General features: G+C 45.7%; 12 protein-coding genes and 1 long non-coding RNA gene across 24 annotated transcripts; 7 read left to right on the top strand and 6 right to left on the bottom strand.

The window, feature by feature from the left end:
• Window positions 1–58,482: 58,482 nt before the first annotated feature.
• THNSL2 (threonine synthase like 2) lies at window positions 58,483–67,222 on the bottom strand. Of its 3 annotated transcripts, none has more exons than XM_066185379.1 (9): window positions 66,970–67,222; window positions 66,264–66,491; window positions 65,422–65,616; window positions 65,020–65,172; window positions 64,073–64,303; window positions 63,086–63,234; window positions 60,347–60,472; window positions 59,277–59,416; window positions 58,483–59,152 (listed from the first exon to the last, which is right to left on the bottom strand). In XM_066185379.1, exons 2-9 carry the CDS (start codon window positions 66,484–66,486, stop codon window positions 58,900–58,902), a joined length of 1,470 nt encoding a protein of 489 aa, XP_066041476.1. In that variant the 5' UTR covers window positions 66,487–66,491; window positions 66,970–67,222; the 3' UTR covers window positions 58,483–58,899. The 3 variants fall into 3 exon arrangements, with proteins under 3 accessions (XP_066041476.1, XP_066041475.1, XP_066041477.1); XM_066185378.1 differs by having other exon boundaries at window positions 66,264–66,488; XM_066185380.1 differs by lacking the exon at window positions 66,970–67,222 and having other exon boundaries at window positions 66,264–66,593.
• Window positions 67,223–76,837: 9,615 nt separating this feature from the next.
• Window positions 76,838–79,305, top strand: LOC136290926 (fatty acid-binding protein, liver-like). Its single transcript, XM_066185375.1, has 4 exons — window positions 76,838–76,961; window positions 77,987–78,159; window positions 78,565–78,657; window positions 79,190–79,305. Exons 1-4 carry the CDS (start codon window positions 76,895–76,897, stop codon window positions 79,238–79,240), a joined length of 384 nt encoding a protein of 127 aa, XP_066041472.1. The 5' UTR covers window positions 76,838–76,894; the 3' UTR covers window positions 79,241–79,305.
• Window positions 79,306–81,113: 1,808 nt separating this feature from the next.
• Window positions 81,114–105,297, bottom strand: SMYD1 (SET and MYND domain containing 1). Of its 2 annotated transcripts, XM_066185373.1 has the most exons (10): window positions 104,885–105,297; window positions 96,200–96,376; window positions 95,344–95,557; window positions 94,111–94,241; window positions 92,268–92,306; window positions 89,374–89,566; window positions 85,867–85,959; window positions 84,692–84,855; window positions 82,990–83,158; window positions 81,114–81,555 (listed from the first exon to the last, which is right to left on the bottom strand). In XM_066185373.1, exons 1-10 carry the CDS (start codon window positions 105,019–105,021, stop codon window positions 81,397–81,399), a joined length of 1,476 nt encoding a protein of 491 aa, XP_066041470.1. In that variant the 5' UTR covers window positions 105,022–105,297; the 3' UTR covers window positions 81,114–81,396. The 2 variants fall into 2 exon arrangements, with proteins under 2 accessions (XP_066041470.1, XP_066041471.1); XM_066185374.1 differs by lacking the exon at window positions 92,268–92,306.
• LOC136290928 (uncharacterized) lies at window positions 93,668–97,897 on the top strand. Its single transcript, XR_010721390.1, has 2 exons — window positions 93,668–93,769; window positions 95,079–97,897. It is a non-coding gene; the product is annotated as an uncharacterized lncRNA (long non-coding RNA).
• Window positions 105,298–109,003: 3,706 nt separating the features above from the next.
• LOC136290927 (fatty acid-binding protein, liver-like) lies at window positions 109,004–112,091 on the top strand. Its single transcript, XM_066185377.1, has 4 exons — window positions 109,004–109,138; window positions 110,163–110,335; window positions 111,351–111,443; window positions 111,976–112,091. The coding sequence occupies exons 1-4, from the start codon at window positions 109,072–109,074 to the stop codon at window positions 112,024–112,026; spliced, it is 384 nt and encodes a 127-aa protein (XP_066041474.1). The 5' UTR covers window positions 109,004–109,071; the 3' UTR covers window positions 112,027–112,091.
• Window positions 112,092–137,276: 25,185 nt separating this feature from the next.
• LOC136290924 (uncharacterized) lies at window positions 137,277–140,828 on the bottom strand. Its single transcript, XM_066185372.1, has one exon. The coding sequence runs from the start codon at window positions 140,731–140,733 to the stop codon at window positions 138,109–138,111; it is 2,625 nt and encodes an 874-aa protein (XP_066041469.1). The 5' UTR covers window positions 140,734–140,828; the 3' UTR covers window positions 137,277–138,108.
• LOC136290923 (protein NYNRIN-like) lies at window positions 140,780–144,337 on the bottom strand. Its single transcript, XM_066185371.1, has one exon. It carries the CDS (start codon window positions 144,335–144,337, stop codon window positions 140,780–140,782), a length of 3,558 nt encoding a protein of 1,185 aa, XP_066041468.1.
• A 5,773-nt stretch (window positions 144,338–150,110) lies between these two features.
• Window positions 150,111–158,773, top strand: CD8B (CD8 subunit beta). Of its 2 annotated transcripts, none has more exons than XM_066185370.1 (5): window positions 150,111–150,260; window positions 152,647–152,991; window positions 154,843–154,938; window positions 155,559–155,648; window positions 155,757–158,773. In XM_066185370.1, exons 1-5 carry the CDS (start codon window positions 150,215–150,217, stop codon window positions 155,795–155,797), a joined length of 618 nt encoding a protein of 205 aa, XP_066041467.1. In that variant the 5' UTR covers window positions 150,111–150,214; the 3' UTR covers window positions 155,798–158,773. The 2 variants fall into 2 exon arrangements, with proteins under 2 accessions (XP_066041467.1, XP_066041466.1); XM_066185369.1 differs by lacking the exon at window positions 150,111–150,260 and adding an exon at window positions 150,603–150,751.
• Window positions 158,774–167,363: 8,590 nt separating this feature from the next.
• Window positions 167,364–174,783, top strand: LOC136290921 (T-cell surface glycoprotein CD8 alpha chain-like). Its single transcript, XM_066185367.1, has 6 exons — window positions 167,364–168,409; window positions 168,978–169,334; window positions 169,924–170,010; window positions 170,404–170,520; window positions 171,509–171,539; window positions 173,861–174,783. Exons 1-6 carry the CDS (start codon window positions 168,364–168,366, stop codon window positions 173,904–173,906), a joined length of 684 nt encoding a protein of 227 aa, XP_066041464.1. The 5' UTR covers window positions 167,364–168,363; the 3' UTR covers window positions 173,907–174,783.
• Window positions 174,784–177,329: 2,546 nt separating this feature from the next.
• On the top strand, window positions 177,330–180,034 carry LOC136290518 (T-cell surface glycoprotein CD8 alpha chain-like). Its single transcript, XM_066184927.1, has 4 exons — window positions 177,330–177,447; window positions 178,016–178,372; window positions 178,961–179,050; window positions 179,531–180,034. Exons 1-4 carry the CDS (start codon window positions 177,402–177,404, stop codon window positions 179,695–179,697), a joined length of 660 nt encoding a protein of 219 aa, XP_066041024.1. The 5' UTR covers window positions 177,330–177,401; the 3' UTR covers window positions 179,698–180,034.
• Window positions 180,035–185,358: 5,324 nt separating this feature from the next.
• RMND5A (required for meiotic nuclear division 5 homolog A) lies at window positions 185,359–210,683 on the bottom strand. Its single transcript, XM_066185366.1, has 9 exons — window positions 210,452–210,683; window positions 205,814–205,956; window positions 199,458–199,592; window positions 199,200–199,300; window positions 194,387–194,553; window positions 193,477–193,642; window positions 190,830–190,932; window positions 188,616–188,770; window positions 185,359–187,098 (listed from the first exon to the last, which is right to left on the bottom strand). Exons 1-9 carry the CDS (start codon window positions 210,591–210,593, stop codon window positions 187,035–187,037), a joined length of 1,176 nt encoding a protein of 391 aa, XP_066041463.1. The 5' UTR covers window positions 210,594–210,683; the 3' UTR covers window positions 185,359–187,034.
• Window positions 210,684–216,372: 5,689 nt separating this feature from the next.
• Window positions 216,373–250,386, top strand: LOC136290918 (charged multivesicular body protein 3). Of its 6 annotated transcripts, XM_066185365.1 has the most exons (7): window positions 216,494–216,735; window positions 218,871–219,010; window positions 240,851–240,911; window positions 244,249–244,428; window positions 246,905–247,026; window positions 248,800–248,914; window positions 249,876–250,386. In XM_066185365.1, exons 1-7 carry the CDS (start codon window positions 216,510–216,512, stop codon window positions 250,010–250,012), a joined length of 981 nt encoding a protein of 326 aa, XP_066041462.1. In that variant the 5' UTR covers window positions 216,494–216,509; the 3' UTR covers window positions 250,013–250,386. The 6 variants fall into 6 exon arrangements, 5 of the variants coding, with proteins under 5 accessions (XP_066041461.1, XP_066041459.1, XP_066041458.1 ...); XR_010721389.1 differs by lacking the exons at window positions 240,851–240,911; window positions 244,249–244,428; window positions 246,905–247,026; window positions 248,800–248,914; window positions 249,876–250,386 and adding exons at window positions 228,383–228,498; window positions 230,515–230,925; window positions 234,454–234,538; window positions 235,115–235,214 and having other exon boundaries at window positions 216,387–216,735; XM_066185363.1 differs by lacking the exons at window positions 216,494–216,735; window positions 218,871–219,010 and adding an exon at window positions 236,042–236,150.
• Window positions 250,387–252,213: 1,827 nt separating this feature from the next.
• Window positions 252,214–281,952, bottom strand: KDM3A (lysine demethylase 3A). 3 transcript variants are annotated; one of them, XM_066185358.1, is made up of 26 exons: window positions 281,872–281,952; window positions 280,854–281,042; window positions 278,245–278,394; window positions 275,952–276,062; window positions 274,342–274,444; window positions 273,612–273,736; window positions 273,059–273,131; window positions 272,889–272,977; window positions 270,587–270,738; window positions 269,015–269,586; window positions 267,574–267,775; window positions 265,920–266,134; window positions 263,077–263,229; window positions 262,770–262,865; window positions 262,323–262,450; window positions 260,393–260,579; window positions 259,730–259,899; window positions 258,716–258,952; window positions 258,156–258,327; window positions 257,119–257,209; window positions 256,479–256,609; window positions 255,549–255,668; window positions 255,323–255,462; window positions 253,381–253,557; window positions 253,165–253,299; window positions 252,214–252,958 (listed from the first exon to the last, which is right to left on the bottom strand). In XM_066185358.1, the coding sequence occupies exons 2-26, from the start codon at window positions 281,022–281,024 to the stop codon at window positions 252,878–252,880; spliced, it is 3,981 nt and encodes a 1,326-aa protein (XP_066041455.1). In that variant the 5' UTR covers window positions 281,025–281,042; window positions 281,872–281,952; the 3' UTR covers window positions 252,214–252,877. The 3 variants fall into 3 exon arrangements, with proteins under 3 accessions (XP_066041455.1, XP_066041457.1, XP_066041456.1); XM_066185360.1 differs by lacking the exon at window positions 281,872–281,952 and adding an exon at window positions 281,574–281,801; XM_066185359.1 differs by lacking the exon at window positions 281,872–281,952 and adding an exon at window positions 281,435–281,488.
• Window positions 281,953–282,429: the final 477 nt, after the last annotated feature.

Below are 282,429 nucleotides of genomic sequence, written 5' to 3'. Positions count from 1 at the left end.
TTTGTGGCACTGTCAGACACAGAGTGGCTCATGAAGGGGTCGCATGCTTGAGCAGACCCGAGCAATTCACAGTCAGAGCTATCAAAGCAATGACCCAGCTCCCTTAACACGCTGTCTGAAATCATGCTCAGAAACTATAACACAAAATTTTAATGCTCCACTGTATTGTTACAGACAAGCCAACAATGATGTTTTACATCTACACGTCACCTTTCACACCAGAGAATCCCATTGGGAAGGTCTGGAGCAAGTTCAGGGAACTCTGGGGGCTAACGGCATTATGTAAAATGTCCATACAGGCACACAGCAGCTCAGTGAAGTATAATCCTGGTCTCCTTCCAAAGCTGGAAAATTTTTAATGGGAGAAGATAATAATTTCTGACACTGGGGACACACAGAGGATTTTGGATGTACCAAATTTGCTGCCTGTGCCTAAGCTAATGCTCTCACTGTAGCCCTGTTGAGTAAAGGGCAGGCAGAGACATCCCATCACCATCCGAACCAGTGGAAGGAGATGGACAAGACCATTGTTCACCTGCAAGGAGGTGGAGAGACACTCCAGTGTTAGGATGACTGGGAAGCCATTTATGGAAAAAAGGGAGCCCAGGCATGAGAGAGGAAAAGAAGCTGTGGGGAGAGGGAGGGGGCTGTGGGAACAGCACAGGGCTTGCAGCAATGGGGCTGCTTGTCTGCTGGGAGGTTTGCCATTTGTCCAGATTGGAGCTGGTGATAGAGCAAAGCTCTTTCTCTCTTCACTTATTGTTATTCAGACAGATAGAGCATTTCTTTGGTTGCCATATAGAATGAATTTCAGATGTGATGCCAGAGGATATTCGATATGAGATCTAAACAGCGCTGTGTGTAAATTCATCGTGCTGTCTGTGCAGGAACATGTTGCAAGACTTTGAATCTTGCTCTCTGTTAGTGCCATCAGATACACCTTAATGCAATCAAGTGTAACACGCCCAGCTAAAGAAAAGATGTGACACCCTTGCTGTAAAGCTAACAGAAAACTCGCCAAAAGGGAACAAAATCCCATTTGGCAAAGCCTCAATCAGCTCAGGGGAAATTCAGCATTGAGAGCGTGTAAGTGGTCACAGTGCCCAGCGCAGAGGGTATGGAGGGAATTCTCAGAGCAGAGAGGGAAGGGAGGTGTTGGCAGCAAGGTACTTTAGATAACATTGCTCCTGATCTTGCCTGAGATTCACCCTCTGCTCTGAGGCTGGGAACAGCTCGCCTGGATTCACCTGCCTGGATAAAAAGCCTCCTGCCTCCAGCTCTGCACTGCCCCCGTTCCTGCCCAGGGAATTGCACTATAATCCCCACTCCTTAAAACATTTCCTTCACAGAATTTATTTGAGAAACCTTAATTAGGCAATATGAGCCATGTGCAGTCCTCACATCCTGTGCAAATGTAGCTGAGCTAGATTCCGCATCTGTGGCAATCACCACATTTTTTGCCACTTCAGACAGTGGAACCCTAAGGTGTTTCAAAATGTATGTACCGCTCTAAGTTTCTTCTCATGCAGGCATCTGTCCTTCTCTGTGTATTTGGCTGTTGCTGGAGGGAAAATCCTCTGTAGATTAAATACGTAAATCTACTCATGCAGAAATTGGGGTGTTCAGAACTCCCTAGATCCAGATAACTTCAGTTCTCTTCCCCTCCTTTTCCAAGCATGCTGGAGTCATTCGGCTGTCCATCCCTGAATGGGATGCAGCACATGCCCAGCAAAAGCTTTGTGCTGTGCAGATGGAGCAGGGTGCCTTTAGCAGACTCTTCATCAGACAGCAAGATGGGAGTTGTGTATTAAAAGGTAATTGCTTTTGCATGGTTTCCTGTAATTTTAATTTTAAAGTATGCAAAAAATAGACTAGATAACCTTGGTATAATTTTTGTTCATACTCATCATCTTCCAAGTGATCGTTCAGTATGCAGAACATGAAAAACTAGAGAAGAGACTCTGAAACCTGCCCAGAGAATGTGAGCCTACAGCCAATACTCTGCAGTAGTGTGATGAGCTTCATACAGGTCCAGCACTCTCTGTCATTCACTTCCAGTGGGAAGCCCATGGTCAGTTTTCACAGCTGGCCCCATAAAATTAACTCAAGTGGTTGTGATGGTGTCAAATTCGAATAGCTTGCAGCACCCAACATTTTTTTTTTAAGTGAACCACAGAATCATTTAATCCATCATGGTGGAGAATGGGGTTTCCGACGTCTGTTTTCACTTTTAGACATGCAGGATATTTGCCTTGCCTCAGTATGGACTTCTCCATTCAGACCGAGCATCATTCCTGTCACTTTATCCCTTAGCCTTTTCTTGGGAGTGATCCTGCAACGTGACAGCTGGCATTGAAGCTGGAACTGAGAGGGATGGCCACAGGAAAGATGTGGGGTGTGATGGACAATATGAGTGTCACTGTGAGTGACCAGACTGTTTGACACCTTTCACAGCAAAAGCAGCTCTCCATGCCCCACAGCTGCTTTCCTGACCTGCAGCCATTTCTTTTAATCAGGCAAATGAGGGGTTGACTCTATTTTTCTGATGGTTCACCATTATGGGAACTTTAACACCCAGAGCAATTTTGTGGTCAGAGCACTGGGCTAATAAGAAGAAAATTAAGTTGTAGCTTTGGAATAGATACCTATGTGCCCATGAGCCAGCTCCCCATCTAGAAAATGAACATATTAATACTTCCTTACTCTATTGATTGTCTTCTGTGCTTTCCCCAGAAGATCTCAGTCAGGATGGTCTTTAGTTGTAGAGTAATTGAGAGGAGGACTCTGAATTTGGTCAGCCCCTGTGGCCACTATTGTGCCTCTTCCTTCCCTCTGCACCAGCCCTCACAGCCCAGCAGGTAAGTTCCTCTACAATATGATGACAAAAAGGAATTATTCCCTAAGACTAGGTCTGAAGGCCCATCAGCATTTTGGTTTTGGGAGGTAACTGCCTACAGTTGCTGCTTTTGCTGTGACACAGAGCTTCTGACCAACCCAGAAATATACTTCTGTTTCATTTGTTGATTATTAAAATAGATTGTGTTGCTAAAAATGAAAAGATATGTTCAGTGCAGGGCACAGGGAAGGGACAAGGGGTCGGCCATGGTGATGATCTGGAGTGTGAAAGCCTCTGCATATAAAAGAGGAAGTTTTTTTTTCTGTACAAGACAGGATCTCATGTACACTCAGTGCACACAAAAGACAGTCACCTTGAGAAACAAAGAATTCCTTTCCTCAAAACTTCTCTGAGACAGTAAATGGACTCTGCTTATAATTTTTTTAAATACTCTAGATACTATTTCACATGCAGCTTGACATATGTTGAGTTACTCTGCCCATCCTGTTCCTCACAATATTGTTAATGATTCAGTACAAAATGTACATTATAGTACAATGAAAATGAACAGGGAGGGCAAAGGAGAATCTAAATGCAGGTAACAATTTACTGTGGATGAAGAGCCATTATGACCACTGTTCAATGACCTGCAGACACCACACTCTATTCAATAACTGATTATTCCCCTCCTCCGCTGATCCCAGTTCAGGTCTCCTGCTGCTTTTTGCAGCTTTTACAAATAACAGAGTAGTAAATCTCAACTCTTAAGAGGTGGAACCTGAAGACACTCACCTATATGCCTTTCCTGTCTGCTGGTGAAAGCTCTAATTACAAGTCTGAGTTCAAGCTCAGAGGAATGAGCAGTTAATAGTAAAAAAAAATCTGTATCAATCTTAACCGACAAGGAAAGATGAACAAAGGGGGATTGCTTAGCATAAGGAGGAGAGGACAGAGTGGAAATGGTTTATTGGCCTTTGAATATGTAAAAAGCTGCAGTGGAAAAGAAGGGAATGGTCTGTTCTTTGTGTCCATGGAGCAGCACAAACAGTAATGGTGTCTGAATTAGTTGTAACAATTAACAGCAGCAAGGTCAGGATGCAGTGAAGTAGTTTTGCTGAGCAGATTGGGATGCCTGCAGTACTGGACACCTTCAGAAAGTCTACAAAGTTTACAGAACAGACTTCATGTGTGGAGAGAGAGTTTTTTAAGTCCCTTGCAGACCAGTTATGATGCCAAAAATTGATGCATTGGTTAGATAAATGGATTTCTAATATCTCTGCACCTTTTTCCCCTATAATTTTAAAATTGAAGATGGCAGAATTCATGTCCCTGGACTGACAACCGTAATCCGACAAGGAAAATAAAAAGAGCAGTAATAGGATTACCTGAGCATCACAGTTTGCCAGATCAGGATATAAAAGACGAAATTCATAAATCATGATAGAAACTCAAAAGTTACTGAATCTGAAGAGGAGCCAAAGCCATCCATTTAGTCCTTGTCTCATCAAACTGGTGAGCAAGAAAGTAATCATGCAGTTCAGCAAGCCTTCAACATGTGTGTGCACTTGGTATGTATTCAAATATTAATATATGTGTGTTTGTACACTAATTTTCAGACTTATTTTACTGATGGTAATGGTGTAATAGTGACTGCAAAGTGGAGTCCCTGTTTTCCAAAAAATATTTGTTCTCATTCAAAAGCAAAAGTTTATTTAGCCATTCTTACAATAATGGAGGTTCCAGTCAGAACAGATTTGTAAAACACATTTTAGTAGCAAAACTCATCCCTGAATTTTTAACTATACACATTTACAATTGTGACCATGTTAAGATTAGAGACAAAATGCTACTTCTTCTGATTTTTGAGATGCTTGGCAAACATAATTAATCATTTACTTGTCTACATTCTCTACTTTTCTGATCACACAAAGTTAAAACTGCACGGCCTATTCAGGTATAATGTAGCATTTATGGTGAATTGCATATTTTTAGAACCTTGCATAGACAGGAAGTGTGGAGATTAATGATCACTAGCTACAAAAAAATCATAGGTCTTTTGAAGCTGTGAGCATTAAAATGTCACAGGCTGATGAGTGATAGTATATGAAAATTTACAGCCACAACACACACTTGATGATAATTTTTTATTAAAATAATAGTTGCTTGGTATTGCTGTCTGTGAGTTACTTCTTTTTCATGTGCACAGGTAGATTTTAGAAATCCAGGTGTTGTAAGGAAGCTGACACTGCTGTACTGTTGTTACATTTATTGCCACCAATGCTACTTGAGGACATGTGGGCCTACCAATAATGGGTTTTTGTGGTCCTTAATGAAGGACATTTCCTGAGCAATAGGCAGAATTTACTCCATGTCAAAAATTGTTATATATTAGACGACAGTGGCAGCAGTAACTGCTTGTGATCCTATCCCCTGAGTAGGTAACACTACACTGAGCTTTGTACAGTTAACTTGTAAACATTCCTGGGGAGGGGGATTCCTCTTGGGAGTCGGCTTTGTAATGGAGAACATTGCTAACCTTGGCTTGCTTGGGAATTTATACTATTTCCAGTTCCTCCTTCCTGCAGTTCCCATGCCAAAGTACAAGTGCTTTCTGCTAAAATAATTCAATCCATGGATTGCATTTGCTTGTACTATACCAGAAATTCCTCAGCATCCTTCAGATGTCACCTGGCAGCACTCCTTGCTTCCTCTCATGGACTTGGTCAGCACCTGGTAAGCTGGACACAGCTTTTTCTCATCTTTCCCCCTAACACAGCCTTTGCAAGGACTTTACACTCACAGGCTGTCCTCAGCACTGCATGTCTGAGGTCCCAAATACCCTGAAGCCTCTCAGTCCCTGGGAGCTGCTCCATACAAGTTAAGTTGATTTTGAAACACCTCAGAATTGGCTTTGCGATTTAAGACCTTAAACATCAACTCCAGACTTCTAAACTTGAATTTTGTGTCTTGACTGCTCTTCCCTCCTATTTCCCAAGGTGTGAAGCAGACACAACTCAGTAAAGTTACACTGGTGCCATTTGCAGAGCAAAGAGGAAGCACCAGGATACAATAATGCCCTTGGATGTGACTTCTGCAGGATGATGACATTCCGTATGCCTGGGCTGTCCTGTTATCCTGGGAAGCAGTGCCTGGATTCCAGATGTTGGCTCAAGTTCAGGTGCACACAGGCCTGTGGAGCCCTGGTCACTACCAGCACAGCCACCACAGCCCTGGGAGGGCCGTCAGAGGCAAACACAGAGCTCAGGAGCAGTGGAGCTCCCCAGAAACCTGAAATGAGGGACAAGTGTAAGGACTGAGTCCCTCTTTACTATTCTTTTGCTAATGTGCTTTGCGCTGCTCTCTTTATAAATTACTGAATTATCCTTAGGAACAAAAGGTATTAGGGTCCTGCAAGCTTCTCTCAGTTTGTGGTAGGACTAATTCATTAATGTGGCTCCAACAGGAATGTGTGCAATGTTCTTTCTAATTGGACATGACTGGTCAAGAATGACTTGGCCTCCATCCAGATCACACTGTCACTTATGCTGTATAATAAGCTACTACTACTGGCCCATGAATCAATTTTTAAACAATCTCCAGTAATGAACTTGGACGGCCCATTGTTGTTGACAAAGAAATGCACAGTCCTGCTATTGTCAAGGGGCTCAATTATGGGTTCTTGCTGATAAAATAGAGGAGGGGGGAAAAGGGGGGGCGGCCTACGGACAGTAGTGACAGACTGAAAGAAGTGTTTCATCTCTGGGGTCCTTACAGAGGATGACAAGCCAAAAGGTCAGTTTCATAGAGGTTTAACTTGAAATGTCTGAGGACAAAAAAGGCATCTAGAATCATTAGGAAATGTGAAGTTTGACTTGCACCATTGGAAATCCTTAATATATTATTTTAACTGTAGAACTGACAAACTCTTTGCCCACTGGGTGGGAAAGAGAGGTTAAGGAAAGTAAGAGCTTTATATTTCTCCAGTGGGGGGGAATAAAAAGGTTAATTTTAGTAACTCTGGGAAGAGTCTGTGAGGAAACTGTCAATGTTTCAGCCCATTTACCATTGTCCTGAGCCAGCGGAGTCAACGTGGTTCGCGGCAGAGGCTGCTGCCGGCGCTGGCTGCTGGGCGCCGGGCTCCCAGTGCTTTCCCCTCAAATAACCTCACCAGTCACTGAAATGTCAGGGCTCTGCCCAGTTCCCCCTGCCTGAACCAGCCTCATCAGCACGGCAGTGCTGCTTCAGCGCTGCACACTTTGTTCAGAATTACTCGCACGTTACCGGGATTCCCTGAGCCCGACGGCACAAAGAGCAGGAATATCTCTGCAGTGCTTCTTAGCAGCTGGGTCTGGCATGGAAGAAGAAGTGCTTGAAATGCTCTTCCTAGCTGAACAACACCTTACAAAGCAAGTTCCTTGTCATGTCCATATGGGGCCACAGTTACCAGATGTCTGGTTTTTTTTAAGCTTTATGAACACCATGTAAAGTCAGGGAGCTGATACCAGGTTTCTTCCAGCAGCAGAGGACACTGCTGTGATCCCATGGAAGAGTGCCCACCCAAGTTTAAAAAAAAAACAAGCAAAAAAAAAAAAAAAAAAAACAAAAAAAAAAAAAACAAAAAAAAAAAAAAAAAAAAAAAAAAAAAAAAAAAACAACCAAAAAAAACCAAAAAAAACCAAACAAGCAGGGTGAAGATTTCCAAGTGAATATGTCCACAGGGCCCATGAGTAAAAATTTTCTTTCCTGGTGATTTCATTGAAAAGATGGAGGAGAAGGGCGCAGGGGAGCCTGCACTGTGCAATTCCACTATGGACTTCCCAGGAGGATGAGTCACTTCTCCATCTGGGTAAGACACCTTGTCTCCATTCCCCAGCCACAAAGCAGGACAACCTGAGAGCTTTTGAAAGGCCAGCCTCAAGCAAGACCAGTGGGTGGGATGCAATGAGGAGGGGTCCAGCAGGAAAATGGGGAATTAAACACATGTGGAAACTTTACTGGAGCAGGAGTGAATCTGGACATGCAAGGCTGATGCCTGCTCAGAAGTGGAGTCTGAGCCACACCTGCTGCTGGGAAGACTGCTGGGGCTTGTTCAGCAGATGGGCTCTTCTCAAAGGATAGTTCTTCCAAAGCCCTTCAGCAGAAAGGCGAGGGAAGGTGCTGAGGACACCATGCTCAGCACACCCCAACACCAGCTTGAGTCAGGGAGAGATGCTCCAGGACCACATGTGGCCACACACAGGGACCTGGTGGAGCATGTCGTGCAGAGACTTCATAAAGCAGCAGAGGATAATCCAACATGGAAGCGTGTAGCTTGGCACTGTTGGCTATTTGTTATTGCTCAGACCCCCAGCATACATGAAAAATTCAGCTGGGACAAATAGGGGGAGGCTGTCTGCAGAGGAAGGTGTTGGGTATTGGGCGGCAGGGCCTTTGCAAAGACGAGCTGCCACTGTTGGAGTATGTCCTTAAGACAAGACCCTGTGTAGTGGCACTCCTTTTCTGAACTGCTGAAATAGCCAGCTTGCAGGTGACTCCCAAATTTCTCAAAGAAAGAAAGGAAAGCTTCCTGTCCCCATTCTCCCAACTGGCAAGAAACTCTCTGGAACATGCCCTCCTGTGAATATACTCAGACCTGTGGTGCTAATGGTTTGTGATTCACCAGGCAGGAATGCATCCCTACATCCAAAAACTGGGCTCTGGTTTTTCCATTGCTCACTGGGATAGAGAAACAAGCAAAAGAATGGGACTTGAGCCCAAAAAGAGAGAAAAGGGCTTTGGGGTGAAGAGTCACAGGCATGGGGGGATGAGGACTGGCTTTCCACCCAGCACATTGACCCAAAGCTCATTTCAGTCAGCAGAGAGCTGAGGACAGCCCTTGTGCCTACCAACAGCATTTTAAGACACCATCGTGCCCTGAGCAAGTCATACTGCAGCAAGCCTGGTCCATGGGACAGAGCCAGATGTCCCAGCAGAGGTAATTCCCACATCAGCCAAGGTCTCTGTAGGGGCTGAGTGGAGGATAAAGGTCTTGGGAGCTGGAGCTATTTGGGCACTGGCTGAAAACCCTCTCCTTACAGAGCCAGAGACTGCAGGGGCCGTATTCGGTGCCTGTCTCAAGTCTGGGCGACCCCGTCTGTTCCCATTAGGAGGCCCAGGCAGTAAATTGGGCCCTGAATATATAATTAAGCAAAGGGCACCATCCTGAAGCCAAGGTTCACACTGATTTGTTGTGGCTGGGGTGGGAACAGCCCTTTGCAAATCAGTCGCAGGATGTTGCTCCTAGTCAGCTGGAAACTTGGTAGCTCAACACCATAAAAGCTGGATCTAACGCTTCAGCTCCCCAGCTGGTTTCAGCATCCTGACCAGCACGCAATCCTGTGGCTTGCTTTTCTGCACGACAGTCTGGAAACCTTCCTTGAGAGCCTCTTGTTTGCTGGCTGCCAGGATTTGCCATGCAGATTCTTGCCAAAGGGATAATATAAACAAAGCATAATGTCAAGTTTCCCACACAAGTAAGATGATCTATTAGCACTGCACTTTGTACTAATTATTGCACAGTGGGTGGGGGCTTGTGAAAGGAGATTTATGCATTCAGCTAGCCTCACTTTTATTATTTGTAAGTACTTTTTGGCAAGGAATGAGCGAGATATGTATTTTATTGTTACACTGTTGCAAACATCCTAATCTTCCGCACTCATTAAAACCTCATAACAAATAGTAAGAATGATATATTGCAGCCACAACGAGCATCTCATTCATCCCCAGGTGGGGGGAGGGGGGCAAGACATGGGAGAGGGAGGACAGGGCAGATGGGAATTTGGTTTTTTGGGCCATAGTCATATTTGCATCACTTGGAGAGCCCAGGTACCTCAAGGGAGGAAGTAAGGGGATGCAAGAGGAAAGGCATGAATGAGGTATCACTGTGGAAGAATGATGCTGCTGCCTCAAAGTGTGACTCAACACTCCCAGAAAGCAAAAGCCCATTTATGCTCTTCCTGGCATGAAGCAGTTAAGTTGTATATCTGCTCTGGGAAGTCACATCACTACCCAGGAGCAGCCAGGCTTGCAAGACTTGTGCCCGTGTGCCAGCTCCTGGCATAAGAAAGAGTCTGGGGCATCTTGGGAAGGCATCTCAGAGTATTTCGGCACTGCCTGGACCAGCAAAAAGGGCCCCAGAATTTGCACGGTGCCCCAGGTTGTCCTTGAGGAATTCACTGCTGCACGCTGTACCCATGGGGTTGGTGTTGGGTGAAAGCCAAACTTTGTCGATTGTTTCGGGGAAGAAAAGTTCAGTGGAAATTGTTGTTACAGGTTAAAGGGCTCTGACAGCACTTCCAAGGCCTCACAATGGTTTGTAGGGCATTTTTTTACTGCAACCTCCCTGGTAAAGATCAGAAAAGATGACCTGGAGTTACACATGCATTCTTGGCACCTTGGAAAAGATTGCAGGAAGAGGTGAATGTAAAAGTGGCAGGAAATCCAGTGAGACACAGTCCCACCTGCTCCTACCCAGATCTGCACACCACAACTGCCAGAGCCATCCCCGCCCTGCCTCATGCTTTTCTGGGTGAACTGAGAGCTGAGGAGCTCTGTTCAGAGCTGGTGGGGTTTCTCAGCATTTCCTATCCAATCAGAATCCTACTTGCTCCATTTTGAGTCATCTGTAGGGGTTGGGTTAAGAGAAGGACTTCCATTCTCTTCATCCATCATTTGTCCCACCCAAAATATTATATTTTAGATAATGTCGTCCAGGCTGGTCATGAGTCCAAGGCTGCTGCCAGCCTGGGACCTTTGCCCTGGTCAGAGCCTGTTCAGGTGTCCTTTCTCTCTTCACCTGCTTCTTCCAAAATATCATTTTTGTTCTGTCTCTTTCTAGCTTCCCATGAGTTACATCACTGAACTGACTTCTGGTCACAAGGGAGGAGAGCGTGACCCTGAGGCCACCTCTGACTGTCAGCACCAGCCTGGGGCAGGGTCAGTGTGGAGGACAATCAAGCAGAAAGTCTCAGACACTCTGTTTCCAGCACAGCTTTGGAGTGACCACGTGTGTCAGGCAGACAGCTCAACTCTTCTCTAGGTACCTCCAAAAAGGGACTGAAAATAATATTCACTATTTATCCTTCCGATCTCAAAACTCTTGGCATCATCTTTCTTCTCCAGTTTCAGGTAAAGAAAGATCTGGGACTGGTCAAAAGCTACAACACAGAATTTTTGTAATATTTGTGAATGGCTCTTGCATTGTGTTCTTCCCCAAGTTTGTGAGTTTTCCAGCTTATCCCCAGGATGTTGCTAGGGGAAAGAAAGAAAAGACAGGTAAGAAGGAAAGGGAGAGAAATGGTTGAATTTAGGACATCATAGATATTGGCTGGACCTTCAGTCTATAGAAAATGTTGAAGTATAGAACACTTCACAGAGATGCTTTTTGGGTGGGTTTTTTTTTGTTTGGTTGGTTTTTTTTTTAAAGATGTCCATTCTAACCCTAAAGGTTTCACCCCCGCTTCTCTGGCTGAGATCTGTTAATGCAATGGCACCACACTCCCAGGGGACCAGGAGGGCGTGTCCCCATGTGGCAACAGAATAATCGCACACCCTTGGCCTTTGCCCTCACATGGATATAGGAGGTGGAAGGGTGTCCTGCTCTGCTCCACCATCTGGAAGCATGGGCAGATTGTTCCTTACACCAGAGTCATGACATGGCTAATAAAACTGCAGGGGATTTAGGCCCCTATATGTGTTGAATGCTCAGCTGGAAGAGCAGCACTGGGTGGAGAGGCTGGTTTCCAATCTTGCCATCAGCATGTCCAATAAAGGATGTTCTGGAGACAGTTTCTGGAGAAAGCCTGGCTCCTCACTGGGGTAGGAAGTGGAAGTAAAGGGGAGAAACCTTGTGCCTGAGACAGGAAAAATGGGGATTAAGGAGGTTGTCAGCATTAAGTATCTCATCCCTCAGGCTTAAGTTGCCAAAACAGAGATCAAGAAACACACCCGGCAAGGAGGGGCTTGATACTGTCTTGGGAGCCACTAGTGTGAATCCAAATTGCTCCCTTAAGGATCAATTGCTCCCAAATGCAGGCATACACTACTGAATGAGGGATTGCTGAGGCTGCTGCTGCCACTGGTCATAGCAGGGGACCATCCACAACTCTGCCCCACCACCCCACCATGGTGCGAAGCCCCAGCTGAGCACATTCACTCCACTCCTCCCCGTCATCAGCAGCCCCTCCAGGAGCTAAACCCTGCCTCATGCCTGCCCAGCCACACTTGCCCATCCTTATTTGGCTTTTTCATCTTTTCAGACCTTATCTTGATAGTAAATTTGAGCCAGAACTGGGAGACTCTGGTGTCTGCTGTAATCTGGTAGTGTTTTTGTTCTCACCTTCCTCCCCATTCATGTCCATCACAATGCAGACTGTTATCCCATCCCTTCTCCCATCTCCCCCAGCACACTGCACTCAATCTCCCACTGCACAGGCTCACCCTGAACAAACCTCTTTTGTCGGGCCACCCCACACAACAAGAAAATTAGCATAATTTGGGCATGTTGAGGCCATCACAGCAGCTACAAGCCATGATTACGGTGCATGTGGTTAGCACAGCCTGCAACATCAAACAGCTTGTTTACAACAGATGTAATCCCCAGTGATACAACAGGTGTATAACAGTCAATACCAGCATTGCAGCCATCAAATACCTCCGTGGCACGTTCACATTGATCCGGTATTAATCCATCCCCCTCGGGGGGTTGGGCTGTGATCTATATGACTCACTGGGAGGTTTCGGCACCTCTTTGGCACAGCACCAAACTGCAGGCAGGGATCAGTGTACAATTTACCTTTGCAATGAGAGGTTTTTGGATCCACGCTCTTAGCAAGCCAGGTTTGACAATGGCACTCTGAAAAGGAGGGCTTGTCAGAGCACGCAGGGGCACGTTTCTCTCAAAGGGTGATTCATGCGCTGCAGCTCCAGCCACTGTCCTGGTTTTACATGCTCCAGTGATGATGAATTAAAGCAGCAACAGGCGCTCAGCCCACACCAGCTCTCACAGGCTCCTGTCCGCACTGTGAATTTCCTCTGCATCCCTTTATATATCAGCCCAATCCGTTTACCTTAGCAAGCAGGAATACAAGAGAGCATGGGATGAAAGCATACCAAGGGAAGGGAGCTTCTGAATCAAAGGAAAATCCCAAGGTAGCATATCCAAAACTAATGGAAATACTTTTCCACCCAGTCCCTGGTTAAATTGTTACATTTGAGACCAAAAAATGGGTGAAATTCAAGAGAATGAGGACTGTTTAGAGGGATAACAAAAACATCGGCAGCCACCTAAGACACAGGGTTTTCACGCAGGGCAGGAGCAGGAGCCTGGCTCATGGCTTTGCTCCTGCCTAACAGGAGTCAGCCCACCTTTGACTACTAAAGGTCCTCATTTAGAAACTCATCATACACCTAATTTTAGTTTGCACCTCTAACGGCAATTTTCAGGCAAAGCACTGGCAATCAAATATGCACAGATATTAAATTAGGAGCTGTCTTTTAATAACAAGGGCAAAATGCTCTGCTGAAGATGCGTGGAAAGGAAGCTGGTGTTGTGCATGCTGCAATCCAACAAATGGGCTTCACTTGCAGTGGTGGCAAGCTGGTAACTTTCATGAGTATTAAATGCAATTAAAGAAACAAACACTCTCCATCATTCCCCAGAGTGAGAGATATTATCAGTTGTGGCTTTGTATTTTTACATAATCACAGTTTAAAGGAACATTTTTCCATATGTGGAAATTCCCTGTTTTCTCCTCCAAACGCTAACAAAATCCTTGCCTCTGGCTGGCTCCGCTCTCTTCATGGCTCTCTGTTATGGCACTCCTGCTTGCCCCAAGGCCCCAGGGAGAAGAGCTGGGCCCAAAACAAACGCCAGAGGTGAACGTGCTAGAGATCCAGTCCTACACCCAAACAGCACACGTTCCCTCTGCTCGGGGTGCTTTTGAAAATTCCCCTCTTCCCAGTGTTGGAAAGGTTTTTGTGATCTCACAGACCTCCTCTCTCAGGCTTCCCACTCCAGCAACGTGATCAAAGCAGCACGTCCCACCCATCAGCACGTGCCCATCACCCAAAACCCTCCCGGGGTGAGAAGTACGAAGGGCACAGCCAACCTGGGAAACTCCACCTGTACCACTGGGGGACACCATGGGATCTGGATAATGGCAACAGCTTCCTCCTCTGATCCTATTAAGGGGGTTGAGCTCAGCCTCACTCCAATGGGTCACACACGGGGCTTTGGCTCCATGAGCTCAGCTGCTCCGCAGTGGTTTCATCCTCTTCACTCTTCAACCCAATGGCCAAATTATTTGCTCCCTTGCTGGGAAGTGGGGCCAGGTACAGCAGGCATAAGGGAGGCTCATGGCATGGGTGCACTGTTCAGGATGTCTACATCTCACACAAATGTTTACATGCCCAAGCTGTCTCACAAACCCAACTAGGAGAATCCACACATGGTTGTCCATGTGTCCATCTACACCCCATTTCTTTCCAGCCACAGTCACTATTCCCCACGGGCAAGGCAGATGTGCTCCTCCCACATCTTCAAACCACTGGGCCCAGCACCCTTTGCACCAGGCGGTGATTTCTGGCTGGCTCGCACCGCCTTTGCTGGATTTGTTTGTTTGTTTGCTGCGTGCACTGTTTGTGTGCTGTTTGCCTGCTGAGCTTTTCTCTGCCTGCATTCAGTCCATGGGCTGCCCTGCTCCTCTCTTGGATGGCATCTCACTCACTTGCAGGCCTGCAGAATCCGCCTGGTTCTCCTGGCAAATCCCCAGCATGACCAGGACAATTCCTAGGTGCTGAGGTGAGGGTGTTGGGGCATCCTGAGCAGCCCCACCACCTCACTGAAACTCCAATAGAGTTCCTCTAAAAGCTGTACATTTGATGACCAAACCTGGAAGCAATAAAGGTTTGCTTTTCCAGTGACAGCAGGAAAAAGCCTAATGGCATCAGTACACTGAGTGGGTTATGGTTATGTAGTTATGGATGTTGTCTAAAGAGTTGCGGACTGGTTTGGGTTGTAAGGTGTTGGAACCCAGGCAGAACTGTAACAGTAAGGGACCAAAAATATCACATGATTCCAAGCCCCCTGCCATAGGCAGGGATGCCATCCACTAGATCAGGTTGCTCAGCACCCCATCCAACCTGGCCTTGAACATTTCCAGGGATGGGGCATCCGGAGTTTCTCTGAGCAGGAGACCTGAAACCACATGGAAATCATCCAGGAAAGTCTATTGATGCTGAGTCCATCTCAGGAGATACTTGGGGCCAGACTTTGAAACCTGTATCCACTGGATAATCGTAAAGGCTCATCTCAAGACATGGGACACCAGTCATGTGTCCAGGATCACTTAATAAAACAGGGCAAGAGTGAGGAACAGTCCCACCATCTCTCTGCCAAGCCATGCTATCAAATTAAATTCCTTGGGGAGGGGCTAAGCTCTGTGGTTATACTGACCAGACCCATGCTGTGCTTTCACACTCTCCTGCATGCACATTCCCAATTTTGTGTGAGACAGACAAGAAGACACCAAGGCTTTGAAGTTTGTCTCAGACCAAGGCAGTTATTGCTGTTTTCCATCTGGCAAGACTTTGAGGATCTATGGCTCTTTTCAAATATGTTTGCTGGGAATGTTATCATATTAGAAACCATTTAGACATAAAATGTCACCGCTCGTGGGAAAATCTTGTTAACACAGAGCCACCAGCGGAAGCTCTTCTTAAAAATTCCTTTGTGCTTGATAAAGGCTTTCCTTATCTAAACAGTGGTTTGGTGTCCTCCCCCTGTAGGCTGGTGTTGTGTCACAGAGTTGGGGAAGCCTCTTCCTCGAAGGCAGAAGAGGAAAGTCTAGATGAGCTGCCTTTCATGCCATTGTTTTGGTGGCTGGAGCCCGTAGGGCTCATGTTCATTATCACTGCCAGAGGAACAGCATAGGCTGCTCTATCTCAGCCAAGGCGCTGCCCTGGTACTGGACCCCATGGCCATGCACCCACCCATGTCCTGGAGGCAGCATCAGCCCCTCTATGGGCAACCAAATTCTTCCCCTCCCTCCTTCTTCTTTCACTCCTCTTCTTCCTCTACCAGAATCAAACCAACCTGGAAATCTATCAGCTCTGATGCTCACACTCATCCAGCCACAAAGGGCTGCAAAAAACAGCTGCTATTCGATTTTATTTCTACTCTTTTGCCATTTTTTTTTACCAAATCCCTTTAAGCCTCTTTTAAATAGCTCAGGGACCATGAAGGGCTATTCGCCAGCTTTTTCTCCTTGTGCTCTGCCTTTTTCAAGCACCTTTAAATACTTGCCATTTTTACCCTTTCTGCTCTTGTCAAGCATTGTCTACAGGAAAAAGGTTGTCTCTTCTGGACCCTTATGGACACCTTTGCAGAGCAAGGATCTCACTGGTTACCTACATGAACCTGATGCTGCATGAACCTGTTGCTGCATGAACCTAGCTCCTGCAGCTACAGGTAATTTTAGCTGCAGGAGCTCTAGCAAGGATGACCATTTTCCTGAGCAGCTCACAGCTTTCCATGTAGGATGGAAATTTCAGGGCTTGCAGGCTGTGAGGTGAGCTCATTCCCTCCTGGGAAGGGAAATGCCGCTGAGTCCAGGAAGAATCACCAGAACCTGGTGTCCAAGGTTTCCTAAACCAATGACTGGTTATTCAGGATTCTAAGGGCCCACACCAGGATACCTGAATCTCAAGCTCAAGCCTAGAGCTGGAGGCCGGGTGGCTTCCAAGGGAAGTAACTTTATAGGGTAGGAGAGGGAGAGTCCTATGGCTTTCAGATTCCTGGCTTGCAGCAGAGAGGCTGAAAGCCCAGAGGTACGTTTACCTCTCCACCCTCAGCCTACATGCCCAGGCCTCTGCTTCTGGTCCTTGAAACCTTGCTGAAGGCCAGACCTTCCTCACAGAGGGAGCACCTCAGGATAAGCAATTCAGCATGTTCCTGCAGTGCTCCACTTGCAGGGTCCTGTGGCTGCGGCCGCTGTGATCCTGAGCTGGGGGCTGGAGGCACCAAATTAGTTTGAATTCCCTGTGTGCACCTGCAGTGTCCAGCCTGGCAGGGACCTGCAGGAACTGAGTCCAAGATCCTCACCCAACCTGCCCCAAATGAACCACTGCTGCTGAGGAGCCTCAGAGCCTGGACAAGGCAACTCCAGCTTGCCAATGGCTTGGGAATACTTGCTGTATTTTCTAAGCCTTTCTCAATCCTCCTCTTCCTCGGTCTTGCCGAGCTGCAAGGTGAGTCCTTGCAAAACCTGAAGGATTCACTGCAGAGCATTGCTTGCATTTTTGATTCTGCAGTTCAGAGCCCTTGAAAGAGCCCTGCAGCCACTTAGCTCATGATGACGACTGATACCAAACACTGCTTCCTCTTACTGCAAATGGGTAAAAATAAACAACATCCTACTGTACCCACCTCTATCCAAGAAAGCACCATAACTAGTATTTATAGATAAACAGAGATACATTGCCTGCTGGGGTCTGCTGCAATGAATTTAGACCTGAAGATTGAAAATCCAATTGTGTTTATAAATCAGCTGTGACATGCCAGTGTCATGTCATCAGCAGAAGGCAAAGGGCATGTTTACTACAAGCAAAGGCACACGCTACAGTCATATGCATAAGCAAGTTTCTGTGCAGACAGGTTGTTTTTTGCATAGTGGTTTTTTGATTTTTACATGACTTAAGGATAATGCTCTAGGAGCCTTCTTTTTTTTCTTAGTGCAATTTTTTTTATGGCAACATTGTTTTTTCCCCTTTTGTGATTGACTGGAGGTTTTGTTACGTTTTGTTTTTTTTAATGTTCTGAAGAATGTTTGTGCTTTTTTTGGCACCTTATTACAGACCTCAAAAAACCTGACTAAACCCCTGGCTGCTTCTAAAGCTCCTGCCAAAGGAATTCATGCTTCTCTAAATTTGCTGTTCACATTTCTCGTTCCAACTGATATTTTTAATAATAAATATGGTTACTAAGAATAACTGTTTACCACTTCTGTCAGCTCCAGTCTTTTATTTGGACTCAGATCTCACCTTTGGGTTACCCGTCTGTCTTGAACAAAAATCAGCACTATGTATAGACTCTGTGGGGACCCCCCTAACAAGTTTTCTGGTGTCTTTAGGACGTGCAGCACTCGGCCAGCCTGAAAGGTGGCATGTCACAGCCTCCTACCCTTCTGAGATCTCGTAGGTGCCATGATTTACATGGCTAAACCCAAGCTTTCCCAATTCCCAATCCCTCTCCCTGTATCACTTTATCTTCCCTGATGCCTCTTGTCTCCAGCACCACAGCCAGGCTTCCACATCCATCCTCTTCTATCAGGCTAGCCAAGGTTTTTAGCTGCTTTTTTGTCCTTTTTTTCTTTTTTTTTTTTTATCCTCTAGACCAGGTCCTCTTATTAGATATGCCCTTTTCACTGACCCTGAATTATTGCTACCCATGGTCTTAGAAGAACAGTGCTGTTTGTTAGTCTAAGAGCACATGTGACTACCCTCTTCCTGGCCAACACCAGAGGTTGCACCAGAGATTTTTCAGGCCAAAAAGTAGGCATTTCAGCAAAAGCTACAGGCTCTGAATGTGATACGTGAGGTCAGAAGAGGACAAAGGAATCATCGTCTATTCGGGGGGACCTGCCGGAAGACACTAATCAGAAAGACGTGCATGAATTTATTCTAGAGCATGCAAGAGTTTCCCCGGGCAGAATCTAACCTCTGTCGGTGGCAAACATCCCATTCCCGCTGCAACAGGGCTGGCAACAGGAGCCGGGATTTTAATGCCTGGGATTTTTACTCCAGCCTGTCTGGAGAGAGCAGTGCCTGGCCGAGCCTGCCTGGCGGCGGCGGGGAGCAGGACATTAATGGGGAAGGGCATCCCGGTCCATAGGGGTCTGGGCTGGAGGAAGGTTCCCAGCTCGGCGGCTCTTTAGGGTTTGCAACAATTTGCAGATTAGTGTTGGCACTTCCAAGGCTGGGCTGGCAGCGAGACCTTTAACCAAGACAGACAGATTCCCTGCTGTGGCACTGTTCAGCGGGCTTAAATGGAATAACGACGTCTCTCCAGCTTGGGTGATATTGGGTCAATCTTTTTCTGTTTCATTGTGTTTCCACCCCCCTCCAGATCCCCATCCCCATCCTCCCCCCGCCACAGGTCACGGCGCAGCCCGGGCTGTCGGGAGGGCTGCACTTTGCTGCTCCTCTGCCTTTGTGCTTTGGGAGCTTGGGGAGGGGGGAGATCATTTTTATAACTCTTTGTACCAACGCAAGCAGAGCTAATGGTAAAAGGCAATCAAATCTTCTGCTCCAAGGCATAAGCTGGTTGCCTGCAGGGTCAGGGAGGAATTTTGCCCTCCCTTCTCTCCTGGGTTTAGAGTCTGCTCAGCATAGGCGCAGCTTGTGCCTCACCCCAAAAAAACTCTCTTGTTCTTCTAAGTCTTCCTTATTTTTGCAGAGAAAAATGACAGAAGGAATGATAAGTGCTTATAGAATCCCCAAGGAAGCTTCCCCTTACCATCTACAGCAAGTAGGGTTGGTACAGCTGCTCATGACTTTGCTGGACCTTGGGGCAAAGCATCAGGTTGCCTTTTCTCTAGGGGTTTTTGACTGCCTCCCTCTGACGTGTTCTGCCTCCATGGCACAGTAGGAGTTTTCTGCCTTTAAGTCCTTTATTTTCAATGCCAAACTCCTATGGATTCTGGCTCTACTCAGACTAAACATTCTTGTGTGCCTGCCGGCTGGAAGCCTTAGGGTGGGAGATACTCCCACCACCATCACCACCCTGTCATCCCAGCCTGACCCCCTTTCCTGGGGAACAGCTCGCCTTAGCTTGGTCAAGGCAATCCAGCAAGACACACGGCAAAAAATGCAAGCAGGCACAAGCAGAGAAACAACCGTTGGGAAGGCAGGAGTTCAGAGGTAAGCCGGCTGTCCTCGGGTAACAAACTCTGGGCCACCCACATCAGAGCACCAACCTCAGCTCTCTCCCAGCAGAAATGACCAGGGGCAAATCTCAAAGGCAGAGCCAAAGCACAAGACACACACACACACACACTCACTCACTCACACACACCCCTATCGGCACAGCCTCGCAGGGGAAGAGCCGCCACCAAAGGCATCACGGCCTCTTCTCCCAAATCCCCAGGATGCCTATGCTGGAGAGGATGAAGGTGCAGGGTGGCTTCATTCAGGCCCCCTCCTGGCTCTCAGCACCCCCTTTTACCCCCCCAGACCCATGGAGGGGTGAACCCACTGCGGCTGCCTCCCACAAGAAAGAAAACACGCACTCACAAAAAAAAGGGCCTGGAAAATTTCTTTCTTTTTTTTTTTTTTTTTTTCCTTCTGTTGCGTTCTGAAACCAATAATTAAATTTAAAAAATAACCCAACAACAATTAATGCAAATTAAGTGTGAGGTCTAAGCTACCAGCAGAAGTTTGATTTGAAAAGAGCAAAGCAAGCAGTTCTGGTTGGGAGCTCTGATGGTTTGTCTGGTACAGATGGTCAGAGAGGCAGAAAGAGGGAAGACACAGCTAATGCAGGGTATGAGCCACAGATTGCATGAGACCCTCTAGAGTGGCATGTACAGCAGAACTTTCATCCTCTCAGATTGCACCACAGAGCATTTGGGTGGCTGCAGCTGAGCAGCACTGGCTCCACTCCTCTGCCTCCAGCATGCTCAAAACCTTGCCCAAAATAAGGCAACCTTGCCCCAAAATACAAGAGGTCTCAGACCATGAGGAGCAGGGAGAAATGCTCATGAGGGTGATTGCACCATCCATCCCTGCTAAGCATCTTTTTGAGATATTGTGTTCTCCCGGGTGCAAATCCCACTCTCCCTTCCCAATCCTGCCCATCTGCCCTCCTACCCTCCTCGGGAAAGTTTGGTGCCTTTTAGGTCCCAGCCTCTAACAAGGGTCCTACCAACACACAGCTGTGTCCTCCTGTGTTACAGCCTCCAGCTCATCCCTTTGGCGTGGGGGCACTCCCGTGTCACTCGAGGCACATCTGCATCTCCCTCATGAGACAGTCAGAGGGGCTTGTGCTGCCAGCCGCCAAAATTCATCATTCATTCCAGATCTGGACACTAGACCGTTTCCCAGGGGATAAACGCCCACAGTCTGTCCCTGAGGACAGCCTTTTAAAAGAATCCCTAAATTGTTCTTATTTCTCATTTAACTGGGTCTCTTTGTCCACCCCAAATCCTGTCCTGTCTGTGGAATGGAGGATTTAAAAGTGCCCTTTTCCCTCCTGATGACCCCCTTGAGTGTTTTTCACTGAACAGTCACAGAACCACAGCGTCCAGCATCCCATTTTCTTGGGATTTGAGCTCTTCAGGGTGACCCTAAAAAAGTGACCGGGTATATTTGGGCTACCGTGGCGGGCGGGGGCAGCAAGCCGGCTCGGAGCTGCCAGCTGCTTTCCCCCACACCCCTCCCCCTGCCCTCCTCAGCCCCCTCCCCGTGTCCCCCACCCACGGCCCTTGGCCGGGGGAGCCGCGGCGCGGCGCAGCCTGCCCAGGGCTGGCAGGGCTGCGCCTCGAGAGAGACATCAAAGTCTCCCCTGGAATGTGTGTGGCTCTGCCGCTGCGAGAGAGATACGGAGCCAGGGATCATGAAAGAGATACTGCGATGGTTATCGCCCCATCAAATCAAGGGGAAGCTGAGCGTCAGGCTTGCCAACAATACCTGTTATTGTTCCTCCCCTGTGCGGCACTTTATTAAGCGCTATAATCATTTTAATATTCATGCATCTCCGCAGCCATTCCACCCCCCTCCCCTTCTCCTCCTCTGTGCTTTTCAACATATTCCACATTGGAAAGTGCCTTTCTTGCATTTCCTGGGAACTCGCTTTCCCTCCGGGCAGCAGGTGTTTCAGTCCGCAGCGCCCAGGAACGTCCCTCTCCGCACCGGGAAAAGGGGATTTTCTCGTGGTCTTTTGCTGCGCTCTCCCTGCACCTCCTTCCATCCACCACCGCCCCCTATTCCTTTAAGTAAAAGCTAATTAAGCACCACCCTGCTCAAATGATGGCATTGTTTCACTCTCAGTGGGAGAGAGAGTCTTGAAGTCTTTGTCCAGGCAGTGCTCCCGCTCTGGTGGGGTGTGTGCTCCCAGGAAATCCCCTCCATCTCCAGGTGGCTCAAGAGTGGTCCAAGGGTGTCCCTGCATGGATGCTGTAAGGCAGATATGTCAAACTGGTTGTGCACGGGTCGGTTTGTACCAGCCAGCCTTGGGATGAGCAATCCAGGCTCAACAGGAAGGTCCCTTTGCCTATCCTTCACAGGCTCTCCAAGCTTCATTCCTCAGCACAAAAATAAAACGGGCTGTGGGGTGTGTCTAAGTGTGGGTACCCCAGAAATCGTAAAATCACAGAATGGTTTGAGTTGGAAGGGACCTTAAAGATCATCTAGTTCCAACCCCTGGCCATGAGCAGGGACATCTTCCACTAGACCAGGTCACTCAAAGCCCCATCTAGCCTGACTTTCGACACTTCCAGGGATGGGACAGCCAAAACTTCCCTGGGCAACCTGTGTCAGGGCCTCACAATCCCACAATAAAGAATTTTTTTCCTAGTATTCAATCTAAACCTGCCTTCTGTCAGTTTGAAGCCATTTCTCCTTGTCCTATCACTACATGCCCTTGTAAAACATCCTTCCCCAGCTCTCTTGTAGCCCCTTTAGACACTGGAAAGTGCTAGAAGGTCTCCCTGAAGCTCCTCCAGACTGAACAATCACAGCTCTCTCATCCTATCTCCATAGCAGAGGTGCTCCAGCCCTCTGAGCACCTTTGTGGAGTTGCTGCAACAGATCCACATCCTTTGATGTTGGGGACACCAGAGCTAACCTGGTCCCACTGCTCCCCAGCACAAAGATAGGCCAAACCCCAGCCAAACCATCATCCCAAAACCAGCCCAAAATCTATGCTCACCACCTCCATCCTCTTGCCCCATCCCTGGACTGGTGGCAGCTTGTCACGGCATCTTTCCTGTGGATAGTGACCATCATGCTCCTGACAACAGGTTCAGGTGGCAGGATGTTTATTCAGGGATTACAGCCCCAAGAAATACCTACGACATGGAGATTTATTTTGTGACGTCCCATCCGTTCTGGGCTAGGCAATGTTTTCCCAGGGGTGGAGGTGCCTGTCACCGGATCCCTGGGAACAGCAGCATGATCCACTGGCTCTAAGTCCTTGAGAAAACAGCAAATTTGGAAGGTGTTTTGTGGGCAAATACTGCAAAACACTCCTTCAAATGGCTTTTTAAGGGATTAGCTGCAGATAAGGGAGGAAAAGTGTTGCAGCTGGCAGGCAAAGGCCGCTGCTGGGGATATTAGGGGTAATTTGGAGAAGAGGCTCCAAGCCTGATGCTGCTCTGCTTCACCCCTCTCCTGGAGACTCACAGTGTTGTTTTCCTCCTGCCTGGCCCAGTTGTGATCCACCACAGAAAATGGGGCCACATACTGATGCACTTTTCCCAGAGACCCCACCCCACCAGGACTGATGACAAGGTGAGGGACACTTCAGCAAAAAACAAAGTCCAGCAGCACCACCTCCACCTGGCTTCCAGTTCCACACAGAGCCCATGGCTTGTCCCAAAGTTTACTTTCATTTTGAGGCACCTAAATTAATTTTTAAACTCCTTCCTCAGTTTAGTTAACTGAGTGTTTTCACTTGTAAATGAGATGGGGAAAAGGTACCTCTGAAATCATTAGAGAGAAATTAAAATTTAAAAAAAGGTATGGTGGGATAATTGCCCAAATTCCCCCAAGTAACTTGGGATCCCTTCCAAACCCAGCTTTTTGGTTACCATATTTGAGTAAAACCTTCCCCTGTTGGGAGTATTCAGAGCACCTGTGGTGAAGGGTGTTGGGTTTAATCAGAGCCCAGTGGTGGTGATGGAGGTGTGCCGGGGGACCCATGAACTGCCAGGGGACAGGGGAGGGGACAGCAGAGCCTGCTTGGGCCAGGGAAGGGTGGCCATGTACCACACTTCAGGGACAAGGTCAGGGTGAGCCATACCGAAACAAGACAGAACATCAAGGAGGGTCAGTTTTTGGTCGAGAGAAAATGTCCCACTCGCGCCTGGTCAGCAAAGCCACCTTTCCACGGGCTGGTCTGAGCCTGGTGCCGTGCCCATCCCAGAGCAGAGCAGGGGTGCAGGATGCAGCCCCAGTTCCCTCAGCTGCAGCTGAGGTATGCACAGCTGGGCTCCCTGGCAGGGCTCTGCGCTGCTGTGGAGTTCCCCCGAGTTCAAAGCTCTGCTGCTGACTTTGTACCCCGCTGGAAGACACTTCCCCTGGCCGCCTTCCGGGTGAGATTTCATAGCTGCAGGAGAGAGGCCTTTTCATCATTTAGCCTCAGCCTTTCTTTTTTCTCTCTCCCCCCACCCCCCACCCTCCCCATCTAATTTTCTTTTTTTGGTAACAATATCCTATACAGAAAGGAAACAAACAAATTAACTGCTGGGTCTCCAGGCTGAGGCAGCCTCACCCACACACAGCAGCCGTCGCCCTTGATCCCTAAAGTGCTGCATCCCCTGCACCATCCCACGGGCACAGCAGAGCCCATGGGGGCAGAGGGGGTTTTGCAGCTGTGTGGAGCCCCGTGAGCCCCACGGCAGAGCTCAAGGTCAGGAGGGGACAGCTTTGCTGGGGCAGAGGGGTTCAACCCAGGACGTGCAACAAGGGTCGGGGATCTGCGAGGCAAACACGCCTCTGCCTTGTTCTCCTTCTCCCACAGGGATTCTCTTGGGGCCATGGAAGTTATTGGGTCTTTTTCCTTAGGAGGCAGCATAAGTGATGCTGGGGTACCTGAGCATAATTGTGATAGTCACACCTTGTGTCTGGTTGCAAAGCAGCACTAACCTGAAGGGACACCAGTGGCTGTTTGGTGTCCTGTGTCCTCCTGCCAACCCCACTCATCAGCAAAAGCCACTTGCGAGGCAGAAGCCACCTACAGGCAAGTCTCTTAATATTGTCACCAAAGCCAGGCACGGCCACCAGGGAGAGGAGAGACACTCAGGAGCCCTCACACCCCAGCACAGGTCATGCATGGGTCTTCAGGAAAGCATTCAGGGATGTTCCATAAGCCACCATAAAGGGCTTGAGTCAGGGCACAACTGAGAGATTTACAGGGAAATCTGAGTCCTTGGAGCAGGCAAGGTGACAGGAGAGGGTGGTTTTCTAAATATAAAATCATAGAACCATGGAAAATGATTTAGAATCATCGGGTGCAACTGTTAACCCAGCACTGCCAAGGTCACCACTAAAACGTGTCCCCAGGAGCCACATCCACACATTTTAGATCCCTACAGGGATGGTGACTCCACCACTGCCCTGGGCAGCTGGTCCCATGCCTGACAAACCTTTGAAGAAATTTTTCTTAATATCCAACCTAAACCTCCCCTGGCACAACTTGAGGCTATTTCCTCTCATCCTCTGATGCAAAATACCACATTATTCCCACTGGTGCTCCTGTGCCTCCATGCCCAGCACTCCACAAGGCTTGGTTGGGATGGGGTCTCTTCTAGCAGGGTTTAGCTGTGCTGGGAAGCTGCAGATGTCTCCAACACAGCACAAGTCCCAGGGGTGACAGTGGAGGCATGAGGTGGAGAAGGAAATCCATGCAAGCACACTAATGGACCTGGGATTTGGGAATGTGCCCATTTCTCTTCTTTGTCAGCAGGTGGCTGAGCACCTCACAGGGTACAAATCATCTGAACACCAACTCTCCTTGGAGCACAGTTGTGTGGCCACCAAGAATTTCAAGACACAGGAGCAAATCCCATTCCTAATTTTGAAGTTATGTAAATGTAATATTTAACCAACTGAATAAAGTAGTCTAAGTTTATTCTGGGGCACACGGTCATAGTTATAGCTTATAGTAAATAGGTAAGGCAGGCAACTTAGTGGATAACAATCGTGTTCAGGGGTTAGGGAATTGTTAGGAGCTGTTTTGCCAAGATAAGGTTTCTGACATCCATCATTGCTTCTGTCAAATCCAAGAGGTTGTGAGCATGGTGAGAAACTGCCATGGTTTTGCTTTATTAAAAGACTTTCTTGAGTTTACCAGGGGTTTTTAGCAAATATTGATTTTGCAGTGGTGATAATCCCTGCAAGCCGATACTGTGCCCTATAGCATTTAAATACCTGTTGCACAGCTATTTTGGGAGAGAATTTCAGAAGTTCTTTAATTATTTTTGTCTATGATCTATCCATTTATCTCTTTATCTATCTGTCTATTTTCATCTATTTTATTCAAAACCAGTGCTCAGTCCAGGCAGGTTGCTATTCCTGCTGCTGTAGCTCAGCTGAGCTTGATGGGAGCCACAACTTCCTGAGAGTCACTTTAGGGCTCATGATCAACAGCCTAATGGGGATTTACCAAATTACCGCTCGTTAGCAGAGCTGCATCAGGTTACCATAAACAGGGTAATTCAGCCCAAACCTTCTTTGCTGAAGGCATTACCCCTCAATGGGGCTCTGCATCACTCTGGCCCGCCCCATCTTCTCCAGGATGGAGGCAAAGGAGCAAACTTTCCTCTCTGAAGAGCTCAGATCACGTGGGAAAACCGCACAGAGCGTGGAGGGATCTTGACATACAAATGTGCGGCGCCTCTTCAAAGCTCCAGCACAGAAGCTGTTTACACTGTAAATAAACAGACACAAGTAGCGGGTGCAATCCTTTTCCTCATGCTCCACTCTTCTGGAAAAGACAGGCAGCTCCAGAGGTACTGTGCCCAAGTGCAACAGCAAAAGTATCCCCCTCTTTCTGTTTATTGGGTGGCGGTGAAAGGCGTCCTCTGAAATAAACTGGAGAAAAATGGGACAAGAAGGCTTGAAACAGGGAAATAGCAGGACTTCATTTTAATCAGCAGGTTTTTGGAGAAGGCACACAAATGTGATGATGGATTCACTCCTGCCATCCCATGCCCAGGCACATCTGGCTTCTCTGCTGGTATGGTCGGTGCTGAGGAATACTGGGAAACAGGGGAAATTCAGGTTCATGCCTCCCAAAGAAATGCTTTCTAGGAGGAAAAAAGCAAACTTCAGATGAGCAACAAGTGAATCATTTACTTCTGTCTGATTTTTAAAAGAAAATCCAGACTGGGATGACAGGTTTTGTGAGTATGAGAGACTGCTGTGGGTACCAGGCTGCAGCTTCTTCTTATGGCTATGGGTTTTACACAGACTGTCAGGGGGTCCTGCATGTACGTCTCTAAAAGCAGCCCTTAATGAACTGCAGTGGGGAAGAAGTAAAGTTTTTCCCCAGACTGGGTGGGCAGAGGAAGAAAGAAGGGAAGAAAAAGGCCTTGTGTTAGTGGTGGAGAATGTGGAGCAGGGCAGAACAGCATCTCTCCCTGGGGAGTGCAAACGGGTGCCCAGCCAGTGTGCTGAGCACCCTACAGGTGAGAAAATAAGGACAGGAGCACTGACAGCTGCTGTCTGAGGTGTCTAGAATGTCTCCTGTGGGTGACCCTTTCAGCTGTGGGACAGCTCTGTGACATTTCTCCAGGCTTTCAGACCTGCCAGAGCTTTGGCCTTGGCCAGCACCCTCACATCAGGCACCAGAGGAGGGAAGCAAAGCATGCCTGGCCACAAAAGCAGGATGAGACCTTCCTATGGTCAGGGATGTCCAGCAGCCAATCAGAGCCCTGTGCTCAGAGAAAGGTGTGGAGCAGCTTGTGTGATCCAGCAGGACCTGGTGGGTTGGGTGGCACTGGCTGGACCAGCAGCCTTGCATCACCTCTTGGCTTTCAGCCACCAAGTGCACTTCCTCCTCCTGCCCATCCCTGTGGGATTAAACTTTCCTCTGCCAGGTGCTCTGTGGTTGGGGCAGGGCTCAAAGAGGCTGGGTGATGGTGGTGAGAGAGCTTTAAAATAACCCAGGGTGCGGACACCTCACTGGCAGTCATGTTGGAGAAGGGTCTGGCTTGCCCAAACCTGTGCTGTGTGTCCTCAGCCCTTGGTGGTGGGGACCTCTATGGTGATGAAATCAGCTGCAGGTTCCCTCATGGTGGCCAAGCCTGGAAGATTTCTCCAGAACCAAGACCCTTCTGCAGTGCAGGGCAAAGCCATCCTTTGCATGTCTCCAAATGGCAAGGCTTTGGGTCAGGCTGCACGAGGGCTGGCTGTCAAGCCTTGGAGAGCCGAGGTTGGATTAGACAAACTCTAGAGGTCTCTTTCCACCTTAACGATTCCATGCGCTGAGGAGTTGCCCTGACATCGAAGGAGCAGCACATTACATGTTGCTCTCTAATGAAGACATATCCCAAACTCCTCCAGACAGAGCTTGGGTCACACTGTCTCTGGATGTAATGACACCTTTGTCCCAGCCAGTCCAACAGGATCCTGTTGTAAAACAGACATTGCATGATAGAAGTGTGAGAGGGTTGATGCCCAGATCCATGGATGGGCTTTCATCAGGAATTAGGCACCATTGTGTCTCCAGGCATAAGAGCCTGGTGCCACCATAACCTGAGCTTGCCCAGCCAAGCCAGGGGTCACCACAGAGATGTCCCTGCAGCCTGTCCATGAAGGACCTGCCCTCCAAACCAGGCTCCAGCCATGGCCATCCCTACCTCTGGGTGTTTATTTCCTAGCATTCTTATTCTCACCCCAATCTGTTTCTGAGGCTGGTTCACAGAACCTCAGCTGGGCAACTAAAGCTGTGCAGAGGATGAGGTGGGTTGAGATTGTGTGTTCCTGCTGTGGGAAGAGGAGGGACAGGGCAGAATGATGGCAGTATAGCTGGGAGAGTGGAGGTGGCTGCTCCTGCTGCTTCTGGATGTGTGAAAAACACAGGGACAGGCAGAGAGAGCTGCCAGTGGAGGGAATACCCCAACCTGCACTCCTCAGCCATCAGTACCACAGACCTTGCAGCTGTGGGCTGGGGGATTTTCACCAACTAAGCACCCAAGTGCTCCCATTGCTGAGGCCTTTGTGTGCCCCAGTGCCAACCTCTCCACTGACAAGGGAGCACTGGTGATGAGATCCCATGTGTTTTGGTTTGTGCTCGCTTTGCCGAGGTAATTGCCAGCAAACACTCTACCTTGATAAGCAAAACATTGGCAAGATGCAATTTCTAAAGCATCTTTAGCTAAATTTGTAGCGGTTGTCTCCAATTTGCAGTCCTGTTTGTGTCTGTGAAGAAGACACACACTTTCTCAGCTCCTTTCTCATGTTCCCACTTGCCTTGCACAGCCATGGAGGTAGAAGGAGGATTCCCCTCGCTTTATGCAGTTTGGCTTTGACTGAATAGCTTCCAGTTACCTTGAAACCTAATCTTCTTTTGAACTCTTTTTAAGTCAGTTGCATTCTTGGAAGGAGATGAGCCTGCAAACTTGTATCATCTGATGAGAGAGATAACAGCCCTGCAGAACCTACGCCCAGTGGCAGGCACAAGCCAGAAAACATCTGCACCTGCTCACATGGAAAAAGCACACGGGTATTAGAGGAGGAAATTTGCCTTTCATGAGTTTGGGGATGTTTATTCCACTGAGAAAGCTACTCCGAGATGTCCTGGCTGCCTGTTTTGGGACAACTAGGCATGGGTCCTATGGGAGATCTGGGACATGCTGCAAGACAAAATGGTGCTGAATGTCTCTAGATTAAGATAATAATTCGCTTTTTGGGGTGGTCTGGTGCTGTGCTTTGCAGATGGTAAAGAGGGCTTATGGAAAGAAGCTGAAAACCTTGCCATCCTCACATCCATAATTCTCAAGTTCTGCTCTTCCTCTAGCCCTAAGATAGTCTTTCAGCAACGAGATGTTCTAAAAATTTAGGTCTGTCTTCCTTGCCAGTCTTCCTTCCAGTCTTGTTTCCAATCACTGCTTGTTTCCAGCTGCTCATGTCCATCAGAGACCATAAAATGACCCCAAGGATCACATCATTCCAGAAGAACACATGGTGGTAACCCCCATTCTAGAGGGATATATAGAGCTCTTCCCATTGTCCCTACACCCTCGTCATCAGGTTAAGGTGTTACTTTTGGGGAGTCTATCAGGTTTCCTGCACTGATGTACATCCCTATAGGATCCAAGTGTCTGACAAGTGTCTGAGCTCCCAGCTGCATATCCAAGGGTTTGAAGGTTCACCTTTTCTCCTTCCCATGGAGTAGCCTCTCTCTGCTGTTGGCTTTGCATCAGTAAAGTTCCTGCCACTACAAGATGAACCCAAACTAGCATGGAGAGACAGGGACTACTTGAGAGAGACAACCAGATCTGCTTGCTTTCACCTCTCCCTCCACCCAAAGTGGCCATGAGACCAAATGGTGTCTGCCACGGAGCAGAGGAGCACCAAAAGAGAGGAGGGCTGGAGAGAATGACAAAAGCCGCTGCATTTAACATCAGGGCTGGATGCTGAGCGTGAAACAACTAACCTACCCAAGGGCGAAGATCTGGGCCCTCAGGACTCCTGTGGGGAGCTGGGGTGACGCCACCTTTTTCATGTGCCTTTTGTGCTCCTCCATGGCTTCTTGGATCCCCAGCTTCAAACACAGCTGCTTATCTCCCTGCATTACTCAGTGCTTCCCTACGTGTGCTCTAATGCATCTTCAAAGCGCTGCGCTCGCCGCAGTGAACAGACCGGTTGATTCAACTAAAGACACTTCTAATCAACAATGGTAGTGACTGTGAGGGGTGGGGAGATGATTTGGGGCAGCTGGGAAAAAATTTGCCCTAAAATTGCTCATCGTCAGAGCCATCTGAGGTGATACCCGTAAAAACTCAGAAGCCTTCTGTGAAGGTCTCACCCTCACAGGAGCAGAGGAGCCTCTGCAAGAGCAGACGTGTACTAATGGGTTTTCCTTTTTTAGTAGTGTTATTCCCACTGGGACATTAAAGAGCTCCCCCAGAGCATCTGGGCAAACAGCTAATTCCCCCGAAACCCAGGGCGGTTCATGAGCCCCAATACGTTGGCTCTGAGTTGTTCTCAACACTCTAAATGCCAGCTGCGGGTTTCAAATTTTAACAGTGAGGGCGAGCAAGAGGAAACAAAACCAGCCTTTTCCCTCTCAGAATTTCTTTGTTAATTAAGAAAAGGGGAAAAATGTGGTGAAAATCTAAATTCTGGTTCCAGAGGGTTTGGGCAAAGTCTCAGCTGGATCAAAACTGGGCTTTTGAGAAAAGCAGGCTCTAGGTCTGCAGAACCCCATGGCTATTGGAGGAGTTGGGTTTTTTTTTCCTTTGTATATTACATTTTTTGAGTCACGGCATCGCTGTTTATTCTCACCTTGCTCTCAACCACAGTGGGATGACATCAGAGCCCCCCAGTGACTGGAGAGGAGCCTTTGTGCCAAGCACCCCAACTGGAACCCTACCAGTATGTGCCGGTCACATGATGGGTTTTGGGGCTATGGGAAAGGAGGAGAGTGGGAGTGGGGCCGCCGGCTGCCAGAACAGTTTATAGGGCCCACAGCCCGCTCCTGCCCACATCTGAGGAGCCGTTGGGAAGGCGAGCGGGAAGGAGGGAGTTGCAGACCAGATGCGTTGCTCCGGTGGGCCGTCTCCAGCCTGCGGGCCCCGGGGAAGGCGCGCCCGCACCAACGCTCCCGGCGGCTGCTCTTTGATAGGAGCCGTGGAGGAGCGAGATCGTGCATCGGGGGCAGAGAGAGAGAGAGAGAGAGAGAGAGAGAGATCCAGTCCGGGAAGTCGTGTCTATCTTTGTTCTCCTCCTACCTGATTGCGGGATGACTCATCCCCTTCAAACCAGCGAGGCTATTTCTGACACGAGGTGCTACTTGGCGTGAGTAAAGATGGAAAAGCCTGCCCCATAACTTGGATGATAAAAAGGATAATAATTATGCTTTATATAGCAGACTTACAAATAATGGCTTGCTTCTTTGGCTGTTCAAGACCACACACGCTTTTTTTTTTCTTTCTTTCTTTTTTTCTTTTTTTTTTTTTTTAAGGGGGAGAGGTGTGGGGGGTTAATTTGGGACTTTTTTAGCTGGAACAGGAGATCTGTGTGGTCCCGTAGGCTCCTGTATAATAATTCTTTTAGCTTAATATCTTTTGATCTCCTCTAGGTTATTCATCAGCCCTGAATAACACAGTGCTTGACAGTCAGAACTTTTTATTGGTGAAATGGTGCTTCGTTTCACCTTCAAACAAAAGCAGGCTCGATGCTGTGCCTCCCCAGGAACCCATGGGCAGGTGTCAGGTACCTTAGGAGAAATGGGATACTAAGTGGAGGCAGGAAGGAACTGGAAGAAAAAGGAGCAAGGTTGACAAAGCAAATTACAAAGGGACAAAAAGAAAAAGCTGTCCAGAAAAGATGAGACACACTGAAAAGATAAAAACCAGTAAAAAAATTGGGGTCTTTTTATCTGTCTAAATAAAAAATAAAAGGGAAAATAAAGGCTGAAGTGAGATACAGGTAAAGGGAATTTAGTCCAAGTCATCCTGAGGAATCCAGTGAATATCTGTTTCAAGCATGGAGAAAAGAAGGTCTGGAGGATAAAGTGGTCAAGGCTGAGGAAGTGGGTTGAGATGCCCAAGTCCAAGGAACCCCATTGTCTCATCCTGCAAAAGCTGTCAGGTCGGGGTAGGCACAAGTGAAGACCATCTCCAACTGAAGAACAGCCCAGGCTCCCTATATTTGGCAAGGGAGGGAAGTGGCCGGCCCAGCTAAACCCTCTGACCTGGGATCAACAGCATGGTGAGTTCCAGAACATCTCCCAAACACCAGGAGGGACACTGCAAAGGTTTTGAGACTTGAAAACTGCTGTAAGACTTTGGAGTGGCACACAGGGCCCGTCAAGTTCCTCTGGAGATGGTTGGTGCTGCTGGGAGCAAGGAAGCAGTGCCTTGTGTGGGAAACATCAGCTGAAGGGAAGGGAGATCACTGGTGGGACTCCCTAAGGATCAGTGCTAGAAATCATCTCACATCTTCCCTACTGACTTCAGCACAAAAAGGAACACCATGTTGATAAAACAGCTGATCTCAAAAAATGGGGGAAGAAAAAACGGCATAACTAGTCTGGAAAAGTACATGGACAATGACACCAGAAATCGGCTGGCATTGGAGAGCACAGAAGGCAAGGTGGCACACTTAGAGTGACATTCATGTGACCTTGCATTGGCCATCTGAAAATAGTCCAAACCACTCTGTAATTGGAGAGAAAAGTCCAAAAATTAAGTTTCCCAGTAGGAAGCAGTGCTGTCTCACAGTGTATGAGAACATCATGCAAACCAGTGTAGAAGGGAAAAACTGATGTTTGCTCTCATATGTAGTTTTCCCCATGGAGAAGTACAGACAATGCAAGGGCAGATGGCAGGGTGCAATCACAGTGTCGCGGAGCTCCAAGGACATTGCCAATGTCTCAGTAACATCTGCTTGGAAAGAGATGGTCACACAATGTTCCTGGCTAGCCCTGGGACATGGAAGTGGGGGACACCACTGCAGTACAGCCAGGAGCTGGCAACACCAGGTAGTGGCAGGAGATGGCTGACCAGCTTGGGGTTGGATGCTGGCACGTCCCCAGATCATGGCATATGATTTTGATTTTCATCATCCAGTCTAGTTGGGACAGAGTGATGATAATCCATCCTCAGGCCTCCTACCATTGCTGCTGATGAGGAGCATTTATTCCTTAGAAATTCTGGAACAGGGAAGAACTCTACCAAGGACTTTGCACCTCATGTAATACTGTAGTTTCTACTTCATCTGTACCGGCCAGGACTTCAACCAAAGCCATGATTAATAGCCAAAATATAGTATTTCCATTCTTTTCCATGCAGGTGCCCATGTTTATCCTGTGGGGTACAAAAAGATCAAAAGAAAGTGAAATGAAGCCCATGTCAAGGCATCTGTAACAAGGTCACCTTGGCTCTGACCTGGAGGACCTGCTGCTGCCAGGCTGGAGATACCCTCTTGTAAGAGCAGAGATGTTGGGAGAGATGTTGGTGTCCACAACATGCATCTGTCCATGCTGAGACCTGTCTCCAGTGAGAGTCTTGGGCTCACAGCAGCAAACAGCAAGCAATTTCTGATCTCTGGGAAGCAAAGCAATAGAAGCAGAGGTCAGAAATACCATCCCAGTGAACTGTGGCAGCCGTTGGCCAGATACCCAAATCAGAGTTTTTCTCTCCAGGTTTTAACTCCATCCTTGCAGCACAGTAGGCAGGTCAAAGCCTGCTTTGGAGCGAAACCCGGGCTGTAACCCATATGCCCAGGGCAGGCACAGGGCCAGGTTCACACCATGCATTAGCCCTGGCTCTCAGGGCTTGTGTGTGGACAGTCTGGGCCAAGGCTTTGGTGGAAGACTCAGCTGCGTGGGAAGCTCCTCAGGAAGGGGGCCAGCAGTGCAAAGGCTGCTGTGGAGCCAGCTGGCAAACGCTGGGATTGAAGTGACCAGGACAAAAGTGGTTCAACACTGGTGGGCAGGAACCAGAATCGAGATCCTGCATTGAGACCTGCTCCAGCCAAGCCCTTGTGTTGCTCCCCCTGGATGTGGATCTCTGGCAACACCAACCCACACTGGCACTGGGACAAACCCAACAGTGGGCAAGACACTCAGAGCACCCAGTGCCAGCAAGAGCAGGGCTATTCTCTGCCTGCTGCCCCTGTAGGGGCTTTGCAAACCAGGCCCATCACAGGGTTACCCATGAGGGTATGAAAGCGCTGGGAGGGGGAAGGCAGAAAGGCAGAGGTGCTAATGTGCAGTCTGAATCCAGCAATCCTGCAAGGTTATTGGTATCAATACCTTGGTTTGGGCTGGAAAATTAAAGATGAAGATCAAAGCACGGTATCTAGGCATGGATTAAAGAAAGAAATAGTAAATAGCAGGCAAGAATGTAGCCAGGAACAGGATGCTTTGCTATGAGAAATTACATAGGCAGTTGAAGGCAAGAAAGAGCTGTGGGTCTGGATCTGAGTGGCAGAAGGAGAGATGCAAAGCAAATCCAGGCTGAGCTGGCATGCTGGCAAATACGTTTGTGCCCTTCAAATTCAACTAGATCCAGCCAGATCCTGTGCTGGTTTTCTGTGGGGAGTCTAGGAGTGGTGTTGGGGTGTGGGGCCTTGGACTGGGGGTTTCTGCACCTGTAAGGACTGAAGATAAACTGAGAAATGGGCTCAGAGTCAAGGACAGTCCTGGCCCAGCATCCCTGAGACTCTGCTCTGGAAGGAATTTCCTCCCAATGAGGGAAATTGAAGCTATGGCTAAAATCTGCCCCTCTTGTCATCAACAGGGACTTCGGGAGAGTTATTTGAGAGAGTTATTGAGTTGAGATTCTTTGGCTAAAAATCTGTTGCCTTAAATACAGTTGTTGAGAAGTACTTGAGTATCCACCCTCTCCAGCCCTCAGCTGTTGCTCCAGTCTCCTATGGATACATAAACCAGCCCTTGAGGATATTTCAGACAGCCCAGCACCTCTCAAATGTCCTCGGGGGCCTTGTGTGTTTGACAAAACATGGTCATCAAAGTTGCTTAGAGGTGCTGGAGAGAGTTCATATGTCCCAGATAACTCTGTTATAGACACACCCCCAAATTTAGGGATTTATGCCTCAGTTCTGAGTCCAAGAAGAGCTCCAACTGGGGAACCTTTTTCCTGCTCATTGCTGAGCGGCAAGTTGCTTGGCCATAACGGTGGTTGCTGGTAACTGGCTCTTGCACAAACATAACACAAGGCTCTTAAGCAAAGCAAAATTCATTTATGCAACACCAGTAAATCCTCATGAGACATCAACGGAGCCAATAGGTCAGACAGGTCACATTTCCATACAGCACAAATCAGCTTTGCTACATCCAAATGAAGGCAGTCACATCAATTTACTCCTGTTGGAGAAGTGGGCCCAAGAAACTTGATGGGAAAGCTATTTCATCTGTCATGCCTTCACTTTAGAGAGCAGGTCGTGAGGCAGTTTACTGAGTGCAGTGCTCAGATGCAATATGATAAGGCACTTCCATGCCTGGAAGAAACACGAGTCTAGAGAGATTTTAATAATGGCTGCCTTGCAGAAGGGTCGTACTGCTGGGCAGCAAACGTCCTCATTCAGTCTATGAAGAAGAGCTGCATTTAATCCTGGTGCACCACTTTTCCTGTTAAACCAGACTCCTAGGAAAAACTAATGTGGAAGAAGATGCAATCAAGGCAAGCCGGTGGAGAGATAACCCATCAATTACCCAGCGGCTCGGGATATTCCTTCAAAGGCCCATTCAATTAGACATCGGATTTGCATGTCTTTCCCATTTGCTCTAGGTACTCATTAGGGGCATTTAAATACAACCCTGACTGCAGCCCCACAAAGCCTTGGGTGGATGCTTTTGAGAACCTCATTTTAGTTTATCAGAGTTGTCAGAAGTTGCAATTACTATAGAGCAAGAAACAAAGTGCTTTATCACCCCTTTGAATCTCCTGGGATTAACACCCCTCTTGCAAAAATAAGTGTCTTTGCAGTCTTTAAAGATCCCAAAGATCAAGATCTCTTAAGCCTCATCAGAGGGACAGTCACAGTGGCCTCCAACACTGGACTGATGTGCAGCTCAGCTCAACATTGCCCTTTTCCCCTCTTTTTAACAGATTTATGCCCAAGTAATTGGTTGCCATCCTGGTCCATGATGACTCATACCACAGTTCAGATTAAGTCAGGCCCAGCTGCTCTCCCTTCAGACAGAGACCAGGACTGGGTCCTGGCTGCCCTTGGCTGCAGTATCTCGGTTTTTCAGCATGGAGAGGGGACCGCCCTGCTGTCCCCACACAACAGGTCTGTCCTGTCCTCCTGTCCTCCCTCCCTGACCTTTGCTGCTCTGTCTGAGCCTTGTGCTCTCCATCCCAGTGTTTTGGGCTGAGCTGCTATTTCAGCATCATCTGAGCTGAATTGGGATGGCAGTGACACGTGGACCCCCGTCCAGTGTGGCCAGGTGCTTGTCTGAGAGTTTGGATTCTCACATAGGGAGCACAACCCTGCCAAGCTTGGCCCATGGTTGGAATATCCACACTGTGCCTATGCCAGGTGGACATTGGTCTCTAATGAGTTTAAGTCTACCTGAAAACTTCTCAGGAGTCTCTTTTAGTATAGGATGTAGGAACTGAACATCTTCAATCTGCCTTCCTCCGGAAAATTTGCCTGAAGTTTGCCCAAAGTTTCAAAGATTGCTATGAAAGGAGACGCTTGAGCACTCATAAATCCTTGAAGAAAACAGATTAAAAAAAAAAAATCATCTCTCCCTTTCTCCTCCCCCCTTTGGCAGAGCAACACACACAGACGTGGTGTAGACACAGCTGTACCCGCACCAAGGGCTTTGGTCAGTGTAGTGTGGTATCGTGGGAGGCAGCGCAGCGAACACGCTCCGGCAGGAGAAATCCTTCCAGCTTTGGCCCAGCCCTGGTCAATATTTGTCTTGAGTTTGCATGGAGCCTGCCTCAAGGGTGACGAGGATTCCACATCCCTGTGCGTGCCAGGCCAGCAGAACTGGACTAGACACACAGGCTGCACACAGCAGTAATCCATCCCTGGGAGGGCATGAGGGTGCTGGAAGTTTAAGAGAAAGACCAGAGATGGCCCCCAAACCCCATCCAGCCTGGCCCCACAAAAACCCTTTGTGCCTTTGTGCCTGTGCACCAGCATCCCAAATACAAGCAAGAAAGCAGACAGTGTTTTAAAAGAAGAAAACCATGTTAGCCTTATCCCAGCCTTTGATTTCTGCTTGGATGTTCTTGTACAAGGTATAAAGGTAGTGTCTCTAATGAGATTACATATTATAGTCAGGAGCTGTTAAAAGGCTGTTTCTAATGGGATTAAAATGTATAGCACCCAGTTATAGCTGTAATTGCATTACACCCCTAAGGAGAGCCTGTAGTGTAAACTGAAGGCAGGTCAGGGATGCAGCGCACACTGCTTCACTTCAGTATCTCCTGAGCCTCTTCCCTGTTTTTCCTTTTTTCCCCTGTCTTGGATGAAGAACAAAGAGGGAGAAGATTTAGCAGAGTGTCAGGAAGTGACTGGAGGCTAATCCCTCTGCTGACACTCCCCAGCACCAGGGGGAAGTAACTGAGATCAGCCAAATTGGCATATCAAAAGCCTTCTAATTATGTCACTGGTGGTTTAAGCCAATTCCTAACATTCTTATTCATGGAGTTTCCAGCACAAGAAAACCTTTCTTAATCTGAGCTGCTGTTGAGCAGAACTTAGTGTCATGGATGGGTTTCTCTTTGTTGGTGCTGGGGATGCCAGGATGCCTCTCTGCTCACAGAGAACAGCCTTGTGTGATGGCAGGACATGGCAGAGCATCTCCCAATTCCTCTTGTGCAGCAAAATTTCATGAGCATAGATTTATAAGCCGAAAAATAAAATCCAATCCCTCCTCCCTATACACTTGCATTTTGACTGCAGTAAATACAGTAAATACAGTAAATACAGTAAATACAGTAAATACACAAAACTGCAGTAAATACAGACCAGTTTTTCCAAGAAATGATGCTGTGACAGGACAGACTCTGTTTCCCTGCATGTCCACCCAAGGTCGCACAACACCAACCTCCATGTCACCATATCCCACCATGCATTCACCTTCTGGCGTTAAACCCAGCAGCGTTTGAAGCAGCTTGTTCAGCTCCATCTCAAAATCTAGGTCTTAAAAATGCTCTTGAGCAACTCCCTACCCCAGGTTTGCATTCCTTGCTGCCACCCCAGTGCTATCAACAGTGAGGGTTTGTGCTGGACTGTACGTGAAATATGTCCACAGCCCTGGCAGTGAGGATGAGCCAAGGACCCAGGGCATCCTGGCAGCCAGCGTCCGTCCTACCTGTTTGGCCACACACCTCCCTTTAAACAGGGACAGCTAGCTGGTTTGAAGGGTGTGAGTTTAAAGCAGTAATAATACTTGCTCCGTAGGTAGCACTTTTCATCTGCAGCTTCAAATCTCTTGACAAATATTGCTCGCAGTAGCAGAGATCTGAAAAGAACAAAGGAATTGGGTATGTGCCCATCTTGCTCCTTTGTAATATGCAAAGAGGACCAGAAATCACTTTGTTCATGTTAGATTTTATTTATTTTCTTTTCTAATGTATTAGAAATGCAGATTTCCATTGCCCAAGAGAAAACTGTGCATCCATATCATGAAGCAGATACTGAGCAGGTGACACTCAAGCAAACAGGGGAATGATTTGTTCTCAAGCTACTTAAATCACCAGCTTTTGTACTTTTCTGTTGTTATTGTTGTTACAACTCAAGAGCCTGCAAAACACTTGGGAGCAAAGAGACTTCTGGTAAGAGCTTGACATGGCACTGTCACCACTCACTGGAGATGAGATGCTCCAGCCCTGGCTGAGATGTTGGACCTGCAGTGTCCAGCAGTTCCAGAGCCATACGTGGGCTGTGGAGCGTATCCAGCCAGGACACAGGGACACCAGGGCTTTGAAAAGCTTCAGTGCCCCTCACCTTTGCAAGGCTGGGGTTTGAGTCCATGTTTGAATGTAGCTCACAGCCACTTCAAGTTTATTTTTCTGGAAAGCACCTTTTTTAATGATGTAGTAAAGCATCAGCCTATGCAGGACCAGCACCCAGCCCTTCCAGCTCTTCAAATGGTATCTGCCCTCACCCAGCAGGCACTCCTGCCTGAAAAGCCACTCTCCTTTAACCCTTCTGAGGCTTATCCCTGGGAAACACCTCTCCCTGTCTCCAGCATCCCTGGCACCATGTGGGACCACCAGTGCAGCTGGGGAAGGGGGGATGATTCATGCAGCAACAGCCTGTTGGGCCCACGTGTGGCCAGCCCGGGTGCCCAGCAGACCCAGTGATGTGGGCACTCCCTGGGCCCCAAATGGGAAGGCAAAACTCTCCCAACCTACGCAAGGCAGGGCAAAAGTCTGGCACCTGCTCACTGTCCCGCAGTGCTCGATCAAAGGGGCTCAGTCCAGGGAAACGTGCAGAGCGGAGCGTACCCCGAGGTGTCTCCTGGGGAGCGTGGGAGTGACATGGGGGGTGCTGGCCACCATCAGGGCTTTTGAGCTAAGAGGGTCTCTGCTAACACTGGGCAGTGGGAGCAGGGATGGAGAAGGGATTCACTGCAATGGTCCTGGGGAGACAGCAGGGAGGACAGAGATATGAAGCCACCATGGAGGTGGCCAGCCTGTGGACCTTGGCACAGGTTTTTAGCAGAAGACAGTGGATCACAGCTCAGCCACATTCAAAGTTTTTCCAATTAACACTGTCTGTTTTTCTGACCCGGGAACTTGAGATGGATATGGGGTAAATGAATAATGTATTCCCTCTTACATGACACAACTGGCAAGAGAAGTGGGTATAAGGTCCTGCTTGTCCCAAATCCCATCAGTGTTTGACTGCAGGGGTGTTACATCCAGGAGCAGGGCTGGTGACACTGGGGATGTGTGGAGCCCTCTCCCAAGCACCTTCTGGCTAATAGAGAAAGACAAAGGTGGTAGAAGACAGGCTTCAAGAAGCAGGATGCAGACGCCTGAATGCTCAGCACTGAGCTGCACCATCAGACTCATCCCTCCATCAGTCTGCCTGACTTCTTGGGTCAGCTGGCAGAGAGGACACCCTGTTCCCGCTCAGAGTCCCTCACAAGCCTTCCCTCCTCAGCCAGAGCCCTGCACTTGGGCTCAAGCAGAAGATGAGGGGAGCAGGGGACTCATTTCCATCCCTTTCCCCTGGGTAAGCTGGAGCAGAAAGGAGCCACGCTGGCTCCCTTGAGATGCTGATGGGCAGAGCCAGGAGCCCAGCCAGGGGCAGCATGCACCAGATGCACAATCCATCCCCTACCCAGGGCTCTGTGTCTGACACGCCTCCCCCAGTTACTGGATCACCTGCCTGTTTATACGGGAGATTTGAAAGCTGTTACCTCCAACTCTTTTTATACCTTGGTCTAATCTAGATACTGTTAATGATATTTACTTTCAAGACGCTCACCTTAGATTGGCTTTTCAACATCTAAATTAAGCGTTCCATCCCAGTCTTTGATATCATGACGGCACTTCAGCTACCTTTGATCATATCTACTAAGTATTCTCATTAGTAATCAACATTACTTACTTAAAATAAACACATGTTTTCTTGAAGCTTTGTGGTTACGCTTAATCAGCCGCAAAAATTCCCCTTAAGACGGTTTGTATCATTCAAGGGCATTTGCGTCCATAACCCTAAACAACAACCATAAATAGTTGTTGTTTTCCCTGTGCTCTCCAAAATGCTGTCTGCTGAGATCTGACTTTCCAGTGAAAGGGTTTGATAACTGTAACATCCCCCCTGACCAAACCGCTGTTCGATACTGCCATGTAAACTGAATCACGGGGAGAATTGCTGTTGGCAAACTCCATCTCTCCCATCCCGGACCGCCAGCTTTGGCAGAGGGCAGGAAACGGCCCCTGTGGTGCTGGGCCTGACCCCCGACTTCCCAGCAGTGGCGAAACCACCCGAGTCATGGCAGGAGATAACTGGCGGTGCTTTGGATGGGAGGCAGGTACCGCTGGCTTTGCACAGTGCCTGTGCCCTCAGACCGCGCCGTGGCATTCAGACAATGCAGGCCCGTACAATAAAGGTCCCTCTGACATGCAGAAAATGGTGAGAGGCTTAAATGTTTTGGGTAGGGTGTGTGACTCAGCTGCTATTGCTGCACCCTGGGCACATAAACCCCGCCTGGCTCAGGGTCCTGCATTGGCACTTCACCTTGCTAATGAGCAGCCCTGACTCAGCCCTGCCTGCACTTGAGGAAGATCCCAGGAAAGGCAAATAGCTGCCTCCCTTCTTCTCCCAGCTCTGAATGTGTCCCCATGTCCCCTTCCACCTCCTTTCTCTTGTTCCCACCTTGTTCCTCACCTTCTCCCTTGGGAACCCTATCCTACATCTTAGAGCGGCCCAGATCACCCAAATCCATCACAGCTGCTCGTGGTGAGGGATGGCAGAGGAGGCAGCTATGGTGATGATGGGCTCCCTCCAGGATTCCTCCATTCCACCTGTCCAATGGGAGAGGACCACACTGCCTCCCCCACCTGACAGGCACAGAGGGATTAGGAACACAAACCCCCCTGCTGGGGGGTGAGTTGGCAGAATCTAAATCTTTCCTGCAGCTGATAACACTTCCTCTGGCTTCACCCAATCCCCTTCATCCTTTGATGTCAACTGGAGGCACCAGGTCTAAAACAGCCACTGCTGTTCATTAGACCTAATTAGTCCTTAATGCCTTCTTAAATCCCATTTTAAAAGGGGACCGTTCAGCACATCCAGGGCTGAGACAGCCCTAGCTGAAGGCAAAGTTAAGGGGTCTGTGATCAAAAGGAGGGAGAGTGCTCACCAGGTAATTCAAGAAGGAGGGATTTGCGGGCTACTACCAGCTCTCACAGCACCAGCTCACTCAGACTGGGCAGGAGGGCAGGCAGCATCCCTCACCTGGAAGCAACCCAAACCCATGGATTCTTCTCCATGGAGAAATCTCTAGTGTTTGGGATCACTTGTGTCTCCACTGAGATGCTGTTTTCTGATGGGGGCAGGTGCCATCAGCAAGGTGAGGAAGAGGAAACGGTCTGAAGTCTTGGGCAGTCTGGAAATAGTGCATCTGGTCTGACTCTCAGTAGCAATGTTTTTCCAACCAGATATATTTTTAGAAATGTGTTGAATTAATCTGTTGAATCAACACGTCTTGGGGGCCATCCCTCGGCTGGGGGAAGGAGAACATCTCCCTCTTCATCCAACTCATCTCTCATGAATGCAAGAGGTATGAACACAAGCCAGGGCTGAGTGATTAGGGGTTTGATTTTGAAAGACTCAGTGGTGATGAAATCCTATTTATCTCATGCTCCAGTACCACTCAACAGCACTTCTCCTTGCCACTCCATCCCCATCCCATCTCTTCTGTGAGGCGCAAGAGCTGGAAATGGGATATTCCCCAGCCAGGGCTTTTGCCTGAGCCACACGACCAACCTCCCGCCTTTAGGTCCAACTTTCTCTAGAAACCAGGCCCATGTCCAAATTAATTTTCTGTATGTGTTGTTGGAGTGATTAGATCTGCAAATCAACATAGCCACAAACTGAATAATGCACCAGCGCCGAGCGCTGTCGGGGCAAAGCCCCAAGTTCCTCGTCAAGTTCAGTCCTGCAGAGCCTGTAACTAATGATTTTTCTCACTTGGCCCAGAGTCAGTGCTCTGTCTCACATGCACACACAAACATTGTACGTGTGCCTTGTTAGCATAGCACAATCTGCAGATAAAGGGAGGGAGGGAGGGAGGAAGGGAGAGCAGAGCACTGGCCCTGGGACATTCGTGTGACACCTCACCCTCAGCTGACCTGCTGAAACTAGGGGAAATGGCAGGATGTTGGGATAAGCATCCCACTACCCAGCTCCAGTCACATTGTGCCACTTGCCCTTCTCCCTCCCTGGGATAGTCTTCAGGTCTCTTTTTTGTCGTGTTATTGAGAGCTGGCCCAAAGCCCTCGGCTATCAATTAAAGCCAAGGATGAGGTCAGTGGTCTGGCCCGTCCCATGTCTGTACACCAGACCCCTGGCCACATGGCCATGGATGCAGAGGGTGATGGTAGCTCCCAGAAACTCTCCAAGTGTCGCCTGTTTGGATTCAGGAAGGGGAAACGTATGGCAGAACCAGCTACAAGATGTCTACTACACCCATAGACTGGTCCCCAGGGTTTATTTGTTGCACCCTGATAGTGTCCTCTCCTGAAAAATTAGGGTTTCCATGCACACTCACATCCTTCTCCAAGCCACAGGCTTCACCTCTGCAGGTGGGCTCTCCCAGGGCCCACAGCCTTTCATGGCAAGGCCGTAGCCCCATTTGGGACCCACCAGGCATGCTGGTGGGACTCAGGGCTGCCCTGCAGTGGGGGACAGCACACAGCCCCACAGTCACTCTCTTGCAGTGATGGGTCTGCACCCATGAGCTGTCCTGCAGCCTGGTGAGAGGCAGTGATCTTAGACTAAAGGTAGGGAGGATGCTCATCTCCTAAGTTACCTTCTGGAACCCACCTCTTACACCTTTTAGTCACCTAAAACATCTCCTGTCCACAGCAAGAGACAAGGATGCCCCAGAGGCCCATCCTGCTCCATCTTTGGAGACGCGTCTAGGGCAGGTAGACTGAGTTGCCCTAAGGGCATTTTTCTCCACTCTCTGCTGAAGGAGCCCAGAGCCAAGTGTGACCAGGATGACATTTGCATCACTCGACAGACAGTCTCTGGAGTACAGCAGGTACCTCAGCTCCCTTTGTAGTCACCAAAGGCCCTCTGGAGGTAAAATTTTCTCAGCCTGCTTGCAACTGCTTCAAGACAAGATGAACTGCACCCTAAGTTCCCCCGGCTGTGCAGATTAAATCTCCATCAACTATGAAAAGAACAGAGCAAGACTTCTGGGGCTTTTACCTGTCTGCATTTACTGATACAGTTCCCACCCCTGGTGACTGAAGCTGGTCGAGATAAGGATTTGCATCAGTGGAGCATAAGCCAGGGTAGGTGAGGCCCCCGTGGCTGGAACAAGAAGGAAAATCAGCAAAATGGGCTTCTGGATGAAGAAATTTATCTGCTCCACAGAGATGTCCCTGCTTGGACAGGATCTGTGCCAGTGACAGCTCAGGGCAGAGAGGACCCCAGTGGCAGATGTCAGCTCCCAGGACAGAGTGGGTGTTTAGTCCCACCTAAAGCCACCCTGCAGGGCAAGTGGCACCCCATAGGCTCTCAGCACTGCCATGCAGTGACACAGTGAGACAGATCATCTCTGGCTTTAGCTTGACCAAACTGACCTACCACTGCACCAACCCAATCCACCTCACTGGTGCCAGCCCAAGGGAGATGTCATTTGTCAGGACTATCACAACATTTGCTGGAGAAGCACCTTTGTGAGCAGCCTGATCTCCCAGCCTGACATCCTTATGTTTCAGATCCATGACATTTAATGTAAAGCAGAACAGAAAACATTCCCTTCCAGGGAACAGGATGACTTTTTGCTCAGCTACAGCTTTAGCTGTGATCTCCAGTTGTATTACCCTCTCCATTACCCTGTTCATTCAATTTCCTTATGATGAAGAAATTATTATAAAACTATAATTTTTCTATGTTATTTATTCTTGGTTGACTGTCAGGTGCAATAGCTGTAGAGGAGGTTATTCTTTATACAGCACATCCTAAAGAGACTGGGACATCCTAATCTGACACCAGCAGGAGCAGCTGTATCTCCATCAATCTTCTTTCCCCATCCCAAGAGCTGGTTGCTGCTGGAGACCTTCAGTGCTGCTGTTTCTATAGCACTTCTAAACACACTCCTGCAAGGTTCTTTCAAAGAATATTGCCTTAGCATTAGCCCTGAGAAGAAAGTTGTATGCTCAACCCAAAACCATCTGTCCTCTGCTCTATCCATATATCCCATCCCCCCCTTCCTTGTGACCATGCAGTGGCTCATCCAGGTGAACACTAAGTCGGCAAAGTTTGGTCCCAGCCGAGTTGAAAAAGGTTGTTTCTACAAGGCTGGGATCTTGAGGGGGCTACAAAGCTGACCCATGCACCCACACAATGTGCCAAGGTACCAGGTGACGGGAGAGGAGCAGCACCACCCTGAGGTGGATCTCCAGAGTGAGACCTCGCTCACATCAGCAGAAAGGGAAAGGAGTCCTGCAGGTGTAGCTTGTACCAGCTTGCCAGGCCAAGATCAGTGTGAAGGAATGTACCCAGGAGTACAGCTCCACGGGTTTACCTTGGGGCTTCTGCCACTCAACCATCGCCCCGGCTCAAGCCCCAGCCAGATGTTGATACACACCAAAGATTTTGGGTGAAGTCACCCCAGGAGAGGAGCAGCCTAGACGACCCTTGCTCCATCCTGGCTGTGCACTGTACACACGGCCACAGCAGGGAAACCCTGGACTCCCCAGGTAACCACCCAGCAGAGATCATGCACCCCTTCTGTGAGCATCCATCAGCCACCTTTCTGCTGCAGGAACTTGCTGGGGACCTTTTCCTCTTTCAGTGGTTCCCTCAGGGAAGCAAAGCTGTAGAGATGGCTAGACAGAAGCAGGACATCCAGGAGCCAGGGAAGGGCATGGCTTGCACCCACTGCTCAGTTTAGGTGCCTTCAGAGACGACAGGTCAAAACTCATGTTCTGCAAGCAGAAGTCTTGTACAGACATCTCCTTTCTGCAGGAGGCAGGGAGGGACAGTCACCCCTAGTGGTCCCCATCTCCTCTTGGCTGATATTTAAGAAGTGTCAGGGATGTGCCCATGAGATCCCAGTGTGCACCAGGACATGGCATGAGGGTGATGGTCCCCTGACACAGGGGGCTTAGTGCGGGAGATGCTGCCCCGGGCCGGTCTCTGCCGCCCACTCGAAAAGCATCTCCCGGTACCCCACCGCGCAGCTTCTCTCAATGCCTTTGCTCGGAAGAGAGATCAAAAGGCATCCAACCCACTGATCGCTGGGTTTTGTGTCGAAAGGCTCCCTGATTATCTCACCATTAGCTGCGCCCATGAAACAAAATCCTAAAGGTTTTACACGAAGCTGAGGTTTCAGATGAGAGGGCGAAGGAATGACTCAGTGCCTTTAAACGCCAAAGCCTTCTCCTCCGTCCTGTTTGTACAGCACCTAGCACGAGGGGTCCAGGTGCATGCCTAGGGCTCTGAAACACCGCCACAATTAACTAATAAGTGTAATAGCAGCTGTACTCCCACCAGCACTGTTTCGTTTTATTATTTAAACATTCGGTTGCGCTGGGTAGCACCTCTCGGAGACGAATTTTAATTCTGTGAGGTGGAAAATGACCCCTCGGCTGGCCACTGGCAGCCACCGCTGCAGCACAGGTACAGCGGGGAGCCACAGGAGCAGCCGCGGTACTGGTGAAATCAAGGATGGGGCAGAAGAGAGCAGCCCCAGAGTCCTGCGCCCCCCGGAGTGCTGGGGCAGAGCTGGGCAAGGGGGTTTTCAGCGGATAAAAGAAGCTTTTATGGCCGATCCGGGTGGCGAGCTTCTCCTTAGGACTCGTCCGACTGAAACCCCCGGCTGTAGGCATCTCTCCAGCTGGCAGCATCTGGGGACATTGGTCACAGCAGTATCACCTGGAGTGGGATGCAGGTGAAGGGGAGCAGGGAGGGGCACAAAAACTCTCTTCTCCTCCGTTTCCACCTGGAGAGTCAGCAACAAACACCGATTTTCAACCCTAAAAAAAAGAGCCGATACAAAACAAGCAGGTCAGCGGTTTGGCAGCGTGGCCTGAGGTTTGTGCTGGTGATCACTGAGTCACTGTCGGGCACCGACTCCGATGGTAAGGCAACCTCCAGCAGGACAGGTCTCCATGGGGACCCCGTGAACTCCCTACCCGGCTCACGGCACCGGCGGTCGCATCCCCTGCCGAGCCCACGGCTGTCTCCCAGCGCTGACGGGGCTCTGGAAAGCACTTTTCCCGGGGCCTGGTGCTTCCCCTGGTCCAGCTCACGGCTCAGAGCCTTTGGGGGAGCCAGCCGCTCCCATCGCAGAAGAAATAGTGCCATCTGCTGACATCCCCCGCTCCGTTCCTCGAAAGCCAGGGGCGGGCGCTTATCTCCCGCCTGTGATCCGTGTTTGGGGTCGTGTCAGCCTGAGAAACAGCCGCACAGGGCCGCGCTGGTGGGACATGCCCGCAGGTGACCCATGGGACTGGGGTGTGCGGGCAGCCCAGACAGAGACCCCCACAGACATCCAGGGTGGCCCCGTGGTTACTGAGAATGCAGACCCCAAGCACTCCTGGGAGAAGAGCTGGAGGGAAAGGTGCTGGTCACTGCCACCCAGCAGGGTTTAATTAACCTCTTATCCCCTTCACTATAATTAATGAGCACAGTGAAACCCCTCCAACAGGCTGCTCTTCAAGGGACATCCCCCCTCCCATGCAATTTCTTAGTACAGCTTTTTCCACCCTAACCTGTGGTCCTACCACCTCTGATCCTGTGGGGTGCTGGCGTTACTGGGACTCTGAGAGGAATTTCCAGAAAACAGCCCTTGCTTGGTATGGTGAGCACTCACATTTTGGGTTTTTTTAATGAACCATCCCAAAATCACAAAAGCCTCAGCTCCCATACAAGTCCCTCGGAGGTAACTGCATTTAGCATGATGGTCCCTGCTTGGGTTCCAGATCAGATATAAGAAAGAGATCTTTTTTTACAAGGAGAGTGGTGAAGCACTGGCACAGGCTGCCCAGAGAGGTGGTGGATGTCCCATCCATGTAAATATTCAGGTCAGGTTGGGCAGAAGTCTGAGCACTCTGGTCTAGCTGAAGATGCAGGAGAGTTTGGGCCAGATGAACATTGGAAGGTCCTTTCCAACCCAGACTGTTCTCTGGACCTATAATACCTTTATATAGGTTATATGGATTGGCTCTATATGGCAGGAGATGCCACCGGGTGTCAGGCACTCTCATGGCAAAGGTCACTGCTCATGTCCAAAACCACTGGGAGAAACTCTTCCATGGGATCACCATTTCCCAGACACGAGGCCCCCAGGTGGGAAGAACCCTGTGACAAGGAGATGGTCCCACCCTTCCACTTCCCCAGGGACAGGTGAGCTGGAGGGGACCAGGTCAAAATGAGAACCTGGTGGAGCTCGGCCTGGGAATGGCCCGTGGAAAGCAAAGCTGCTGATCTGCTGATTTTCTAAGCTGACCTACCAATAGCAAAACCATCAAAGCAAGAGACACATTCCTGAGGTCTGACCCAGCGTGGCAAAGTCAAGGAAAGATTCCCACTGAACTCAGCAGCCACTGGACTGCAGCCACAGCTCTTACATATAGCAAAGACTTATTTATTGTTTTTCCCCCATGGTTTTAATCAAGACTTCATCCTACTGGGGCTCTGTCTCATCCTGCAACAAGGAAGTCAAATTTATTCTACAGAGTCATTTTAAGACAATAGATAACCAAATATATATAGTTAGACGTATTACCGTGTATGTATAAATATAAAAAAACATATTCTATATACATACAAATAACCTCTTAAACTAGAGGCCAGCATAAAAAACAGAGTAAACACTGTAATAATTTTAATTATGCAACATATTCTACCTAACATATTTATTTTTAATGGCAGTCATTTTAATAGCTCGAAGGCCCTGAATTAGTCCAATATGTTCTTAACTATGTTCACTTTAAATACAAATGTTAATGACTTTTCCAGAGGGTCCAGTGCCCTGGATGATCTTGCTGCACAGCAGTATACTCTCCTTAACATGTTTACTTTTAATAACAGGCTTAATGATGCACTTGGGGCCTTAATAACCATGTTTAGTCACAAAGAGAAAAACCAGCTACAAAATACTTTCTCTAAAAACTAGGCTACAGGGGATTGCCGCGCTGTTTCAAAGCCACACCAGCCATCCTTTCATGTGCTTCTGTGTGTTTTGGCTCTGCCTGCACCCGGGCTGGGGAGCCTCGTCGTAGAGGAGCAGCCCTGATCGATTTTTGGGGCTGGCTTTGGGGTGACTTGGAGACCCTGCACAGCAGCGCAGGGTAAAGGACCACAGCCAAAGGTGGCCTCACCTCCTCCCACCCCCAGCGCTCAGTGCTGGGTTTGGGAAGACACAGGGCAAGTTTCAAAGGAAGGTGTTCTTGGGCTCCAGCAGAGGCATCCCGGGGCTCTCACCGACGCTGCTGGCACAGACGTGGCAAAGGGAACGCGTTTGAAAAATCACACCCACCACCCATTAAAAAAAAAAAAAAACACCACCACCAACTACAAAACCCCACCTCGAACATTTAGCTTTATGAGAGCTAGAAATACCACCAAATTAAGAGGTGAGCAGGCGACAGTTGCTCTCTCCTTTCATGCCCAGAACAAGCCATTGCTGTGTGCCTGCAGCCCCACTCTCTCAGCCCTCCTGGCTGGGGCTGGGGGCGGGCACGACCCCCGGGGCACATCCAGCCCATGGAGAGCCGATTTCAGCTTCCCAAAAAAGATTCACCCAGTGGTGTGGCTGGCACGGCGTCTCTCCTGGCTGTGTCCAGACCTGTCCAAGCCCAGAGCTGTGTCCGGACCTGTGAAATCTCACACGCCCGGGGGATGCTCGGAGCTGCCTCCATGACCTGCGGGCATAGGACCAGCCCAACCCATCCCTCTCCATTCAGATTGAAAAGTCACCCCCCCACAGGATGTCACAGATGTCCCCAATGTGCCGCAGGTCCTCTACAGCGTGTGCCAGCAGGGCTGGAGATATGCCAGGGGCAACACACTTCTCCCTCCATGCAGAGGCATTCTGGAGCGTGCATCTTGCACCAAAAAAAAAAAAAAACTTATGTTTTGTCCTAAATATAGCCATGGCAGACTTTGCCAGGCTTCAGCTCCACTTGCATGAAAAACACTTGCAAGGCTTGAACCAGCCCTGTTTTTTTTACCTTCTGCCCCAGGGCCTGAGCGAAAAGGGAGGGTGGAATCCAATAGCATGTTGTGCATAAAAAGATTATGCCAAAGATAACGTTATTGCTAATAATAACCCTGGAATCTATCCTGTGAATAGGCCCTATTGAATGCCTGAACACAGGCATTCCTCGGTTTGGTTTTTCTGCCTACAAATATTTCACTTGAGTCTTTAAATACTAATCACAGAATTCAGACGAAGGGGTTTTTATCTTCAAAGTGCTGCAGAAAAAAAATTAAAATTAATTCATTAATCAAGTATAATTAAAGGGTATAAAATATGCCTTTTTCCAGAGCAGGGAGCCAAACAACGCAGCGTGAAGCCATCGTGGGGACTCCAAGCATCTTTCCCACCGCAAACGTGATTTTCCCGGAGCGGCGCCCGGGCAGTAGCTGTGCTTGTTCCCAGCAGCTCTGCTCAAGCTGTCTTCCTGACATGTGTTAGGCTGTATGTCTGCCACGCAGGAAATAGGGTTTGAAGCTCACAGCCAGGAGCAAAAGCTGAGATTGAGGCTTTAATGAAGCTGGGATTGAGTGGCTAGGGTGGTTCAGTGAAGCAGTAAATGCAAACACATTATCACCTGAGAACTTGCTCCAATTTCACACCAATTAACTAGGAATGAGAGAGGAGGGCTGGGGCTGGCTGCAGAGATGGCTGATAATCCTGTGAATGGGCAGAAATGGCTCGAACGCAGACGCGCTTGTGCCAAAACGAGTTTGTTAGATAACGCCAGTCCCGGTAATTTTGTCTCGGGGTGGGAGCATGTCATTACTGGAGCTGCTTTTATTAGCAAATATTAAAAACATTTGCCGAAATACAGTTGCCCGTGAGGGAAGCAGGGGTGGAAAAAGTAATAAAGCAATAGCTGATTATTTTATTCCTCTGCCAATGCGTCAGGGGAAGGGAAGAGGGGAGTGAGAGAAGAGGGATGGGATGTGAAGGATTACCGTGGCAAAGTCAGCAGCTCATGGAGGGGAATATCCCATCCTCGAGGAGCCCCTCAGGATGCTTAGTTGTGGATTTCAGGTGGGTTTGGCTTCTAATCCACTGCCAGCAGATGTAGGTCTGAACAGGTCCCCAAAACTCACCTTGGCAACGATGACGGGGCCCAGCCCTGTCCCCTCCACCCAGGAGCCAGTTCACCTTCACTGCATTTTAATGTCTGAGTTGTTCCAAATTTTTTCCCTGCCATGATTATTTCCATTTTAGGAGTTCAAGTGGAAGAAAGGCAGCACTTTAGGGGCAGTGCTATTAAATCGATTTCTATGGATTGAATGCTAAAACAAATCCCACCCTCGGTGTGCCAGGCCCCACATCACCCATCCAGTAACTGTGGGTTTCAATGTCTGGGAGCAACCAGCTGGATCCTCCGGATCCACGCCAGCCATGAGACATCCTGCAACCAGGAGGCTGGACTGGAGCAAACTCTTCAATATAAGTGAAATCTTGTTTTCATTTTAAAAAACATCAGTGATAAAAAGCTTACTGGAAATGCAAAGGCAAGAACCCCCTGCTGTGTTTCATGGTGACACAACAGACTGGAGAAGATCTCAGGAGAAATCCTGTGTTGTGTGGTGAACCCTGAGGAAGATCTGTGCCCCAGGAGGGACCCTCAGTGCTGCTCCAGCTCTTCTCTGGCAAGGCAGTATCCAGGAAATTGTGGTATTCCTGAGAGCTGCCTGCCCTGCTCTCCAGGAGGGAGCTCCAACAAAATAATTGCAAGAAAGGTGCAAAAAGAGAAAAAGCAGTGACTGCAATCACTCAATATTGAATTACTTCAGGCTACGGGAAGGAGAGAGATATCTCCCTTTAAAATCAGGAAAGTGTTTTCTCGTGATAAGGGCCAGATAGCCAGCAAGGGACTAGGACAAACCATAATACACTAAGAAAACCCAAAAAAGGGCCCTGGATGCTCCCTGCCCCACTGTGAGCCTGATTTCCAGCATCCTGCTCACTTCAGATCCTCATTCCCTTCTGAACAGATGTGGGAAGGAGGAAAAAGCTGCAGCTTAAATGAGCAAGAGCCAGTAACTGCTGAGCCAGGTGCTGGGGGATTCTTTCCCCGGGGCAGGTGGAGTGGGGGGCAGGGGGACACCTTGTTCCAGTTGCTCCATGGGAAGTGGGGATCTGTGACCTTCCCTGCTTGTGGCATGCAAACCACTCTCCCAAGCAGGAAAAACATTTCCAAGTGGCAGATATCCCATTCTGTACACAACGGTGCTCCCGAGCCCCGGTGCAAATCCACAGGGCTCTTCCTGTCCGTGCTCTCCAGCCTGTAATTATCTTAAAGGCAACAATTATAACTATTGAAACACATGTGATGGGTTTAGGGAGCAGAGCTTGGCTAATCCCCACAAGCATCCCGGAGGAGCGGAAGCGAAGAGTTCCCAGGGTGCTGGTGCTTTGCCCGGCAGGTAGGGACCAAGTGGAGCTGCAGGGCATCAAGCTCAGGGTGAGGAGGAGGCAGCAGCCTGGTCCCCAGGCAGGGTGGGACCCCGGGAGTGCCCAGGTGGCAGTGACCAGGCTGGCGGAGCTGCAGGAGGGTCCCCCTGTTCCTCACCTCAGCCCTTCCGAGGGTCACACAGAAAGTCAGTGACAGAAAGACTCCCATCCTCAAAACCGGTTGTTTAAGCTCTGGTTGCAAATTTCAATCCCAAAATATTTCATCTTCTTTTTCCCATGTCAGTCCAGGACTTAGCACAGAGAGTCCTGCTCCATTCTCTATGTCAGATACCAAAATAAAGCCATGTTCAGACACAGTCCCTTTTCCCCTTCCCACTTCTTTTACTGCAGCATCAAGCTGTTGCTTCATTTCATGAGAAAAAGTTCTGCAAATACCTGTGATGCTCTGCTTGAGGACTCCCAAGGCAAGAGCAATGAGATGAATAGTGAGGAATTGCACAAAATACCACTGACCTGTGCTCATAACTTTTTAATTTATTTGTTTCTCAGGAATCATTAGTTTTGCTATTTTTCTGTAAGCAGAATCCTCCTGGAGCCATATTATATGCAATTTTCTGCTCTGCTTTCTTTAAGAATTGGTTTCTAACTTGCCCTAAAAGTGCTGAACCAGCTTTGGGAGCCTGAAAATGCAGGGAAGTACAGAGCAAAAAAGAGAACACAAACTCTTTGTTCTCGGTATCTCGTGATCTTAAAGTGCTCCGGGTGATCTCAGGGGTGTCAGGGCAAGGACAGAGCCACACCGGGCAGCTGCTGGCTGCTCTCTTTTCCAGCCCTCTTGTTCTGCTTTTCATCTCCCCCATAACACCTTTTTTTTTTGTGATACGGTGTTTTAAATATTCCTAGAATTTGCAAATTTTCTACATTTTCTTCTTTTTCCCAAAACTGAAACATAATTTCAACTATTTAGACTAGAAGTGATTTTGCCTTTAAAATACATTTTAAGGCTCTTTTTTTTTCCAGTTTCTGCTCAAAAGGAGCTCGTGTTTGCCAAAAAGAAAAAAATCTTTTGATTCAATTCAAACAAATTCAAACTCCTTTTTAATTAAGTATTTAATTTCTGAATGCTTACCTTCTCTCTTTTTTAATGCTTTCCCCATCACATTTCTCTCCCTTTCTCATTTCTAAAATGCAAATAATTGAGAAAAAATTCCCTTCTGAGCCACTTCTGTTGCTGCTGCCATCAATAGCCCCAAAGATGCTCTGAGGCCTGTGCTCCCCTCACCAGGGAAGGAGCCTGCAGAGTGTCCCAGACCCCTACTTGTGTTCTCAGCTCCCTGTGGATACCCATCCAGCTGCATCAAAATCACAAGATAGACACAGCCATGGGGCTGAGGGAGACAGAAAAGCCAATAGCAAATCCAGCCTTGGGTGGACAGGACCCCCAAAGGGCTATGGCTGTTTTATGAACTGTGTGAGGAGTTATCAAGGCAGTGGAGCATCACCCTGGGTGACCAAACTACTGCATTGCCCCAAATCAAGAATCCCCTTGCAGGCAATGTGTCTGTCTTATATTCTCTATGTATTTATTACACAAATTCTACACATCTCAGGTTATAAATTACTTAAATGCATAATTAAATGTTTCCATTCACGCACACACACAAAAAAAATCCAGCTGTTAACACAGAAACTTTTCTCTCATGGGCCATCTCTGGCCAAGGCATCCTCTGAGTGAGCTGCATCTTCCCTCATCATTCTCAAAGGCTGCACAGTAGACAGACATTGTCTTTCTATGTATTTATTGATTAACAGCAGCATTTCAGATAAGTGAAGCCAAATTGCCTTTAAGGGCAAAAAAAAAATTTGGCTTAAGTGTCATTCAGTGTTGTGGGCAAATTGGAAATTTTATTTGGTGGTTGCTTTCCATCCCGTGAGCATCTGACATTTATTTGCATTTCTAGAGGGCTTTAGTCTATTTTAAGCTGGGAAAGGGAGAGGGCAGCAGGGCTGGTGGGAGCTCCAGCTTCCCTGAGCAGGACATCCTGAACTGGGAGATTAGTACTGACCAGAGGAGCAGCACAGGGATGGGGATTTACAGCAGTGCCTGGTTTTTCACAGTAAGAGTGAAAAAAAAAAAAATGGGAAAAGCAAGAAACAGGTGAGAGGGATGAAATCCTATTTCCAGCTACTCAGACCAAAATGTTCATAAGGCAACAAGTTTCTTCTGGGCATGATGAATGCATCAGAGCAGCCTGTGTAGCCCAGAGATCAAACAAAGTGATCTCCCCTGCCTTTAAAATGTATGAAGCTGAAAGATCTTAAGGGCAAATAAACTTACTTTGATTGCAGGGCTGGGATCTTGGAAGTCACATTCCTTTAATTTCCTTGAGCTGGTTGCCTTCCTTGTGAAGGACATGCACAGGGTGGTGAGTTTTCAATGGAAACAGGTTTTGCCTCATTTTCCACTTCTCTCCTGTTACAAGGAAAGAAGTGCCGAGCTTCAGAGGCCTACCTGCCTCTTCCTATGCAGACAGAAAGGGCTGGGTGTCTGTTTTTAATTACAGCCTGAAAGAACTGCATTTAAAAGACAACAGAAAGCTATTTAATTAATACTTATCATTAGCACACATAGGAATGCCTAGCAGCAAATTGCAACAACAAAGCAATTCCTTTTTTATTTTTTTTCCTTGCAATTTGGATAAATTAAAAAAAAAAAAAAAAAAAAGAGTCAACAAATGATTTGCACCATGTTTGAGATGACATTTTACCAAGTGAGAGTAGTGGGATGGTAAGTATCACCCTAGGAGAGCAGAGATGTCTAAGAGCAGCCTTCTCCATCTCCAGTTTTTCGGTCTCCAGCTCTCTTGGCCAAGAAGCTTATCTTCATCCATCCGTCTATCTATCTTTCTATCTCAGCATTTACACTGGGCTCATCCCCATGTCTGAGCACCTACTTGTCTTCATACCTGTCCATAAATTACATGGGCCCCCCAGGGCATTATAAATAATAATTCAGCTCCCAAACATTCAGAACACTGTTTTAAAGCATTGGCTTATAATTCACCACGTTGTGGGCTCCTCCCAGCTCATAAATGGAGTAGAAGGAAGTGACAGCCCAGTCAGTGGAGTAATTGCCCAAAGATCAATTCCTTGGGTGGCCACAAGCTGGAAGATGGGGATGGACATTGTGACAAAGCACAGGGGAAGGCTGGACTGGTCTGCTCATGGGAAAGAGCATCCTCACCCTCAGCTCCTTTGGGATTTTATATTCCTCTCAATTTTATCCCAGCCAGAGCAGCAGTCAGCCCGTCATCCCATGTCACCCTTTAGCAAATAGATCTCTTAGTGGCACTATTAATGATTGGAGCGTTGAACCACAGCATGGCTTTGCTGGTGGATGAAGCCCCCATGGGGCACAGAGGCAGATGGCTTAGAGGGTAGACCCCACATGTAGTCCAACAGATCCCAAACCACACCAGGACAAGCACCCCAATCCCTTGTTAGACAGGCCAACTACAAGTGAGTTTGGCTCAGGATAGCAAGTTGCTTTGGTACATGTGAGTTATCGAGTAGAAACTCCAGCTGAGCCATGACCCTATTCCTCTATCTCAACGCATTGCATCTCCATCCCAAGACATTACTTTCTCCTTGAGGTAGGAGTTGGAAACATGTCCCAGCTGTGTCCCTCAGTGGGGGAATACAGGGTCCCCATGGAGTCTTGTCACCAGTTTTGTGGGCATCACTATCTCCTGGATCACATGTCGGACATGCTTGGGGTCAGGGACCTGAAACAGGAATTTTTGCTGGAGAAAAGCAAGAGCAGTTGATGTATGAAATGAATTATTTTACAAGCCTGTCCTTTGTTTGTGATCAACTCTGGAAGGTGCAGGGCTAAAATATCATTAACCCTGGGAACATGTGAAGCTTACAGAGCCTGGAGCCACCCATCAGTGTTGGGTGAGGAAGCACCACTTTTTGTATAACTTTCCTCTCTCCATTCTCCATCTTTCCAACAAACCAGGCTGACCTTCCCTCTCAGCCAGAGACCCAAGCACGAGTGAGCAGAGCCCCAAGCACCAGTTCTGGGGACAGAGCGGGAGCTCCCAGTGTGAGAGTGGCCACGGATGCCGTGGTCCCTGAGCAGGTCATGGGACACAGCACGCCCACGATGCCAGGTTCATTCCCACATCCCAGACACCGGGCTGGCACACGTGGCTGTGCATTGGCCTCTGTGGGAGTACAGCCCCCCCTACAAGCCAAGCCTGTCTGTGCTCCCTCTGCCTTGGCTCCAGGCATGGAACAGGTTTTTCCTGCTGTTCTTCTGCTCCAGAGATCGCAGACAGAGCTTCAGTGTCCTGCCCCAAAAATAGTCTGATTTGGTCTGGGGGAGACCTAGCACCCTCACCCCATAAGGGTATCTTCAGGGATGGTTAAGAATTCCTTTTCACCCTGCTATGAGGCTGGACCCTTTACTCATCCTACTGCTTGAGGGCACTGGGATAGGAGCATGGAATGTATTCGTTATGCTTTCTGCTTGCAAAACACACCAAGAATTTAGCGGGCTGCAAGTCCAGCCCCTCTCACCCCATCCTCCACAGTGAAGGGTTAGGGTCTTGCCAGCCAGGTTTGCAACCTGTCACTTGGGTGCAGATCTGGGTGCAATTTCAGGCCTCTCCCCTCTTGCAGGGTGTCTTAAGCTATGATTAAGGACTAAATTGCAACTGGGCAGCCATCCCTGGCTGAGAACCCCAAGATTTGGGGAGGCAGCTGTTAAGGGCAGTGGGGTCCAATGAACATAACATCTGCATCTATGAAAGGGGAAGCTGATCATGGGGTCAAATGGGATCGGGAAGTTTCTCACTGCTACCCCCAGAGACGTCCTGCACCACTGCCAGTGTAAAGCCATCCTTTGGGGAAAGGTTATTTGTGAGGAAGCTGTTGCTTAAAAAATAGGTATTTTGCTGGTTTGGCTCTTAATGAAGGGTGAATGATGGCCTCATGAAACATCATTCCTGGACCCCACCTCCCAGCTACTCAATCCATGCAAGTAGAACTGCTAGCATCAAAAACATCCAAGTGCTGTGTTTTTTACATCATTCTCAGCTAAGTTATTTTCCTCACCCCTGTTAATTGGGACGGGGCAGCCTCAGCCCCCACCCTGGAGGAGGCACAGGTCCCTCCTCTCCTGCAGGGTTTTGGTGGGATGGAAGGAGGTGGCATGGGGCCAGCTGTGCCAGAGGGAGCCAAGGAAAAGGCTGCCTGGGTGCCAGCAAGGCAGCTTGCAGCCCAGGCCAAGCTTCCCACTCTTCCCGCACGTTCTGCAACAGCCCAAGCTGAATCACTTCACAGAATTTACTTTTACCCTGTTAAATGCCACTAAACCTTCAAATTAATCCTCCCAATACAGGACTTCCTTTGATGTCAAAGGGGGAATTTTTTGATGGCAAAGGGGGATTTTTTCCCCCTGGTATAATTATTCCTATTTTTCTTCCCCCTTTTTTAGGCACAAGAGATTCCTGCCAGATGCATGACTTGTGGAGGCAGCTCCCACACAAGGTATTTATATATTTATATGTATATGATGAGAACGTGGTATTGAAAGACCTGAAGTTTCAGGCAAAAGATAAAGGGAATTTCCCACTTCCTACTTGTTACAGTGGAAGTTGCCTGGCAAGAGTCTGAAGCAGGACTAGGACCAAAAGCTGTGAGATACAGCACAGGAAAGTAGCTCTTTAAGATAAGCATGTCCAGGGAAAATATCTGCTATTTAACACTATCACAGAGCAAGTTTCAATGCCTGGGAACCATCCCTGGCACTGCTCCAATCACAGGGATGGGTAAAGTGAATCCGCTCCACTCTGCATGTGTTTCCTACTGAGCATCTTGGGTGCTATGGCGATTGCTGAGCTGAACATCCCAGCACAGAGCCAGAATCACTGGATAAAGCTCAAGAAGCAGACAGCTGTGGGTAGTGCTAAGGCAGCTTTCTGTAACAGCCAGTAATGATGGAACAGCCAGGTTTACTCAGAGTTTCAATTAGTTGTTATGATTTATTAAGAAAATGGGGATACAACTGCAGTGCTCTTCACTGAAAATATTATGAAATTGTCCATATAATCCAACTCTTTACTGAAAATGTTATGAGATAGCCCATGTAATTCAACAGGGAAGTGCATTCTTGCTCATGAATCATTGCATGGAGACTCCCAGCATAAGACAGGGCTTTTCTGGGAGTGGAGAATGAGCCCTGGGAGACATTGTCCAGCTGTGCTCAGTAGTCAGGTCTATGTGACTACCTGCCCAGTGATCCCCCAATGCCCTGGGGTACAGACTGACCCGCCTGTGCCTCCCACTGCTGTGCCACAGCTTCAATCTGGCCCCGGAGCACCTGTGCCCAGTCCTGTCCCTGCTCCAGGGGAGTGGACCTGGTCTCCATTGCTGTCAGGGCAGTGATTTCAGGGGGGATCTGTGGAACGAGGCCAGCTCGGAGAAGGGCATCCTGAAATTTGGCTGCAGAGGCTGGAGCCAAGCAACACCGGGGGATGCTGGAAAGGAAAGAGAAGCAAAGAAAATTAATGGTGTAAGCAAGCTGGGAGCTGGAGATGCTGCAGGAGCAAGGGGACAGTGATGCTCCAGTCCCTAATGTTGCATGACCATGGCTCTCCCTACCTGTGTGGCTGTGAGTAGTGGTAGTGAGCAGCCACGGCAGAGTGGGGGCACAGCAGGTACTGGTTCTCCTCCCAGCAGCGTCGCATGGCTCTCACAATGTCCTGGTCAGAGGCTGAGCACGACCCCAGGGTCTGGGAGAGCTGTGGGGAAACAGGGAGGTTTTCACAGGGCACCACCACCCAACGTGTTCCCAGCTGGGTTCGTGCCACAGGCACTCAGCAAAGCAGGTGGAAATCAGGAGGCTGGAGGATGGGCTCCCCCAGAGACCTGAAGGAAAAGAGGTTGTTGCTGCAGCTAGGGGATGAGGCACAGCTGGAAAAAACCACAGGGATGGAGTGTGGACACGGGGTTTCCATCCACAGGTGCTGCGAGCATGACTAGGCAGGAGCCAGGCCTGAGCTCCTCACCTCTGCACTGCTATTTCCATGCTCTGAGGGAGTTCCTGAGGACTTGTAAAATCCACCTCAGTGTAACAGCTCTTCTTACTTTTAATAATAAATTTGCTTAGTTGCTGCAGCACAAGCAGGAATGGGACTGAGCAAAGGCTGCTCTGTGAGGGAGAGCACATCAAAAATTGGACAGGAAAAAGCAGGAATTTGCACCTGGCCCTCTCACAACTCAGATCTTTGGTTTTCTCTTGTACCTCTCTGCTTTGTGTTTGTGCTCCTCTTTGCTGTAAAAGCAAGGCTGAATTGTACCAAACTCCACAGACCCACTCCCAAACATCCAATTTGTGTCAGCATCCACTGTATGATGCCTCAGTGCATGGTCCAGGATGGACCAAATTCGCATGCTACCAAAATAACTGCAGGCAATTTTTAAGTTAGTTTGGTGAAGAAGAAAGAGTATTCTTTAAAAAAAAACATAAAAAGGGGGTTTTAGTATCTCCATGCACACACATTGATACAAAACTTCTGTTCTGGCCTCACAGTTAAATTTTTGGTTGCATACTCTCCACGACAATTTTTTTTATTCTGAAAATGAATTTGGAATACCTGGTAGCAATAATCTCCTTACACACACACACACACACACACAGAGGCACAGTGTTGTGTGGGTGAGAAACTGACCTTTCTGTGCAAATCGTCTGGCAGCTTCAGCCTTTTTGAGATGTTGAATTGCTCCATCAGAGTTTTTATCAGGCAGCTGTCAGAGCCCGAGAGCAGCCAGAGGATCCTCTCCACATTGTAAGGCTCCTGGGATAACAAGGCAAAGGTGAGGAAATTCAAACGGGGGGGAAACATCTCTGTAGATTCTCTTATGTCTCTCATTAGGGCTGAGGTCCTACCACTGTGTTTTTCTTGGTGGAAGCCAGGGTGGGCTTTTTGTCTTCTGTTTGCTCACCTACATCCCAAGACAAGTCTTTGGGAACACAATGTCTTTTGAACCTCTGACCTGTCAGAGCAGTCAGATTAAAACAGAAAATGAAGGGATGACTGATGAATCAACAGCATGACCACATCTGTGCCATCGCTATGAGGAGCCCAGGCTAATAACACACTATGTATTGGAGAACCAGAAATATCCAGCTGTTTACTCAGGGTTGCAGATGCTGCTGTGAGTCATCCAGCTCCTGCGTGACTTAATGAGACACCCAGCTCGCTGCAGGGCTGGCTGATAATGTCCATGAATTTATAGAGTACATATAGGGCCTGAGTGGCCTGTATGGCTGTGTAGCAATCAGCATTGCAACACTGCAGTAGAAGTCTGTGCAAGACCATACAGGAGGGTCCCAAACCAACTTCTCTGCCCTGCCTCATTCCTGCACATTTGCAAACACCAAGAAATATTCATCCAGGTGGTTTGGCTGAGATACTTTGAAGGGACAGACAGGATAAGGGGCATCAATTAACAAAGTCCTCATCTCACCTCCTGGGTTCAAGTGCTGGATTTGGATAAATTTCATAACTTTTAGCAGCTGACAGTGCCTGTCCCCTTTTGTCACTTCATCCTGTCCTACCCTGTCGACTCATCAGGACTTACTCAGCCTTTTGTGTCCTTATCTGGGTGTCTTATGGCCCCAGTTCTGTTCTCCATCTTCCCACCATCGTCTCCCAGAGCCTCTAGCCTCTAATCTTCAGTCTAGTGTGGGTGTAGCCTGCCCTTTGCTCTAGGCTGTCCCCTGTTTTAGGCTGTCTTGAGAAGATACAGGTCAGTGTGCCTAGACTTCCATGACCTGCTCCTGGAGGTGCCTCCAACACTGCCCTGACACCCTTTCTCCTGTCCTTCTTTCTGCTGTTCCCACATCCTTCTCACATTTCCCCTTCACCCTCCATTCCTACCAGCCTTATGGTTTCCACTACAGAACACTGTGTTGACACCAGTAAGTTGAACTGGGCCAGGACACTGGTACAAGTACCAGCCTTACCATCTAAGTAAGGCTTTTGCTTGTCCCACACTACCAGAGCGCTCCCGGAGAATGTTGGGGCCTAGTTTGGAGGCCAGGTCATGCTGGGAACAAATTTTTGGAGTGTTGATATGAGCTGCGTGGTTCTTCCTGACCTCAGAGACAGAGAAAAGCCCCTGCTTGGCTGCAAGGACACAGCATCTGTTGGGATTGTCCTGGGATAGCTCCTTACAAGGCTCATCCACACCAGACTTTCTGCTTCACCTTCAACTCTTCAGGCAATATCTAACAGGAAAGTTTTCTCTGCTTTACCTTAGTCTGCAGAAGCAGCAACCTAAAGAGGCTGTGCATTCTCCATTTTTGAAGGTTTCCAACACCCAAATGGACAAACCCCTGAGCAATCCCACCTGACCTCAAAGCTGAACCTGCTTTAAACAAGTCCCAAACAGAGACCTCCTGAATCCCCTTCCAGAATTAATCTCTTAGCTCTCTTTAGCTATGGAAATATTTGCATGGATGCTCCAGATACTCCCGTGCAGCTGTGGAGGGGGATGTGCAGAAGGATTCACTCCTCTAGCTCCTCAGGAATGTCAGGAAATCTCCTCATCTCACTCTCTGCCCCCAAGATCCCAAAGTCTGGCACGTGCTGACCAGTGCCACTGAAGGGAGATGGGCTGAGAGAGGAGTCCAGTTACCCTTGGACCTCTGAGGAGCCCCACAAGTTCCTGGCTCAGGGGGAAAGCCAAGCTGCAGAGCACAGCCTGGTGATAGGGACACAGGGACTTAGTGACTGTAAAGCAAGGCAGTCCCCCCAGACTCCCAGGTTTTCCCACTGTGTTTAAACAGTTTTTGGAAAATCCAGGTAGCTTAAGGCCACAGAGATACAACACCAAGGGTTTCCCACTTTGATCACTCGTTTGGAAGCAGATCCAATCCCTGGGGATGCCAGGGTGGGAATGAAAGGGGAGGTATGTGCTTTCAGGTGTTTGGTTTCTGTACCTCCATGACTTTTCTTTCCAAGGTCTTTCCCTGCCTGCTGGAACTTGTTTTGCTCTGAGCAAGCTGCAGGCGGCCATGAACAAGGCAATTCTTATGGACTTCTTTACCTCCTTCCTGGTCTCTCATCCTGCTCTTTGTGGAGCTTTTCAGAAACAAAACCCTTGAGACATGATGGCATTTTTAGTTCTCACATGTTGTGGAAATGTCCCTGTCTTGCTAAGCTTGCATGGAATGAATGCCTGGAAACCCAGCACTCAACAACGAGGATCAGAAAGTCAAGCCCTGAAAAGTGAGGGAAGAAGGTGTTTGATCCATCTCAGCTCAGCAGTCTGTAGCATAAATGGTCCCACCTCCTCATGCACCACTGAGTGGCAGAATTTTACAGGTAGACCAGAGTACAAGATTAGAAAAAAACCAATAACAATATTTTCTATTTTCGCATTTTGGCCAGTTCACTACATACTTGGATATCCATGGCTGATGCTAATGTAGCCTTCACACTCTCTGCCAGTGAGAAATCCCCATGTTGAACAGTCCTGTGAATGATGTCATTGCTGTTCACCACAGTAATAAGTCGAATTGGGAGACCCATTTTCTGGGCAATACAGCCAGCTAGGGAAAAAAAGTGAAAAAAAATGCATGAGTGCTTGATGAAGAAACATTTGAAAGAGATTTAGCAAAGAAGTCATCATACAAATTGATGGAGCATCTTGTTCAAAAGCAGACACAAATGATATTCCCTAGTGGACTCCGAGATACCTGACTTCAGCGGTTTGGTAGGGCACAGATTATAAAATCCAGGGATGCAACATTCCACCTGCCATTGAACAAAGACCTTGGCTCATCTCCACGTTTGCTGGTGGATAGGCAGGGGCCTGAGAGTTCAGGCAGCTGCCAGGCTGAAGATTTGGGGCTTTTGCCTCTCTGATGGGCAGACTGGAAGAACAGTGAATATATAAAATCCTTTATTGCTTTCATAAGACACTTCTACACCTATTTTGCGACTGAGGCAATCAAGGACTCTCATTTAGAAGGCCAAATTATGCAATTAAGAGTGGTTCTCCTGACCATGCACTACCACGCAAACCAGAGAGGACCAGGCAGGACTCCACACCTCTGTTAATGTCTCACTTAAGAAACCAGAGCCACAGCATTTTCCCACTTTTCTGCATCAAACACATTCTGTCCTCTCTTAATGTGCTCATCCTCAAGATAGTTACAGCCATCATCAAAGGGTGGTTTGGGTTTTTCTGCACCTTGCAAATCATCAGTGACACCTAAATTGAGTAATAACCATATATGAGTAATAAAATATAAGTGGTTCTGAAGAAATCCTACCAGAGAGTGGGTGTTTTAATAAATAGCAATACCCAGTATCTGCAAAGTACTTTTGGTCCATAGATCACAGCATTCTCTCTCTCTTATCTAACCCATCTTTTTTTCCCTTTACCCGTGATATTTCCTCCTCCTCCTGTTGGCACAACAATTTCCACCATTGGCAGTGGGGTGGCATCCAGGGATGGGATGCACTGAAAGTAAGCATAGAAGTAGTGAGCAATCTGCACCATAATCCTGGACCAGTTGACGGAATTCAAGCTCATCAGGTGGTATTTTCCAGCAAAATCGACATCAGCAAACAGTTCCTTGATTGGCTCATCAATTTCATCGCTGTTCCCATGAGCTGTTAAAAGGAGAAAGGAAAGATTAGATCTGCCAGCAGCAGTGCATCAGGCACGAGGTATTTCTGCTCAGAAGTAGGGTTGGTCTCAAGCCCTGGGGTTTGCTGTGGCCAGGAGTGTCCCAAGATGCCCGTCTGCCCTGGGGGCTGTGTGAACCAGGGCCTGAGTGGCACCCTGTGGATGTCAGGTGGTTTCTGCAGACACAGCACTCTGGGCTCTTGCTGCTACCAAATATAAACTTGCTAGGAAAGCAAATGCCAAGTCCCCTTGTGAGATGTCAGGGTGAGACCTGGCTGAGCAGAGGAGTCCATGGGGACTCAAGCAGCTCAAGCACCCAGTGGTGATGCCAATCCATGGGGACAGCATCGTGGTAGGGGGTGAATCACCCATGAAGGCAGGAGGACAGAGGGAAGGGGTGACTCCAAATCCTTTTAGAGACAGAAAACAGTGCTGAATTTAGTTCATCCACACACCAACCACCTGCATGAAGGCGGCTCTGATCTATGGCCAGGAGAAAAGCAAGCCTTAAACTGCTTGTTTGTCAAACTGGGGATGTTGTCTCATGTTAGCCAGATGTCTGGGCATGGTGATAGCAATGACCCAGCTGGCTGCAGCTGCTAAAGCTGCAAATCCCACTGAGCTGCCTCCTCAGACTTTTAGGCTCAAGGCTTTGACACAGTAGGACTACAATGTGGACAATCCAAACAGCAGTGCCAACCAGCAAAGACATGGACATTGTCTTCAATGACAGTGGTCATCTGAAGTTCCTGTATCTGAGTGCAGAGCCCCTTGGGCAGCAGAACGAAGATGTCCACATTCTTCTGCCCTCTCACGCTCTCGATGGCCGAGCTCCCCGTGTCCCCCGAAGTCCCTGTTCCAAAGTGAGGAAACACCAAGAAAGGCAAGAAATTGCTGCATCAATCAAACCTGCATCACTGCACTTTAGGAAAAAGATGCAGAGAAGCTCCACGAGATGCTTTTGGCCAGAACAGCCACTTTGGCATTGCCTGGAGATTACAAGGCAATACCATCCTGGGGCATCTTTGGGGAAGGCTGTAGGATGATGGCTCTCAAGGTAAAGGTTTGCCCAAGAACCTTACCTCCAAGGAGTCATACTCACCCACCAGAATATTGACATGCTTCTGCTTTTTCTCCAAGAAATACTGTAAAAACTGTCCTGTGCAGGACAAGGACAAGTCCTTAAATGCATACGTAACACCATGCCAGAGCTCCAAAATGTTCAGCCCATCTTTCAGCCTGGACAGATGTACAACATTCTTGTGTCTGAATCTGCTGAAGGCCCTGTCGATCAGCCCTAGAGGGAAAATGGTTAAGTAGCCTGTTAGAGGAGTGTTTTTCTGACCCACGGATTCCTGCATCTGTGCTCTTCGTGCTCCTAGGTACCTTTCTGCACAACCAAAGGCTCTCAGTTGCTGGTGCGGTGACAGATGTCCAACAAGTTATTTGTAGTTATTAGCAATGAACTAGGCCAGTTTCATGGTGTTTGATAACTCTGTTCTAAGTAATCCCAGGGGACATGCCATACAATCAGAATATTGCATTAAAACTTAAAACACCGGAAACCCGAGTTTAGTACCAATGTGCCGTTTAAACAGGGGTTGCAGCTGCCCTCTGGTGGAAAAGATAGCTCATAAGCGTTAAAAAACATTAAAAAACAGATGTTAAGGCAAGTGTGAAGCAGTAGGAAACCCTGGAGGGAGCAGGGCCACAACATCAACTTGTTGCTGTCACCAGAACCACTATTTATACACAGGGGACACCTTTTCCACTAGTGCCAGCAAGGTGACAGAGGAGAACAGGCTACAGAAAGGAGCAGGCAATGGTGCAGCAGGCTCCTTCCTCTCGGGGGCTGTGAAGAGGATGGGGGAAAGGCAGGCAGGTGCTTCAGAACCCCCCAAATCCTCATGCACATCTCTGCGAGCAGCTCCCTGCTCAGCTCACCATTGAGAGCGTTCCGTGGGACCAGCTTGGCTGGGACGAAGAGGGAGCACAGCTCCTTCACCAGCTCAGGGTAGGAGAGGCTGCTCCACCTTCGCAGGGTGTCCCTGTCCAGCGAGGGGATGTGCTGGGGCATGAAGAGGCCCCCATCGGGTGCATAGCCAGAGAAAAGGGCTCCCTCGAAGTCCACGGGCCTCGTGCCTCCCCGTGTGCTGACGTACTCCATGGCTGCTGGGGAGGCACCACAGTCACTGCCAGCAACCCAAAGCACCCCCACAGCAGGAACAGGCCCTCATGCCAAAACAACTCCCTCTAAAACTTCCCTGCGGGCAGACAGGACTCCCCGGGGAACAAACCACCTCCTCCGACAGGAAGCTGGAGCCCCACTTTTCCTCCCGCCCTGCCCAGGGAGACACTTCCCGCCTCAGGAAAAGCCCTGACGGCGCAGAAGTAGCTGCAGAAGCACGTCATGTCCCGCTGTGGGCTGTTTGCAAAAGCTGAGGCTTTAAATTTAATTAAAAAAAAAAATAAAAATCACTACGCTTTTAGAGCAGGCTGATTTTGTCCAAAAGGGTTAAACTAAGGACAGAATTTGACGCAGTGTAGGAAGGGCTGAGCTAAATCCCCCGGACTGGCGCAAATCCCACCGAGCGGCCGCCGGCGCGGGGCCTTGTCTCCCCCTGCCCTGGGACGCCTCGGCCGTGCCCACCTCAGGCCCTCGGGCCCACGCTGAGGCCCCTCAGCGCGGCTCCACAACGCAGGGAAGCGCACAAGCAAACTGCGGCCGCCGATTCCAGCCCGGCCGCCCTTTGCACTTGTGCTCACGGAAAACTTGTCCCCGCCGCCAGCCGCCGCTGTTCCCGGTGCCGCGGCGCAGCCGGCAGCAAGCCTGGGAATGGGAGTGCGTGGGAGAGATGGAACTCAGCTGCTCCTGCCGGTGCCAAGAGTCGGGACAAGGGGCGGCAGGTGCCAGCTGCAGCTAGGGGGAAATCTGGTTAAATATTAGGAGAGAGCTTTTAACCTGAGAGTGATCAGGCACAGGGCATGAAGACCTTGTGGTCGTAACCCTGGAGGCACCGCGATTTCGACTGTGGAAAGCTGGAGACACCCGATTAAACCGTGAATTTGGATTTAAATTTGAGGTTGAAGCTGCTTAAAGAAGGGTTTGGGTCAGGAAACCCCAGAAGTCCCTTGCAAGCACAGACAGTCTTCAGCTCGGCTCAGCCTCTCAACAGCCCTGTCACATCAACGGGGAAAGTCAGGCGCAGGAGAGAGGAGACAAGGGAGGGGTTGTGCAAAAATCCAGTTCTTGGCAGGGAAGGGCTGTGCATTCTTTTGCTGCTTTTTATTTTAACATAAGCAGAGTTTTTTGAAGGGCAGGGTCAGCACAGGACCGGTGGCTGTACAAACCCAGGACACAGCTCAGTGCTGGAGAAAGCAGAAGGCCTTTAGCCCAGGCAGGCAGGAGCAGAGGTACAAAGGATGGCTGATAACAGCCTGCTATGAGCCACGGAGCCCACGTCTGCAGCCAGAGACACATCACCAGGCAAAGCACTGGAGTCTGACCCTAAATACATTGCCTCTCTCTCTCATTATTCTTATGGTTCTAACTGATGCAATGAGAAAAATCTCTGGTAGAGAGTGGTCCAGTCACTGCCCTGGGCACTGATGTGGAGAACAAATTTTCTACACCAAACACCCCAAAGACTCTTTCTTCAGGCTCTTCGGGTAGAGGCAGTAGGTAAATTTCAGGCTCTGGACAGAGCTGCCTGTGATGGTGTTGCTCAAGGTTGAACAGGGCAGCTGTAGCAGAGCTGGAAGCAAACAGAAGCTTTTTAATAATATATTGAGCTCATACAGTGGGCCAGAGTAGAACACACCTCTAGGAAATCAGCTAGGAAGGGATCTACTTATCTATAATTATATAAATTGTATTACCAACCAGCCTGCATCTCCCCACCATCTCTGTGCTCAGTATTCTGCATGACATTGCAAAGATGAAGCCTGAGCCACCCAAACCCCCTGTGGCCCCACAGTCCTCCCTGTACCTGTAGTCACCAGATCCTCTTGGCCCGCTGGCATGTAGTGGGGTGCTCACCCTGTAATGGAGGTCTGTCCCCATCCAGATCTTTCCAGAAGGTTCTGTTCTGGATAAAAGAGCAAGGCTGGACCTTGTTCTTCAGGGGTTGGTCAGGCTTAAATCGATGGTGAAACCTCCCCATCACCATCCCTGGAGTCACTGGAAGCTCCCAGGTTTTCTTGGATGCTGAGGGGAGTGGCTGATATTCCAAAACAGTCTCAGGTCCCCAACATGCTCCAGTGGTAGCTGACACACACAAAAAAATGCAAATAGTATCTCTGGACAAAACAGTGGAATATTATAAATAAAGGAACTAACAAAAGCTGCAGGATATGTGATTTGCCTCCTCTGTTCTAACCTCTTCCCTTTCCCATGATGGTGTGCCAAGATGAATTCAGGATTTTCCCTCCTTGCCCATGAGGAGGCAGAGCACGCTTGGGGCTCAGCTCAAATTCAGGCTAGAACAAGGACAGGATCAAATCCATAGGAAGAACTGCACAAGCTGATAGTTTTTATTACTGATGCAAGTATTTAGTATCACCAGTGTACATCTTTGCAAGTGTCACCCAGCACACTTCAATGAGATCTCACCTATTCTCACCAGCATGGGACCTTATGCCTCTGGGAATTCACTTACCATATATCTAATTCTTTTAATGTGTGTTTTAGCTCTGTCTGTGTGTGTGTGAAATGACTTCATTAATGCATCCAATTTTTTTTTCCAAGTGAAGAGCTTACAATGAGATTGATGATTCCTTCAGCATTACATCCCTCTGGGATGCAGGAGCCCTGAAAAAAAAAATTAATTACACCAAGATACCTACTGCTCTGCATCTGCAAAGAGGCTGTTGCCACAGCTCTGCCCTGGTTCTATCAGCAGTGATAACCCTCATTAACAAGGTCAGTGGTTAATGCTGGGGTGCAGGGACTGCTGATGTGGCAGTCACATGTAAGCACAGAACACAGCCTGGGACACAAAATAGGATGACAGTGCCATTTACTTGGAGAGGTTTTCCTGTGCTCAGCCCTATGATTTCCATGCACTTAAGTTTAGAGTAGCATTTCGTTTTGGGTGGAGCTCTGAGCAACCTGGTCTAGTGAAAGGTGTCCCTGCCCATGGCAGGGGAGTTGGAACCAGTTTATCTTTTAGGTCCCTTCCAACCCAAACCATTCTGTGATTCCATGATTCACTCTATGATTCTTTAATATTATTTTGAATTTTTAAGAAAAGGAGGGGAGGAGTGTGCCCATGCTGCCTGTCAGGACTCAACCACTGCAGCAGCAGATGAAGGGCTGGAAAATGTAATAGCCTCTAATTAACATGGTTTTACTCAGTGCCTTCATATTCCTGCTGGGATTTGCAATTCCACTCTGCCCGCTACTGAGCAGTTCGTGGTCTCTGGACCTGTATTTGTAAACCCCAGCTAAGGCACTATCAGACTTTACTTTTTTTTTTTTTTTTTTTTTTTTAATGCATTATTTTTCATCCCTCCAGGTGGAATTTCCTCAGCCTCTCCACCTTCCAAAGGCATCCCAAAGCGTGGTGAGGACTGAGGAAGCTGAAAGACATGTATAACAGGAAAAATTCAAATTTTTTTCCTGCGCAAATCCCCTTAAAATTTCATGTCTCAGCCTCGAGCGTTGCAGCACTCAAAGACAAGCACAGCAAAACTCTCAGCTTCGTGTTTGCTGAGCAGCTTTTTCATCCTCTCCAGCAAAGTGGGCCCCTCTGCATGTCCCAAGCACAAGAGGCACGCTGGGTCGGGGTCCCCGGCAGAGCATCCCAGGAGCGCCGTGGACCAGCGGCTCTGTCGGAGCCACCGGTAAATCCCAGATCACTAGATGGCGGCAGTGCTTTGTGTCCAGGCATCCTGGAGGCGATGCATTTCTCTTTCCCTTGTCCCATGCAGCTTTTTCCACCCTCCCACGGCTCCCTCCACACTCCACTCAACAAAAGCCGGGAAACACCTCTCCAAAGTTTTGGAGCTGAAGAAAAGGAAGCACGGTCGGTGATCCGTGGTAGGTAGGTTGGATACAAAGCTGATGCAGGAGCACATTGGGGTGGGAAAGAGGTTCCTCATGTTCACTCATCTTCTCCCCAAAGAATCCCATCCTGGGATTTTATCACCTTCTTTTCAGCAAGATCTCTCCTGTCCCCAGTGAGACGCTCAGAAATAGGCACACAGAGAGGACCCTAACTCTCATCAAGAGAGAGATCCAAATTTAATTTTAAAAGTATCACATAACCCTGAGCAGCACAAAAATGTCCCTGTATCTCCCCGTCCTCTCTCTGTCCACAAGCTGTCTGGGGTCTGAAAACCACACACAAACAAAAGCTTTCAGACATGTAAGTGACCCAGACAACACCAGGCAGGCCTAGAAAAGCGGTGACCAGGATATTTGGGATTTTGCAATGCCATTTACTACTCTGCACAGAGTACCTCCCCGTGGCTGAGAAAAATTATAATTATAGGAGCTTATCACTGCGGGGTTGTTGAAGTTGTGTCCCCTGCCCTCTCATGTACAGAAGTGTGAACATTCACAGAGAAAACAGGGAGGTTCCAGGTAAAAACTACAAGGCTCTGGCCAGAAATCAAAGTATTTCAGTTCTGCCTTCTCAGAGGTAGATCCACACCTTAGTCAGGCTCAGAATCTATACCAGGAAAGGGGCTAAGGAAGTTTGCAGAATGTCCGCAGCTGTGCAGGCAAACATGCATGCAGAATTATTTCTTTGAGCCTCATGTCAAGGTGATATAAGACAGAAATGTATGACTGTAAATAAATGAAAATATACAAAGCTGCATCTTTGTTATGGCAAAGGTGGCTTTTCCCCTCACTTTCTAAATCTAATCTAAATTGCCAGTATCTCAGCTGACGTGAGGCAGAACTTCCACATGGATCCTGAACCTCCTCTCACCTGCAAATGTGCTTATACAGACTTTTCCACCTCTGGTGATTTTGCAGGGCAAGGAGCTGCCAGCACATCGGCCCTTTCACCACACCTGGGTGCAATGCTCTTTTCTCAGAACAAGGTGTTTCACAACCAGGTCAAAGACGTCTCTATTGCTGTTTGGGTCTTATAGGCCAAAGTGCAGGACCCACTCATAAACACAGAGCAGAAAGGGAGCTCAAGGAATTGTGCAGTCCTGGCATCCCTAGTGGGATATTGGGGAAACTGTTACCTGGAGAAGTTTGTGCAATCTGGTTCTACTATGCTGAAGTTTACATTGTACCCCTGAGCCACATTTTTTTATCAGAATCTGGAATCCCATAGCATATGGACTCTACAATCCCCAGTTAGGGAGTGGACAAGGAAGATGCTTTATCACCTTCTCCTGGTGAGTTTGGGAAAGTCAGGCTCCATAATGTGTTAAATGAGGACACCTGTACTCAGGGAGGCATTTTTACTGTAAAAACACAACAGGACCAAGTGGAACATGGAGAGTGGCAATCCTGGGCTTTGTCCACAGCTCTGGTTATGCTGGTACTGTGGTTGTTCCCCATGGAGCACCTCTGTGGTCCTGAACCTGGTGAAAACTCAGTTGCTGTCAGACTCCATGCAATTCTCTGCCCTCCTGGCATGTGTGTCCTGCCTCAGCACTGACCCTCTGGCTGGTGCCTCACTCTTGGCTTATTGCTTTCCCCAGCCAAGGAGCACTGTCTGCTAGGAAAAATCTTGGGGGTTATTGCTTGGACTTTGCTTCATTTTATATAGAGATTGTGGTTATATATTTGTCTCAGGGAGAGACAGGAACAGGCTACTCCCCATGCTTGTCTGGCCCCAAGATGCTCTCCTTGGCTAATCAGCTGCAACCCTCTGTGAGGAGTGCTGAGTGAGCCACTGTGCTTGATAAATCAGGATGAAGATGAGCACAGCTGGACAGGTGAGTACTGGCCCACAGTGACAGCCAGGTGTCCCTCCAGGACTGGAGTTCACCTGTGGGCACTTGGAGACTGCTGCTCTTTCCATGTCAACACGCCAGTCTCCTGCACTTGCTCAGATGAAGGTTTCCTTTTCCCCACTGTGTCTCAGGGGCTCTTCATGTGCCTGGATCAGAGGGAGACATTTGCACTGCAGATGTGTGGTGGGGTCAGATACACCATTGGTTAAATCTTCACTGGCTCTGCTTTGGGGGGTCTCTTCCAGACCTTCCTCACTCAAGAACATTGACTGCTAATGACTCTATTTCTTTCCCAACATTTTCTTTTCTTGCCCTGGCACAAACTAGCTCCATAAGCATTAAGCACCATTTTCAGTCCTTTACCCTGACTCCACGAGCTTGGCTGTGGGTGGAGGGCAGCCTCATCCCACCAAAGGCCAAGCTGCAAGGACAATACAAATCCTCTTAAGGCATAAATGGAGGGGTCCCTGTGCCTGGAGAGAGGCCACAGTGCTACACCACAGATGTTGGAGGCAAGAGAATGGGAAGTGGGTGGCAGAGCCAGCAGCTTTATTCCTACTCTAATGCAAGATCCCAGCAGCAAAGTCCAACTCTTCTAAAAGCTCTGCTCCCTAGGTGATCATTGATAAGCAGAGCTAAGACTCTCGTGCTACCAGTGATAGAGCTGCCTTGACCTTGAAGAAGCAATATGAACCCTTTGCTCCCTTTGGTACCTTTGCAATAAGATGACAAGGGCTGAGGGCTGCCCTTCTCTGACTATCAGCATCAATGGAAAACTTTATCAAGCAGCAGCTCTCTGCACAAGCTACTGCTTTTGGCATTCTAATCAGGGCTCTGATAATGACATATCTAATCTAAACCTATATGAAATGGCACTTGCACATCTGCAGCTTGGAAGTTACAGCTTGGAGGCTGTAATCTCAGCAGACTGCCAAGGCCAATTTAAAAAGAGAAAAATCTGGGAAAGGTGCTATATTTAATCTCAGTGCTGTCTTGGTAACACAGCACAAAAACCAAGAGGGATGGAGAGCTCAGGGCAGCAGCAGCATCTTCTCCATCCCATCCAACATTTCAAAGCAATACAGCCATGTGGCCTGATGAAGAAATCTTTGTTCCTCAAGGTTCAAAATAATCATATCAGAGATGTGAAAACCTGGCAGCAGACCAAGTTTCCTGGTTAAAGGGCAGCAGAAATAAAATTACCCAACAATACTATAGGTTGAGACAGAAGGGAACCCACCTGAGGATCTGTGACTGGCAAGCTTGTGACCATACTTTTTTTAAAAATGGCTAGGGGTTTTAGGATGTTCAACTGGACCTGCACTAGAAAACTCCAGGACTGAATCATCAAAGGTCCTGGCTTGTAGGTTTTCACATTTAGGCCAAGAAAATCCTAGTGTAGAGCCCAGCCCTGGCTTCCCAAAGCGCCGAGGTGCTGGGCTCACTGAAGTCTGGGGAATGAATCCCTGGTGGGAGAGATAAGAGAAGCAAGTGAGGTGACAGAGGAGAGACCCATGAAGACATTCCCAGACCTCCACAAGGCTGCCAGGGACCCTCCCCTGGGCTACAGGAAAGTGCCTCTCCCCATACACTGCTTTGGCTGTAAAGTAATTTTTGTAGTTCAGAACTTAAGAGTTTCAGTTTGAACTGGAGGAGCCAGAGAGATATTTATTTCTGTAAGAGCCTTAAACCTCAAAATCAGGACATAATGTCCAACTCATCAAGAAGAAGTGAGGTAGGAGGGTGCCTTCCCAGACACTGAGTGAAAGTGAGAGCTGAGTTCGGGAATCCCAGGGAAGGGTTGAGGGGATGTCATAAAAGGGGATGCAACTGCTCCACAGGCAGCTACAGAGGAGACAGAGCCAAACTCTTCTTGATTATGGAAGATGTTATAACATGAGGCACCAGCCACAAATTGCATTTTAGGAGATTTGGGTTGAACACCTCTCCTTCAAGAGCTGGGTCTTGGAGACCCAGGATGAGTGCCCAGGAAGACAGAAAAGTTGGGGGTTAAAATCTGGACAAAACCATGGCTGATCCGCTGGTGATATTCTTGCCTGAGAAGTTCTGCATGTTCCTATCTCTAATTCAGGTGCAAAAAGCAAAAATAAGACAGTTCAGTCTTTTTTTGTTTGTTTGTTTGTTTTTTCCTGACAAGCTTCTAAGAGCCTCTGCTTTATTTTTGAAGCAACTTAAAGACAGAAGTACCTGCGGGGTTCCCTCAAGATGTAGCTTCCTCAATAATTTTTGAGAATGATCCATGCCTTTTCTCTTTATACAAACCAGATTCATATTTTAGGGTATGGGTTTACTTTAATCAAACTATCAATTCACATGGCCTCATGTTAATACAAATAGAGTGCATTTTCTTGGCCCTGGAAAGTTAAAATTATATCATATGTTAAAAGATGGCATATTCTATTGGGGACGTACAAGTATTCTGAACTTTGCTATTGAGATTACGTTTATCTCACCTGCCATTTGCTCAGCAGGTCTGGCTAGATAATAATTACCTTAGCCAAATTTCATTCAATAAGCATTTCTCCTTTCTTTAATACAAATTGCATTTCTTTCCTAAGGAAAATAAAAGAATGTTGAGCCCAACAGAACACAAGGAGGTTTTATTTTTGTTCATTGATCAAAAAATCAGTTGGTCACATCTCCAAAATTTCTAATACTGATCCATAGTCCTCATTTAAGCACCAGCAAATCAGGACCACAGATATGTTATAGCTAATCACAATAGCCTGAGGAGGAGAGGATACCTACAGAAAACGACTTGGGTTCCAAATGGGGTGAATTCCCTCATGAGTTGTCCATTTCTGTGAATGGAAAAATTTTTGCCCAGTTACCAAGAGAGTTCTGAACAATTATATTCCCCTTTTAACATTTGATGAGTGACATCCAGCCCTTAGGACCTTAGTCTCCATGGACACTGTGGGCCTGGGAACTCTGCAGTTTTTTCCTAATCTCTCTCCCCATCGTGCAAAGAGAGGGGGCCTGAATTGCCTGGAGGAACAGCCAGAGGTCCAGGCCATGAAAATGTGGGAGGCACACTTGTGCTTCCAGGAGGCTCATGACCAGAGAACATTGGCTGACAGGAGGCAGGGGTCTTCCAGCTCAGGCTGCTGCCAGGACACAGCAAAAGAGGTCAGTCACCACTGTCCCCATGAAGAGGACACTGAAAAGGGACATGTCAGCACAGCCCCAGGTGCCACGGGGCTATTCACCTGAGGCAGGCATAAAAATGAAATGCAGGTCCTAACACGACATCATTCCTGAGGGGATAAAATGGAAAAAAAAGCAAAAAAGCTGTATGGAGAAATTGCTGAGTCAAGCCACCCCTTCATGAATGTTCTCTGAACCTGCCTGCCTCCATCCATGGTGCACAGGGATGATGTCCCTACGGATTTTCCTCCCTCCCTGCCAACTTCATCCACTGTCTGTCCCAGCAGCCAAGGTTTTCCCTCTCTTTCCTCATCTGGCAGACACTGCCTGTACTGATTAACCAGAAACTGAGGCTCACTACTGCAGCACAGAGAGCAGGGCTGAGGCAGCAGCAGCCACACAGACAGCAGCAGAAGGCTCTGACAGCATCTCCAAATGGGGAGGAGATCGGTCTTTTTCATTCTTATCCATGATTTCCCTTCAAAGAAAAGGACAAAGATGTCAGCTGAAGAAGGAATGTGGCAGGAAGAAGGAATTCATTGAGGCAAGAAGCCAAGCCTGGCAGTCCAGACCCAGAGGATAGATGCTCAGATGCCATGAAGCAATCTGGGACTCTCAACCAAAGGGACAGGACTGGAAGAGGAGCCTGGCTTGGAGTCCTGCTTTAGAGGGAGGCTGCTGCTGGCCCTTCTTCTGATGTGGCACTTGGGAGAATTGCAGCTCCAAGGGCTGGAGTTCTTCTTCAGTACACGAGTGACTGTGGCTCCTGTGGGGAAAGGAGATGGACACGGTTTGGTAGATCACTAATGGCACCAGCTCTCTATCCCCACAGGACCATAGAGGTGGAGCCTGATTCCAGCTGCAGTCTTCAGGAGGGCCAGTGCAAGGCCAGGAGTTGATTTGGAGTCTTTTTCTTAGAGGACAGCGATGGGTTTGTGCTGCTGCTACATCTGGGTTACACCAAACCCCGCCAGCACAGGTCTGTGAGCGAGTCAGTCCCTGCCAAGTGTGTAGCCCCTGTTCTGCCAGTGCTAGAGACCTACCATGCACACACCAGTGAGGAGAATCCCCCCAGTGTCAGCTCCAGGGGACACACAGTCACCACATTCTCCTCCTCCAGACACGTGCTCCCAGACCACAAACTCATTAGATGATTTGGCTCGTTCCTCTGATAATGAGCCTTTTTGCACAGCTATTATTTTTTTCATCATTTGTTTATGGATGCCACATTGCAACCTCCATAAATGTATTTTATAGGGTTTTCCCTGCCCCCACGTTGTAAATTGCAGTCTGTGAAATGTAGAGCAATTTATCACTGACCATTGCCCAGTTTTACGTTAATGTTTGCCCATAACACGCCCATAAACCAATTACATCATCTTACCTCTGAACGATTTTTAAGGCAGAAGGATGATATAAAACCAAGCTCTGCTAACCAGCACGGCACCTTCTCTTGTGTTAGGAGCACAGAGAACCTTTCCACCATGAGCTTCACTGGAAAATACGAGCTCCAGTCCCAGGAAAACTTTGAGCCCTTTATGAGAGCCATTGGTAAGTGCCTGTGTGTGCTCTGTGCTGCTTTGTCTCTGCATATCCCACTGATTGCTGGCAGCCAACTGTGCTGATGTGCTGATAATGTAGATTGAGACATCTGTGAGATTTCCTATTTCTGTCTGTCACCTTGTAATTCTTGGGATTTTAAACGTCTTTGGTGGGGATGTGATCTCAGCAGAGAAAGCATCTCCCTGGCTGGGGCTGGGAGTCAAGAGATGATGGGTGAAGTTTTTATGGCTTGCGGGAAGTCAGCCCTGGCAGGTTCTGCAGCCACTGGCCAGTGTGGCTGAGTGCTGCACGCATGTGATAAGACAGCAGGACCTTGGTGGCTTAGGAGCACTGCAGATCTGCTCCATCAGGCTGTGTAATTCGAGGGCAAGCAGGACATTGCTCAGCCACTGTGCTGCGATGCTGCAAAGCCTCACATCTCGCCATTCATCAGAAGAGTTGGTGTTGTTTAAATGCAAAATGTTGAATGGTTCTGATAGACTTCCACTTGTGTCTGTGACAGGGAATGTGGTCCTGCCGGGATCCAGGGGGCTTTGTACTATTTCTGTACAGTTATGTGCCAGAAGGGCTCTATCTGTCAGGTCACCTTCAGGCTTTGGGAGAAGATTTTATAAGCTGGTTCTGAGGAACCCTGAATCACATCAAAAAACCCACTTTGTTCCTTTATTCTGTCTTGATTTAATGCATTTTTCCTTGCCTGTCAGTGAAGGAAGGAAAGCAGGATTTATTCTTAGACAGAGAGGTGATGTTTCTGCTCCCACTCAGGTCAGCAAGACACGGGACATGTCTAGTTCCCACCCAAAACTCAGCATGATAGTATTAATCTTCCTCCCCAGCGGACTCAGGGACATATGGCTGTTGGGGAAGCATCTTTATTGAAAGGTTTTTCATCACTAGAATAGATATTTTCCCAACTGTAGGCCCCCAAATCCTGCTACATTGATTTGTTCAGCGGCAGCAATCTGCCCACACATGGCTCCACCATTCACTCAATGTCTCTTGCTCCTGGGCAGGGCTCCCTGAGGAACAGATCCAGAAGGGCAAGGACCTCAAGAGCGTCTCAGAAATTGTTCAGGATGGGAAAAAGTTCACGATGACTGTGACCACTGGCTCCAAAGTGATCAAAAACCAGTTCACCATCGGGGAGGAGAGTGAGATAGAGCTGATGAATGGACAGAAAGTGAAGGTGAGTGAGCAGCCCCTCCCCTGCCAGGGCCGTGGGGGCTCAGGGACATTAAATTTCCTTTCCAGCCATTTCCTCTGAGCAAAGGGACTGACCGTACCCCAGATATTAATTAATGTATTGCACTTCCTGCAGAAGAAGCCTTGCTTTTCTGTATCTATTTTAACAGTCACTTTGGAAAACACTGGAAGCCACTCTTTTAATATCCTATTTGGAAAAGGGGAATAGAGATGTTTTGGTAAAAAATTTTTGGCAGGAAGAGTTCTGAAAGATTAGAGGTGGAAAAAGATTGACTTTGTGACAGCTCAGGTGGCTCTGCAGTCTCCTCCTGCTGCAGCAGGGGAAGGAAAAAATGCAGGGGTCGAGGTGGTCTCCAGCAATAACATGAACACTTCTGTGTTCCACCAGGTTGTGGTGCAGATGGAGGGTAACAACAAACTGGTTGCAGAGGCGAAAGGAATGAAATCCGTCACCGAGCTCAACGGAGACACCATTACCTACGTAAGTGTAGAAGGGCAATGGCTGGAATTACAGAGCTGCCTCCAGGGGCCTGGCCCTAGGAAGCTACAGAGGCACTGGGAGGTGCTGGAGCAGAGCACATGCTTGCACACCGGCTCTGCAGCCAGAAACTGAAGGCAGTTTCTCATTAGAGTATGATCCAGAAAGTACTTTTTAAGACCCCAGTTTAGGCCCAGCTGATTAAAGTTTTGGGTAATGAGGGCATGTTCTCACCCACCATGAGGAACAGGTATGTGCCAGGGCTTGGCACTCTTAGAGAAGAAAGGTGAGGCAAACTGATCCCAGCTGAGGGATGCCCTACCTGGTTGGGGTATTCATGAAGAAATCCAAAGCTTTAAAAATTCAGCTTACAAGAGATAGACTGGGGACCAGTCCTGTTTTGATTTGCAAGACCAGATCCTAAGTACAGTTTGGAGCAAAATACCATGATGATCCTTATGTGTGCCTTCTAACTTGAGATATTCAACAATTCTACAAATTCATAAAAAGCTAACACTTTCCATTTCTTTTTCAGACAATGACCATGGGTGACATCACCCTCAAGAGAGTCAGCAAGAGGATCTAGACATCTTACACATGCCAGTATTTTACCATGTAAAATGTGTCCATTAAAATGAAATTTTTATTGAAGCCTCTTTGTTGTTATCAGCTTCTTCACCGCCACTATAAACAGACACAAGCCTTCAAAGCTCATGGAAGCAATGGTAGAAATTGGGGAACAAAGTGAGCTAAGGGTGTGCTCATGTTGGGAAATGGAGTTGAGGCAGGGCACAGGCTGATGAGTTCTTCCAGCCATTTCCTCCGGACAGGTGCCAGCATCCTGCTGGGAATGCCCCCGTGGGTGCTGCACCCATGGCTGATCTGGGCTGGGGAGCACAGGGCAGGAAAAGGACTCTGTTCCCTTTCCTTACAGACATGGCCAAAGAGATCAGAGTGCCCAGCAGGGCCAAAGAATTTGGGGTGGTTTAGACAGAGTCAAGGGAGTGCCAGTGATCCTGGTGGGAAAGCTGCGTTGGGAAAGAAAGCAGCATGGGCCACCAGCCATGTCTTCATCCTCACACCTCTGCAGTAGGATCCAGCCCTAAAGGCTCTGGCCACCCCATCCCCATCTCCTCCCCACCCATCCCCACCAGCAGGAGGGTCACAACTGCCTTCAAGTATCCAGTGTGTGCTTCACCCCATGCTGCACCTGATCAATTGGGTTGAACTGGAATTAAACACTTCTTCCAGGGTGAGATACAGGTTTTCTCTCCTGGCAGGAGATGGGCTGGTTGTTGACCAAAATCAAAACTTTGGCTGAGCACCAAAATCATCTCCTGTACTCTTGCTTGGCACTTCAGGCCAAATGGAGATGTGGTTTTCTGCTGCACTCAGGAAAGGAAACTCTTCCCTCTTCTCTGCCTTTTCCAAGGCTGGTGCCAGGACTCCTCTCTGCCCAGGAAAGGTTTTCAAATTACAGATCAACCTTGATCCTCATGCCAAGGACTGAACCAATATGGGTTGTTATACAGGGCAGCAGAGGGACCTAACAGACAAATGGAAGGGCTTAGCTAAACAGTGCCTAAAAAGCAGATGTTGGTCTTTAGTGAACCCAGATCTGGAGAAACATCAGCAAAATCTCTGAGAAATGTCAGAGGAAAAGCCTGGTTTTGTTTTCTTGCTTTTGTTCTGAGGAGCAGGTAGGGGATTCTTGAATAAACCTTTTCTTCTCCTGGCTGCCACTGAAAGTCTGCAGGAAATCAGTTGGATTTTGAGACATATGGGCAGACAACAAATGCATTTATCTAGAAATACAATTTTAGCCATTAGACTTCTTCTTAGTTCTGATGGCAGTCCATTGGCAGCTGATCTATGGACTATCCCTTTTTTCCTCAGTGCAAAATTGATTAAACGCCTAAGTTAAAAGGCAGGTTGTGGTGGTTTTAAGAGATCAAAGCCCCAGCTTACCCTAAGGATGAGCAATGGTGGATTCCCCTCCCTGGAAACTGCTTGTCCAGTCACAACAATTCACACAGCCAGTGCACCAAACTATAGCTTCTGGCATGGCCCCATGTCCATCACTGCAGACATTTTCTGATTTGTAACTAAGGAGAATAATTTATCTCACTTAACTTATCTTGATGTAGGGATTCCAGTTAGTCTCACTTGCAAATGGCCCCCACTGATGTTGCACTTGTGCCAGCTGCAAAATAATTTTCCACCAGGTTTTCATCAGAAAAATGTAATTTAACACCATCTGTGGGTCTTGTTCAGTTTGCATTCATTGCCCACAGGTGTACATGATGTTCTTGGAAGTGGCTTCCCACTTCTATCATCCCATGGACACCACTTGAAAGAAATTATGTCATCCCAAGGAAGTGGTAGAACCCCTTAGGAAAAAATCAGTCAAAATTTAACAGAGGAATTCAGAATCAGGACATGTTTAGAGAGAAACAGGCTTCCAATAAAAATGTAAATAATTTTATAACAGGGTTTTTTGCTTTGATTATTTAATGCCTTAGTGATAGAAAAAGGGATGTTGTTTCTGCTAGGACCTCTTCTGCTTTAAGCCCTCAGAAGAGTTTTCAGGATGCTCCCCTCCCAGCAGGTCCATGCTGTCAGACTTGCGCCACTGGAAACAATCCTTGTGGACAAATCACATTGCTGTATCACATTCCCACTGCTTGAAAGTGCCACAGGTGATGTTACCCTGCAGGCATGAATTGGTGTCAAGCTCCGGGTTCATTCCTTTTTATGGAAGAGGCTTGGTGCGTTCTCATTGCTGGGTTCAGGCATGACTTGGATCTTCTGGTTCTTGAGGGCAGCTTCCCTCATCTTGTAATACATGAACTCATTCTGCTGGAACATGCGCAGCTCCATCTCCGTCTGGACACGCATGACCTGAGGGACGCAGCAGGTTACAAATCCTGTGACACAGCGGACCTTGAAGCAGGTGAATCAGACACTGCCAGTATCAGGCACTGTCCCCAAGGGACGTCCTGGGCCATGCAGTGACTGAGGCACCTTGCCCTCAGTGTCAGCAGGACCAAAGCTGACTGGACACAGATACTCCGCTCCTTTCTCACTCTCATTTGCCTGGGTACTGAAGAAGGCATCAGCCTTTCCTGGATCCAGCTTTTCCACAGGCTACATACAGGGAAGCCTCATGCTCCCAAAATTGATGCAGGACCTAGAGGTGGTGCTGTGCAGAGCCAAGAAATGAGTGAAATTCTCATCCACACACTGGGCCTGGCCAGTGAGGTCGCCCATCACCAGGGTGGGGGTCACCTCAATTGGGAGAAGAGGGTTGCTCAGTCCCACAGTTGCACACACTTTACACCCCAAGATTCATCATCAGCAGTCATTCCCATTGCTGCATTACAGCAGAGACTCAGAAGGGATTCTAGGATATATTTTTACACCCATCTGTGCATTTATGCAACCCTTTGTTTGGGAACACAGAGACAAGCATGTGTCATATATCCACTATTTTCTTCCTAAAATATGAAGGGAAACAGAAATGGAGGTGCTGTGTCTCATTCTTTGCTACACATATGGAAACAGTCAACAAGTTTGCTTTAGGTAGTAGATATTAATTTTTCTGAAGATATAAAATTGCACTACTAAAGCTTACAGCTCTGCTATATAGGGACTATGACATCAATAAAAGATTTCATCTGGTATCCTATAATTTTTGGGGGGTAATAAAGGAGAATGCTATAAAGCAAACAGGTCACATGAAGTGAATAAGGGGCTAAAGAAGTGATAGATCCCCAGCTGCAATTGTAAATAATTCCTCACATCTGAGCAGATGTAATTCCCTGGGATCTCCACTCTTGACTCTAAGCTAGGAAATGTATCCATCAGTCATCTGAAGAAAAAGTACACTGCTGCTGAGAAGGGGTGGGGAGTGGTAAATAAAGAATGGACACCAATAAAGAAAATCAGGTGGTAAACTGGGCACATCCACCACATGTGATTTGATATACTCAAATTGCAACACCATCCATCCATCTGAGAGCAGTGAAATCAGCCTGTTGGAAGAATGGGGGGCTCTGTCTTTTGGCACAGCAATTTCAGAGAAGATTCAGGGACTCAGCTGCTATTTCTGATGTATGTTCTGGTGCAGAATAAAAGCTGTTTTTCAGGGATGAAAATTTCCAGTAAGAAAGGACATGCATTTCCCAGCAAAATGTAGCATAATCTAGATAAAACCACAGTAAGAAGCAGTCAGCACTTAATACGTCACTCAGCTCTTAGGGGCGGTTGTTTCTACAGCTTGACCGTGATCTTGCCCAGCTAGAGAGTAGAGACAAGACAGGAGATGACACCTACCTCCAGGTCTTTGGTAATTGGGTGGGAAGGTCCATGGGTTATCAGGAGAATGGCATAGGCTTTACAGATCAAGCCGTGGCCAGCTTCAATGAGGCCAGCGTGCCAGTGAGTGACTCCTGCCCGCATCACGGCCATGCCCAGCTGTGCGTTGTTGGGATGGTAAATTTTCCTGGAAAAACATTGGGTAATTTTAGTTCAGGAGAAATCTGGGTTCGCAAAAGTGTCACTGACATGATGTGTTTGCCAAAGAGCAGATTGTTTACTTAGGTGAAGAGCCTGTTGCAGCCAGTGCCCCCAAAATATGCCCTTCTTAGAAAGGGGCAAGGACACATTACTCAAGGACAGAGCTGTACAGGGACATGAGAGTTGTGAAAGATGGGATGTGAACTGGGAAAGTTCAACATCTGGCTTAGAGAAAGCCAAGCTCTATCATCTCATGCCAAGACAACACCATACTCTATCAGTATTTTGGCACAAACAGAAGACGGATCTGACCCTACAGCTCAGCTGGCACCAGCTTAGCTTGACACACTTAGTCGGGAAACAATGCAACAATCACCAGTTTCTCATTCAAAGCAAGAAGAGAAACAGGCGGTTCCAGAGACTCCAGAAATGTTGATTTCAGGCTCTGCAGATGCATCCCTTCATCTGGGAATTTTCAATGCCTAAAGCGGCAAAAATCAAACCTCTCCTCTACATCCAACATTAAAAGCCGAAGCAGTTAGAAGCTGCTTGGACTTAGCTGAAAACCTGCCCTCAAGGGCTTCTATGGAATTTTGAATTGGCACTTAAAGCAAGAAAGGCAACTAGTGAGGATTTCACCATGGTCTGAAAAACTGAGGAACACAGAGGGGAAGGAATTTTCTCTCAGTCAATTAACTCAGAGCCAGAGTTGGGACATGAAGCTGCTTGTCAGGCCTGCAAGCCAGGGAGGTGATCTGTCACCCCTCTGCAAAAGAACAAAATATAACAGGCCTTTTGGGGTAGAACTGACCAAAAAGACAAATAATGAGTGTGAGATGCCCTCAGCAGGAGAGTGAATGAAGTGAATGAGATGATGATTTAAGCTTTTCTCTCTTCTCTACAGTTTCTGTTATTTTTCTTTCTTTCCTTTTCTTCTGTTAAATACTCATCAGTCCTGTCATAAAACCTCAGTAATAATAAAGCACATAATTTTCAGTGTGAGGTTTACCTTGGATCTGTGTGAACTAAACCTGAATTTCTTTATTCTCACTAAGCTTTTACCACAGGACTATATAATTAGCCAAGACAAAATCCATGTACTATTCAGGAGTGAGGGGATATCTTGAGTGAGAGCCATTCAACATGGTTTCTCTGTGACCTCTCCTTCCTGCAGGGTGCAGGGAACAGGCAATCTCCTGCAGTCACAGCTTCTTTGTCCTGCACTCAGGCTCTGTGTCTTGTTATCAGGACAGCCCTGAGATGATTCTGAGACAAAACAAAAAGGCCAATGGAAGATGATCTTAAACCATTTGCCAGTTCTAGCTTAGTGAATCAAGGTGTTTGGGAGCCCTTGTGCATTCAAGAAGGGATCCTTCTCTGTCTGGTGGTACAAAAAGGCCCCCATATGAATTTCACCACCACTGCCCTGATGGGAGCAGACTAAGAAAATTACTCCTGTAACACACTGCTTAGCATGGCACGAGCACAGAGAGCTGCCAGAAGTAGGGCACAGACTCACAGGTAGCCATCCACCATCCTCTTGGCATAGTCAGCTGCTTCCTCAAACATCTGGAGGTAGGAGAGCACCTCGGAGGCAATGCTGAGGATCCTCAGCAGGTAGATGTTTGTATCCCCCAGCACAGGCTCCTGTTTCTTCAGGCAGTCACGGCACAGCTTCACAACCTGAGTGTGGAGGAAGCAGGGAGAGGAAGGGTGAGTCCAAGCACTTGTGGGCCTGAAGCTGCCACACCAAGACCCTGTGGTTTGCACAGTCCATACCAGTCCCAGAGGCTGAGTCAGCCTCCATGAAGGTTGGGGAAGAGAGGATGCACTTTGATTTGTGAAGAAACATTAGCCTAGAAAAATGATTGGCATGCACAGCTTTCTCTCCCAGGGTTACACTCATAAAACTGGTGAGGAAAAAGTGATGTCTACTGCTCAGGAGAAGAAAGACTCTGGGAGGCTGGGTATATTCAGATACCAAGTGCCTATATGGCCCTTACACCCCAGTGCCATCCACCCAGCCCCCTGAAAATAATCAGTGCAAGGAATACTCTTAATGACCCCTTGGGGCTGGAGACACAGAGCTGCACTGACCTAGCCATGAGACACTGTCCAGATTTCTGTTCTAGAGAGCTTCAGCCTTTTCCCCAAGACTGTTAAAACCCAGAGGTCATTACTCAACCTGGAGTGCTCTCTAAGGAGAACAATTAAATATTCCCTGGGTGAGCAAAAGAGGGAGAAGAAAAGAAATTACTTGAGCTCTCTCACTTGTTGCCCTTGTAGCTTGGGCTCCAAGGTGGGACATGGTTCAACCAAAACACACACCTATCCTCAGCACCCAACAAATTAGCAACACAAAACACTGAAAAGACCAACACAAACCCCCTGACAGTCTTGTTCCACTCTCAAATCTACTGTTCTTCTTTTTGTGAGGCAGAGCTGATTTGTTATACCTGCCCTATAACTCATGAGTTTCACCCAGAAGCCCTGGATTCAACACCTGTGTCAGTCAGAGGTGCTGGAAATCACCTGTCCTTGTGTCATCACTAGAGAAGAAGTTAGTCTGGGATGCCTCAGACATGGTCGTGCTTTACAGTTGTTTCATCCATAAATCATGAATGCAGAGGGGGACAAGGCCTCCTTTCCCGGGCAGTGTGTGTGCAGCAAGAGAGCAGAAGCACCAGGACTCACCTCGTGGTATTGTCCCTCCATGCGGGCCTTGTTGATCTTCTCCAGCGTGTCCTTGGAGAGCTGGATCACCTCCTTCACCGTGTCTGCAGAGGGCTGGGGACAACAGCAGGAAAACCAGTGAGGAAAATGCACTGCCTCACACATGCCAAAATATATTGGTTGAAAGAATGCTTGGTCCAAATCAGCTTAGTGGGATGCTTCCTACATCACCACTTCATACTGCTGTTTGCAAATACCAGTGTGCCCCTCAGACCTGCCCAAGGCTGAAATGGGCTGCAATGGTCCCAGTTCCAGGTCAAAAGGTGAAGATCCTGCTGACTTCAGTGAGAGTGTTGCCCATCAGGGTAGTGGCCATGTGTCTCTGACATGCATGACTAGGTTCCTCAACTCTGCCTGCCACTCTTCCCCTCTGGAAAAGGGACAAAATTCACCCTGCAATGGAGACGTCTCATGAGATACCAAAGAGGCTGTGAAAGCCACCAGCTGGTGAGTATCAGGTGCTCTTAGTGCAGCTGCTAGAGAGAAATGAGGCTCTTGAATGAGAGATCTGTGGAATAGGAAAGATCCCTGAATTTTACCTACCCTGAGAAATGCTGTCACTAGTTGCAAATACCCTAAGATGGCTGAGCACAGATTTCAGGTGCACCCAGATAGGGAAATGTGTTTTCCAGCACACTTCAAAGAAGTTTGTGTTCCACCATGCATTTAGAGACATGAAGCACATCTAGGAAAACCTGGCAAAACACTGATGAGCTCATAATTAACTGCCTCCTCTTTCTTCCTTTAATACTGAAATATAACGTAATATCCAGCACAAACATTCATCTTCTGCTTCTCTGAGCCCTTCAAATTTGCATTTTCCCACTATTCTAGCTATCATGACTTTCCTTTCTATAAATGAGAAAATCTGAAATCAGTCCACAGTCACATGACCCTGGGAATTTTTGGGAAGAGCCTGGTCTGGAGACACAGAGCAGAGCCAGCAGCCAGGAAAGACCTCTGGGTGTAGATCAAAAGCAGAGTCCCAACATTGCAATGAAGAATGCAAAGATTGGAAGTCAGAACTGTAGGACTGTCCTATTGTCTTTTTTCCACACCTGGTCAATTAGACTTTTGAGGAATCTGAAATTCATCTAGTTGGGAAATCCCCTTCAAAGTTTAGTATTGAAGGAAACCCTGCAGTTTTCAGATCCATTTACCCGTTTATGGATGCATTTGTGTTATGATTTATTATTCTATAGTATTATACTGAAGCTATTGTAGCTAATCAGATTTGGGCAGCTGTCTGAGCAGCACACAGGGTGTCCTGGGGCACAGAGCACATCCTAAGGCAATGTTAATGTCAGTGCAAATCACACTGCTGTGCTGTCTGAGTCAGGACTCCCAGAATAGGGACCTTAAACAGCATTTCCACGGTGGCTTTGTCTAATAAAAATCCTCCCTTGCATTTACTAGACTTCTAAGTCAGTTGCCACTGTTAACAATGGGAACTTTGCTGCTCTTTGGAAGGGGTGAAGGTCGGAGCAGCTGTTGGGGATGGAAGCTGTCGATCTCCCATGTATTCCTAGCACTTTTTCCAGCAGCTGTGAGCGCTGCTGCTCCCAGGCAAGTGTGCCTGAACTCAGGAAATGTGACACAGCCAACGTGCTCTGTGGGTGAGGTCAGCCTGGATACTTATTGTCTGTGGATGGGGTGTATTTTTAATAGCTGAACTCATGCACCTTGCATACTCACAGGCTTTTCCTGCACAAGCACTTCAGAGTGTGGAGGACATGCCCCCAGAAGTGCATGTTTTCTTGCTATGTGCTGCGCAGCATCTCTAATGCTCACAAAAAGGGGATGATGCCTGTCTAGTGGATGGGTGTCCCTGCTCATGGTCAGGCAGATGGAATGAGATGAATTATAAGGTCCCTTCTAAGCCAAATCATTCTGTGACTCATGGTCTCACTGTTCAGTCAAGGCCTGATAGCAGGTGTTGAATGAGGGATGAGATTTCTTTTATGCTGTCTACTGGCAAATGTGTTCACAAATACTCCTGCAGAAAGCCAGATAAAAATCCTTCTGCATCAGAGAACTGAGCTCTGGGACAGCTTTATATTATAAGTGGAGAAGTGCAGCAGTCAGGATTAGCTGTAAGATGAAGCTTGATAATTTAAATGGGGTTATATAGCAGGGTCTTTATCACCAGAGGAAAACTTGACCCAGCAAGGAAAGGGTCTCCTCTAGTTCTATCTCCCATAAGGGAGCTCCCTTATATCAGCTCAATACTGTTTCTCTAAACCTTTCTCAAGGAGAGATTTACACTCTGCAATATCCAGCCTTTCCTGGCTGCCATCCCTCTGAAAGAAGAGTTACACGACTGAGCTTCGCTTCCTGGCACCTCCTGAGAGGGAGGCTGAGAGTTCTGTGCTCCTTCCCAGGAAACTGCATCTCACTGGGCCGCTCCGGGTGGCACTGCTTCTGTGAGGTCACATTCCCTCATCCTAACTTCTCTGTTTCATTTCCCACCTGCTCCACATCATCCCCTGAGCTGTACTGTCTGATTCATGGTTTGACTGCCCAACAGTGCGGATCAATGACTTGATGATACACTTATTGCTCTGCCTTGCTTTTCCTTCCCTTATACACTTTATAAGGCTTGCAGGAGTAGAAGTCCCCAAACTAGCACTGCCAGAGAGCACAAAATCTATGAGCAATTATATCCTAGGGCTGAGGAACTAAAAAGAAACTCTCAAAGCTGCCAGTACACTCATAAACTGGAGCTGCTGGCCAAGCAACACATCCCACTGCCAACAGCAAGACACAGCCTTATACCTTCTTACTTGATGATTTGTGAGACCTCCAAGGAAAAGAAAGAGTCCTTAAAAATGAGCAGTTAAACATGTTAATTCCTCACAGTCAGCCTGCCCAGAGCAAGCATGCAAAAATGTCAAGTGATGGTGCAAACTCCTTGTGTCAGGCCTTTGTAAAGTGGGGCTGGAGTGTCAGGCTTCCCACATTCCTGGAGCTGGTGTGGTGGTACAAATCACGGAGTTTCAGCAGCACTCATTGGTCCTGCCACCATGGATCACCTGCAACACATTTCTCTTTCTATGCTCAAAATGTAGATTTCCTTGCAGTTTCTCAGGAAAAAAATAAAACCACAATCTAAATGCCAGCATTTTTCTCAGTTCTAGACCTAATTTTCCAATATTTTTGCATTCTGTCTATTGATAGACTTTTAGGTTAAAGGCAACTTCTGGGAGCTTTTTTAAATTAAAAACTGTACTTAGCTTGCCTAATAAGGATTAAGCTGGCCTTACATGATGGGCTTGAATTGCTGTTGTGCCCAATCAAGGTTCAGTTCTGTTCTGATTTTTTTTACATTGACATTGCTTTTGCCAAAATCTGACTCTGTTCCTATCGAGTGTCTCCATGCTGAGAAACCACTGTCCTAGAGACCCACAGATGCCTTGGTAGAGGAGATGCAGCCACCACTGGGTTTGGGCACTGCAGTACAAACCATACCTTGCTTTCCCCTGCCTTCACTGCCAGCATCAGGTCATCCTTGAGCTGTTTCTTGCAGTGCTCGCATGTGCAGTCAAAGTAATATTGCTTCTTCAGCTGCTTCCGCCGCTCCTCACTCAGGCTGAGGAAATCCACGTAGGAAACCGTCAGCTCATCCCCAGGAGAAATCTTGGTCAGGGCCCGCAGCTCGATCCTGGGGGCAGAGGAGGTAGGATGTGCATTTGGAGGAGCAGCAGAAGCAGAAGTGCAGCCACAGAGCCGTCAGGGACAAATCCTACAGCCTGCCCTGCCTTGCAGAGGTGAGCCCTTGCGCTAAGGCACTGCTTTCGGTCTACAGGGAGGCAGTGCAGAGGTGAACAGCAGTCTGGTTAACTGAATATAGAGTAAGAACACAGTCACACCAGTTTTTCCTGCCCCTCTACAAGACCCTGGCAGGGATATGTAATGGTCTGAGCTATAAAGAGGTTATGGCTCCATTACTTTATCCATATGGGGGCTGAACCTAGACATCAACTTTTAGTTTGTTGCAGGAGATCTCACCAGAAGAAATAAAAACACTGAGATCAGAAATACACACCAAAATGGTGAGTTTGGATTTTGGGTCTTTTTTTAAGTACTGCTTTGCATACTACCCACACACCCCTGGCTATACTCCCAGATCCCAACTCTGCTGCCTTCAGTATTGTTTTCACTTTGAAAAGTTAAGACAAATTCCCTCTGGGTGCTGCATAAGAGATGCCCTCACCCTATTCGTGCATTTCCACATAAAAGCTTAGAAATAATTATCGGAGAGAGTCTATTTTTAAATAACTCCTTTCACCTATTACCACAATTCAGTTGCCAGTCTCTGTTACTGAAAACCATGGCAAGCCCCTGAAGATGGGATTTGGAAAGCCAGCCCTTTGTACCTCCCTTTCCCTCATGTCATTCCCTGCAAAAGGTTTTAAATAATGTGGAGATTCAGAACTATTCCCTTGCTGTTTCACTCTACATACTGAATCTCCCAGTTACTCTGGGCCATCTGTCAGCTGCAGGGGCTAAACAGGCACAACTGGATAGAGAATTTGGCCAGAATGGGGAAAAAAATCCATCAAATACCAACTGTAAGGTGGTTCTTTTGTATCCACCTCCTCTCCCAACTACCAGTGAGCTCAAGTGTGTTTAAATGTACATGTCTGCCCTGAGATGGACCGGGGGGGGGGGGGGGGGGAACCTGCTGGCTCCCACCTGAACATGAGGTGCTCTAGGTGGAACCCAACAAAAGCCTCACTAAAGGCAGAGGAGGCAGAGGACTCACAGCTATCACCAGCTGCTTTAAAAGTAAACCTTTTGGGGAGGACATGACTTATTCTGTGTGATCATGTTTCTGCAAAGGGATTGTAATTCTCCTGTAATTCCCTTCTAATTCCCTTGGAATTTCCGTTACAGGCTCTCAGTACCAAGGGCATAGCTCTGAGTCTTCCAGCTCTGCTAAAACTGCTGTCAAAATTCTTCGCCAAGGCTGGTCTTGATCTTCTCTGGGTGTTGCCATATCAGCAACATATTTCATACAATACTTATCACCAAACATGCCATTGCCAAGAAGGGCAGCTATTAGTTATGTCACAACCACAGGAAAATGCCAGACAGAGAAAGGTGCAACCAGCTACACCAGGAGGAAGTGCACAAAAAAGAGCAATTCCGATCTGAAAAGCTTACACATATAAACATTCCTGTTCACACTTCACAGGATCCTCGTTAAAGTGAGTCATGCAACCAGAGAAGCAGAATCAAGCCTCTGACTTTCATGATGCCCCTGATAGCCCAAGCACCGTAGGGGTATTTTAAGCAGCCATCCCTTGTGTGGAGGGGATTGATAGCCTTTGGGGTAAGCCAGGAAACACATGGCATATTTTAAATACTGTAGTTAAAGAGACACTGTCAGCCAGGATTACACCACTGATCTTGTCAAGGGCTCTTTCCCCAGTGTCTGCCATGAGCAGCAGGGACCTTGATAGCTGCATGCACCGGCACAGCAAGTGCCTGATAGCTCAGAACTCAAATTGCCCCAAATAGCAACTCTAATCAGAAGTGAAGCTCTTTTTCCCCTTTTTTAATGGCCCTATCTATAACATACTGAGTAAGATTCAATGGTGAAGAAGAGCACTTCAAATGTATTTCACATCTTTGAGGAAAATGCATGCGTGCCTGAAATTAAATTTTAAAGACAACAGCATCCCCTTAAGAACACTGACTATAATATACCAAATGCCATGAGTTAATCAAAGGCCTTTTTTTGCACATATTTTTGTGACTTATTTAGTTTGGATCAGGTGACAGTGGCATCATTAAAATGGTGGAACATTAATCATGGATTATGATAAAAAGGAATTGAAACCTACATCTCACCGTACTGCTTCTGTAGGCAACACATTCCTCGGGCACAGTTTGTTGCAGGAGAAACATGGAGTATTTAGTATGTCAGTAACACAGTCATTTCTCATCTCCTAATATGCAAGGTTTTATTTTGGGCTGGACAAGATTAGCAAGACCTTGTTCTGACTTTCATGCTCTTGCAATGGTCAGGGGAGGAGAAATGAGAAGTGGAGAGAGGAAATACTGACAGAGAGGAAACCAAGGGAAAGGGTGGGAAGCCAGAGAGGGAATTCACCCTAGCGAAGACAGTCACAGTATTACCACTATCATTTTAATTTACTACAAAATGCAGAGTTAAGTGATGTTTGGGTTTAGTGGGGCTTTACACAGGGGAAGAGGAGAAGTTTAGAGAACAGGAAAAGTGGAATGTGGAGTAAACAGAGGGAGCCCCTTGGCGTCTTTTCATCTTTTCCATTAAACACGGGGCAGGAGGGGTACAGGGTAACGGAGAAGAATGATGCTTTCAAAGACCGACCCACCTCATCTGTGTGTGGAACATTGATCTTACAGCCTCATGACTGAAAGACAAAACAAACATCTGCAGTTTACACATGTACAAGTACAACAACAAAAATAATGGGTACGTGGCATAGCACTGGACATTGTACTGACAGGAGACAAGGGGGTTCCCTGTGGCTGGCTCACGTGGCACTGCATGAGAACTTCCCTTTTGATGTGCAGCTGCCAGGACCAAACTGTCCATCACTGGGCCATAGAGGATTTGGTGGAGAACTGCCCTGGCACTGTGATTTTAGGAGTGGTCTAGGTCAGGGAATGTGCAAAACCTGCTCCTGACATTTGGCAGGAACAAGGGGACTGGATCTCCTGCACAGAAAGGTCTCTACTGACATCAGCAGTTGTGCTCTCTAGAGCACAGCTTGAAATGGAAAATCAGACTGGGATAGCAGCCAGTTTACCTGGCCTATAACCAGATGGTCAAGTTTAAAGTCAGTAACCAGATACATGTGGGAGCTTTGACAAGCTGCCAGCAAACGAATGCCATTCCTGTACTTACCCAGAAAGTCAGGGCTGTTATCACTGCTGGTTACCTCCTCCACTGCTGGGAGCTGTTTTGGGGGGGCTCTTTGATCCCCTCACTGTGGGTCCAATCCAGGGCAACTGGATATCATAGTGGTGATAGATATCATAGGTATCATAGATATCACTGACTCTAACTTGACTTTGGATCAGACCCTATTTCCCACCAAGGGTAATCCTCCTAATGCAGTTTTGTTTTCTCTTGGCTTGTTTACCAGCTGCTTGGTAAATGCTGGTGTAGTTTTATCAGGGGAAAACCAGCAGTGATAACTGGAGTGCAGTACCAATGTGCTAATTAAAAAGGAGAGGCTGGGGGGAAGACGGGTGGTTAAGTTACAGCACTAAGGTTTAGTGAAGACAGGTAGCTGTAAAATAGTAGCAGAAAGATCAGAGGAAATCCTGTGACTGTGCAGTTTTTGGCAAGCAGTTTCCCAAGGTTAATGTTTTGCACACACTGCAGCTTCCTGAATCAACAGCAGTTTATACCTGTCATAGCTTGGAAACTGGGAAAGGCAGAGCATCCCTCCTGTGGGCTACCTCCACTCCCAGCTCTGGTGAAACATCCCCACATTTCCCACAGAATCTTTTTCCATCTCACTCGTCCTCCAGAGGTTTTCTTACAGGACTTGGATGGGAATAGGGAATGCCCAGAGACTGAGAGCCTCCTGCACTTTCAGGTGACTCTGCTTGCAGGTAACAATCACAGCTGCCACTAAAGTCCCATAGCTAAAGAATTAATCAGTGATTAATTGAGATGGTATACTCTCACCATATGGGGGTTGTGTTAGGAAGGGTTATAAACACACCAGCAGATAGTGATACACAGCTGATTGTAAGCTTCTGTTAGGAGAAACTCTTGGACTGTGGACTCAGCGTAATCCTTAATAATTTACTGAATGGAATTACTCCTTTACTATCTATAAATGCAGCTTCAATATAAGGGGTGAGTTAAACAGCTACTTACTACTTTAGCTACCTGTTTTGAGTCTAGTTACAAAACTCATAAGAAACCAGGGAAAAATTATTTTGCTGGTTACTGGATTTGGGGTCAAACTTTCTGTATTTGTTAGTGCATCTGATGAATTTTTTTTAAATAACAAGGAGATAAACCAGTTTGTCTTTGGCAAGAAAATACTGTTTGGGGATTTTTTTTTCTGAACTAGAGAAGGAAATAAGAACAAATAGATTTTCTGGGGCAAGGACCTGACACTGGGGATAGCAGAGCCTGCTGAGTTGGTTGTTAGGATGCATCCTTGCTGCACTAAAGGAAATAAATCCACTCACTTGCCATTGTTGAAGACGACAGTGCAGTTGGGCCAGCAGTCGTGGTTGGCCTGGCAGAGGTTGGGGAAGATTCCCACACCAACAGCCTGCAGTCCTCTTTGGTCACTGAGGGTAAAGCCATTGCAGCTGATCTAGTCCCAAAACACAGGCAGGAAAAAGTATTAAATGAGAAAAATCTGAAACACTCCAGTAGGGATAAAACATCAGAAGAGAAGCAATGCAGGACTCATGCAGAGGAACCAGGGCAGAGCTGAGTAAATGTTAAGGAATATTTGCTGTCGGTGTTCACTTGGGATGCCTAAGATAAACTTGGTTTAGACATGCATTAGTTTCCTTATATTTGGTTCCTGAAAATAATTCAGAAAAAGATCACAAGAAAATGATTTTGAGGCAATTCAAGCAGAAAGCAAAGTTCACACTCATGAAAACAGGTATTTGTTAGAAAAAACCTTGACTGCTGCATTCAACCTGGTTTTATTTGCTGGGTTGCCCTCAAAGCTCATAAAAACCCTTTGCTGTGAATTTTCAGCATTACTACTTTTGCATTATATATATTCCAAGAATGAATTATTTCACTTTTCTATATGATACACTATTATCACATATGAAGAGAACAGTTTTTAGTCACAAACATAAATAATGGAAATATCTGCAAAGAGAAAAAATGTGATAGGATAAACCAAAAATGTGATAGGTTTTTCTATATATAAACCTATATATGAGAACATATTTTATATATATAATTATATATATTTTATATAAATATATGAAGATGTATAAAATATATAAATATATATAATGGATATTGTTAAATACATTTCCTTTTTTTACTAATTTTATCATATATATTGTGTCAATGTTAAAAATCCAATGCACACAATATTAATAGACATTAATGTATCTGCTATAACAGATCTGCTACATTCAAAGATATTCTAGGTGTATTTACTAAAAATATATTTTCTCAGCTCTCCCAGGTGCAGAGAGATTCCCAGTGGGACTTGTGATGAAAATGCAGCACCTATGATTGAACAAACCACTTGTCTGCACATATAGACAGACAAAATGTTTCTGCCCTTGCCCTGCCTCAATTTCCAAATGTCAGTGCAGAGAAGAAGCAGGTGGGGAACGGGAAGAAACCAGCCATCCTCTAATCAGGCCAGCTGTGGAGCTCCTCCCCAAAGCTGGCATTACAAACCCTCCCCCGTCTGCACTCCCGCCCCTCCGACATACCACTCCGAATATGTGGGAGATGAGCTGCATCCCGAACTGCTGGCAGTGGGGCGGCCAGAACTCCAGGAAACTCTCCACATCAGCCCGCAGCTCCTTCTTCTCCTCGTCGCCAAAGCTGTCCACGTGGTTCTGCAGCTCGTCGACGGACACCAGGCAGCCCTCGGACAGCCCAGTGCCCTCCCTCTCCATCTTCCACAGGATGCGGGCAGCCAGCCTGGACGGGAGACAGCCGCGGGTGTTACAGCACCGGCACCGCGAGGGGAGAACAAAGGACCATCAAAATTCATCCCCTGGAGTGGGGAAATGGTGGGCAGGGAGCCCGGCTGAGACAGGCTCAGCATCAGATGGGTGATGGATGGTCACCGTCCCCAGCCTTCTGAAGGAAAGGGAGGTGCAGGGTTTTGTCCCAGCACCTGTTTTCTCATTTAGAGAAGTGCTCTACAGACCCCCAGGTCCCTGAACCATCCCATTTTCTTGAGGATTCCTCTTACCCTTTTAAGGTGGAGCCAGAATGTGAAGACAGATTAATGTATCCTATAGGCAAATTGGGGAAGAATCCATCTCTTTTTTCACTTTTCCACCTGCTCCCTAGTTTCCCACACCTCTTAAACCATCCAGGGTTGGTTTGCCTCACCATGTTCAGACTTTTTGGGGCCCAGCACCAAAAAAAAAAAACCAAACAGGAACACATCTCCTGCACCACTGATGCTCTTCCACATACCTTCCCTATCTCAAGGATGCTCCTGGCCTACCCTAAACCTTCTCCCACCTCCACCTTGCCCAAATCAGGCCACCCAGCTTTTCCCTGCTATGGGATGCTCTACCCTCTCCCAGGTCAGATGGGGCCAGCTCTCACCTGATGTTTTCAGTGGGTGCCTTGCCGTGCCTCTTGATGGCAGAGCACTCATTTTTGTGGTTGAGCCAGGCTGCTCTCTGGCAGGTCCTGTCGCAGTAATAGGCAAACTTGCACTGCCCGCAGCGGTGCAGCCTCTCCTGCCGCTTGAAGCAGGTGTGACAGATGACATGTGTCAGGCTGGAAGGACAGAAGGACACCTTGGATCAGTGAAGGCCAGCTCTGACCAGTGAAGATCCCACCGGTTTTGCAGCCCTGGGCTCCCCGCAGCCACAAAAATGAACCCCTCAAGATTTTTGGGGAGGATGGAGAAACATTCCACACAGCTTAATCCTTGTGTTCTTGCCTGGTGCTGTTGCTGTAAGTTAAATGGTGATGGAATAACTGGGACCCTTCCAAAAGAGGTATTTCATCTTTGGGGGATTCAAAACAGGATTTCCAAGAAGCATCCTAGAATTGTATGGATGTAACTATAACCAAGGCTGGGGGAGAATACTGATGAAGAAATCTGACCTCACATCCTCCATCTGAGAGTGTCCAGGGTCCCAGACTGAGAGGAAACCTCCCCCACATGACCCTTCACGCGTCCAGCTTTTGCCCCTAGAACTTAATTCACTGAGAAGGAGGGGGAGACACTGTGCTCTCCTGTCCAGAAAATGTTGGGACCTTCCCCTTGCTGCTAGAGAAGGCTTTTCACTGCCTGATTTGGTGTCTCCAGCTGTCTGCTTCTCCAGGCAACCGCCCACTTTATCTGGGCCTCCAGCCAGACTTGACAGTACAGGAGAATTTCAATTCCCATCACTCAGCCACTGCTAGTGCCAGAAGGGAGGTTCTACTCACTGCAAAAAGCACAGGGACCACAGAGGCTTCATGATCAAAGGAACATTTATAACTGTGCACAGAACAAAGTGGGGAAACTGAGGCATGGGGAAATAAAAAAATTATTGATGATTCTGTAAGGAAGATGTGCCACAAGCAGGAATTAGACTCTGCCCCAGACAATCCAGCCCAAAGATTGTCCTTCCTTTCTATTATACCTATATATAGGTACGCACATGCATATTTATATCACAGTTCATTTAAAGTGCATTTTCTTTGACAATATTATATGAGCTGCTGACATAGTCTACCCTGTGCCTTGGCTCTTGCAGGATAAAGAGGGCCATGGATTTAAAAGCAGGATGACCCACATCAGACAAAACCACGTGCAAAGATGAGGTTTAGAAAATGAGGTTTAAGTGAGCACTGCTGGAGGGAGCCCAATGCAAGGCAAACACCTGTGATGGGGCAGGGGGAAACGTGTCTGGGAAGGGAGATACAGCCAGCTCCACTGTGTCAAATGGAAGAGCTGAGAGCTAGTGAGAAATGTGAGGCTGTGCTCTGTCAGCTCTCAGGTCAGGGGGCCAGAGAGGTGCAAGAGAGATTACACTCCTTGTAAGGCAAAGCGGAGCCAGAGGGCTGATAAAACCCACATGGTTACATCGTGCCAGGAAGCACAGGGAGATATCTCACATGGGGAATGGGGGTCCCTCCCACCACCTGGGTGTCTTAAGGACAGTCAGAAAGAAAAAAAAAAAAGTTTCCTTGTAGAGAGGAATGACAGGTTGGGAGGGAACATGGTGCAGAAAAATCCAAGTCCTCCAACAGGTGCTTCTCTCCTCTCAGTTTGCTCCCTGAGAATAAAAAAGACTGAAATGCTGACTTTGCATTTTGCTGTTTATTGCGTGGGGTGTCCAGATTTTCCAAAGCAAACCTGTCTGGCAGAACTTACCGTCAGCTCTGGAAGTCCCTCATTTCTGAGGAGATGCAGAAATGCACCAAAAAAGTCATACAAGACTTTCTGAGAAAAAAAGGGAACAGCCCTTGTGGTATTGAAACTGCAGAGACAATTACTCACAGGTCATCTGACTGGCAAGTGTAAGAAATATTGCAGCTCTTACAAAACCATTATGGGATCCTCTGTGCCCCCAAATGGTTTCAAAGAAGACTGCATTTATTGATACTGTGTGTTATCAGGACTCCAGAGGCCTGGGCTCAACTCTTGGAACAGTAAAAAAATCAGAAGACACAAGTATTTGAGATCGATTCCATAAAACTTCAACTAATATTGTTTAAGCATCTGCAAGCACCTAAATCCCCCAGGTGCCCCTTGGCAGTTGTGCAAACTCCTGCTGTGTCAGAGGAGCTCAGAGCTGGATGCCCCAAAAGGGAATGACAAAGTGGGGCTCTCCCTTGGCTGGGTTCTGATCCCACCTGTGCTGGAGACGCACAACACCCAGGACACCAGAGGCTTGCAGTGATTCACAGTCTCCTCTCTCACCCCCTCTGCAATGTTAAGGTTCTCCAAGTGCAGCAGCCTGAGATTAAATTTAAGTCTCAGCCTGTGGAAATCATTGGTCTATAAAACCTTCTCTGTCTGGTCTAGAAAGTGTTTAACACAAGCCAAAATGGTTCCAGGTATCCCAGATCTCCCCTCCAGTACTGAGAGCAGCCCACACCTGTGAGGTCAGGATACTACATGGCCAGGCAGCACTAAAAGTTCCTGGAGAGGACCCTGGGGAGGTGACTTCTGCTGTGGCACCTACCAAGGAACCCTGGAGGTTTGAACCCTCTGGGTCTTGCTGCTCAGCTTCCCTGGCTTCATCACAGGAGGGACAACACAACTGCTTTCTGCTCTGTCTGCGCACACCACAGACTCTGAGGTGATCACTGCCCTGTTCCACACATAGTGAGAACTGGTTCTCACCCTGCCCAAAAGCTGCATCTTCTTTAGTACAGTGATGCCTCCAGCCCACCCAAGCTTGCCAGGTCAGGGATTTAGGACTGAGAGGGCAGATGCCAGTGACTGACTCACTCAATGACTTTCTGGGGAGCTTCAGGTTTCCTTGGCCTCCCACCCCAGCATCAACTGAGCTGAACTGTGAAGGGATCATGTGCTCTGGTGTTACTTAGGTGAGACACACAACTACAACTAATCATGAATGTAGTGACAGTGACAAAAACAGTGATTCAATGTGCCAGCCAACAAATGCAAGATGTAACACAGCACTGACAACTAAACCACAGCTTGCAGTGAAAGCACAAGAAACAAATAATTCTTGTGACTTCTTGGCTTGGGTTCAGACAGATTAAGCTCTGTTGGACCTGCTGCGGTTGAGCACTGTCACAGAGGGCTGAACAGTGTCACAGGAAATATATTAACCTCATCTCAGAGGCATGCACAACCCAAACATCTGCCACCCATCACACAAAACATCTCATTCACTGGCCTGGAAAAGCCAGGTGAGATGGCTTTAGTGCAAAGAACAGAGGAGGATTTCATTGAGTAGCCAATAGACACAGTGAGTACCTCACACAGTGTTTAACATGGGTCCATGCTATTCTGTACATCACAGATAGCCTAACTTACACCTAAATCCTATTTATTATTGCTTGGCAGGGCATCTCTCTCCTCAGTCTGCTACAGAGAGCAGCATAAGAACAGCTTAAGATGTAGGCAAAGTCTCCTTGGTTTTCAAAGCAGAGGCTGTAACACCTCATTCATGACAACAGCCTAAGAAAATGCACCTGCTACCGAAAGATGAATTATTAGCATAACAATGGATTTTCTCCTTTAAAAAGGGGTTGGAGCTTAGTACTTTCATCTTTAAAATGTCAGGGATGATATATCCTAGTTTTTCTGATTTGAGAGGAAGATTTATTTTAGACTAATTTTGACTATTTTATTTTTAGTCTTTCATTACAAGATTTCCAAGCCTCTTCTTAGAGGTGTTGGTGAGATTTTCTTTAAAAAGCTAGGTTTTCTCCCAGGTTTTAATTAGGCTTTTGAACAATTGAGATAGTAATAAAAAAATCAATCCCCAGAACATTTTAAAAAATGTGAATACAATCACATTAGCTCTCAGGTTCTATCAGTGTCAGCTCAAGGAATTTGTTCCTATAATCTTCTCAGTCGTTCTATTATGGAAAATTTTGGATTTCTTATGTCTCTAGGTCATCCTAACTACAAAACAGAGTCCCCCACATTTCTTTGGAAAATGTTTGCAGCCTCTTTCATTGTGCAAAACCAGCATATTCATATATCAAAAAGGCATGCAAAAATTGCATGATCTCAGTTTTTTTATCAATTTTCAGATCACTTATGAAGCAGATGTTCAGGTGATCTTGGCTTTCCACCACATGACACTGTTTTCCTTGACTACAGTCCCTCAAGTCCTGCTGGTTAAAGAGCAAACCTTCTCTTGGAAAAGGCTGACAGAGACATATGAGGCATCCCCTTGCTTATAGGAAATGTAAACTCTTACAGGCTTGAGAGCCAAGTGATGTGTCAGAGGAGAAGGTCACATACAGCACACTGAGCCCAGGCACTGGGAATGCCATCATCATGAGGGTGATGGAGGAAGGGAGACCTGGGATCTTCAAGGAGAAAGCAAAGAGGGAGGGAGAATTAGAGAAAGCTTCAGTGAGAGGCTCAGGGCCTTTGATAATTGAAAATTACCCCAACAAAAGCAAAGAATCCCTTGAGAAGATGCATTTCCAGCTTTCTGCCTCTATGTCAGGGCAAATCAGGCCTGACAGTGGTGTTTTCTGAATGATATTTCAGCTGATAAAAGCAAGGCTGAATCAGAGATCAGGCTGTGTCTACACTTCATCCTGGAAATGACACAGAGTTCTGCACCTCTTTTCCGTCAGTATTCACCATTTCTTTAAGCAGCCTGTTCTCATTCTGTGGAAGTAACAGGCTTGATACAGGAGTCAACACTAAGTATATATACACTGCGTTAAGCAATTAAGTTATAGAATCATAAAGTCAGAATGGTTTGGGTTGGAAGGGACATTTAAAGGTCATCTAGTCCTAGTCCAACCCCCTGCAATGAGCAGGGTTATCCTAGTGAGTCATACTCTGGCCTTAAAATCTGACTATGAGCTGGCTGGTGTTTATAGGAATGTCATTTTTCTTTGAGTTTTATGTACTTCTAGGTTAAAAGTCTCTGGCACTGTGGAAGAAACTGCTGCTCAGATGACCATCACTGGGCTGAAGAGTACAAGCCCTCACCAACCCTAAAGACTCTAGGGGCTTTCGTGGTCGCTGTGACCTTCAGGGGCTTCCAGAGTGGGATGCAACCTTTAGATTTAGACACCTAGGTGTGCTCATCTGTACCCCCTGTGTCTGAGTAAAGATTCCACCTCCACACTCAGTGGGGTCTGGAAAACCATTCAGCTCAAAGGTAGATGTCTGTTTTCACTGCACATAGAGTTCCATTGATTATATCAGCATTTAGGGTTGGATTCACTTGTCCGGACACAGAAGTCCAGTGTTAGGCTCTGCAGGGACACCTGATAGAGTTGTGTCAAAGACAACATTTCTCCCTTTTCCTAGCAAAATAAAATCTCCACAATTCCTCAAACTCAGCCTCCTACGGAGGATAGATAAAGTGCAGTTGAGTGACAGCCTCAGGTCCAAATTACTTTGACAACTCCTCACATATATCTAATTATCTATCTCTATCTACACATACAAGTCAGGCTGGAGTCTGTACTATGATATCCAGTTGCCCTGGATTGGACCCACAGTGAGGGGATCAAAGGGGATCTCCAACCAGCTCCCAGCAGTGGAGGAGGTAACCAGTAGTGACAGCAATCCCGACTTTCTGGGTAAGTACAGGAACGGTATTTGCTTGCCTGGCAGCTTGTCAAAGCTCCCACGTGGAACTTGTTACTGACTTCAAACTTGACCGTCTGGTTATTGGCCAGGTAAATTGTGGCTGCTATCCCAGTCTGATTTTCTCAAAAAGACCTTTGCTTCGCCTGCACATCCTATGCAGCCATACAGAAGATCACTGTGTGGCCTCTGCACTACAACTGCCTTCCCTATACCTTTCAACAGCAAAATCAGGGGAAAGATTTCAGGGCCTCAATACCCACAGACTGGGAATAGGCTTCCCGAAGGACTGAGTTCTTCAAAGGGCTGCAAAGTAGAGACCAGCTCTGCACTCTAGTCCATCTGTGTGGTCTTTATGCACAAAGGAAGCTGAGATATCTGGAAAATCTGATCACATATTTGGTAGGGCCTGAGCCAAAAACTTAAACCCAGCAATCATTCATATCTCAGTCACTTTTCCATAGTACACATACACAGTGCTTTCAGCAAGGCATGGGAGATACTGAGTTGAATTAGGATGAGGGACTCTGGATTTTGGGTTTCCCTGTGTGGGCTGAGACTCATTTTTAATCGTGTAAACTCAACAGCAAATTTAGGACCTAAACACCTGTGTTTGTGGGCAAAGAAAAGCACATGCCTCTTCTCTGGGCTCTTCATCCATGCAGAGGCAACAGCAGTTCTTATAGGGAAAAACCAGCTACCATGGCTAGGTGTGGATTTATTCTTGCGGGAATAAAGAATGCAAGGATGCACGCAACCCTTCTTTGACAGCAATCAATTCAACAGAGTTTGATGCAACTGAATACCCTGGGGGCAGCAGTAGAAGGTACCTTTAAAACCAAAGCCCTGAGTGTATAAGAAAAGCATCAGGGTAATTTCCACAAGCAAAAATGTGTGTTTCCATTATATCTCATGCCCAGACTATGCTCTGCCAAGCTCTCATCAACAAGCATTTAGTCTGTTTCAGGGATTTTGGGGCTGCCTTTTGTCACTGACCCATATTCAGTGCTTTGAGATGAAATGTGTCACAGGAGGGTAAGAATCCATTATTATTGCACAACAGTTGCCCAGAAGGGCTGTGTTTACCTTGACTTCTTGCTGCCCAACCTCTCGACCTGTCCTCTGGGAGCTAAACAAGCCCAGCTTGGGGAGGAAGGGCGGGAAGCAGGGAAACACATCTCTCCCCATCTGAGTTTTTCTGTTGGAAACCTCAGCCTAAGACAAAGTCTGCAGTCTAAGAGCTGATGCAGTGATAACTTCTGCCCTTTGCTCACATTACACAAGTGACATTTGAAAATGCAGCAAAGTTGCAGCTCTTCAACATGGGCAGCTCTGCTCTATGCATGGTGCAACATTTCACATAGAAGAAAAAAATATTTTTAACCCACCATCAAAAGTCAAAACGTCTTCAGTGGTAAAAAAAAAGAAAGTATTTTTAATAAGGCATATGAGAGAAATAATTGTCCATAGGCATTTCTGAAGCAAGTCACCCCAGAATTCCAGCTAGTGACATGAGTGAAACTGAAGTACTAACTGAAGAGCTAAAAGGACATATCAAGGAGAAACGATTTTGTCACCAACTCCTGTAATTGAGCTCAGGGTTAAGACTTCAAGAACTCAACATTTTAAAATGAAAAATGACATTTTTAATGTGAGCTCTTGCAATGACATATTAAAATAAAAACTAAAGGTGTCATTCCTACTATGGCAAAGATTCATAATCATGTTCACCCATTGACAGTTAAAGGACAAAGAAACGGTGAATGAAAGACACACATTTAATATCCAATTTATCTGCTGCCCATTTAATATCCAATTCTCTGCTACTGCCAGATCACACAGTGGCACTGATCAGCTTCAGCTGTGAGATGAGCAGGGTTAATACAGCAGCATGACCTCTGCTTGTGCCCCAGACTTGGTTAGCAGAGCCGATTTAAGCAGACAAAACTCAGCAAGGCAGAATTGCTCACAGCCCTGTTTAGTGTGCAGGGTACTTAGTAAAGTCAGTGGCTGTTCGGGGCTAAAAATTCAGGCTCAGGACTCACCATGATGCCTTTGAAGAACACTCACAACTTTCTTAAACTCAGAATTAAACTTTCAGCTGCTGTTCAAGTCCTCAGTTAAAAAATTTGGGCCGCATTCTGTTCTCAGTAAGCATGTTATAAGGCTGAAGAAATTTCATTTGTGTCAGAGGCTTTAATTTAGATTTAGCCCAATGGAGATCAACATAGAAATCCATTGCACTTTTCTCTTCCAGGTTATTTAAGTGAATCTTCCGCTGATTCAAAGGGCAGAAGTGGGCACCTACCAGCCACACCTGCAGCGCAGGTTGAGTGAATGTTGTGATTAAAACAAGCAGCAGAAAAGAAAAATATCCTTGCACCAGAACTCAGAGTCTGGCTACATCAGTGTGAAATAAATTTAAAACCAGTCTTGTGACAGAGCAAAAGCAGACGTTTGTCTCCAGTTAGCTCAGCCAGCTGTAAATATTAAATCTCTTTAACAGAAACAGTGTCACTCACTGATCCCCACCAGCTCCTAGCTCGAGGGCAGCGGGTGATGAAGCTGCAAGTGCAGCTGGGGATGGTACTTGTGAACAGAGCACAGTAAAACTCACTTTTATCATGTATTACCCATCAGAGACATCAGCAAAATCAGTCTGAGATTCCTATACCTGAATTACCCTAACTCCTGGCAGTCCTCTGCAGTGTAGCATGGGGCTGGTTTTGTGAGGCACTGAATACAAGCAACCTTCACTGCTTTTCTAAAAGGTTACAACACCAAGCACCTTGCAAGGTCACTTCCTGGAAACAAACTGCACCATACTAAAAGTGAAAAAGCTTATCTGAACCCTCAGAATTACATTCACTAAAAGCTGTGAATGTGTCTTTCCAGAAGTGCTTCTGACTTCCCTTGATCCCTTCTCTGATGCCATCCAGTCACCTCCAAACTTTTATACAACCAGCCAGATGAAATCTTGCAGTGAGATTACTCTGGTCTGAGTTTGTCAAATGCTTTTCTCTTACCTGTCAAAAACCACGGCTGCGTAGGCTGGCTCAGCGAAGATGACATCCCCAGGCAAGAACTCCTTCTGGGCTTTCAAACCCCTGCCTTTGCCTTCAGTTGTGAACACTTCCACTGACTCCATTCCTCCTTTGGTCATCCCAGGGACCCCAAGGCTTGGGAGGTGGGTATCTCAGAGCAAGCCAAACCTCCTGTCGCTCCTGTCAACTTGGAGGTGCTGCGAGGCCACGCTTATAAAAGGAGGGCTGGTCTGCCCCCACCCCTGGCCTCATGGATTCCCATAGGAGGGTGAGGGCTGGGAGCAGGAGAGGCAGGAGATCCTCTGCACAATCCCACCCAACTACCCGGGGACGGGACAGGGCTGGGATTTCTGCTTCATTAGGAAAACCCTCTCCAAAAGTGACGCTGGAAATGTTTCTCCCAACCACGAGAAGTTGTGTATATTACAACTCGGCTTAATTTATACCCTCCCATTGGAGAGAGAATGTATTCTCTGTGCAGGGTATTTTTAGCTACCACATGCTTCTGTCTCTCAGGAAGCAACAGCTGAGACAGTGGGATGGGGAGGGCTGGGATGCCTATTTCTGACCCCTACACTGTCGTCTGGCTTTTTCTAGAAATCAAACAAAGCTGGTTTATTTTTACCCTCAAAGAGATGGACAGTGTGTTTAGAGGCAGGGATAACAGAGAAACATATGCCTTGACATTCTCAGCATCCTGTCACCACCAGGAAAAGAGGAATTCACTTCCCAAATGCCAGTGGCAGTGTGTGTACAGAGCAGTGTGGAAGGAGCTGGAAGGACACCAACAGTTCAGCACAGACTGGGGGAGCAAGCAGGACATCCAGATACTCTCACCATCTTGGGTGCACTAAACCTCTTTGAAATAGCACCTGAGAGCTCCAGTGCTCAGCTGTGGAAGAAAATCTGAGCCCCCTGAGTGGAAAAGGAAGGTCCAACAGAGACACTAAACTTAGGAGAAGCAAGGCCCTGGCTTTACTCTCTGCACCAGTGCAAGTTCAGGGAGACACAGGGAAAGGCCTTCATGTATAAGAGTGAACCTCGCCTTGAAAACTGAACCCAGCCCACACTGCCCTTCAGCAGATTTTTATCATTTAATAGCACTTCACAGGGCTGGTTCCTGCTAATCTTACCCTCCACCAAGGAAACCTGATGCTGTTTTGTCCTCCATCTCTAAGTACTGTGCAGATAACAATGATTGCCAACCTCTTCCCAAACCTCTGTGCTGCACAGATAAATCTGCCTGGTTAACAGCGAAAGTGAGATGCAGAGAAATAAAGAGGGTAAATCCTCTGCATCCTGGGGCATTAAAATAAATCCTTTACATTTCCAAGGCAGTGGGAAGTATCACAGGGCTCTTCAAGACACAGAACTGCTCAGCACCTTCTGCTAAAAGCCTCTGGCAGTGTTCCTTGCCTGCAAATGAAGTCTGGTATCATAACAAATCCCTATGTTATAGCCTGCCCGCATGTGCCAAGTACAAACAGTATCAATCCACAGCTCCATAAATTCAGGGTGATCTGGCTATTCATGTGGTTATGAGCAGTATTTTCATACCAAACAGACACCTCCACTGCTCCTGAGGAGGGCCAGAGCTGTCCCAGAGTCATCAGCAAGAGCCTCCCTGTTCATACTGTGCAGCCTAGAAAAGTCACTACAAGCAATTAACTCCGACAAGCAATTACAGTTTTACCTGCAATGCTCTATGTGTGATAGGTGATGTCAAAATGCTCTGGTCTCGTCTGTTATTCAGAGGTTATTCCCTTAACCAGAGGCATCTTTTAGAAACGGCCAGAAGGACTTTAGCACCTCAAAATCATTGCTGATTGCTTTTTCCTCCCAAACTCTCACAACCTGGAATGTGGCTGTATTGAACACAGTCATTAATCACACTTGTTTCTGGTTCCCAGATAACAAATAATACAGAATAGAATAGAATGACAGAACAAATAATATAATTACAACAAAGAATCTATCTTTTAAAAGTAGATGCTGAATATTGTGGATTCCCTCTTTTACAATTTGTGTTTAGAGCAGTGAACCTACTTTGAGCCCCTTGAAAAAACATTGAATTTGAGAGCCAGCTGGAGAAGAACACCAATTCTGGACCATGGAGCAAGGCTGGCCCATCAGCAGGAGAATATTCTGTGCTTTGGGTCTGTCTGGATTCTGGGCTGGAGGGGTAAGTGGCCCCATCCTCCCAACAGCAGAACTAACAGCACCCTCTACTGCCCTCTAAAAATTATCCAAAGTGTGATTTTATCAAATTTAGGAGAGGATACCTACAGAAAACGACTTGGGTTCCAAATGGGGTGAATTCCCTCATGAGTTGTCCATTTCTGTGAATGGAAAAATTTTTGCCCAGTTACCAAGAGAGTTCTGAACAATTATATTCCCCTTTTAACATTTGATGAGTGACATCCAGCCCTTAGGACCTTAGTCTCCATGGACACTGTGGGCCTGGGAACTCTGCAGTTTTTTCCTAATCTCTCTCCCCATCGTGCAAAGAGAGGGGGCCTGAATTGCCTGGAGGAACAGCCAGAGGTCCAGGCCATGAAAATGTGGGAGGCACACTTGTGCTTCCAGGTGGCTCATGGCCAGAGAACATTGGCTGACAGGAGGCAGGGGTCTTCCAGCTCAGGCTGCTGCCAGGACACAGCAAAAGAGGTCAGTCACCACTGTCCCCATGAAGAGGACACTGAAAAGGGACATGTCAGCACAGCCCCAGGTGCCACGGGGCTATTCACCTGAGGCAGGCATAAAAATGAAATGCAGGTCCTAACACGACATCATTCCTGAGGGGATAAAATGGAAAAAAAAGCAAAAAAGCTGTATGGAGAAATTGCTGAGTCAAGCCACCCCTTCATGAATGTTCTCTGAACCTGCCTGCCTCCGTCCATGGTGCACAGGGATGATGTCCCTACGGATTTTCCTCCCTCCCTGCCAACTTCATCCACTGTCTGTCCCAGCAGCCAAGGTTTTCCCTCTCTTTCCTCATCTGGCAGACACTGCCTGTACTGATTAACCAGAAACTGAGGCTCACTACTGCAGCACAGAGAGCAGGGCTGAGGCAGCAGCAGCCACACAGACAGCAGCAGAAGGCTCTGACAGCATCTCCAAATGGGGAGGAGATCGGTCTTTTTCATTCTTATCCATGATTTCCCTTCAAAGAAAAGGACAAAGATGTCAGCTGAAGAAGGAATGTGGCAGGAAGAAGGAATTCATTGAGGCAAGAAGCCAAGCCTGGCAGTCCAGACCCAGAGGATAGATGCTCAGATGCCATGAAGCAATCTGGGACTCTCAACCAAAGGGACAGGACTGGAAGAGGAGCCCGGCTTGGAGTCCTGCTTTGGAGGGAGGCTGCTGCTGGCCCTTCTTCTGATGTGGCACTTGGGAGAATTGCAGCTCCAAGGGCTGGAGTTCTTCTTCAGTACACGAGTGACTGTGGCTCCTGTGGGGAAAGGAGATGGACACGGTTTGGTAGATCACTAATGGCACCAGCTCTCTATCCCCACAGGACCATAGAGGTGGAGCCTGATTCCAGCTGCAGTCTTCAGGAGGGCCAGTGCAAGGCCAGGAGTTGATTTGGAGTCTTTTTCTTAGAGGACAGCGATGGGTTTGTGCTGCTGCTACATCTGGGTTACACCAAACCCCGCCAGCACAGGTCTGTGAGCGAGTCAGTCCCTGCCAAGTGTGCAGCCCCTGTTCTGCCAGTGCTAGAGACCTACCATGCACACACCAGTGAGGAGAATCCCCCCAGTGTCAGCTCCAGGGGACACACAGTCACCACATTCTCCTCCTCCAGACACGTGCTCCCAGACCACAAACTCATTAGATGATTTGGCTCATTCCTCTGATAATGAGCCCCTTTGCACAGCTATTATTTTTTTCATCATTTGTTTATGGATGCCACATTGCAACCTCCACAAATGTATTTTATAGGGTTTTCCCTGCCCCCACGTTGTAAATTGCAGTCTGTGAAATGTAGAGCAATTTATCACTGACCATTGCCCAGTTTTACGTTAATGTTTGCCCATAACACGCCCATAAACCAATTACATCATCTTACCTCTGGACGATTTTTAAGGCAGAAGGATGATATAAAACCAAGTTCTGCTAACCAGCACGGCACCTTCTCTTGTGTTAGGAGCACAGAGAACCTTTCCACCATGAGCTTCACTGGAAAGTACGAGCTCCAGTCCCAGGAAAACTTTGAGCCCTTTATGAGAGCCATTGGTAAGTGCCTGTGTGTGCTCTGTGCTGCTTTGTCTCTGCATATCCCACTGATTGCTGGCAGCCAACTGTGCTGATGTGCTGATAATGTAGATTGAGACATCTGTGAGATTTCCTATTTCTGTCTGTCACCTTGTAATTCTTGGGATTTTAAACGTCTTTGGTGGGGATGTGATCTCAGCAGAGAAAGCATCTCCCTGGCTGGGGCTGGGAGTCAAGAGATGATGGGTGAAGTTTTATGGCTTGCAGGAAGTCAGCCCTGGCAGGTTCTGCAGCCACTGGCCAGTGTGGCTGAGTGCTGCACGCATGTGATAAGACAGCAGGACCTTGGTGGCTTAGGAGCACTGCAGATCTGCTCCATCAGGCTGTGAAATTTGAGGGCAAGCAGGACATTGCTCAGCCACTGTGCTGCGATGCTGCAAAGCCTCACATCCCGCCATTCATCAGAAGAGTTGGTGTTGTTTAAATGCAAAATGTTGGATGGTTCTGATAGACTTCCACTTGTGTCTGTGACAGGGAATGTGGTCCTGCCGGGATCCAGGGGGCTTTGTACTATTTCTGTACAGTTATGTGCCAGAAGGGCTCTATCTGTCAGGTCACCTTCAGGCTTTGGGAGAAGATTTTATAAGCTGGTGCTGAGGAACCCTGAATCTCATCAAAAAACCCACTTTGTTCCTTTATTCTGTCTTGATTTAATCCATTTTTCCTTGTCTGTCAGTGAAGGAAGGAAAGCAGGATTTATTCTTAGACAGAGAGGTGATGTTTCTGCTCCCACTCAGGCCAGCAAGACACGGGACATGTCTAGTTCCCACCCAAAACTCAGCATGATAGTAATAATCTTCCTTCCCAGCAGACTCAGGGACATATGGCTGTTGGGGAAGCATCATCATTGAAAGGTTTTTCATCACTGGAATAGATATTTTCCCAACTGTAGGCCCCCAAATCCTGCTACATTGATTTGTTCAGCGGCAGCAATCTGCCCACACATGGCTCCACCATTCACTCAATGTCTCTTGCTCCTGGGCAGGGCTCCCTGAGGAACAGATCCAGAAGGGCAAGGACCTCAAGAGCGTCTCAGAAATTGTTCAGGATGGGAAAAAGTTCACGATGACTGTGACCACTGGCTCCAAAGTGATCAAAAACCAGTTCACCATCGGGGAGGAGAGTGAGATGGAGCTGATGAATGGACAGAAAGTGAAGGTGAGTGAGCAGCCCCTCCCCTGCCAGGGCCGTGGGGGCTCAGGGACATTAAATTTCCTTTCCAGCCATTCCCTCTGAGCAAAGGGACTGACCGTACCACAGGTATTAATTAATGTATTGCACTTCCTGCAGAAGAAGCCTTGCTTTTCTGTATCTATTTTAATAGTCACTTTGGAAAACACTAGAAGCCAGTGTTTTAATATCCTATTTGGAAAAGGGGAATAGAGATGTTTTGGTAAAAATTTTTGGCAGGAAGAGTTCTGAAAGATTTGAGGTGGAAAAGTGTTGATTTTGTGTCATGTTGCAACACAAACGTACCTCCGCCTTAATTTTTTTGACTCAAAGGCATTGCAGGAAAATCAGACAAGGAATCATAAACCAACAAATTTCTCCTTTTAAGTCTCAGTAGCTGTTAGCTTCTCTGCTAGCTTTTCCCACTGCTTCAGGTTAACCTGGGTGAGATGATTTGGCAAGGTGAGGAGTTACCACCCTTGAACTTGGGTCAGCTCCTGTTCCTGGACATCAGTTTCCAATGGTTCACGGAATGTCAAGGCAATACCACCGGCGAATACTGGCTCTCATCTTTGCCTCAGGAGAAGATGGAATTGCAGGGACTATTGAAAGCAGGAGGGATGATCACCAAAGAAATGCCCATGAATGGGGCTCTGAGGGCTGTACCAGCTGTGTCACAATTTCCAGCATCCCTGCACTCCCTTTGCCATAAACCAGGGGGAAACAGTTATTAGAAGAGCCTCTGTACATCAGCAACTAAGGGGCAAATGAACATATAGCTGGGCAAGACAGATGAACAGAAGTGGGCTTTGCTGTCTTATTTATTTGATTAAATTCATTGATCAGTGGCATCTGCCCTGGGGGTGCTGGTGCTGTCTGTAGCCTTTTTAGATATGCAGCTCAGGTGGCTCTGCAGTCTCCTCCTGTTACGGCAGGGGAAGGACAAAATGCAGGGGTCGAGGTGGTCTCCAGCAATAACATGAACACTTCTGTGTTCCACCAGGTTGTGGTGCAGATGGAGGGTAACAACAAACTGGTTGCAGAGGTGAAAGGAATGAAATCCGTCACCGAGCTCAACGGAGACACCATCACCCACGTAAGTGTAGAAGGGCAATGGCTGGAATTACAGAGCTGCCTCCAAGGGCCTGGCCCTAGGAAGCTACAGAGGCACTGGGAGGTGCTGGAGCAGAGCACATGCTTGCACACCGGCTCTGCAGCCAGAAACTGAAGGCAGTTTCTCATTAGAGTATGATCCAGAAAGTACTTTTTAAGACCCCAGTTTAGGCCCAGCTGATTAAAGTTTTGGGTAATGAGGGCATGTTCTCACCCACCATGAGGAACAGGTATGTGCCAGGGCTTGGCACTCTTAGAGAAGAAAGGTGAGGCAAACTGATCCCAGCTGAGGGATGCCCTACCTGGTTGGGGTATTCATGAAGAAATCCAAAGCTTTAAAAATTCAGCTTACAAGAGATAGACTGGGGACCAGCCCTGTTTTGATTTGCAAGACCAGATCCTAAGTACAGTTTGGAGCAAAATACCATGATGATCCTTATGTGTGCCTTCTAACTTGAGATATTCAACAATTCTACAAATTCATGAAAAGCTAACACTTTCCATTTCTTTTTCAGACAATGACCGTGGGTGACATCACCCTCAAGAGAGTCAGCAAGAGGATCTAGACATCTTACACATGCCAGTATTTTACCATGTAAAATGTGTCCATTAAAATGAAATTTTTATTGAAGCCTCTTTGTTGTTATCAGCTTCTTCACCGCCACTATAAACAGACACAAGCCTTCAAAGCTCATGGAAGCAATGGTAGAAATTGGGGAACAAACTGAGCTAAGGGTGTGCTCATGTTGGGAAATGGAGTTGAGGCAGGGCACAGGCTGATGAGTTCTTCCAGCCATTTCCTCCGGACAGGTGCCAGCATCCTGCTGGGAATGCCCCCGTGGGTGCTGCACCCATGGCTGATCTGGGCTGGGGAGCACAGGGCAGGAAAAGGACTCTGTTCCCTTTCCTTACAGACATGGCCAAAGTGATCAGAGTGACCAGCAGGGCCAAAGAATTTGGGGTGGTTTAGACAGAGTCAAGGGAGTGCCAGTGATCCTGGTGGGAAAGCTGCGTTGGGAAAGAAAGCAGCATGGGCCACCAGCCATGTCTTCATCCTCACACCTCTGCAGTAGGATCCAGCCCTAAAGGCTCTGGCCACCCCATCCCCATCTCCTCCCCACCCATCCCCACCAGCAGGAGGGTCACAACTGCCTTCAAGTATCCAGTGTGTGCTTCACCCCATGCTGCACCTGATCAATTGGGTTGAACTGGAATTAAACACTTCTTCCAGGGTGAGATACAGGTTTTCTCTCCTGGCAGGAGATGGGCTGGTTGTTGACCAAAATCAAAACTTTGGCTGAGCACCAAAATCATCTCCTGTACTCTTGCTTGGCACTTCAGGCCAAATGGAGATGTGGTTTTGTGCCGCACCCAGGAAAGGAAACTCTTCCCTCTTCTCTGCCTTTTCCAAGGCTGGTGCCAGGACTCCTCTCTGCCCAGGAAAGGTTTTCAAATTACAGATCAACCTTGATCCTCATGCCAAGAACTGAACCAATATGGGTTGTTACACAGGGCAGCAGAGGGACCTCACAGACAAATGGAAGGGCTTAGCTAAACAGTGCCTAAAAAGCAGATGTTGGTCTTTAGTGAACCCAGATCTGGAGAAACATCAGCAAAATCTCTGAGAAATGTCAGAGGAAAAGCCTGGTTTTGTTTTCTTGCTTTTGTTCTGAGGAGCAGGTAGGGGATTCTTGAATAAACCTTTTCTTCTCCTGGCTGCCACTGAAAGTCTGCAGGAAATCAGTTGGATTTTGAGACATATGGGCCGACAACAAATGTATTTTTTTATCTAGATATCAGAATCAGAATCAGAATAATTAGGTTGGAAGAGACCTCTTAGATCAGCAAGTCCCACCCAACCCTAACCTCAAATAAACCACGGCACCAAGTGCCACATCTAGTCTTTTCTTAAACATACTCAGAGATGGTGAATCCACCACCTCTCCAGGTAGACCATTCCAATACTTTATTACCCTTTCTGTAAAAAAGTTTTTCCTGATATTCAGCCTATATTTCCCTTGGCACAGCTTGAGACTGTGTCCTCTCATTCTGTCAGTTGCTGCCTGGAGGAAGAGACCAACCCCCACCTGGCTACAGCCACCTTTTAGGAAGTAGTAGGGAGTGATAACGTCACCTCTGAGTCTCCTTTTCTCCAGGCTAAACAACCCCAGCTCCCTCAGTCATTCCTTGTAGGGCTTGTGCTCCAAGCCCCTCACCAACCTTGTTGCCTCCTCTGGACACGCTCAAGCGTCTCAATGTCCTTCCTAAACTGAGGGGCCAGAACTGGACACAGCACTCAAGATGTGGCCTCACCAGTGCCCAGGACAGGGGAAGAATGATCTCCCTGCTTCTGCTGGCCACACTATTCCTGATACTGGCCAGGCTGGCATTGGCCCTCTTGGCCACCAGGCCACACTGCTGGCTCATGTTCTGCTGGTTGCTGACCAGAATCCCCAGGTCTCTTTCCTCCTGGGCACTGTCCAGCCACACCATCCCCACCAGCCTATAACAGTACAGGGGGTTATTGTGGCCAAAATACAGGACACATTGATTTATTAAACTTCATCTTTCTGGACTTTGCCCATCCATCCAACCATTCCATGTCTCTCTGCAGAACCCTCCTACCTTCCAATAGATTGACACACGCTCCCAGCTTAGTGTCATCTGCAAATTTACTAATGAAAGATTCAATAGCCTCATCCATGTCATCAATAAAAATATTGAACAGAGCTGGCCCCAGCACAGCCCCCTGAGGGACACCACTGGTGCCTGGCTGCCAGCTGGATGCGGCATCGTTCACCACCACTCTCTGGGCCCGGCCATACAGCCAGTTCCTAACCCAGCAAAGAGTGCTCCTGTCCAAGCTGTGGGCTGCCAGCTTTTCCAGGAGTATCCTGTGGGAGACAGTGTCAAAAGCCTTGCTAAAGTCCAAACAGACAACATCCACAGCCTTCCCTGCATCCACCAGGCAGGTCACCTGGTCGGTAAAGGAGATCAGGTTGGTCAAACATGACCTACCCCTCCTAAACACGGGCTGGCTGGTCTAATACCCTGGCCGTCTTGTAAGTGCTGCATAATAGCTCTCAATATGAACTGTTCCATTATCTTACCTGGTACTGAGGTCAGGCTAACTGGCCTATAATTACCAAGATCCTCCTTCCCACCCTTCTTGTGAATGATTGTCACATTGGCCAGCTTCCAGTCACCTGGAACCTCACTAGTGAGCCAGGACTGTTGGTAAATGATGGAGAGAGGCTTGACAAGCTCATCTGCCAGCTCCCTCATCACCCTGGGATGGATCCCATCTGGGCTCATAGATTTGTAGACACTCAAGCAGCTCAACATTTCTCTGACTGCCTCCTCCTGGATAGCAGGACCACTCTGTTCCCTGACACTGTCCACCAACCCAGTATGACAATTATCCTGAAGACAAGCCATTTTCCCACTAAAGACTGAAACAAAAATGGTAGCAGTAGTTTCCAGGGTCTGCTTTCTTTGGCCTTGACAATCCAACCACAGTAGTATTTTGTTCCTCTTGGCACAAATATCTGCTACTTAAAGAACAGCTTTTAGGTAGTACATTCATGCAAGTCTAGGCTGTATTTCACATTTACTTTCTGGGCACACAAGTAAAGTATGACAGAACAGGAAGACGTTGCCAGTTTTATTGCTGGATCTTCCCTTTATGTCTGGATGGTGCCTGAACACTCATTTGCCTTTCTGTCTAATCAGCTTTGACAGGTGCTTTCTGCAGCCCAGTTCCCTCTGAAAAGAAGTATTTCTGTAGTGCTTGGGAAGGATGATGAGGAAAAGCAAGTGCAGGTAAGGCAGATGGTGTGTTGTGAAACTGAAAACAGGGCCATAACTGCAGATGTACCAATCTGTTCAGTGGGATTTCTCACCCCAGAAGCCAGAGGGAATTGTTACAGTGCTCCACACTTCCCATGAATGTGGAATTAAATCTTTGAAGGATCTTTGCAATTCATTTCATGGGATTTTATGAGCATCTGAGGCTAAATATCTTGTGCTAAAATCACTTGCCGAGCTCTTCTTAGCATTTCAGTAGGATCAGATTCATAATTTGTTTTCCAGAAACTCCTTATATTTGCTGCTTCGCTTGTGCATCCTTTTAGATATGTAAACTGCTGTTAATGTTTGCTGTAGCTATGGTATGTCAGTGGACTTCACCAGCCATGAACTCTCACAGGGTGTCTGAGGCACTGCCAGGTGCCATAAGTTCCAAAATACAGCTGAGGAACCTGTGGCAAGGACATGACTTACTTATGGTCCTAGAATCACAGGAGAAGATATTGCCATTGGGTCCTGGTAAATAGGAGATGTGGGCTGGATTCATGTCTCCTGTCCAGAAATCTGCTTTACCCTCCGATGTTTGGCTGTTGACAAACAAATTGCTTAGAGGAAAAATAAAGGGAAAACAACACTGAAAATTATTGGTTGACTTTATCATATGTTAGGAATGCTTGTGTTTTTTATTAAAAAAAACCCACAAAAATTTCATTTCATATTTCTTAAATATTTTTATCAATATCTTTTTATTAAAGAGCAGCACCTTTGTGACAAAATAGTTGGTCTGCTCTGCAGTGAACCATTTCCTAATGTCAGAAATTCGATCCATTCCAAATTCACACCACCAACACCATTAAATATTTTGGAGACATAAAAATGACAATGTCAGTCTGGCAGTTCTGCAGGGCCACAGCTTTTGAGTGATCCTCTCAAAAATTTTTGATGGCATGGTTACAAACTGTCAGGTAGCCTTTTAAAAAAGTTTTTCTTAGCTACCAGGAAAGATGTCTTGAGAATCTGAAAGCTAAACCTCTCAAGTTCAGTTTAATATTTACAGAACTGGTTGCACACAGGCAGTGGGAGCATAGATCTCCCCATGCTCTGTCAATTTTGTGTGTAACAAATGGCCTTGAGGCAGAGTTAGAAGGAGAAAGGTCAGACTTGTTCATGACCCCTCTATGGGAGTGAGCAGGGACGTGTCATTTAGCTGGTGTGGATGTGCGTGGTGCCCTTGGGAAGGAGCCTGCAGTGTCCCAGATCAAACTGAAGGCCATTTACAACTTGCTGCCTGGCTGGAATTTAAGTGAGAGACATATCAGTTCATTCCTGGGCTTGCCTCCATGCAGTTTGTCAGAATACCATGTACAAATACACTGGCCAGCATTACATATCTATCTATCTATCTATCTATCTATCTATCTATCTGCCTATCTATCTACCTATCTATCTTTGTATATATATTATATATATTTATATATTCTTATATATTTCATATATTCATTTATTTTTATATTTATATATAAATATATAGATACACAAACATCTATTTGCCTAAAAATCTGGTAACTACACAGAAATAAAAAAAAAAATGCTATGCGTGTTTGTACATTTTTTTTCATGTGGTTTGAAGCTGAAATTATACCAGATCAGGGTTTTTAAAAGTGGTTACCCAGCACTTCTGAAGTTGCCGTGCTTCCAACCAACCTCAGCAGCAGCTGCTGTCCCCATTTGTGGATCAGGGTGTCCTGGCCTTGTTTGAGCTCCGGGAAGCAGGTGAGGCCATGTGACACTGGCAAAGCTGGAGCTGAGCTCCTGTTTTGTGCTATTTGCTAATGGAACAAACAGTAGGGGAGTGCCAGGAGCTGCATCAAAGCAGGTGACATTGCCATGCTCGAGGTGCTGCTCTGCCTTCCCCAGCCAAGTTACCGCTTGGGAACCCCGCCTGTTTCACTTCAAATATGTTAATCATCATCCTATGACCACGCAAGAAAACCTGAACAGAGTGAGTCTTTGAGGTTCCAAAACAGACAAATATTTTGACTTCTGTGTCTGTTTTTGAGGCTGTTTCTCTCTTAGGGTAAATGAACTATTGAGTTTAACAACATTACAAGTGTTAGACTGGGGCAAGAGGTTATTGTAGCTCTGCATTCATCCCCAGTGACTCAGGTGTAGCAGCAAAACTTTATATTGACAAGGATTGAGTCCAAACTGAGGGACTACATCGTTAAGAGGTGGGAAATTGACTTAATGAGCAAGAGAAAAGGCAATAAGATGAAAAGAGAACTAAGATATGATGAATTTGCAAAGAAGAAACAGTCTTAAGTTCTGTCAGCCTTTTTACAACATCAAGCAACAGAAATGGATCTTGTAATAACAAAGAAGAGTAATATTTGAAGCTGTCCCTAGAATATATTTCTGTGTAATTCATCAGCTACTGTAAAATATTGAGGACAAGGAAACAGCAGGGCTCAGGATGGCTCCAGGAGGCACAATAGATGTTACTCGGCCAACCAGACTTTTTCTCCCTATAATTCAATCTTTTCATTATAGTGATCACCAAGAAAAAGGTGAACTAAACCTCATTTTAAATTTTAGATTATAAAGTTTTTAGGGCTTTTTTGTAGTGTGCACTTGATTGGTTTTTGTCTGCCAAGAAGGCTGTGCAGTTCACTGCTAAATCAAGGAAAACATACATAAAGTACTGTCCCTAATGCATATAAAGAAGTCTGGTTTTGAAACAAATGCATGTTTTCCAGTCAGAAATTATGCAAATTGAAATAGAGTGAATACAGCCTATGATAGTAACATTTCATAGACTTATGCCTAGCTGTAATTGGCCTTTTTTTAACTGGGTGGGAGGCTTTTTAATAGAGAATATTGTTCCATCTTTCTCTATGTAGCTGTTTTTACAGACCAGTACACTTGAGCAAACTGCAATTTTCCTCTGTAAATGCCTTTTCTGCTACAAACACTGGCAATTCATGTATTTTGGGTGCAAGAAGAGCTTTCATCTAATGGCCAGAACTTAGTCATTGGATTTTCTTGTGTGAATCAACTCAAGTTGTTGTGTCCATCTTTCACTCCTCTGCTTGAAGAGGTTAAGCTGCATGAATCAGTAACTCTAGAATACTGAATTTTTTTGGATAACTTACACTACAGCATACAGAATCTCTAAAAGATGAGCCACCAGGCCCAATGTATGTCATCAAAACAACTTTTTAATTGGAAAATTAATTCCTATATTGGAAACTAATGGCACTCCATGAAAATCAGCAGCATCTTGATACCCAGTTTAGCACTGCTTGTTGGGGCCACACTCCTGGGGTGATACTGTCTCACATAATGTTTGAACTGATCTTATTTTAATTAAATTTGGACTCACTAGATTGGTATCTATTGGTGCTTGCTTTGGGTCAGGTACCTATAGTAGTATTTAAAATCTTTTCAGAATGGTTTATTCTCATCAGCACTTGATAACAGTTTTCTGGAATCATCTTGCATCGCTTCAGAGATCAGAAGTACTATTTGTTAATGTTTAAGCCATGGTTACACTGCATCTGGACACCTTACCAGCTCCCTTCATAAATACTAGTGTAAAATCCATAAATTCTAGTGTAAAACTGCAACAGATACTGTATTATATATAAATGCTGTTTTTGTCCTTGTGTCAGGACTCTTGCATGGGATGGGATCATGGTATGCTTTGAGTTTTACCCCTCTTTTGCAGCCTCTAACCTACAGGTTCCTTTTTTTCAGCAATTGGAGCTGGTTGTCACTTGTCCCCTGTCTGTGATATCACACTTACTTCCATAGTAAGTCCATTCCATAACTGCATTCTCACATGGAACAAAATAAGTACCAGATAAGTAAGTCAGTAAGTCTTCTGTTGCTATTCCTCTGTAACTTGCACTTTCAGACTTTTTCATGAGCCCTGATGTCTGCTGTTTACTGACTTGAATAAGTTTTGGGGGGTTTTTTGTTTTGGTTTTGGATTGGGTTTTTTTGATGTTGTTTGGTTTAATGGTTTTAAGAGGTACTGTCTGCTTAAGCTGAGATCCAGTCCTAGACTTCTCATAGTTACATCTTCAGTGACAACCCCAGGGAACGTCCTTCAACCTTTGCAGTTTTCCCACTGATTTTGCTCTCTGGGGGTAGCAGCAGCTATTTTGGCACAGCATCTGCAGTGCTCAGTCTGGAAGGAAGTGGTCTGAACTTGAAGATTCCCTTTTGACAGGGCAAAGGTGACCTTAATCCTGAAAAGTGCCAAGTCTGCATCAATTGTGTTGCTTTCAGGGTTCATCTTACATTTGGCATAAGATATTTATGGGATGGATGGAAGCTCTTAGACTTTCCCTTTTACCCAGGAGAGGGCTGCCAACTATTAACTGCAGAATGGCTTTTGCGGTGATTTCAGATGTACTTCTTAGAGAGTGCTGTGCAGCTAGGCTAAATATCAAAATTGCTTACATATTAAGCATTTTGACAAAACATTTTATAGAATTGTTAAGGTTGGAAAAGACTTTTAAGATCATCAAGTCTGGCCATTGAAAAATTTTAAGTGAAGGCACAATAATAATAAAACCACAAAAGACTGATGTAGAACTGGTGTGATTTTAAATATTTGTTTAGAACAGAATTAGAATCCCCCAAAACAGGAGCATACAAAACTGCTATAGGCCAATCTACAGTTTAACAAAATGCTTCCAGATGTTATTTGCTAATGGGGTTTTGGTTTGCTTTGCCGTTTTGGTTACCAGTTCTAAGTGGAAAATGAGTCCATTAAACATGGCAATGGTTGTAATGTACACATTATCTAGGAGATTTTCCTCATTGTCCTGGGTTGAAGTATATTCTATCACCATCTTCATGAACTGTTGAAACCAGGTGAGGCAGTGCTCCCTGCCTCCTCCACTCTGGCTTATCTTCTGTTAATGGGCCATCAGCACCTTTGCTACACAGCTCACAGATAACCCCCTCCTGGACTACCTCCTGTTAATGGGCCCATCAGGCCTTATCACGTGACTCACCATCCCATTGTGAGATGCTCCGCCCAAAGGGAGGAACCAAGCATTCCAGCCTGGATATAAGCTGAGACTCTGAACACCAGAGGGGCGCTTACCCACTGGATTCCCAGAGGACCCGAGCTACCAGACCTTTCTACAGGATCACTGCTTCAGGAAGACCACCTCATCTGAACTGCTTCCATCACTACGCTCAGGTTGTATTCTGACTCTGTCAGTGGTCTTTTGTATTATTGCATCGATTTTATTTTACTTTCTTTCCTTTTTTTCTTTTTTCCTATTAAATTGTATCTCTGACTTGGAGCCTCTCATTTGTTTTGCCTTCAAACTACTACAATTTTGGCGCCCAACGTGGGGCACAAGGCACTGAGAAAAGTCAGAATTACAATTTTGTATTGAAGAAGACACCTGTTCGCTATGATGCTCAACATGCTTACATGTGTCTTATATCTATCTCTCTATATTTTTCCACAACTGGGGTACTATCTGCCAGTCTTAATGCTCCTGCGTAGACCAGGGTATGGTACTAAAATTGCTTTAGTAGTCTATTATGTCCATTGCTTGATAAACTCTGAGGCAATGAACATTATTCAGAATATACACCCACTTTTGTTTTCTTGTTCTGGTCTAGGATGCTACATCTGGGGCGTCAACAATCTCACCCAGCCCCTGTGGGGAGGGGTGAAGAATGATTTTTTCCAGCTTTTCAGGCATGACACAGCAGTTTTTGAAAATATGGAATACCCTCTGGATGCCAAGGACAGCATGATGTTGTTGTTAGTCCTGCTTTGTCTTCTCTGCACGGCCCGCACCATGCTTAGAATCAAAACACTACATGGTGTGATACAGCGTGTTCTGAAGGAAGAGGAAAAGGGAAAAAGAAGCAGAGCAACGATATCAGTGTCTACACAGAGTGTCACAGAGGTGAAAGGAACCAAAGGCAAGGCAACAGTGTCCTCATCTACACAGACCGTCACAGAGGAGAAAGAAGCCAAAAGTGAGGCAACAGTGTCCACATCTACGCAGACTGTCACAGAGGAGAAAGGGACTAAGGGTGCCATCAGCATCTCCACACAAACCATCACTGAACCGGAACAGCCTAAACCAGTAGCAGTTGCCCCCGTTCAGAAGAAGAAATCAAGGACCAAATCAGTCCGCATAGTGACTGATGAGGGTGCGGCAGGACCTTCACAATCAGCAGAAGAGACAGAGCCAGAAATCATCACTCGCTCTCTATCTCTGGGTGAGCTGCGTGACCTGCGAAGGGAATTCACCCGCCAGACCAACGAGTCCATCCTGACCTGGCTGCTCCGCATCTGGGACGCTGCAGCCAATGACACCATTCTGGATGGAAGTGAGGCCAGGCAACTGGGATCATTGTCCCGGGATGTGGTCATTGACCAGGGGATTGGGAAAAGCCAAGAACCTCTCAGCCTCTGGCAGCGACTGCTAACAAGTGTGAAGGATAGATACCTTTGTAAAGAAGACCTCCAAGTGCACCAAGGAAAATAGAACACAATAGAACAAGGTATCCGATGCCTGAGGGAATTGGCTGTGTTGGAAATCCTTTTTTCAGAAGATGAGAGATTTCCTAAAAACCCAGATGGTGTCCAGTGCACATCACGGATGTGGTTGAGATTTGCACGGCTTGGACCCGAGATGTACTCACGTTACCTGGCAACACTGCAATGGAGGGAAGGTGAGGACAGGGTAGGTGTCTTGGCTAATAAACTAAGAATTTACGAGGACACTGTCACTGCCCCAGTTCGTACCCATGTCTCGTCTGTGGAGACAAGACTGGCTGAGCAAGTCCGGAACTTGATTGAAGAAGGCCATCAGAAACTGAAAAAAGAACTTAAGGAAGAAATTTACCATATCCAGCCAGAGCCAATGAGAGTCTCTGCCATTAGGAGCAGGCGCTCCCCAGCCAGGGAGAGAGGATACACACCCCGAGGTAACCTCTGGTCTTTTCTTCGGGAGCATGGAGAAGACATGAGAAAGTAGGATGGAAAACCCACCTCCTCCTTAGCAGCCCGGGTACATGAACTGAAAAAAGAAACACCTACCACAAAGAGCCCATCTAGAATCAATGTTGCTCCGGTCTCTCGTGCACAGAACTCCAGACGGTACAAGAATGATGATATGACTGATCCTCTTGAAGGAACCTCAGAAACATATTTACAAGAAGAGAGCAATGTATGCCATGACCAGGAATAGGGGGGCCCTGCCTCTAGCCAAGTAGAGGAAAGGGACAATCGGATCTACTAGACTGTGTGGATCCGATGGCCTGGAACATCTGACCCACAAAAATATACGGCTCTGGTTGATACGGGTGCTCAGTGTACTCTGATGCCATCAAGGTACGTGGGAGCAGAACCCATTTCCATTTCTGGGGTGACAGGAGGATCCCAGGAGCTGACTGTACTGGAAGCTGAAGTAAGTCTAACTAAGAAAGAATGGCAGAAACACCCCATTGTGACTGGTCCAGAGGCCCCATGCATTTTGGGCATAGACCATCTCAGAAATGGGTATTTCAAAGACCCAAGAGGATACCGCTGGGTTTTTGGCATAGCTGCTCTAGAGACAGAAAGCATCAGACAACTGAGTACCTTGCCTGGACTCTCAGACGACCCCTCTGCTGTGGGACTACTGAAAGTTGAAGAACAACAGGTGCCGATCGCCCGAGCAACAGTGCACCGTCGGCAATATCGCACCGACAGAGACTCTGTGGTCCCCATCCATAAGATGATTCGTGAGCTGGAAAGCCAAGGGGTGGTAAGCAAGGCTCGTTCACCCTTTAATAGCCCTATATGGCCCGTGCGTAAGTCCAGCGGAGAATGGAGACTGACAGTGAATTACCGTGGCCTGAATGAAGTCACACCACCACTGAGCGCTGCCGTACCAGACATGTTGGAGCTTCAGTATGAGCTGGAATCCAAGGCAGCAAAATGGTATGCGACCATTGATATTGCAAATGCCTTTTTCTCCATTCCTCTGGCAGCAAAATGCAGGCCTCAGTTTGCCTTCACCTGGAGGGGCGTGCAGTACACCTGGAACCGACTGCCCCAGGGGTGGAAGCACAGTCCCACCATTTGCCATAGACTGATCCAGGCTGCACTGGAGAAGGGTGAGGCTCCAGAACACCTGCAATACATTGACAACATTATCGTGTGAAGAAACACTGCAACAGAAGTCTTTGAGAAGGGAGAAAAGATCATTCAGATTCTCCTGAAGGCCGGCTTCGCCATCAAGAAGAGCAAAGTCAAGGGACCTGCTCGAGAGATCCAGTTTCTGAGAGTGAAGTGGCAAGATGGACAGCGTCAGATTCCCACTGAAGTCATCAATAAGATCACTGCAATGTCTCCACCGACCAACAAGAAAGAAACACAAACTTTCCTAGGTGCCATAGGCTTCTAGAAGATGCACATTCCCGAGTATAGCCAAATCATGAACCCTCTCTACCTGGTTACCCGCAAGAAGAACGATTTCCACTGGGGCCCAGAACAGCAGCAAGCTTTTGCCCAGATCAAGCAGGAAATCGCTCATGCGGTAGCCCTTGGCCCAGTCAGGACGGGATCAGAGGTGAAGAATGTGCTTTACTCTGCAGCCGGGAGCCACGGTCTGTCATGGAGCCTTTGGCAGAAGGTGCCGGGTGAGACTCGGGGACGACCACTGAGATTCTGGAGCCGAAGCTACAGAAGATCCGAAGCCAACTACACTCCCACAGAAAAAGAAATCTTAGCCGCCTATGAAAGAGTCCAAGCTGCCTCAGAAGTGATTAGTACTGAAGCACAGCTGCTTCTGGCACCTCGACTACCGGTGTTGGGGTGGATGTTCAAGGGAAAGGTTCCTACCACACATCACGCCACCGACACCACGTAGAGCAAATGGATCGCCCTGATCACGCAGCGCGCCCGTATTGAAAACCTGAATCGCCCTAGGATTCTGGAAATTATAACAAACTAGCCTGAAGGTGAGACCTTTAAATTATCCTCTGAAGAAGAGGAGGAGCAAGTGACACGGGCCGAAGAAGCCCCACCATATAACGAGCTACCAAAGAGTAAGAGACGATATGCCCTTTTCACCGACGGTTCCTGCCGAATTGTAGGTGCTAACCGGAAATAGAAAGCTGCTGTATAGAGCCCCACACGACGAGTTGCACAAGCTACCGAGGGAGAAGGTGGATCGAGTCAGGTCGCAGAGCTTAAAGCTGTCCAGCTAGCTTTGGATATTGCTGAACGAGAGAAGTGGCCAAAGCTCTATCTCTACACTGACTCATGGATGGTAGCTAATGCTCTGTGGGAATGGCTGGACCGCTGGAGAAAGGCCAACTGGCAGCGCAGAAAGAAACCCATCTGGGCTGCTGAGATTTGGCAGGACATTGCCACCCGAGTAGAAAGGCTGACCGTGAAGGTTCAACACGTGGATGCGCACGTACCCAAGAGTCAGGCTAATGAAGAACATCATAACAATGAGCAGGTAGATCGAGCTGCCAAAGTAAAAGTATCTCATGTTGATCTAGACTGGCAGCACAAAAGAGAATTATTCCTAGCTCGTTGGGCTCATGATGCCTCTGGTCATCAAGGGAGAGATGCAACATATCGATGGGCTCGTGACCGAAAGGTAGACATTACTATGGACAGCATCTCCCAGGCTATCCATGACTGCGAGACCTGTGCTGCGATCAAACAAGCCAAGCGAGTGAAGCCTCTGTGGTATGGCGGACGATGGTCAAAGTATAGGTATGGGGAAGCCTGGCAAATTGACTACATCACCCTTCCCCAAACCCGCCAAGGCAAGCGCTACGTGCTCACCATGGTGGAAGCAACCACTGGATGGCTAGAGACCTACCCTGTGCCTCATGCTACTGCCCAGAACACCATCTTGGGCCTGGAAAAGCAGGTCCTGTAGAGACATGGCACCCCTGAGAGAATTAAGTCAGACAACGGGACTCATTTCAAGAATGGCCTCATAAGCACTTGAGCCACAGAACACAGAATCGAATAGATATACCATATCCCATACCATGCACCAGCTGCTGAGAAGGTGGAACGCTGCAATGGACTGCTTAAAACTACCCTTAAGGCACTTGGTGGAGAGACCTTCAAAAATTGGGAACAGAACTTAGCGAAGGCCACCTGGATGGTCAATACCCGAGGGTCCATCAATCGAGCTGGTCCTGCCCAGTCTAAATCCTTGCATACAGTGGATGGAAATAGGGTCCCTGTAGTATACATGAGAGGTATGTTAGGAAAGACTGTTTGGATTAATCCCACCTCGGGCAAGGGCAAACCCATCCGTGGGGTTGTCTTTGCACAAGGACCTGGTTACACTTGGTGGGTGATGCAAAAGGATGGGGACACCCACTGTGTACCACAAAGAGACCTTATTTTAAGTGAGAACTGTGTGTAGGATTTCATTATATATATATGTGTGTGTGTGTGTAGTTTAAGGAAGGTATTGATTTGGGATGATGTAGATGGTAATAGAATAAGGGGTGGATAATGTCCTGGGTTGAAGTATATTCTATCACCATCTTCATGAACTGTTGAAACCAGGTGAGGCAGTGCTCCCTGCCTCCTCCACTCTGGCTTATCTTCTGTTAATGGGCCATCAGCACCTTTGCTACACAGCTCACAGATAACCCCCTCCTGGACTACCTCCTGTTAATGGGCCCATCAGGCCTTATCACGTGACTCACCATCCCATTGTGAGATGCTCCGCCCAAAGGGAGGAACCAAGCATTCCAGCCTGGATATAAGCTGAGACTCTGAACACCAGAGGGGCGCTTACCCACTGGATTCCCAGAGGACCCGAGCTACCAGACCTTTCTACAGGATCACTGCTTCAGGAAGACCACCTCATCTGAACTGCTTCCATCACTACGCTCAGGTTGTATTCTGACTCTGTCAGTGGTCTTTTGTATTATTGCATCGATTTTATTTTACTTTCTTTCCTTTTTTTCTTTTTTCCTATTAAATTGTATCTCTGACTTGGAGCCTCTCATTTGTTTTGCCTTCAAACTACTACACTCATATATTCCTGATTTTTAAGGAATGAGAACAGCTCTGCTGAAAAGGATGTAGAAAGTGGTTTCCCGGGGGAAGAAGAAAATCCTTGCTTGACACCCTGGGAACCCCCTTTCTAAGTACAGTAACCAAAAGTCTTACGCACATGTTCCCTCAGTTCAAGCATGCTAATCGTTGCTAGAAGGTTCCTCGTTCTTTGTGTTACCATAGGTTGATTTTTGGTGCAGGAATTTTAATATTCCTAATCGTCCTCACCTATTGGACTCTTCCCTCAGACCTGCCTTAACTCCTCCCCACACCAGGAGACCTAAACACCCCTGTCTGACCCTGGACCCTGCCTCTGGCCTTTGGCCTTTGGCCCCTTGTAACTGCCTTTTTATAATTCACTCCATATACAGTGGACGCCCTATTGTTTGTTATTTTTGCATTATTAAATTCTGTTTCTGGACAACTGGATCAAGGCTGCCTCTCTCTATGAAGATGCCATCAGGGCAGAGTCCTGAGGAAACTCAAAGGGGTCTGTCTGATGGTCCGGGCTCAGACCCCCGGGAGTTTCAGAAGGACTTGGATATGCTGGTGGATGAGAGGCTGGACGTGACCTGGCCATTTCTGGCTGCACAGGCAGCCCAGAAAGTCAAACCTGTCCTGAGTTGCATCACCAGCAGGGTGGGCAGGCCAAGGGAGGGGATTCTGCCTCTCTGCTCTGTTCTGGTGAGACCCCACCTCAAATACTGCATCCAGCTCTGTGGTTCCCCTATAAGAAGCTCATGAATCTGCTGGAGAGAGTTCAGATAGTCCAGAGAAGGCCACAGAGATGCTCAGAGGGCTGGAGCATCTCTGCTGTGGAGACAGGCTGAGAGGGCTGGGCGTGTTCAGCCTGGAGAGGAGAAGGCCCCAGGAGACCTTCCAGCACCTTCCAGTGCCTAAAGGGGCTACAAGAGAGCTGGACAGGGACTCTGGGCAAGGGCATGGAGTGACAGGACAAGACGGAATGGCTTTAAACAAGAAGGCAAGTTTAGATTGTATATTAGGAAGAAATTGTTCCCTGTGAGGGTGGTGAAGTCCTGGCACACTGCCCAAAGAAGCCATGGATGCCCCGCCCCTGGAAATGCTCAAGGCCAGGTTGGATTTGGGCTTTGAGCAACCTAATCTAGGGCAGGGGCTTGGACTAGAAGGTCTAGAAATCAAGAAAAGAAGCACCAAGTACTCTTCATCTCTCTTTCAGGGCTCAGTGTCCCTGCCAACCCAAACTGTTCTATGATTTTATAATTCCATACTGTGTTCAAGCGCTTGTGCTGCTCCCAGGTCTCATGAGTGAGACCTTCAATAAGCAACAGACACTGGAAATTTCAGCTTCTACAGGGCCTGGGGGAGCCAAGGAAAGGCAAGAAAAAGAGGAGAATTGCATAGTCTGCCTGCAGTGTTCAGAGCAGGGCTTGTCAGAGGACCTGAAGCCTGTGTGACATCGTACTGAAAGCTACTGGACTGAGTAAATACAGTGAAGTTCTGAAACCTGATCATTATGAGAAGCAATTTCATAAGAGGCTGTTTAGTGTCTCTCTCGTTGTCTTCAGGTTGCAGGAAAGCTTCTGTAAGCCTTGATGTGGGACCTGAGAGCCATCACACTGTTGGTTTGCCCCACTCTGACTGTGCCTTCCCCAGGGTGAGTCTGTTTGAAGAGCCACCTGTGCTGAGATGCTGTGCTTAGTGAATCTGCCCAACTGAAGCTTTCTGTTGTGGGCTGTTGTGCTGTGGGATAGAGACCAGGGCCCTCAAAACCTTGAATTCTGTCTGATTTATCTTAGTTTTACTTTTGTGAGTATAAGAGGAAGGTTGAAAAGCCCTAAAAAATAAAGTAGTCTGCTTTTTCTTCCTGGTTTCTTTTTGAATGAGTATTTTGTGGTTGATTGCAACTTTGGCTCTAGATTTTTGCTAGATTATAAATCTAGGCAGTCAGAACCTAAGGTGTCAAGTAGTTTAGTCCATCCTCTAAGAGAAACTTAACTAAACAAAGCTGAGCAGGGACATGGAGGTGCCAGTAACAATTCATTGGTCAGAAGTCCCAGGAACCTCAACCCAAGGTCCATGAGGATTCAGTTTTAAGTTCAAAGTATACACGGGGTTCTTCTTTCAGTCTCCTTTCCTAAACTCTTCTAGTCTTTATTTGAGACTGATAATGCCTCTGCTTTCTTCAGTGGCTCTCTTTTCTCACTCAGATCTGAAATTTCCACTGGATTTCTGCCACTCTGTCACAGGGGGCTGTGCAAATTTGGCCAGTGTCATTTATCACTAGGGCATCTTCACTTCATATGGTCACATAGACTTCCTTTTCTTAGGGATTCAGTCTAAAAAAATTTAGAAAACTTCCCAGCAGATAGAAAGGCCTTGATGTAGTATTCCACTTCTACACCCTGAACACACTAATTGAAGGGGAATAAGTGCCAGTTGACTCACTTTTGAAAAAGGAGTTGCACTTTGGAAGTCAGGAGGAGGAGATTAACATCTCTGAAAATATTGAAAAGGCATGATTTGGCAGAACAAGGAAATGGTTTTGGTTTGTTCAGTGATCGTTCCCAAATGTGTGCATGAACTCCATACTCTGCTCGCCCACACACTGGAAAGTGGTTGCAGAAACTGTGCTCTAAACTAAAGTTCTTGGTGTCAAACATGAAAGATAAGATCCCAAATGAAGTGTTCTTGTCACATTTCCATTAAAAAATGATGCATCTGTGATGTAGATGGAACAAATGAGACATAGCAGATTCTCATCTAGCAGAAGTGACTTATAGCTTTAATTTAGGTAAGCAATAACCAATTTTCTAAGGTCATAAATAATGGTTATTGTTCACGTGTTTCCTGATCTCCTTGTTCCTGGCCTTTCACATTTGTGCCAGTAGTTCTTTACATTTAAAGTATTAAGTACAGAGACTGATGATGTTATTTACTCTTTCTTTAAATACATCTTTTTTCACTTCTTAGAGACAAATGTCAGTAATGAAATCTAATTCTGCTCATCTGTTCCTCCCATTAAAGCCATCAAAACATTACAATTCAAATTTGAGAAACAAATGGAGCCACAGATCTTTGCCACATCTGAGCAGAAAATCTTTCAGATCTTCCTGGAGACCCCTTGGAGACCACAATGTCCAGGGCAGGTATGAGCATTCCTCTCTGCAGGCCCAGCAACACAAAATTAGATCTGTTCCTTGTCTGGAAAACTTGTGTGCCACTTCGCTTTGTGAAAGAACTGCTCTATACAAAAAGGAGAAGATAAAACTCTTTACATGTCGAACACAAAACTAAGGTTAAAGCTGCTGTTTAAAACTGAGCTTGAATGGAGGACTCTTGCATTTCAATTTTGTCTCTGTCTCTGGTTCACCAGGCTACCTGAATTAAGTAGTTCTTCCAAGGGCTCTTGTTTCAGCTGCAAATGGTGCAGAAGGGGATTCTGGCAGATTTGTCCTGCCCATGCTGTTCCTGCCTGAAGCAGACTGCTGCTGCCACTTTCCTTCCTTTCTCCTGAAGGTTGCCATTCCTTGGACACCCCTGTGCCTGCTGCTCTTCCTCACAGGCAAACAGGTCTGCTGGAACTCTCCATAAAGGGCAGCCAACCTGAGAGGAAGGTAAGACCACCCTTTTGAGGGAGCAGGAATAACAGGAAATGCCCTGTGAAGACTGCCATGAGTGTGCAAAACGGTGTCACTATATTAGAGTTTGTTTTCCCCTTTATGACTTTCTATACACGGGTTTTGTGACTGGCTGCAGTATGTGAATAATTTGTGGCAAGATCTGAGTTCATGGTCTGCCTGAAAAAGTCCACGACTGAAACAGGGCATCTCAGAGTGAACTGAGCGAAAAGTTGTTCCCACGGTGGAAGGTTCTCACCAAATAAAGGGAGAGCCACTGAGTCACCTTGTGTGCCCTGAACTCGGGCTGTGGTCCCAGCGAGGCACAGGGAGCACCAACCCCTGCCAAGTCAACCCCACTGTTGGCTTATGAGCCATATCCTTGCCCCATCTAACCTGGTGACTCTTCCAAGCGTGTTTCCTGAAAGATTGAGAGGCATTCAACCAAAATCACTACAAGTCACCCAAATACAATACCTTGTGCTGCATCTCAAATGTCCCATTTAGCTGTGGAACCAGATCACAATGTAAAACAATTGTTTGAGCAAGTCAGAGAACTATTAGAATTTAATTAAATTAAGGGCTTTTTTCAGCATGGGGCTCCTGGCCAGCACTGCCATCTCACACCACAGAAGTTGACAGTGTGCTTGATGGTTGTGTTTATCTGCCAGAACGCCAAGAGGAAGGCAGCAGGGTGAGGACTGGGAGATTTGTATTCTCTTTCTACAAGCTTCTCCTATGACTTACAAGTTACCACGAGTGTGGTGTCAGATGAAGTCTCCCAGCTGCAGCTTTTTTAACCATAACATGTTGTAGTTGCTGGTTCTTCTGGACATCCTGTGGTGGAAATGGCCTGAGGGAGGAGGTCAGAGCCCTGCCAGATCTGCTGGTGTCTCTCCAGCTGTACCTGTTTCGCATCCTGCTTCTGTTTTCAGAGCAAGGTGTTGAGCAACCAAGCACAGTATCTTTTTTTTAGCCCTGACCAGCTGTAACAGTTCTTGATTATACCCAAAAACAGGTATCACAAAAATAGTCACAAAACCCCCCAATGAGTAGGAAACTATAAATAAGTGCAGTGCCACGAATCTGTGGGACAGCTTTGGAAAAGGAGCACCAACGGGTCTTCATCTCCTGTTCAGAGCTCAATTTACAGTTGAAAGCAATGAAGTTCTATTTCAACCAGGCTGGGTTGTTTGGGTTTTTGGGGGTGGAGTTTTTTGTGGGTTTTTTGTTTGTTTGTGTGTTTGTTTTATGTTGGTGGTGGGGTTTGGGGGGATTTTTGTTTGTTTTTTTGGGGGGGTTGTTTTTTGTTTTTTTTTTTTCTGGCAAAATGAAGGTTTTGGCATTGATTCCTCTTGAATTTAGGAAAAACCTGCTGTGATTTCAGAGGCCTGCAGAAAACTGCCTGCCCAGATTTGCTCCTAGGAGTGTGTTGTTAGTCACTGTGCTCCTGGGTGGAAAACTGAGTGTGGGCTTAAATCTTAAAGTTTCCAGAGGTGACTGACATATCCACAAGTCCTGAACACCTGTGGGATCCCACCTTGCACAATGTGCTGGTGCCACTTGTCACACAATTGAGCTTCATTGCAGAACTGATATTTAGCAACACCTGGCAAAACCACAGGTCCTCGGGTCACAGACCTTTTCTTCCCGCATTGACAGGCTCAGGTCCTTGCTGCTTCAGTACTTGAGATATGAAAGTTTGAAATAAAACTAGAATCTCAGTGGGGGGATTGTAAAAGAAGTAGTACATTGTGGTTTTTTTCTCTGTGAGGGCTGTGGAGAAAACTGAGAAACTGTTTGTGTGGGAGAGGGAAGATTTAAAAGACACCTTTAAAGTTAAGTAGGATTCCTTAGAATTAAGGATGAAACAGTTCCCAGCAGTGTTCTGAGCACTAACCTAACAAACAGTAGAAATGAAGTTGTTTTCCCCAAAGCTAAGTGCTAGAGGTTTCCAAACCATCTGCATTATAAATTCAAGCTCCCCAAACTGAACCACAGTTATCAATAATATGATGATGTTTGAGAAACTTATTGGCTGTGATACCTCTTGCATTTAGGTGAGCTTTTTCCCTCAAAATGTTTCTGTTGGAACTGTATTAAATCAGTCTATATGTGTAGCTTCTTTTGGTGGTGTAAGGTGCTAGAAAGTCTCCCTGGAGTCTCCAAGCTGAACATCCCCAGCTCTCTCATCCTGCCCCCATAGCAGAGGTGCTCCAGCCCTCTGAGCATCTTCATGGCCTCCTCTGCACTGACTTCAGCAGATCCAGAAGTGGCAGATCTTCTTATGCTGAGGGCATGACCAACTGCTGTGCTTAAAAAAATTACAGCAAATCACTCTGCCTTGCTCAGCTTCACCCCAGAAATGCTGCCGCTCTTGCTTTGCACTCCCCATGTTGCTGCAACACCGGGAAACTGCATTTCTGTCTGGACAAATGAGTCAGTCTGGGCGAAGTGGTGTGTGACAACTGAAATGTGAGACTTCTCAGCAGCTTGCAAGATTTGGCTCTTTTGCCCACTTCTTAGAGGCCAATAGAAGTTTTGGTGCTGCAGTTTCATGCAAGTCCAGGTCAGGTCACTGTGGGCTCAGCTCTTGTGGGTTTCTCACAGGCAGCACCTGGGCTCGCCTTCAGGAGCAACATCTGTGCATGCACAGAGGTCCCTGGACCCAGTAGCTCATGTCAGTGGTGCTCATGGTGCAGAGACCTCGGGGCACCCTGGGAAGGCATCTTTTTCACATGTATTGTGTGTAGTGTTCAACTTTGAGTGTGCATCAGCAGTTTCTTCACAAATGAGCTCCATCCCTGCTCCATGCTGTCATGCTCAGCATGGAGAAGGATAGCTGGGAAGCTGATGTGAAATCAAAACCATGATAGTAGAGTTGTATCCTGCAGAACAGCATCAGATCCCACCAGATTTAAATGAAGTCTGCATTTTGAGACCACCTGTGAATGGCCAGCAGCTGGCATTGCTGGCATTTGTGTCTGTTCAAGCACTTACAGTTCTGTAATACTTTTTGAAAAATCTTGGGATGCATGTCTCTTCCCTGCTCAGTTATTCCATGTCACTCTCTAAGGTATCACAGCCTAAAGAAGGAGATGGGCTCATTTCCTTAGAATTGCGCTTAAAATGAGAGGATTTTATGGCAGTGACTTTGCTTTCAGAAAAGTCCCTCTCAAATCAGATGGAGGAGGTGATGCCAGCTGTTCACTGCCTGCCTTCTGGTTTGTTTACAGCTCTTTTCAATCTCTTCTTTATTTTTTTTCTTAGCTCAACAAGTGAAGAAATCCAACCAGACGCATTCAGGGGTGCTGGGTGCCGACCTCTGTGGTGGAGGTGTTGTGTCACCAGCCTGAGCAGACCCAGCCCCTGCCTGCCCTGCAGCTTTTCATCTCTCCACTCTGTGCTCAGAGCAGCAAGAAGCACCAGCTGGTGAAGCAAAGGAGGCTTAGACAACCCCTCCAAGCTGGTGTCCATCTCTACCTCACCATGTGGCCTTATCTGCTCTCCAACACTCACGTCACAGCAATGTCACCTTTCATTATGATTTTGCTGCTCTGGCAGCTAACTGGGTTATGATTACCAAGGAGGATTCTGATGAAGTGTGAAGGAAGTGAGGACACATATACCACTGCTGTTGTGGTGGTGCTTTCTTCTTCATTGGCAGGCATGCTGTTAAAACAAATGAACCATTTTTTCTTTCTCTTTTTTTGGCAATTTTTTGTAGACTTTCTGATGCAATTTGCTTAGGCAAACATAGGCAAGCAAGCATCTTTGTAGCCTTACTGCAACGTTTGCTCATTAAGGGAGCGCTTAAGGGTGTTCAAGGCAGATTTTTTTTCCCCATATCTTCTAGCTTGCACTATTTCAAATAACTTCATATTTTATTCTCTTTCCAGATACCTGTGATTCCTACCTACTGGTGAAGATGCTGAAAGCAGCTGGAGGAATGAGAGCATTTTTATTGTTCCATGCTGTAGAAGGCCTAATTCTTAATTGCAGTCTTTTGTTAGCCTTGCCAAATTCATCAGTCACATTATTGATAGGTATCTCTCAAAACTGAAATTTGTTTCAGTTGTGTTTTATTTTTAAGAAGATGAATGAACCCACAAGAATTCCCTCTGCAGGATACATCTTCAGTCATTTCACCACTCCTAAGTGTAAACTAACTCCCTGCTGAGTTATTCATGACCCTTCTTGGCCGGGCTGATGTAGATCTGATCACTTCCTGAGGCTGTTGTGAGGAACAAATCAAGCATCTCCCTTCCTGCTGAGTGCTGGCACATCACAGAATTTCTCTGAGACTCTATGAAAGAGAAAAAATTCAACACAAACCATAATCTGTCCCACATCCCAGATGAGCTACCCAGCATTATAGCTCTCAAACCAGTTCTCCTTATTGCGCCTCTCAGTCCTGATGCTCTTCCTTATTCCTCTGCCTAAAGCTCATTTCTTCCATCATGCCCACACATAACAAATTGTGATTAGCCGGGTTATATCACTGCACTTTTATCACTGTCTCTGGGGCTTTCTCACTCCTGAAGGATGATCTGGAGCTGGAGCAAGAGTCACACTTGAGAACCAAGAAAACTGGTCTTGAGAAAGGTGGAAAGCAGCTGGTGCAGGAAGGGGTAAAAGCTGGAGGTGTGGAAGAGAGAAGAGAGAAGGAAAGCCTAGAAAAAGAGCCATGGCCAAGCCTCAAGTCTGAAAAGCAAAGTTTACACCAGAGGGTGACTGTGATTAAAATGCTGATGATGGATTTGAGAGGCATCGCTGTCAGAGAAATCTGCCCAGCTGGCCCTGCCCAAAGAGGTATGAAATGAACCTTGATGGTCTTTAGGGCTTCAGAGGCAGAAACCCACCCCACCCCCCCACCCCGCCCCAAAAAAAAGGAAAGCTCCAAGCTTTGTTAAACATTTTTCTGAAAATACAATGCTGTAATCTGTTTGGGGGTGGGAAATCAAAGTCTGAGCTTTTTCTGAGCAATGTGCTCAGGTACAAGCCTATCCAGGGAAAGACCCAGGTACAAATCCCTTCTACATTTGATTTGAGCCTTTGTGGGATGTTTAGTTTCAGGGTGGCTGTGAGGTCCTTACCCCGGGGCTGGCTCTGCAGGTGGCCCCATGCAGCCATGATCAGATATCTCCACACCTGTGCTTTGGAGGAGATGGAGACTCCATGTCTGCTCAAATGGAGTGAGGACCTGCTGTGGCACCTCTGTGTGACTGCAGGCCACCTTCCAGAACCACCAGGATCTGCAGCAGGAAATGTCCATGGCCAGGTACACAAGAGAAATAACAGAGAAGTATCTCTGCAGTCTCGTGAGATATATCCAGAGATCAGAACCCACCTTATCCTAAACTATGTTTGGTACATTTCTGTCCCTTATGGGAGTTTTTTAGACTCTTCAGAGGATCCCAGTAGGTCTGGGGTTCCACCAAGGCTTCTTTTTACATCGCTTTGTTGAGGTTGAGTCAAGACTTCTTCTCAGTAACACCTTAACCCCTAATTTTCAGAATTTAATCTGGATTACTGCCATGGGGCCAGGTCAGGTTCTTTTTACATCGCTTTGTTGAGGTTGAGTCAAAACTTCTTCTCAGTAACACCTTAACCCCTAATTTTCAGAATTTAATCTGGATTACTGCCATGAGGCCAGGTCAGGGGGGCTAGTGACCTGCTCACAGCCTGGCACAGAGGTAGCCAGGCTGGACTAGAGCTGAAAACTGCCTCTTTGATCTGCCTACTTGGAGCTGAGGGAAGTCACAGCATGGCAGATGGATGGGGGGCTTCCACAGGCCACAGCTCACATGTACTGCACAGAGTCCTCTCTGCCCCAAAGCAGAGAGGATAGGAACAAAAAGACCGGGGAATAAATTCAGTTGGGCTACCCATTTGATTCAGAAGAGCAGGCAGGTTTGGGCAGAATCTTTTCTGGGATCTACTGAAACTGCTGGAAAAGCAGGCAAATAGTGAAGTCCTTCCCCCAGGCTGCAACCCCAAGTGTGTCACAGCCACAGCAATTGTGCTGCTACTGTGAAAACAGCCCTCCTTGGTTTGTGGTGATAAATTACAGCAAAAGCGGGGAAGCGTCCTAGCTTTCTAAACTTTCCCAACCCACATGCACACGTGAGCCAGCTGTGCAGGGGGAGCAGCTCGGTGCAGCTGCAGAGGATGCACATGCAGGGGTCTGTGCTCAGCTAAAACCTCTGTATAGGTGTAGGAACTCCTTTTCCGGTGGCTGTATCATCACCCCAGGGCTAATCCCTGCTGGGCAACATTCACTGTGCATGTTTGGGATTGAAGAGTGGATGATGGGAATTTTCTATGGTTTCTTTTTCTGCTACACAGTCCCAAAACAGGTTGAAGGGGTAAAGGCTTTGTATAAAAGGGTAATTATTCACTGAGAAATTAGTTCTCATGAAACATGTGAGGTGTTAGCAAGTAAGAAAGGTGCTTTAACCAAAATAACCATCTGTTTTCTGTGAGGCTTTGTGGTGGGGAAACTGAAGGGAGCAGCAAAGTGTAGGGGGGACCAGGTAATGGCCTTTTCCCTGACAGGTGGGAGGGGTGAAGGGAGAGTACAACTTCCGATCTCAAGTGTGAAGAGGGGTATTTGTGGTTTTTGGAGAGGAAAAAAATTGATTTCTGTGGGTTTAGACCATATTTTTTTATTTATATTTTCATGAGCTCATATTTTTAAGGGAAAGTGTCTTTATGGAAGTTTTGCATTTCTTTAAAACACCTATGCTGCGGCAACATGATTTTTTTGCACTTCTCAGCCTGGTGAGTGTGATAAGTGGGTTTTAAATTAATTTCTCAGTTTTTACTTGGTTTCTGCTGGGTTAAAGTGCTTTATTTATTTCAACCTGAATTGCGAAGTGATTTTGTCTGTGTAACCCCCCACCCCCTGCCCCATTCTCAGAGAGTGCAGTGCCTCTGAGATGATATTGAACCTGGGCTAGAAATGAGATGGTTAATCTAATATTTTGATTGCCCATGTTTTAAAATTGTTTGAGACCCCCTATGTGTATTTTGAGGCTCTTTCTGTGTTCAGAGTTAGGGGAGAAAGGCAGGTAAGGAGAGGGAGAGTGAGAGAGGGGAGAGTGTTTGTGCATCATCTCAGGGCCCCATTCTGCAGCCCAAGGCAAAAATTTTTGTGTTTGAGTGAATATTCTGCAGACAAAAAGCAAAAGTGAATGATCTGGGTTTATGAAAGAAATAAAAAAATTTCTCTTTTAATTTTTTTCTTTTTACCAGGATTTCTCTTTCCCAGTGTAGCCAAAGGTACAAGCCTGGGGAGTGAGTGAGGGGCAGTGATTGAACAGACAGCCCATTCTCTAACAGACAGGTTTATTGAGTACACGCACAACTATGAAAAGCAAAGCAAAGCGGTGATGTCCAGGCTCCAGAAACAAGATCTCACCAATCCGCTGGCCAGACGTGCTGGGAGTCTTGGGACCCTGGAGGTGGTGCTGCAAAGGTCCATGTGGATTCAGCGCCCTAAAGTCCATGGTGATTACAGGGTCTTCTGTTCTGCTCATATTTCACCATTTTTCCAAGTCTTTGAGGCTGTTCACACCCCTGTTGTCTTGGGTGCTTTTCCAAGATCAGGCGTCACAGTTCCTTCTCTTTCCTTCCAAAGACAGTGTCCTTGGCTTTCTTTACCCCCATATCCCTTGTTTAAGGACTCTTAAATCACACAAGAGCAGCTTCTTAACATTAGTATTTGGGGATGGGAAGTTCAAAAACTAGTTACTTACACTAACTTTTGCTTCTTTACTATAAGGGTGATCACACAATGAAACAGGTTTGCCCAGAGAGGTTGTGGAGTCTCCATCTGTGGAGATGGTCAAAGCCCAGCTGAGCACAGTCCAGGGTAGTCTGTTCTAGGTGACCCTGCTTGAGCAGGTAGGTTCAGACTAAATGAAACCTCTCAAGAGGTCCCTTCCAACCTCAGCCATTCTGTGACTCATGCCATCTGCAGGCTGCTTGGCCAGTCCTCCCCTCCTGGATGGCCCTCTGGTGACAGAGAAGGCCATCCCTCTCATCAAGGTCTGGCATGGCGTGTGTCTCCACCGCTCAACGCCTACTGGGTTGCAGCCAACAGCGGAGCCAAAAGATCTTCTTGGTGGCAAACACAGAGGCCAACCCAGTCTTGCCCTTGACTATTTCAGGAGGCTCTTGGCCTGCCCTGCTTCTTTCACCTGGGTGTCAAAGAAGACCTTCACCTGCCTCATCCGGTAACAAGTGGCTACCATGGCAAAACACACACAGATTTGCATTAGCAGTACAACTACAACGGGGTGCAGCAGCGTATTGAAAATGCCTGTGGCTGTGGGGGACCAGCCAAAAAAAACTTCCCACCAGTGGTGTTCTCCCGCCCTCTTAATTCGTTCCATTACCTGTTTTATAACTTTACCATCATGGTGAACTGTTATCAGGATCTTTTTAGCTTCAGCCTTGGCATTTTCTAGCAGCTGCTGCAAATCTGCATGCTCTAACATTTCTTTTACAAGTGATAAATCCATACCGATGGGGGTCGGGGTTATACTACGGTACAAGGTATAGTTTCTGATTAGCAACTGGCTAGTAAACACAGGTGGTTTATACACAAAATCACAGCCTCTAATAGTAGCTACATTGCAAGCACACATATTTGAGTCGCTAAACACGGTCTGGTTATAAGCTTCATTAATTTGCACGTATTTACACGTCGTTCTGAAGCACACACAGCCTTTCCCTACATACACTAACATGGTTTTGTTACTGCTCTGGGGGTTGATCTCGAAGTGGCACTCCCCTTCTTTGGTGTCAAAGCACACATCACTCGCCTTAAGGGCATCATCTTCGCATATGAATCCCAGCCCCCTCTCCAAAATGCAGGCTTCCAAATCTACCGTCTGCCACTTCCCTTCAGACACCCTGGCCCACATGCGGTGGTCCAGGGGGTAGACCACAGACCCGTTTGTGTTTACCCCCAGGGCCACGATGGGATAGACCTTTTCAATGCGAGCCTCTGCCACAGTGAGGACGTGGGCAATGACTGCGTTGAGGGCCTGGTCGTGGGTGAAGTTGACAAGCCTCCACCAGGCTTGGAGCTGCCGCTCCTTCTCTGTGGCCGCGTCCCACACGATCTTTCGGATCTCAGTGGGCAGGACACCGTTGTCACCGTCCCTCAGGATACCTGCAACAACACTCTGCACCCACATCTGGGCCTGGATGCAGCTGAGAGCAAGAGAGACGTTACTTTGTTCAATGCCCAGGGCTCGCAACAGCACCTGATGGTCTTTCTCACTTATTTGTTCCCAGGTGGGCAGCACCTCTGACACAAGCCACTGCCCCATCCCAAGGCTGGATAGAGATGAATTCAGGGGCTTGAGGAGACCCTGCACACCCGAGGTGACAGTCTCCAGCTTGTTTGCCAAGACCTCAGCATTCATGCTGTTGAGGACTCCCAGGCCGGCACCTCCTCCTCCCAGCGCCGTGGCCAACAGGTCTCTCCTGGCCCGGGTGCCCTGGAGGGAGCGGCTGTGGAGCCACGCCAGCCAGCCAGTGTGCAGAGTAGACAGGAAGGGGGCACAGTATGGTCTGACAGAGGAAATATTAACAGTGGAGAGAGACAGCACCACCTTCTTTAGTGATCGGACAGGCCCTGTCAACAGCTCCTGGACGTGATTTTTCTTCACTACATAAGGACCTATTTTGGAAACAAAAGGGGGCATGACAGCAATGATGGAAAACTCTGTTTTAAATCCTTCAGGGCCTCCTATCCACCACTTTCCTCCAAGTTCAGGGGACATTTCTATGCTCAGGTTTCCTTGACACCACACCTGGAGGGTTATGATCAGGTGTGGGCAGCGTCCATAATCCTGATTATACCATGAAGCCTCCGTGTCTAATTCAGATCTATCAAGTGTTTTGCTCTCACAGAGGCAGGTCAATGGAATGATCCACTTGTGGCTGTTAGGGGCTGTGACTGTCACAGTGGTGCCATTAATTTCCATTGGGTCAGCTACACTTTCTTGGGAGTATTTAATTTCCAGTTTTACCTGGTTGCCAATTTCAGCATAAGGGGCTGCGTGCCAGGCCAAAAAATGGCACTTTGAGATCTTAATGGCAGCAAAAGAGGGTGCTGTGGTACTGATCTTAAATTTGAAGGACAGCCCCACACTGTTGTTTGCCCAGAGGCAAACCACAAAGACCGGCTGGACCAAAGTAAAATTGTACCAGCAGTCCAATTTCTCCACAGCACAGATTTTTTTCTGATTCTTCTTAGTTTTTATTTCAGTGACAGAGATTTGAGTTACTCGCTCGTGAGTGGATCCGTTAATTACCCTGCACCCCACCTTTATTTGCTGTCCCACCTTCCCCAGCAGCTGTGGAAGTCTGTTTGTGCTATCCCAGCTCCACTCATTTTCCAAGTACACCTCTGCCCCATGCATAACCACTGTTGACAAATTTAAGCCTTTGTTAGAATTTAATCCCATGATTCCTGTATGTTTTATGTAAGCTTGGGACCAGGGCCAATCAGTCCCAATTTTTGTGTGCCTCCTAACCCTGTGCTGGGCTGTGGCCTGTGTGTCAAGGTGCCTTTCTAAGTGAGCATGAGTGACATTTTGTCTGAGGTGCTGGTGGGTTGGTTGGGCGCATTGGGTGCTCAGCACTATGCACATACCAGAAAGCAAAGTAAATCCTGCAATCACAAATTTGAAAGCATTTTCCCCGCAGTACAAACAGGGCTGGTGATGACACGAAGTTCGCCCTTCCCGCTGGTCACAATCGCCTTCCATTTTCCTTTATCTGCAAAACATAAGCAAGGCGGGCTCTCCAGCCCCGTTAGTTTCCCTTCCATGCTTTTAATTGTGAAGAATGGAACCATTTCTCCTGCCTTTTTGCCCCTTTTCTGATTTCTACCTGGTACACAGAGGGGCTGGCCTTGTTCACAACCCTAACAGGCCCCAGCCACTGGGGTTCCAGCACTTGGTTCTTCTCCCTAACCCCTCGGTATATTACCAGATCCCCTGTGTTCCACTCCACGGGGCGCAGTAGCACTCCCAACTGTTTCTCCATCTTAGGGATGCTGGTCTCCTGCACTGAGGAGAGCTGGCGGTAGGTGGCTGACACCGTCCTCAGCATGTCCTGGACCCACCTGTCCATCAGCACGCGGGGCTGCATTTCATCTGGGGGCTCCCCTCCTTGCCACCAGTGTTCCAGAAACTTCGGGTCTCTTGCAGGAGAAAATTTTGGGAGAGAGGGTGTTTGAGATGCCAGAGACGCCCTCAGTGCCAGCAAGGTTAGTGGGAGCTTATGATCCCAGTCTTTCCTTTGCTGGCTTACAAGCTTCCTCAGTGCTGCCTTCAGTGCCTGGTTGGGCCCCTCTGCTGAGATTGGCTTCTGGAAATGCCCTGTGATGTGAAGCTTTTGTTTGATTCCCAGGGCCTGGCACACCCCTTTTGTGACTTCCCCGATGAAGCGTTGGCCATGATCTGAGTGGATCTCCTTTGGGATGCCCCACTGTGAGAAGATGTGCTCTACCAGGATCTTTGCAGTTGCACTGGCTGAGTTGTTTCGAGCTGGGAATGCTTCCACCCACTTGGTGAAGATATCACTGACCACTAGGCAGTACTTGTTGCCTTGGGCTGTTTGGGACAGAGGGCCAATAAACTCCATCTGCAACTTGCTCCATGGCCCAGAAACCCTCTGGTGGCCCAGGATGGCCTTGGCTGTTTTGGCATCGGGATTGTTGGCTGCGCAAGTCAGACAGTTGCTGACATACCTCTCCACATCCTCTCTCATTTCAGGCCACCACCCAGCACCCTGAAGCCTCACCATGGTCTTGTCTGTCCCCAAATGCCCCTGCTCATGAGCCAGGGCCACCAGCTCTGTCCGGACCAGTTCAGGCACCACCCAGACTGGGAAATCTGCCCCCTCCCTCCGTGCCAGGACCAGGCCTGAGACATCTTTCCACAGCTTGCACCCTTTGTACTCCCTGCCCTGGGCTAAATCCCAGATCCTGGGGTCCTGCGCCTGCAAGCCCACCAGATCCACACTCTCCCAGTGCCTGCTGGGGGCCACCGACACTGGGCCATTCTCTGGTATCTTGCTGGCCTTCCACATCAGCCCTTCCTTGGCACCTTGCTTGGCTTTGGCGTCTGCCTCCTTGTTCCACTTGGCTTCCTCTGTTCCCTTCTTGTGGGCCTTGACCTTAATGATCTGTGCCGGGCACACCCTCTGCTCTGCCAGCCTTGCAAGGTACAGCAGCTTTTTGGCATAGGTGACAGGCTTGCCATCAGCAGACTGCATGTCCCTCTCCCTCCAGAGGGGCAGCCACTCCAGTGCCACACGAACCACCCAACCCGAGTCTGAAAATATGGCCAGGGGCTGGTCTGCCGGCGTGTTTTCCAGGGCGGCCATCACAGCCACCAGCTCGGCAGCCTGGATGGAGTGTGGCAGGCACCTCCCCTTCACCACCTCCCCGGTGCCCCGGTTGACAGCGGCATAGCCTGTGTAGGGCACCCCTTGCTCGTGGTAGTTGGACCCATCTACAAACCACACAATGTAGCCTCTCTCCTTGGCCTCCTCCAGGCTGAGGCTGCTCTCAAAGAGGGGTGCCCGCCGTGGCTTGGGGTCAGTGAGGGAGACTCCCAGCTCCTCCCCACCCCTCTCTGCACTGATTACCACCCTGTAGGTACCAGGTGAGGGATCCCCGGGGACCTCCTTGTTGGTCAGTGCCAACGCCCAGTTGGCCATCCTAGGGCAGCACAGGGGACCCTCATCGCCCTTTCCCAACAAGAGGTACCTCACCGGGGTGCAGGAGGTCCTCAGCAGCACTGGGGCTGACCCCACCAGGTACTCCCAGTGCTGCAGGGCCCAGGTTAAGGCTAAAACCTCCCTCTCGTAGTCACTGAACTGTTGCTCGGCCGGCGTCAGGAGACGCGAGGCATGGGCCACAGGGAACAGGTTGGCACTATGTTGCTGGCCCAGGGTGGCCTGCAGCCCCCTCCCGGTGCTGGCCAGCTGCAGAACATAGGGTCTGTCCCCACGAGGGTGTGCCAGCATGGGGGCTCGTGACACACTCTCCTTTAAGGTCTTCACTGCCTCATCCTGCTCTGGCCCCCATTCCCAGGGGGTGCTCTTTTTCAGGAGGTGGCAAAGGGAGGCTGTTTTCTCTGCATAGCCCTCAATGAACTCACGGCATAACCTCAGGAGAGACAGGAAGGACCTCAGGGCGGTGACATCAGACGGTGCTAGCATCTTCTGTATGAGCTCAACCCTCTGCTTTTCCAGTGAGCGCCCTTCCTCCCCCAGGGCCACCCCCAAAAAGGAGACCTCCTTCCAGCACAGCTGGGCCTTTGTGGGGCTGATCCTGAAGCCTGTCTTCTGGACAGCCCCCAGCACCTCTGCCAGCACCTCCAGATTCTTCTCCTTTGTCTGGGTGTGGATGAGGATTTCACCAGCACAGGACAGCACACTGTCCCGGTGGCTGACCTGCTCCCACATCCTCACCACGTGGGCATGGCAGATGGCAGGGGCATTGTGGAAACCCGGAGGGACTCTGGTGAAAGCGAACTGCCGTCCTCGAATCGTGAAGGCAAACTTGTGCCAGGACTCGGGGTGCAAGGGGATGGCAAATGATGGGCTGGTCAGGCTGAGCACCGAGAACCACTCGGATCCCCGGGAGATGGCTGCCATGGTGTTGGGATACTTGACCACCGTGGAGGTCTGCATTGGGGTGACTTGGTTCAGGGTGCTGAAATCAACTGTCAGCTTCCAGGTTTTCCCATCAGCTTTCCTCAGGGGCCACACTGGGGCGTTGTTGGTGCTCTGCTGCTCCACCAGCACGCCCTGGGCCAGCAAGGTTTTGACTGTGTTCCACAAGCTGTCCTCAGCCTCAGCCGGGTACCAGGGCTGAGGCTGAGGAGGCGGATCCGGCCCTTTGATTGACACAGCAGCATCAATCTGCCCACAGTCCAGCTTGCTTCTTGCCCAGACCTGGGGAAACTGCTCTGTGACACGTTTCACCCGGGGTTCCCACTCAGGGTGGACCAGGACCTCAGGGGCTTTCACTGACATCACCCTGTGGCTTGCTGGGATGACAGGCAAATCAATTTGTGGGCAGTGTAGCAATGCTTGGTTTGCCAGGTCCACCACTACCCCAATCTCTGTCAGTGCAGAGATGGCTAAAATTCCTGGCTTTCCTTTCATTTCCATTTTCCCAAATTTTTCAGACCCTTTGACAGCCCCAATTTCAAAGGGTATGGGCCCTGTGAATGGCACTGAGAATTTCTGGCCATTCAGCCCTGACAGTTCAATAATTTCAGAGGTTTGGAAGATCCCGGCTCTGCCGGGGGCCATATTCAAAATTGAATAAGAGGCACCAGTATCAATTAACATCACTTGTCCAAGCACCCCTCCTCCAATAGTTGTATCAACTATCAGGCGCCCCCACAAATCGGTCTTAATCGGTGCCACAAAAAGGGGCGATGTGGGTGCCTGGCAGCCCTATTGCTGAGCCTTAGACCCCGGGTCAATCAGGTGGGAGCTGCTGTGCTTTTTGGCCTCATGCAGGGCCAGCTTTTGGAAGAGCTCTGTATCCGGCAAGCCATCAATGTCCTCCTGTTTCTCGTATTTAATCAAGCGCTTCCTCAGCTCAGCCCGCCAAGGGTTACACTTCTGAAACCTCATCCCTTGCTGGTTCTCCTTCCCCAACCCCCCCTTGCCGTCAGGATCTTTTCGGTTGTCTCCTTGCATTTTTCTCATCCCTGCATTTTGGAAAGACATGCCCATGGTTTTCCCTTTCTTCCCCCCCAACATGTACCCTGGGAATGCCTGCTTTTGCAGCTCAAAATTCTGGTTCAGGATATGCTCCAGTTCTGACAGAGGCTTTTTGGCTGCATCCCCACCAGCAATCACCCGCAGTGGGGGTGTCAGCCCCACCACCAGTGGCTCCTTGAATTCAGGCCTGTCAAAATCAAGGGGGGAGTCCTTTGAGCCAGGCAGCCCAGCCATCTGGTAGAGCATCTTTTTACGGTTAACATAGGCATCGGGCCTCTCCTCGGGGTTTTGCTTTTCCTGGTGGAAGAGCACTAAGGGATTGACCTCTGGGAAGAACACCTTCAGCACAGCCAGCTGGACATCCCCAATATCCTGCACATTGCCCATCTGCACATCCCCCGGCAGCGCCGCGAAATCATCCGGTTTCATGCACTTCCTCACAATGTCTATCAGGTCACTCACAAAGTTGCCACTCTGGCACTTGGGCAGACGCTGGACCCTGGACAGCCAGTTAATGGCTGTGTCCTTTGTCAGTGGTCCCAGCATCTTCCCCACTGTCTTAAGCTGCTCAGGGGTAAACCAGAGCACAGCCCTGTTGGTGTCTATGGCCTGGAGTGGGACATGGCTGACTGGCTCATCATGGGGGACCTTTTTATCTTTGGAAGCCTCTACCTCCCCTACTTGCAGCTGGCACACCTCCTCCCGCAGAGGAGCATAGGGGGACGGCCTAGTGGGGCCATTAGCACCCCACACATCATCCTCATAATCATAGTGGGGTGGGTGCAGGTCCAGGGAGTCCTCCCCCTCACCATTCCCGATCGGGGCCCTCTTGCCTTTAATGGCAGCCACAATGCCCCTTGACACCCCCAGCTCTGCCTCCAGCTCCTGGATCTTGGCGTGGCACACCTTGTGATCGGGGCCAGTGCCCCGGTCCCGCTGGACATCCTGCAGGACCGCCCGCACCGCGCTCTGTGCATCGTGGGTCTCCCCAATCCACTTGCCAACCTCCTTCTTTAGCTCCTCCGTTTTCAGCTTCTCATAGCCCAGCTTACTTTCCAGCCGGGTAATCTCCACGGCGCTGCGCAGAGAGTCCCCGCACAAACCCTGCACCTCCGCCCGCAGGTTGTCCACCTGGACTTTGAGCTCCTCCTTGGCCTGCTCCAAGGTCTGCACATTCTCAAGAGCCTCCTTCAGCAACTTGGACAACTCCCTGCCTACCATCAGCAAACCCTGCAAAGCCGCTCGCTTCTTACACTTGTTAGTGGGTTTGGGCTTTTTGTTCTCCTCCGACCAGCTCTCCCACTGCTGGCACAGCTGCTGGTATGCATCTGGGCCCTGAAAAGACCCTGGTGACCAAATTGGGGGGAGACACTTCTGAAGCACAAACTGCTCCAGCTTCCAACTGCTAACGATGTCGCTCATCATAGTGAAGGGGATGAGATCTGAGACGGCTCCGTCTCAGGGCAGAACTACCATAACACACCAGCACTGACAACCCTTTCAACCCCTCCACAGAGCAAGGCTGCAACCCTGCAACCCTCCTCTCCAAAAAGACCCCAGGGGGGACACCGAGCCTGGGCACAAGGGAAGGGGAAGGTGGGAACCAGGAGGCCGCGGCCAAGCCGGCAGCTGCCGCGAGCCACCAGCTCCGAGGGAGGGAACGGGGAAGGGATACGGGAGCAGGTGAAGCAAAGGAGAGATGGAGTAGGACCCCAATAATGAGATCTCACCAATCCTCGGCTGAATATTCCGTCAGTCCAGGAGTTCCGGCAGTTCCAGGAGTTTGGAGATGGTCTCTGCAGAGGTCCAGCAGATCCGGCACCTTTAAGGTAAAGGTGGTCACGAAGTCTCAGCCGGGTGATTTTTATAGCCATGGCAGGTCGTTGTTTGGGGCTGATGACACCTGTGTTTACTTCCTTGGTGGCTTTTCCTCCTCCATGTGCTGCCTTCCCAAGGACACTTTCCTTGTCTTTCCTTATCCTCTTCAACACTGATTAGGGAAGCTGAGATCACACGGCAGCACCTGCACTGCCCCTTATCTGTTTGGGGAGGTCCAGGATTAGTCATGGTTCTCACTAAACTTCTGCTTGCAACAAATGTCCTGAAGAGGGAGAGCTGGAGCCTGTTCTCTGATCGTCCATCCTTCCAAATCCCCCCATGGCCCCCTCATTTACTGCAAACCCCATTAGCACCTGAGGTTTGTGAGATCACACAAGAAGCTCACACCTGACACCTGTAACAAACACAGTCCCACCAAACCACCTCCCAAGCACAGATCTATTTGCCAGGGAGGGATGAAATGACAGGAAAATTCACACAAGTCATCATTTAGATCCATTTTGGTATCTGGTCTTTAAAAGCAGCATTTTTCCATGCCGCAGCCCAGCTCATCATACACTGACGTGGACCTTGGGGTTACCCCATGAGATGTCAGGAGCCTCCACTGTGATATTGCATCAGCTGAATTGCAGCTGTAAATCTGCACCTGCAAAAGCAGATGGACCCCCCAACCTCACCATACAAACCACATCTTATCAGGGAGAAGTTTAGAAAATTTGACCCCCTTGTTCTGTGGTTTATTCCTGCTATTACGCTCAGAAAAGGGTACCAATCATCTCACTCTATGAAAATGCTATCATTTTCATTAGTGCTTTTACCTCTAATGAAATACTCCAGAAGCTAAACCCTCCACTAGAACAAAACCATTTTTAAAAAAAATTTAAAAGGAAAAAAATGTTCACGCATGGCTGTTGGAGTCCTGAGGAGTTTCAATCCTGCACCCCTTTACCCCCAGAGAAGCCCTTATTTCTACATATTGCAGTACTGGCTTGTGTTGGATGGGCCTGGAGGCTGAGCAGCCTTCCTTGACCCCCAAAATCAGTCCTTTTAGCCTCAAAAGCTCAGAGAGAATTAATTTTTCTCTGTTTTTATGGTAGCTATTTTCTCTAGCCTGGCATCTAGCTGCAATTAACCTCCTCTGCAGCATGGGAGATTAAGAGAGATGAAATCCTAGCCAGGTCGTGCTTCTTGGCTCTAAACCCTGTTCTTCTACACCAATGCTTTGCTCCAACCCCCCAAAACAAACACTTTATTGTAGGAAGTTCATAACAGGGGGAAAAGAAAGAGTAAAAAGTGCAGAAAAGCTGGTAAAAGCACCAGAAATTTATCTCAGTGTGGTGACGTGGGCAGGATGCAGGCTTGAAAAAAGAAGAGGGGCTGTTTCCTACTAGGATTGGTTCGCAGGGAGTTGGTTGGGCTGGGGACAGGGATGGTTGTCTTTAATTTCAGAAAAAGAATAAAATTCCCCTAGAAATTGTACAGCTACACAATACAAATACACCAAAGTTCAGCGATTCCCCCTATCATGGCCCAGCTGTGAGCCAAACAGTGGTGATTAGGAGCTGCTATTCCTCAGCAAGGTCACCAACAAATCTTGCTTGTGTGAACAGATAAGATCAACTTACACCCTTCTTTCCTCCCATTTTCTTCCCAGGACAGCAGCCCCAAACACGGTGGGGATGTCGTAAACAGCAGCTGTCTCCTGCACATTCACACAGTGCTTTGATTTTTGTCAGTGATACAACTGCCAGACAGAAGTATCACTCCTCCAAAATGTTTTCTTGTAGGAGCAACAGCCAGTCCTGAGAACAGCCTGGCCACTGGTAATCAGCACCACTGTGTGTAAACAGCAATTTTTAAAAAAAATTACATTTAATTTATATTCCAGTACACTACACTTGTACATGTCAGATATTCCTTTTGCTTTCTCTAAAGTTGCTATAATGTCCTAGGGAGTCATCCCAGTGTAACGTCCCCATATCCAAGGTTGTAATGATGGCAAAAGCAACCTCTGGGAAAAATTCTTGTCCTGACCAGGAAGCCAGAAGTTGCTCCAGGTGACAGCAGCACTGGGGATTATGGGCTCAGCTCACAGACTTCACCACAGGGATGAAGGGAAAATTCACTTGCAGTGGAATTTCTCATAACAAGCACTCCCTGCCTCCTCACCTCAAAAAAAAAGGAAGTGTTTCACCTCATTCTAGGGAGGGCTCAGTCTCAGCGTGGTGTGAAACAAAAGGGGACAGATTAGAAGAAGGTGAGGACAGCAGAGGCAAGTGTTGCTGCAACCCACGTGAAGGGCTCAGCTCTGAAAACAAGAGCTTAAAACCACTGAAATGAGTTTGAAAACACTGAAATTGCCTTCTCCTGCCAGAAAAGAGTTAAGGAGCAATTCAGCCCACCCTGAAGTTTAGCAGATGAGCTTTTTGTGGCAAGGGTTTTGCAGTTAGCAACCCGCTTTGAGCAGGAAAATAATTTAAACAGAAATGGGGAGAGGATGTGTTACAGCAGCATGGAAAAATCTGGTACAAAATGGACCAGAAGCTTACAGTGGACAAGATGCAATATTGTTTTTCCTATTCATCTGCCAGCTCAACCCTGGGGGAGGTTTCTCAGTGCCCCCATGTGAGATTCTCTTTTCATGGGAGATGCTGGGGCATTTTAAGGACCACAGGTATCTGCATGAGGGGGACATAAAAGAAAACCGAATCTCATTTGGCAACCAAGAGGGCAGCAAATAAATAAATAATTTCTATTTTTCCCCCAAACATGAAAATATTGAAGTCTGCTGACACCAGTTCATCTCCGTAATTTCACCTCGTGTGCTAGTCTTTGAATCCTAAACCCCAAGCACTTCAAATCTCTTCCTCACAGACATTTCAAAGTCATTCTGATATTTTATCATTTAAATATTTCTGCCTATGAGCCATATGCTGTCACAGCTACCAAAGCAGCACATGCTGTGAGGTGAGGAGCCCCAGCAGAATTTCCTCATTTTTGTGGTTTTTCAGCCACAAATTCGTTCGAGGTTTCTTGCTCTTGATTTCAAAGCTTTCTGTGATGCCTCATATCTTTGCTTTATGTTGGGTTGGTCTGGTGTTCAGCATTTTCCAGAGAAAAACATCTCCTACTATAAATTCTGCTGAAGAAAACAACCACGCAGATCAAATTGCACTTTTCCTTGTTTTGAATGCTTTTTTATTTCAACAGGGAAAAAACAGCCAAAATTCATGCTTTCCTGCTTTTCTCTTTATGGCCATGGTCCTACATTTGTAATTTTTTGATAGGATAGAAGTAGATTAAAAGAAGGAGGAATAACCAGGTGGTGAAATACGAAGAAATCATAATTAAAAATCAGTGAGTTTTCTTGTTTTTATTTTTCTAAGGGGGATTTAAGGGTACCCTGTGAAGTGCTGGAGAAGAGCATAGGACTGTTGCCCTGATGCACTCTTGGGTTTGGAGCTCGGCGCAGAAGAAGCTGCTGGGCTGAAGCTCCAGGTGCTGCTGTGGCAGAGGCTCTTTGGCAGCTGCTGGTGAGACATCTGTGCAGAGAGGGGCAAGGACTTCCTGAGGTGAAGCCAGCCCTGCCACCAAGAGGTGACAGTGAGTGGAAAGGGGAAGCTGGCACAAAACCCCTCCGTCACCAAGTCGGCCACCATGGTCCGGCCATGGCTCCATCTCTGCATCTGCCTCCAGATCCCAGGTAAGAGGGACACGTCTCTTAAGGGCTGAGGGCATCTAAAATCTTGCTGGAGCCTTTCCTCCACCACTCTCCAGAAGCTGGATGGTGGAAGATTAAATATACCATCACAGTATGGATCTACAGGATATTATTACCTATTTCAAATAACTTTGAATCATGCTATTATTAATAACATGCTTTAGGTTTTGGTCCGCCCTGAACTGGTCAGGAAGCGGGACCGGTTGGTTGCTGTGGGTCCCTTCCAACTGAAATAGTCTATTCTATTCTGTTCTATTCTATTCTACTCTGTTCTATTCTATATCCTACTCGTATTTCAATACATAATGGTATAGCCACCACAGAGTTTTTACTGCATCCTCAGCGGAGATGGACCATAGGAAGCTGCTAATAGCAGCTTCACTGCCTGTGTACCATGAGGATGATAAACATCCCATCAAATTTTCTAAATCATCCGACGACTGAGTATTTCCCAAGGGCCACAGCTGGAATTGGTGAGTTATAAAACCATCCTGCCTTACAGGTTCTGATATCCCATAGATCTGTGAGGTGAGGAACCACTGAGAAAACCTCAATAAATGAGAGTTTGCTTTGCCCATGAAAAAGGAAAAGGGGCCATTTTTAAGGTGCTGCAGGCTGGTCTGGCCAAGCACCGTGGTTCCCCATGGCTCCCCTGAATATACACTATGAAAGGGAACAGGGATATTTTGGGGTTGAAGGTATGACTGAGGATGAGTTTTCTGCTCCGTCTCCTCCCAACTCATTCCTGGCTTGACCCCTGGCACTGAGCTTAGATCTTCCAGAATCTCTTTTTATCTCTCCTGACTTATGTAACAGTGTCTCCAACGGGTCAAGGATAAGTTTGTCATGTTTCCTGTGCCCAGCAGAGACAGACCTCAGGGCACTCAAGAAGATGGCTGAAGCCCCTTCTGTGTCATGGCCGCACACATTTTTTTCACTAAAAAACCACACAGGTGTTTTCCAGGGCAAAATTTAGCAGAATTATGCTTTAAAACATTAAAATTACACATTTTAAAAATGAGGAGACATTAATGTTGTCACAGAGCCAGAGGATGTGGCAAAATGCTGCAGCTGCTGCGCAGCACTTGAATTTTGGCATTGCAATGTTCATTCCGCAGCACAGGCAGTGATGGGGTCACTGGTGTGGGGACAGAGGAAGGCTCTGGACCCCTGTCAGTCGCCAGAGCCCTCTTCTCTGCCTGTCCCATTGGGAACATGGGAGACTTCAGGACCTTGTGCCACATTAATGGCTTTAGGTTTTTTGGCTCATGCCAACCTATCCCCCCACTGCTGGCTTTGCAGGGCTGCATGAGACTGCAAAACCTGCTGCAAGTGATTTTGGGATTTTGAAATAAAAGGAACATTTTAACGCAAAAAAAAGACAAGAAACGTATTCCTGAGCTTTTTGCAGGGCTTTAAAACACGCCTGGGAAAGAGACGGAGGAAACAGGAGTATCCTTATCTTCAGAGGGCTGTTTTTCACTCGGTCTCAGAGTATCTGCAGCTTTGCAGGACTGTTTGCTGAACAGCAAGGATCACAAGTTACCTGTTATTCTTTCCACAAGGACACTTTCTTGCTCACACAGACACCCCTCACGTCTGCCTGAGACAATCAAGACTTAGATAATTTCCACAAAAGCTGCAAAGCCCAAACTAAAGCTTTGAACCCCACCGCTGCCCCTCACTCCCTCTCCTTCCCCATGTCTCAAAATGCCTTTGAAAAAATATTATTGCAATTTCAATAATTACAATAATATTTTAATAATGACAACAATAAATAATAATTACAATAATTTATTAATCATAAAATGTTATTAATATCAAATTGGCTCATTTTGAGTTGTTTGCATATTTTTTGGTCTTTTTCTGTCCCTGAGATGTTTATCAGTGTTGCGTCTGTTAGAAGAAAAACCTGGAAAACCACTTAAGAGGCACAAAAAATTTGTTGAAAAAGGGGTGAAATGTCTGAAAAATGAGAAAGGTAAGGAGGACAGGAGAGGGGCAGCCACAGGAGCGGGCAGGGTTGCTCTTCCCTGCACATACAGCCCCCGGGACACCCTCAAAATCGTCTCTCCATCCCTCTCCCTGCCATGAGTGTGAGCAGAGCCTCCTCCCTCCATGAGTGTGAACACAGCAAAGTCTGCCTGTATAATTTGGCTTGGCCAAAACAATAGGTGGGGAACCCAAAAAGGCCTCTGAGGGAATATGGGAGCATCCTGAAAAAAACTCTCCTGTTTTTCACTTGTGTGACCCCCCTCGTCTCTGTGTCTACATGATTTTTATTAAGCCCATAAAGAAAATCTGTTCTTTGCACAAAAGAAAAATAATGAAATTATAATAATAACTGTATATTTCTCTTTTTCCTTAGGTTTTTATACAACTCTAACCCAAACTCCACAGCATATTCTAGTCCAAACTAACAATAAAACCGAAATCCCCTGTGAGCTGAAGAAGGAGCAAACTGGGGTGTACTGGTACCGCTGGAGCCAGGAGAGACAACATTTCGAGTTCTTGGTATTTTCCAACACACTGGGCAAAGCCACTTACGGCACAAATGTGAGCCAGGACAGGTTTAGTGTCCATGAGGCGAGGTCCCAGAGCTCCTACAGCCTGCACATCAGCCACCTGCATCCCTCGGACAGCGGCACCTACTACTGCTCCGTCTCCCAGTCCTCCCAGCTCTTCCTGGGCAGTGGGACACAGCTCAGAGTGGGTAAGCAGCACCCTCGGGGTTCCAAAATGTGCCACCAGCAGGTTGTGATGAAGTGCCCTGGGAAAGGGGTGATTAGTTTTGGTAGATTCTTCCCGATTTTGAGTTGCAAGGTTGGGGTTCTGGGGTTTTTCTGAAGAGATGTGAGACCAGATAGAGCGGAAAATACAGAAAGTAGCTAAAATTTAGGTCAGCTTCATGTGATAGTCCTTTTGCCATCAGCAGTTGCTCTGCTGTGGGCATGCCTTGAGCACAGCATTGGTCCTAGTGCCTTAGGATTTCCATGGGAAGACCTGATATTGCCATGCCCTGTGTTTTTCTCGCTCCCTGCTGTACTTTGGATGAGAGGCTGGATGTGTGCCCTCCTCAGCTCATGGATCCTTCCATGCCATAATTCGTCCTTACCCTCATTCCAAGTGACAAGAGTAGCATCAAGGCCAGAGAGCATCACCCCCCATATCTCTGGGGTGGATCTGATGGCAGCTTTCAAGACGACCCTTCTCAAAAAATACTGAAATGGGATTTATTTGTCAAAGCTCACAACCCACTATCCCTGTGGAGATCCAAACAGAAATAACAGTTTTCTGCAGGTGTCATGGGAGGAGAGAGGCTTTACAGACATCTGGGTCATACAGAAGCTCTTTTCAGCCCATTTTCTTTTTTGACCACAGAGCAGTAGCTGATGCAGAAAAACTAATGTATTTCAAGTGGGATTCAGCCTCTATCTTTTGCAGACTTTCAGGGAGACAAATAACTTATTTAACAAAGATACAAGTAATTTATTTAACCGAAATGCCTCTACGGCTTCTGACTCTGAAGCAGATCGAGTGTCCCACTTTTTCTGGGGTATTTTTGCAAATATACTCTGTACCTTAAACTGGATGAGAAATCCCTTTTGGATTCTTGCAGGCTCAGAGAAAAGCTGGTTGAAGATAAAGGAGAATTGTTTTTTAACAGCTGGGCAACTATCTCTGTGCAAAGCACAAAAAACAGGCTTGAAGTGCTACTTGATCAAGGACACTAATTAAAAACTAAACAGCAGCAGGTGCTCAGGGAGGACTCAGGCTTTGCTGAATATTTTCTTTTTTTTCCTTTTAGTTCTCATGATAAAACAAATTGTTTTTAAGTTTCTTTTCCCTGAGTCTATTATAATGTAAGGGAGAAGTTGTCCAGATAAATCGCAGAGCCCTGATGTCTCATCTTTTCGTGTCAAAGAATGGTTTCTGTAGGAATTTGCATCCTGGATAGAAACAGAAAAAAAAAAAAAAAACAGCTTTCAATCACCTAAAATTTTGAATAAATATGGTTTGAGCAGTCAGACATGCAGCTATTTAATGAAATTACCGGCATATTTTCCTGGCCAACTTTATTCAGAAATAAATGCGTTCCACTGTAATTCAGATACACCATAATAAATCCTGCCCCCATTTTATCAGAAAAAATAAAAATTTGATCAAAGATTAGAGCAATGTGAATAAAGAAAAGATCCAGGGATCCCTTAAAACATTCCAGTGCTACCGAAATCTCCTGAAACCCATGATTTTGTGCAATGCTGCTGAGATTTGGCAGAAAATGTCACTCAGGCAAGCTTGGGAGTTTTCCCTGTGTTAGGCTTCTCCCCGTCTTTATGTGGTACATTGTTTTATTAACACTTTTAAAAGCTCTTGGTAAATTCTGTGACCCCCAGGAGGCTCAGGTCAAGCTCACCCCTCTGAGTGAGCCCAGCCCTTTGCAAGGGTCACTGGATGGGGCTTGTTCCAAGCTCCAAAATTTCCAGCCCCTCTTGCCTGCTGTTGGAGATCTCTGCTGTACTCAGTGCCACACTGATCATCCTCTTTTCTCCTTATCCCCTAGTTGATGCTTTGCCTCTGCCTCCAAAGACTACACAGACATCAGTGTCCAAAAAGTCGGTGCCGTGGATAACCAAAAGCAAAGCTGCCAGCAGGAGAGGTATGGCACTGTCTCAGGCCAGGCTGCCTGGGAAAAGGGGTTTGCTGAGCTCTCGGGGTCCTCAGGGCTCAGCTGGAGCTTGTCCTGGGGTGGGGGCCACCACCACAATGTCACCTGTAGGAGATAGACCCCCCCTGCTCTGGATGGAGCTGACTTCTGCCTGTAGAAGGGATCCCCTGGGATATCCACAGGTTCAGGGGCCAGGATGTATTTCAGTTTAGGTTATTGAGACCTCAAAGCGAAGTTCCCTGCAATGCCTTTGTTACTGTGAGGGGCACTGAGCACCAGAACAGGTTGCCTAGAGAGGTTGTGGAGTCTCCCTTGTCAAAAATATGCAAAAGCCATGTGGACACAATCCTGTGCCACGTACTCTGGGATGACTCTGCCTGAGCAGGGAGGTTGGACCAGGTGACCCACTGTGGTGTCTTTCAACTTCACCCATTCTGTGATTCTGTGATTCTATAGTGCATCCTTCAAAGGATACCCCAGAGTGACGGTCACATCCTGCACCACTCCTCTGAGGACCTGCCTTGCTTTTCGCCCTTCCCCGCCCCACACCCCATCTCCCAAAGCTGCTGGGGCAGGGTGGTGGCAGGTGCTGAGTCCTCTCCTCTCTCCAGGTCCCTGCAGTCCCCTGGTCTGGATCCCACTGGCCGCTGGTGTCCTGCTCCTGCTGCTGGGCCTGGTCCCCACTGCCCACCGCCTCTACCGTGAGTATCCTGGAGCACCCTGAGGGGTGCCAGGCTCTGGGACAGCCCAGGAGCAGGATGGTGAGCTGGGAGGGCGTCCTGGGACTGACAGACACTGTCTCTCCCCAGGTCTGCGGCGGAGGCTGTGGCTTCGCATCCACAGGCAGTAAATCCCAGTAAATCCCACTGGCCTCGGACAGGCTGGGAGAAGCCATGGAGCCTCCCCTGCATGAGGCTGAGCACGGCCTGGACATGACCCTGGAAGGACCTGGCAGGGACAGACGTGGGCTTGTACCACAAAACAGACGTTTCTTTCCTGCAACAGACCATGACTTCAACATTTTCCTTGGCACAACAGCTGGCAAAAGGACCAGGCTGGATTCTGCAGTATCCTGAACACTTCTCAAAGGACACTGAGGGGGGCAAATACCACAGCTGGCTCTGCACAGGGGAAAAGGGGCTGGTGTACCAAAGGGATTCAGATGGGCTGGTAAGCTGTGAGCTCCTTGGGTCTCCTCTGTGTTGATCTGTAGGACAGCACAAAGGGACTTTTTCTGTTCCTGTTAATACTTGTGGATAAAAATTCGGTAAAAAACTCTTTGAGAGCAACCAGCAGGGATGGGGCAGAGGCAACTTGTAAAGACCCTGTGCAGGTTTATTCAATACCAAAAGTGAATGTATCACTCAGTTATTTTGTTCTGCAGGCTGGTGTCCTTTGGTCCTGGTCTGTGAGGGACACGGTTGTCTGGCAAGCAAGGAACCATGGCCTCCAACCAAGAAAGAGTTAAAGCAGAGCAAAAACTCCAGGGGTGAGCAGATCTGGGAGGGTGTCTTCTCCCATGGGACACTGCAAACAGCCAGGAGTGGGAGAGGAAAACCAGACAAAGCCATGCACACAAGGCCAAACGCTTGGCACAGCCTGAAGGTCAACACCACCTCTGAGAGAAAACAGAGGGGCCCCGGGGGCTGGCCCTGAGCCCAGCATCACAGCATGGCCAGTAGGAACTGGCCTGAGTGATGCCTGGGTGTGCTGAGCCCCAAGTGACACCTGTGTCCTGAATCCTGTGTGACATCCCTGCATGCTGAGCCCTGAACGATGCCCACGTGTGCTGAGCCTTGAGTGATGCCAGAAGCAGGCAAGGTTTCCCCAGGGGTGGTAACAAGGCTCAGCTGCTGCCCGGGGTGCCAAGGCAGAGCTGGGGCTGGAAATTTGGCATCCTGCTGAGCACAGGCAGCAAGCACTCGCTCTCAGATGCGCCCCCAGCCCCACATCTGCTCACACGCAGGCACCAGCACTGTGTCAGCTACAGTGAGGGCAAGGGGAGGGTGGTCCAGAGTCCCCAGGGTTGGGGCTAACACAATCTTGGGATGAGCTCGTGGGTGTAAAGCACCACCAGCATCACAGTGGCAGAGCAGCATCACTGGCCTTCCCCTCCCTCCCCTCCCGGCTGCAGTGTGCTGCTGTTTTCCACTTTAATACTGATTTTTCTGTAGAGCTTGGTCTCAAGCCCAGCTGTTGGTGCTTCCCCTAAATGATGCAGTGGATAAAGCTGGCAGTGGATCATGCTGAGCCAGCTTTCCCAGGCTGGGACACTCACCCAAGCTCTCAGGCCACCCAGCTGATGACTGTGGGGACACTGGCTTGAGACCCCATCCCACCACAGGTGCAGCAGGGAGGAGACTCTGAGCACCTCTGATTTCCATCCATCACAATTTATCCTCTGTGAGAGCTCAGATTAACTGAAACCATCATTTTCCTACTCTGCAAGTAGTGAGCAGAGCTTTGCCCCAAAAGCAGATGGTTTTTATGCTATGTACATTTTTCAGGACAGCTGTAAGAAAACCCCTTTGAAACTTCTCATGGGCAAAGGTTTATTCTTTAAAAAACAGGGGCTTTCCCTCTTTCTGCAGCTGCTTTTGAAATCCCAGCTCCCTTTCTCACACTTGAGGTGTCTTGACCTAATGTCCACACCTTGTTCAGCTCTCCCACCTCCCAGCCAGCACAGGAGATGACCTCCCATGGCCAAGCAGCCAGGGCTGGGGCTGGGCAGCAAACACAGACTGCACAGCTCAACCCTCCTCTCCCACAGGAAGGTGAGCAGCCTCAGAGATAACCCTGCCCAGCCCACTCCTCTTCCTTCTTCTCTACACTCAGGACATCCTCACAGTGTCTGACCTTCACTGAGACCCCTCCCCAGGAAAGCACCACCTTGTCTTGATTGACTTCAGTCACTTGGTTCCCAACTACAATAACACGAGCACAAAGGATAGGGATTTACCCCCTCGGCTCTCTGCTCACCCACAGCAAAGAATTTGCTCAATGTCCGAATTCCCCAATTAGTCTTTGCTTTTCCTTTGTATTTGGAAAAAACAAATTTAAAAAAAAAAAAAAAAAAAAAAAAAAAACCCAAGCAAAACCAAAACCCACACAGACTCTACATCACCTGTATGCAGTGAAAAGAGGAGAGGACAGAGGCAGCCAAAGATGTTGTCTGGCCTGTTGAAACACAGGTTTGCGCAGTTTACCAGTAGAAATCATAAAAAAAATAATAGTAATTTCTATAATTATTAATACAGTGTTTTAGACAGTAAAACTGGGAGAGATTTTAGCAGCAGATTTTACAATTGTGTGCTGATGGATAAAAATAGATTCCCATTTCATAGACTTCCCCCCCCCCCCAGAGCATGAATAAGTGCAAAACAGAAACACTAATGAAAAGAGGCTGAGAAAATAATCCCAGTTCCCTGATATCTGCAAATTCTTTTCTGAGAGCACAGTGATGGTGCCAGCCAAAGGTCGGGGATGCCATGTTCTGCCGTGGCATGGGGTTTCCAACTTGAAAATTAATGGGAAAATGTTTCTGTGCATCTCTGCTAATAGCATGATCCCTGGATCCAAGGAGAGAGAGATACAGGTGACAGCATTGTCCATCACAGTGTCGCTCCTGCCACCATGTCCTGGCACATGAGGGTCCCTAATTTATTCCTTGATTCCTTGCAATGATGGATCAACCTTCTCCTGTCTCCCACTATCACCATCCTTCCTGCAGCAAGGAACAGCCATACCTAGAAGGAAAAATAACAGGATTTTATATATATAGCCCAAATGCCTTGCTTCAAATGTAAATAAACTATTTCCTCTTAAATGACAGAAGGAGACACCACAAAATTTGGACTAAGACAAAAGGACAAGGAGGGTTTTGCTGATGTATGGTTCATGAACAAAACCTCACCTATGTTGTGCTCATCTCCACAAATCATTGGGAAAGGAATTGTAAAAGAGATAAAAAATTACATGGTGCAATAGTCTGATTTTTATTACTATTATTTCTTTTATATTTTATAGTACTTCTATATCTATTTGACATAGAACATGTTATAGAACATATTCTATATAGAATATATTGACTATATACAAAGAATATATAGAATACATAATCTATATTATAAAAATATAATCCAGTTATTCTCTCAATGAACAGTGCAGATCTTGAAAGCATTAAAATATTCAAAGGATGTAGATACAGAGCAGAAACAGGTACTTCAGGCATTGCAGAAAATAGCCTTCATGGTTTTGTTAAAATTCTATAAATGCATTTTTTTTAAAATGCCAGTCTTTAGCCAGTATCTCAGCTGTTATTCTAGTATTGGAAGTGCTCAGTTTTTCTTTATTGTTTTAAGCTGCTCAGTCATGTTTATGTGGATGGTCTGTGTTTTTATGAAACAAAAACGTAAAACAAATCAGGTGCAGTTGGAAACATTCAACTGAAAGAAAATTACTGACATGAGAGTAAAGTTATCTCTGAGTTTAAAGCTTCTACTGTATAAAAAATAATTTTTCAATCATAAACTGCTGAGTAAAGCACAAAAACAGAGAAAGGCTGAACATCTCTATTAAATTATTCAAATTGAAATCTGTGCAAAGAGAAAGGAGATACATTATCCATGGATGTTGTTTAAATTCCTTCAGATTTATCCTCATCCAGAACAACTTCGTGCACTGTAGCTGTTTATTAAATATCTTGTCCTGGCAGGAGAAATGGATTCACAGCAGGAGTTCTAAGCATTCAGGTCAGATCTGTTAAATGGGAATTTCTAAATGTCTTTTTCTGTCATTGTATAAAATCAGATGTGTCCCAGAAACTGCAAGGAAATCCCAAAAAACCCCTCTAGGAATAAAAAAACTACCTCCAGGTAGCATAAGTACTTCTTTCCCCTGTTTCTCTGGACTTTACTGCATTTCATTCAATAAGCCAAAATAACAATATGTTAAATTTCTGTTTTGTATAAACAAGGAATTGTTTTTTTAAAATATATTATTCTAATTATTGTTTAATATAATTTCGGGATATTAAAGTATATATTATTTGTTGAAATAACAAGTACTTGTGTATATCAGTATACCTATGATCAGTGCACTCAGGGTGAGATCTGCAGTTTCTGTGGGATTATAAACAAATACTTGTTATTCCACCAGCTTCTGTGGGATTATAAACAATTCCAGCATTCATTTAAGTGGAACACATACTGGACCAAGCCAAAAAAAATTTTGTAAGGTGTGTATTTTGCTCCTCTACTGCCTCGCTATGAGAAAGGTTAATTTGAGTTCAAACTCCAGTGGTTCTTTCACATGAAGCAAAACTCACTCATGCTTTAAATGTTTGCAAGATGACAGAAGCCTTAACATTCCTCCCTCAGGCATTTGTGCTTTTCTCCTAAAGTTCAGCTTCTCACTTAGCCTTTAAGATACACATGAGCATGAAAGGGGGCTGCATCACACTTTTAAGAGAGAGAGTATAATTATTGCTATTCACACTTTCTGGTCTAGTTATTAAATGAAAAAATGAAAAATTTAAAATTTAAATTTTCATTTTAAAAACGAAAAATTAAATAATTAATTAAATTAAACACTAAAATAAATTCCCAGAATATTTTATCTGCCGGGTACAACATACATAAGTGCTGCTGCAACAGGGATCTCACACAGCAGAATTATTTAGTTCATTTAATATGAAACCTCCAAACCCCTAAGACAAATCACTCAGCTGGAAGTCAATAAGCAAAGGAAACTTGCTCAGATGGCAAAGCCTTCTCCATCCTCTCCCAAAAACTCCTTGGGTTGGAGAGAGCGCTCAGGCACCTCTGAGTTTGTCTCCTTGGCTTTTTTGGGCCTCAGCAATGAGTCAGGACTAAGTTTTGTCTTGTCCTGGACTGAGCCTTGGCATCAGGCAGCAAAAAACTTGACCCTGGAGAAACTTGGAGAAGTTTTGCAATACTGATTTTTTCAAGGGCTTGAGCTTTGCTGGGAAACACCAAAAAATTCTGGAATTCCCTCTGCAGAGCCTTGGGAGCAATGGACACCTCCAAAGAAAAGTCAGGACAAGAGGACATGGCCTGAAGTTGTGCCAGGGGAGTTTTAGATTAGATATTAGGAAAAATTTCTTCTCTGAAAGGGTTGTCAGGCACTGGCACAGGCCGTCCAGGGCAGTGGTGGAGTCCCCATCCCTGGAGGGGTTTAAAAGACATGTAGATGTGCCACTTGAGGACATGCTTTACAGGCGGCCTTGGCAGTGCTGGGTGAAGGGTTAGACCCGATGATCTTAAAGTTCTTCTCCAGCCCAAACAACTCTGTGGTTCTGTGCTGAGCCCACAGGCAGGTGCCAACCACCATGGGCATCCTGCCTGGCCAGCCCTTGTCCCGTCCCACCCCTCCATGCTCTGAGCTCGGAGGAGCCCGCCTTACCCTGCCCCAGCTGCAAGCCACGCTGGGTTTTCTGTTCCTCTTCTCTGCTGGGGGTTAAAACATCCAGCCAGGAGGTCGGGCACCAAAATCTGGTGTGCAACCACCCTCCCTCCCCACATGGCTCAGCAGGGAGGAGAGCTGTGGCTTCAGAGACATCTCTGTCCCTGAGCTGTGTGTGTGATCTCACCCACCACACATCCTGCTGCGCCCTCCCAGCAGGGAGAGCTGGGGCTGTGGGCTGTGCAGGCAGCACGACGTGCAGCACAAAACCATCCTTGCTCTGGGCAGCTGCCTCTGGGGACAGGCACAGCATCCCCAGAGGAGCTGGGTGCTGGCTGTGGCAGCTGAGTGCCACCACAGCACAGAACCAGAGAATCATTTAGGTCGGAAATGACCTCCAAGACCATCAAGTCCAACCTTTGACCCAATACCTCAATGCCAAAGTGCAATGTCTGTTTGTTTTTTGAGCACTACCACTGATGGTGACTCCACCATTGCCCTGGGCAGCCTCTTCCAGTTCTTAGCCACTCCTTCAGTGAAGAAATTTTTCCTAATATCCAGCTGAACCTCCCTTGGCTCAACCTCAATCCCTTGTCCTACCAATATCTGACCCCTCTTCAGGCACAGCAGGGATGAGATGCTGAGCTCTGGGGACTTCTGGTTTACAGGCAGGGTCACAGAAGAGCTGATGCCATTCTTCAACAAAGTCCAAGTGCAATCATCCAGCACAAGCATGAGGTAACCTCACTGATTGATGTCTTAGGGAGAGGTGTTGTCCTGCACTGATGCCCATCTACAGGGCTTCAAAACATTATTTCTTAACATCAATGCTGAATGCAAAATTCAAGTTGGGATATTTTCTATCAGTCACTTAAAAAAAAATACACAAAATATTCCTGGGGGCTGGGATTGTATATTCCTGCCCTGAGAAATGAGCTGCAAATGACATTCCTGTTATTAAAATACGTGTCTCAAGTCATCTGGATGCAGGAGGAAATGAGTCAGAGCACTGGTGGAACAGCCATTACTGAAATAGATGCCTTTCCTCAGGTCCTTTCATTTTAATCTGACACCCATCACTGCCATAGCCAGTTTGATACAATTACAAATATGGGTCACATCCCACTGTGCAGAGCCCGAGGTGACATCACCAAGGAGATGCCAGAGGAAGGTAGCTGACTCTCTACAAATTCTCCTGGTCCTCAAACCTGGATCACTTGCTTTCCTAAAGCTGGAACACAAACTGAGTTAGTTGCCCAGAGTCAAACATCTTTCCTGGCCATTGTCCCTTTTCCAAGAGGGATAAATGTTCTCCTGTGAAAAACCACAGGAGCTGTTTTTGGGATAAATGTCCTTGTGCAGGGTGAACAGCTAAGGAAGATTAAAGTGTCCAGCATTAAAGAATGAGATAATTGGAAAATTAATAGTGTTTCAGAGGAAATGGATGTGGATTTTTGTAACAAATAGCTTCCTTAAAATGACATATTGTAATGAGATCTCACATTTAAGAATATAATAATGACTGGTTTGATTCAAAGCAACGATTCATCCAGATGACTATCCTGTCTCCAACACTGGCTGTGAGCAGATGGCTAAGTAATAATGACAAGAAAATCATATATGACACTCTCCCTTAATAATCAGTCTGTTTTTAACTGAATAGATTTCCTGAGCCTGTTGCTGTCTATTGAGTAACCTACAATGAACCTCTCTTCCAAGGATTTGTCCAGGCTCTGCATCCACAGTGTCCTTTGTCAGGGACATCCCAGGGTGAGGGATTTCTTTTGCTTTCAGCCTCACCCACCATCTGCTGCCCCTTACTTTCTCTACTAGAAAAGCAGGGAATAATCAATCCACTCCTTTCATCCACTCCTTTCCAGCCACTCCTTTACCCTGAAGACCTTTAGTGTAAATCCATTAAAATCATGTTTCCAGGGTAAAGAGTCCTAGTCACACAAAATCCATCCCAGACATCTGATCCTACATTTTGTCCTGTTCTGAACCTTTTCTTGCTCTACTACCTCTTATTTGAGTCCCCTCTGTGAGATGAGGGGTGAGACCAACAGACAACATTCAGGATTTATGCAGTGCATTGGACATCACAATGGCAAAGCTGTATTCTCTGGTTTATATCTAATTTCCTTCCTACCTGCTGACATTGAATTTGCTTTTCCTGCTAGGCAAAGAGTTGATGTTTCCATGGTGGTACCTGTCTTACCCCAAATTTTATAGGCAAGTCAGGACTGGTTTTCCTTTCACACAACACTTCACGATCACCTGCTCCAAATTTCACCTTCCCCACTATTGCCCAGCCTCTATAAAATCTTTCTGCAGTTCTGTATTTACAATATATAAATGCAAGGGAATTAATGTGCATAAGAATAAAGTTTGCAAGATTTGTTTTAGACATGATTTGCCATTTGACCTCTGAGTCCAATGCTCACAAACAGGGAGTGCAGTGGTGCCTGCAGGAGAACAGGCACAGGAAGAGTAATCACACACTTCTCTTTGCAGTACTGTGGGCATCAGGCTGTTAAAAGTGAAACTCAGCACCAAATCCGGTCTGTTTTGTTGATGGCAGAAGGGCATTAAGCCAGCTGCTGCTTTTTGGTGCCACCTCCCTCCCACTCTGTCCCTTTTGATCAGGGTATTGTGGCTTAGGGTTGCAACTTACAGGTCTAATTCAACAGAGGGGTTGGGACTTTTTTCAAATAAATGCAAAATTGAGAAGAAATAAGCTGTATAAGCCAGCAAACACTATTAATAGGACCACAAAATGGATGAAGCAAGTTGTCTCCAGCAAGCCATGGGTTTCCATCCTGCCAGCTCTGCCAGCAAGAGAGGTAGAGAGCAGAAATGGGAACCTTTCCTCCATTCCATTAGCTATGACCTGCTGCGGAAGTTCGTTCCCTCTCAAAGATTTTAACAGTAAAGATGCACAGCAATACCCTGCTCTGGGAAAGTTCTCCTGCACCACACAGATGGAGCCAGAAACTCCCTGAAGGATCTCCACCAGGATTTCCTGCCCAAGGTCTTTGGGGAAGAAGGCAGTGTGCAGCAAAGAAGGAGACCAGATATGGCAAGACTCTGGATTGGTGGTGACAGAAGACGTCATCTGTAGGGATTACACCAAGGCTATGAGACCCTGGAAGGGAGCTGAACGCAGAGGACAACGATCAAACAGTGCCTTGAACCCAACAGAAATCTGATTTTGAGAATTGGAAATGAGATAACGAGACCTGTTCACCTACTTGAACAGTACAGACAAAAAAAAATGTTGGAGCCAAGCAGAAAATTTACCTTAAGTCTATACAGAGTTAGAAAAACATTAGGTTTTTGGTTTTGTTTTTTTAATTCTAGTCTAAATCTGTGGTATTTAGATTGGAGGGGCAGAAAACCAGCCTTTCCACTGTTAACTGCAGCTGGAGCACTGTCAGAGTACATTGTCACCAGTCTCAAAAACATACCATCACAAATTGCTGATTTACTGAGTGCCAGCACAAACAAGCTCTGCAGCACCAAGAGAGGAAGTTTCCCACAAGGAAAATTCCCAATACATCCAGATCTCCTATCAAACTTTCAGCTGAGGTACCAACAACCTTGGAGATTATAGAGATTTTCAACCCTATGGTCAGTTAAAGGCTACGCCAAGGAGAGGTGAGGGCACAGGAGTGTTTGTGGTTTGCATTCTGGATGTTGAGGTATGTGACGTGCACACAGAGGGTACCCAGAAGAGTGGGCAGTATTGGCCACCGGGTTGGAAACCCGAGGCTACAGCGGAAAAAATTGTGTGAACGCCTGGTGGGTGACTCTTGCACTTGACATTCTGCAAACCCCTTTAAGTGCTGCAGCTTTGCAAAGAAAAGGGGGGCAGCAAGGGGCTCATAAACCACAGCTTCACTTCACACCGGAAAAGCTGCCTGCTAGAGTCTCAACATTGTATTTTTCCCTCTGTTCAAAAAACAGTACTTGTAATTTGAGACTTAATTTTTGAAACCTTCATTGAAACTTTCCATTCCTCTTTATGAAAGTAGAATGGAAATTTTTAATGCAATCCTTCAAGGGTTAAGAACAGGAAGAGTCAGTAGTGCTGTGGCAAAGACAGTCTGGTGTCACCCCTCGGTTACCATCACTGACCCCTCACAGGGAGCCCAAGAGCAGCTGCTCATCCTCAGGAATGTGGCATCACTGCTTGGCAATGGGATGTCCTTCTGGAGCACTAAGAGACACCGTGGGCAGCAGAGCAATGGACCTGTCAGAGCACAGTCATTTTGGTGCTCCTTTTGTGATCACCCACCATGGCAGCATGACTCCCGTGTCCCCAGAGGACCTTCAGCCATGCAGTACTGTGAGACATCCAGGCAATGTCTGCTATGACTGACACTGAGAAACTGAAGGGGCTCTTACCCCATGAAAAAGTCCCTGAGAGCTTTCCACAAAATGACTGAGAACTCAAATCCAAAACTCAGTATGTTCTCCAGCTCTGGTGCCTCAGCTCCCTCTCATTTCCCATTCCCTCTCTGTCAAATGGATGTAAAAAAGCAGAGAAAATGAATCCTAAATTCACTTCCTGCTAAGCCCTGATCAAAAACAGGTGAATCCTTGTTACTCTGCCTCATCCCTGCCTGATTTTGTCTCTTGTCTCCTTGCTCCTGTCTTCTACTAATTATTTGACATTAATTAAATACTAGGCTGGCCCTAGTATATAAAGTCATACGCAACTTAGGTTGGAGTTCATTAGCAATTGGAGTCCTGTAACCCTAGCTGTGAGTAAAATGAAACTTATATGTAGGTTTGGGAGAAAAAAGGAATTCCTTCTAATTTCTAATCAATCTGTCTGGTCTCCTGACTTCTCTTGTATGATGCTCTGCAGAAGTAACTGGTTGTCTGAGTATTTCTTCTTCTTCCTTAGTCTTATCATACCAGTGACACTACAACAGAAATTACTAACTAAATTACTAATAAAACGTTATTAATGCAAGTGTTCATTGATATGACAGCCTATTCTCAAATACTGTATAGAGGACAAACAGGCAAACCAGAACATATGAAAATCAAGGAGATTCCTTAATTAATCTGATTACCCACCTTCCCCCCCCCCCAGTTTTGGAGTTGGTCATCAGTATTAAACTTACATTAACCAATCTAAATTATTTATACAAGTGTTGATTTTAAATCAGAGATTTTCCCTGGCAGTCCTCCTTGTGTTCTGGAGCTTTTCCTAATCAAAAAATTATCACTGTCACTTTATTTTTTCTTCTTTGTTGATATGCAAAATAGAAATAGCTTTGTACTACACAATACCTTATCACAGAAGTCAGTATAAAAGTGATGTGTGATAGCCCTCTTGCAGCTATATCTCCCAGCTGACAATAAGCTTTTTGCCTTGCCTTAAAAGATATATTCACTAGCAGAGGAAAAGGTGGCCTTGCCTGGAAATCAACTAAATCTGTGAGCAAAGATGGCCAAGATCAAGGACACCTCCACAGAGAGGAAAGGAATATTTGGGTGTCAGTTAGGTACCCTGGACTGATTCATAATAAAATTTACTATTTTCAGAGGCAAGAGCCCCTATTAAGAAAGGCACTAGCCCTTCCTGGATGATCCTTCAATTGAACAGATTCTCCCAGCACATCCGTCACCACATCTCTGAGAACGTGCACTGCATGGTCACTCAACAGCAGAGTGAGAACCTAGAATTGATGAATTTTTTGTCTCATCCTCATTGGCCAGCACATTCATTTCCATTTTACTTTTATTTGCTTTATTCGAGGCAGGCATCATTAGTCTCCCAAGCCTAACAAAAGCACGAATTTCACATAACTCAGCAGGCTTAACAGGAGCTTTCTTCACTCACCAACATGCATTGAAGCCCAGAGAAATAAACCCAGTTCCTAAACCATTTTCAGTGATTTAGCTCTGAGACCCAATAGAAACGACATCAAACCCAGTAGCAGCTACTTTCTGACAGATCCAGGAAAAACGGGCTTTCTTTGCAGAGGGATACTGAGGGGGGAAAAAAATATAGAAAAAAGTAATCAACAGGAAAGCCACGAAGAAAGAAAGAAATCAAACACTAGCCCAGCCCCTCACAGGCTGGTGAAACGGTTGTTACTGTGTGTGCTCCAGGAAACATCACCCACCCCCATGTGCAAGTGGTCACCTGGAGGCAGCAGCAAGGGCCTCTCTATTGAGGCACACGAGGGGGTTTTTTTGGTAGAGAGGAAGCACCTGTGGTGAGAGAAGAGGGCCACGAATTGTTAAAATAAACAAAGAACAAAGCACACCCTGGACACTGGGCACTTAATGTGAAGTTTCTGCTCACAGATCACCTGCACCGCACGAAGAGATTTGCAATTGCAAAGAAGAATTAAACAAAGAAGAATTGCAAAGAGAACAGTCAAGCACCTGAAGAACCCAGCTGTGTGCCAGCAGCACGTGCGCTTGGAGATAAATGATACGTGTATCTATGCCATGAAACAGCTGCATCTCACTTGCTGGGTAACTAAACAGTGTGGGCTCTGACATCCACATGAGACCCCTGAGTGTGCTAAAGAGAGGGAGGCAGAATCCCTGCCAAGAAAAGCAAAGTGCAGCCTGCATCAAAAGCATGGGACGCGTCCATAACTTCTGCAGAGCGGGAGCAGCTGTGGATCCCCAGAGGGCTGGGGACAGCAGGGTGTGGTGGCTGATCCTACCTCTGCCACAAGCAGCATCACTGGATCTCTAGGGAAGTCATCCAGGAAAAAGCCTTGAGGCCCCATTAAGGACTGATAAAGATATATTGGCCCAAACTCTGGACAAGAAACTAATTTCTTCAGAAATCTTTTTTTTTCATCATTCCTCCACAGATGCCGAGAATCACCTCCTTACCCATGAGGGTCCTGATGACATCACATCCTCCCCAAAGAGCGACACAGCCTCCCAAGCCAAGTGACAAAGATCATCTCAGCTGTGCTACACCAGCCCCAAGGACACACACCCCAGGGGAAGATGGACACGTCTCCTGCCCTGATCCTGCTGCTCACTCTGGGATTCTGTGAGTACGGACACGGGGCTGTGCAGCCCCTTCACCGGGATGGGAAAGCAAAACCCTTCCACTGAATCCAAGACATAGGACTCACTAGTTAAAGGGGAGGAAAAAATCAAACCAAAAAGGCTGACTTAGACATGTGCTCAGTAATTGAGGGGGGGAAAAGGCAGAATCACCTCAGCCAGCAAAGGGCAGCCAGAGGGGTGACTGCAGCACCACCTGCACTGGGAAGGGAGATGGATGCAATGAGTGGTTCCGGAGGGGAGGGAGAAGGGTGGAAAAAAGGGGCTTGGCAAGAAGTGCAAAGGGAGTCACTTCAGAGAAGCTGGGAAGGTGTGATGTCCCGGAGAAGGCATTGGAAGGGCAGCACCCATCTTTAAAGCCCAGATGACTGATTGCTGAGCACCCTTCATGTGCCATCCCAGCAAGGACTCCAAGAAAACCTTCATGTCATCCAGACACGCAGGTCTTCCCTTTCCATTTGTACTTCCAGCCCATGGACGGGGAGGGAGGTTTCCTCAGAGAACCCTTTGACTCTTCCCAAGTGGTTCCAGCAAGGATTTCTCTCCTGCAGGCTGCCCTGGGACTTATGCCCAGTCACCTGACATAAAGGTCAGGTCTCCCAAGGACCAGCTCCGGGTGGGACAGAAGCTGGAGCTGGAGTGTCGCAGTGACAAGCCCACTGGTGCATTCTGGATCTACAAGGACAAGAGTGGGACCCTTCACTTCATTGCCTTCATCAGTTCTGTGTCCCGGGTCACCTTTGAGGGGAATCAGAAAACATCCACACGCTTTGAGGCCTGGAAAGAGGATGTGTCCTATCATTTGGTAGTGAAATCTTTCACACCGCAGGATGAGGGGAAGTATTTCTGCATGGTGATTTTCAACCAAAAGCTGTACTTCAGTCCTGGCCAGCCTGCCTTCCTTCCAGGTCAGCAACACCTTCACCCAACCTCACCCTGCCAAAATGCCCAGCACCTCCTGCCCGTGCCCTTTGAACCAGCCATCCCTCCCACCAACCCCATTTCCCCGCTTGCTTGCCCAAGGCATCCTGTGACCAACCCACTGGTCCTCCTGCCAGAGGCTCCCTGCTTCCCACCTCTCCTCCTGGGACTGCTCCTGCCCAAAGGCAAACATGATTGGGCTGACCCAGCATCATCTTCCCATCCCCACTGCTCCATCCCACCCATGGCTCTGAAGGGAGAAGATTAAAACAAAGTCCACCACCACCCCGTCCTTCCTCAGCACACACAGGTCCCAAAGGTACCACCAAGCTCAGGAGGCTCAGGCTTTGTGAGGATGGTGTTAGAAGGTGAGAAATAAGGAGGCTGCAGCTCCCTCTCGGCTCTTGGGAGACCCTCTTTAGGGAGACCCCAACCGAACTTGGCTCTATGAAGTTCTCCTGGAGCAGAACTCAGGAGTGCCTGTGCCCTGGGTAACAGGGTAAGAGAGCAGAGGGGCAGGAGAGATCTGTTTTATTGTATTTCCCTACATGCTGAATTCATTCATTTCACTTACAGTCACCACTGTAGTGGCACCCACCACATGTGGACCCACTTCCAAGCACGGCATAACTGCGGACCCCGACCTCCAAACTCCAGATCCAGGTAACCTGAATGCAGGGAGGGAGAGGGGAAGGGCTGGACTCTGGTCCACTGATACCAAGGGGGATCCTGAAGGCATTTTGGGATCAGGAGGGAGAGAGAAGATCCACGGAGCTTCTTTATCACAGCCACAAGGATAAAATTTCAACATTTCGTTCAACCTAAGGAAGGCTAAACATGACGTAAAAAAGCATGATTGTGCCTGGGCACACCAGGAACATGGGCAGGGAGGGTACAGCCTTTGGGACTGGGGCTGCTTTTAGCCTCAGCAGGAAACATGAGAAAACTTTTGCCCACGTATCCTCCCTTGAGCCCCCAGAAAAATGGTTACACCAGAACTGTCTGTAACACCGGCCATGAGCACCTGGTGGACATTCCTCTTCTCTATTCCTGCAGAGAGAAGAATGGAGGAAGATCTGAATTTCTTCTGTCACATCTTCATCTGGGTCCCCTTAGCAGGTGCCTGCCTCCTGCTCCTCATCGCCCTGGTGATCACCATCGTGCTGTGCCAACGTAAGGCTCCCCACAACCCTCTCTGGGTGCACCTCTGTCCTGAGACCACAGCCCTGCCCCTCAGGGAGATGAATGTTCTGGCAGTTTTGGGAGGCAGCTGATAATCAGGACATAGTCAATGCAAGACAAGGACCACTGTTAAAATCAGTGTATTTTAATCCTCATCAGTAGGATTAAGATGAAAAAGATTTATCAACTTAGAATCACATTGTCAGAAAATTATTTGTGTTGGAAAAGACTTTCAAGGAAGAAAAATAGATTAGAAAAAGACAGTACTTACCCTACCAACTGTCTTGGCTCATAAATGGGTGTGTCAGAGGTTAAAATCCCAGAGCCTGAAACACTCTAACCTAACAGAGTAAATATGCTCCAGCAAATGCTGAGAGTCCCCACAGCAGCTCAAGCTGGAACCAGATGAGAAATTTCATTACATTATGATCAATGAAAAGCTCTCAGCTGCAGTTAATTTCTGCAGTAATTTCCAAGCCCTTCAGGATGGATTTTTACCTTAGTCTAAAATTAACGTCTGGGTGTTTTATTTTGCTGAATGTACCCCAAAGTAACCACACAGAGGCTAAAATGGGGAAGAGCATTGTTACCTCAGGTGCATGCGACGTGGCATCACTGCCACTCACCTGCTGCAAAAATAATTGCTGCTGAGGGATTTTCAGCAGTAGCAAAGTGCCAAAGTCACTGGAGACAGCAAACAGAAATAATTCACCCTCGGTGTTCCCAGGCTGACCTTGCTGCTGCTACTCATTTTAAAGATTAATTAATGAAAATATTTAAACGGATTACTGGCATAACATGAGCTGCAGCATCACTCCTTGGCATGGATTTCCTCAAAAATAGGCTTGGTTTATCCATTATTAGTCTTAAAGATATCAGCTGCAGGGGAACACCAGCCCTACCTCACTGGAGTGTTTCTTTCCTGAGTGTTTCTTTCACTTGGTACCTTTGAACTAAAACATTTTCTCTCTTTTCTTAGAAACCAGAAGACGAAGATGCAGGTGTAAGAGGTGAGTGACAGGCAACATAAATAATTTTTCTCTTCAACTTGGCAACATCTCACCCTCAAGAGATAAAGGAGGCAGGTGCCAAAAAGCAACCTAAAAATTCTTCATCTGATAGAAGTTGGTTGGGAGGAGCCTGAGCAATGACTTGAGGGCAAAAACGGAACAGAAGGTTCTCCTGTACTCTATTTTTGGTTTTGTTTGGGGCTTTCTGTCTGTTTGGGGTTTTGTTTGCTTTTTCAACTATTAATTCATTCAAATAATTGAGCTCTGACCCTGCAGCAGATACAAAACAGAAAGACAGGAGGTGTTTGTGGCAGCCCGAAAACTTTGTGCATCCCCCAGTGCTCATAACTAACCACATTTCTCTGCTTCCAATGCACCATTCCCAACTTGAGCTTGGGGGTGACCGTATTTAATCTCTTCCCCTCCCCAAACCGTTCAATTCCATTACTGCATATTCAGATGTCCCCATGGATTACATGTAAGCTGCTGCATCCCAAATCTCCTTCTGCACCATTTAGGACCAACAGCACCAGGCTCCCTGCCTCCCAACAAGCACCAAGGAACAGTAGCAGAGAGGCTGCTGCAGCCTCTCATGACTCTCCTGAGAAACACCAGCGCAGACAGGAATAGACTGAGGGGTAACCCAGTTTCTAGGGCACACAGGAACCATTTTTTATCCTTTCCCTCCTGCCTCCCCAGTGCCACCCCTCACCCTGGGTCACCAGGAAAACACGATCAGAATTAGAATTGTGATTTCCTGGTTCGGAAGAGGAAATGCTTTTTGCCCACATACATTTTGCCTCTGCAAATCGACCTCCCTGCAGCTGGTTTGCTCACCTCTCCTGCTCTGCAGGAAACCGCTTCTGCACTTTTGCAAGCCTTGTGTACCCCGGAGCTTGTGGCCAGAGAGACACAAGAAGTCCCAACTACTGCTCAAGGGCAACCAGGGCTGGGCTACTGCTCAGAACAGCTGGGTTGCCAAGAAACTTTGGAACAGCATGCTCACACCTCTGGAGCCTCATTCTTTGCCAATCAAAGCACCTTTTAAATCAGATAAATTCCTGTTCCTTGTTATACACCCATGGGTTTTTTGGTACAAGCGGCAATTGCCATTTAGCTCTCCAAATTCATGCAGTCCCTCCCAAACACTCTGCAGTCCCTCCCCAGTAGAAAATGGACCCCTACAAGTTTATTTTTCTTTTAAAGGCAGGTTGCATTTTTTAAAACTGTCTGTAAAATGGAACAGAATGTCATTTTCACAGGGGATATCTATTACACCCAGCACTTTCCTGATCCTCGTCTGCCTTTCCAGGGGAGAAATGATAAGAAAGAGCTCTTCATGCAGCCTTGTTTAGGAGAATGCTTGCATTTTTCACTTATCTCAAACCCTGTTGCCAGCTCTGTGCAAGGATATTCTGTCTCTGTGGGAAGAAAAACACCCTGCAGAGCTCTCCCACTTTGTCGTGATGCAGTGACTGTAATACAGGAACCTCAGGAAATCACGTTCCCAAGGATGCCTCTCCTTCAGCAGCCCTAAACTCGACAGAGCTCTGGTTTTACCTATTGTACCATATTTCAGTTTTGATTAAGAGAGGAAATTCCAGCTGCTCTGAGCAGCTTCTGCTTAGTGAAAGGAAGCTCTTTGGAAGTTAACAGTGCAATTCAGTCCCTTAAAGAGCACCCCCGGATCTGGCCTGCAATCCTTGCTGGCAGCAGAAGGATTCATTCTCCACCACCAATTAATCTTCCCTGAAACGGGGTGCCAAATCCCCAACTCATTAGATCAGCATAAAACTCTCAGTTTATGGAGAGCAGTAATTTCCATCATTTTGGGTGCATGTTGGCTGTCTGGAAAGCCTCCTTTCAAACTTCTCTGCAGGCAACACATTCCAATGAGAAAACATCTCTCTGAAAGGATAACACTCTGTCTAACTCAAAAAAACAAAACAAAAACAAAAACAAAAACAAACAAACAAAAAAACCCCTCTGCAAATCCTGAGCTCTTTCTTCATTCCTTTCTGAATTTAGAGAAAGGCTTAATGAGAGGACAGGAGTGTGCAGAAGTCAGCGGGAAATTTTAAAAGCCCACTTTATTTTTTAATTAATATTAGATTTGACCATCAGTGTATCTTGAGATACAACCTTCTGTTGTCTGTCACTACCTGAAATGGTGGCAGATCATTCACTTGCACAAACAGGATTTAGGAACACTTTGCAGCTTTCTCTGGGAGGTCCCTGACTGCAGCCTAAGGCTAAAGGACCCTTAATTGCCTTCTTGCTCCTCTCCCATCTGAGTAAACCAAACCCTCTTCTCTCTCCAGACATGCAAACAAGAAGCCCCCCACGAAACCCAGGACACCAAACTAACACAGATCAGCATCTGCTCCTTCTGGCTTCTGGATCACCTCCCCGGAGCTGAGGAGCTGTCAGCACAGAAATACATCTCCTACGTTATCCACAATGCCACTGCACCTCACTCACTCTGCCCTGGCAGATTTGGAGAGACAAGAGGGAGCACAGACACACAGACAACAAGCAGTACTTCCCTGTGAACTGCACGGTGAAGCACAGCTCCTTCCAAACCCCGAGCTTCTCTGGGCAATGCCTAAGGCCAAAAGCCACCCCTGTGCCCAGTGACAGGGCTCAGGCACAAGAAACTGATGCTGACATGTCTCAGTGTCAAGCTGATGAGAAATCAGGACATGAGCTGGAGTTTTGCTCAAGGCTATGTGTGATTTCCTCCCAAAATGCAGCCAGAGGTGGAATTTGCTACACAAAGCCTTAGAAATAATTATCCTCACCCAACACATCTTGTCATGATACCTCTTTCCTAGGGCTTTTTATTGTTCCATGTGATGGAATACAGGACTGCATTGAGAAGCTAAATATGTATTAAAGGGCTTTACTACTGAGGTTTTTACAGTCCTGGGGGCTAAGGTTCACTGTTCCCCCCACACTATCCTTGTTCTATCCTTGCTGCTACCCCTGATCCAACTATTTCTGCAGGAGTTTGGCCTGAGTAAGGAAAGTGGGATTTGTTTCCTTTCTGAGGGAAATGCCAGAGCGATTAACAAAAAAAATCTTTGTCACTTGTTTTGTTTAAGCAGGAGGTTTAACATGTTGATATTTTGGGGACGTGTTATGGACTACTGTAAGTTCTGTCTTTTCAGATCTGTATTTCATGTAAATATTTCCTTAGTATACTTGCAATTTAAGAACTGAGATATAAAATAAAATTATTCTAGTCAGATTCATGACCATTATTTCTTTCTTTCTTCAATTCCTAGTCTCAGAAAAGCTAAAATCCTTCAGGAAGATAATAAACAAGGGGTTGAAAAAATCTTGGCTAAGGGAAAAGCCAGTGATTTATACACCATTCTGAGCTTTAGGGTGCAGACTTCAGCTTCCAGCTTACCACAGCCTAAAATCATCTAAAGGTATCTTCCCAGGGATTTGCTGTTGGGGCCAGTAGCACTCCCACATCTCAGGAAACTGCCAAGAAGGTGCCTGAGATAAAGAGTCTGCGGGTACTCTGGAATTCTTGTCACGGGGCTGATAAAAACCTGGCAAAAAAAAAAGAGTGGAAGAAACCCTTTGATAGTCTCCTCTGTAAACAAGATGGGAAGGAGAGAAAATCAGAGAAAAACAAAGTTCTTTCAAACTTACTTGTTTGTAAGAACTAAAAAAAAAAAAAAAAAAAAAAATTTTGGGACTAGATAAGTGTATCTAAACTATAGCAGGCAAATACTGAATGACAACTCCACAGAACTACACACACTATGAAGAAAAAAATAACAGAAAAGCCCCAGCATTGAGGCTATGAGATCAATTTAATTATTGGCTGGTCCCTTATTGAATTAATGTGACCTAAAATTTTTCACTTAAAAAACTGTAACTCAAAGTGCTTCTGCCAAAAAGCTGTAGGTCTTTCCTCATATTCTCATATCCCCCTTTTCACCTCACACCACGTTCCTGTAGCCCAGGCAGAAGTGCAGTCTGCTCCTGGTACTGACCCCCACACCCAAATCCTCTTCCAACAGACGAAGAAATAGAAGCAGGATCTGTTTGCTTCAGGAATTTTTGTTTCAGAGGGGTCATTTGTTACTTCAGAACACACCTGATCACTTTTAAGCCCAGCGCCAAGCTCGGGAGGCTCTGGGATGGCTCCTGCCTCCCTCAACACATCTTCACACTGGTCCTCCAACCCACTCTGCAGGGCACAGCTCACACAGCACCAGTGACCCTCACTCATCTCAGCAGCCCAGCAGCAGCTTTCCCCACTCACCAACACGCTCTGCTGCCCAGTGACACAAACACAGTTCTTAAAGCATTTTCCGTAACTCCGCTCTCAGTAGCAGCACAAATAGCAGCACTTGTAAACTGGCAGGCCGAGGAATCAAGAGGCTTCTTGGCAAAGGATTAGTAAAAAGAAAATAAATTAAACAAAAAGCCTTACCCAGAAAGATAATCAACAGGAAAGCCTGTGTGTGCTAAGTTGCAGAAAATATCCCTCATCACCCTGTGCCAGTGGTCACTCAGAGGCAGCAGCAAGGGCCCTCTCCACTGGAGCACACAATGGGGTTTGGGGCAGGAAGGAAGGAACATGTGGTGAGACAAAAGAACCACAAGGAGATAAAACAAAGAATAAGCAAATCATAAATTCTGGACTAGAAAGTAATTTCTTCAGAAATTCTTCTTTTCCTCAACGTTTTGCCACAGATGCCAAGAATTGTCACTTTACCCAGGAAAATCCTGATGACATCACATCCCCCCAAAGAGTGGTACAGCCTCCCAAGCCAAGTGACAAAGATCATCTCAGCTATGTTGCACTGTCCCCAAGGACAGACACTCCAGGAGAAGATGGCTGGGTCATCCCATGGTCTCAGTAGCAGCTCCAATAGCAACAGCATCAAACTCAGCAGCACCTGGTTTCTGACAGATCGAGGGAGAAAAGGAGCTTCTTTGAAAAAGTGTAATAAAAAAACCCCCACATCCAGAAAAGCAGTCAACAGGAAAGTCAAGAAGAAATCAATCAAACACCAGCCCAGCCCCTTGCACTCTGGTGAAATGCTTCTTTCTATGCATGCAAAGGTTCAGGAAGCATCACCCATCCCCATGTGCAAGTGGTCATCTAGAGACAGCAGCAAGGGCTGTCTCTGGTGAAGCAAAAACGGGGGTTTTCTTTGAAGAGCACAAGACCCTGTGGTTAAAGTAGAGAACCACAAGTTCAAGAAACAAAGAAAAGGCAAAACACTCACTTGTGCAAGGGGCAGTCTCAACAGGTTCCAGTTCCTAGACCAACTCCCTTGCACGAAAAGGCTTTTGCTGAGCAATAGCAAAGAAGAACTTAACAAAGAAGTGCAACGAGAACAACAGAGAAGTACCCATCGTGTGCAAGAAACTTGTGCTTGGAGATAAACAATGCATGTGGACCTACACCATGAACAGTTGTGTCACAGTGGGCTCTGCCATGCACACGAGACTCTGTGAATGTGCCAAGAGAAGGAGGCAGAATCCCTGTCAAGAAAAGCATTCTGCACGAAAGGATGGGGCCGGTCTGTATCTTCTGCACAGAAGTTGTGGAGAGGGAACTGCAGGCTGCAGTGGCTGATCCTACTTCAGCCATGAGCAGCATCACTCCGGGTCTCTAGGAAAGTCATCCAGAAGAAATCCTTGAGGCCCTTCTAAGAAATGAGGAGGTTAAAGGGACCCAGATTCTGGACTTGAACCAAATGCATCCTGATCTTGGGGTCCTGATGACATCACATCCTCCCCAAAGAGCGACACAGCCTCCCAAGCCAAGTGACAAAGATCATCTCAGCTGTGCTGCACCAGCCCCAAGGACACACAACCCAGGGGAAGATGGACACATCTCCTGCCCTGATCCTGCTGCTCACTCTGGGATTCTGTGAGTACGGACACGGGGCTGTGCAGCCCCGTCACTGGGATGGGAAAGCAAAACCCTTCCACTGAATCCAAGACATAGGACTCACTAGTTAAAGGGGAGGAAAAAATCAAACCAAAAAGGCTGACTTAGACGTGTGCTCAGTAATTGAGGGGGGGAAAAGGCAGAATCACCTCAGCCAGCAAAGGGCAGCCAGAGGGGTGACTGCAGCACCACCTGCACTGGGAAGGGAGATGGATCCAATGAGTGGTTCCGGAGGGGAGGGAGAAGGGTGGAAAAAAGGGGCTTGGCAAGAAGTGCAAAGGGAGTCACTTCAGAGAAGCTGGGAAGGTGTGATGTCCCGGAGAAGGCATTGGAAGGGCAGCACCCATCTTTAAAGCCCAGATGACTGATTGCTGAGCACCCTCCATGCGCCATCCCAGCAAGGACTCCAAGAAAACCTTCATGTCATCCAGACACGCAGGTCTTCCCTTTCCATTTGTACTTCCAGCCCATGGACGGGGAGGGAGGTTTCCTCAGAGAACCCTTTGACTCTTCCCAAGTGGTTCCAGCAAGGATTTCTCTCCTGCAGGCTGCCCTGGGACTTATGCCCAGTCACCTGACATAAAGGTCAGGTCTCCCAAGGACCAGCTCCGGATGGGACAGAAGCTGGAGCTGGGGTGTCGCAGTGACAAGCCCACTGGTGCATTCTGGATCTACAAGGACAAGAGTGGGACCCTTCACTTCATTGCCTTCATCAGTTCTGTGTCCCGGGTCACCTTTGAGGGGAATCAGAAAACATCCACACGCTTTGAGGCCTGGAAAGAGGATGTGTCCTATCATTTGGTAGTGAAATCTTTCACACCGCAGGATGAGGGGAAGTATTTCTGCATGGTGATTTTCAGCCAAAAGCTGTACTTCAGTCCTGGCCAGCCTGCCTTCCTTCCAGGTCAGCAACACCTTCACCCAACCTCACCCTGCCAAAATGCCCAGCACCTCCTGCCCGTGCCCTTTGAACCAGCCATCCCTCCCAGCAACCCCATTTCCCCGCTTGCTTGCCCAAGGCATCCTGTGACCAACCCACTGGTCCTCCTGCCAGAGGCTCCCTGCTTCCCACCTCTCCTCCTGGGACTGCTCCTGCCCAAAGGCAAACATGATTGGGCTGACCCAGCATCATCTTCCCATCCCCACTGCTCCATCCCACCCATGGCTCTGAAGGGAGAAGATTAAAACAAAGTTCCCCACCACCCCGTCCTTCCCCAGCACACACAGGTCCCAAAAGTACCACCAAGCTCAGGAGGCTCAGGCTTTGTGAGGATGGTGTTAGAAGGTGAGAAATAAGGAGGCTGCAGCTCCCTCTTGGGTCTTGGGAGACCCTCTTTAGGGAGACCCCAACCGAACTTGGCTCTATGAAGTTCTCCCAGAGCTGAGGCGTCTGGTGTGCACTGGAACAGCCATGCCCAGGCAGGAGAGCAGAAAGGCAGGAGAGAATTTATTTTATTTCCCTACATGTTGAATTCATCCATTTCACTTACAGCCACCACCAAAGTGGCACCCATCACACCAGGAGCCACCACCCAGTGCGGCATCACTGAAAAGGATTCCTGCTTGAAGACACCAGATCCAGGTAGCCTGGATGCAGGGAGGGAGAGGGGAAGAGTGGACCCTTGTCCACTGATACCAAGGGGGATCCTGCAGGTATTTTGGGATGGGGGGTGAGTGAAAGTCCATACAGCTTTAGCAGAGTTGGAAAGATTAAATTCCACTGTTTCATCCCCCATAGGAAAGGCTAAGGATGATGTAAAAAGCATGAGCATGTCCCATGCCTGGGTACACCAGGAACAGGAAGAGGGAAGGTAGAGCCTCGGGGCCCAGGTCTGCTTTTAGCGCCACCAGAGGACACAGGAAAACTTTTGGCCACGTGTCCTCCCTCCAGTTCCCAGGAATATGCTGACAGCAGTAGAACTTCACTGCAGGCCCAGGGGAAGCTCTCTGCCTCAGGCACACCAGGCAGGGCCCTGGGCAGCTCCTCCCCTGGCCCCAGCAGAAGTGGCTCAAACACCAGCTGTGAGCACTTGGTGGACCTTCCTCTTCTCTATTCCTGCAGACAGCAGAATGCAGGAAGACCTGGATCGCTTCTGTCTCGTGTTCCTCTGGGTCCCCTTGACAGGCCTCTGTCTCCTGCTCCTCCAGCTCCTGGCCAACACCATCATGCTCCGCCAACGTATCACTAGTAGTGCACCACTACCCCCTCTAGATGCACCTCTGGCCTGAAACCACAGCCCTGCCCTTCAGGGGGATGGGTGGATGTTCTGGCTGCTTTGGGAGGCATGGGATAACCAGGACACAGTGCAAGGGAAGGATCCCTGTTATAGTCACTGCCTGGATATCTTCCAACAGATCATCTTCACAATTTCAGAGTGCCCTTCCCCTCCCACTCCAGCTCTTTCCAGTGATTTTGTATAAAGGAGGTGCAATGATCCAACTCCAGCATCAGAGGTTCTTTCCTTTTGGCCATGTGTTATGCATGGAAAGCACTGCCTTGAAAATGTATTTTCTCTGTTCAGTGTCCTTGAATGTGGCATGTGACACACACCAAGATTAAATGCATGAACATTAAACAAAAAGCTGTTCAGAAAACGGAGCAAAAGCGTTCTTCTGTATTGCAATCCCTGTAAGCTTTGTTATTCTTCCAAATTAAATTACTATGTCCTGACCCAGAGATAAATTATTTATTGCCTGTTATACTGCTTGAGAGCCTACAGAGGACAGTCCTGTGGGGAGAAACTGGACACGGGTATTTAAATTTAAAAAAGCATTTCAGTAAGATGAACACACGTACAAAAAAGTCCTCACTACTGCATGGAATCCTAACGTAGGAGAAACAGAGAAAAATAAAACCCCAAGCAATAAAAAAGACATATATTTGGGGATTATTACCTTACATTACTTATAGTGATGCTCCACCGTGCAGTGCTGCACTAAGACTTCAGTCCTGAAGCAATATTGATCCAGGAAAAATTGATGCAGTGAAAAACTGGGAGTAGGAAATCTCTGGGTTTGGGGTTTTTGTCATTTTGTTAGGTTTGCCTGTGGGTACGTTTTCTGCAGTCTTTCATTTGCACAGGAAATCAACCTCTAAAAAAGAATTACAACACTGACAGTGGTAATCACCCCCCCTGAACACAGCTCCAAATCCACTGCACAGTGGAATCTTCCCATTTTTGACCTCCAGTACTGCTGTAACAGATATCATGAGTTAGCATAAGCCTATAAGGGAAGGGAGTTGAAAAGCAAATCCAGCTCTCCACCTGTGGATTTTCAGTGAGATCCTACATGGTCGTGAACTACTGTCCATCCCAAGATACCCAGGGGGTAAAACTTTCTGTCTCTTCTTACACAAGCTCCTTAAACCACTGAGCTCCTTAAATTTTAGTACGTTTTACAAATACACCCAATACACTGCACTGAACTGCTCTGATTCCATCTTTGCTGCAAAAGCAGCACAACCCTCTCTGCAGCAGGTCAGAGGGCTGAAGGACCAGAACACCTTGGGGTGAGCACCAAAACAAACCCTTTTGTAGTCACTGCCCCAGTTTCTCACCGAATACCCCAAAAATGACTGACTTCGCCACAGAACCCTTCAGTAGAGGCAGTGACCCAGCACAACTCTCCAAAGCAACACTGACTTTCCTTTGCCAGCTCTCCCTTCCACACAATCCCTAGATCAGCTTTTGTTACAGCTCAGCTCAGCTGCACCCAGCACTGCACCTTGGATTTCAACCTATTGCTCAAAAGAGCCTGCAAAGTTTTCCACCAACAGGTAGAGCTAAGGAACAATGTTCTTTACCATCCACTCACAATCCAGATTTTCTTTAGAAGACCTTTGCACCCCAACTAATAAGGTACCAGAAGAAGGCAAAACCAAAACTGCATCTTTTGCACTAAAATCTTAAGAAGCAACCGCAAGTATCAGTGCAGCAATGAGAAGGGAAAGTGCCAAGAGCAACTCCAGTTCTGCATGCATACACCTCTAGCAAACCATTTCACCCAAATTGGCTGGGTTTGTGGTTGAGTGGCAATGTCTGGGCAAGGAGCCTGGACTGCTGCTTGCACTAATAAAAAGAGGAGGAATGGCTGAGCTGGTGTGCAGAGAAGCAGCTCAAAGGAGTTTGTGCATGCAGGAAGCTGTTGTTGGACAGGCCCTACAGATCTGACAGCTTTTGGTTACAGCACATGGAAGAGGTTCTAGTTCCACAGTGAGCTGACTGAGCAGGGTGCAGAGGCAAAGGCTGGAAGCTGTTACAGACTGAAAAGTGGAGTCTGGCACAGAGAATGACTTTCAAAGAGAAGCAAAAGCAATGCATTTGTTCAGAGGTTGATGGTTACCTAACTGCACACCTGCTCCAAACTAGTAATGCAGTATATAACTGCATTACTATTAATTGCAGACATTATTACTGTATCTCATAACTCAGAATCTGATGGGCTAAAGACAAACAACCTGGGAGTTAACACTTAATGGTGGGGAGAGCAAGAGCTGCTGCACAATTTAAGCATAACCTCAACTAATAAAGGAAAAAAAAAAAGAGTACAAGATGGTCACTGAAAGCCTATGAACATGAGGAGGGCATCAGATGCTCCCAAAACAAAGAGCATCCAGAATTTGTTGATAGACCCGTTTTTACCTCATACAGAGCTTCACTTATTCAGTGAACTTTTCTGAGTGAGAAAAGATTTTAATAAATAAACTCCAGATACATAATACAGCCAAGATGACCCCACCAGAGCCAGTAACTGGTCAGTTAAAATCACTTTGTCCAAGCCTGTATTTGACAGATGACATGTCACAAGGGAAGTAACCTAAGCTCCTCCCAGACTCCTCAGACTAATTCTGTGGTGCACTTTGTGCAAGTGCTTGAGGTGACAAAACCCTCCCCTTGCTGCTGCTTCTGCAGCATTCAACACAGGAGAGCAAATTAAGGCAGGGGGAAAAGTACAGAAACATGTGGGAGAACAGTAAATAGGCAGTGAAACACAGCCTTCCTGTAAGTATGTTTCTTCTTTCTGATTCATCTGACATCAAACCTGTTCAACATGCAGGGTCAGCACAACCTATCCATCACCAGATTCCCATCCTGAACTGCACTGAATACATTTAATACGTGTCAATTTTTGTCATGGGAGATCAACCACATCTGTTTGTGTTCCACATTCCTGGAAACTTCCTGCATAACTTAGAAACCTTGGAAAATTCTGGATTTGCTCTCAGTTCTGAGGGGAAAGAACTGTCAATTAAAATAGCTACATTCACATATTTATTTCCTCTCCTCACAGGCAAATGTCTCATGGAAGATGCTCAAGACGAACTGAAACATTCTTTGCACCTTCCCCATCCCCTTTTTTCTCTAGCCAAAGGAAAAGTCCTAGCCATAACGTGACAGTAAGAAGAAGCCAACAGCAGTGCCACCAGGTCTGAAAATAAACACAAGGCAGAGGAAATGCAGGAGAAAAGGAGATCTCCTTTTAAAGGCTGAACTCAGGGAAGGTTTGCTCACTGCAGCCCAGGTCACAGCCCCCACCAGCTTCAGCACTGAGTCTTTGTTCCAGTCTGCACTGCTGTTTTAAAACACCCTCTAGAAAGTGAAAAGTTCTGAAGTAGAATAGGAACTGGACAACACTTCCAGGGCTTTTGCATTTGAATACACAGATACAGCTGTCCAGTAAAAACTAGTACAAGTTAGCACGATCTGAAACACCAGTTCCTACAAACAGTCCCAGCAGGACTCAGTAAGAGCTTATATGAGGCTGTAAACAGCTCCAGCTCCTGTATTCTCTACAGGGCTACTAATTTCATGCAAACTTGAAGTCATAAAGAAAGATAAGGTCACTGTTATCTCACATATATACATTTTTGTAAACCACTCTTCCTTTTTAGATATTAAGGCTTGAATTAAATTCAGAGTAGTGATGTAACACCACATTACAGCTTTACTCACTACAAATCATTGCTGCCAGACTCTTTTTTTAATCTCTTGTTCCAAAAGCTTCTTTCCCGACACTTCAGTCTCCTGTTCACAAAAGGAAAGGAGCAAGGCTTGGGATGGATTAAGGACCATGTTATCCCTCCTTGCCCAAGAGACAAATCAACCTCTGAAGTGATAAGCACAGAAAGAAAAACTGTATCATGCAGTGGGCAGACAAACCTTGCAAGGAAAATCTAACCCAAACTTACTGCCTTTAACTTGGCAAGTTGGCTCTGAGTGATAAGTAACTTCAACCTTGAATTTTAGCAGCAGCAATCCTGTAAAAGTGACAAGAAGGAAGATTCAAAGCATCAGGATGGAGACAAATCTAAGCTAACAGAGAGATGAGACGCTCTGACTCATTACTGGCAACACACAGCATCCACTTCAGCTTCTCCACACTTTAATTAACATCACAGAGGGGAGACCGAAATCGATACCGTGTTTCCATAGAGGAACACTGCTTTTAGGAGGGAAGATTGTTAATTCTCCCATGCCTAGTTGCAATGTGCAGTGCTGAGGTCACAGCAGGAAAAGACTTAATTAAAATACAGTTCAGAGAGCAGAGGAACATCCAGAGTACTAACAGGAGGTGAGGACATGAACTTTGTGTAAATGACACCCAAAAATGAACAGTATCTTTGATGTTTAAAAGGGCTATGTGCTACTTTCCTTTCCTACTCTTTTGAAGTTTTGATAATGCTTTGTAACACAAGTCAGACCTGAAACACCAGAACACATTACAATACATTTCCTATTTAAGGCATTTACAAAAATTAAAATTCAAGTCTATTAATAGACATTGAACTGACAGTAAGAACAAGCTGCTGCTCTGAGAATCAAGTTTATAAACATCCATTACTTTCCCAGCACCTGTAAGTTAAACTTGATGTAAGCATGGTCAAAAATTCTTGACTTGATGCCTATCCCCACCACTAACAGGTGCACCTGCTCCGAGCAAAGGGGAGAAGCACCAGCTGCAAACTCAGCACAGTCCAAGGAGTGGCACAGTGATTTGGATACAGATACAAACACGTCGAGTGTCCTCACTCCCATCCTGCAGCACTGAAAGGCACTTGAGACACACAGGGCAACTCTGGGGACTAGTTCAAGGCTTCAATCTGATCCAGTTCAATCTGGTCCAAAAGTGTAATGGAGACATAGCTCAGACACCACCATAGCTTCAAAATCAAATACTTCTTTTACTGTGGATAGTCCCACCCCGTCAGGGACAATGCACACATATGAGATGCCAACTGTAAGTATGGAAACCAGAGTTTTATTCACTTTTCCCCTGCAAGCATGTTCTCCAGTTACCAGAAGCACAGCAGGCAGTAGCAGGAGAGAACCCACATCACTTCACAGGGCAAACTGGATTATCTGTGCTATCCAAAATGCAGAAGTGCTTCCCAAATGCCCAGCACAGCCTCCATTAGGGTGAGCACGCACACTCTCAGGACTGAACCATGAGCAGCATCTGTTGGTGGAGCTGCACAACTGCAGGCAAGGATTTTTAAGTCAATGTGCAGGTAGATAGGGAAAGAATGGCAATGATCTAATGAAACCAGTGTTTTTGAATTAGCTATGGATCCTTAAGATGCACTAGTTAAGGTGATATTTAATAACCAAGGTGAATTTGTACCCTATTTCCATTTAATAAGTGTTCCATCCTTGGGCTCTACGCTATCAACATTTACTGGTGTTCACACCAGTGCTAAAACACCATCAGTGTAACAGAGAAAGATGCAGCACTCATACTTCAGGCTGGTTGTGTGGGGGTTTGTTATTATGGTTGGGTTTGTTGGATTTTTTAATTACTTCATATGCCATTTTTCATACAGATCCAAAGCATTAAGCAATTCCAGTCAAAAGAAAATATTAAAAGCAATTTCAGCAACACTAGGAAACCTACATGGAAAATAATATCCTCACCCGTTTATTGTTGATTTGACCACATGGTAGCGTGGTGGTTTGGAACTCAGTGTGAATACAATGTAAATTTTGCAGAAAATCACACACCTGTTTTTTTCCACATGTATCAAACACACATCAGAAGTTTAAAATTTGTGTGCCTTGACTCGCTCCTCACTTTATAATGTCTCTGTAGGTTTGTCCATTGTCATTGATCCCATAGGAGTCCAACTCAAGTCTCTCCAGTCAGGTGACAGACAAATTCAAAAGGTGTAGATTTCCCAAAGACGGTCTTCGCTGTAGTGCATTGTGCTAGTGCTTTCAACCAGTGTGTCAGTGTTCAACCAGACAAGCTTGGGGTTGGTTGGTGGTTGTTTTTTAACTACACAATACAGAAATATAATTTTACATGTAGCTTTGCATGCCTTATGGCTGCTTGCCCTACTATAGGACAGTGCAATAAATACAAATATATGCACACTAAAAAAGATTTAACTGCTGTGATCTACGTCTCCTTTATGAGTACAAATTTACCTAGTCAACAATATGACAAATTCAGCAGAGAAAGTGGCAATGGCAGTAATATTCTACTACAAAAACAAGGCTAGAAGCAAAGTGTTCTCAAGCTACAGAAAACTTGCTACCTCCTAATATATGATGTAGGGCCCAGTTCTGCCAAGTGCAGAGTCGTGATCAGTAGATTGCATCAGAACATGCTTTCCCCCCATTCAACAATGAATACTTCTACAATTTATTTGGTTTTGATAACTGTTTATAAATAGCACACTATAATGACTATTAAACTATACAGCAACATGACATTTATAGCCTAATCCTGAATACAAAGTTCAAAGAACATGACTACAAAGGCCAGAGAGCAAATGTCATCAACTAAAAGCATTTCCACTTCAGAATTTATTGAATGTTCTCTTACACAAACATTTCTCAATTGTGAAACCAGAGGAACAAGATTTCCTCTTCCCTCTCTGCCCCAGTAGTAGTTTTGCCGCACATCACCCTTATAAATTAGTGATGGATTTCAACAGGTAGCCCCTTGGGGCTATATATTTTATATACTTTATATATATGCAACATTTACTTTGAATTCTATGTGAAAGTTGAAAAAATGTTTGAAAGAAAAACTCAGAATATATCACAGCATTTTCAGCAAAAAAAAATACAAATTAGTTTTATAACGACTATTCAATTTATCAAACTTTTTTTTCTGAAGTATTTACCTTTAATTATGTACACATTACAGGAAATAAAACTTTGTCCACAAACATTCTCTAAGATGACAGTTATCAATAAAATGATAGAATAATAGCAGGAAGAATATTAAACAAATGGGGGTGATCAATTTCTGCTTTTAAAAAGTAAAAAGTCACCATATAATTAAGTACAAAAACCTGCATTGAATGACAACTGCTGGTGTAGTAACTTGATCAGGTATGGAGACCAAGAGTAGAGTAAAGCCCTATGGTAATAATATTTCTGTAGCATTTCCACTTGGTATGTATATACTAAATGTTGGCAGAGTTTCTGTAGCATTAGCTTATACAAACATAGGAGTCCTCAGTCTGCTGCATAAAAGGGTACAAGTGTGTTTTAATTCTCCTGAAATGCACCTGAAATCCAGAGTGTCACTTACAAACTGCATAATGAAACTTTTCTTCAGAAAAATATCTGTTTGGCATCTCCAGGGCTCTGTTCCATTGGACAATAGGGGCATTTTAATCTGGGGACAAAGACAATGTGTTAGAATTGGGGCAATGTGTGACAATAGAGCATTAAAGGTATTGAGTTCCCCCCCTCCCGTTAGCAGGAAACAATTGCACTCTTAAGCCACAAAGCTTGGCTCTATTAAAAGTCACCCTTAGCTGAAAGAGAACTTACCATGCTTTCTTTTCCTTCTAGTTATAGTCTCTCACCTTTCACCCACAAGCCCCTGAATTATTAGATTATCATAAAAAGCAATTTCTCTGTAGTTATTATTTCTACTTCTGGATTTGCTTGATGCATTTTAGAATTACAGAATGGTTCAGGTTGGAAGTAGACTTAAGGACCACCTCATTCCAACTCTGCTGCCATGGGCAGGGACACTTTCCACTAGACCAGGCTGCCTGGAGCCCCATCCAGCCTGGCCTTGCAGTAATTTTAAATCAGCTGGTAGCTTTCACTGTGGCTTCCTCAATATCCAGCTCATTTGAGTGTCTGGTTCCCAAAATGCTGTGATTTTCTACCCCACTTAGATTAGCTCCTGCAGGCTATGACCGAAGGGTCAGCCTGGTCTCCCTGTTGAGGTCTCCACTCATATAATCCCACCCACTCACAGTATTTCTTCTCTTCGAAGAAATTGATCCTTTTTTGAAGCATTGATCCATTTTGCTCCCCATCTCCTACGTTAGGGCATTTTACCTTCTCCCCCTACCCACCCTTCCACAGTAAATATTGTCAGAGCTGTGCTGTCAGTAAAAATGATCAATGAAAACACCAGGAATGAGTGATCAGGGACAGGAATGATGTAGCAGCAAGTTTACAGCTTAAAATGGCTAAAGTTACCCAAAGTCACCCACAAAGGCATCCCTTAAGGCTTTTCTAACAGGGCACAGAATGCAAACGTCACTTGACATTTCCATTCATAGCCTCACTTATTTTCACACTGGATTTCCCAGAATGACTTACAGCTCTAAATTAAGCTGACAGCCTCCCCAGAAGCTGCATATATTCAATGCAAATAACCACTGTTCTTCCTCAAGAAAATCTGTATAGATTTCTCTCTCCCATTTTTCTGCTTCCCAAAAGCCTGAAGCACCCCATGGATATCTAAGGATGAGTATTTCCACAGCTATAATTCCCCTCCTTGCTCAATAACTAAGCCACATATCCCCCAGAGGTTTAATTTTATTTTTCAAGAGATTTTTTCATGCATTACTAACCTTGCTCCCAAGGAAAAACTGTGTGTGTAAAGCCATCCAGTTTGAATTTAAGACAACACAATGGTGGTTACAATGTGAAAAATTGCTCTGCTCACTGCACTCCTTCATGCAAGCTCACTTTCAACAACATCAGAGAGTTTATTATCCTTTTCTCTAGTGCATCATCACAGCTTATCCAGCTTTCAAGCCATGCTCCAAGATTAACAAGCTTCCACCAATCACATAATTATGGACTCAGTTTTCCCAAAAAACAGCATTCTAGTCTTAAGATGTGTCCTTGTCTGTATGTTGTTTGAAATAAAAGAATGGTACTTACTTGCTGCCATTAAACATTTTATTCAAAGCATCTCTGGATATAATATGACCACAGACTAATTTCATAGGTGGATTATTATCTGTTGTTTGCTGACGAAGAATGGGACAGGCAAATATTGAATGATACCAGCACTTTTTACCGAGGTCCACTTCAATCTGTGAAAGAAAGTAACATGAAAATTTATCTTGGGAAATTACATTTCCGGATAATATCCCTTTAGGTCATTAACTTAACAGATTTCACAATTCAGCTGTGAAAGCAACAAAATCCATTGTGTGGATGCCTGACAATTTCCCAGCCAAAAATACTTAATTGTAATCTTAAAATTATGATTTATGTTGGGGATGGGGAGTAACAACAAAACAGCATATTCTGCCAAGGGACAAGTGCAAATTTTTTTGCAGATCTATGTCCTGGCAGGAAAACTGAGCTGGTGACCCATTAAGACTTTCTGGAAATCACTGGCTAGGAAATAAAAAGTAGTTTATAGATTTCATTTTAGGGGGATATTAAAAAAGAGAAAAACCCTTGGATTGACTATATTCATGTTCTACAGCTTCTTGAAAGGCTCTGCCAGCACCTTCATGTTATGTGAATTATAAAGTATATCACCATCACTAATTTTCAGTAACAACAGAGAAGATACTTGTGCAGTACAACTCTTGCCATGAGGACAAAATTATTTCAGAAGCGGACACATAACAGAGAAGAACAGGTTTTTGACTTCAGTAATTAAATGAGAACTGCAAAAATCACACCTTGTGTACCTAAAGCACCTGTCTCTGACCAGTCTTCTCTTCCAAAGGTTTTACCTTCAACAAAACCTGACGTGACCTTTTAATGTCTTAATCTGCTACTTAATCTGTCTTTGCACAATGAAAAGAAGACCTCCCACCCCCATACTGCCTTAGCAGAGCACACTAGAGACCCTTCAGTTTAGAAAATGCAAGGAGACACATATGTATTACTAACTGATTTGCATCAGACAGCAGTCTTTTTCCAAATGCTCCCTAGCTATTCATTCCTGGTTGGACAGCAAGGCAGGAATCTGTCACACTCAGAGGTTACACTCTCAGCATTACAGAAAATACAGCTGGGAGAAAACTCAACGCTCATCTTTACTCTATAAATTAATCTCTTCCAGCTGCAGTCGAAGAGGCTAACTCAGTTCATGCCCAGTTTGCACTAAATAAGTTTCCTTTCCAAATCAGGAGCAGGTCATTGGAGAGCTGCACACACTCAGTAAGAGCTATAAAGGGAAACTGGGGTTTCATAACAACTGAACTTCATTTCAACTGATATAAATGAGATGTGCTGGAAGCATAATGCACTGGATCCCAATTCCCATGTCCCCAGATGCAGCACTTATTCTTTCATCTCCTGTCTGCCTGATAAAGAGCCAGTGCAAAGCCAGCCCTGGACTGAGCTCAACCCTAGCTAGGGAAAGTGAATGTTTCTCTGTGGGATCCATTTTCTTTCCAGTTATACAGAAACACCTCTGGGTAAGTGGAAGGTGAGAACAACAGTTTCTTGAAGGTCATTTATCAAAGACCTTTCCAATGCAAAACGGGATAACAAGTAAAAGAGGGAGCAACAAACAAAACTGAGAGGTACCAACCTGATGGACAAAAATAATGGAGATAATAACAAGAAACAACCTTGACAGGTCATCAAGAAACTGCAACCGAACTTGGACTTTGCAACAGATACAAATCTAAACCTGAGGGTCTCTGAGGAGAGGGGGGGGGGGGATCAGTAGAACTGTATAAACTGTAGGAGGAAAGTGCAGGGGAAGGAGACTGCAGAGGAACAGCTGGAAAAGGGTGTAAAAGGGGCTAGGAGGGCCATGCTGTAACTGAGCATCCATGAGCACATGTTTGCCTGTGAATCTGGAGTTTGCACTTTCACTGGTGAATCATTTCCAGCCAAGGAGAAGGAAGGCATCTTGGCTGTCTGCACTCACGCTTTAGGTGTGTCCTGGGGGGAGCTGCTGAGGGCAGTGTCATGTCTGGGGCAGCCTGTGTGGCGGGTTGGGTCAGTGTCTGGGTGTGTGGGGGGTCTGTGAGCCCCAGGGCTCTGTGCAGCAGAGAGCCCCAAGCCCCAGAGCTGCTGGAGGTGGTGGCCATGTAAAACATCCCATGCAGCACAGAAGAAACCTGAAAACAGCATTTGCCATTAGGAATCTGCCCCAGGGGTAGTTCAGCACCCACTCACCGGGAGTTCATCCTTCTGGTTCCAAACCCCTGTGCACTGCCTTTGCTCAATAACTGCCTTGATATTGATTAGAGCTGGTAATGCTACACAACCTGCTGAAAAACTGCAGAAAAAGGACATAAAGTGCATGTTAGGAAACCAACATTTTTCACATTTCTGTTTTAAAGGTTAACTGGGACACAAGGTTTTTGTATTTTTTCATTTACATCCTGTTATACTTGGAGGAAGCTTAGAAGTACAGAAAAGCAAGAGTTTTGGGGCAGGTTATCAGTTATCCATGCATTTTAGGCTGGGGCCCTCAGGGACAATATTCTGGACAGAAAACAACAGTTAATCCCTCCTCTGAGATTTATAATGAATTGGTCTCTTCCACCACCTACTTCGATTTTGAGCTGTACACGAGGAAGACATCACATTAGTTTAGACAGGAGGTTGCTCTCAGCTATGGTGGAGCACACGCAGCCTAAGAGTTTCCATGTAACCCACACGTACACACAACCCACAGTCCTTTAATTACGCATAATTACCACGTAAAGAAACATGTCTTTCCACCTCCACCTTAAACCAAGAAAAGAAATGTACAAAAAGCAGGTAGGTAAGGAAAGGAAGCAAACCAGGGCCTGTGACAGGAACAGCAGTATAAAACTGCCCAAAGTCTGTGTCCCAACAAACAGTTCAGCTTCCTCTGGGATTTTCCCACTACCAGAACTTAGCACATTATTTGGAAATATTTCAATATTTTACAAAACAGTTTCCACAAATTAAGAGATGATTTGATGGATTTAAGTCTAATGACAGTACTGGAAATCACCAGCAACAGAAACAGGATTTAACCTTTGCTATCAGTCTGCTCTGTTTGTTCAGCAGATTATTTTACTATTTGTGCAAGTTTTATTGTCTACATAAGTCATGCCTTTCCTCTACCTGAAACGTGTGGATCTCTTGCCTAAGCTAAAATACGTATGTATAAATAAATTATATCTCTCACCTCCACCTGGCCATTTTAACCCTTACACTTTGCTTTGTTGTTAATTCAGCCCTAAGTGTAACTCGTGTTAACCCTGTGAAAAATCTAACGAACAGTATTTGTGTGACAACACCTCTGAAGAGCCCTTTTAGAATACAAAAACTCAAGTGAAGAGTAAATTCAAATTCCCATGGTTCTTCAAGACCCTGAACCACAACCTCTATAACACAAGAGTTTTTCCACTGTCTCCACGTAACTCAGACCATGAGGGCTGTATAGGATTAGATAAATATTGGAGAAGCCAATCAGCATTAAAAAGGTGCCTGCTACTCATGTTCTAGAAAGCAAAATATTTTACAGCAGGGATTTTACTTCAAGCTTGTTTAATTCCTAAAGGATCTGCAGCACTCCAAGGTCACATCAGTTTACAACAGTCTTGTTTATGACAAGAGCATCGATATCACCTATACAGTCAATATATTTCAGCACAATCAATTCCACACCAGGAGCAGAGCAAATGTCCAGCCACTCTAAACATCAGTAACAGGGATTTTCCACTTCACTGAAAATCTCTTGGCCATTTGCTCTGAGAACTGTATTGCAGCATCAGTGCAGGAGCAATGAAAATCTAAAGGACTGCTGGTTATTTGAATGAAACAAGAGGAAGATGAAAGCCATAACCCAGAGATTTAAGCTCTAAATACCTATAAAACACTCAAACTGAAACTTGAAAGGTTACTGTAGAAAAACAATTAGTCTGAACAGCTCCCTTTGTTGTTTCTGGTGTATTTTGTGACTGAGGTACAAGCAGGAAAAGCAAAAGGTTTAACAATGTGGGAGTTCTAAACTAAGTACAGAAGTCCAACAATAGTGAATGGAAACAGTAAAAAGAAAAAAAAAAAGCCAAAACAAACAAATAAAAAAAGAGGAAGCAGTGAAGCTTCTGGTAAGTACCAAATCCAGCCAAGAAAGACACATATAATTTATTTTCTATTTAACACCTGAAAGGAAAATGAGAACATCAGGGGAATGTACTGGGGGAATTGACATGCAAAGGCTAAATAGCAGCTAATCTGTTTTATCTTCAAAGAAGCTAGGAGATTAGGTTGGGTTTTCTTCATATTTCCAACAGCCTCCTACAGATTTGCATTTTGTCAGATTTGCTACTGAGCTTGAAAGTGCCTCTTTTTTCTTTGCTAAAGAGGCCCAGCAGACAATTTGGAAATTTTAACAGCTGAAACGGCAGCGTAACTGTTAAGCATTCTCCGAAGAAGAAGACCAGTAATGTGTGGATTAAGGACCAAAATTATCAAATGCTGATAGAACCATGGCCACATTTTCAGGGTTATTTTTGAGTTGAACAGCAGGAACAGTTGTCACACATTTGTTGTGGGAATAACTGGCTGATTGCCATCCTCATCTTTCACAGTTATGTCTAAACTATGAAAGATAAATTCCATCCAGGAATGCTTCCTCTTGAGCTGCAGTGGTGCAGGGTAAAGCCCAGTACACAGGAACCTCTGGTTTTTAATCTCTGCAGATCTTGTTAATTGTAACTGTACCCTGTATTTAATGCAAGCTAGATGAGCCTACTCAAAAGTAATGTCTTTTGTCCTCAACAAGAAACAGGACCCAAACCACGAGGTACCTGGTCTCAAAAGCAAGAGAAAAGCAGCATACCTAACACTGAGAGGGGATTCAACTGAGAGGCCCAGGAGTGCACAAGCATCCCTTGTGAAGATGTCACAGATGTCAGCCCACTGGTTGGCATCCAACAGGTGAACGTACGGGGAGTTCTCGATGCCTTGTCGCAGGTACACCAGGCTGCCCATCAGAACCTGGATATCTGGAAGGGACCAGGAACAGCAGTTTGTGCAACAAACAAAAGATTGTGTCTCCAGCTGTAGCTTTCACATGGAAAACAGGCAGAAACACTGGATCAACAGCACACATCCTCACCTCCACAACAAAACAATTATGGCCACGACAGCCAGGAGAGCTCCACTCCTGCTACTTTTTTGGCTGGGGAGTTTGGCAAGGTGTGCTGCCTGGAAATTTGCTTCTAGCAGGTTTACTCTTTTTGTAAGCTTTCTGACACACACACAGTACCCTAAAAAATAGGCTTTGCTGGATTCAGCTTGAGATGGTTCATTTAACTCACATGTTCTCCTTTTTTCTAAAGTTTAATTTCTCTTTGTATTACCCCACGCAGCAGAAAATAGCAAATGACTATTCCAAGAACATTCCTCTGCATTTTTAGCATCTTACTCTGGCAGCAGGCCTATTCTAGATGTAATCCACATCTTATTTAAAGAGTCAAAAACCTTAAATTTAAGCAAACGTGCAAACATTCGGAAATTATTTTTGAGCCCTCTTAAAAAAGAAAAAAGAAGATAATTTTAATTGTAAGGATTTGGGTTGTACATTGTTGGAGGTCCCAAACCAAGACATCCATGATAAATCCAAAAAGAAGAAGCCTTTAACAAACTGAAAAGAATGGAGTAAAACATACTTGGAACACAATTTATGTTCTACTACAAGGTGCCATATCCCAGTGCTTCAAATCCCCTTAATGTGACCAAAAATTTACCTTTCTGATGATTCAGGGCGAACGGCTGGAAGTTTTTCGCATACTGAAGTGCTTCTCTTTGATTTGCTGTTCCACCCATCAATAAACTAATGAAATATAACCTGTGCAGTTTAAATTCCAACGAACTGTTCTGTGCCATGAGCATCTCTCTGTTGGATACCGCCCACCTGGAAGAAGCGAGGAGGTACAATGGGACGTGACACCAGAGTAATTGTCAGCCCACAGCACATGAAATCATTGCAATTATCTATTATCTACCATCTATTTCAAGGAAAGTGTGACTGTTCCCTGAACTTCTGAGAGCCTCCACAGAGCACAGAAAATGGCAAGGCCCTTTACAAGTAATGGAGCTACACAGGGTGCACAAAATGTGGACAGTGATAATTCTGGCGCTGCTGTAGGGGTTAACCACTGCAAAATTCAACATTCACTGGCTGAAAGACAAGACTAAATTAGGCACAATATAAGGCAGAAATAGCTCAAGTCTATTGTATTTCAATTAATAGCACTCTGATTCTTAACAATTACTGACAGTTCTTCAGCTGCATGTCAAGAAGTTTGACCAAGAACATTTTCCAACGTCCTCATTCACCAAACATGTTGTCCAAGCCACCATGTTTGTGTGCATCTGTTGCCCTGGAGAGGAGAACTGCATCTATAAGACCTCAAAGACAGACATTATCAAGATCTCACAGTGGGAGAAGGGAGATCAGTTTAAATATCATACTTTACCTTGCCTAAACTTTGCTTTCTGTGTCATTTTTAACTTGGACAATAAAAGTATTTCTCATTTTCTGTGTCTCATTCACCATGACAGCACTAATGTTTGGCTCCTAAATACCATGAAAGAATTCTTAAACATACATAGAGTAAAATGAACTGAGATTTTCAAAGTATTTTATACAAGTTTTTCTTTATTATTTAGAATTTATCCATCCCTTTCTTGTTTTTTTTAAAGGTTTTTCTGGTTGTTTTTTTTTTTTCTTTAATTCCATTTAGTCAGGCCTAAATCAATCCAATCTTTCTCTTAAGAATCTCAAGTTTCAACGCTCTCCAATACATCTGTTTCTCATTAGTGTTAATTAGTTCTACTATTTTCACTGTGGGGGCCCTATTAAGCAAAAAAGCTTTTCACTTTTTAGCAAGGAAGTGAGGAAGTCTGTGCTCCTTAAAAAAAACAGGCTATGTGAGGCTTCTTTTCAATCAATACTAAAATGAGAAAATTAAGCTTTCTTACTGTATTGGGAAGGCTTTCAAAGCAAGTCAGCCTTCTGCATTAGGATGTAGCATTAATGAGCAAGTATCCACTTTCAATTTGTTGTGGTGGAAGTATCAGGAGTCTGACTTCACTGGCAAGGCTTTGTAAAGACACAGTAACCTTTCAGTAGGAGACACTGAAAAATGGAGCCTTTGAACTAAGAACAAGCCCTACTGTCCCCAGTTTCAGGCAGTTTCAGATTTTCTTGAATCTCCACCAAGAAGGAGCAAAGACCACACTCACTAACCATGGGTGGTGAGTGGGTTTTGGGGTGGTTTCATTAATTTGGGGGGGAGGGGGGTGTAATTGTATTTTTATGGTCAGCGTGCACAGTTCAATCAGGATACTATGGCAATAAAGTTCAATCCCAGCTACAAAAACAAAAGCCTGAAGTTAACAACTATAGATTAATAAGCAGATGAAGGACAAAAAGCTATTATAAATAAACACTAAGACTAGTCCACAGTGCCATCAATGAGATATTAATCTCTATTGCATCAAAAGAGTCTCCGTTCTCTCCCTGCCAATATTTGCACCCACATGACTGCGTACTTCATCTTGCTGAGGTCGAGTCTATTTTTCCAAATTAGCTTTTAGGCAGGCTTTCCATTTTTAGGTCTTTGAGTGGCAGCACAGATTTGTATCAAAAGAAAGCAACCACAGAGGCAAGGCCTGAGGTGGTTGGTCTGGGACATGCTGTTCCTATTTCCAACAGAAAAACAAAAAACCAGCAAGGGAGGTTTAAAACACTCAACCCACATATTCTCTACAACTGTCCAAAATTATTAGTAATCACATCACCTGTCTTCCTACCTCTTCTCAAAATGACACTCGGTGTTCTCACTTCTGAGACTCAAATACAACTGAATTTTTTGAAGTTTACACTATACTTTGCAAACCACAGGTACCCAGGACTCTCTGCAGCTCCCACATGGGATTTAAATTGAATTTACCAAAGCCTACTAAAGATTAAATTTAAATCATACCCCAAGGACCCAGCAAATACCAGGACCTGTGCAACCTGCTATTTACAAGTTGCAGAAGAGAAGAGAGCATCACTTTTCCAAATTACAGCCAAAGCTTTGAACCTCCAAGTCATTTCCACCAGGACCTCACACAGAGGCCCAACCTGGGCTCTGAAGAGCCAGAATACACCCTGAAAAATAACTGGATTTCCCTTCCCATCACCAAACTACAGTGAGAAAAGTCACTGGAAATTAATGGGATCTTGCAGGCATACAGAGATTATGCAGCTCAGAGTACAAAGCCAAACTAGGCCTCTAAGAAAGTCAACTTCCACATCCCACATGGGAAAACAAAAAAGTTATGGCCAGTCACATTCTATTAAAATCTGAAAGGTCGCATTTTTAAGTGTTGAAATTTGTATTAAAAAGAAAACCTGGATAATAAATGCAGTTTGGGTTTGTTTGTTTTTTGGGGTTTTTTTTGAGACAAAAATATTAATTTCCATCACCTCAGCAGGGCTTTGAAAGTCTTTTTGAACAGTCATTAATATGACAACTCCCTTCCCATGGCAGTGACCAGGAGCCACCTGTGTTTGTTTTGTTTCCAGCACTGCGTGAAGTTGAGCACAAGCAGAGAGTGCTGGCAGAGCCAGAGAAACTGGTTGCCCCTTAATCCCAGCTTTTCACAATTTTCCATGGATCAAACCTGCTATACTCCACTTCCTGGTTCAGGAGGCTGTAATTAATCATCCTTGTGTGACACTTTGCTTCAACACCTCTGTCAGCAGCCTGACCCTGCAATGGGCCAGTCTGGGGCTGCTTGATGCTGAAGTTTTATTCCCTGATGCCAATCTTAGCCCAAAGAGCACAATGCCACCTTCTCTCTCTGTCATATGGAGGCCATTTTCACAGCAGTGATTTCTATCCCTCCTCCTGAACACTTGTGTCTGCCAGGAAATAAAAGGGAAATACCTTCACAAGCATCAGCAGTTCTGTGGGATAACAGGGCAGTTACCTGCCTAATTGGTTACCTCCTCAACCAGAGAGTTCAAACCATGACATTCTGTCACATGTTGATCATCCTCCCCAAGAGCCATGGTCTTTACATCAGCAACACCACTATAAATAAGGCCCCTCTGTGCCCAGCAGCAGCCAAGAGAGGCAGACAGCTTTAGCACTGTCCAGTTTAAACAGAATAAACATTATACACAAAAATAAGACAGGAAGGGGGAAGACCAACACACCAACTGTGCTGACAATACACCCTATTGTCTGCCCATTCAGCTGGAAAATAAAAATTCCTCTGAGGGATGACCATGCCTTCTCCTTTGTTTGAAAAATATTTAACAAATTGCAGAAACTACACGATACAACTCAGTAGCAATGAGTAAGGCCTAAAGCACTGCAAAATGGAGCTGAAATGAATTTAGAGATTTCAAGGGAACAGTCATAACAACAAGTTACTGCTCCTCAGGGATTATCCTTCACAACAGCTGTTATTACTTGAACTACAAGATGTATGTGGTGTGGCTGACAGTAAATCTTATTTCAGTTGTAATATCAGTGCTGCTTCCCTTCAATTAGCCAATTCAACAGCAATAAACCACCCCAGCTTTCCACCTGTGTAACTAAATTCAAAGACCAACGATTTAGGTCAAACTTTGCATGACCCAGAGGCATTACCCAGGATTTAGTCGATGAACACCAGGGTCTGAATATCAGAGTGTCCCTGCACTTAGTTTAGATGCCCGTAAGTGCTCAATTGACACACCCATGTTGGTTCATGTAAAAGGGAAAAGAAAGTTTCATTAATATGAAAATGTACTTAACTGAATAATGCAAAAAATTCTATCTGAAGTGTATGAGTTATGCTCTGGAATGAAAGAAATACTGAATTGGTTTTGGTTTCACTGTTTTTATTTTTAAAAGGTCACTTTAAAGTCAGTTAGGTTGTTTTGTTTGGTTGGTTGCTTTTTGTGTTTTGATTTTTTTTCTTACTTTTGAGATCAAACTAAGCTTAGAAAAGTTTTTTAAAAAAACAGGATGACGGGGTTTCAGGGGGTTTCTTATTATTTTGTTCAAGAAGAATTTCATTAACAAGTACCACTGCCAGCCCCAGGCTCTTTCCACCCTCTGGCCCCTCATCTGGAAAGGCAGGGTGACTGGAGGACAAGTCAGAACTTTGATCCCAAGTCAATTTCTGCTCACCCCAAAGGCTCTGTGGTACCCAACACCTCTAATAAGCGCAGGTATCCTTCACAATGGGACCTCTTAAAATAAGGTTCACTAATGATCCAACAGAAGGTCAAGCACCATCATTGGCTAACGGCTTTTCCTCCAAATGATGTTTCTTCCTTAAAGCAGTACCACAAGTGATTAAAGTAAATCCTTAATCTAAGACCCTTAGTTAATCACTTCCCATGGGGAGTGATACAGAGGGGATGGAAAAGATCAACTCAGTAACTAGCCCTCTCAAAGGACAAGCAGGGAGACATCAGAATATACTAAAGAGAGTACTGAAAGTGAATAACCAAAGAACTGTTAAAAGCATGTTTTTAGAAAAGTGAGAAAAAGAAATGAATAGACTCACTCTAGTGCAGGTCTCAAAACTCTAACTTTTAATGCTTCCAATATTCGATTTAACTCCACAAATGGTTCTTTTTGACTTTGATCTATTGATAGACCAGATTCCTGAAAAGAAAAAAAAAAAGAGGCACTTTTTAGCTAAAGCATGAAAAACAATGGGTTATCTGACAGTTTAAATATTCAACTGAAACATTCAAATGAAGAAGCTAAGATAAAGCCTCATTTTCCTCAGTGGAGAACCTTCCACATCCACACTTGTTACCTGACAAAGCTCCTCGGCTACATCCAGCATTCCCTGCCGGAAGAAGTGCTCCACCATCACCTCATTGAGGATCCTCTGGCTGTCAGCCTGCCAGCACCCATCTATCCCCACGCTGCTGATGTCCGAGTCAAAATTCTGAAACACACAAATTAACAGTTAACAGGCTGCAACAAACCACCCCACATCATTTTCCTTTAATTATGCAGGACACCTGTGTCTCCACCCTGATGCCGCCTGCCTATTACTCAGCTGGCCCTCGATTATCCCCAAAGTGAAATAAATGTATGTCAGCTTCCTTCATTACCTCCTGTGTAGGAAGAAGAAATCTTTCAGCTTGCTTGTTTCAAGTTTGAATGTTATTCACTACAAGGAATTACACCGACAATTACAAGCCTAGCTAGAAAGTTAGTGTTGGGGGTTAGAAATCTAGTTAACTAATAAAGGGGTTTCCAGCCCACAATGCATTTCTGAAGGAAGTGTCTGCAGAAATGATTTTCCATATGTGCAAACTGAAAATGTTTAGAGAACAGAAAACAAAATCACCTACACTAGAATCAAGCCAGAGTCATCAATGCATCTCTGTCAGTACAGCACACCAAACGGCAAGTAAAAACTTTAACTCAAGGATTTTTTTTACGTATCTGGGGAGTAAGCAATGCTGAAAAAGCAAAAAAGTCACTTCTCCCCACATTCAAACAATGAAATTCAAATCTCTGACGACCCCAACATCTCAACAACAGGATGCGCTTTGAAGATCCAAGAGATCTTTTTTAGACCTAACCCAGATGATCCCAGTGCCATGTATTTTTAGGCCAGTGGCCTACGGACATATTCCAGGAATAACTAAAGATATTGTCACGTTGACTCCTTGGTAACACTTGGCACTGCTTGGCACTTTGCCTCTTGGCAGTAAGAGAGCGACATTTATTCTAATCCAAGATATAAACCAGGATTTTTAACTCCTAATATGTTTTATGTCAGGGCAAGCAGGGTTATTTTAATAAAAATCCTCACCCACTGCTTAAAACAAGCCCCTCGCAAAATAGTCTAAAGTCAGTTCATTCCTTGCTGCCTGATCTGATGACTACAGCTCTCTCCCAAGAAGGAGCTTCAGAAATCAGAAGTTCAGTGAAAACAGCAGTGCTTCAGCTGTGGCTCTGAGAAGATCCACAGCCCTGCACAACAAGGGAACACTAGCCTCACACAAACACAGGCTTCTGTCACAGCAGGCAGGGCAGATAACACCCAGCTGGTACCAGCTATCTTCCCATGCACAGCTCAGCTTCACACTGCACCTTCCTGTTACTCACCACTTACTAATTTCCTTCATCAGCACCTACAGGTCCCCTTTGATGCTGCTCTGTGTCATCATGAAAAAGAGGCAGCCTTTTCATCCCTGCACACACAGCTCCAAAGCCACTGCTTCCTTCAGGGCTCTCAGCAAACTTTTAGTAAAACATTAACCTTAGTCTAGCAAACTGATTTTTCCATCTTTCTGAGATGCTGGAGCGAGGTGAGCATTTAAGTTATTGCCACTGATTCATGTCTCACATTTAATAACATTTTCACTTGGGTGTCTTAAACCTGTAAGCTCCTTGTCATGCTGTTTACACCTAAGCTGTATCTTGAAAAACTAAAAGCATCTTGAAGACTAAATAATACTGTTCTTATTTGTGCCAACCACTCGAATCATTAAAGGTTCACCACCATTGCTGACTCTGGTCTCAGTGTCCAACCACCACCAGAAGGTAACACAAATCCATTAACAAAGCACTGGAGGATATGAGACAGGATTCAGAATGTGCAAGCTTGCTTTTGTTACCTAGATTCCAGGGTGGGGATAGTCATTAACCCAAAAACAATTGACTATAAGTTATTCTTCATGCACTTCCATGTCCTAGCAATGATACAACCCCCTAGGCAGAAACTGTCTCCTTCTGGACAGTTACCAAACAGTAAATCTGCACCTATGCCTCAAACGCTATCACATCATTCTCACTGCTTCGGGGCAGAGGTGGTGAACTAATTAGCTCAGAGCTCTCACAAAATGCACATTTTCTTCTGAAACATCAAACCTACCAGCCTTGTGAATCTTTACAAAACCCCACCATTAGATCTTTTCAAGTCACATAAAAGAAGTTATCAAGACCCATCATTCAACCTGAGGACCTCAGATATTCTCTGACCAACCCAGTCTTGACCAGGTTCTCATTCCAGTATTTCTTTTTCAACAATTCCGAGGTCTGTATTATATGTGGAACTCTACAGCTCTGCCTCCTCTGGGTCCCAAGGAGCTTCAGGAACTGACTGCACACATTACAGTGAGTGACTGCCACATGTCAGAAAAAATTATCACTTGCCTTTGGCTTATATATTTCACAACTGTCCTGCGTGCAGGATCTGCTGGTGACGACGAGCCTCAGTTTTGTTTTGTAAATGCTCACAGTATGCTAACTGACAGGACGTGGGGTTTAATAAGATTTCAAAGTTAAAAGAATTTCTGTAAGTTAAAAACTCCAGAAACCTTAAAACCAGAAAACCACAAAATAACCTATGTGTCAGTTAGCATTTCTGAGGAACACATCTTTTTTAAAAGCTTAATCAGCAAGTCTAGGGCCAAAATGTACAGTATTAGGTGCTAAATACATGAATGATACAATGTACAGCACACTACCAATGACTGCTAGAACGCAACGACTTCAAGATGCTCACAAACACAAGATGGACCTTTGTAACCAACAAACAACCCTCCATGTCATTCATAATAACAGGACTTGAAGAAGGATGATGATTCAGGACAGTTTTATTCCTCAGTTACTCAGTTGAGATTACTTTGTGCACACCTCCCTTCTGGATTCTTACTCAAAATACGAATAAAACATTAGTTTATCTTCTCCTTTCAATCTGTCTACACATAATATAAAGTTCAACTTGCAAAGTCTCAGTATTTATGTAGCCCCATTCTTCACAGCAACACAATTAAATTATGTTCAGTAAAGGTTTTTAGTGTGTTCACATACAAGTTTTTACATGAAACAAACACTAACTTAGGCAAAAGTTTGCTTTCCAAAAACAAAGACTGGATTAAAATGTTGGCCTTATAACAGATATAAAATTCAGAGGGAAAATGGAAGGAACTACAGTTTACTCCACTTACTTTCCTAAATGAAGGCATTTAGCCACTACTCAGACAGATTGTTCCTAGAGGGAAGACTTTCACCAGCCCATCAAACAGGCCTTGAGATGAATTCGAATCATTCCAGAAGAGTAATTGATTTACAGGACCACTGAATGAACTACATGATAACAACCTGCTGAACAAGGGGGACATGATGAGTTCTGGAAGCAGAGCAATGCCAGTACAATACAGAAAAATATTGGGTGCAAACATTTCCTTTCAAAGGAGAAAATGCTCTTTGGAAGAAAGGGTAGCCTTTCCTGGATCAGAAGCATGCAATCCACATAGGACTGCCGTGAAGAAAGGGTTAGCTTATTAGATAAACTTTCCAAGCAACACTCAAAGCTCTGGCATTTCAGACTTTAATGTATTTGCTCTAAGGGTTTCTGTTCTTGGAGTGAACTCTGCAGGCACATAAGGCTAGGGCCCATCCAAGTTCACAAGCAACGACTACAGTAACTCAAAAACTGACCAGACTAAACGTTTATGTAGGTATAACCCTGCCCCAATACCGGAAAAAAAGAAATTTAACCTGAAATTGCCACTGGCAGATAATACGGCAAGTTCTTTCACAATCCAAGCTTGCTAAATAGGAAGTCTATTGATTCTACATGCAACAGCAGCTACCATTTGGCTGTGTCACATGAAATGGGTACCAGTATTAGCATGTTTCCCAATCTCAAACCAGGCCATTTATCTGTGCCCGAGCATGCAGACTTACTAAGACCATAAGCAGCGTTTTGGAGATGCTAATCTGTCTGTAAAATAAGTGAGGACTTACATGTGACAGAAACAAAACTCCAGCCTCATGAATCAAGGCAAGGGCTGTGCTTCTTCAAATTCTAATGACTGTTTCATTTTGGAGACAGCAGCATTTCGACCAGAATGTGTTGAGAATCAATTCACTACATCAACTACACTAAATTACTTCTACTGGTTGAAGCTTAAGTATATTATGGAGAAGGGATGGGGGAGGGCAATTCCAGTTTGGGACTCCGGTGCCAATAAAGACTTTGCTGGCAGGTTCCAAGTGTATTTTCCAGCAGCACAGGGAAATTGCATTAAGTACATATGGAAGATTTGCTTCAAATGTTACAGTTCAGGGAAATGATGAATTTCACCTGGATTTAAACATTACACATATTCATCTGAAAAAAAGGCATAGACTTTGGGGCATATTTTAAAGCAGGCCCCTTCAGATATTACAGTTGGGGAAAACTAAACAAGAAAATTCCACCAAGGACATATTTAAGGAGACAATCCTAACTTGTGCTTTGAACTCCATAGAATGACAACCTTTGTTAAAAGCAGAACTGGGCACTTGTGCAGTTCCCACTGCTTTTAATTTTTTAATGCAAACACCACAGACAATAAGTGAGATTGAAAATCCAGAGGAACAAGCACACTGCACACAGCCAGTTAAGCTCATTTTTGAAGACAACACTGAAAAAGCCCTTCTGACACCCAACACGAACAGAGCAGATTAACGGGATCCTTTCTACTATTTTACCAAGCAACATATTTGAAATTTAAAAAATTCTTTTATTTACATCTATTATTTTTTCAAATAAAACCACTACACTAAACTTAAAACAGCAGGACAGAACACTGGAAAAACTATTCCCATGACAACTGAAACACCAATTTGGAGATTAGACTCAAGCCTAAGCTTCATTATGCTTACAAGCATTTTCTTTGGCATGTAGGAAATACCATCACCAATTTCCACTGAACACTTACACCCACTCCATACAACCTGCAGTTGTTCTACCTCAGAGGATTTAAATGAAGAAAGTATGGCTAAACCTGGAAGTGTATTTGTACAAAGTCCACTTGCTAAAGCAGAATTGGAAAGTTTAAAAACTTAGGACAAGATTACATAGATTTATTTCAGGCTTCAAGCTGGTAATAAGGATGGAATTTTACTCTAGTTAATTGGTTTAGATACAGCAGCAAGGATTTGAGACAGATGCATCCTTAAGCTTTGGATAACAGTGACGTGTGGATTAAAGCTATTAGTACAAAGTTTGAACTCTCCATGATGGTCAGTCAGATATAAACAAAAAATGTAAGTTTCGTGGACATTCTGCCTAATAATGCAGCATTACATACTTTGTTTCTTCATCACATTATTGTTACATTACACTTTAACAGATCAGCATTACTACCAAAGTTTAAATGAGATTCCTAAAGGATAAATCAGTGCAGTGCACTGAACAAATGTTTAGACTCCATCAGAGTCACATTCTGAAGTGAAGCCACCACAAAATGTCCATAACAGCAAGTATCAGACTCTCTGCACACAGAACAACTTTTATATAAAAGAAGAGAGGGGGAGAAAAGCATGGCCTGAAACTATTCATGTAGCACCATTTCAGAGTAATTTCAAAGAATTTTTAATATTTACCTACAAAACAGGTACAAAAATACTCATATCCCAGTTACTGTTGAAGCTGGAATTCAGATGTCTCACATGTAAAGCACCAAAGATAAGCTGCCCTATCTTATTATTCAGACACGGAGACCGTGAGATGCTGAATCTCCTCTACTGCTCATTAAGGGCACTGCTATAAAATTAAGCTCCCAAAACCAGTAACATCCCTGTAAGAGGTATAAAATGCCTTTCTTAAAAAAATTCTCTAGTCTTACAGAATCACAGAATGTTTTAGACCTTAAAGATATCTTGTTCCAACCCTTTGCCATGGTCAGGGTCTTCCTATTAGACCAGACTGCTCAAAGTCACTTTGAACACTCCCAGGGATGGGGAAGCCACTTGCACTACAAAATGGCACTTTAGAGTTACCTGCTACTGACAATTAACTAGAAATATATATATACACACACATACATAAAAAACAACAGTACTTCTTACTGAGACAGACATTGAAGAAAACATTTTGCGGAATGGATAAAATACAAAATATTTTTACATTGTGTAGTATTTATAGGGTATGTTCTGCAAGAAATTAGGAGATTTGAGCTGTCCCAGAAGGAATAGGCTATCTGCAGTGAGTTTTGAAAGCAAGTACTGTGCTGCTCACCAGCTTGCTTTGGCTTCTGCAGCTGACAGAATATTTAGTTCAGGGTAATTGGAGCAAAAATCCAAATTTCGGGAAGCAGAGCACATACTACATGTGTGCTATAATGTGATAATGCAATCAAAGCACAAAAAAAATACCTTATCAATGGCTTTTCCAACTCTGGACACACTGCTGTGAATGTCCTTGTGATCCGAGGCCAGCTTCTGCACTGTGTCTTTGATTCTCTTACAACACTGCGTCATAACAAGGGAAATGGTCCCCGACAAGTCCCCATCTTGATCTGGACAAAAGAGAGGGAAAATCACCAACTTTGGTACAAACAAATGGTAATATTAAACCTCTTAATGTGCAACAACATCAACAGACAAAAAGTGGTGTCAAAGAAATGCAATCTAGAGAGTATTTGCAAAGCAAGATCAGCTTAACTGAAGGCAGATGTACAGGAATTCACCTGTATGAAAACTTTCCCGTGGAATTAGGAATCCAGGCGAGTGCACAGTAATACTGAACAAGTGCAACAGTTTAAAAATTTAACATAAGGGTCTCGTGTCTCAGTCACAGCAGATGAATAAACATCTTAAAGTAACACTCAGTTCACAAACCTCTAAGGATATAACAGAAGGATACTGAAGCTACTACAGGATCAGTTTTCTTTTAGACAGCCCCTAAAGGTACGTGAGATCATCATGTTTAACTTCAAGAGGGTGCAGGCAAAACGAGGGTACAGGCAAAATGTGGATTAATGATGTCCCAATTAATTCCTGCCCCACAAGCCACCCACTGCTATTGGACCCTGTGTTTGAGCTGTATGAAACTTCTGCTTCCTGACTTGTGGCAGTAGCTCTGAAGAGTCTCCAATTCCCCTCAACGGATGAGAAGCACTCTGTGAAAGACCTGTGGACCTTGTTATGAGATTTATTCTCTAGAAACTGTGACATTTTTTAGCTGATGGCCAACAGGTTCACTGCTGTATGACCCACTCTGTGAAGAAAATAATAAACAGGACAGGCTTACAGGCCCCTGACCACATCACAGCACCTCACAGCTTACATCCTTTGTGCCTTGATTCAAACATCACTCAGAAGTTTGAGTCAGGAAAAAAAAAAATTACATTTTTGGTGCTTTACTCCAGTCCTTTCTTCCTGCTTTTGATTTAAAAATACAAGAAAAATCTCCCCTCCAGTCTTACCTCTGAAGGTCTCTCCTTTCTCAAAGTTCATTCTACATGAAGAATTTTTCCTTTAGGGACACAGCAGCCTTCCACTGCATGGGAAGGCTAATTTAAGTGGGAGAGCAGCTCAGAAATGTCTCCCTAATATTCCAGACCCAAAGCCTTCATGTGAAAAAAACAAAATGACCAAAATATCACTTTAGAAGAAAGATTTTATGGAAAACATGTTCGCTTTTTAAGTTTGCTCCTTTCTGATTTCACATTTTAACACATCTTTGCTTTCAGCAGTGTTAAGAGCCCAGTTTCTGGAGAGAGCAAAGGGAATCCAGAAAAAACTGCAATCACAGGGAGTAGGTAATATCACAGCCACATTTTCTCGGCACCTTCCCTCTTGCACCCTCTGAATGCTGCTGCTGACACTGTCACAGCTCCTGTCCAGCCCCACCAGCCCCAGCTGAGGAAGTTTCAACAGCATTTTTCCAACAGCCATGGGTTTTAAGAACCAAAATAAGCTTTATCATGCTTTTTTCTCCCTCCAGTTCCATGAAGTCAAGGATCATCTCCTGGGCAAAAGGCTAAAGGGGCTCTGTGGGGGGTTTTTTTAGTGGATGAGTGAGGAATAATAGGACTGAAACAGTCACTTCAGTGATTTTATGCATTCCAAATTAAAACTGAAAATTCCACTCAACTATTCCAAAAAGTTAATCTCCCAAAATTATTTCAAGAATAATAGTTATTTCTTAGTTGGTACTTAACTTTCATGACAAACATTTAAAATAACATGAAGGATCTTTAACTGCCTCATGAATTTTGCCATGGCAAAATGACCAGCCAGAGATTATGCAACAAGCAAAATGGAAATACTCATTCCCCAACAAACAGAAAGGCTAAAATGCACTTTCTGAAAGCCATTAAGCTAAAACCCAAACAACCCACATGGGTGCCTGCTTTTACCCCGAGCAAAGATGTGAATTATTGGCCCGTGACATTGTAGCAAAAACCCAACTCCAGTAAAGCAATGAAAAAGTCTTTACATTGAGGAAAACCCACCAGAGCTGTAGGTTTCACCTCTGCACCCCTCTCTTCCAGCTCCAGTCGAACTGTGAGCTGCTTGCACCAAACCAGCAGGAAAACCTGCAGCCATCCCTCCTGCTAATTCAGGGCTTCTCCCTGTGATGTGTGTGCACAGTCGCAATTAAAAAAATTAAACATACTGGCCCACAAACACTGAGCACAGAGCAGAGCCCAACGCCAAGTTTACTCAGCCAGACACACTTATACCATCCAAGAATATGCAATCCTTGGCTACACCAGAAAGACAGATTTATTAAGGGAACAGAGAAGAAAAACAAACTTTGTCTTCCCATTCACAGGCCTGAGCATAGGGCTGGTCTGCCCTTAGGCTTTAACGTGAAATCAGCTCAAGACATTTTAATACACTCTGTGAGGGGGGGAGAAGAAAACCAGTTTAGAGGTTAAAGCAGTTTTTAATAGTTTCTTTTTCTCCACCCACTTCCTTTTTTAACCACTGCCTATTTAAGGTCTTTTCATACATCTCTGCCCTCAGATCTTGTCCTAACCTCTTCCTCAGCAGCAAGGGCTTTCATTTCTCTTTCTTTTTTCCTTCAAAATTACATCCAGGAGCCCATTTCTCCAGTTCATAGCCCTGAATTAGACTTCCACATTAAGACATCTGCCTGCTTTCAATTCCATCCACTTTCAAAAATCCTCAAGACAGTGTATAAAAGCTGAAAATACCTGTTCTTTTCAGAAAGTTACAAATAACATGTTAAAGAAAAAAGGAAACTGTGAAAATTTTGGCCCCCTATGAATCCAGCTCACCCTTAGATGCCAAAACTGAAGAGCCCCCAGATGTCTGAGGGTGCACTAATGATGTACTGGCTCCATTCTAGAGCATTTACTAAAAGAAAGCTCAGTTTGGGATGTGCTCTCTGGGACAGCATCACCTGGTAAGTGCTGAAATTATGTCCAAAGTCTTCACTGGACAGTGCCAAAAGCCGCTAATCCGAGCTTGGATGGAAAACCTAACCAGGACCCTGAAGGAATCACACACTGGAACCTTCTAAATTCATTACAAAAGGAGTAAAAGCTCTGGAGCTGCAACAGGAATGTCACAGTCAAACCTTTACAGCCCAAAAAAGACCAACACAAGCATGAGGGTCACACACAGAGCTCTCCAGGCAAGGTCAGCACCTCAGTTTGTGAAGCCAAGTTATTTTAGTGACTGTCCTCAATGCCCAAAGCCCAGACTGTTTCAAACAGCACAACTAAGAGTTACTGAAACAGCTCAAAACAATGCCAAAAAGACCAAGCCTTATTTCATGCCAAATAAACACCTCACAATCAGAATTCCATGTTTGTTTCATTCCATAGAAACTTCTGGGTACACACAGAGCAGCTCCTGCACACTCATGCCCTGTGTTCCTGGAATTATCCACACTCCTGAGTGAGTTTTGCACCTGTATTTGCACACGTTTTCCCCCAGCCAAACAAAAACAAAAGCAGTGCAACAGCACAGCTGCTCGCAACTTTGGTCTCAGGAGCTCGCAAGTTCCTATTTTTAATGCCTGAGCCACCACTCGCTTCCTGCATGGCCTTGGGTAGATCACTTCAGCTGCCTCTCCATTCCCTCCCACTCCAACAAACACGGCCCTACCTCCATGCCCGGGATTTCGCAAGGTTTAATCGCCCGTGTTTACAGCCCTCGCAAGTGCCCGGCCTCAGCTGTGACACACAGACAGGGCTTGTTTACGTCCTGCCGAGCGCGGCTTTACCCTCAACACCGCCAAACCCAGCCACAGCAAAGGAACACGACTCAGGGACACAGGAAAAGAGACAAAAAAAGAAAAAAAAAAAAAAAAAGAAATGGGCGCGGGGAGTGGAGGGGGGAAAGCAAACAGGTTAGCTCTGCCGTATTTCCTCTCTATTTCCCCAGGGGTGAGCGACTCCTTTGCAACCCAACATGAAGGGTTATGAACACACTGACCAGGGTCACGCCAGACCTGCTGACCGGGAACAAACAAACCTCTCCAGCAGCACACACCAAGCAGAAGGGGCCCGGGAAGGCCAGGACTGGTCACAGAATCACGGAAATACGCTGAGTTGGAAGGGACCCACCAGAACCATCGAGTCCAGCTCCTGGCCTGCACAGGACAACCCCAACAATCCAACCACGGGGCTGAGAGCATTGTCCCAACACTTCCTGAGCTCTGTCAGGCTTGGTGCTGCGACCACCTCCCTGGGGAGCCTGTTCAGTGCCCAGCCACTCTCTGGGTAAAAAACCTTTTTGTGATACCCAACTTAAACCTCCCCTGCTCCCTCCCTGTAAACATTCCCTGTCAACAACGCCCCCAAAGCTCCGGGGGCCGAGGGGAAGAGCCCCGGCTCAACCCACAGCACAGAGCCCTGGGGGTGGGGGTCCCTGGAGCAAGGACTCTCCTTAGGGGGGTCCCAGCCCACAAAGCCCCAATTTTTGAGGGGTGTCCAGCGCACAACGCGCCAAATTTTGGGCTTCCCCTCCCTGGAGGGAGGAGCGGGGCCGCGTCCCCTCGGCAGAGGGAGGCGCGGGGGGGTCTCCACGTACTCTCGGTCTGCAGGATCTCCCTGCGCAGCCCTCCCGCGTACTGGATCAGCTCCTCCAGGCTGCGCTCGCAGAGCTGCCCGTATCCCGAGAACTTCTGCAGCACCTTCTCCAGCTCCCGCTCCACAGTCACGCACTGGTCCATCGCGCCCGGGCCGCGCTCCTCCTCCTCCTCGTCCTGCTCGTCCTGCTGCCCCGCGGCCGGGCCCCCCGCGCCGCCCGGGCCCCCCGCCAGCCCCGGCCCTCGGGCGGCCCCGGCCCCGCTCCCGCGCGGCACCGTCGCCTCGGGCCGCCGCACTTCCGCGCAGGCAGCGCCGCGGACGCGCCGGGACCTCACGGCGCTCCGCGCAGGCAGCGCCGCGGACGCCTCAGCGAGGGACCTTCGCGCAACGCAGGGCGGAGCGGCGATTTTCAGTCAGGCGGTGCCGCGGGCAGCTCTGGCCCGCCGCCGGCGGGGGTGGGTGGGCCGTTTTTCTCCGGTGGGATCAGGAAGCGCTTCCCGGCCAGGTGGCGCGTATGAGTGAGCCTGGGGAACGGGTATCCCGGGGGAGTTGCGGATCAGGCAGGGAGAAGGGCAGCTAAGCGCGGGGGCCTGAGGCGCGCTGTTGCCATAGTGACACTGAGGCCTAAAGCGGCACCGGGCCCGGGGAGGCCTCGGGGGGCTGGGGTGTCTCCTTCGCATCTCGGCCCTTTACGCCGGGGAACGATTTAGGGCCGTGGGGTGAGTGTGGGGTCACCCCCGGGTGGTACCCCCGGTACGAGGGCTTCTCTCCCCAGCCTGCAGGGGCGCGTCTCGCAGCTGCCCCAAACATCGCCCAAGTAACGCTGAGGAGCGCCAGGGCTGAGTTAAGGAGCCCGGCGAGCCGGAAACGGAGCCTTTAACCTGTCCTGGGGTTGGTAGTTGGCCAGTAAACTTCCTGCTGGGTGCTGTGTTGACCAACAGCCTGAAGTGCATTGCACTGGCAGTGGCTTATGAAAATGTGCTCAAAGAGGTGCCTCAGATCAAATTCCACTTGGTTAACAGCAGCTCCAGGCGAATTCAGAGGAGACCGCCAAGTTGATGAGAGGGATGGAGCACTTCTCCTGTGAGGAAAGGCTGAGAAAATTGGGATTGTTCAACCTGGAAGAGAGAAAGCTTTGAATGACCCAACTGTGGCCTTGCAGTACCTGAAGAGAATTTACAGAAAAGACGGGGCAAGACTTGGCAAGGGCGTGCAGTGACAGGACAAGGGGGAATGGCTACAAAGTGAAAGAGAGAGCAGGTTTAGATTGGATATTAGGAAAAAAATCTTTACTGTGCGGGTGGGGAGGCCCTGGCACAGGCTGCCTAGGGAACCCCTGGGAAGTGTTCCAGGCCAGGTTGGATGGGGCTCTGAGTAACCTGGACTAGTGGAAGGTGTCCCTGCACACGGCAGGGGCGTTGGAACTAAATGGTCTTCAAGGTCTCTTCAGCCCAAACCATTCTATGATTTTATGATGATGGCTCTATGAGCTTTGGTACTTGGAGGCAGTAGCCCAGGACACACAGGACTCTGTGTTTTGTGTAGCATAGTACAAACAAAGCTCCTAATAAATTTGGACAAAGTTAACTGGAAAACCAGCATTTGGTCAGACTCTGAAGTAGTGTTGTTTTATCTGTGTCCACAGTGCTGGGCAGGATGGGAAAATCAAGAGTTCTGTTTTCTCACAAGAACACACAAGGACTTGTGTGATGTGTTCTGTCATTAATTGGTCAGATTTCAGCCCAATCTGCTGCTTTTCTGTTTTTGCTCTTTAATCACAAATTATGCTCAAACACAAGCACTATCTTCTGGTTTCTTAGGTCATCAGCACAGGGGTTTAATTTGTGAAGTTCTGCACTGCTGTGGGCTCCTTGGGCATCTCAGCACACTCAAGCAAAGACTCCTTATTTATTTATTTTGGACACTAAACAGAGCTGGTCTTCTCCAATGGGGCAACAAATAGTTTTTCACTGGTACAAAAACAGAAAATGCAAACTGCCTAAGAGGAAAAAAAAAAAAGTGTCTTTATTGTAAGTTTTAATTACTTTATTCTGCTCCCCTAAGTTGGTTTGCCCTGATTGATGTCGGGTTTTGTGCCGTTAATCACCGTGTGTTTACTGTGTGTTTATAGCAGATCAAATTCCCGCAGGGGGAACCATCAGCTCCAGCCCTGATCACCTGCCCGGGTGTCACCGCTGACCCTGAGCAGGCGGCTGAGCTTCGGAGCCTCCCCGCGTCCTGTCCAACCTGAATTCCTGCGTGAATCACCGCCGGATCACCGGGATTGCCTCACCCCAATGACAGGGGTGGCACTGGATGGTCTTTGAGGTCCCTCCCAACCCAAACCATGCCAGGATTCCGCGGTTAAACAGCCAGGGCTTTAGCTGAGCTGTCAGTTGTGTTACAGATTCACACCTCTGTTAAATTTACTTCCTGTTGGCCACTTGTACAAAGCGGGAAACACCTTCAGATTTAAAATTCCTCTGCTTACAACACAAGAATGTCTGGGCTGCTGCTGTCTTGCTTTGAGACTCTCATAGAAGCTTCTTTGTTTTATTTAATATCAATTACAAGGAGGTTTCATATCACACCTAAAACATGTCGAGATGCACCCATGTTGATAAAGAAGCACATCAAGAGTTTCTATGTTAGTGAATTCCCAGAATCGTAGAATATCCTGAGTTGCAATGGACCCACAAGTATCATCGAGGTACAATTCCTGTCAATAAATTGTATTTGCAGGGTTGGCTCTTGGGAAAACTGTCTTTCAGGTTGTTTGAATATTAGTTTGCTGAACTGTTCTCCTGATACACTCATTAAAAAATGGTGTGATGTTATTTTAACATGGTAAAGGATTGAATTAAGATGTTAATCCTCTGTTCTACTGATTTCAAAATGACAATACTTTTCTTATGTTCCCCACAGAAGTCTGGAAAGTGGATTACTGTCCATATTCCCAGGCTGCACAATCAGCAACTGCTCGTAGGAGAGGAGGGGGGAGGAGAGGGAATCCTTGCCATTTACCAAGGGGCAGCAGATAAAAAACTGCAGGTTTGGCTGTCTGGCAGGGAAAGGTGGCTGTCCCAGTTCTCAGGATTTGGGCTCATTAGCTCCTAAATTATAGTTAAATATTTTTGCTGCTAAAATTATTTAAAAGCAGATCCTTGCTTTGGGCTTTTGTTTAAAGGTGGAATATATATTCTCCATTCTCTACACATTTGTAATATTTGCTCTGTGAGCATAGGACTGACTGACTGATGACTGTTTAATGCTGTTAATTAAGTAGTGTTAACCCTGGGGTCTTTAGAAATGCCAGTGTGTGTCATCTTTGTGTTCAGCCCCAATGAATTTCAATTCACTCCTAAGATATTTAGATTTTCCAGATAATTAAAACTCCCTGAAAGATTGTTTGCAGGTGACATGTCAAAGACATTCAGAGTTCCAACTGGAAACCAAATGACAGCTACAGTTAGAAAATGGAATATCTTCTGGCAGGGTCAGTTTAGTGCATCAGGGATGCAGAGGTGGGGAGGGAAGAGAACACCGGAGTGCCTGGGAGAGGCGCTGGATCCATTTAGGTGTGCTCTGCTAGACCTTTGCTTAACTCATCACCTGCAGTTCTTGCTTGTACTCGCCCCTCCTCCGGGTGCTTCAGTGTTGGCAGCTGCTTTGTTTTGGGTTGCTTTGAGGGGTTTTGAATACTGGCTAGAAATATCATTTGTACTTTCCTGAAACGACTCCAGGGCTTTGAGTTCTGGCAGATGATTGGCTTTGTCTCTGCAGGGGTCTCATTTAGCTCAGCCCGTGAGCACTCGGAAATGACACGCTGGTGACAGCCTCCCCAGCAGTTGGTGTTGCAAATAGTTCAGCTGTGAGCGTAGAGGAGTAATTGTTGTGAGGTGCTTCCTGCCGGGGGAAGCGAGGGCACCCCGAAGAAATTACAGGGGAAAAACACAGGGTTCTACTGGAGCCGGATCTGAGGTGCTCATGTAAAACAAACAAATAGAAACAAAGAAAACCCAAAACAAACCAAAAACCCCCAACCCAACAATGTTTTCAAACTAGAGTTAAATAAACCAAGTCCTTCTTCAAATTCCCATCCATTACTTCACACGGGTGGGAGTTACTTCACACCCACTTGAAACAAAAGGTAGAGAAATCAGGCAACTTCTTGAATGTGTGACGAAAGAACAAAAGAACGAGCCTTCACAAAGCTTCTGGAAAAGAACCCTGTTCCTGGGGCACTTCAGGGCTCAGAGCCTGCCTGAGGCCCTCTGACAGGTGATGGAAATGTGTGTTTTATTGACTGTCCCTGGCTCCACCAGCTGCAGGGACAAAGCCACTCCCTTGGTTTTTGCCAAGGGCAAAGGATTCATCTTACTGATACTTTGCCACCTGCTCATTAGGAAGACGGGCCCTGGCTTTGGCAGGAAGTTTCCCAGGCTGCAGTGCCTGTGAATGAGAGAAGAGCACTTGGCCCGGCCCTCTGTGAGCCCCTTCACCGGGCTGTGCCTCTGGTACCTTCTGTCCCACCCGGCCTTGCTGCAAACCCTGCGGAGCTGCCGAAATCCCTTTGTCTTTTAACAGAGCAGCACAAGCCAACGCAAGGTTTGCAGTCCACTTTTGCAGATAAAAATGTTGAAGAATAAAGTTGTGCATAACTCCCGGTGGAAGGGCACAACATTTACCAGCCCATAAGGGCTTTGTGAGCAGCTACATCTGCAATTCCTCCACTCTTCCCCTTTCAAGAACCAAAATGAGCCCATTCCTGAAGAACAGTGTCATGATTTTTCTTCTGGAAGAGGCTGTGTTGGCCGTGTCACAAAACGAGCTGAACGTGGATGGTTGAGTTTTTTCCTTTTTAAATCTTATCAGCACACTCAGAAACCTGTAAATGTGTTTTAAAGGCTCTGAGGAGTACAGTGATTTAAATGCTTTTTTCCAGATCAATATTAGTGTGCCTTTTGGAAAATTGATAATACAGAATTACAGCGTGTACACTCTGGGGGGTTCTCAGTGCTATAGCTAGCTAAGCTGCTATTTTTGTGCTCATCTGTATGAGCTGCCAATTTTCATGCAAATTACGGATTCTTAAAATAACTGAACATTCAGAAGCACTGTTGAGTTTCCTTCAAAGAAGAACCTTCATCTCAACGCAGCAGCTCGATTTTAGTACGTTTTCTGTAGCAGGCTAAATTGTATCATTGCAGGCCAACACTTCTTGTACAGCCTGCGATAGTTCTTCGAGGATTCACTTCAGCGGGGATCCACGCTGTGCTCCAAAATGCTTCCAATGTGAGCACAGACCCAACTTAAACCCTTGTATGAAGTCGGGGTGCAGCTCACGCTTGCCTTTGGCTGTCGCTTTGGCACAAGTTCTCAGCGCTCGAGTGCCGAGGCAAAGCTGCAGAGTCCGAGTTCCGACCCGTGCAGATGAATCTCACTGTGGAATTTGCTTTCGCGCCAGCCAAGGGCTGGGAGCGGGGCTGGCGTGCGGGAATGAGGAGCGGAGGGATCATCCCTACACCCAGCAGCCCGAACCCGAAGAAACTGTGTCCACTAAGCTGCCCTAAAACTGCCCGAACAGATCCTCCCTGCAAATATCGGGCCCCAGTTCTGGCTTTATAAATATTTTTCTTTTCATTAAAAACGTCGGCAGGTCGGATGTGCCCTCTCCCTCCCCTTTAACAGAGGTATTTATATATTATTTTTCTCGCAGCAAGCGCAGTCGCAGGGTCCAAAGTTGCAGCCGGGGACAGGGACGCGACCGCCCCCCGAACCTGCTGATGCGGGGTCGGGCCGCGCTGCTGAATCACGGCGGGGGGAAAGGAGAACGGGAAGAAGGGGAAGGGGAAAAGGGGAAGCGGGAAAAGGGGAAAAAGGGGCAGGGGGGCGGTGCCGGCTGCTCACGTCACTGTTATGTCTCCGCGGCTCCGCCGGGGCGGGGACAGCGACAGCGGCGGGCGGGAGGCGGGGGGGCCGCGGCCCCGCTCCCCTGACAGCCCCCGCTCCCCTCCCTCCCTCCCCAGCCCGGCCTCAGGCTCGGCGCTCCCGGGAAGATGTGGGTGAAGCTGTGCTGTTTGCTGCTCTACTTCCTGGCGCTCTTCGTGCTGGCCCGGGTGTTCGAGGCCGTGGCGTGGTACGAGAGCGGCTTCCTCGCCACGCAGCTGGTGGACCCGGTGGCGCTGAGCTTCAGGAAGCTGCGGACCATCCTGGAGTGCCGCGGGCTGGGGCACTCGGGGCTGCCCGAGAAGAAGGATGTGCGGGAGCTGGTGGAGAAGTCAGGTACGCGGAGCTCCCCCGTGACCCGGGGGAACGGACGGAGGTCGGCGCCCGGCCACCCCCGCCTGGGCTCCGGCCGCCCTTGGATGGAGACGCGGGCGCTGCTTCCCTTCGCAGGGCGGGTTTGGGGAGCGAGCTGGCTCCCCCCAGCAAGGGGGTCCGTGGAGGGAGCCCGGGGACCTCGGGGGGTGACGGTCCAAGCCCGGCGGCGTTGTGAGCCCGAGCGGGCTGCGCCGAGTGAAAGGCCTGCTCTGGACGGGGCACCAGCAGCGGCCCTTCCCTCCCCTTCCCTTCCCTGCCCGGCCCTTCCCGCCCCTGCCCCGGGAGTTCCGCCGCGGGCGGTCGGGTCAGTGCGGGTGGCACTGATGGGACCGAATGTGGTCTGCCCTGAAAAACGAGGAAAAGAGACTCCAAATAAGCTGCGGTAGGCTACTGTTTACGGCTGGGGCTAGCTTGTTCCCGTGTATTCTCACCCGTTTGCTGGGTTTGTTACAGGTACGGTTATCAAGATGGGCCCCAAGGAAAGCGATGATTTCATAGCTGAGGAGCAGAAAGGATGGGTACCCAGGGTTGAGATGGTTTTATACAAGGGGAGCAGAACTAGTTCCTGCATACCAAAAACAGCTTGGAAAAAGGCAGGGAGGCATTTCGGAAGTAAGGAGAACCAGGTGAAGGAGGTGGACTTCTTGGGGCTGATGGACAGCGAGGGATGAAGAGCAGTGGAGATGGAAGAATGGCAGAAGTGTCCTGAAAGTAAGGATGCTGCCTGGAGCAGTCGGAGGGAGCTGGCCCCAAGGACTGGGAGATGGGGCTGATGTAATAGCTGTAGTGCCAGCCAAGCAGGAAAATGTGAGTCGCTGCTTTTAAATCAATGATGGAAGGGCTGGTGATCCAGGAGAGAGAGAAATCCCACCAATCAGGATAGGCAGTGAGGGTCCCTAATGTCTGGACAGGGAGAGTGAAGGATTTCTATGGATGAAGTGCCTGCCATATAACCTTAAAAATTCCGGTTTAAATAATTGATATCAATCCTGGGCATTTAAATCTAATTTGCTGTTACTGTTCATTGTTTATTTATGTTTTTATGTTGTTTATAGGCTTTGCTGCCCCAACAGTAACAAGCATTAGGCAGTTTCACTTTTGTTTCCAATCACTTTCACTCCTTGGCTGTCAGGTACTTTCATGATGTCATGATGTTTGGGTTGCATATGCTGCAGGGAAGTGTTTAACTCCAAACAAACTGTATTAACCAACTTCTTCAAATGTCATGGAAACACTTCTCATACCAACAGTCTTTGCAGCATTTTTTCGTGGTTGCGTTTTGTTTTTTTCTTTCCCCTCTAAATTTTATGAATATTTTTGCAAATCCCTCAAGGGTTTCAGCTGTTACACTTATTTTTATGTTTTTAAGGAAACTGGTTTTGGACAAGGCTTCATTTCTTAAAGCTTAGTAGATTAGTTACTAGAATGCGGGTTGTCATTAAGAGTGTTTGTAATGATTGTGAAACAAAACACAAGGAGGAAATGAGATTACGAAGGAAACATAATCAGATGATTTTACCGTGAGCTCTTTATGTCATTGCGTTTGGAGTTCATGGGAACTTTTCCCAGCTGTGCAAACACTAGCCAACAGCTCAATTATTCTGCCTGAGATTTTTACTAGCAAGAGAACCACAAGCTATTCTGGGTTTTGGTCCAGAATTGATGATTGAAATTTTGGAAGTCTGTTTGAATTATCAGTGTTAAGAAGTTGCTTGCTGCAAAATTGCAATCCTGTGAAAGAAAAGCAAAGATGTATCGACTAAAATTGCTCTCAGCCACTGTATGTTTTTATTTGCAGAGAATGAGCCTTAGAAGATGTTCTTTTATTCCTTTGTGAGCTCTTGCATGGGTGGTGTGTCTGTGTAATCAGAAACAGAGCATTCATATCTTCTGTGGTCTGACTGAAGTCAAATTGCTCATAGTCATGTCACCAGAGACTGAATTATAGTAACAACTTAAAGTTTAGCTACCTTTGTACTGGAAAGGTTCTTTGAGCAACCATGCAAATATTGTTAGTTAAACTGTTACTAGAATTTGTGAAGTGATCTTTGTCCAGTGCCATTTTAATTTAATTTCTCCAATTGTCTGTTTTTCAGGAGACCTCATGGAAGGAGAGCTTTATTCAGCTCTCAAGGAGGAAGAGGCCTCTGAATCAGTTTCCAGTACAAACTTCAGCGGTGAAATGCACTTCTATGAGCTTGTAGAAGACACGAAAGATGGGATCTGGCTGGTACAGGTATATAAATTTGACCATTTTTTTAAATGTATTTATCGCACCCAAAATGTGTTTCAAAGGAGGAGTTTATGAGGGTAGTTAAATAGTTGTAAAAATGTGTAACAGAGAGATAGGGACAAAGATAATTTTCATCCGGGACTTGAGGAATAGAGAAATAAAACAAGAAAGGCTGGAAGTGCCAGATTTTCTATACAGAAAGGAAGAAAAAAAGCGCTTGTTATCCTTTGGATTGCTTTTTGAAAAGCAGGCACTTTAGAACCAGAAAACAAGCAGAGCAGCACACACTGAAGTACACAGAGTATGCAAGTCCTTGGCCCTGGGTTTGTAAGAGCCTTGTAATGTGTGAAGTAGGTGCATTAATACAGATGCTCCCAGATGGCACAGGCTCCTGGTGCTGCTCTTCCTTTTGGTTGCATTACATGCTCAGACCCAACCAGTTTAAGTTTCTGCTTGTCTAAGGCGCTTCGAGCACTTGTAAAATCTCTGTTGGCTCTTCACAAAGGCAGGAAGGATCTCAGTCTGCCAACTTCCCAGGCTAGCAGGCTGCTTCTGCAACATATTCCAGTGGCTCGAAGTTAACTTTCTCCCAAACCTTTTGTGCCCAGCAATTTTAGAGTCTGTTTTCCCAGGGCTGCATGAGAAATCATTTAGGAAAATAAAGACAGATTTTTTCCAACAGGATTCTGAAGCAATTAATCATCATTCCTGAAAACATAAGTAACCTAGACCAAAATGCAGAAATTATTTTTCTATGTCAACTTCTCTGTTGATAAGAGGGTGTTTTTTAAGGTATAAGTTTACTCCTAACAGCCACATCAGGTGAATTCCTCACCAGGCAATTAATTGTTCCGTTGACAGTTCCTACCTGGTTTGTCTGGTCTCACTTCATGTTTTCTATTTCACAGGAAGTCATTAAATCTTCATAATCTATTTATTAGACCTGCACTGTCAGCACATCAGATCTCACCCCAAAATAGACAAGAGGACAGATTACTTTCAGACTCGGAATGGCATTTGTGTTTTGGGAAAGATACATTTGGAGTTTATTCAATCCAAGTTTGAGGTTTAAATCATACAGGAGGGCATTCTTCAAGCAGAGAGAGAGTGTTGAAAGGCAGTTTACATGTCCCCAAGCTAGTTGACAAATACAAGCATGAATATGCTGTGAAAAACCTTCCCTCCTCCCCGTGCAGCTCAGAAGGGTGAAATAGGATAGTTCTCTGTTGTCTCTTGCTTGCAGAATTTTACTTGTAATGTATTTTCCACTAGCATCCTAATAGCAGGTCAGATAGGCTGTGTTTTAATATCTCCAGTGTGATGAATGTTGTCATCATTCTGGGAATATTTGCACAGCTATTCAGTTGGTCACAATAGCTGTGGAAAAAAAAATTAGTGGAATTTACTGAGTAATTTACTTGCTGAACTCTATTTTAGTCTGTTTCTCTACAATAAAAACCACAGGAGATGTTGAATTTCTATTTTTCATTCTTGCTTTTTGAGTTTTCATCACTTTGTGTTTTCATTTGCTCCATTCCTCACCACAGCTCCTGCCTGGATAACTCCTGAGCTGGATTCTTCATGTCCTTTCACAGGTTTTCCCACACTCTTTTCTTAGACCTCATCCCTGCAGAGCTGGTTTTTACCATCGCTTCCCAGTTCTAACTCTTGATTCCCTCCCTTGCCCATCCTCCTTTGCCATTGGCAGTCCTGTGGAAACTTTCCAGCTTATTAACCAGCTCGATGCTCATGCAGGGGAGTGAGGATCATGAGTGGCTTTGGTCACCATGGGCAAGGTCAGAGATCACCCTGCTCTGTTGCTGCTGGCTGGGGAGCAGAAAGCATCTCCAGATCTTTTTCAGTATCCTGAGCCCTGAATCCTTGTTCTGTGGGGGCTGCTGGAAAGGAGCAGAGGGAGAGGAGCAGTTCTGCCTCAGCTGGCACAGTGGCTGTCACTTGAGTTGGTTTGAGCACTTCGTGATGATGCGTGAGAGGACTGAGACTTTGGAGATGATTTTTATTTTCCAGTCCATATAAATGAAATTTCTGGTGTGGCACAGGCTGGGAATGTGATAGCCATCACTGTCTGCAGAGAATCAAAGGAAAAAAGAGGAAACAATTACTATTTCTTGATACGTTTGACAAAAATGGAGGTGTGAATTTATCTTTTAGAGTCAGCAAGATGAATTCTTTGAAGAAAGTCAAAGGCACAAGGAATTGGTGTTTTGTGGCTTTGTTTTCTGGAAATCCACATGCAAAGCATCCCGGTCCAGTGGTAATTTGTTTACCAGTGTGGCTGTTCACAGCTCCTGTGTGGCACTTCCGTAGAGCCACAGACAGCAGCATGTTCTTTCTCCTATTAGCTCATGATCTCATCACCTTTCCTTTAATGCCATTCTTCTTGCTTGCCAGCTGCTGTTGTGCACTTCTTTGGCTGGCAAGGATGGTGACTGGTAGTTTCTGGAGCTGCTTCTCTTGTTGGTTAGGGGAGTTAAATGTAATGTTCTTACTTTTCCAGGCTCTGGTTAGTCTCTAGAAGCCTGTCACATCCAGCAGTATTGTAGTCATTGTGGCTTTTGAAAATGATCTACAGATAAAAATCCTCCTTGAATGAAGTTAAATTCTAAATGAATGTATATTTTTATTTTAAAAGTCTCTAGTATAACATAGTGGCAGAGAGAAGTAAAGGAAACTTTCTTCCTGGCACTGGAATACAAGGACAGACATTTTGATTATGTCTGGTAGAACTGCAAAGGCCATTATTATGGATATAAAATTCTGCAGTCTATTCTGCATCTCACTTTCTAGTTCAAGTGGTGTAGTCACAGGGCAAGGGATGTGCCTACAGCATTTTGGTGGTGGTGGTTTGTTTGTTCTTCCTTTTGCTTGCATGTAGGATGAGTGATTATCATATTTATTTGCCTTCTGAATTTTGCCAGGTGATCAGCTGTTCTTGCTAAAAAGAAACAAAGCAGGAACACTAAATTCTTTCAAAATGCATAATTCAGTATTTGTGTCTTTTCCAATAGCCCTTCAGGATCATTTACCACAGGATACCTTATTTTAAGTTTCAGTTTTCTTCTTTAGAGGCTTCATATCCGGTCAAGGGTGCAGAATACCGTCAGCTGGAATGTAATAGTCCTTGTATAGCCTGTGCATTTGTGTTAACTCATTGCAGAAGCTCATTTATTCTCAATCTCTGACTTAACTGACAGCATAACTGACTGTCCAGACCAGTGCATAGATCACCTCACCTCCCTGAAGAAACTGAATGTAATTTTGAGGTGGTTAATTTTTGTGTGCTGTGAGGGATGTAGTCTTTGCCTATTTTGATCTGATTTTTCACAATCTCTTTCTCAGAAAAGAAAGGCAAAAAATCTCCAGATATCTTCAGTCCATATGGTGGATTCTGAATGAGTTGTGAATTCTTAGGAAAGAGAGTCTAAGTGGAAATTCAGTTCCATTAACACATTGTCAAATAATAAACAGAAAGTGAGATGTCTCGGAGTTAATAGAAGTGCAGACATTCATGTAGGAATGTATTGACATTATCTGAAATAAGTGAGCTTTTTTCCAAGCTTCTAATAAGTAAATTACCAGTCCAATTATAATTAATTGTATTTTTACTTGTTTTATATATAGAAGCAGAGTTTGCAGCATAGTTGTTGATGAAAAAGGGTTCTATGACTAGAGTTTTTTAACCTTTTTATCTTTGTGGATCCCTAAAAATCTTCCAGGGCATGCATGGAATCTTTACAGTAATACTGAGTTTTCTCTGTTCATTTACCCTCTGCAGGCACTCTGGATGAGTTCATTGGTGTCTCAAAATGGAAACCACTGAACCAGACAGACAATTCTCACGTTCATGCAACCTTACCAGTTCATTTGATGAGTTAGAAATCAGTTTTGCCGAAGGCAAAGCTACGCAGGTTTTTTCCAATTCAAATGTCTGTGTTCCTTATGTGGAGAGTGATTTGCTGAGGCTGGGTGAGGACTGACTGCTCCTGAGAGAACTACCTGGATGTGTCCAGGGAATGGTGTCTCTTACTTAAAGGGTTTTGTTCTTCCTGATGGTGTGAAGTCTGTCACAGTGCCCTAGTGCCTGGAGTTGAGGAGCACTTGGAGTCACTGTCTGTGTGGCTGAGCTGTAAAACCAAGTTGTGACTATCACTGTGTGTTCAAAATTGTGTGCTCTTGGTATGAGCAGGTGTGCCTGACACTTGCTGTCCCAGCTAGAATTAGTTAAAATAATGAGAGCTGGAGTATATGTAGAGGTGTTTGTTCTGCTTTTGCCCCTCTCTGACTCATTGTCATGCCTTGTGATATTCGAACACTTTTAGTTGTGAGCGAGCTTCAAAACTTGCTGAGAATAAATCTCGTTCCTGTGACCTGCTTTGAGATGTCTGCTTACCTACCTGAAAGAAATTGAACAAAATCTGTTTTAAATGCACGGAAAACAGGATAATGCTCAAGTGTGGTCATTATCATGTCATGCTCAAGTACTTCAGGGGTACCAGAAGAGGAGTCTGTCTTTGCATAATGCATTGCTATAGCAAACTCTAGCATCAGCTGTGCTTCCTCAAGCCTCTTCAATTTCAGTCATATTTTTACTTGTATTTTAAGAACTTGTGTTTCATAAAATAATCTTTAAAAATGTTTAATGATACTTGGAAATTAAGGAGCAGCTGGATCTGTGATGGTTATAAAGTAGCTATCGTAATATCCATGCACCTACCCAATACACTTCTGGTTTGGATTAGGCAAGAGAGGCAAAGTGCCTTGCTGACCTAGTCTTCTTTTTCCAAGTTTTTATATAATTCTGGCCCCAGGATATTTGCTCTTAAAGTCTGTTCTTTAATGTCATAACTATGACTACTTTAACATATAGATCAAAATAATTCTATTTTTCTAATTACTTTCTTAATTGAACTCTTTGGGGGTAAGTCTGTTTAATTCAATGTCATGAGAACTCTTCCAATGCAAAAGCTTGGAAGGTACTCAACTGTCTTTTGAAATCATCAGAATCTCAGCATTTTCAGTATTAGAGATGGTAATTCAGACCCTGGAGTCAGTTCCAATCCTCTGGCCTGGGTTAGGTGTGGGTTAGGGAGCATATCCATTCTGTGATGTGAAGTTGTTAAATAACAGGGTTACTGTGATCCTGTTGGGTTCCCTTAGCCCATTAAGATGATTAATGGATTAATTGAGTTACCCTCATTGTCTTACTTGTCACTCTGACATGTGATATGTCACCGATTGTGAACATAGCTAATAATAAGCAAAGCTGAGACGGTTTGTGCTTCTCCAGATGTGGTGTTTGTTTCCCATCTGTGTTAGCTGATCTCCTAAGATGTACCTTCTCCTATGAGCTTGGGCTTTATTTCTGTAACATTAAATAGAGTGTATGATTGAAAGGGACCTCTCTGAGCTTGTTCAGCTTTCTGCTAGACTGTAGAATACGTGTTTAGAAAATATTTGGCTGTCTGTCTTACACTGCAAGTTGTTCAAATACTCCTGTTGACTGTTCCCTTCTTGGAAATGTGTGTCTGACTTCTGGCTTGGGTGTATTCGGGGCTAATTTGTTCCTATTGGGCATAAAATGACATTGCCCTTTAGTTTCACCGAGTCCTGATGTCAACCACATTCCTCCCAGTAAGTGGGGCCAATCAACCAGTTTGTTTTGTCAGGTCCGATATATCCTGGGCTTTGCTTCTTTTGCAGCCAGTTAATATTGATGGCTCGTGTTTTCTTGTGGAGCGACTGATAGCCCCAGGCGTTCCCTCCCAACGCTGTTTCTGACTGATGAACTCCCCAAGTGTTCTGTTCATTACTCAATTCAATTTCATGTGTGACACTCTGCATTACAAGATTTGTGCAGCTCTTCCTGCATGGTGTTATAATCCTCTTTCCCACATAGATGTGCTTCCTAGTTTTATGTCTTCTACAAATGGCTTTGGGAGACTTCAAGTTCCCACAGGAAGGGCATTAATGGGAATATATGCTGAACTGAGCTCTAAGGTAAATCTATTAAGAAGTCTGTTAGCACCTTTCTGGCATTTTGATGTCTTTTTGCTGTAGCCAATTTCTTGCTCATTTTAAAACTTTCTCTTTTTTTCACTCACTATAAAAGCCTATCTGTAGCTCTCATGTAAATTTTCCATGTGGCATAATACATGATATGCTACCAAACTACAAACAAGGTACTACATTCTCTTTTTCTCTTGAAACTCAGTTCTTTTCCTTCCGGCCAAGTTTCTCTCAATCAGGAATGATACATCTTTAGTAACTGCATGCTGGAAAGAGGTGGAAAATGCAACTGTCTCTGCACCTCTAAAATTTCTTCTACAGTTTTGCATCCTATTAAAATCAAACTGGTGGGATTTTTTTTTCATTTGCTCTTAAATATAGCTACAGACTTGTTACTGTCCTGTCAAAATGTGAATTGGTCTGACAGGGGTTTGCAGGAAATTTTCACAGGTTCACCTGTGATCCTGTGTGCTTGTGCTACAGTTCTAGGATGGAGATATCCTGCTTACTCTGATTTAAGTGCATAAAGTTATTTGAGTTCTGCTTTCACCTACAGGTGATGCAGTTTGTTCCCATAAATTTGCTAACTGGTGCACGGCCAGCCACCCCTCCCTTCACTGAAAACTGAGTCACAGTATTAATTTAACTTTAAAAGGAAATTATCTTACATTTCTATGCTATCTTCATTGTTTGGTGATCCTGCTGCTTCTCCCCCAATTCTATTCTTATTCATATGACTGAAAAACCTTTTGGTACAACTTGTTATAGTCTTTGTATGGTCTAACTTGAATAGCTCATTTTTCCTTACTTTTTTTCCCTTGCATATCTTTCTTTGATAGCTGTTCCTTTTGACCTTTTTTTTCAATCCTTGTAGATTGTCAAACTATTTCTAACCTCTCTCTGGAAGTGATTGCTAGGAAGAGGCGCAGGACTTGACAACCTTTTTTTTGCCTTACTTGAAATATAAAATCCTGATAGCTTTAACACCCTGGGCTTGAAGAACTTCCAGGCCTCTTCCACATTCAATTCCCAGTCTCCTCAATCACAGGTTTTTAAGCTAAATTGCTTAACTTATCAAAATTCACACTTCTTAAATAAAATCTGTTACAAGTGTTTGCAGGTTATTTTTAATTTAAACTGAAGTACATTTTGATTGCTTAACCTGCAGTATTTGACTCCCTCATGCACAGAGGTGGTGACTGCTTTCCAAAATACAAAGCCTTGCCTTGGCATGGTGAAGTCCCAGTGCTGTAAGTGGGTGTTGTCTGCAAGGAGCAGCTGCAACGGACATGTTTATTTGGATTTTTTTCCATAATGACATAAAAAAGCATGAGCCCAAAATATTTTACAAAGCTTCAGTGTGCAAAACCGTAGTAGAGTTCCTCCATGTAGTTGCAAAATACAGACTGCTACTTAGGTCATTGTTCTTCAGCATAAATAACTTTCTCCAAGAGGAAAGACTTTTTCATAGGAAAGGAATTAAACTGGTGTTAAAAATTCCACCGCTGCAGGCAGGTGACAGTAAAATATAAGGGTGACTGTATTTGCAACAAATTTTTTGTCTTGGCACTTAAAATGAGTGTTGTGGTGGCAGGCAGAAGAAACAGTGAGCAGGATCTGTCCTCCTGCACACAACATTAACATTCTCTCCTCACTGTTTCAGAACGTGCACGCAGAGTTTTGGAAGAAGCCAATCTCTGAGTAGTTGTACCAAAGAGTAATTCAATCACCAAAGTTTTACTTCTGTGCTTACTAATAAAATGTGGTTCCTTGCCATGTTGGATGCATTTATCATGCCACAGTAGCTCCAAGGATATTCTGGCTTTAAGGTGTCTTTAGGAATTTGGTCTCCCTTGATTGAAGTGCATGAAAGGAAGCAGTTTAAAATATCCAAAGCTTCAGTCACGTTGGGTGATGTAAAGAAGCCTCAGTAATACAGCAGATTTCCCAGCTGGTTGTCTCAGTGCACAATGGTTACATTTATCTAATCAAACAGGCTTTTCTGTGTGATGTGTGTGTTTTAAGAATAACTTGAAGGATTCTTACCTAGATTTTCACCTCCAGTGTTATTTAAACATTTTGGGCTTAGTGCAATGGGAATGTAATCTGTGACTTCAGTTTGTTTCCCTATGTAGAACATTCTGCTTGGTGAATTCTTCTATTTTAAGATTCTGAGAGGCTGCTACTTACCACAAAGCAGATAATATTTATGAGTCTCAAAGGCTGGACACACTTTCTAGGTTGAATCTCAGCATGTCCACAGAGAACTGTTAATCATGGTGACAGCCCAACTTCCAGGAGCAAGCTGACATTTGAGGTTATTAAGTCAGAAAACGATTGGGATAAGTTTAATGGTGGGTAAACAAATATCTAACAAATGGAAGTTTCAAGATTTAATTTAAAAATATATTTTAAGTGGCTGCCAGTAAACCTGCAGAAGCATGTGAGGCATTTCTAAAATAGAAAATGCGACGGCTCGTGGAGTAGTGCATGATCAGTCATGTTGTTCAAAATTACCTGTCAGCTGCAGGCAGGCAGGGTTTTCTTCTCCTTGTGGGTTTTTTTCCCCCTCCCTGAACAGTTATAAGTCGGAGGATGAATGCTGCTTCTTTGTCATCTGTGTTGGCAGAAGCTTACAGTGAGGTATCTTGAAGTACAACTTCAATATACTGGGTTAGAACAAATTACACCTTGGGATATATCACAGCAAATGATCGTCCTGAAATGGCAGATGGGACACTGGAGTTGGTGGAACAGTCACATAAAGTTGCAGAGCGAGTCATGGGCAAAGCTGGAAGGAGTCAGGATTCTTAGGTATTATCTGGGAGTTTAATCAGTAGTTTCCACTTCTCAGGAATGGCTGTTGGCAGTTTAATCTGGCGCCAGGTACATTCATTCCCACTCATTCTACTTGCTCTGAGACAATGTTTCTTTGGTATGTTGTAACTTCTGAGGGAGAATTGTGATAAAATTATGGTCTTTTTTTTTATTGCAAAGAAGAGGAACCTGCTGCACCTCCTCTCCTTTATCCCTTATTATGAGCTGCATAATGATTGTTTTGTTATTTTACCAAAGCTTTTGCTGACTACCACTGATTTTAGTATCTTAAAATGTACTTAACATGATGATGCACTTCTTTGTCTCTGCAGAAACTACATTTCTGTCTTAGAGCTTCAAACTCTCCAAACACATTTACCATGACTCCCAGTTGTACATTCACACTCTGTGTGCTAAAAGAAGGGGAAGGAGTATCAAGCATGACCAGCCCTCTGTTTTCTTGAAACTTGCTCTTTATTTCAGGAACCGAACTGACTGTGATACTAAACTAGTATTTCCTTTTGGCAATAGGTCATAGCAAACGACAGAAGCCCACTGGTGGGTAAAGTCCACTGGCAGAAAATGGTGAAGAAAGTCTCAAGATTCGGCATACGTACTGGCACTTTTAACTGTTCCAGTGACCCCAGGTATATCCTTAAAGGATTATCGAAATCCCAAGAATATCTTAAGGCTCAGCTGTGTTCTAGCAGCAGGGCTTGCTGTTGTAAAAGTAGCTGTGACAGAAGGTGGCTTTATTCATGTTTTTATCTCTCCTAAAGTCTGCTCAGAATGCTCCATTACATTATTTATCAGCTCTGAGCTTCCTAAAGCATCGTGTGGGAAATGCATGATTAGACTGTGGAGAGCATAACACAGCAGTGGAGAGGAATGAACAGAAGAGTTTGGCCTTCCAGTCCAGGCATTCAGGGAGAGGAACTGTGCTTGCTTAGGACAAATCTGAATATATCAGTTTTAGCGTTTTTATATCACCATCTGGAAGAGGGAAGCACAGGTTAGCATGAACCTTGCATACAGTGCCTGCCTCCCAGAATTACTGACAAATCCTGTTCCCTGACAAATGTATGTTTATATATAAACTGGCACACACCCTTGGACAACACGCAGTGTGCTGTGCAAGAGTCATTGTGTTTGCATATGATTTTGAACAAGGAAGAAGAGAAGAGCCAAAGAAGCTATTAATAATTCCCTGCTGCTGTAAAAAGAGGCGCTTTTTTTAACATTTCATTGGAGGCGTTTGCTTTACATGACAGGAGACTTTGTCTAGAATTCCAGAGGCATGTATGGATAGGCACATCTTACACAGCTTTAGTCCTAAATGTTTACAGAAATCTCAATGTTAATCATAAGAGGAAATTCTTAGGCTTTGTAGTGCTTATGCAAAATAATCTTGTATTTGAACATCTTAAAAAAATTTGGCAGTGTTTCTCTTTGCATAGCTCCTAAGTAGCCTTAATGTTCTGATCAAATACCATGTTTTAAATTAATTCTTTTTTTTAATACAAGGACTGTTTTGTTGAGTAAACCCTTGTGAATAGTTTTCATCAGGTTGCAGCTGAAATTCAGAAGAATACTACACGCTGCAGTAATCAAGATACCTTTATTAGTAGAGTAATATGGCTCTTTCTAAACATGCTGCATTCAGATTCCTGGGAAGGGGAATTGTAATTGTCTAAATACATGCTGACAGACCAAACCACAGAGAAGCTAGGTAAGATGGCTGGTGAATGAGGCTGGTGGTCCCAATGTGCAGGGTTTTCAGAGATTGTATGCCTGTTGGCTGTCATATTTTGATTGTTGAAGCTTGTCACATATTTCCTTAAAGGAGGACTAGATAATTAGTGATATTGGTAGGAAAGATGCATGAGAGAAGGGATCTTGTGAGTCATCAGATTCGTCTCAGAGTTACTGGGCTTTGGACTGTAACTCAGGGTTCAGCCATGAAGAGCCTCTTCTCTTAGTTATGGATTTGGGGCTCATCTCATCTGCCTGCCAGACACCGTGGGTATTTTTTAGCCCAAATCATCCAGCACCATGTGTCTGCTTCCTGCTCTACTGGTTTTGTGGCCAGCTCGCTCATCTCACCCCTTAGCCTGTCTGCATCCTGCCAAGATGGTCCCAGTAGGAAGTGGACACTTGTCAGCTTCATTAAAGCAACTGCAAACAGAACCAGTTTCTGCTCAACTTCACCCCACAGCTCCTTGGCAAAACCAGGATGGAAGGAAGCAGTGGAAAGCTGTGGATTATTGAGTTACATGGAGTGGTTTTCTTCTTGGCTGGAAGGCCAAGGAAAAGTAGCTTCTAATAAAGTTTTAAAGTAAAGAGTCCGCCTGTGTATTATTTAAATTCAGTTAAAAAGCATAAATTGGCTGCATGGCCTTGTTTACTTTAATGACCTGTGAAAATTAACACTATTCCTCTTCCTGGTTTATGAATGCATATCGCTTTACAATATTCCTCTAAGATATTACTGTATTGTAAGAATAAATATGCTTTGCCAGAGAATATTGGGTGCCTTTATTTCCTATTATATTATAAGTGTTCCCAGGTGCTCAGCATATCTCATTTTTGGGCTTAGAATAGAAATGTAAGGACTCAGTTCTGGGGTTATGAAACTTTAATCTAACCTACTGTTTTCTTTGTAGATACTGCAAGAGGAGGGGTTGGCTGAAATCCACCCTCATTATGTCGGTTCCACAAACCAGTACCTCCAAGGGAAAAGTCATGCTTAAGGAATACAGCGGGCGCAAGATTGAAGTGGAGCACATCTTCAAATGGATCACAGCCCATGCTGCCTCTCGGATCAAAACCATCTACAACTCTGAACATCTGAAAGAAGAATGGAACAGAAGTGACCAGTACCGGGTGAAAATATACCTGTTTGCCAACCTCGACCAGCCTCCGGCGTTCTTCTCCGCACTAAGCGTTAAATTTACTGGAAGAGTAGAGTTTATTTTTGTGAACGTTGAAAACTGGGACAATAGAAGTTACATGGCAGAAATTGGTATCTACAAGACACCATCATACATACTTAGGACTCCTGAGGGGATTTACAGGTATGGAAATAATACTGGTGAATTTATATCACTACGTGCCATGGATTCCTTTTTGCGCTCGTTGCAACCAGAAGTTAATGATTTATTTGTTTTAAGTTTAGTTTTGGTTAATCTGATGGCTTGGATGGACCTGTTTATTACACAAGGTGCCACTATAAAGCGTTTTGTGGTTCTTATAAGCACTTTAGGGACGTATAATTCACTATTAATTATTTCCTGGCTACCAGTGTTAGGTTTTTTGCAACTGCCCTACTTAGACAGCTTTTATGAGTACAGTTTAAAACTCTTCAGGTACTCTAACACAACTACTTTGGCTTCTTGGGTGAGAGCAGATTGGATGTTCTACTCTTCTCATCCAGCCCTCTTCCTCAGCACGTACCTTGGCCATGGTTTACTAATTGATTACTTTGAGAAGAAGCGAAGGCGCAATAACAACACGGATGAAGTAAACGCTAATAATCTGGAGTGGCTGTCAAGCCTTTGGGACTGGTACACCAGCTACCTGTTTCATCCCATTGCTTCTTTTCAACACTTCCCTTTTGACTCAGATTGGGATGAAGACCCGGATTTGTTCTTGGAGCGGTTGGCCTTCCCCGACCTCTGGCTTCACCCTCTGATACCAACTGATTATATAAAAAACTTACCCATGTGGAGGTTTCAATGCTTAGGCGCCCATTCTGATGAGGAAATGCTGGAAACCTTTCCAGACAGCGAAAGTGACTCTGACAGTGAAAACAAAGAGGTGTTCAGTAGCGACAGAGACGTCTCGGAGGACGATGAGCTGAGCACATTTCACGGGTGCAGCGCAGGAGAGCGTCGGAGCGGTGTTGAGGCCTGTTCGTGTGCCAGTCGCTATTGTCACCGCGACCCGTGCGAACGCAGAGCCAGCTCCTACAGCTCCGCGGGTGACCTGGAGCCAGACTGGTCAGCCTGGCCCTCCGACATGTTGCACTGTACAGAATGTGTGGTGTGTCTAGAAAATTTTGCAAAGGGCTGCCTGCTGATGGGCTTGCCGTGCGGCCACGTGTTCCACCAGAATTGCATCGTGATGTGGCTGGCAGGCGGGCGGCACTGCTGCCCCGTCTGCAGGTGGGCGTCCTACAAAAAAAAGCAGCCATACACACACCCTCAGCCTTTGTCAAGTGAGCCCCCGTCTTAGCTGTGTGCCCGTGTCTTTTGTAAGCTTTCAGGATATTACTGCTTGCCTTTTAAATGTTAGTCACTTAAAAGATTACGTGGTTTGAAGTTTTAGTTTAAATGTTAGTGCAGTGAACTAAAATATACATGATGCTAACGTTAATGACAGAATCATTTGGTTGCCTTGTATGTTGAACTGAATGCAAACTTACCATACAAATAACTTGTTCTCTTCAACATCTGGAAACTTGATGCTGTTTTTGTAAGCACAAAAATCAAACCTACAAGAAGCGTATTCCAGCAAACATTTACAAGTTGGGATGTGGGTGAAATTGAAATTCTAATCGGAGACAATTGCTTAATTTAAGTGTTTCTTATTTTAGAGTCTGTTCTGCACATCTTTGTTGAATAATGTATGTTGTAAGACAGTACCATTTAAAAAGAAATCGGTGAAATAAATTATTTTAAAAGGAGATTTGTAACGTTAATTGTTTTGATAAATATTTTGTGTGTATGGTTACGGATGTCTTGCTGGCCTGATTTATCTGTGAAGACAATAAAAATATAACACAACTCCTGTGACTAATAAATCATCTCCTAGGGATGCAGAAATTCACTGCTCCGAGCCACTGGCCAAGGAGAAGGCAGTGGTGTTTCACTGGGAACTGTTTCCTTCATAAGTTTGCTGTGTTGAGGTGCTTCTCTGCTTGATCAGTGGTTTTTCAGCTGATAACAAGCTGCTTTTCCAGATGGAGACCCTCTTCTAGCATCTGTCCTTCTCCAGCACCCTCGTCTCCAGGCATCTAGGAAAACTTCAGGGTAGCTCCCTCTACAGCCTCAAAGTAAACTGTTGAGAAGGAGCAGAATATTGTCATGCAGTGACAAGAGTGGCCCATAAGGGTAAAAATTGCCAGCTTCCAACTGTGCTGGTATTCTGAAGTGATTTCTGGTTTCTTTGATTGTTCTTTGGTGCCATAAAAAATTGAGTCTGTTGTTTTCTTTATATTTCAATATGAAATTCTGATTTAGGTTGTACTTTTCAGAAATCATCTGGCTGAAAATAGAGAGGAATCGTTGGTTGGAAAGAAAAAGGAGGGTGGGAAGAGCAGGAGATGATATGAGTTGAGGAAAAGGCTAAACTAAAAAGATATTTTAAATTGTCTTATTTCTTTCCTAAGTCTTGCCTATGAGAGGTGAAAGGAGGATAATGACATAAAGATGATGATAATAGAAAATACAAACATAGCTCCTTGTTGCCGTTACAACTTGTCTCCCAATGTCTTTATAGAGTTGGGAGGCTGGTGCTCACAGAGCTGCTGGCATTGTTTCATCTGTCCAGGGTACCTGGACACGCTCTTTTTTATTAACAAATTTGTCATGGCTCTCTCACCAGGTGTGTTCCCAAGAGGATATTGATGTAATTAGCAGAAGAGCTGTTTTTAATTTACTGAGTCCTTTTTTTTCTCTCATTTCCTTTTTCCCAGGGCAGTACTGAGGCAGAGAGGTACAAGGGGCACAATATCAGCAACTCTCCCGTGGTCCAGAAAGTAATTTTTATTCCAGTTGAGACCTGCCAGTACATGCCCTGTCTCTGTCATTACAGCCTCGGCAGAGCAGCAGAGAGGCATAATGAGGGCAAAGATCATTTCTGCTTCCAATTTGTGCAGCAGCGTGGCATATGTGCTTGTCATGAGTAGGTGAAATCCACATTGTTTCAGGACTGTTTTGAAACCTGCACTGGGCTGAGGCCTTGCCAAGGGAAAGAAGTTTTGTGAGTATAAATAAGGCTGTAGCTGAGGTGCTGACACACACAAGTGAGGTGCTGTATCAGAGCCCGCTGTAGCCTTTCTCCAGTACCTCAGCAATTTGCCAGATGCTGTGAGTCCTAAGCTGGAGCAATGATGTGTCCTTGGAGCATTGAGTGCTCTTGGAGTGCAGCTCTACTGCTGAAGGCTGACCTCCTCACCCTCACACACAGCCCCAGCAGCTCTGCTCCTGTGCACTGGCTCAGCCTTGTTTGCAAACCTTTGTGCGCACCTGTTTCAGCTGAAGACTAGTTTTAATGTCCTCAGTTGCTCTGCTCATCCTGTTCTTTTGATGGATGACCCAAACTGCTGTTTAATTAGCAGGAGAGCCACTGAGGGCACATCCACAGGAGCAGGTAATTATGACCAGTAGGTAGCTGTGGAGGGAGGTTTAGTCCCCTTGTGTCTGGGTTATATAAATTGTGATGCAGTTCCTGGCAACGCATCTGTTACCAGAATCTTGAGCATCTGGCGTAGTGTATTGAGAGTCCCAGCAGGACAGAAAAAAGAAGTTGGATGTGTTTATTTTATGAAATGCTCATGTCAGTAGCGGCATCCAAGTAACGTTGTTTTCTACCACGTGCAGGATCTCAGACAGCCCTTCCCTGACGCGCTGACGCTTGAACATCCGGAGAACGGAGGAAAGGAGCAAAGACTGTGCCTGGAACAAGGTCAGCAGTTTTGCTGCTCACACGTTTTGCCTCGCAGGACTGGGTTGTGCTAGTACTTGTGAAGTGTCCTAACTGGGATGCTAAGCATTCCTAAAGTGGTGTTTTATTCTCTGATGTCTCCTTCCTGGAAGCTAGAGACCAGTTAACAGAAAATGTCAAATCACTGAGGTGAGGGTATTCATTTATTGGTTAGGTTTAATAAAGGTGATGGATGTTTTCTGCTGCTATTACAAAGGATGGATTTAAATAATCTCTGAAGCTCTTTGCCACTCTCGATTTCATCAATTATTGTTTTATTAGCACTGGCTTTCCCACTGCTGGTGCTCAGTCCAAAATGAGAGCTCTCTTCTCCAAAGCTTGTTTAGATCTTTTTTTCTGCATTAGAATCTGGAAGGAAAGATGACAAAGGTGAAACTGTACATTTTTGTAACTCATTAAAATGTCTGCCTCTGGAATTTAAATAATGAGGGTAAGTATAATTGTAAGGTATTAAAGAGTTAGCTTAAGTTAATAGCACCTTTTTCTTACTAAGCTTTTGCACTCTTTGCATCACTGATTTATTTCTAATGCTCTCAGTCTCAGATTGTGCATCAAGGCGTGAAGAGATGGAATGACTCGCTGGAGCTCCAGCGGAGCGGCTCCAAGCTGTCCCTTCATTTCAGCCAGGTGACCCTGTGGAGAGGAGGGTGAAGATGAGCCAGGCCTGCCTGATAGGATTTCTCCGAAAGAGCCCCGGCAGCTGAGCGCGGGGTGGCCATCGACTTGTATGAGCTTTGCCCTCGTGTGTCCTGCGGGCCGTCCCAGGGGAAAGGCTGGAGTGGGAGTCCTTGCACTAACAGGTTATCGAGGCGCTGGAGTTCCAGAGAAGGGAGCGGAGCTGGGGAAGGGTCTGGCACAGGTGTGATGAGCAGTTGAGGGAGCTGGGGGGGCTCGGCCTGGAGGAGGCTCAGGGGGCACCTTATTGCTCTCTACAGCTCCCTGACAGGAGGCCGCAGCCAGGTGGGGATCAGGCTCTGATCCCAGGAAACAAGCTACAGGACGAGAGCGCGCAGTCTTAAGCTGGACCAGTGGAGTTTAGGTTGCGCATTAGGAGGAATTTCTTCATAGGGTGATTGGGCATTGGAACAAGCTGCCCAAGGCGAGCGAGGAGAGTCACTGTCCCTGGAAGTGTTTAAGGAAAGACTGGATGTGGCACCCAAATGCCATACTGGTGTTCGGTCATGGCTGGACGCGATAATCTCAGAGATCTTTCCCAACCTGAGTGACCCCGTGAGTGGGTCACCATCACGCTCAGAGTGCGGGGCCGAGCGCTCTCACCGCCACCAGCGCCCGCCCCGGGCCGCGCCCCTCAGCGCCTTCCCGCCCCTCCGCGCGGGGCGGGGCCGTACGCAGCGCCGCGCGCAGCGGCACGTGACTGGCGGGAAGCCGCGCGGGGCGGGGCGAGGCCGTTGGGGCACCGCCCCCACGCGGAGAGGGCGGCGTGCGCGCTGCCGGCGGCGCAGGCGCAGTGCGGTGTCCGCCCGGCCCGGCTGTGGGGAACCCGGAAGTGCCGGGCGGTGCGGCCGCCATGGGGCTGTTCGGGAAGACCCCCGAGAAGCCGCCCAAGGAGCTGGTGAGGGGCCGGAGCCGCCCAGACGGGGCCAGGGGCGGCGGGGGCCGGGAGCTTGAGGGGGGAGTGGCGGCAGGGCCGTGTGGCGTTGCTATGGCGTCGGGCAGGGATTGCGGAGGGGCCGGGCTCGGCCTGGCCCTGGCGCAGGCTACACCTGGCCCGGGACCGGACCGGTGGAGGCCTCACAAATCCTTCCAGTGTCTGGAGGGGCCTACAGGGAAGCCGGAGAGAGGCTCTTTGAGGAGCTGGAGTGGCGGGACAAGGGGGAATGGCTGCAACTTGATAGATGGGGAAATTTCGGTTAGATACTAAGAAGAAGTTCTTCCCTGTGAGGGTGGTGAGACACTGGAACAAGTTGCCCATGGAAGCTGCGACTGCCCCATACCTAGAAATGTTCAAAGCCAAGCTGGATAAGCCCTTGGGCAACCTGTTCTAGTGGAAGGTGTCCCTGCCCATGGCAGAGGAGTTTGGGGCTATATGGTCTTTAAGGCTCCTTCCAACCCCTTAACATTCTATGATTCTATGATTCTGACTCCTCTTGCAGACACAGCCTTAAAATTAGGAAACAGCCGCTGAAATGTTGGGACTTGCAGGGAGAAGATGAGTCTGTAGACAAGCTGTGTGGTTTTACTCATAGCTTTCTAATGTCACAGTGAAATGAAATAATCAAGACACTGGTGGATTTCACTGTTGTCTTCCATAAGTAGCTACAAATGTGTTTGTGAAAAAATCTGCTGTTTGGTGAGAGGAAGATCAAATACATTAGAGGTAGTGGAAAAGCAGCAGGGAGAAGGAGGACAGGCACACAAGCTGAAGGCTTAGACAAGCTGCAGTGTCACAGATGTTCCCTGGTAGTAGCTGAGTCCCAGGGGAGCAGGTTATGGTTGTTGCTTGTCGGGTGAGAGAGTCAGATGAGGAATGCACCTTTGGGAGTGTCCTTTCCCTCCCTCCTCTGCCCGTGTGGAGCACTGTGTGGGCTGGTCAGTCTCCTGTGTTCCTGAGTGTGCTCAAGAGACCACAGGGGGAGCTGGGGCTGGGGGCTGCTGCTCTCAGGGGTGGGCTGACACACCAAGCAGCTGTAACCCACACACGTGGTCATTCTGCACTGAGGAGTGCTTGCCTCCTGTCTGAGGGATGCTCTTTTGCCTTCCCTCACTGATGAACTTGCCCTGTTTTCCAGTGGCACAGAGCCTGTGGGTCATCTTGGAGCTCTTGAAGGATGGTGCCATCCACTCTGAACCTTTTTTATATTTTCTGGTGCACAGCCACAGGACAAGGAGCAGTGGCCATAAACTAAACTACAATAACTTCCACCTTTACATGAGGAAAAGCTTCTTAATGCTGAGGGTAGCAGAGCCCTGGAACAGCTGCCCAGGGAGGTTGTGGGTCTCCCTCTCTGGAGACATTCCAAACACACCTGGACACATTCCTGTGTCACCTGCTCTGGGTGACCCTGCCTTGGCAGGGGGTTAGGACTGGGTGATCTCCAGAGATCCCTTCCTAAGGCAATGGTTCTGTGATTCTTTGCAGAAAACCCTGCAAAGGCAGTGTGGAACAGGTGTAGGGAGAGGTGACATGAGTCCCTTTGCTGTCATGAGCACTCCCTTGGGGTGCAGGCTGGCATGGTCACTTCACAGATATTGAGAAACCCATAAGTAGTTAAAACTTCCTTTCCTCTTGTACCTAATTGCAGCTTTAGAAGGAAAAAGCAGTAGTTGTTTCTGCATCCTTGCTGATGGGGAAAGAGCATTGCTTTGCTCATGTCTGCCAGCAGCTGAACATAAGGTGCAGTCCCTGAGCAGGGCTAGAGGGAGCCATGCAAGCACTGCAGGAGGTGGATGACGGTGGGGAGGGGTTGAGATTTTTGTGGTGACAATGATTTGCCCTCAGTTTGTTTGTCTGCCCACTCTGTTGATGTGAGATAATTTATTTTTGATCAATACAAGGCAAATATCTTCAGTCCTTGTGAGGAGCTGGTGATGCATTTCAGCCTGTGTAAAGCTAGGGATTTATTATACTTTTAATGCCGTGTCTGGATCATTTAAACTTAAAAAGTGGGTTTTCCTGCAGTGTAGTCTTGGCTCTTTTCAGTTTGAGTGCTTTGCTGGTTGACTCTGGCATGATGCAGTGCTGTGAGAGTGATGGTTTTTTTTAAGATCAGGCGTGGAAGCAGAATTGCTCCATCAGCGTGGAGTTGTGCTCAGGGTAATTACCTCTGCTCAGCTGGACCACATGCTCCTGTTCCCAGCATTGCTGCCTTGTGCCGTGGTTCTTATCCATGTCCCTGTGTCCTGTGTGAGATGGGCAGTGTGGCTTCCTTACAGCTCAACAAATTGCTGTCTCATGTAGCTGGGAGCATGGAGTAGCCTGGGATAGAGTCAGTGGGATTTGCTCCTCCTCTTACACAAAACAGGAGATGAGCTGGGAACACCAGGGAAGGCATAAGCACCCAGCTGTGCCTTTAGGGCAGTCGTGTCAAGCAGCTGATTCCTGGCAATGCTAGGGATGAGCTGTGAAAGAGTTTTCTGCTGTCAGAGTAAGCGGAGATTGATGACAACACACAACCAGTCTTGATTTCATGGTGTCTTTGTGCTGGGCTGTGCATCCCAGAGACAGAAGCTGTAAATCCTGCTGTGATTCATTTGACAGTTGCTGACTGTGCTTGTGCACGAAGGCTTGTTGTGTGTCGGTTTGTTCTAGAATACAAGTTGTATAGCGAATCTCTGGTAGGTGTTACATTTGAGACAGGTCAGTTGACCAGCCAGAGCCTTGTCATGTTTTCCTTCAGCTCCTTCCCCCTGCTCTTTTCCCTCTCCTGTAGTCCATACTCAAAAAAGGGGCCTTCTTAACTTTCTGTCAGGGTGAGGAGTGACTCTCCAGGACATATTCTTCTCTGCTCTGAAGAACAAGAAGGGAGGCTGCAGTCAGTCCTGCAAGGGTTTAGGGTTTTTTTCCCTGCAAACCCAGGATTTAACTCAAGATACAGGAGCTTTCTAAAACCTGTTAGAAACGTCTGTACCTCTGCAGGCATTTGAGTAGCATGTGGGACTTTTTAAGCTGATTTTGTGCTTGAGCTCCTCAAATGATGGCTGTTGTGTGCATCAAAACATGGTCTTGTTCACCATGACCAAGAGAAAGTTTTTGAGACTGGTAAAAGTCTAAATCTGTTGCTCTGCTGGGCTTGTGCACTGAAGAGAACTTGCTTTACAAGATTTCATTGCACAAGTTCTCTTCACCCTGCTTCCTTGGGGGAGGGTCAGGGCAAGTGGAGCTTCTCACCCCCCGGGTAAGCCAGAGGATCTGGAACAGAGAGGTCTTGGCAAGTGCCAGGAGGGAGCTGTCGAAGGAGTGGCCGTGTTTGAATCCCACCAAAGGCAGGGGAAAGGAAGCTGGAGGGCAGAGGGTCCTGAGCACGAGGTAGGAACAGCAGGAGCCTCATGATGCTGAACAGTGCAAGATTGTGCAGGTGGGACAACCATCCCTACACACAGGAATGTGCAGCCCGGGGCTGGCTGGGTACCAGCTATGCAGGAAAGGATCTGGTTTCCCATGGATAATAAACGAGTTCCCAGCGCACCTTTGCAGCAATGAAGGCAAAGGGGGCTGTGTTAGGAAGCTGTAGTCACAGTGCTGAGTGTTCAGTCACTGTGTTACTCAGAGGCCACATCTGCAGAAGTGTCCCACTCTGGGCACACAGTTCTGGAAGGATCTCAACAAACTGGGGAAGTGTGGCCAAGGGCCATCAGGATGGAGGAGGGCTGGAGCCTGTGCTGCAGGAGAAGTGGCTTAGGGAATTGGACTCGTTTTGGCTTGGAGAGGAGAAGGTGAAGGAGCAAGGGTCTAAAACCTCTCACTGCCTCTGATGGGGTTGTAGTCAAGACAGAGACAGGTATTTTTGAGGTGTGTCCAGTGACAGGAGAGGGGCTACAGCCACAGTTGGCCAGAGGAGAGCTTTGACTTGAACATGTAAGGCCAGGTTGGAAGGAGCTCTAAGCAATCTGGTTTAGTGGAAGGTGGCCCTGCCAATAGCAGGGCATTGGAAATAGATGGTCTTTATGGTCCCTTCAACCCAAACCATTCCAGAATTCTGTGAGGAAAAGTCTTTATCACACAGGAGTAATTTAAATTGCCTTTGCTCAGAGCAGCTGTGAAGTCGCTGTCCTCAAACAGTATCAAAACTCAATGGATGAGACCCTGAACAACCTGAAGTCTGAACTTCATCTTGCTTTGAACAGGGGTTGGCTTGGGGACCTCCTGGGGATCCTCCTGACTGAAATGGGCAAGTAGCACTCTTGAGGCTGTCATCCTGTGCCAAAGTCTGTCCCTTCTACTGAAATGCCCTGTGGCAAGTTCCCTCTGTACAGTGACGTGGCTGTGATGTGGCAAGTTAGCCAGGCAGTGAGCGTCTGACCCACAAATCACATCATGGAATCATTGAAGAGTTGGTTGGAAGGGATCTCTAAAGATCCTCCCTAACTCCTTGTCTGAACATTAAGAGCAGTGCAGTAACTGGTGGTATCTCTGCAATCTCTGTTTGGGGGGTTTATTATTTGAGTAATGAAATGTTTTAACATCACTCATAACATGAAACTCGTGCATTTTGAAGTGCTGCCTTTGATACTGAATGTTTAAGTTACATGAAAGTATAAAAGCATAGTTTTTAAAGTTGGAATTTCAAGTAACTCTCACTTTGTCTTTTTAAGGTCAATGAATGGTCCTTGAAGATAAGGAAAGAAATGAGAGTGATTGATAGACAGATCAGAGGTTTGTACTTGTGTCTCATTTTTTGTTTTTACTCTCCCTGTGTGCCTTCAAGGGGTTTTTTTTGCTTTAATTGAGGCAGGCTGTGAAATTTAATAACCTGGGGTAGTCTATACCACATTTGGAAAAAAGGAAGATGAATGTGATCCTGGGGCCAGACTTAGTCTGTGTTACAAAATGATGTCATTTGAAGTTATCCAAGTAAAATTTTGAAAAGAACATGAATATTTCATGCTCCCAGTAAGGCATAATGCTCTTAAATCCCTTTGGATAACATGCATTAGACTTCTTATCCAGAATTTTACCCACATTCATTTAATGAGTAGTATCAGTGTGGTATATAATTCCACATGTAGACAGTTCCACTGGCATGTACTGGTGTGAAAGTGCACATGCCAAGCAAAAGTAGCTTGCTGTCAGCTTGGAAAAATTACAAACAGAAGAGAGGAAAGGGAAAAAAAAAGTATTTTCTCAGTGGGTGGGTGTTTTGCTGTTAAATAATGAGCATTACACTGCTGAATGTGTCTTGAAAAGCAGAGGCGTTGCTTAATATTGCACTGCTGTTAGTTCAGAATTTGTTCTGCCTGCCTTCCCTGAGCCTGAAAATAGGTTTGGGCCTTGGTTTTGTTTTCCCCTTCTTTGTCTTCTTCCCAGTCCCTGGGATTTGTCCCTGGGAGGTGCTGGTGAAGGATATTTGTGTCAGCATCTGGTTACTGGGCACTTGCCTGTTTGGAGTGAGGCCTTGTGGAGTACATCCTTGGTCTATGTTTGTCCTTGTCTCCAGTATGAGGAACAGAGTTTGTCTTTCCCAGGAAAACTGATGTACAGGGATGTGAATTGTTTTACTTTTTCCAGGGCACTTTGTGTGGCTGTATCAGGCACAGGGGAACTGCAACTCTGTCTTACTAGCAAAATTTGTTTTAGAGGTTGCATCTTCCACAGAAGCAAATTACCCATGTGTTCATTACTGATGTTTCTTGACATTTTTGGGTTTCTCTTAACTTTTTAAACACCATAATACTTTTAATGGCTTACACAGATAATAGGCTTCATGGTGGTGTGATATTTTGATGTGGATGCAAATCTAATTATTTTAGCAGCTCTAAACATGTCTGTGTTTCAGAATCCTACATTCAGAGAAATACAGTTCAGCACTAACCACCAACCATCTGCTACACTGATAATTCCCCTTAAAATAAAGTACAGAATATCCTTGTGCCAGGATTTCACATTTTACCAAGTGTCACCCATGGAAGTACATGGTTGTGCTGGACACTTCCCAGGCTAGCAGGCTGCTCCTGGAGGATGACAGCCAAGAGCCACTGAAGGTTTCCTCAAAAATTACCCACTGTAGTTGGATTCTGCCATGTTTCTTGTTTGAGCTGAGCCTTACACAAGAAATCAATGCAATCTTTAGGTAAGGATGCTAAGCTGGGACCTGTCTTAGTTTCCTTGGGGAAGGCTGTGCTGGATGTGTTTGAGCAAGGCAACACTAGATGCACCTGGGAGGAACTGAGTGGGTTTGGATCACTCAAACACTTGGCTCTCCCAGTCAGCACAGTTACTAAAATAGCAACACACTCTTTGAAACCATCTGTTGTTGAACTCTTGCTGCTGTAGTGATTTCTCTTTGGGGCACGTTGTTTTTCAGGGCTTGGACGGTTAGGAGAAATGAAAGGTATCCTTGTTACTTCAGAATTGAATTTTTTGAGTTGATAGAGTTGGAGTAATACAGTAACTGTGTTTTGCTGAGCTTGTGAGTCTCTCTTGCAGGTGCTTTGGGCTGCTTTGTGCCTCTTGTGCCTGATAGTGCGGCAGAGGGATTGGGGAAGTGACTTTGGCTCCCTTGAGGAGTATAGCTGGCACTGACCTTCAAAGATGGGGTTGACTGTTGTTGCATTCTTGTGCCACTGATCTCATACTCAGCAGTTCAGCAGTTTCAGTGGAAGCATTCACTGGGGTTCAGGCTGCCCTACACTAGCCTGGGTATAGTAACACAATACTTGTGGTTGTTTTCAGCCTGACAGAGTGAATGTTGTAATTCCTCAGTACTGCTGGAGTTCTCCTGGTGCTTTCTCTTTCCTGCTGGAGCACTTCAGCTCTTTTTTACCTGCTCAGTCCCATGTCTGACATACAAATGTCTTCAAGTTTGTGTATTTCTGAAAATAATAGTGGGAAAGCAGCAAAGGTATGTTTTCCTGATTATGATCCTACAGCTTTCTGCCAGTCCTTTAAGGTGAACACCTCAGTGAATGATACTGAGAGAATAACTGGTCTTGAGTACAGGGTTCATTAACTCTCACCTGAGAAGCTGTATTGAAGTCTCCAAGTTGGCCTGTGCCAGAAAGTGTGTGTTGATGCCTTTGGTTTTGTAAAAGGGCAGCTCTCACTGTATGACTTTGTCTGGCATAAATCAAGAAGACTCAAAGCTAGATCTGAACAGAGGCTTTCCTTGAAATAATTGTCCTTGTGGTCATTTCAATCAATTTTTTGCAGGAAGGTGAGAAGCCCTGACTATCTGAATTCTTTATTTACTTTAGGATAATTTTTCTTGTGGACTCTGAGATCCACATTTCATCAGTGGCTAATTTATTGCTGGCTCTGGATAAGAAAGGAGGTTGATATTGTCCCTGCTTACTCTTGCATTTTTTACTCTGGGCTTTTTGGAGTACTGGCTTCTACTGTTCACAGCCAGTGTTACCTGGCAAGGCAGAACTGTGAACAGTCACATCAGATTTACTGGAAAAACCAATGGTATTTAAGAAGGCCTTTTTAGTGTTTAATAGTTCAGATCCAACAAATTCTTTGGTGCTCATGCTTAGTTCAGGGTTCCCACTTAAACACACTCTTAAAAAAAGATGTTCAACAAAGCTGATTGCCAGGAGAGTTTGAACAGGATGTGTTAAGTTAAATGTATATTTTGTGTATATATATATTTGTATCAGGCCTGCACAGTGGCTGCAGGAAGTTATTTTGAAGTTGCAAGTCAAGCCATCCTCTCAGAGTGCCTTGTTCTTACAGGACCTTTTTTTGCTTTGTAAGCTCTCAGTCAGGTCAGCATCATAGACTGATATTCTCAGACAGTCCTTTAGAGTACTCTTGACTGTGTAGGAAATTACAGAGCTGGATGTTCAGTAATGAAAATTTTCCTATTAAGATTTAGCTGAATTAATCAGCTGACATGTAAATCTGCCTAGAACAAGGTCTTTGAGTAACAGAGGGAATCTGAAATCAAGCAGAAACAATTCTTTGCATTGGAAACACACCCCAACAAATGACTGATTTCTCTTCTACATCCTTAGGGAGTTTGTCACTATTTGCTGTGGTTTTTGTACTCCAGATATCCAGAGGGAAGAGGAGAAGGTGAAGAGGTCAATAAAGGATGCTGCCAAAAAGAATCAGAGGGATGTGTGTGTGATCCTGGCGAAGGAGCTGATCCGCTCTCGGAGGGCCGTAAGCAAACTCTATGCATCCAAAGCTCACATGAACTCTGTTCTTATGGGGATGAAGAACCAGCTTGGTAAGAACAAATTCTGGCCCCAAGCACAGTGAATGCTCTGACAGTAGAAGTGAGGTCTGAGGTTTCCTTGTCCGGAACCAAAATCAAATGCAAGCAGAGCTTGAATGTGGGAGCAGCCATGCTCCTGTGAAAAGCAGCTGATTCCAATGGGCTTCAGGAGCCTGGGAAGATCCTCCCATAGCAGGCCCAGAGCTGTGAGGCTGCTAAAGTTCTACCCTCTAATCCCAGCAGGCAAGTGCACCCACACTTTCAGAGCAGAGCCTTTGCCACTACCCCATAAATACACACAGCTTTCACACATGTATGAACAGCTCCATCCTGCTCTTCCTCTTCAGCTGATGAGGACTGAGGTCCACTAATAGAGCACACATGTACACAATAGATTGGTTGTTCCAGGAGCTGCTCTCAGATGCTCTGTCTAAGCTGGCCAGGTATCTGGTGCCTGGCCTCAGATCTGCTCTGCCTGAACTGCTGACACCTGGTCCTGCAGGCCCCTGAGGTTTTTGTGTTCCCTGATCCACTTCAATCCTTCCCCAGACTACCTTTGGTTGTCCCCTAAGATTGTTATGTTCCTGTAATCCCCTTAAACGCTGTAAGTTTTCCCCGTGTCCAAACATGCTCTTTTCCCCTACATCTCTGTAAGGAGTCCTGTGTCCCTGTAGGCAATAACCCCCCTCAGTCTGCAGGATGTTCTGAGGCGGTTTCTTCTGTGCCTGCCTGGATGGGTGTTTCACCCTGGGCTCTGAAGTACTCAGGGAGCTCCCAGTTTTAGTTTTTTGGGGTTCCTGCCCCTCATTGTTCCCAACATCTGTGCTGGTTCCCTGTTTCCTGTGGCAAGCTGCTCAGCAGATGATCTAACACCTCTCCTCAGAGCCTGAGGGTTCCAGTGTTGTGAGAATCTCATGCTCTGAAACTGAACTCACAGCAATTTGGAGCACATTCTTAAGTGTGCATTTCTAAACGGTTTGAATGCATTCGTAATATCCCTGTATCCTGGTGGAGCCTGTGTCACTGATTTTGACAGGACCTGTCACAGGAGTAGAATTCTCTTCATCTTGTAGATGGTTGCTTCCTTAGCAAGAGTCTGGGGGCATTTACCAACACCTACATGGGGAGGGGGAGCAGTGTTTGATTTCTTAGTGTGGATGAATCCTTTTGCCCCTTGGTTTCACACCCATGTTCTGTAAACCCTCCTTGGTTCTTTGTGTTCCTCCAGCACCAGCATATTTCCCTCATTCCTTATTCACATCAGAAATCTGTTGTAATACACTTCCTGCAGTGTTTTCCATAGCTGGAAACAGTCCAGCCACTTAAAGGCAGAGCAGAAAGCTTTAAAGACAGGAGAAGACTTGGTGGAGGTCAACATGCTGCTGAAATGTCAAAGCATTTCCCCCACCCCCACATCATCCAAGTAGATTTTAGTGTTGGATGAGTGATAAAACAGGAAGTCACACTGTGAACCTTAAGTGTAATTTTGTGATGGTTCAAATGTAGCTCCCCATGCATCTCACTGAGGAAGGGAAAGTAGGACCATCCTTGCACCTTAAGGTGTCTCTTAAAAGGAAATACTCAAAACAGCCTCCTCCTTATTATCACTGCCAGCATCTTCAACTTCTTGGGAATGTTCTGATACACTTAGATAGGAAATACGAAGGAGTATAGAATTCAGTCTGGGGTCTGTGCTAACTTGTGAAGTGACCATTCAAGGCAAGGTTTCTGTTAGTTTGTTACAAGTGTAGGGCTCTTAAATGAAATTATTAAAATGAAAAATAATATGTGCTGTACCTTCATTTTGCTTCATTAAGGAGTGCCCATGTTATATACAAACAGGTAAGTTCTTCATGTCCAGGAAGCTGCAAAGTTAGAGGCAGAATTCAAAAAACTTCAAAGTACCCTTAATTACTGCTTTTTGATCTTGGTGTATCAGTACCTATGAGGAGAGCTTTTCAGTTAGAATAGCCTCTGGAAAGAGTATTGTTAAATTCAGTTTAAACAGGCTTATTCTTCGTTTATCTGCTTCAGTATTAATGTTGTAGCTTACTCTTTGCTGTGAAATTATTGCAACAGAACTTCTGCCAGGCTTAATTTCCAGTTCCTGGTGTCAGGCAGGAGATCCCTGGTTTCAGCAGTCACTGCAGCTCTGCTGCTGCAACCCTCAGCAACACCTCTGGCTGCTGGGGGGCCGGGCAGGAGCAGCTCTCTCCCTGTCTTTAATGAACTGGGTACAGGTGGGTTGAAATATCTCTGCAGACCACCTGTACAGGACCAGTAGTTCTGCTATAAATGTGATTTTTCCAGTGTGGGTATAAGTTGGGCTTTTCCAGGACTTTAGTCAAGAATGAAGAAGTGCAATACCTGTTTATTTTTTAAATTGATTTGCCTAAATGTAAACAAATTTTCATGTAGGGAGGTTATAATTTCTTTGCTTTCGGCAGTGCATGGGTTGTTCACACTGTTCTGTGCCTCTCCTTCACAGCTGTCCTCAGAGTAGCAGGTTCATTGCAGAAGAGCACAGAAGTCATGAAAGCTATGCAAAATCTAGTAAAAATCCCAGAAATCCAAGCAACGATGAGGGACTTGTCCAAAGAGATGATGAAGGTAAGATCTGGCACATAAATCAGACTTGTGTGAACACAGTGTGGTTGTTACTGAGCTGTGCAGTCACTTGGGTGGCCCCTTTGTCACAGGGCTGGTGTGAACTCAGAACATTCTCTGGCTCCATGGCCAGTCTGATACTGGAGACACAAAGAGTTTTAAATCTAACAGCAAAAAGCTGTTAGACCAACATTCCTAATAACAAATTTGAGTCAAAATTGGGAAGATATAGGGAATTTATTTGCCATAAACATGTTCAAAGAGACTACAAATTTCAGGCATTTATATACACTGTAACAACCAAGGCTTTTTTAATAGACACTCCCAAAAATCTGCCCAATTTATTGCATCATGGTAGAGGTGTTTTGTTTCTTTTAATTACTACCAGAACACCTCATCTGTCTTTGTTTAATTGATAACCCAAGTTTTATCCAGCTAACAGTGATTTATTAAATTTGCTGTCCTGCTTAGACAATTACTATTGAATTAGTTTTCTGGGAGGGTACAAGCCTATGAAGTGGCTCCCTTACTACACCTGCAATGTATTAATCGAGTTTTCTGGGATGTATAGGCCTTTGACTCCTTAACTCTCTCAAGATACCATTCTTGTTCTATGATATCTAATTCATCTCTAGTTACATGGTAACCATTAAACAATTCTTCATTGAATTTTGTTCTTAAACTATAGATTGTCTAAGGGGTATGGGTCCATGGAGTTCCTTTCTGCAGGTGCAGTGAGGTAATTTCACAGGGTTTTCTACTGACACTCAGCCAACACAGATCTAAACCAAAACCAGCCAAAATAACACAGTCGAACATTCCTTAACTAATTAAATACACATCATTACAAAATTTTTAAAGAATCACAAAACTCCTGGCTAATTCAGGTATAACTCACTGCCTCGGGTTTAAAGCTTCTAGCTCAGTGTCTCCATGTGATGGGAGTGTTCTGATTTGAAAATATACTAAGTCTCTGTTATGACTATTACATTTTCAACTACCAATGTGGTTTTGTTTTTTCCCTTCTTACCACTCCAGACTGTTTAGTTCAAAGAAGTTTATTTCTAAATAATTTTGCCATTGTGCACCAGCATGGTTTGGCCTTATCTAGGTTGCGGGGCCTGCAAAGGAATGTTTTCAAATGCAGATAGAAAAAAAAAAATTGTGTCAAAGCAGTTTTACAATGTGCTACATAATCCATGCTGCATGACTGAAATTTACACTTGTATTTCACATGGTTGGAGCAGGCTGGGTTCTTGGTTTAGACTTGCAACAACAATAAATAACCATGGAATCACAGAATGGTTTGGGTTGGAAAGGATCTTAAAGACCATGTAATTCCAGCTCCCCTGCCATGGACAGGGACATCTGCCACTAGGCAGGTTGCTCAGAGCCCCATCTAACCTGGCTGGGAACGCTTTCAGGATGTGGGCATCCACAGCTTCTCTGGGGAAGCTGTTCCAGTGCCTCACCACCCCCACAGGGAAGAATTTCTTCCTACTATCTAATTAAAATCTCTCCTCTTTTAGTTTAAATAACTTAAGGTTTTCAAAGTGAGAACGGGTGCCTTTAATCCTGTTTTTTTTCCTGCTTTTCCTGTGCACCAGTTGTAGAGATGTGTGCTCATGCTGAGGGCAGGTGTGTCGGCCACTCTCCTGCAACAGCCTCAATCTGGAACCACCCCCTGGAGCAGGGGAGTGTTACGTGCCTGGATAGGCATAACCTCATCTCCCAAGCAGAAATGTGTCTTCTTACTCTGCTGTTTATTTCTTCTAGGCTGGAATTATAGAAGAAATGCTGGAGGACACCTTTGAAGGCCTGGAGGATCAGGAGGAGATGGAAGAGGAAGCTGAGGCTGAAATCGACAAAATCCTTTTTGAAATTACAGCTGGTGAGTTTGTGAGTGCTGCTGAGAGCCAAGTCCCTGCTCTGTTCAGTAAGATGCAGCAACTGAAATCTTCATCTATTTTGCACTCTCCCAGTGGCATCTCTTCCTTTGGTGATGGGCAGAGAGCTCTGACAAACTGATTTCTTAGGGAATACAGGCTGAGAAGGCCAGTGGGGCTCAGCAGGGCAGAACTAATATCCATCAGCTGCTGTCTGTGCAGTTATGTAATTGAGGCTGTAACAGATCTGTGTTTGGCTGTGCAGTGAATCCTCTTAACAAGGTGAAACTTAAAAGAGTGACTAGGTATTGTTATTAATGAAACCAAGAAATAAACTCCGCTGCACTGCCTTGAGTCATAGGCTATGTTGTGAGACCTGGCAGTAACATGCTGTGTCTTGTTTGAGGGGAAAAATCCCAAAACAAACACAAAAACCCTCTTAAAATCAAAACCACAACTTCTGCCTTCCAGTTCACGAAGTAATGATTTACTGGTTCGGTTATTTGACTTGGAGAATGCTTAAAATGCTCCTTTCACCTGGATTACTTGTGATGTGGTGTGACAAAAACAAGTTCCAGGGCTGCATTCAGCTGTACCACACTGCACACCCTGCTGGCACCTTGTGCCTAGCGCCTGGCACAGTGCCCTATTCTTTCTCACTTCCTAATTTGCTTTTCCCATCCTGTTTGCTGGCTGGAGCAGCTCCCCTCCTCCCAAGCAGGCAGGGGGAGCTCCCAGCCAAGCAGCAGGGCTTGTGGGGAGCTGGGAGCCTCCTTCCAGAAGGGAAGGAGTGCAGAGGCTCAGAGCTGGTCAGTGCTGCTGGGCAGCCCCAGGCTGGCCCTGTCACAGCTCAGGGGTGTGACCTCCATGGGAAATGACTGGTTGGGTTATTTTAGATGTCCCTGAAAGCCACTAATTATTAAATGAAGACCTAACATTTGCTAATGAGCCTGTTTGTTGTTGCAGGGGCCTTGGGTAAAGCACCCAGTAAAGTCACAGATGCTCTGCCAGAGCCTGAGCCCATGGGAGCAGCTGCTGCTGCTGTGGATGAGGAGGAGGACATCGAAGCGATGCAGTCACGGTTGGCCACCCTGAGGAGCTAGGGACAGGATGGATGTGTACAGTTGGCTTTATTTTATTCTGTCCTACCTTCAAAATGCAAAACTTAATGTATTCTCACTTATGTAATATATATATTTTTTTTTTCTTCCTGAGAATTTTTTTCTCCAAGACACTACTGTAATATACTTCTTGGGGAGTGCAATCTCTTCCAGTTTTGTTCAGCCCATGGCAAGGGTGGTGTAATGTTATGTATTTTTAGACATAAAGTCCTGAAATAATTCTCATCTTCAAGCAGCATTTCTCCCTAACAAGCACTTTGGTTTAATCTGCTACCAAAAACTTCCAGCACTGTCAGATCTGTGTTTTCCTGAATCAATACAGAATTTATTAAAGCTGCTTCTAACAGTCACTGCCATCGAGCAGTTCAGTTTGCATCGTTTTGGCCTCTTTCACAAACGATACCCACCTCTAACACCTCCCTTTTAGTTTTGTGATACCTTTCTTTAGCACATTTAGGGCCTTCACTGTGTAGTTAAAGAGAAGTTTTCAGTCTGTTCAAGCTCTGTGTGATCACAGGAGAGCTTGTCTTAGCCAAGGCCGTGGCAGAGTGAGGGCAGGGCAGGTGGCAGCAGTGGGAGGGGGGCCCTGACTCACCAGGCTGTTGGCAAAGCTTCTCCAGAGCCTGTGGCCGTGCCAAGGCCTCTCTGCTGCTCCAATAGCACATTTCAGGGTCAAAGGAGAGCTGTGTTTCCTCCCAAGGAAAAGCTTCAGGCAAAATGGATGTCATGGCTCACAAAAAACTCTTATCCAAACCCATCACTGCCACAGCACCTCCTGGACAAAGGCCAGAGCTCTTCATTTTAAGGAAAACTTATCCAAAGAAAGCCAAGTCTCTAAATAATTCTATCCCAACAGTCAGGTTAGAAAAACACACAAGGCACACAGATAACTAGATGGAGTCCAGCACATCCCATTTTCAGCCATAAAAGCATGGGGGGGGGGGGCCCCAAGCACTGTTCATCTTTCGTGGTGTGGGAGGCAAAGTATCCCCAGTACTTCAGGGCTGTGCAATTCAAGTGTTCATCTCCACCCCAGTGCAACAAAAACAAGCAAGAGGGACAGTTTGTTTCTTGTGGTCTTAAAAAATCCAGAAAGGACAGATCAGAAACAAAAGTGGGTGAGAGCTACAATAAAACAAGACGGAACAACAGCACAGTGGTAAGAGCTCAAAATCCAGCTTTAACAATGAGTCTTTTCAGATCTATGTGCACACAGAGGGTGTGTAAGTCCAGTGTGACTCAGCTGCCTGGGAAGTACCTGTACTCCAGCTGCCCACAAATACTCCAGCTGGCTCCAAGGAAAGCAATTAACCTGCTTTATGTCATCTACTTCAACTTGATAGTTGAAGGGAGAATGTTCAGGTAAGTGTTTTTACGCATACTTGACAAGTTCAGGCACAAAATGCCAAATCAAGGCACCTGAAGTGACTAGAATAAGTTATTTACTGTCAAGAGGTGTCAGCAAGTGAAGGTGGAGGAAAGCTCTCACTGAGTACAGTGAAGGGCTGTTGTGTAGGCAAACCCTGTGTAAGTCAACTCTTACGAGAGACTCCTGCTCCCTGCACATCCCTGACTCCCCAGGGAGGAACCAGAGGAAGTGTCTCTGAAGAAGAATCCCGTCACCCAAAACAGTCAACAGTTGATGCTGATCACAAACAGCAGGTCAAGTACTAGAGGGAGTGGAATTTGCAGAGTTCAAGTTATTGTATAAGCTCAGAAAAGTGGAGTTGGAAGTTTACTCTCCTGCCTGGCTGTTCCCAACAGCCATCCCGCAACTTTCAGTGCTGGAAAGGAACCAAAAGGTTTATTTTGTCTCAGGGTATCTCATCCAATGAGAGATGCACCTTTCCACTCAACCTTGCTTCCTGTTACAAGTTTTACAATGTTTTCAGTGTTTCTCCAAATAACCCTGAGTTCTGCGTGTACCATTTCAGACAGAAGCTGCAAAGCTCATGTGATACAGACCACAGCGCTGGCAGCAGTAGTCTGTCAGCTAAGTGATGCTTGGGTTAAACAAAAATAACTACAAACAGCTCTGCTGCTGAATTCCATACCCTTCAAATACTTCAAAAAGCAGTACGAACCATTTATGATGCACTGTTTTCTTTTGCATTTCAAAGTACTGTATCAAACTAATTACATTTTAAACAGTCAATTGAAGAAGACAGGCAAGGAACAGTATCTGAAATAGAAGAATTTTTATGTAACCATTCAGTGTTAAAAACAAGAGAATCAAACATCAGTTCAAATTAAAGAGCAGTTTCAAACAGAAGACATTTGATTAAAAGTTTCTTTTAACATTTAGAAATTTAAATACATTTACCTAAAGATGGTTAACTCCCATCTCTATGTTACTATACAATAGCTTAAAGCTACTTTTAAATGCTAGTTCTATGTTAATGTGAAATTCCAGAACTGCATTCTTAACTTTTAATGTAAATTGGTTATTAAACTGAGTGATTTCATACTTCCTCCCACCCCAAAATAAATTTTAAAAATTGAAGCTTTACAATGCCTTGAATAATATTTTTCAAACAAATAATTTGGAATAGTGCCCAACAGTTCTATAGGAGGTATTTTGTACAGTTTGGAGAGAAACTCCATATAAAGTTCTATTGCAACTGAGCATTCACAGTATGCCACAGTCCATACATATTACTACATATACATATCAGGTTTGTAAACATTGGAAGAATACACAGAACATAGTACCACGATCCTCTGGTACTGCTGAAAGGAAGATGAGGTAACATTCATATAATCTCAAAGTCCACAGAGGTCCTGACTGAGTAGGTAAAACAGCTGCCAACGCTTCTGTTTCATAGTGTGTGGTTAAGGCGCTCTATGTCACGGTCTGCTAAGGCTGGATTCGTTAGCTCTCAGTATCCCAACTGCATCTTTAACAGCGTGATATATGACATTCTTCACCTGCAGAAGCAAAGGAAAAGGTGCTTGGTTTTACAAGCAAACAGCACAGATAATTTTCCAGCTTTCCCACTTACTTCCCCTCACCGTGTGCAGGTCAGTTCAAACACTGCCCGACCTTCATGCAAATCACAAACTTGGGAAAACATCCGTTGTGTTTTAGTGGGGGTTTTGTAAAGGGCAAAGAACTCTGAGCATTGGAAAGTTACCTGCAATTTATCTTCATGGTTCGTATGCGTATGTGACAGATACCTAAATTCCTGAGTGAGCCAGAAGCAGTGTTTGACATGCTCTGGGGATACAAAGTCTTCTGCAACTTTAATACAACTGTACAAATTATGAACCTAGAGAGAACAAACAAGCATTAGCCATGTTGTCAAAGGAGTGCCCAAGCAGTCAGGCCATTCCATGTCCCTGGTGCTTGCCTGGTGTGGAGCTCCTGCTGGGATGAAAACTACATCTCCTAGAAACTGTACAATAGCCCAGCCTTGAACTCCGTACTCCTGATGAAGGCGTTTCCTCAGCGATCGGTCCAGGTACCAACTCTGATCATGAATGGGATCATGATCTACAGGGTTTTCTTGGCCTTGTTCTTCTGCAACCTGGGAAAGTCACAAAGCAACAGGCATTTTAACATACCAGTCTGACTGGGCAGTCAAGTTCTATCTGTGGTATTCCACACAAACGTGTGCCAAAAGGATTTGTACCATGTGTTCAGGTAGGAGAGTTACACAATGTTCGATCTTCACTCAGACCTTTGCCAAGATTTCAGTATTTCTCAGGTCCCACCGGCTTCACAGACACATTGCAAATGTGGATATGGAAAATACAAATAAACCCAACTGACAGTGGCAAGTGAACCAACTCACAATCACATTGGGAACCACTGTCCTACACGGAACCAGTGTTGTGACACTACTAAAGCGGGAGAGGGACCGTGGAGAAGGGTCTGAGGTGACAGCACAAGGGGCAGTGGCTTTAAACTGAAGCAGAGTGGGTTCAGATTAGAAGAAATTAGGAAGACATTCTTTCCTGTGAGGGCAGTGTGGCACTGGCCCAGGTTGCCCAGAGAAGCTGTGGCTGCCCCATCCTTGGAAGTGTGTTCCAGGCCAGGTTGGACAGGGCTCTCAGCAACCTTATCTAGGGGAGGGTTTCCCTGCCCATTGCAGGGGTTGGAATGAGATGGTCTTGAAGCTCCCTTCCAACCCCAACCATTCTGAGATTCTCTGACTCCATAGCCTGTGACTGGAAGACAGCACCAAGTGTGGAATTCAGCAGGTGTCTGCCTTGAGGCCACAGTCAGTCAGTGTGTGCGCACTGACCTAGAGGATGCAAACCAGATTTTCAGGAGAAATGAGACTAGGAGCCACAACAAGCACTTCAGGACAGAAATTTGAGGGTTGTGGGGAGAGAATTTCGGCAAGAAGTTGCTGTATAAATCCAACTTGCTACAGCAGCCATTTACACTCAGGGCCATAGCCCAGAAATTCATTTGGGAGGAAATTAACAGCTTGGTTCTACTCCACTAAAAGCTGCTGAAAACTCCACACCTGTCAGCAAGTGAGATAAAAGGGACTGAGTGAGGTGTGAGACACAGATGTCAAGACTCAAGTGCTAATGCTTTTCAAACCCAGTATCATGTTTTGTCAACTGTAAGATTTGTTCTTTGTTAGTACTAAGTCTGTTGCAGCCTCTCCCAGCTTCCACCCAGAAAGCCATAAGCCTGACCAGGCCAACAGTTGTTCAGAACACCCTATGTATCCTTTTAAATATCAGCATATTGGCTCTTTCCACTTTTAGAACACCGAAGAAGTTTCACAATTAAGACCACAAAGAACTCTGGACCATCTGAGGTAAATTTAAACACTGAAACAAGCCCTTTTGGATGTGATAGCACATCTCTACTAAACCCTTAACTCCCACAAAAATGTGACACAAAATGTTTTTTCCCTTTTTTCAGACCTCATCAAGGTATGGGGGGAAAAAAAGGCAGTAAGAGAGAACAAGAAAGAGCGTTATGTACCATATATTGCTCTGACATTTCTCAAAAGCATCTCACATTCTTCTAAAAATGATCAAATTAAACTGCTTTTCCTTAAACCTAAACCAGCTATTTTCTCGTTCACTATGTAACATTACTCATAGATGAGAAGAGTGGGCAGAAGGAGTATCTACATACAAGGCAACTTCAACTCTCCACCCTTTTCAGGTCCTACAAGACTCAGGCACAGGGGAAGTTTTGTTTTGGATACAACTCAAGCTATTTGTTTCCACACTAACTGGGATATGAGGGAGGAGAAAAGCCCAAGGATAGAGACTTGCAAGCCCACCCAGTCAGAAGATCAGTTTTTAAGATTAACAGCTTACCTTCTTAAGGAACTCCCGGATTTTCTCTGTATCTTTGGCAGCATAAATGTGCCACAGAGCTCCAGGCTTTTCTCGGCTCTCAGTAAAACGCTTAATCGTCAGTTCATCAGAGTCACCATCCTGTATGGTTTTAAGCACTTCTGTGGAGAGTCAACAGGAGCAGTTACACTAAAGGATCTTCCCTCCAGCCACAGACACATCCCCCCAGACACCACTAAGACTTCACCTTCTTCCTGATCAGCCTGGCCTTTGGGGATCCCCACATAAACCATGACATTGGCTGCATCAGACACATCCAAGTGGAGGTTTGTTGTTCCATATTTTCTGTCCTCTGGTGTTATTAGGCCTGGGGGAGGAATCAAAGGAGGGAAAAAGGAGTAGCAGATCCATTAGTAAGACAGAAATGTTTCACCACTGTCAGAAGCACTTTCTGAAAAGATTAGAGCACTTTTACTTCTACCAACAAATGCTTCCAGAACAGCAATATGCTTTCTACCCACGACCTTGCTCCATCTTGTGGCTTCCCAAGTGATCTGCTGACAGGCTGATACAGATCAAAGTATCCCTGTCTAGTCTAGCCGGTATGATATATGAAATTCATGTTTAAGTCCTGCAAGAAAAGGGTTTCTACAGCAGCTTAGGGTAAAACATTTTCAGAGAGTTTATTTTTACTCTAAACAGCAGCTGATAGAGGATTTACTATCCCCCATCTCTCTACTGGCCATGATGCTACTCCATTTTAAATGTCTTCTGAGTGACAGCAGATGAACCAGACACGGAAAAGAAACAGCTCAAGGAGAGACTAAAAGCTAAATGATACAGCTCGAAAAGGGGAACAACAAAAGCAATACAGCCAGAAGCAGCAAAACAACAAATACATGTTGCCAGCTACAGGAAAGAGAGACTGTGGAGCAAGTTGATTGGAAGACTGGGAATAACTACAATTGGCTTGAAACCACCTGGACAAAAAAATGTTTAATAAAATAAATCATATCCTGCTCTGGACATCATTGATACTTATAGGTGAGCCAAACTCAGGTTTTCTGATCCATGGAATTAATCAAATTGTCTACAACAGCAAAGATTCACATAATCTACAATAAATTTCAATATGACCATATGGTCAATGTGACCTTTAGAGAGAAAAATTCCTCACCATAGGCATTGTACATCTTGGGGCCCAAATCTGGTCGCACAAAATAGTTGGGAAGTCGAGAGGCGAGGTTGAGTTTGCCACCTCTCCTGGTATATTCTGGCAACGGGATATTTTTCATCAGATCATCAAACCTAAGGTAATGCAGCAAAATTTAACATTAGGTACAGATAAAACCAGAAACAGACTGAAACAAAAGCTCTCTCTAGTCAAGGAAGTGTACTCTCCCTCAGGGGGTTTGCTGGACACCATGAAAAGGAACCCAACAAACAAGGCACAGAAATACAGCAAATAAATTTAACTGCTCTGGAGTAATGCTATTTCATTATGTAATCATCTCAAGTTTGGCCAAAAAGTAAACTTCAACTGAACTTCAGATTTCAAAGTGATGCAGGCTTCTAGGTGCAGTTTTAGGCACTCACTTTACTTAGCAACCAATACAATGAGCTACATAAAAACGTATCATGGAACTTGGTGCAGGATTTCCATTTAAGTCAGGCATCTCTGAGAAACAGAGCTGTTAACATGTCACCAACTGCTGCTCAAAGCTGAGGCAGGTTATCAAAACATGAGACTACTCCTACAGTCCATTATTTTAGGGTGTACCACAGAAACAATGAACATTTTCCCTGGAAATTCATACCGAGAGGGCATCATATCTCTGAAGTCTTCTCCTGGAGGCCAGTCCTTAAGCTTCAATACCATTGGCTCTCCCTCTTCTGTTCTCAGGCGACCTAATTTGAAATATTAACAAGTCTTAGTTTTTAATAGTTGTACAACTCACGATACAAAGAATTAAGATAAAGAAATCCTTATCTCAGATGAAAATCACCTTCATTCCACAACTTTTCACATACAACTAAAGACATACAAGTTCCTCTGACACCAGAGTAGGGTATCACTCATGACAAATGTGTTACAACAGGAGATGTCAGACAGACAAGCAGCCTTTACTGCCTCCCTGCCCAAGCACTTCCCACAATTCAGCTGAGAAACCGGTTTGTGTTTGAGGCCAAAAGTAGCTGATAAAGCCAAACCTCTTCAAAGATCAAGTAACAGAAGAGAAAGGTGTGAGTCTTCCACCTCCCACTCTTCTTGCCCAACGTACCAAATTCCCTAAGCTTACAACTGATTTAAACAGTAAAGCAGATCCTTAGATAAGGATGCATAACAAACAAATAAAGTAGAACTCCAGATGAAATGACAAGTATTAATTCTCCTGGAAAACCTCAAGCTCACCTCCTCTAAATCTATTTTTATACAAAATAACTTCAGTTCCTCAGGCCAAAGAAGTACCTTCAAGTTAAAACAGCAGAACCCATCTAACCTGTGAGCACCACCCCTACAAGTGCTCTTCTGTTTCACTCAACTGGAAAAAAAAACAACCTGGCATGTGAACCTACTTGCTAGGAAGATCTTAAAACTTCCTCAGAATGCTTCCCCAAAAGACTAAAGGCAGCAACAAACTCTGAAGGAGAGTACCTCATAGGAATTACATTTTTTATCTAGTCCACAATCCTACGAGCATAAATGTCTGCAATGCATCCTCACCAAACTGCCCAAGGTGAAGAGAAATCCTTGAGTATCTTGTACAGTGCTTATGGATCACAGATCTGTGCTAGGGCAGAATTATTGCTGCTGAGTGTTTTACCTACTGGAACAAGGATTTACAGAACTTACTTGAGATATCTTCAAAACCATCCCAGAAATCCCCTACAGTAGCTCCAGTGATGATTTCATTGGTCCTGCAGTTAACCAGATCTACTTCCTGTTGGCCAAATTCCTTCCTGAAGGACTCTGGTTTCCAGAGGTCAGCATTTAACTTGTGATGCACTCCAGAAACCATTACAGGCTAGAAAGCAAAAGAATACACTCTGAAGAATTATTAAACACCAAAAATTCTATCTACAACAAGGTAATAGATAAAATACATTGAGCATTTGAATGCAGGCATTTTGCAAACTAAATGCTCAGTATGCCTTACTAGAATTCTACATTACCATGCATCTGAGCATTGTGTTTCAAACTGAGGCAGCTTTTTATACAGAGCTATAATTTCAACTCTATGTTTAGGAATAGATTTAAACAGTAAAACAGATCCTTGGATAACGAAGCGTAACAGCTCACGTCACACTTTTGATGAAGGTTTAATGTTGCTTATCACAGTGGTTGTAGCTGTGCTTCAACTAAAGGACAAAGTACATGAACTGCAAATGGAAAAAGCAGGAAAATGAAAATACCTGTCCCTGCTTCCAGCACTCCCTGAAGACATTCCAGTTGCTTTCATTGTTGGGATCCTGCAGACACAGCAGGCGGTTATCACATAACCAGTAGTGGGGCGTGTCAAAGCCCATTATCGTGGGCTTTATGGTCAGCCCTTGAGGTTTCTTAGGCAAGTCTGTAATGGCTCTGTTTTGCACCAGGGAGGCAAAAATGTCATCAAGGATTTTGGGTGTACTCTTCAGTCCATTGTCTGTCTGATAAAACACATGAAAGAACAACAACAAAAAATTAGTGCTCTTTTCTTTTGCCTTATCCTGCAGGCTTTAAAGGAAGTATTCACCACTTCCAAAATTTTTTACTTGAGATCCAATCATGCAGAGAAACAAACAACTATAGAACTTTGCTGTCTAGAAATGCACCATCATTAAATGCCAATGCCATTTCTTACACTTTGTCTACAGAATTCTGGCACAACAATTTCTGCTCTGATTTGCATCTCAGTAACATTGCAGAAACCCAGAATATGCAGCAGGGAACAGGACTTGCTTTATATCAAAGAGCAGAAATTCAGTTTTAGCAAAGAACTCTCAAGGCCAGTATTTTTCCCCACCACTTTGAAGTCACATCTATAACATCAGACAAAACCCAGAAACATCTGAAGTGAACCAGTCTGCAAATGAGATATGGGGAAGACACCAGAGAAGGTTCTTCCCTCCATCTGCAAGTTCATTGGTGCTTCTTTTTTTTGAGTCTCCAAGACATCCCAATCAATGCAGCTGCCAGACTCTAGCCTAAGGAAGTTAATCTGCTTTACCCCTTAGTTCCCAGTTCCTCACCAAACTTGCTGACAGTACCACTAAGCTACTGCTAAGTGAGCACTGAAACATGGAAACTGAATTAGTCCTTTTACTCAAATGAAGACAACTTCTCTTACTCAGAGAGTAAACTGCCTGTGGCAGTTGTTCACAGGTTTAGAACAGAATCTAGGGCTGGGATCAACTCAAACCTGTAGGACAGAATTTTTCCTGTACCTTTCCTGCAGAAGAGTTCAACAGGTTCCGCAAGAAGCCCGTGTTGTTGTTGCTCACAGGGGTTAATATTGCACTGTTGAATGTCTGCAGGGCTGCAGCTGGCTTGGCTAAGCTAGGCAGTGTCTGGAGAGGTTTACTTTCATTCTTTGAAATTGGTATGAGAAGTTTTTCTGAAATGAAGAAAGGGAAACCATGAGAATACTTTGAAACTGAAAATACTTTCAATTATTTTTTTCAAGACAATGTCCCCCTATATACAAGTACACGTATATAATATATATAAACCTCCTCCTGATACATGCAGATAAAATATTTCTTTCATTTAGCTTTCTTCAATAAACCAAAGTTTTTAAAATCCCACATTCTAAAACTCAAAAAACCAAACCCCCTCCCAAAACCCTCAAAACTTCTTGAGAACAAAAAGGATTCTCAAACTCAATTTTCAAGAATACCTGCATCAATGGAATTTTAACCCAGTTTTTGAAACAGAATATACTAACTCAGCCAGGTTTTACTCCAAGCCATGTTCTGCAGCACAAGCACCGAACACCCACCCCAGCAGGCAGATGACATCACTCTCAGCACAAGATATTGCTGGGTCTGACCCATATTCTTCTGACAAACAGCCACAAAGGGCTTACTCTGCACTGGTTCTTCACATACCTTTGTTTTCCTTATTCACATTTCCACTCGTTAGGTTGGAAAACCAATTTAATGAAGGAGAAGTATTTACAGAAGCAGCTTGTTTGCTTCCAAGTGCTGACTTTAGAGGAGGATCATGTGTAGTGACTTGTGGGCTCAGGACAAAGCTGTTGTGTTGAAGGCCAGGCCTGTCCCCAGATGCCAAGTGCTGAAAAAGCAAAGCAGTACCTTGTTTAGACACAAACACGCTCTATGCAAAGCGAATATAAGCAATAACATGTCCAAACTCATCCTTTTAAAAGTAAAATGGTTTGGCCCTTCAAAACATGTGATCTCCACAAGAGGTCAGCATTGCAGCTCAGGATCAGGAGATGACAGTTCAGCAGGATTTGGGATCTCCTGACTTTAAGGGCAGCCAGAGTCCCTCACCCCTCAAGACAAGCACAGAGAGCCAAGTTTCCCAGGTGCATCATCTGGGATTGCTTTGTGAACCAAGTGCAGTTTTAACAGCAATTCTCACATTTCCTACCATAGCTGATGCTCAGGCCAGGGCTAAGCTGAAGCTCCAGTTCAGAGGACTAAAACAGATATGGAGTATTCCTAAATTTTTCTCTTAAGGTGGCAGCAAAAGTGCACTCACCTGCCAGGTCTGAGCTACACCTGCCTGAGTGCAGCACTGGCCTGGCCAGCACAATGCAAGCACAGGACTGTCCTTCTCCTTTGCAGCTGATTTATCTGGTCATTTGGAGGTTCTAGGAACAGACTAACCAGAACCACAGCTTTGCCCTGGGATTCCTGCCTGACTGGTGACATTTCCTGTCTGCTCAAACAATTTTCAGCTAAGAAATTATTCTGCTCTTTTGTCTACCTATTGTTACATTCTCTGTTTCATCTCTCACTGACTGCTGATGCTTGGCAAGGATTCTAAACATGACACAATAGAAAATGCTTCAATCTTTAATGAGCTTATCCTCACACAATCAGTGCAATAACTATTTCTATAAAGATGTGTAGATAAATTTAATGCAGCTTTGTCCAAAATCACAGGAAATCTTGATGCAGAAGACTGAAGCCAGGTTGGTTGGATGATAACTTTTGATTCACATAACTATCTTCCACACTTTTAATAACTGAAATATTTTTTGTCTCTTCTGTTCATTACTTACACCAAAATCAAGTCTAACCTTCCTCTTACACTTAAGGTAACATTTATTTTCAAAATAAGGCTACAAATAAGCATCTAACAAAATTAAAATTTCATAATTCATCCCATTTCTTGTGAGGTACTTCCAAACTGAGCTATAATTTGTGCTCTGATTTCAAAAGCAAAAAAAAAAAAAAAAAAAAAAAAAAAAAAAAAAAAAAAAAAAAAAAAAAAAAAAATCCATTTATAAATGCATCTATCTTGTGGGGTTTCCTTTGTTCTGGTTTTTCTATATACAGAGAAGCAAACCTACCAGATTACCAGAGAAATCAGTGATTCTCCACACTCTTCTAAATCTTAATTTTTTTACATGTTTAGTTCTTTTATGAATCCCAGTGCTCTTTTACCTAAGTTACTCTTCTAGATGCTGCACGTAATTATACCTCCAGGACCCAAGGAATAGCCTACACTTCACAATCATTTTCACTCATCTGTTCTTCATACTCTTCTCTTAAGGGATCTCTCAATCTAATCCCATTTTTGCCCTAAAAATCCTCACTAAGCCTTTTTCAAGGATCGGTCAACTACTGAGGCCTCAGTGTCAAAGGGACACAATGAGATTTTTCCCAAAACTTAAAGAAGAGTTGAACCAAAAAGATGAACAGTGAATACAAATTGTCCCTATGTGGTGGGGTTATCACAGAGGTCAGGGCTGGCAACCTACAAAGTCAAATTAGCAGTGGCTTCAAGAACATGCAATAGACTGACACAAACTTAACTGCACAGACATGGAGGCAGTAACAATACCTGTTTTGAATCCTCCTTTAGAGCTGGCTTTGATAGTGCTTTGAACTGCTTATTTGCACAAGGACAATTTGCCTTTATTCCCCATTTTGTTCTTACGGAGTGAACAATGTCACCAACATCATAGAGAGCTGAAGGGAGAGAACCATCAGTGAGCTCACATGTCATCACAACATCCAGCAGTCACTGTGACAGTTAAGACTTAAGAAATTTCTGTGTGCTGTGCAGATACACAATAATATGTGAATACCATTCATCATTAAACAAGAAGGTCAAAGATAGTAAAATTGTATTAAGCACACATGCTATTCCTGTCTTTGGATAATAAATTTTAAGCTTTTACTAACTTTACTACTAAAATCAAACCTCACTCAATACAATAATCAACAACACACAAAAGACAGCAAAATCCAACAGCACGTTTTTATGCTAATCAAACATTTCCAATACCTTTTCCAGGAATTATTTGTGTAGGCATTAGATTCTCTGGTTCATGTGCCTGCCCCTTCACACATTTAAACCAGGAGAAAGTATCCGAATCATCATCTGTAAAACAAAACCATTACTTTTTTTTGTTACTGCTCTGAAAAGCCACATATTTTACTATTGTTGATATATCCAAGCACAGGTCTTTCGGTTAGGAAGGCTTTTTTTTTTTTTTTTGTCTCATTCAAGTTGTCATTGACTTCCAAGTTCAATACAGAAATTTTATTTCCCCTCTTCCCCCTTTGTTTCAGGTAGTAATAAGCACTCCCACCTTCATGTGAGCTCTTTTTCCTCATCCTGTAGCAATCCACACACACCCCGAAGCCACACTTGGAGCAGACCCAGTGCAGGTTGAAGATGGTGGTGTCACAGACATCGCACATCTCACGAACGCCGCGAACTGCGCGCTTCCAGGCCACCTGTCCTGAGGGCAGCAACGGGACAGTCAGAGTGTCAGTGCAAACAAATTCAGTATTTGCATGTTAACTACAGTCACTTGGAAACTACAGTGATATGACTCAGACTTCGTTTTATATTGGAACTCCAAAAAATGCTTTCGCTGTTACACAACGGTCCAAGCAATTGAGACCAGTTTGCTTCCTCCTGTGCAGGACCAACCACAGCTCTTATTCCTGACATGTGTTTGCCCAAGTTAACAAGCACATTCCTGACATTTTCCTAAGTGGAAATACCACAGCTACTCCAGGAAAGAAATTCAGGTACTGCTGACAAGCTAAGCTTGGCACAACCAGCTTGTCCTTGTTCTCTATTCAGCAGTATGGTGGGCAAGTAGCTGTCTTCATTTTGGGAGGTTTTATGTGTTTGTGTTTATCTGACCTTCGCAGAATGGTGAACTTTCTTCTCTGAAGCACTGACTGCTGCTGTTCAGGTTTCTTATGTACCCACTATATTCCCCTTTCCTCATCTCAAGCCACTTCAGTTCATTCAAAACATCCCAAACATTGACAGTATCTTGCAAAAAAAATTACAAGCCCTTCTAGGGTTGTATTATTTTTCTGTGAATCTATGATTATGCAAGAATTATTTCAGCCTGATTTCCATTTCCTTATGTTGCCAGCTAGAAAACTGGACTAGACAAAAAGCACGCACCTGCCTCCTCCTACCACCTTCCACACTTGTAACTCCCCTGAAACTTTCCTGCCCACGATGTTTCTTAATTTTAAAAGCAAGTTATGAGAGACCATGTCCTAATGCATGCTAAAAAAACCATACCAGGATCCAAGGCATCTGTTGCTCTTCTTCTGAATAATGCCCATTGACTATGTATGGAACAACACTGGAATAGCTCAGCACAATTTGTTCTTAAGTAGGAGGTAAAAATTGTTTGACTACTTGCTTCAGAATTCTTCCAAGAGACACAGGTCTAAATATCACCATTTTTCCCTGCCTTTAAAAAACATGTACTATATTTATCATTTTCTAGGTCAACTCTCCAATTTCCCCCAAAGAGGATGAAGGTGTTTTCTTATCTTTCAAATGTCATTTCCTATCTGTTCTGAATCTTCTCCCTTTCTACTCCTCCTACATTTTGGTTCCTCTCTAATCTGATCCTGTCTCCTTCTGGCACTTGGTGGCCAAGGAACAATGTGACCTAACAAGCTGTTCTTTCTACACTGGTCAATCTTTTACTTCACAGGGATAATACTCTTAAATTTACCATAGCTTCAAGTCATGGTAGCAGAATAATCTCCCTTTTTCCTGTGCTGACAAGGCATCAGAGTAGGCACTCACCCACTGAACTGTTCAAAGAACACCACATATCCAGACTGCAAATTACTTCTTTCCTGCCCAGGGCATTCAAAATAACCTCCATATTAATGAAAGTGAGTTCCCCTTACTCTCACCAGTCAAGGCAATAAAATTGAAGACGAATTAATGAGATTTTGCTCCTTTCAAGCCAAATCCAGAACTCACATGTCTGTGGTTTTTAAGCAGAGTATGTTTCTGGTAGCTATGCCAACAGATGCATCCTCTGCTATTAAAAAGCACCACATCTCCCCTTTGTTTCATGAATTCACCCAAAGCTTCACCTCCCAAAAGTGTACTCCAGTCTATACATCTCGCTCTGGCTACAGATAATTTGGTTCCACAGGCCTGAACATGTCAGGTCAAAAGAGCAAAGTTTTCAGAATCCAAGCACCCCAAGGCAAGACCCCCACAGTGAGTATTTCTGGAATATCCCAAGCCTTCTCCCTGCTTTTGAAGGGCATTCAAGCTTGTTCAGCTTTTTTTCCTTCTTTCAGAACAGTGGAGTGACTGCCAAACTGAGAGGATCTTTATCTAATGTCAACACTCCAAAAACGCAGCAGACAGCAGCAATCTCCTAAAGTGTGCTGTACCCTGGTCATGCACTTAAAATCCAGAAAACAAATGCAGCTTAGGAGTCAATCTACTCTGAGAAGTGATTACGCAAGGTCGCAGACTTCCCCATTTGTCTGCTCACATTTGCTACAGAAATATTTTGATGTGGCCAAACCCCTGTGTTTGGGGGTGCTAAGTTTGCCCTGCCTACAGTAATTAACCTCCCAATCAGTTACCCCATCACCACCACCTCTCTGGTCTATGCTCAGTAGGGCTGCACACAATCACTTCTAAAAGTGCTACTGGAAACTTGCAGGTGGAGGAAAATATCTCTTTTACTGACAGACAGCATTAAGTCCCTGATGCAGTTACAATAAAATAGGACCAAAGCAATCTAACAGAACCTGTGCAAATTAAATCTTTATTTCATTTTCATGCCAATAATAGATTTTGTTGTCAGCTAATTGGTAGTTTACCTAATGGTTTTTTAGTTTGGTTTGGTTTTTTTTTTCACTTTGTAACAGGAAAAGTAATTTGATACATTGAGGAACAACTACTGACAAAGAAGGGTGGAATTACCCTTCCCTCTCCCCCTCTCCCTGTGAGGAACAGAGTTGTTGACATTAGTTCACAGCGGCTCTTCACCATTCCCTCTCTGAGAAGAGAGACACTCAAGTCTTATATGATATTTTCAAATATATGCAATTAATTTTCACACAGAAGCATAAGGTTTCATATAAAGCTGTGTTTTCATCTGAAAACACAGATGATTTCAATACTAGTTGATCTTACTGTGTGGTTCAATCGTTGACATGACTTCTTTTTCAGATATCACCAGCTGGCAGAAGTGGTCTCCAATGTTGGCAAGGATGTACTTTGCTGTGTCCAGATCTAGACCCACAACATTTTTGGATAAAGGTAGCCACAGACTAATAGCTTCAGGGTCATACTTATTTGGAGTTAAGAAACCTTCCTCACGCAGTATTCCATGCTTATTAAACTGTAGCCTGATGAAAAAAGGGGAAAAGGAAAAAAAGGCCTCATCACCTCAAAAGCTGTACTGGTTTAAATTCATTCTAATCAGTCAATGCTTGAGTTGCAAATGTGTGTACTGTATGCCAATGAATTTACACAAAGGTTACAACAGACACGGGTAAACATACTTGTCACCGGCATTAAGCATGTTCAATGCATTGCTTGTTTTAAAGAAAAAAAGACTAAAAACATCCAGGTTTTCAGTCAGGAAATATGCCTTACAACAAGTAGTTCTTTATTCAGACAAAACCAAATCAGGTTTACAATTTTTAAAATGCGCTGGCATTAAGGCCACATCTAGAGATGGCAACAGCAATAATTTTATCTAGGACTACATACAACTCTCAAGAGAAGTTAGAATGCCTTAAATATAGAATGTATTTCAGTAACAATTCATTTGGAAGCAGCTGTCAAAAAGCATCAAGCAAAATTTGAGTAAGATATATTCTTGAGTGATTCTGAGTAGGTGGAAAAAATGAGAACTATATTGTTAGTGGTGTCTTAAATGTCTTAAAACATGAAGAGTTCTGCTCAGGAACCTTTTTACTAAATGCCGTAGAGGAAAGGTGACTTCTGATGATAACGTGTGCTCATTGTAGTGTTAAGTGTGCCATCAGAACATGTGCTGGCAGCTGCTGTCATCAGACAAACACCATCTCCAGACCTGGCAGATTGCACATTCAATAAAAAGGGATAGTTCTATCAGTTTCAAGTTCTAAACCAGAGGATTAATCTGATTTGAACTGAACTGCAAGTCTGGATTGTTACCCTGAGAGGATGAGTTAGCATAGTCTGTTGTTACTTGGGTCTCACACATCAGATTATACAAAGATTTACCATAGTAAAAACTCTAATCTGAGGATAAGTAACAGATTAGTAGCACATCTGTATTTAAATGTTTAGCAACAAAACTAAATTCTAGTGGGTGCACAGATTAAATGTTTCCATGGCAAGCTTAAGTGTCTCCAGCTGAAAACCCATAGCCACTTACTGCAACTCTTCCACAGTTGTGGGTTCATGATTAACATTTCAGGTGGCCAACCACTAAACTTTGGGAAACATGCAGGGAGTCTTAACCTCTCATTAGTATCTCCAATTCTACTGAGCTGCAGCACTCAAACTAAACTCACATTATCCTACTGGCACTCAGCCCAGAACAGCAAAATAAAGAGCTCAAAGTCCTGCCAAAATATTTTCTGCTCAAATGAAGCAGTTGTATCATTTCTAAGGGCTAAAAAGCCATAGGCAGCCACTCATTAGTTGGGTATATTGGTCTTATAGCTAAACACCAGCATTAAACAGCTTTGAAACAGAGACCTACAGGAGATCAAATAACTGCCCAGTAACTCTGGGGTTTATTTCACCTTTCACATTTAAGGAATTCCAAGGTGGTTATCTAAATTGTTCTCACCTTCTGAAGTGGAAGAAGCGGCAGAAGACAGTGGAGTCTCTCTGCTCCTTGTTCTTGCGGTAGCTGTCCAGGCGGCACTCGCGGCACTTGTGCAGGTGCGGGGCGATGTTATTGCAGGAGCCGTCCTGCACAAACGCCTCCCCGCTCTGCTGCAGCTTCTTCACTTTGGCAGCATCAGACAGAATGGACTTGCGACAAATTACTGCAGGGAAGAGCAGCCAGGATTAGAAAAGCCTCAGCTTTTCACACAGGAGTGCCAGTAAATGTATTTAAGTGAAAGATCCACATCAACTTTTCCTGTAAGTTTCACATTATATTGAAACAAAGTTATGCTAAAAATATTTGCAGTTGGCAGCAACCTCTTCTCCAGTCAGCAAGAATTGTCTCAAGCTGCAGTTCCAGTGGAGTCATATAGTCTGTGGACCCAAGTTTAAGAGCTCTTTTCACTTTTTCACAGAGGAGCAATTTGAAAGAACATCTGCTTTTAAAGAAGTTCTTCAGCCAGAGTTGGAGCCCTGAGCAGATTAGGGCATGCAGCAACCATATTTCACAAGAAATGGGGACAGAGTACAACCCGGCCATTTCTCAGTTCTGTTTTCCCCCTTCATGATGCAACAGCTTTCAGCATCTTACTGTAACAGATGCCAAACGTTTCCCTTCCTCCTACACTGCCAGTGAGGCCGTGCAGGGAACACAACAGTGACTGCTTGGCTGGCTGTGTATCCATGCTAATTATGGCATAGCACATGGTAATCCAAGATGAAGCAACAGGATATAGAAAATAAAGAGGTGGGTATGTAGGGGGATTCCCAGAATCCTGAACAATCAGCAACACCACCTGATGCACAGCAGGATACATGACACCAGAAGTCTAGCCGCTTACAAAACCACAGCCTTTCTCCTCTTGTCCCATGTGAGAACCTGAAGAGCTCACCAAATGGAAAAGAAGAACAAGGTGGGTGGTTTTGGGGCTGAGTGGGTTTTAAATTTTGGTAGTGGTGGGTGGGTTTTTGTTTGTTTTGCTCTCATGACAGTTTTTAAATAAAAGCCCCTCTTGAACAGAGCTTTGTTGAGGACAACTTCCATTCCTAACCATGTTTGTAAAATTTAGGACTGTTACTAAAAGGTACTCTCATTATGCCATGAGCATCTGTATTCCAAACAGAACCTTGTTTTTGTAACCTCACTCTGTTCTTCTTGCATATATTTTCTAACAACTTACTTCTAAAAATTAATAATTTGTTCTTCCCCTTTATCAGGAAAGGGTGTTTCTCCAGTTTATTGCATGCCCATCATAAAAGAACATACAAATGACCCAAAATCCTGACTTACTCGTAATTTAAACTACTAATTTTGCATTTGTAACAAATTACCTACTTCTACGTAGTTAGAGAGAAATTACAACGATTTTCAAATGACAGGAAATTTTCAAAACACTTACTATTATCCTGGACCTTGGCACTTCCAGTCCAAAAGCTTTCACTTTCACTTTTGTCACAAAGAATCTCATTTGCATTTCTTCTAATAAAAAACTCCATGTCTGCAAGTTCATCAATCTTGTTTCCTTTGTGGCTGCTGTGGCTGTTGCAGCTGCTTTGTGATTTAACCCCACACTCACTGAAGGACAGAAAATGAGCATCTGAGGTTGAGGGTTTGCAATCTAAAGTTCGCTGCAGTTCGACAGTGCCACTGCCTCTGGGTATTGCTTTGGAAGGGTTGGGATGCTGCAGCTGCTTTATGGAAATGCATTCCTTGGGAAAGTTTGTTGTGGCCTTCGTAAAAGGGTCATTAGTATTCTTCAGGTTGGTTCCTTTTTCATTAGCTGAATCAGTCAAAGATGAAGATCTTGAGGCTTTCAAAGAGGTGTATTTACCATTTTGATCACTAGGATTTTGTGTTTGTTCTTTAGACATAAAGCCCACTTTAGGAAAGGCCGTCAGATCTTCCGTCAATGGTTTAACTCCAGTATTAAGACAGGAAGGATGAGTTTCCGGTAAGCTTCGTCTGCATGTGCTGAAACACAACATGCAATAGTTAGGAAAAAAACCACAAACATGTCAAACAAATTAGAGCATCAGTTGCTCAGTCTAGCCACATTTAAAGCTTGAAAGAACAAAAGTAGTTATTTAATTATGTGCTTTGTGTTCCGATGTATGGGGATTTTAAATTTTGTGTGAGGCTGAATAGGTTTGTGTTTTTTCAGGTGTTTTATCTGGGTTTGACTTATTTTTTTAAGTGTTAGAACAACAAAGCTCTACACCCATGTAGACACACACAAATTTGGGTATTGCTGCTACTCCACTACCTTCCTTCACAATTAAATAGTTGCTTTCTCGTTTTCTCCATGCAATTGTTGAATAACCAAATGCATTTCATTTGCACGTCTGTAGATGACTCTCAAGGAACTTCTGACTGGCAGCACAAGTCAGTATGCCAGAGACTGTAAAACCTCTCTCACTAAAAACCTTTTTAAAAAGTCATATTTTCCACATTCAACATGTGAGAGACACAAAACTAGTAGAAAAAACCCTATTAGCACTTCAAATTTGGGTTTTCCTGTCACACTGTTTCTACCATTACATCCATTTTGTGCCAGAACTGGGGTTAACAAAAGTTCAAAGGCACTGGTGTTCAACAGAAATACAACTGAGGGCCTGTAGCTGGTCTGCAAGAAAGCAGACACCTGCCTGAACATGTTCTGGTTTTCTTGCGGGCAGGGAAGGAATGCATTTGACAAAGCAGGCACCACACCTATGTATCCATTTACACATGGGGACAATGAAGCAGTGACAGTAGCCTGGGACATAGAAGGGGCACTTCCCTAAAGATAAGAACATAGCATTAGGAAGTAAATTACATATCCAGGGGAAGCAAGTCTAGCACTTTCCTATGCTGGTATTACAGAAGAGTAGTTACTACAGCTCTTTAAAATGACCTCAGAGCTCATTCTGCTAAGGATCAGAATTATTTTTGGAGGCAAAATGTCTGTTTAAGCACAAAACTGTTTCCTTACCCCTGAGGAGTTTCTGCACCAAGGTTGGGTGGTGAGTTGGCTGGCAGGGGCAGGCCTGGGTGCCTTTGGTCTTTATTTGCAGGAGTACATCCCAGCAGTGCTTCACCCAGCACAGTTGGTACTGACTGCACATGTCCCTGACTGGGAGAAACCTGCAAGTGAGATTTTAACAGTTAGGAAAATTCAGGATAACAAATCAGGGCTTTGCACAGATCAGCCTGAAAGGAAAAATATATTAAAACTCTTCCTACCATGTTTAATAAAGCCAATTAAAGGTCATTCAGTTCATGAGGTGGAAAGACTTTAAAGTGTCCCTTCAAACCCTACAGGTTCCATGAAAGACTGTTCACATTATTTCATTTCTCCCCCAATTAAAAACAAACTCTTTTGGGGAAGCACATTAAGCAAGTGGAAAGGAAGACAGAAAGCCCTGCTCCTGGTAACTGCCAGTGCAACAATGTTTCTAAAGTAATTGCAGCAACTGGCAGCCAGAAATAGATTTCCGAGCTCAGCTGAAAATCCCAGAGAAAATCGAAACCGTGAAGTCTGACAGCATTACCCAAGATCTAGATGTGAACTTTCTCATAGCAAGAAAATCTTTGCACCAGAATTCTAGAAAGTGTTAAGTAAAGAAATCCTACATTGATTAAATCACCATCCTAAGAAATCTGTAATCCATTTATGAATACAACAGGCCTACCAAATTAGCAAGTGTCTTTAGAATAGTAGTTTTTCTGTGAGGGTCCTTCCCTAGCTCCAACATCCATATTTTACTCCCACATGCTCCACTTACTGCTGGGAAGTTACACTACAGGCTCAGTAGCATCAGCTCCAAAACATTTCCTTTTTGCTTTGGTATTACACAGCTGTCAGGCACCAAGTCAAGCTCTCAGAAAAATGCAGCAGATAATAAACTCCACACAAGAAATCAGTACTATCACATACTTATTAACAAAGAACATGGCTTCAGCTAATCGCTCCCACATACTCACATCCACCAAAATGAGAATAACAAATAGCTTCTGGTTTCCTTACTAGAAAGCACATTCATTGTAACCACTCTGAAAAAATGGTTGCAAGGCTTTTCCCAAAGAGTACAAAAGTGATAAATGATCCAGTCCTTTGAAGGAAGGCAGACTGGAAAATCAGAGGTAAATAACATCACTGCTTTAAGGAAAAAACTATGGTAAAACAAGTTACGAATTCAGATCATGGTAATTCTTCAGCAGGGCATTCGGAATGTGAAATACAGACCAGATTTGTGTGTGTCAAGCAGGCTGCTCAATGGCTGAATTATGCAGAAAACTGAAGAGAGGCAAACTGAGCACCAAAAGCTGCTAAGGGTACCCAAGCATGAAAAGTGGAAACACAAGACTGCAATCCTTTGCTCTTCCTCAGCAGAAAATGCAGGCTAGGACACTTTCTCCATTGAGGCTCTTATCCTGTGCTTGTTACCTCATGTTGGTTCTTTGTGAGGTTGTTAAAAGACTGCTAAAAGACTATATCCAGCCATTAGCCAGATCTGCACAGCTGACTCTACACACAACACAACCCCCTCCCTCCCATTCCAGAGCTTCCTGAAGACTGGCTACTCCTGCCTAAAATGCGGGTTTGGGTCTGAAACACTTGAGAAGAATTACAGGGCAAGTCTGAAGTACTGTTCTTCAGCCAAGCCATGACTTTTCATTTGCATTTCCACACTTAAGTTACCCAGATTGTCTTTTGACCTTTGAGAGTTTACTTATCTCTCAGTGATACCTGGCAGGTCACTCGCAAAAGAAATAAAAGTAGGCATGAGATTACTAGCGAAGTCACATCCCCTTTCTGTACTGAAACAACCTTCAACTGCTGCTTGTGCAGCTTGAATCCTCAAAATACCCAAATGCAGCTGAAGGTTTTGGGTTCAAACACAAAATAGTTAAAGAAAGAACATGAAAAGCAAAGGTTATAAACTTCACAACTCCTGTGAGGTTTCTCCCACTGCAAGAATGCATGACCAGGCAGACCAAGTCCTAAGGAGAAGGAGGGGGCAAAAAGCACAGTGAAAAACCCCCAATCAAACAAAAATCAAGCAAACAAAAAACCCCAACAAAACACCAACATTCAAGGCTTAGTAGCTTTTGCTCCAATTATCACAAGGCAAGATGTTCAATTCATGCTCAGACAAGTTTGAAAGAACTCAACTCAGTCTCCAAGGGATTATATTTATCATTCTACTTTGCAATCTAATCCTTATTTAAGATGTTTTGAGAAGTGACATAATCATTATGTAACAGCCACATATAACAGAGTGAGACATTACCTCAGGAGAAGATTTTGTGTGTTTAGCATCAACACTTCCACTGTTCTCAGATGACTTCCTTTTCACACCCCCAATTCTTTTTGATTTATCTGGAAGAGAAGGTGATCAAGATTAGTCTATCACAAATAACCTACTTCAGTGTTTGAAGGACAAAAAGTAATGGGTCTTACCACATTTTCCATTGTTGTCATATATGATTTCAACATGAATTAATTCTGGATCAAGAGTTTTTAAAGCTGGAATCTTGAAAAGGACAGGAAACACGGAAAAAAGCCATTTAGAGACGTGAAACTCTATTCAAATATATTTATTTTAGACGTGGTGGTATGGACTAAGCTTAGACACTTAACTTCTAGGTTCTTTGAACACCAAGCTGAATTTAACATCATACCGTGTGACAGTGTTTCTGCATAAAAACACAAACTGGTGCTTGAGAGCACTGTCTGCACAGTACAGAGAGCAAAGAAACCAACATCATGTTTGCTTCATTCTTAGGATAAAAATTTCAGGTCTCCCTCATTTTTCACAGAAAGATATTTGTTATTTAACAATCTACCAGCAGTATAAATAAACACTTTAGGTTATATTGTTCTGCACTACCCTGACACCCATGTTTAAAGATTACAGTAAAGACAGAAATAAAAATGGTGTTGGTGGAGATATAAATAAAAGTTTGCACTTATTCCCCATATCCATTTGTAAACCACTGCAACTGGTTCCTACCTCTTGACAGTTGACTTCTAGAGTCCTTGTAGCTGGATTACCATTGACAACAACTGCTGTGAACCACTGAGTAGAAGGGTCCAGGCTATAAATCCGAATTTTTGAACCAATGATATTTTTTCCACCTACAAAATTAGGGCGGGAAAAAAGAGCCTAAGACAAAGGAGGCATGAAGATGACTGCAGTTATCAAAATTAATTTCTCCTGTCCTTACAGTATGACTGTAAGCTGCAATATTTATCCTTTCAAAAAAGTCACTCCCTGCATGTGCAAGCACATAACTACAAATATACTGGCATGAACCCAGTATTTAAGAATTTAAAGCTGGCAGACAAAAGTAATAATTTTAAATTTGACTAAGAAAGGAAGCCTCTATACAACACCCTGGAAGTTTTCATAAACAAGCAACAAACTGAAAAAAAACCCCAAAGTTACTTGAAACAATAAACAACTCAATTTTTGAGAATTGCTACAAGTTTGATCTATTTCACAAGTACCAGGCCATCTATACCTGCCTAAATTACATATTCACTCTTTCAAAAGGAATACTTGAAACAAACTTCTACAATCCTTCACTTTTTGCATTCACTGCTGTGAGAGTAAAATCAGTATTTTTAAAAAGCTTTTATCCCCTAGAACAGATTACCAATTAATTAAACCAACACTGCAAGGATTTCCCTTTGGACTCGAGCATTTATTGCCAGTGTTCCGCTCCACAGTATGTCTGTACCTTGGACCAAGCGTGTCTCATCAAGGTGTTTCTTCACCAAAGCCTGAATTTCTTCGTTTACATTTTGATCATCCTTAAGAGAAAGCCTGGAACTGTCCACATCCTATTTCAGGAAAAAAAAAAAATTAACAGAAGTCTGCATTCAGGATAATGCTTTTAACAAAATCCCACAATATTTAAAAACAGGATGGCAGTAACTCATACAATTCCAGTTCTCATAAACCACTTCCCCATCAGTTCTAAGATGCTGGACTGGAGATAGGTAACAATTCCTTATCACTAATTTGCAATAAGTGAGTCTGCAAGACTGATGTGAGCTCTCCAGGTCTACTTTAATACTGTTCTGAAAATAACCCAGCTTTGTTGTAGTACATTGCTAATAAGCAATAAGTTTAATTGAACCAGCCATTCTTAACTTAGGACTTTAAGCTCTCATAAGCAGCAGCATATTTGTCCTGAGCATATGCAAATGAAAATATTTTATGTTTCTATTTATGATAATGCCAGGATCCAGTCCATCTCAAGACACCATTATAAAATGTTTATATGAATGAAAACAGAGTAAGCTACACCTAAATTATTCATTTTTCTTCAGCATAATGTATGTGCATTATTTTTTCCTCTCGAATTCTTGAATGAGAATTGATTCTGAAATGGAAAGGTCACAGCAAGGTTCCACCCAAGGCTCAAAGAGTGCAAGTAAGAAAAGGGTTTGGGGTTGGGTTTTGTCTTTTCAACCCAGGCATTGCTCTGATATTTGTAAGAGGCAGAAAACCGAAGAACTAGAAGTCAATAAGCTGTTATTCAAGATGCCAGTAAAGCAATCTTTTCCACTGCAATGCTGAGATAAGGCTTCTGCATAAAAAGCCTGCTGTTGAGCCAACATAAGCAAGACAACCATCTACAACTCAAATTTGGCTTTTATTGACACTTGTGCATCTGCTGACTGTTAACAAGTCAGAGTAGAACACCTAGGATGGCACTACTTGCAGTCTCAATGTGGGACAACCATTATTTTATTTCATATAGTTTACAGGTCTAGAGGATAGTTTCCTAAAAAGGCTAAATTCTTTATCTTTAGCAGATACTATTCCTCCAAACACCTGCCAAGGGACAATTCTTTCAACCCATCTGTACCTAATTTTCACTAACAAACTTTCCTCTGGTGGTCAATAAAGGGAATGTAATACAACCATCTCATTTACATTCTGCCCAATTCCTCATTTGTTTATGATTAGCAGTGACATGCTTCTGTTAAATAGCAAGATTTATGCCAGACATTCCTGCAATTCCTTGCACAGTAATGACAGTCATGTTCAAAAGAACAAAAGGAAAACTATTCCAGGTTATCCCCAAAATCAACATGCAACTGCTCCCACCTGAGCTGAATAACTGTCCTAGCACACTCCCTCATCCAGCTCTCCTGAATCAGCTCCAGAGGGTTTTTAATCAGACACATTACATTCAGAACTGATATTTATGAGTTACAGAAATAAACACCTACTACAAGTTTTTACCCATCTGAAGTTTGCATTTTGGTTACATTACCCTGATGCATCCTAAGTATCAAGAGATTCATCTTTCATCTTTACAATGCAAGTCAAGGTTACCTTGATGGGCGTCAAGAGGTCTTTAGAAAGAAAAACACATTTCTCTTCACCCAGGTAGCGCACGGAAACCAGTGATCCCATCCCAGCTTTGTCCACTAAGGACTTGTAGGTCTAAAAAAAGTGATAAACATGTTCTCAGAGACAGAGGAACAAAATCTCATTATTCATCCTTTGCATTTAAAAAATTACTTCAATTTTGTTTCTATTTTCTCTGTTAAGTTACCAGATCTACATGCAACTCTTGAAAACAAAACTAGTTTCCAATAAAACTTCTAATACACACCTAATGAAAGTTACTGGACTCCACTTGAAATTAAATTCAGATAACAGCATGAATTAGGAATTCAGTGCAGGTGGCCATCATTAGCAATTAATCATTCATGTCCACAGGAAAAATTTTATTAATGTAATAATTCTAACTGCATATTTATTACTAATAAACCTCCTTATGGTAGACTGGGGAAATAACTAGCAAATCAATGAAGGTCTGCAGCATAGTTTACAATAAAGTTCTCAAAATTTGTGTTACACTGATAATACACTGAAACATTAATTTAGACACATGTGATGATTTTGACAGCCTCACAGCTGTTGTAACACTGCAGTGTAATGATGAAGTTGTGTTCAGGTATATCAAAGGCTTCAAGAACAGCCAAGAAAAAAAATTTCCTTTAAAAGCTTCTGAACATGTCCTAATGTGTTCAAAATGAAATTTTGTCTGTGACAGTAGTAGTGACAGTAACTGATCTGAGAAGACAGGCACCAGGAGCCTGGAGAAACAGAAGTAACAACTGTGACTCCTCCCTATCTGAAAGGTGTAATTGTGCCCCATTTACAAAAAAGAAATCATTCTGATAGGAGCAGAAAGGCTTTTTTCAACCAGTCCTCCAAAAACCCAACCAGATACTCTTTCTTGTCTTCACCTCAGTTAGGACAGCACTAGCAGAGGAGGGACAAGAGTCTCTCCAGGAGTAACTGGGCATTATAAGATTTTCCACAAAGCTACTCCATTTGTCAGAAACACACTCTCCTATATACTTGAACCAGCAAGTTGTAGTCAGGTTTCAAATAAATTAATCCACACACCTCTTCTGTGACCTCTGCTTTCCTGCCTTGTGTGATGATAAAGGGAGAAAAAAAGTCTTCTTTGCCAAGGCAAGATCCAGGACTGGCCTACATGTGATCCTACATCTTCCTTTGCTAAATGAGCTCTGAAACAAGTGCCCTGCATGAACTGACACATCAAACACTTCAGGTGGAAAACCTTATGCCAAAATTGAAGGCAAGTATCCAGTAAGGACTATTCAGATACTTGGAAATGGACAACAGCTCAGTTTAAATATGAACGTTTTCAGAACAAGCTGTCAGTAAAATCAACCAGAGGAACTGCTGATATTAATGCACAGCCCAGGAAATAAAATTAAGGATTTATATTTCCACTTCCTCTCCCATTCCATTGGTTCCTACTTCCAGTAAGTCAATCTGCTTAGATTGACTTTGCTTAAGAAAGAAAGACCAGCTAAAATGCAGGGATATGAATTACAATGCATACCTTATACCTAGCAAAGTTAATAGTATTAAAACATAGACTGCATCTTCAGCATAATTCATGTGCAGGAAGTTTACATGTTCCCATCTTCACTTATCTCACTACTTTATTGAGCAGCAATATCCAAAGTAGTCAAGTACAACTATACTGGCTGAATACATCAAGAAGTGCTCCCAGTTCACCTCCCCCCTGGCTAATTTGCCTATTCAGCCATGCATGGCAGGTACAGAAAGCTTAGTTCTCTCCTTGTACAGTACAGCTCAGCTTTTTGTATGCAGAAAATCTAAACCTCACAAATCATTCATGCCAGGCAGGCATCACATAAGAGTAATCTGAATTATTTTTGTCTCAGGATCAAGAATCACCATAACACTAACTTGAGGCAGAGTCAAAAACCTAAACTAAAAACACAGGCTATCCTTAGAAACCTATTTTTTACACTTTTTCTCTCTATTCTTAGGAGGAATTTCATGGAAGAAGAAACAAAACACAAGACTAGAGGGAGAATGAATTAACAATGTACAGAACAGGGGTTTAAGAGAGAAGCAAAGTACTAAAAATACATCATTGTGTCCACCAAATTCAAATGCTGATAAGCTCTGTCAGCTGGAGCTGCATAAAGAGATTTTCTCCCTTCCCAAGACACCCAGGAATGAGGCTGTCCTTGAGAAATTCCCACTGGTGACAACACTGTCCCCAGAAGGTGGAAATGCAGAACCAGAGTCAAGCCAAGAGTGTACTTGCCATTGCAGGCCACTGGACAGGAGGCATGGACTGGGTTTTTCTTTCAGCCAGCACCAGCTTTTGCTCCACCAGGAATGCTATCATCATCCGGTTGTAGACTTCGATCCATCTCCGCTTCTCCCAGGATTCCTCATCAAATTCTACACAGATCTACAGAAAGGGAGCAAAGTGAATGAGTGACTACCTATAAAATTCAGACACATTCAACGTGGAAAAGATAAAAGAACCAATTTACTCAAAACTAAAAAAAAATCATTAAATGTACTTGTAATCCCAGCATGATTACTGCCTGTCACATAATCAGGCAATCACCGAAGCATCCAAGGTTGACCCAGTATTTAATAAGTAACAGTCCATGTTAATTGGTTTAGCATCATTACTGTCACATAAAATATTTACATTTGAGTTTACAACTTACAAAAAGTTTTATGTTGCTCAAGGATAGTTAAATATGTTAACACTGTCACCGGTGTTTACAAGCAGGGAAAAATACACACACGCTCCCCAAAAGTCCACAGTAGTGGCACATGGATTTTCCACGAACTCTAGAGCACTGGAATAAACAAGCTGGTTTTTCTCCAGAAACATTTTAAAAACACCAATCCCAAGGAATAACTTCAGCCAATTTATTGAAAGCACAAATGACAGTAGGACAGTAAAGGTGATCAAGTTATGTAATGTATGTATTGTGAAGAAGGTCACTTCCTGACTGCTTTTAACTGTTATCTATCCTTATGAATTTCAGAAACAACTAGGCAGATTTTTCAAAAGGAAAACAATTTCATGGCAAAAATATGACAGCCTGTGCAACGTCTCTAGGATAGCATTACCCTAATTTCAAAGGCAACATGGGAGATCAGCAAATTATTGGAAAAGACCACAAATACAACTTGGCCTGAATACAGGAATTGGAACATCTTGGTAGAGAACTCTACTCTTGGAAAAATCATTTCATCTTCCCAAAGAGTACAGCAATCCAGCCTAAATACATTTAACAAACTGAACAGAAATCTCAGTTGAATGAATCTCAAAAACATTTCCTGTTGTTTTATCATCCCTCCCAGGGGAAAAGCAAGTGAAAACATGCACACAAACAGCATTACCACAGCCAGGAGTCATAGAACTAATGCGTGCAGAAATGAATTTAGTAATTTTGAGATGCACAGAAACAATGAAAGAGATGAGCAAATAACAACCAGAACCAGAATGGCTTGTTTTGTCTACTGCATCAACACTGCACACACAGGAAAATACAGCTGAGAAAATAATTTCAACAGCAGTTGACAGTCCCTCTATACAAAATAAAAGTTGAAATAAGTACTTCTACTCTTTTACAGGAGAAATACTTAATCCCCCCTTCTCAGTCCATTATTATTTCGGGTCTATCATGCTTGCACAGAGCTTCGTGAGGAAAGGAGATGGGGCGTGTTCTGGTACAAAGCTCTCCACACCTCCCACTGCCCACTCTGCAACTTCTTTAACACTTCAACTGGAGAACACATCAAGTCAATTGCTTCTGGCAGAACCGTAACCAGCTACAAAGCTCACAATAGAGTCCCCACCAGCAGCCCCTTCTCCTTTGCAGAGAAAGTCCCTGAGAGTTTTCTGCACCGAGAACCTCCTCCTCACTTACCAGCACGGCACTGGGCTCAGCTCCGCGCCCAAAAATGGACAAAGCTCCACCCCTGCCGCGATCCACAACAACAAGAAGGTAACAAAGTTTACGCTTTCAAGAAAGAGTTAGAAAAATCCAAAGTTTCGTTTCGTTTCACAAGTAAGGGATACTTCTTGAGTTAATCAGAGGTCACTAAGTTCTCATGACCGAAAAAGAGGAAAGGAGACAGTTAAAACGGAAAGATGGTGCTGTTCTTTGCTGTCACAGCACAGCCGTCCAAGTCCTCTGTAGAAACAAGCACAATGTTCAAGACGTCGCTGCTACAATGGAGTTTTGTCCTTGGGGAGTAAGCACTCAGTCTACACTCTAGTAAAGTGCCCAGCCATGGCTGAACACTTTTAATGACTACAGTTGCCAAATAAAGCCCCGGAACAACTTCACAGCCAAACCTTAAACATCGCTTGACTTCCACACAAAATACACAGCTAACCAGGCCTGCAATAACTATGCGTTCAAAACCCCCCTTGGTAATCATTAATAAGAAGAGGCCACCATGCAAGAAGAGTCCGAGAGACCTCCAACACCAGGCATGAATTTGGCATGACTTTAAAACCTAAGTACTTGTTCTGACTAGCTGCTCCAAAGAAATGCCACCAACCCCAACAACACTGGAGGGTTTCGGTTTCAACTCTGGGGGCAAAAACCTGTTCACAAGTGGCAAGTCCTTACACTACCTTTAGGAAATAAACCAGACACAGCGGGTGCGGTAAAAACCTGCTTTTCAAAATGCCGGTGGAAGAAAATACGTTTATAATTAGTTAGAGATAATTTGCGGCATTAGTACAGGAACATCGGGGACTTGGGCAGTGGTGCACGTTTCCAAAACATGCTCTCCCCTCGAGAGCAGCACGTGCACAAACGAGTACACACACCCTCACCGACTTCCCCAGTCACACTCTTGATTTAGCAGGTCTCTCTGAAAGTTCCCGGTTACCTTCAGATCTTGTTTGGATATGTCCGTGTGTGACACAGCCCGGATCCTGCCCGATTTCCAGGGCCATTCCGAGATGAGGTTGGCGTCCCACGTCCTGTCCTCCTCCTCCGACAGGCAGAGGAACCTCTTCCCTACGAGCAGCGACCAGCTCCCCTCGAGCCTCAGCACCATTTTAACTCATCGGGAGGCCTTCAGCGAGGAAAGCGACGGAAGGAGGAGAGAAACACACAGGGCAGGGCGGTGAGCGCTTCCTCCTTCCTCTCCCGGCCGGCCCCCCCGCTTCTCCCAGCGCTCCAGCCGGACCCCCGGACACCCACAGGTCTCCCCCCGCCCACGGTCCTGTTAATCACTACTCGGCGGGGGTGGGTGGAAGAAAACACCAGAAGGTATTTCCAGAATGGCTGCAGCGCAGCTCCCGGCCATTCCCACCCCCGCCGCCTCTTTGTTTCCTCCTCCGAGGAGCCAGAGCGCCGGGCGGCAGTCGAAGGGAGGGAGCAGGCGACCAGGCCAAGCTTCTTCCGCCTCACCAACAACCCAGCCTGCCCACCCGGGCAGATCTCCAGCCCTGCCCCTGCCCTCACCTGCTCCCCCCCGGCCCCGCTGCCGGCGCACCCCGCAGTCACACCGGGCACGAGTCCCGCTCCCCTCCACCCCCCCGCCCCGACCGCCGCCGCGGCCAAGCGACACTGTCGGTGCCGCGCCGCGCTCACACCCCCTCACCCGTGCGCGCGCCCCCGTCCCGCACAGCTATTGGCTGCGCCGCGCCAGTGGGGCGGGGCCGGTAGCGAGTCTCCCGCCGCGATTGGCTTGAAGGGGCGGGGCCCGCGCGCCCGGTCACACCCCCGAAACCGTTGCTCAGCAGATGGCGGATAAAAAAAATAAAAACGATGTATCCTTCCGCACGAGCTTCGAGAGAAGGAGTCCCTCGGGGCCAGCCCGCGGAGCGCCCGCAGCCGAGCCCCAAGGGAGGCACGAACGCGCAGTGGGCCGCGGTGCCTCTCTAGGTCCGTGTCCCCACCTCGGGAGCGCCGAGCCTCCGGCTGTTGGAACTGCCTTTAGGGGCGGCGGAGGGATCGAAGTGAGGCCAGAGGGTGTGATACGACCTCTTATACGTGCGGCTCGCGGCGTACTCAGATATAGCACAGGGGGCGGTGGCACCTGCGGGGCGTCTCTGCGCATGCGCACGGGGTGGGACCAGCACCTGCAGGAGGTCCACAGGCCGCCATCTTGTCATGCTGAGGGGAATGGGGGCAGGCAGGTCCTGCGAGGCAGGGGATAGCGTACAGGGTGAAATATCACAAAATAACAATGTGCCCGAGGTTTCTGGGGAGGATGGCGGGCTGTGGAGGCACTCCAGTTGCGGTTGACTGAGGTTGTGTAGTTGCATCTTAAAGCAAATGGCTTCCAGCAGCTGATGCCTTTTACATGAGACCCGTTGTGTTCTTACAAATAGCGAGACAAGATGACAGAATCATAACTGGTTTGAGTTGGAAAGGTTCTAGTGTCTTTCTGCCCTCACAGGGAATAATTTCTTCCTTATATCTAATCTAAACCTATTGCCTTTCAGTTTAAAGCC

This window comes from Chamaea fasciata, unplaced genomic scaffold, assembly GCF_029207755.1.
Source record: "Chamaea fasciata isolate MVZ Bird 193981 ecotype frontalis unplaced genomic scaffold, bChaFas1.0.hap1 SCAF_6, whole genome shotgun sequence".
Lineage (NCBI taxonomy): Eukaryota > Metazoa > Chordata > Aves > Passeriformes > Sylviidae > Chamaea > Chamaea fasciata.
Note: the sequence above shows the minus strand (reverse complement) of the source record. Positions and strands in the feature narration are given on the sequence as shown.

What these genes read in the sequence shown, in the direction of transcription:
- THNSL2 (XM_066185379.1), bottom strand. Translation starts at nt 66,486, where the DNA reads ATGGAGTACGTCAGCACACGGGGAGGCACGAGGCCCGTGGACTTCGAG. An exon ending in GCATGTCAATATTCTGGTGG is followed by an intron (nt 65,173 to 65,421) that starts GTGAGTATGACT and finishes ACTTTGGAACAG; the next exon opens with GGACTTCGGGGGACACGGGG. An exon ending in CATCAGCCATGGATATCCAA is followed by an intron (nt 60,473 to 63,085) that starts GTATGTAGTGAA and finishes TTGTTATCCCAG; the next exon opens with GAGCCTTACAATGTGGAGAG.
- LOC136290926 (XM_066185375.1), top strand. Translation starts at nt 76,895, where the DNA reads ATGAGCTTCACTGGAAAATACGAGCTCCAGTCCCAGGAAAACTTTGAG. An exon ending in GCCCTTTATGAGAGCCATTG is followed by an intron (nt 76,962 to 77,986) that starts GTAAGTGCCTGT and finishes GCTCCTGGGCAG; the next exon opens with GGCTCCCTGAGGAACAGATC. An exon ending in ACGGAGACACCATTACCTAC is followed by an intron (nt 78,658 to 79,189) that starts GTAAGTGTAGAA and finishes TTTCTTTTTCAG; the next exon opens with ACAATGACCATGGGTGACAT.
- SMYD1 (XM_066185373.1), bottom strand. Translation starts at nt 105,021, where the DNA reads ATGACCAAAGGAGGAATGGAGTCAGTGGAAGTGTTCACAACTGAAGGC. An exon ending in TCTCCCACATATTCGGAGTG is followed by an intron (nt 94,242 to 95,343) that starts GTATGTCGGAGG and finishes TTTTGGGACTAG; the next exon opens with ATCAGCTGCAATGGCTTTAC. An exon ending in AGGATGGTGGATGGCTACCT is followed by an intron (nt 83,159 to 84,691) that starts GTGAGTCTGTGC and finishes ATGTTTTTCCAG; the next exon opens with GAAAATTTACCATCCCAACA.
- LOC136290927 (XM_066185377.1), top strand. Translation starts at nt 109,072, where the DNA reads ATGAGCTTCACTGGAAAGTACGAGCTCCAGTCCCAGGAAAACTTTGAG. An exon ending in GCCCTTTATGAGAGCCATTG is followed by an intron (nt 109,139 to 110,162) that starts GTAAGTGCCTGT and finishes GCTCCTGGGCAG; the next exon opens with GGCTCCCTGAGGAACAGATC. An exon ending in ACGGAGACACCATCACCCAC is followed by an intron (nt 111,444 to 111,975) that starts GTAAGTGTAGAA and finishes TTTCTTTTTCAG; the next exon opens with ACAATGACCGTGGGTGACAT.
- LOC136290924 (XM_066185372.1), bottom strand. Translation starts at nt 140,733, where the DNA reads ATGGAAGGCGATTGTGACCAGCGGGAAGGGCGAACTTCGTGTCATCAC.
- LOC136290923 (XM_066185371.1), bottom strand. Translation starts at nt 144,337, where the DNA reads ATGTTAATTGATACTGGTGCCTCTTATTCAATTTTGAATATGGCCCCC.
- CD8B (XM_066185369.1), top strand. Translation starts at nt 150,673, where the DNA reads ATGAGGATGATAAACATCCCATCAAATTTTCTAAATCATCCGACGACT. An exon ending in TGGGACACAGCTCAGAGTGG is followed by an intron (nt 152,992 to 154,842) that starts GTAAGCAGCACC and finishes CTTATCCCCTAG; the next exon opens with TTGATGCTTTGCCTCTGCCT. An exon ending in CAAAGCTGCCAGCAGGAGAG is followed by an intron (nt 154,939 to 155,558) that starts GTATGGCACTGT and finishes TCCTCTCTCCAG; the next exon opens with GTCCCTGCAGTCCCCTGGTC.
- LOC136290921 (XM_066185367.1), top strand. Translation starts at nt 168,364, where the DNA reads ATGGACACGTCTCCTGCCCTGATCCTGCTGCTCACTCTGGGATTCT. An exon ending in CACCATCGTGCTGTGCCAAC is followed by an intron (nt 170,521 to 171,508) that starts GTAAGGCTCCCC and finishes CTCTTTTCTTAG; the next exon opens with AAACCAGAAGACGAAGATGC. An exon ending in CGAAGATGCAGGTGTAAGAG is followed by an intron (nt 171,540 to 173,860) that starts GTGAGTGACAGG and finishes TTCTCTCTCCAG; the next exon opens with ACATGCAAACAAGAAGCCCC.
- LOC136290518 (XM_066184927.1), top strand. Translation starts at nt 177,402, where the DNA reads ATGGACACATCTCCTGCCCTGATCCTGCTGCTCACTCTGGGATTCT. An exon ending in GCTGCTCACTCTGGGATTCT is followed by an intron (nt 177,448 to 178,015) that starts GTGAGTACGGAC and finishes TCTCTCCTGCAG; the next exon opens with GCTGCCCTGGGACTTATGCC. An exon ending in CCAGCCTGCCTTCCTTCCAG is followed by an intron (nt 178,373 to 178,960) that starts GTCAGCAACACC and finishes TTTCACTTACAG; the next exon opens with CCACCACCAAAGTGGCACCC.
- RMND5A (XM_066185366.1), bottom strand. Translation starts at nt 210,593, where the DNA reads ATGGACCAGTGCGTGACTGTGGAGCGGGAGCTGGAGAAGGTGCTGCAG. An exon ending in GGAGATCCTGCAGACCGAGA is followed by an intron (nt 205,957 to 210,451) that starts GTACGTGGAGAC and finishes TCTTTTGTCCAG; the next exon opens with ATCAAGATGGGGACTTGTCG. An exon ending in CGCCCTGAATCATCAGAAAG is followed by an intron (nt 193,643 to 194,386) that starts GTAAATTTTTGG and finishes GGTCCCTTCCAG; the next exon opens with ATATCCAGGTTCTGATGGGC.
- LOC136290918 (XM_066185361.1), top strand. Translation starts at nt 216,510, where the DNA reads ATGTGGGTGAAGCTGTGCTGTTTGCTGCTCTACTTCCTGGCGCTCTTC. An exon ending in GGAGCTGGTGGAGAAGTCAG is followed by an intron (nt 216,736 to 218,870) that starts GTACGCGGAGCT and finishes TCTGTTTTTCAG; the next exon opens with GAGACCTCATGGAAGGAGAG. An exon ending in AACTGTTCCAGTGACCCCAG is followed by an intron (nt 228,499 to 230,514) that starts GTATATCCTTAA and finishes TTTTCTTTGTAG; the next exon opens with ATACTGCAAGAGGAGGGGTT.
- KDM3A (XM_066185358.1), bottom strand. Translation starts at nt 281,024, where the DNA reads ATGGTGCTGAGGCTCGAGGGGAGCTGGTCGCTGCTCGTAGGGAAGAGG. An exon ending in CGCTTCTTCCACTTCAGAAG is followed by an intron (nt 266,135 to 267,573) that starts GTGAGAACAATT and finishes TTTTTTCATCAG; the next exon opens with GCTACAGTTTAATAAGCATG. An exon ending in AGTGCTGGAAGCAGGGACAG is followed by an intron (nt 258,328 to 258,715) that starts GTATTTTCATTT and finishes TTTGCTTTCTAG; the next exon opens with CCTGTAATGGTTTCTGGAGT.